Source organism: Perissodus microlepis, chromosome 12, assembly GCF_051167445.1.
Source record: "Perissodus microlepis isolate ML-2025 ecotype Zambia chromosome 12, ASM5116744v1, whole genome shotgun sequence".
NCBI classification, from domain to species: Eukaryota; Metazoa; Chordata; class Actinopteri; order Cichliformes; family Cichlidae; genus Perissodus; species Perissodus microlepis.
In genome coordinates, this window is record NC_140472.1 from 12,064,487 (window position 1) to 12,333,438 (window position 268,952).

Below are 268,952 nucleotides of genomic sequence, written 5' to 3' on the forward strand. Positions count from 1 at the left end.
ATTTGTCTGAATCTATGTCATTTTAGCTCACTCAGGTCAACGGCAATTCAACCTCCTCTTTCGTCTGAGGCACTTCAGAATCATAATGTGATGCATGTGGGATAGGAACCTGCTAAACACAGTCCCTGTCAGTGCTCCGACATTGCTGGATATAAATGATATACGCCACGCGCTCGCTTCACTCCCCCCCACATTCTGAGCCACACTACATCCTGTTTCCACCTGTCCGTGATCACTATTCTGTGCAAACGTTTTCTCCCACACCCTCTCAGGTAAGTGTCCGCGATGTGTCACCGCATCAGGCTATAATCACACGTCCAGAAGTGGCAGGGGAAGAAGTTAAGAAAAAAAAATCCTGGTGAACTGGAAAAAGAAATAGAAACAAAAGGATTAGTTGAGAACAGTCAATATTTCATACTTTTCCCAGGTTTAGCCTTGTTTCTCTCCATTTTAGTTGGCGCAGCTCTCTGCTGGGCGCCTCTTGGGAATGGAGAAAATTACATCCTACCTGATAATTAGCAAAGTTCAGAGCAAACTAAAAAATCTGCCCCACTCTCTTAGCTCCCCACCACTGGCAGCTTTCTCTTAGCAACTAATTAAGTCCGCCTCTGAGGTTTTCAGACAGCAATGGTGTGCTGGATGCTGCAACAGCAGAATTAAAAACAAAAGGAAGAAGGATGGAAATGAAGAGCGAGCGTTCATTTTTTATTATGTTTTTCTGCTCCGTCTTTTTTTCTTCTTCTTTTTCTTTTTTTTTATATTGACGAATAAAATATGACAAAAGTATTCCTGGAGGGAGTATTATTATTTCACACATGGATGCACTCTTCAAATAGAAATAACAGCCTTGTCCGCCATTACGCATGGTAGCAAATAGCGAAGCGCCCTCTGTCCATAATGTTCTTTAATTATTATAATGTCATCATCCATATCCGGCAATGTTGCACAGAAAAGGAACAGCAGAGCGCACCGGGTATTAAATGCAAATCATTAATGGGCCCCACAGTTGAATGAAATCACACTACACAGACAGCATTATTAGTGATGTTATCATCACTGATTTAAATCATATTTGGGACTTTTCATAAGAGACACATATGGTCATAGAATGGGTTGTGCTTTTTTTCGTATTATTAGCCTCATATTAGATTATTTTTCCTCCCCCAGCCACTTCGAGTGGTAAGAGAAGTTTCAGTGAAGCCAGCACAGAAAACAAATAAGAAACGAGAAATCCTGTGATTTGAGTCTAGAAGCTAATTGTAGACTGTCATAAACCTTCAGTTAAACACAGTACAAGTTGCTCATTAGAGACGCTCGAGACGCTGGGCCGCTGATGACTAGCAGTGTAAATGGAGTCGGCTTTTAAAAGGCAACCCAACGGTCTCCTTGATAAGGTTCTTGGTAGCACTGAGGATTTTTTTGTGATGTGCAATCCATGAGAGACAGAGGAAGCAGGCAGGCAGGCAGTCATTATTTTCTCCACAATTACCTGAAGTCCTTGATAACAAGCAAAAAAAAAAAAATGCCATATAATTAGAAAAACACCAGCAACACCATTATTGTCAGGAGAGCACAGCAGTATAATGAAGCAATTATAAATGAGCAGCTTTGTGCTTGTCATTAATTTCTGCTTTTAAGGATGTGGAGATGAAGCACAGCTGAACGTCAGAGGAGGAACGAGCGGACAGGATGTTTAGGTGGGTTATGCTACGTGGGAAACACTCCGGGGGGTGTTGCCTGTGTGCGTAAAGGGGCGCAGGCCCAGAGAACTGCTGCTGATGAGTCCTCCAAGTCTCTGCATGGATAAAATGTCCACTGGGGGACACTTTAAGCACGTTATAATAACCTTCTATCATGCAAGCATGCAACTAAAGCTTACAGTGTGAAATGCGGGCTTGCAAATATGCACAGACGAGGACACGCGGGTTCCAAAGCGGCCGCAGAAAACTAACACCAGACTCTGTTTGAGTTGTTTATTTAGCATCAAGATGCTCTCTTGCTATATGAAGGGTAATGAGGAAAAGTACATGCTGGGCGAAGAGCTTGCCCTTTTCACACATCATCACAAAGCTTGATCTCTCCTTCCCCTTCTCTCAATCATATCCAGTCTCAGTCGAGAGATTCTACTTTTGAAATTTGTGCGTATTTTTTCCCCTTTGAAATGTATACTGTGCACATGGTTCAGCCGTGCAATTAGGTAACATGTTGCATTTCATTAAAAGAAATTTCCTTCCAACCACTGAGTGGATTAGAGACGTGTCTTTTTATTAATGAGGCTTTTCCCCGCTTTGATTTCTGCACATATAGAGATGAGCGGAGACAGGCCGAAATCCCCACTTTCCTCCTGACATGTCAGGACGGGCTCAGCCGTTTGCCTCCTTTGACTCATCAGAAAGTCAAAAGGCAAAACAAACGCGAAGGTGAGTGAGCGAGCGAAGTCGTTCCACTCAATACGCGGCGAGTCAACTGCAAAAGTATTGTCCTGCTCAGTTTAGAAATGCCATCTTATTAACACATCCCACAGCACACTTCATCATATTGTCTTGAAGAGGCAACTGTATGGAAGGGGGCAATTAGGACAGAGAAGCTGTGAGGTTGCCATTATTTTAGAATTTAATGACCACGCAATACGGAGCTAGATGTAGAAATAAGGGCTACAATACCACAATTATGCATAATCTAGCAGATCTTAGCGCACCCCCCACACTCCTCTTCCTTGCGCCTTGAATAAATTTACATGGAAATGCAACACTGCCTAATTTATTCGGAAAAATTAGAATATACATTACAAATATTTCCATAGACGACATCAGCAACATGCAGTTAGGAATTTAATGACTTATTTCTTTGTATTCACGCTCATGGATTAGGTCAGGAGGAGGGAGGCGGTGCATCTCCCCGGGCTTGGTTGTTGAGGAAACAGATAAATAATTTAACACAGACATATACATTGATATTTAAATTCACCTTTCTTTTTTTTCCCTACTGCTGTGCCATTCATTAAGGAAAAGAAAGCTTTCCGGTCACAGACGCCGAGGCCACGTGTGCTTTGTATGTGTCCTGTGTGTGTCAGTATGTGTGTTTATATGCCTTAAAAACTAACCGCGCGTGCCACTTGTAGTGGCAAGATGCATGACTCTGGACACAACCCAAAAGCAGGGATTATTGACATGGATGCTCCACCATTAATAAGCCGCTGTATCCTTTGTGTTCGGGGTCGCCATTGCTGCAGTTAACTATAACTTGTCAAGGCTGCTCCAGCCGCACAATGCGTACCTCATGCATCTCCTGTCAGCAGGCATAATTCCTGGATGCTGGCACGCCGCTGATTTCTGCATAAGTGATGCGAGCCTTCTAGTAGAGTTAGGAGCACGAGTCTTTTGCCATTGAGAGATGTTCATCATTCTTGATCTAGCTCTGTCAAGACCTGGTGTTTTAGTGCCTCTCACGATTAGGCAGAATTGACAGGCCAAGAAGGCAGTGAATAGCAAAAATGTGAGGAACTAAGGGGGTGTGGTGCGGGCTGCAGGGTGAAGTGGAGTGTGGCCGCCATTTAATCTGCAATTTATCAGTTTAGGCTGCACCATGTAACATCGGGGAGATTACATTCCGGAGAGAAGGGGGCTCTATCGCGCCATCCCCTCCTCCTCCCCTAGCTCCTCTCACATGCCTCCTAATGTCGTCTGACGGCAGAATACGGAGGACAAAGAGGGAGGACTGTCTTTATTGTCACCATTATTGTTTCTGAAATCCTTAATTAATATATAGCTTTGTGGACTCCTCTGCGAGTAAGCAATGAAGTGCCGGTGACAGAGAAACGGCACGTAAGCGCTTTGCTGCAGTGAGACAGGCTGCATCCTTTATGGAGGCTGTTTGTCATAGGGGGGAAAAGTTGGGCATTATTTAACGCGCGCCAGCACACAAATTTGTGCGTCCACACACACACACAGTGCCAGCGATGGCTGCACATGACCTCTGACAACACCGATCACGTTGGGCCAATAAAGGCTTAATTGCCATTTTTCCATTGGACTGCTTTATTGATGTCATTTCAAAAGTGATTAATATGAACTGTTAACTAGCTATTGCATTAAGCCCTAAACAAAACTGAACCGGCATGCTGAGTTATATTGATCTCTTTGATTTTTGCCAACACTGTACTTTAAAAAAATATATGTTTTATTATTTATTTATTTATTTATTGTTTTGGCAGTTTGCAAAAAAACCCCTCTTTATCCTAAGACCCCACATGTGCAGAGGTGTTGCTTGATATTTACACAAATATCGTAGTCAACATTTGTGCTCCTCCTGCGCACTCTCATCCCTGTTTTTTAAAAGGGCCGTTAACAGGGTCACTGCCGCTTTTAATACACACTAGGAGAGTATACCAGCGAGGTTTTTATCTCTCAGTCTGGTAGGGCAGAAACAGAAATATGAAGACACTGGCTTACAGGAAGGAAACCCATGGCAGCCTGATATTAAAATGGTTCAGGAGTCAAGTAGAACAAGTCAAGCAGCTTGAGGGCAAACAAAAGAGATAGAAGGAGAAGGGAATGAACAGGTTGTTCTCAACAGCTAATGGACTGTCAGTGGTCATTGTAATATATTGAATGCAGTGAAACATGTTTGCTTCACGTGAGGGGTGTGCTATTACTATGTCACCCTTCATTATTCAAATGATACCATTGGGCCAAATTATTCTTTGTTGTTGTTGTTTTTTGTTAAAGTGTTCTTTCCAAAATATGGTTTTATAATGCTGATTCATCTTTACGTGTTCCTTTTTTTTTCTTTCTTCCTACATCATATTAAGCTTTGCACAATCTGAGCAGGAGTCTCTCCACCAGCTGCTGATATCAGAGCTGGGCACTACTACAACTTACAGTGATATCTACCAGATGGACTTTAGCCTGAATATCAAGTCATGCAGGGCTCATACAACATGCATTTTGTTCTGTCGATATTCGTAAATGATATAAATGTGTTTTTTGAGTTTTCTGATTCTAGTGTCGCCTCCTAGGACACAAGCAAGTTGGGAAAATGTATTGCTTCATGATCACCAATAAAGCAGCCTTTATTAAGCATGCCTGCACCCCACGGGTTATTTCCTAGACATTCCCGGGAGGAAGTATGACTACACTTATCTGCACAGCCCTCTCTCCAGCGACAGAGAGCTTGATCCATCCTGAAAGGGGGATTGAACTCTCACAAGATGAAGACATGACATCTTCGGCTTACTTGATGTCAGTGATAGGACAGCTCACTTGTAGATCGGGCATGTTGCCAGCCAGCTCTCCCTGGGTCCTGAATGCTGTCTCTGAACAGAGGCCAACGACACAGATGACATCCGGGGAAGCCCATCACCTGTTGCTTAAGGACAGAATAATCAAAGTAGGTCATGCCGGGACGCTGGCCTCACAGTGTGTGCAGAGCTCATGCATGTGTGTGTGCGCATGTGTCTTCCGAGGCTTGTCAGGGCAGCAGCCATAGCTGAGCCCTGAAATCCACCCCAATGACAGAGATGATCAGCATCAGCAGCAGATCTTCAGCCTAGATCATGTTCAGTTTGAGGGCCATGCCAGGCAGTGACACCACTGCACTGTCCAGTTGTACAAATGCTGCCTGCCAACACATTTCTGAACACTGATTCAGAAAGTGTTCAAATCAGCAGGAGTAGCCTAGCCCTCCCTCAAAGCAACAAGGACACTTTTAATACAAACAAATACCAGCTTTATGGATTTACATGCATCCAGATCTAATGCACGTTAGGCTATTATTGCCCTTGAGGTATTTTTTTTCCTCATGATCCACACTTGACACTTCCCTAACAATGTCGCTTAATTGCAACCTCAGTGAAACATGCGAGCTCAATCAGAGAGGGAGTTTACTGTCGATTTTATGGAAATGCGCGAAAGAGACCTGTGTTAGTTGTAGGGTACACCTGCACTTGTCAACGTACTCAAGTACGCCGGGTAATTGGCTGTTGATTGCTGCCATTAACATGTGATGGCTAAGTGCATCTAATTCCTGTTCCATTTCCACGGTTCAGTTTGATGTCAACGCCCACTCTTTCTCTCAGAGGTGATTAGCCCAGCCTGTGGAAATTGTTCTTTTTTTTTGTTCCAATCATATAAGGAAAATATAAGGAAGCCTAAGAGGTGCTGTTGTAAACTGACACTTTAGCTAATTTGATTGCCTTTATGGTGAGTAGAAAAAGAAAACATGGAGAATGTAAGTTATCCCTGTTATAAGACAGATTGGGAAAACAATGGTACAATAAGTGCAAAATACAACAGCCCACAAATCTCTTGAAATGATGCTAAATCTAACATTATTGCCGGTCTTTGCATTTTGGTGTATACGCACAGTTTAATACTGACTACAGCAACCTCATAATGGACCAGAGCTATTAGACACAAATCTCCTTTTCAGCGCCTTTGTCTCTGTAGTTGAGGCTGAAATTATTAAAGAGAATGGTGTTCACTTTTGCTATTTGAATCTCCTTCAGTTTCACCACCTCAGGGCGCTGGAGACTTGGTATCCCTGTGAGTTTTAATCTTCTCTTCTGCCCGCATCCTTGCGGCTATTTCATTTAAGTTTTGATATGTGTATTTGACATTTTGTTCATTTAGGCACCCCCCACCACACACACACACACGCGCGTAATTTAATTGACGTGTTTCTGCCTTGTTCTGTTTGTTTAGTCATTAGCGAAGATTTCCCGCCACTACCAGCAGGTAAGCTCAAGCAGATATGTATGTACGCGCTTGTATGCACGTGAGGGGTGAAAAGAGGGCGCGCGTGTCTTTAAAGGTACTTTCCAAATCTGGATAATGCCACGAGGAACCACGCGTAACCTTTTCCGTGAGCTAAGTAATGAAGAAAATTGGCTTTTTTTGTTTTGTTCTTTTCTTTTTTGTGTTATATTTAGTGTGTACCTTGTAATTCGACAACAGCAACAGTAGTATTTATAAAAGGAATACTACTACCACTACTACTAATATTAATAATATAGGTTGAGCCATGCGTCAATTATTAGAAAATAATAATAATAATTTTAAATATGGAAAGGATACATAATAAACAAAACAGATTCAGTTCCAGACAGCAGTTCCCACTGGTTTTAAATGTCAGGCCGTCGTGCCCCGTGGTGTTCTTTGTCTGAGCCGCTCTCAGATCAGATCTGCAGACCGTCGTCGTGAATGGTGCGCCTGCCATCTGCAGGACACTTTGGGTAAAACGTGGATTTGCACTGTCAGTATCATGTAACCAGCCAGGATAAGAGTGCTGCTGTTTACTGGTCCTCGTGCACTTTGATGCCAACGGTCTTGGGAGTTGATGTAAATAAACACAGCCTGGATCCGTGCTTTAAGCAATGCTTTACTGGAATAAAAGTCAAATCAGCAAAGTTCCAGGTACTGTGTTTTTGTAAAGGTACAGCTTCATTCTTCTTGTTGTAAGCTACTTTATTTTATTGTCACCACCCCCTTTAGGCATCTGTACGTTGCAAACTGAGCAGCTGATTTTGCTCTTCAGCCAACACTGTGCCGTTCCCTGTAAAACCCACATTTGTGTTTAGACCTTATGTTCTCATGCTTTTCATCAACATCTTTTATCATGCTTCATCTTGGTTTTCAACTTTTCACACACGTGTGCATGTTTAACCTGCACTGGAATTTGTGCGATTTCCTGAGACCACTGTCTGATGGTGGAAGGCCCTTCATCACTGTCCCCCTACATCAGGGAAGTATCAGTGAGTGAAAGCATTCCCCCCCATCCCCCTGCATGGAATTTCAACCCAATCTATGCCTTCAAGAAACAAAATGATATCAGTCTAAACGTAAAACATAAAGAAAAAACCCTCTTGTTCAACATATATCTGCAATCACCTGTAGAAATGATCTCCACTGATCTGATACTGTGCTTAAACTGGAAGGGATATCACACCTCATGTTTGTTGGACCCGCATATCTTGGTGTCGTTAACCCTCAGAAGCATGAGCCAATAAAAACACAGAATTTTAATACAAAACAAAGCCTCCTTGTATCTCAAATCAGCCAAGTGCCACATAGTCGTAAGATCCCATCGCTAAATCTGGCCTATCTAGCCACTGGCTTATGCAACTAATTAACTTCACACACTAAAATTTGAATTTAAATTAACATTTGCAAGATATCATCAGGGGACACAAAGCACCCCACGAAGAAGTTTATGATGGGAAAGAGGGAGAAAAAAAAAGTGTACTAGAGGAGGCAATCGGTGAAGTAAGGAGGGCTTTTAGATGAGGGGATATCTCCAATTACAATCCACCGAAACACTTGTCAGCAGTAATGAAATGTTTGCTGAGAGGTTGCCATTTGTGGCTGTTAGATTGGATGATGCTGCTCCACTGCCCCCACTAACAATTATATTCCATGCATAAATTTACTTACCTTCATTTCTATTGTGTGAACCGTCAGCCAGATATACCTACAACTGTCCAAGGAACCAGAGAATAACGATACACTATTGTGCATGTACAGCGTGTGTGTGTGTGACACTCCCGTTCTCATGGAGCCAGAGAAGAACAGGGAAGCAAAAAATTTTAAATTTTCAAATGTTAAAAACAAGGGGGGGAGGGGAAAGAAAGAAAACTTCCGCTTCTTTTATTGGTTTTAAAGAATTACATAATGCATTAATCACAGTAAAGACAAACCGGCTTTCTCCGCATGTCATAATTGTGCAAGCTTACAATAAAATTAAAAATTAGATGCAAGATGTAAAACCTTTCTTATTTTTTTCTCTCCTCTGCTCAGCCTTTCAGCTCAATCGTACAGGGAACAGAACAGTAAAGCTTTGAAGAATGGATGAACTCCTTTAGCCTTCTCACTTCACACCACTGCCCAGAGTGGCTTGCATATAATCAAGGCTAAAATTACAAATTTGTCCAACACAATCATACGCGTTTTTTGTGTTTAGATCAGCACTTCAGTTGGGAGTGAGTGGTGGGGGAATTCGTAGCTGCTACGATTGGCTATCTGAAACATTAGCCAGGTCCAAATAATTTCATCAGCTGTGCGCAGTATGTATTTCCAATTACAGTGACATCACATAAACCTCATTAGTATAGATGCAACCTGCAACTTGATTTTCCAGTGCATGGTTTTCTCATCAAATTGATTACACAGACTCTGCAAGGAAGTGTACATACACATACAAATCCTTTGCATGTGCTACTGTAGACGAATATATATACACACACACAGGGATATATGTATATATACATATGTTTTTTTTAAGCATTTGTGATGTTACCCATAAACTGTTAACCAGTTTGAAAGTAACAGCATGGTGCTCATCTTTGCTACTCATTTTTTAAAATCAAAATATGGTTACTTTAGATGACTAGAAGCCCCCCCCCCCAAAAAAAAAAAAAATGCACCGTTCCCTCTCAAATTTTCCAGGAAAATACATCCGTTTTGTGCAAAATAAACCACTGAGTTCAGATATGCAAGTATCACGGGCACAGAAGCTTTGCATCCTCTTGCAGGTTCAATTACTGGCCTGTGGCAAATACTGATCCTATTCTAACAGTTTACAATGATTGACAGTGTACAGACCATTCAATGACTTCATGCAAGAGGAGGCAGAGGGTCAACCAATCCCACAGGCGTCTCACACGCTCACTAGACAAATAAAAAAAAGAGAGGAAAAGAAAAGGAAACACTCACGTACTACACCAACCACTTCAGTATAAACTGCAAGTCAGTAACAATAGTGTTGATTATTTACTCTTCTATACTACTGTGTATTGTGCTGTCAGGTCATTTCCCGTGAAAACTAACAGGTTATTTAAAACTATAATACATGTAGCACGCCTTTATACAAAAATGAAGCAGAGGATTTCAAGAGAAAAGGAGTTTTAGTCAGTTCTTGAGAATTAAAGACATGCTTGTTCTATAATTGGAAAGATACAATGACACTGGGATATCACAGCACACCAAATTGGGAAAAGAAAAAAAAGAGGGGGGGATAAGTGCACATAAACAGGAGTCCCTTTGTTGAACTAATGAGGAGGTAGAGAGCCAATATCCAATTGTTTACTAGTCTGCCCATGTGGACACATGTGGCATCTCAGGTATAAGATTAGAAACTAAAATGTCTTTGTTCACTAACAAAGGCTTGTCTTAAGGGTGACGCGACCACAACAAGCATCACAGCAGGTCAATATCCAACTTTTCCTTCATTCCTTTCCCTGTTTGCAACCATTTCCAACTACTGCACAAAAAAAAAAAAAAGATCCAGTACTCTGGTGTCAACCAATGCAGGACAGTTACTGTGTACAGACAGATATCAGGCTCATTGGTTTCAACTTTGAGGTAGGATCTAGAATTCCGAAATGGGGATATCGTTAAAGGGACCGAGCCGCAACAGTCGGTAATGTTATGATGCCAGCAGCGAGGGCTGGACAAAAATGTCTCAATGAGACATGGTTGGCCCATTGGAGTAGTGTGTGTGTCTTGGTTTTTGTGTGCACGTGTGCACTTAAGGGTGGGGATTATTCTTATGTTGGGTTATATATTAGAGAAAAAAAGGTAACTACCTGTACAGCGTGCCCCACATCAAAGGCACTATTTTCCTTTTTTTTTTTTTAAAAAAATGCCACCAAAGCTCTGTGCATGAGCTCACCCTGTCTTTGTTAATCACCCAGCATCCTCACCTAAGGGCTACTCACTGCTAAGGTGCCTTTCCTAACTCAAGCATTATTTTTTAGCAAGTCTACAGTAACATCGCTTGCCTCTGACATCTTGAATTGGCATGATATGCATTTTCATTGTTAAAAACTAGATTAACAAAGCATTAAACAGAATGACAGAAATAAATACATTTTATCTCATATAAATATGTGGGCCCTTACGTCCAAATCGATGCACATTAGGGTAAACAGTTCATGATATAAGCTGCCCTATTAGTTTTTTTGATACTGTAACCTTGGGAGTAGTACGGTTAATTGTGAACTGATCTCAGTGTTTATAAGTCACTAAATCCCACCGGTAACTATCATTCACTGTAAATTCCTGTGTCACAATGGGTTTAGTGAACATTATACTGTAATTTAATTGGAAGCCTTTCCCTTTCACCCCGGGGAGGGGAAAAAAAAATTGATCACATCAAGGAAGTCTGGTCCCTTTATACAGGATAATGTTGATTTAATGTCATATTGTAATTATGTATATATAAAATGCCTAATACAGACCCCAAAAGGAAACCTGACTGAAAAGACAAGAAGATAAAAGGAAAAATTCAAATCAGGTTCAAAGTTAATATGTTACCAATTTTTCCCATAGGCCTTTTTTTTGTTTGTTTGTTTTTTTTCCCCCACTACGGCTCAAACCCTGGATTTGTTCACATACGTACAGTAATATATATTTTGTAATCTCTCAACGTCTCTGGCTATGTACAAGCTATACAAATACAGAGCAGGCTGAGGGCCAGGTTTTATATGCTGTGCAGAGGGAGCAGTTGGTTGGGAAGTCTCCCAGTCTCCCGGCTCCTTCCCCCGCAGTCTGCCCATACAGGTGGCTGTTCTGCTTCACTTGCGATCGTCGATGGTCTTAATGAATTCCACCGCCGCGGTGAACTGCATCCACCAATAGCACTCCTCCCCACTCAGCCGGCTGGCGTAGAAATTATTGATGTACTGAACGGTGGACAGCAGGCAGGGCGGGTTTGCCTGGAGGGGAGGAGACGTGGGGATGGGCTCACATTAGCCACTCAACGAAGCTCATGCAGCATCATATTTATTTATTTATTTATATATATATATATATATATATATATATTTTACATATTTACATGTAAAAATATACACAGCTTAGCAGCGGCGTTATGGTGTTTTGCCACAGCATTCATTTTTATGAGAAGTTTTTATGATGGTGATTTTTTAATTTTAAAAGTCAACAAGTCATCTAAATTCTTAAAATTAAAGTTGAAGAAATTACATTGTGGTAATAAAAAGGGAAGAATAAAGAACAGACTCACCCTAATAAGGACGAAGACGAGCACGGGAACAAAGTCGTCGGCTCCAGGGACAGAATCCTCGTTGGCCAGACTGAGGAGATTCATGATGGTGGAACACATCCGCAGTATACACTGAACTTTATCTCGTGGCGTCTTGTATGCATTGATGCTCTTAATCTCGGACTGTGCAGAAGGCCAGGGAGCTTCCTTCAGGTAAACCTACAACCAGGAAAGTTTTTCAAAATCATCAGCTTTTAAAGTACCAGTATCTCTAAAGTATCTCCCTTCTTTGGTAACTGAGAATATGTTAAAAAATAGATATATATTTATACCTCTGGGATCTGAAGAGCTTTATGATTTGCTGTCACAACTTTTGAGAGTCGCTGGATATGTTCATGGAAAAGCCTGTGGGGGGGGGGGGGGGGGAAGACACCTGGGTTTAAGACAACAGTGAGAGAACGCAATCTGTCCAACAATAACACACATCAACTTACTTTCACAGCAACAACTGTTTACAAAGTGCTTTGACAGATGAGCAAAAGCAGGATTCTAAGAAGGTAAATCGAAACAGAAAGCCAGACTTGAATTAAATGTAGTCACGTAATACAACGGAGTTGACCTACAAAACTTGCTTTCATGGATTCCACCACCATATATGAATGCAATCTGTTTATACATGCAATGTTCATACAAGAAAATGGGGGATATTTACTTAAATTTTGAAATTAGTCACAGGATCCCTACAGGGTATTTTTACACCAAGCCAAAAGCCCTTCAGTGAACTTGTATAAAGGCCAAGATATAAAAGTTCTGCTATCTCTAGAGTTTCAGTTTTAAATCCTCCTAACAGTTAAAAAAAAAAGAAAAGAAAAGAAATCCAATACTGCCTAGTGAAGCACTTTGCTTGGCAGTGTGCTACTCACTGGTCTCTGAGAATATCTCCATCCTGATTGGGGTAGAAGGCCAGTTTAAAGATGCGGTTCATAACACTGCGTTCGATAGCCATCTGGGCATCCTGCAGCTGGTCCTCGCTTGCATACTGCCAAATGGCATCACGGGCCATGGCGCCGTACAAGTAGCGCAGAAAATCCTCCACTGCTGCCGTCTTGTCGTCGGCTGCTGTGCACCCCTGGAACGCTGGAGAGGAGAAAGTGATTTAAGCCTCGCGTCTTCAATAAATAACATTAGTATCTGTAACCGTCTTGCTGCGCTCGAGTTTGTGGATAGACTGCAGGCACTTCAAATACTTGGAAAAAAATTTAAATATTCTACTAACAACAATGTTAAAGTATTTAGTAATGTCACAGTAGCAGGAATCTCTAATGTGGAGGACTAAGCAAAGCAAGAATTCAGTTCGACTAAATGTGAAAACATTGAAATACCTTTAATGAAATCGAGCATCTTAGACTCCATATGCTCGAGGAGAAGTCGAACACAGACTGTGGTGAAGTAGCGGTTTGCCACCTCCTTGTCTCTTAGCACCCTCTGGAGGAGCCTCTCCAAATGGGCCTGAGAGGTCTGCAGGCCCTGACGACACCTGGTTAGATAGGCTATGTACGGTGCCCGCTTTCTACAGGAAACAAAGAGAAACACAGGCATTTTATCATTTTCACTGTAGCTCTGCGTTTGTTTACATTAAAAAAAACTAATTAAAACAATAAGGGTGACTTTCCAAACCCTCCAGATTTACCTGTAATCTTCTGCAATGGCAGCAAGCAGCTTCCTGCAGGTGCGCGCATCAAAGCGGCTGACGCACCGAGTGGTCTCCTGGATCTGAGCCATCAGGTTCTTATCCTGAAGGTTGATGGCTTCTGCTAACTGGATCTTCAAGAAGCAGACAATCTCGTTTTCTGAAAACAGGAGACAGCAGTGTGCATTGGACAACATTGCTCCCCACTCAAAGGTCTGAAACTTGGTTCTCTCTGGCACAGTCATAACAGTAGGGTCCAAGTGTGTGAGTGTGTGTGTGTGTGTGTGTGTGTGTGTGTGTGTGTGTGTGTGTGTGTGTGTGTGTGTGTGTGTGTGTGTAGTGTGGAGTACAACTGCTGTGATCCCTTACATATAGAGTTGGTGAGATATAATGTCAATGAAAGCCCCAAAGAAGAACGAGTAACATTAAAGTTTATAAATGTATTAAACCTATTTGATATCAGGTTTTGGTAGAACATCCTTTCCTTGCCTTTACTTAGTGACGTGTTAGAACACTTGCCTATTTTCAATTAAACTGAGATTATTTTATATTGCCACACGCGTATGACCATATTTCACTGAACTTTTCAACATCCCCCATATTTCAACCTTGCCCCAAACCTTCAGAAGGTGAAGTTGGCACAGATTTGGTGTCTTGCTTAAGGACAATCTGAGCAGAATGGATGGTTGCCAACATTAAGGGCATGTGCCTTGCTCCCAATGGAAGTATGTGACAAAGATACCTACACTGTAGAAACTTTTGGTGCTGCTCTAAATTAGTACACTCTAATTTCTTGTTAAACAAGTTTTAAATGAATTCCACCTCATAATCCGTTTGTGTTGTTTTTTTTTTTAAGTACTCAGTGGAAATATTCATACAAATCCAGCATGGCAGCATGTTCAGTTTAGTAAAATAACAATCAAATGAAATGAAACCAGATATATTAACTATTGGGTGTTCAAGCACCTTTACCTTCAGGATCCATGTGATCAGGCAGCCCATTCCGAGTAGTTGCAGGAGCCATGATAGGCAGAGCCACTGAGTCTGCAGAACACAAAGCCAACCTCAACTTCTTCTTTGCATCACTGTGGGGGGAAAAAATTAATTGAGCCCTATCTATGAATCATCTGCATCAAGAAAATTTAAGTGTCAGTGTAAAAAGAGCTTGGCTATGTGCTGGATTATGACCTGAAAGAGAACTTTGTTTCGTGCTGTTGTGCCGTTTGGCTGGCTGAGTCTGGGAGATCATCTGCAGAAATGTTCTGCAAAGTGTCTTCTCTCTGAGCGTCATGCACATTGTCCTCAACACAAAGATCTGTTAAAGTAAAGAAAGCATAAATATATATTAATGTATTATGTCTCCTGCATGTCTACCTCTCGTGCATGCATGGTGTTTTGATTTTTTTTTCTCTGCTCTGACCTCCTGCACCATCATAGGAGGCTCCGGCTGTGGCTCCATCACTCGGGCTGGTCCTTTTAATGTTCCTGTATTTGTCCAGGATGTCCTCAGCTGCCTGGGCTTGAGTGCTCGATCTGAGCAACGGGTCATCTGTCAGGGTGAAAGAGGAAAAAAGAAGCTTGAATTCAAATTAAACTCACAGTGGTGGATCTCTGCTTAGCAATCAAGACTGAAAACAAACCATGACTGACCTTGCGGGATATTGTGGACAACTTCATCTTTCTCTTGTTTGTCCCTTTTCCTAAATGCTGCAATTGGAGCTGTGGGGCAGAAACGTGTGATTAACTAAAACAGAGTGGCAATCCATTCACCTGGTCACAAATCGCCTGTTGACAGCCACTTTTGTTAAGTCTTTGGTGTTTTTGTATGGGAGATGAAAAATCTTAGTGTGTAATGCATGGCATCTACAAAGTATTAGACCAGTGAATGCTTTTAAAAAGAAAAAAGCAAACATTTTGATGGTAATTCGACCTTTGGCTTAAAGCAGAATATCCCAAAGACATACTGTAACTAATTATAAAAGAGGTAGTGTATATGGATGTGCATAACCCTACTGACGCTTATTCTATTGACATAAAGGCACCAACACAGCAGAGTTACAGATGCTAAAATTTGATGACACACACACACAGGAGACGTTGGGTGAAATATCTACATTTATATTCTGTTTTCGCCAGGGAGTAAAAAATGAGTGAATGAATGAATAAAAAACATAGCGAAACACAGAAAATCGGGTGTCGATGAGAAACGTGACTGTGGGAACTCAGGCTACACCGTGTCACATCACAGCTCTACAGTTCTAAGGCAGCACAAAGCAGCAAGGCACGCAGCCGCTGGCTCCAGCAGTAAAGCTAGCTCGATGATGACAGCATGGAAGCGTTACCTGGGACTTCACTCTCAGCCGTCCAATACAGCACTGTGAGGAACACAACAGACAGGGTTGGCCTTTCAAGCACAGGCTGCTGCTCTGCGGGACGACTGAATCACCATGCAGAGCAGCAGGACAAACACAATGGCGTTTACAGAGGTGGCGGTTTAGACGTCAAAGCCCTTGACTTTTTCCAGTCCTGCATTTTATGAATATCAATCCAATGTTTACTTTAGAAGTACCATTATCTCAAAGAGTAATAAGCACTAATTCTGTGAAGGCACAGCTCATTATTTCCCAGACAGATGTATGAGAGATGGTTGTTGAGTAGAACTCCAACAAGAGATGTGTCATCTATCAGTGCTGATGACAGAGAGGTCTATCTAATGACCATTAGCCGCTGGCTGACAGCACTGCTGGGAGGGCTACAGCCATACAATCTACACAGCTAAAGCTCCTCTGATGACTGATTAGCTTTGAAAAGTCTATATAAATCTGCAGCTAGTGAGACCTGAGAGAAAAAGGACTGGACACGTCTCTAGAGCAACTTCAAACAACAAGAAACATCATTTTCCAACTGGAACATCAGCAATGGAGTGGACAACATGGATCATCAGTCTCTTTCTCAGTTTATAAATTGCTTTTTGCTCTGCTCTTTAAAGTGTGATATTTCCTGTCCGTTGTGATTAAGAGAATGTTTTCTTCCCCCCCCCAACCACAAAACATATAAAAGGCACACTGCAATCACACTGATCACAAGTTAATTTCTCGGCACAGGGAAAGACTTGCAAGTAGCCCGTTTCCTTACCTTTGGGAATGGCTGGCACAAAACGTTTCTTCCACCACGGCCTGTTGCGATCAGATTTCTCATCGTCGCTGTCTTTTCTGTCCTCAACCTTTAAATGTAAATTAGCACATTATAATCAAACATTAGCAGGTGGTTTATTGAAAGCCAACTATGAAAGCAGCCCAACTACACAACAGTTCATTACCTCTCCTTTCAGGGAGTCCTTGCTGGGGGATGAGGACGGACCCAAGGCGAAAGCCCCGGCAGGGTCGCGCTCTTCGACTGCTACCCGCCGGTTAAGGCCGGGGTCACTCGTGGGCCGGCGACCTGGGCACACGATGTCAGAGCTGCGGCTGCGGACCAGCCTGTCAGGGAACGAGTGGCGCTGCTTGGTGTGTTCCAGCTCGGACTGGGCCAAGCAGTGGGGTGTGAAAAGAGAGTGGCGAGTCTCCTGCCCCAGGGCACTGGCTTCAGGGATGGGAGGATCGGGAGGGGGGTGAGGGGGCCTGGCATAGTGCACTTTTGGCCTCACTATTGTTCCCGTGGAGGAGCCTGAGGTAATAAGGCAAGGGGGGGACAAAAAAAAAAAAAAGCACTGAGAAAATATTCAAGAAGCCCTAGTTTTGATTATATTTTCTTTGAGCTTGAAGTTACCCACTTAACAGCTTACTGCACTCATTTCTTTCCCTCCGAGTGCATTTGTGGATCTTTATTTATAGCCCTAAATATACTAATAAAACTCAAGTCAATTTATGAGGGGAAAAATTGCTGCTCTGTACCATAAAAGCTTACCTGCTTCTAAAGAGCAGTCCCTAAACATAACATTCACGAGAAACAAAAATGTGGGGGGACTGCTAAAGAGAGATGTAGGTGGGAGATGAGCCCTAGGTGTAGGCCACCTGTTCCAAGGGTAGACGCTCTCCTGAAAAGCTTCCAATGGCAGCCTCGTGCCATGAGCACAGTGGGACAAGGGGACAGTGCCAAAGAGCCTGGGGTGAGGTCTCTCAACCTGTCATCCCTTCACCTTGCCCCACACATACACACACACACACACACACAACCACTACCATTCTTCTCTCAAACATTTCCACCTGCACTACAAACAAAATGCACAGAAGCCAGAACAAAGACTGCTGAGAATAATTTGAGATTCTAAATGATGCCAATGAAGAGATATTTCACTTGCACTTACAGTAATATGTCCAGTAATTGGGGGTTGGAGTAAATTTTGCACAGCTCAAGCTGTTCTGCGATTCCACGACATTATGGCAGGGATTTAATGATACTCATTTTTAGCTTTCATTGGCTGTAGAGCATTCTGGGAGTGCAAATTACCTTCGGCGGTGGAGAGGGGATCAAACATGGCCAGCAAGGAATCAGCCTGTGAAGGTGGAGATGTCAGATGGTGTGCTCCTGAAAAGAAAAAACAACAACAAAGATATAGAAGACTATTCATTACAGAGCCGCTGAAATTACAATGCACACCAATATTCATTTTTTAAATAGGCCAATTTAGTCTCAAGTGGGCCAGACCAGTACATCCAATGCCTCCATATTTCAAAAAGTAAGTGAAATTGGAGCAATATGTCATCGGTCTACTGCCATCTTACTTCAGTGTGGTATGGCAGGCTACAGGCCGTGACCCAGCCTCTGGCTCGGATGGAATTGTTAGTTTTATCTCCACTCAACATATCCTAAATGACCTGCAACAAAATGTTCCTGATGTGATAATGTGAAAATATTCGGGCGCTCCTCTCTGCACTTTCACATGTTGCAAAGCCACTGAGCGGGTTGGATTGGTTGGGCCAGTATATTATGAAGTGCTGGTTTATTCTGTACCGTGGTCTCCAAAGTCGGCTCCCCAGCAAAGAGCATGCAACCCTTCGATATAACCTCAAGTCATATTTACAGTTTTAGGGAGCAAAACTGTGATTTACTTTGGTGACAGCTGTAAAAGTGACAGGGATAGATGGTGACCAGACAGACTCTAGACTGATGGTTTGGCCATCCTAGTGGGGATGTGACACACTCCTACCGTGGCCTGACTCCTCCCCATCTGGACTGGTCACAGAGTCCTTCCCTCCGAAGTCCGAGCTGCACTCTGACCTCAGATCCTCAATCTTGTTGGGGATATCTTCTGACGTTGCACTGATACCTTTGGCACCCCCCACACAAAACAGGTGTTTTGACATTCAGGACAAAAACAACTCAATATCACCTATGAAACAAGGTTTTTGGCAAAACTGCAAGTGCAATGGTTCTAAAACAAAAGAGGATATTTTTCTCTTTAGACTATGCTGTATGGTCTCTCTCAGCCGGGAACCCACTGGGACCTCTAAATTGGTAGCGTAAGCTCCCCGTGGGTTATGGGAAAGACACAGATAAGAGTGATCATCAGACGCATACTATCCATCGGCTGGATCCCGTGGGACGTTTTCCTGTGAGCTGAACCAGGAACGTCACCGCTGGCTTCTTAATCTAGGATACTACTTCATGCACGTCAACATAACACGTGCACCTGAGCCCATGGACAAGGCAATGAACATTAACCTCTGCGTCATACAGAAAAATTCACTTGGACCCCACTATGCTGGTAAGGACCCTCCTAACAACATGACCACTCTTTCCACACCAGCAAGGAGAGTGTAAATGGTTTTATCTAACCCGAATTTAGCAACGACATTCCAGTAGAGAAACATAACAAAATGAGGCAAAAACAGAATGAGACCTTTCATAGTAAACAGAAGCCAATAAAGTAGATTTAAGACAAGGTGTTTATACCTGAGACGACGCTGAGGCCCGGTGTGCTGGGTCTCGAGCTGACTTCTCTGACCTCGGTGTCATCTGAGGTGCTGCCGACCCCAGAGCAGCTCTCCAGCTCCTGCAGACGCTCCTCCTGCTTCAGGTCTGCGGCTTCTGCACATGAAAAAACAGGGAAAAAATCTCTCTTATGAAAATGGCCACAAGAATCTGAATTTACTCAAGGAAGATTGCTGTGATGATAGTATTTTGCACTACCTTCTTTTGTACACATGGAAAAAGAAAACAACAAAAAAACAAATAAAGCATACATGATCATGTCTTATAACTGCCAATCCAAACAATAAAGCTAGTATAGCCAATTCTGTGGCTACCCAACGGAGCAGTTGGGTCGAACCCTGAGGCTCCACACTACTAGCGGTACTCATTTGCATGCTCGTTAGTAATAATGTGTTGTTGAAGTGCTCTTCGGAGTGTAGTTTTCTGCTGCCTAGCCATGAAACAAGCGCTCTACTTGAAGCACGCCTCCGATCACGCCATTACAGAGAACAACAGGGGCGGCAAACGTAACCCAAAAAAAAAAAAAAAAAAAGCAATCAAGGCACTCATGTATGTCATTTCTGCACAGCACATATTGAAATGGTGTACTACTTCAATTAACATAAGGCCCAAGCTTTTTGAAGAAACACTGTTAATAAAGCTCTCGACTGATTTTCACAAAACGCTGGTTTTCAATAGAGGGACTCAAGCACGTAATCTCCCATTAACAAAAGGTTTGGTCTAAATGTTCAATTTGCAAGAACGGACTAAATATAATCTGCAACTCGTAATAATGCATTTGCCTTGCAAAGACACCGTAACAATGTTAATGATGCTTTGACTGATTAGTCACACACAAACACACAACAAAAATGCACAAACCAGTTTCAGAGCAGTATCGTGCAAGTCGGAGCCAGATAAAGAACTGACACCATGTAAGCTGACTGAGGACAGCTGCTGTCCTTGCGCTTCCCTCCCCACTGCTCAACCGCAGGTGCAAACACACCTGGTGGTCCCTCTAAGGAAACCCTAAGCTGCCTTTTACTGGCACTGGCAGATCTGCCCTGAAAGACAAGCAAGTGCATACAAATATGATGACAGATGCACGTGCACATTTTTGGTATGAATGCAGTGCAACCACACCTGGTGTCCCTTCCCCCCACCCTTCCTTACTATATGGAAGAAACATAAATATACTGCATGCATAAATAAGCACACATGTGAATGCAAACGCACACCTGAGACCTATAAGACAATACCCAATGAGGATGAGTGTGAAAACAAAAGGACACTGGAACAGCAGAATAAACCCTGGCTTCCCCCCACCTGAGTCACTAGGCAGGACCTCTACACTCCAGGCCTCGCTTGTGGTCTCTGAGATGGTGGAACCATAGGGGTCCAGCAGAACTGAACCCGTGCCAGGAAGACACAGCAAGCTGCCGAGCATATTTTCCGCAGCTGCCCCTGAGAACAGAGAAAGAGAAAAAGACAAAGAGTTAACCCCTTCGGGAGTAGGAAAGTGTATTTGGCATGATGAATGACTTAGTTGTCAGTGCTATTAAGTCGACCAGTTCATGAAATAATTGTATCTATATTCACTCCATGACAGTTCGTTATGGAGAGAAATTTGCCTCAAAAGGGTTGCAGAGAATATGATCGATATGATACAATATGATCCACAAGCGTATACTGAGATTTGCAAATGTGTGCAGTGATTTGTGTGTAACTTAAAGCCCAGATGTCCCAGTTTTACACTGAAACTGAACGCAGCTTACATTTGTGGAATTGTGCGAAAATGGTCGCGTTAAATTTGTCTCAAAACCCCACGTCGGCATGCGATGTGACGTGATCTGTGCGTATGAGGCAATTCGTCCACATGTATTAAAGGTTATGTGAGCGAGCGAGAGAGAAGTTGTGTGTAGTTTTAGACATGTGTACGCACAGAAATGCTTATAAAGGTAAAATTATCAGATTCGTGAACGGAACTTAATAAATTGTGTGGAAATGATTAGTATGTATTCAGATCGCTTTATCCTTGTGGATCATATCGTATGCATCTGCAGCGCTTTTGAGGCAAATTTCTCTCCATCGTTAATGTACTGATTTGATGTGTAAACATTCAATAAAAATAAATAAACAAATCTTCAGGTCTGACTTTCAAACAACAGCAAAAAGGCCAGAGATAAGCAAAAATACTAGATAAACCCACTCACTCGCAGAAGGGGGTTCAGAAGCAGTGAGCTTTGCACACAGAGAGGTCACATGCATTCCATGCTGGGACCCACAGGCACCTGCACCACTCTGCCAAAGGTCAGGGGTTAATAGTAATATCTCACCCTGCCCTGGCCTCTGGGGCCATGACTTTGAGCAGTTGATTAAGCCTAGCATTATTCACAACCAAATTACTGCTTTGTCTACACTCCTGCAAACTCCTCAGCACAGCGTCCCCCTCCATCTCCGCTTGAGAAGCCGTGGCTTAACAAGGCGGAAGAATGCAGAGGCGAGGGAAAAGAGCTAGCAGGTGTGAGTGGGAGTGGGCGTCCAAGGCTCATGACCAGAAAGTCAACCTGTGGTAGCTGTGCCCCTGGTACGAAATGCTTCCACTTCGTGGCACACGCGTGGCATGAGCTTACATGCGTGCCAGCACCCAGGCAACAGTGTGTGCTGCTGTTGGCGGGGGCAGGGCTCTCATTGGCAGTGGGAGAGCTCTACCCCGCTGTCCGTGTTTACAGTCTTCAAGGTAGGGGCGCAGAGTACTTGTCTTTCAGGTGGATGATTAAATGAGTGGCACAACAAGAAGTGAAACAATTAGAATTTCTGCCTCATTATCATGGTAATCTTATCAGTGGGATAATGAGGTATTAATGGATATTTAATGTGCATCTCATAACCCAATCCCTTGGAGAAAACACATAAGGAAATCGCTGTAAATTCACTTAATGATGGAAAAGTCCCCCAACGCCATATTCCGAAGAATGAAAAATGGTGGATGCAAATGAGAAGGAACCAAGGTCAATAAGACTGCAGGGACTGAGTGAATGTCAGAGACAGAGAGAAAGAGAGCGAGAGAAATGGGCAGGGGAAGGATGTGAACAGAAAAGACCGAGAGAAAGAAGACAGGAAGATGAGGGGCTGAATAGGAAGAAGACTCAAATATTATCTCTACAGCTGGTTTAAACCTGTAGAGATTAACCTGTTTTTTTTCCCAACCCATCTTTCTCTGTCACACTTTTGGCTCAACAAAGTGCAGAAACTGAATCATCCTACGTATTAGCATACTATAATAACACATGTACTTATCAACCACTGTTTTTGTATTAACTTCATCTTCATTTATTTTTTACTTCCTTCTCCCTGCCAGGCAAAGAATTAAAGGATAACAGCACAATCAATAAAATCCATGAGTCGGATGCAGTACGGTGAAAGAATATCATGCTCTATATCAATATCCTATATTTTAATATAGATTCAGGATAAAGGATTATCAACACCAACTATTATTTAGCTGTTTCATTAAATCTTTAAATCTGAAATACAAAAAGATCAAATTCCTTTCCTTTAGTTTAAAAACAGTTCTCACTAGAGGCCTATATTTCCACCCTTCAGTATATTTGACTAACAAAATAACTATTTATGGCTCTTACAGACTAAAATGAGCAATATCTTCGCAGAAACTGAACTGACTAAAAGATTTTTCCTATTTGATGCTATTTCACCCAAAACCACAAAGTGATGACATGTCCCTGAATCAACTTCATAAACAAAGTCCCTGTGATAAGCAATTCATGACTGGTTCTGATAAAATATGCAGTGATCGCATGGGATCTGTACGCCCGTTCATTTGCCTATTGATCAATGAATGTCTACAAATACGCGACCCAAATCGACGACCCACCTGCTATTTCCTGTAGCCGATCTTCGTCCATATTGGGGTCAAAGTCACTGCCAAGCACGTCGGTGCTCCAGGTTTCGCTGACCGTCTCGGAGATGTCCCGGTCATCTGTCAGACCCATCATGTCTCTGATTTCAAATTTGCGTAGTTTGTCATCGAGGTTGTCCTGTGTCGTGGCTGAAATCAAGATAAGGTGCTGTCAGACGCTTTGTCTGTTTATAGATGACTGTTGTATCTAAAATCCTCTAAACCTCTACAACTAAACTATACATTCAGAAACACACATGCATACCCTGTTCATGCTCCAAAAGCTGCAGGGCCTCTACCCCGTTGCTCCCTGATGGGCCAGCTCCCAGCTCAGAAACAGACTCTCCCTCGAGGTCCAGAGATGACACAGAATTAGAACGATTTGAAGGGCCTAAAGTTAAGAATAAATACATACATTTTAGAAAGTGAAGACATGCAAGGTCAACAGGTCACTCAGTCAGCAGTTCAGTAAACTAAAGTACAGCATATTTTAGCCCAGACCACTTATGTTGTTTTGCTACAGTATACATTTTTTTAACCTGGGAAAAGGTGCTTTTCTCCAAATCTAAACATGATACTCTCAAATCTCTTTCAGAAATCCTTCATATTCTGAAATTTAGAAGGAAAACATAGCTACAACATATGTCACGTCATGGCATTCCAGACTGACCCTCTGAGATTCCTTCCAAGTTGTCACTGCACAGAGAGAAGCGCAACGTTTTGTCTGGTTTTCCATGCAGCTTAGTGTCATCAGCATGGCCATCCACCTGGGCCCCATCAGCCATCTGATTCAAAACCTAGAGGGTAGCATATGCAACAATATTACTTAAGATCAGCTGTAAACTTGCGTTAATACTGCTCTTTTTTTCCTGGAGGTATTCATTTACTGAGTAAAAGCAGAAGGTCATATTTAGATAAGGGAGTTTGTTTTCTGTGAGATCTGTGAGATCTGTGGGATCTGTGGTATCTTGCGTAACACTGCAAGAACACACAAGTAACGGTAAACTGGAAGAAACATTCTCTAGGTAACCATACTTCCCTTTACTGACAGGAAAAAGAATATATTCAACTGAATTTATTGCATCAAGTCACATTACCTCATTCTCTGACATCATCCCAGGGACAGTCTGAGGACCAGTTCCCAATGAAATTACCAGCACCTCCTCTGGTACCAGCTCCTGTAGGGACTCTTGGGAGCTGGCCTCTGCCTCCCCCTCCTGGGCTATGTTGGAACGGCTCCGGCTTCGAGCAGATGCTGGTTGGTGGGTTGAAGGAAACAGGAAAAGGAACTGTGTTATTTTTACCTTTTTTCCCCTTTTATAGTCACAAATAAGGAATCTGTTTTTAAACAAAAACAACATCAACCAAAGAGCATGTGTGAAAATGAACAGCAGTAGGCAGGAGCTGGAAAGCAGACTCAGATTCAAGTTCTATGTAAGCTGAGCTCAGCGTCATAGTCATCTGCAGGTAGCTACACACCCGTGTGACATATAAGATTAGTTTATCTCACGTGTGACAGTAATTTGCTACAAAACACAAGGTTAGTGCTGATTATGTATGAAGTTATCCTTTACAAATCAGAAATATTACTTTAATATATTCAGCAGTTTACTGATTAAGATGTTAAGATACAGACAGATGTGAGTTTTATATGAAGGCTTAGCTCATCATGCCACTCCAAAAAATAAAAATAAAAAAAATACTGCTGTACTGTTTAATTATGTCGACAGTTCTACTGCTAAGAGAGTGTGGCACAAACTTGTTACACAACAATCTTATTCAGACATGTCAAAGAAAAACATTTCAAGAACTTCCTGAAAGTGTATCTTTTGCTGATGGCTCACATGTTAATAAATGGTGTGTCCGATTATGTGCAAGGGTGTAAATAAATTAAGGAGGTCGTATCTGCCGATAGTGCAAGTTAAAGAATTGCACCATTGAGCCCATAATTTGCTGTTTCACATTACTTTAGAGTTGACAGCTATTTTATATTTGTATCATTTCTCATTCTGCCACAGGTTCATAACAGAGTAGCGGCAGCATTTTGTAATTAATGTGGCATTGTTCACGTCCCGTTGTTGATCCATGACTTTAGTTCATAGACTCTGTGGCTATTTTTATGTCTTACTAAAGTTCAAAATTTTAGTAAGAAGGATGAAGAAAGCCATGCTTTGTGATGTGGCTAACTTGAAACTGACAAGTCGAGATCACATAAGCATGCAGTGTTTCTCGGTGTTATCGTTCATGACATCTGGTCTTAAAAGCTTCAGCCTCCAAGACAGGTCTTTGCAAACTGATGGTTGAAGTCATGATGGTTATGTAAATCTTTTATATGCAGATACCGACATTCATTCTCATCAGCATGACTTTGAGAGTCATGAAGACCTGGTTTTTATGGTCTCTACAAGTACAGCAGAGTCTACAACCTGCTACTCTGCTCACACACATCCACCCAAGTTGTTAGACTCATATTGTCCAGTTGGAAAAAATCGTCCAACCATCAGCTTATTAACATGCAACAATCTCCAAAACTAACAAACTCACTGTTTTAATTTAAAATTATCAACACTGAAACACAGTGCACTATGTATATTCAAATACCAAATTACCTGCTTTTCACTGTTTAAAAATAGCAGGCCGAATGCACTGTAGCACAGAGTAGCACTTGACATACACACGTAAAAAGAAAACGAAGGGTCTAACATATTTTACCTGCTTTTTAGTTTTTAGTAACTATAACGTCATGCATATATTCTTTAGTTCGTCCACTGGAAACGAGCACAGGCCTTAAAATAGACTTAAGATTCTACAGTAACGCTTGACACCTGATATTCCATCTCAATGGAATTTTCCAAACAACATTACACACAAATGAAAGATATTAGGCCATATGGCATTCACCCTGGATTGCATTTGTCTTTGCAAAACAAGTGTTTTTATCAATAATTCTCCCATAAAAGCAAAATCAAATTGAAACAGGAGAAACAAATGCTGGCAAAAGTTTCAAGGAGCCAATATAATCAAGCTAAGCCCTAATTAATACAATTAATTTCACCTGTGTGAGAAACCAACTATGGCATCAAAGTATGAGATTATAAGAAGACATTGTAATTAAGGGTGTGCGTGACTAGATGGCTAATCATTACTATTATCATTCGTCAGTACCAAACATACTAGTCGTTTAATTGTTAACAGTTCAACTGATGCTCAATACAGTGTTGTGGCCTAAATGTTATGCAGCCATCTTCCACCAGGGGGAGCTGCAATCCTGACATCGTCATAGAGGTTCTCACCACCCGGATAAGAGGAAGAAAATAAATAGATGATTTATTCTTGGTATTTTAGATTTTAACCTTTTTTCAGATGGTTGTTACAAATTATAGAATAATGCGCACCGTTTATAAGGCACAGCAGAATACACCACACTTTTCAGTAGCAATTTATTCGTTTTTTAGATGTTATTTTGTATTATTTTAACACAACAACATCTTTTGTAGCGATGTGTTTATAAGTCATATTTAACACCAGTTCATTTTAATTGTTTGTGGGGGGAGTTTCCAGACTTCTGTGTTGTCTGTTTGTTCATAATACATGATGTGAGGTACCACACTTGAGTCATTGTTGAAGAATGTGATTAAACTCAAATGTCTTTCTTAGACACTTTTTGGCACTGTCCATTAAACGGTCTTCAAATTTAACTTGATATCTGAGTGTTTCTAAGTTATACTGGTTGGTTAGCCTAATTTTATTTGTTATTTAGCCGACTATGAAATTCGTCACCATGACCATCCTTAACTGTAATAGTTTCTTCTTTAGCTTAGTCCAGCTGAGGTATAAACCAGAAGGGAAAAAGGTGAAAGATAGATTTTCCCCACTGTACCTGGTAATGAATAGCCATATTCCGCTGATTAAGGAAGCAAAGAAACAGGGGGGGAAGAAAACAAAAACAAAAAACGTATAAAACAAAATGAGTGGAATAACATCTTAGCTCTAATAATCAGCCAAAGCACTGTGAAGGGCAAAGCAGGCATGTTGAGAGCACAACGACAACAGCAGTGCTAGGTAACAAGTTGTGCGGCAGCGTGGTTACTGTGCAGCTTGGAGCGTGAACCAATGTCATCTAACATAAAGCTGAGAGAAGCCACAGATATGAGGGTTAGGTTCTCGTCCACTAACACGACTGACAGGCTACCCACCAAAAGGGGTTACTAATGGAATGTGTGCAGACAGGGTGGTGGTTGTGGGGTCCCAGGATGTTATAGCAGCTAAGTGTTGTCCTGGTCATTCATTGGCAGCACAGGAGGAAAGGAAAAGGACAAGGTAGGGAGTTGGAGACAGAATACAGAGTATCTGAGAATTCAAAGTAGTCCAAGTAGTCAAGATTGAGTAAATAAATGCACAAGTGATTCATTTCTAATTAAGGCGAGTTGCTACAGAATCATTTGTCTTGAAAATGGTAATGAAGGTAATCTATGCATCTTTTCCATCCATTCCAATTAAAATTAGTTCATTTATATTTGGTAATTTAATTGGTTGTCATTTCTCTAATAGAGCCTCAATCCAGGCCATACTAATTATCTTTATAACAAGCTAAGAAGTAGCTCATTAGCTTCTCATAAAATACAGGCTTTCACTAGCTATCACCGTTCAACTCTAATTGTTTACTTTGCCCCTCATTAGACAAACTTTAGACTTATATCTTCTAGTCCTTGTATCAAATTGTGATGTTTTATCAAGCCAAAAGTTTTTTAAGATCATGTACACCAGTACATACAGTCTTAATAACCAGAGTTGCAGAAGGACAGGTGCTGTGGAGAAAGCTACCTATAGGAAGTCTGTTCTTCTTGTTGGCAGGAGTAGTAGCTGGAGAGAGCTGAGGGGTGTTGGATGGAGTGAGCTCCAGGCTGTTGCTCTTAACAGTCCGAGACTGAGGCACATTGGCCAGCAGGGTCTCCAATGCCATGTGCTCCTCCTCTCTAAGGTGGTCCCCTGCCATCAAGCCTCGAACAAACTCCACCTAGAGTTGCAAGGAAAACAGTCTCGAGTTACCAGGACTTCTTCATAGGTAATATGTAAGACATGGTTTGATCCTTAGCCACAATTACAGGCCATGGAAAATGACTACACCGTTTTCATGTGTTCGTGGAACGTACTGAGTAATAACTGGAAGTGCAGACTGGAATACGTTACTTAAATTCTGCACTAATGACTTCTTCAGAAGCTACTTTGAGCCAGCTGTCCCAATTAAACAGACAAAATTAGAAGTGCAGAGAGGTGCCCCTCAGTATATATTTAAGTACAGGCATATAAAATCTGATTTTGGACTAAGAATGCACTTCTCCAGATAAGGTTTTTCATAAGACATTCAAGGAAGCAATGATGCACAAAGCTGGAAAAGCCCACAAAAGCATGTTAAGAGCTTCATTAACTCACAGAAAGACAAATTATCTAATAAACAGAGAAACTTAAAAACTGGCACTAAGCTTCTTGATACCACTAAAGCTTGATTTATATTTCTGCAGGGAAATTTACTTTAGAATTTAAAAGTTACTAATATAAGCTACTCCGTTTCCAGCTTTGAGTAATTGCTCAGCTTTGCTCAACAAACAAATGTTTGTGTATGAATAGTTTAGCCAGATTGTATTTATTTATAAGCCTCCGATCAAGATCAGAGCACATTATATCTATCAAAATTGAAGCCCTCACAGTCCTTAGAATCTGAAGTGTAAGCAGGAAGTAGAATGTAGCATTTTCCATGATCATCCGATTGATCTCAAAGGCGAATTTGGATTTGTCAAAGTTCTTTGGAAACCTAAACTGGTTCCCAGTGTGGAATTACACACGGCTTCAGTTCATCTACAAAGTTATTTTTGCAGTAATTGGGGTAAATGACCGCACCTAGCTTTCATACTAAAAGGCATTTGATCTGTTTTATGATCTTGAATAAACATCCCTGTATTAATGCATATCCCATCAAGTCAGACAGAGCTCTATGTAGGATACTTAGAACAATTTCTCTAATACATTAATTAGAGCCATCTCATCCTGCTATTGGCTTTCAAGTACCTTCGAGTGGCTCAATAGAGTAGCTAAATTTTCGAAATTTGATAACATACCAACGATTAACCTGCAAGTACTTTGTTTTTGTCAAAACACATAACAGGGACATATACTGTAACTGTAAAACAGCCTACCAGAGAAAGCAGCTGATTATGAGTAACATAGACTGCAGTCCTACTGAGGCCTTCTAGAAGATTCATTGAGGACATGGGTGGGGTTTCAACTGCTCTTCCGCCAATCACCACATCCAGAAAAGCAGCAACACAACTCTGCCAAACAGAGACCCAGAAAACACATCTTAGTACATAAGGCCCCTCATTTTTTAACCCCAAAAACCCAAACAAAAAACACATTACTCTGTTTACAGAAACAGATCTACCTTATCAAACTTGGACAAACTGCTTTTCCGCCTTGGGTCTGCATCATCGTCGGCCATTGCCAACTGCTGCAAAAGTTGCCCCACCTGTATGGCAAAACAAAAACATTGTAATCCCATCCACAACAGAATGGCCGTGTATATGACATTACAAAGAGAAAACGTGCTGCGCCACTTGCCTGCATTAAATTGAAGCGAGCCACTTCATTGATCGGTGCGTCTGAGATAATGCCATACTGCTCTGGGTTAACTATAGCTGGACAAATGAAGCAGGTCAGCAGCAGATCTGTACACATGGTGCGCACCTCTCCCACCTCAAGACGCTCTACGCATGACAAAGTCTTGTACATCTGGGACACGATCCAGCGCAGGCTGTGAGGAAAGCAGTAGGTGTTCTGCTTCAAGTAACCGATAAACTTGTTGACCAGAGCGACCAGCTTGGCTTCGTTCACTTCGACAGCTGCCTGCACCCTCTGCTTGTAGCCCTCAGAGCCTTTCTCTCCGTAGCGCTCTTGCTGGGCCGGAGTGAGGCGCTCCGTCACTTTGGCTGGGTCGGTTTCCAGGTGGTCCTCGTCTTCAACCAGAAGCTGCATAATAGGTTCGTGTAGGGTGGCAGTGAGGAAGAGCTTGGCGGAATAAAGGCCCTCAGAGAAGAGCTTGAACAGTATGCTGAAGGCACAGGTTCCCCGTCGGAGTAAACGACGAGGGTTGTCACTCTCCTTCAGCTCAAACTCTATCAAGTACCGCAATACCTGGTAGTTGGAAAGAAAGATGGATGAACCAGATGAAAACCTCTTATCTCACTGAAAACCTATGAAACTGTTACTAATGTGTAACAGCAGAAGCAGGTGGGATCACTGACCTGTAGTAAGTAGCTCTCATCCTCCTGCATGATACAGTTGCCATAAAGTGAGGTGAAGACTGTATATATGGCACCTTGAGTGTGCTCCTGGTTCAGCCTCTCTCCTGCCACCAAGCAGGATGCAACCAGCCGGGGATTATCCCTCAACCTGGCCAAGAACTCTCCATAGATTGTTTCATGAAAGCCCAGAGTCTTGTAGCCATCAATAAACTGTGTATCTTCCAACATTTTGGCATGTTGGCAGCATTCAGCCGGAGAGGCCTCAGCACTGTGGAACAGAGTTGTGTCATTACCACATTTTATAGAATTCCTTCCACCAACAGCAGTTTTAATCTTTCCATTTTTTCCTCCCTAAAAAGACCAAATTCAACTAAAAGTTTAGAATTGCACTAAAATGTTTGCATCTAGCTCCGTTTTACTTACCGATCTGGCTAAAATGTCTTTCTGCAAACAAAGCCAAATCTTGGAAATGCCCAACTTTCCTTAACTCTCCCCCAAATAAATTGTAATTTTTACATTGCTCTCTGCGTATAGGTTAAAAATACAAAATATTAGGGACCTTTCTCTTATTCGCCAACAATACAGTGAATCGTGACAGTAGATCTAACCTAGTGAGAATGAGACGATCGAGGTTGATGCGCTGCTGCTTTGCGATCCATGCAGCGCGGTACAGCCTCTCAGCCGTCTTCAGCACATCACTGTTGAGCCTCTGGATCAGCTGCTTCTCTGACGCCACATACAGCCGCTCCTGCTTCAGGTGGTGGGCCAGAGTGTGGATATCTGGCTTCACCATCTTCAACGGCTCACTCAGGCAGAAAGGCAAATGACTGGAGCATGAAAGAGACAAGATGGAATGGAAACAACGTAAATCGGTATAGTATGTGGAACTAAAACTAAATAGACATTTTAAAAAAAAAAAACAAAAAAAAAAACTTTTATCAACCGTGACATCAACAAGAGAAAGGTTTCTTATCAGGGGAACTGCACTGATTTCACACACAGAAGTTTCTGATATTTCAGTCACAGTTGTGTCACAAGGGCACATTGGTAGGAGGAAGTGAGAACTCACCAGGCAGGGCCAATAAAATGATGCTATTGGTTTTATTAAATACTGTTTGCCACACATGTTACATTTTATTCAGTTTCCTGTAAGTCTCAACTTTGTGAAAGTGAAGGATTAAATTCCTGGAAAAACTATAAAGTGCTGAAACTGAAAGGATTTGCCTTTTCCTTTTTTATGTTTGTTTTGTTTTTTTAAACAAACAAAATGGAGAAACTGTCTTTTAGTCACTTTTTGGGCAGTTATTGTAACGTTCTACCACAGGCAACCGTGCTGTTGAAGGGTCAAGTATATGTATGAAATGAAGTATATGTAGAGAGTAGTATTCTAATGGTTTGCAATTGTTCTATAGCAGATCGTTTTCTCTCTAAAGAATTGGCTTAATATGGGGTATGATCAAAAAGTTCTGGGAATCGGCCCCCGAGAAGAAGAAAAACAACACTTTAAGTTTGGCTGCCCTCCACTATAGGATCCTCTTCTTGTATTGAGTATTGAGGTCCAAATTTCAATGCACGGTGTGCCAGTACACAATGGCTATGACCAGAGACCCAGTTCACACCACCAGTGATGAACCTCCACTCAAATTTGGGTTATTTTGAAATAAGTTTATGTTTGACCTCTGTGTATTTTGAGATCCTTGGTTAAATAATTGCAGAGTACACAGTACAGGTAGCCCTAACAGAACTTTCAACAGTCCTAAAAGTGGTCCAAAGATGCACAAGGGGTTGACCTTGAAGGAGAAAATTTTAAATCTGTTTCTTTTTTCCCCTCATGGGCAGATTCCCAGAAAATTAAGATCACACCACATACTACATTGTTCATGATGGTTACATCATACAAGGAAAATGATCATTTGCATTCAGTGTGTTTTGCAGACCGGCCCAGTGACAACTGCAAAAGCAGGCTTTGTCACAAGCTCTGGGACGCGCTACAGAGCAGAAAATGCAAATCATTCTTCCTTTGCCACTCATACACAGCCAAAACACATAATCCAAGCAGAATGCGTGAAATTTGAATGATTTCTTCCTTAATTCTATCCACAAAAGCCTCTTTGTGTCTGGTTGCAAACATTAAAAAAACTATTAAAATAAGGAGTTTAGGCACTGGGAGGAGAAGAAGAATAAGACTAATGGAGAAAACTGCCTTAAAAGCAGGAATGACTGCAAGGCAGCGTCACTGCTCGGAAGATAACAGACAACTACAACATTAGAGCTGATACACCAGGCAAATCAAATTGGTTATGCAGACTTAATGATTGGCTTTACATTGAATTCCCATGGCAAAGAACAAACAGCGATTCTTTTACTTCACTATTCATCATTTTTATGTTTACATTTTTCATTAAAAGCAGCATTATAGCATTATGTGACTATATATAGTCAAATGGTAAAAATGGCTGATCAGAAACACCAAAGAAATGAATAAAGTAGTGGTGTCAGCGTCGTTAAAATGACGTTAACGTCATAACTGCATTAACGCGGCAAATCTCCGTTAGCGAGTTAACGTAGATCGCCCCGTGCGTGGGCCTGCACGGCAATAACGCATTAACGAGCTACCCGCGCTAACGCATTAACGAGCTACCCGCGCTAACGCATTAACGAGCTACCCGCGCTAACGCATTAACGAGCTACCCAAGCTAACGCATTAACGAGCTACCCGCGCTAACGTGTTGGCGCCGTGCAGCCCCACGCACGGGGCGATCCACGTTAACTCGCTAACGGAGATTTGCTGCGTTAATGCGGTTATGACGTTAACGTCATTTTAACAAGGTTAACACTGACAGCACTAGAATAAAGACATTTACTATTATTATTATTATTATTATTCTTTGCAAGCAACATATTTTGTGTATAAGTAGTAATCAATTGTAAGCTCTATTATTATAACTGCTTGATGAACACTTATTTACAGACATGCATGCCGTTAAATTCCAGTCACCCCAGCGCGTCACTGTACTAAAAATTGTTTAGCATAATGTAGTTACAAACAACATACATGTAACGTAGACATAATGTCAACAACGCGTGTCTGCATAACCTAGATGTGATGTTGTTGTTCGTTTTGAAACCAGCTTTACACATTTAAAAAAATAAAATAAAATAAATTCCCCACTCGCCCTGCAGGCGATCTCTATCCCTTTAAGCTCGGGCCCTCTAACAGATGCCTAGGACTGTGCTCTTTGGACAGAGATCTCAGATGTTGTTCCAGGGATGCCACTCCCCCAGTGTGGAGGTCACTGCCCTGAATGCTCCAATTACCATAGCGACTACTGTTGCCTTCCCCCTCCACAGCTTCCCGAGCTCTTCTCTCAGCCCTTGGTACTTCTCCAGCTTCTCGTGTTCCTTCCTCCTGATGTCGCTATCACTCGGTATAGCTACATCTATCACTAGGGCTGTTTTCCTCTGCTTGTCCACCACTCCTATGTCTTGTTAGTTAGCCATCACCAGTTTGTCTGTCTGTATATAAAAGTCCTACAGGATCTTAGCTTGGCAATTCCTGAGGAGTCAGCTGAATGTGAAGAACAAGATCTGGGCAATCAACACGCCTGTGATCAGATACCCCACTGTGATGATAAGCTGGCCAAAGGAGTTGATAGAAGCTACTAGGGGTGGGCGGTATAAATGGTATACGGTAGAAACGATATAAATTTGGCCAATGGTAGAGATTTTGACTATACCGCTCTACCGCGATAGAGCATGTTGATGGTGTCATCAAGCTGCACCTGTTTTGGTCGAAAGCATTGCAGCGGCTGCAAACAACATCATCTGCAAATTATGCCGGGCGACAGTAATAGCAAAGAGACAAAGCACTTTTGGAATACGGGGAAAACCAAAAACTGCGCTTCCTCCACTTCCGTACCATTGATTCATTAATGCTGAATTCTCTCGCAGCTGCTCTATTCCCATGTTGTTGCAGTATATTAATGACTAACCTCGTATTGTGGATGGATTATCTCAGTCGTTCTCCTGACTGAAGTTTGGTCCCTTTATAGCATCCTGCCATGCAATTGCATTTGTCCCTAACCACCAGAAACCTTCACGTTAACTTTTATCGAGTGGAAAAAAGTTAGCGTTCATCCTTTAGCTTCACTGTGCTAATGTTATGCTAACGTAACTGTTTTGCTAGCGATCACGTAGGACATCATTATATACCAGCTAGCCCAACTTCAGTAACCCTACAAAAGTCACTGCTGTTTAGTTTTCTGTCTTCATTTATGTTGGAAGTGATAGCAGAGCTGTACGTTTTAATTTTTGATATAGCAAGTCAGAACATGCTATATCATGTTTAAGTGGAAACTAGCGAGCTAACTTCCTGCTAACTTCTAACTCCGTTGAATTTAATAAATTCTGTTTTCATGGATGCCTGGATGTTAAACTTAATTTTTACACCTGGTAGAGCAGCAACGCTGATCATTTTATTAAAGATGAAAGAATTTAGACAGCTTTTAACTCTCAGTGATGCCACATAGGGCTGTGCGATATGACCAAAATCTCATATCCCGATATAAGAATTCTATCGTCCCGATAGCGATATAAATCACAAAAATGTAACATGTTCTGTAAATTCTGTGAATCTTGGGCAGCTCGACTTGCATGAAGTGTTTCCAGCTGCGCGTCATGTAGCTGGAGTCGAGTGTTTTAACCGATGCATGAAACGATACATTTTTAGACATAAGTTGTAACAGCCTCCGTTTTCTTTGTGAGTATTTATTACACAGGGTGCTGCGGGGAAAAGCCTGTTCTAACGTTTGAGTCTAAGGTCTATTTTTTAGCACCTGGCGGCTCTTTTTTACTTCTCATCCGTAAATAATCTGCTCTTTCACGTGATTCAGTTTATTTTGAAAAGTCTCAACAGGATCTTGAGCTTTATTGTGAAAGGTTTATGTGGAACATAAACAAGCGGACACGCGATGGTGTTACCATCGTTGTTGCTAACCATAACGCATAAAAACAGGCGCTTGTCCGTCCGTAGTGTGGTTATATTAAATATAAGAGAAATAGAGAACTTTAAGAAATTAATATAGCCACTACAGTGACCATCAAAACGATGAAAAAATATTGCCGTAAACAGTTTATTTTGCGACACCACGAAACAAACGATAGCGTAAAATGAAACGATAGACGTTTTTATATTGTCATCCGATATATATCGTTATATCGAATAGGGCTGGGCTATATCATACCGTTCACGGTAATACCGGTGTAATTTTGGGCAACGATAGGAAAATGAAATATCGCGATAGAATATGGGTAAAACGCGCATGCGCAGTGCCTTTGTTTACATACGCACATGGCGGCAACGCAGAATGAGAAGAGTGAAAGTGGATCGTTAAATGAAACGGATGAACCAGAATTGGTTTGTAAAAATGCTGCAACTTCAGTGGTGTGGAACTGGTTTAGCTTTCGTCCGTCAGATATACAACAAAGCACTATTTTTGGTAGCGCATGCTAGCGGGCCGTCGTTATTATCGTGTTGCTTGGAAAATACGGCATACTTAAAATCAATCCTTTGATTTTTCTGAAAATCGACAGTGCCCCTTATAATCCCGTGTGCCTTTTGACCTCGAAACGATTTTATGTCGTACACGGCGCTGGAAAATCTGTCACATGTTTTAGTACGACTTTGCTAAGCTACGAAGCTGCACAGCTTGATGGATTGTCGGAGCATTACGGCTATCGTAGGCAGGCGCCTCACGGAGTGATACGTACTGTGCTTCAACATAATATTACCATATTGTGTGTGTATAACCTCTTTTTAAGTTTTGTGGATATTATACATGGTTATGCTGAGGATATGTCGGCCAATTTCCACTGGAAATGCCTTTTGGTTAAATTGTCAGCAAGGAATTTGCACTATTACATTTTTATATAACTTTAATGTACATAAAAATCAGCTGCTTGTTTAAGTGAAAATACATTGATAGGGTTTTTTGCACTAATAAAGTTGTGGAGTTGTAAAGCATTTTTTCTAGTGTCAATTATATCGTCAGTTATATCGTTATCGCAAATTTTCAAATGTATATCGTGATAATTATTTTTGGTCATATCACCCTGCTCTAATATCGAACAGCCCTAATGCCACAGTGTTCGTTTGACTTTGGGACATGAAGACTGAGTTTTGGACCCAGATTACTTTACGCAAGGCTCCTGACTACAGCAGCCGTAATGCTCCGGCAATCCATCAAGCGGTGCGCCTTCATAGCTTACCAAAGTCGTACTAAAACTTTTTTTGACAGATTTCTGCACGCCGTGTATCACATAAAATCAGTTTCAGGTCAGTAAGCACAACCAGAATTCATACATAAGGCACACTGTTGATTTTTGAGAAAAATTAAAGGATTTTAAGTGTGCCTTATAGTGTGTAAAATACGTTATACAGAAGAAAAGAATGTCTGTGAAGGTTCTCAGTCATCCAGGTCATCGTAGTCAAAGGAGCTTGCAAAGAAAAGCGTCTGGACTTCTTTAAGTTTACTTGAAGACGTTTCACCTCTCATCCGAGAAGCTTCTTCAGTTCTAAGGTCAAATGGTGGAGAGTCCCAGATATAAACCTAGTGGGAGTATCCCCCCACAGAGGGACAAAAGGACCCCCTGATGATCTTCTAATCGCCTGAGCCAAGGTGTGAAACTGGGTGTGGGTCCCAATCAGCCAGAGTTTCGGGTGTGTTCATTGTGAAACCTGGCCCCACCTTATCATGCGAATTCCTGAGGTCAGATGGCCCAGGATGTGAGTGGGCGTTAAGGCGTCTGGGAAGGGATCTCAAAACTGGATTATAGATGCAACAACATTGTCATCCCCTATGTAGCCGGTGTATCAGAAAAACTTAGGAGAGTTTTCTCCAAGCATGACATCCCGGTGCATTTCAGACCCAGCAACATGCTCAGACAAAAACTGGTTCACCCGAAAGACAAAACGCCAAAACACAGACTTAACAATGTGGTGTATGCTGTACAGTGCAGCGAGGAATGCCCAGACCTCTACATTGGAGAGACCAAACAGCCACTTCACAAGCGCATGGCACAACACAGAAGAGCCACCTCCACAGGACAAGACTCAGCAGTCCATCTGCATCTTAAGGATAAAGGACACTCTTTCGAGGATGCCAATGTTCACATTTTGGACAGAGAGGACAGATGGTTTGAAAGAGGAGTGAAAGAAGCCATCTATGTCCACTGTGAGCGACCATCTTTGAACAGAGGCGGGGGTTTACGACACCAACTCTCTGCCATCTATAATCCAGTTTTGAGATCCCTTCCCAGACGCCTTAACGCCCACTCACATCCTGGGCCATCTGACCTCAGGAATTCGCATGATAAGGTGGGGCCAGGTTTCACAATGAACACACCCGAAACTCTGGCTGATTGGGACCCACACCCAGTTTCACACCTTGGCTCAGGCGATTAGAAGATCATCAGGGGGTCCTTTTGTCCCTCTGTGGGGGGATACTCCCACTAGGTTTATATCTGGGACTCTCCACCATTTGACCTTAGAACTGAAGAAGCTTCTCGGATGAGAGGTGAAACGTCTTCAAGTAAACTTAAAGAAGTCCAGACGCTTTTCTTTGCAAGCTCCTTTGACAGAAGAAAAGAATATATCGCGATATATATCGTTACCACACATGCTTCTAATTATACCGTGATATGGATTTTAGGCCATATCGCCCAGCCCTAGAAGCTACTGACATCAACACAAGCAAGCTCCTTACAATGCATGGAGGGTTTCACCCCAAGTCTGCCAGTCTGAGTCTGCACATTAAGCAGGAGGAAGAAGGCCAAGGAGTAGTCACTGTCAGTACCAATCTCTACTTTCAATCATCTCTCTATTTTCTCTATTAATTAACAAATTGTGTTATTTACAAAATGTCAAATATCAATGATCAGTGTGAACTAAGGCTTCAGATGTTGTGCTTATCAACATAAAGGCCAAAAAAAACAACAACAACAGAAAAACCCACATCAGTCAGCCGTTAAGCTTTGGAAATGACCAAAATGATTAACCAATGATTAGTAAAAGAGGTGCCAATCATTTCCAAACTTTACCATAGTCCAGTGGTTACAGAAAGGCTTTATCCATTTTGTGATGTTGACTTTTCCCATTCCACTACTGATGATACTAATACGTTGGAACAACAAATCCCTGGTTGGGTCTTTATTGTACTGTAAACTGCTCTAGATTTTGGACCTTTGTAAATTAACAGATCAGAATAATAAAGACAAAAAAGTCATTTTCTCTCAGTTCAAAAGTAATTTCAGATCTGAACGTAAGTCACTGACAGGTAATTGACTTACAAGCACACTTATGGCGCACTTCCACTGAGCCGCTCATCTTCTTGAATAAGCACATTCCTCACATATTTGGACAGAAGTGAAAAAGCAACTAGTCTTTTAAGTGTCTAGCAGAGAGGTTTAGTGCCATTTGCCACAGCCTCATGTGCATGCGAGCGTCAATACAATCCACAGAGTAGAGCTACCTGGTGAGTCAGTCATGGAGAGCACAGAGGAACTCTAAAGCAGAAGAGAAACCAAACAACAGACACTGAGGATAGGCATAATCTTCAACTCTGTAAGCTGCATGTGAGAATAAAAGTCGTGGCAGGACAGCCACTGAATTCTGTTAACATGAGTCACGAGAGGACCGAGTGTTCACTCATAACATCTCTAAATGCCTTAATTTATTATCAATGCCAGGGCAAGTTCAGGGGAAAAAAAACCTTGTGATGGTGCTTATTAAATGAAGGAGGATAATGTGAGCAGAAGTTAAGTAGGTTGTGGTGAAGAAGATACTCAGAGGGGAAAATAGAAGACAGGGAGCAAAAAGCAAACCAAGGAGCTAACTGAAATGACTCATTAGCAAAACTCCATCTTGAAAACAATAATGATACAATGCCACACCACACCACAATACAATAAATAAATAAATAAATAAATAAATAAATCTCTCATTATTCTTGCTTTTTTCTCCAGGTTTATTTTTCTCATTCGGTTACACAGATATTATTGATAAATTATTGTCTTAAAAGGGGCTGTATCAAGACACCACCGTTAGCGTGGACAATGTTCTGGGACTTATTCTGCGCTTCCTACTTCTAGTAAATATCTCAGCATCGGAGTAAAGGTGTTTGGATCACAGCCCACTCCACCCACTACATGAGCGCACACACAAACCAACAGAACTGAGTGTTTTTTTATTTATACATTTAAAGGATTTCACTTTCCACAAAAGGTATCCGCGGTCCCGAGCAAACATCCTCTTCACACTTCCCTTTCTCAGAATTTCTTACACTGCTCAGCAAGCAGATAGTGTACAGCAAATATGTGAGGTTTATGGGTGACCTTTCTCAGAATTTTTCCTGAACCTCAATCCTTTCTGAAGGAGTAAAAACTGACCGTTCACTGCAGGTTTAGCCAATTTAACCAGCACACACTTTATTAATGCATCAGGACAAGAACTGATGAAACACGAAATGAAACGGAGCAAGAATAAAAGTAAACATCACCTGAGGGGTGGCTACAGATCATTGTATTACAACAAATTTATAATAATTATTATTAATTATTATTATTATTATTATTATTTGGATTAACTAACAATGACTCCCCACTGCTGCCTGCTTGCTTTACTATTGAGCATTTTGAGCAACAAATTTGAATGGACTGCAGCTGAGGCTTCAGACTGAAAAACTTGAACCTTGGTCAGGCACTTTGTAGTCACAAATACAGAGGAATAAAGTCCTGTTTGCTGAGCCTCAGTCAGATCTGAATCACATTCAATTTTTAGTAAAGACTTAAACTGAAAGTGACTACTGAGGCTATAAACAAAAAAGCATGACGTGATGAGCAATATGGGAGTTATGGGCTTAGATAACTAAGGACATGTAAACTGTAGCTCTAGGTATTTTACAGGTGCTAAGACTTTACTGCACTGTACTGTACAACAAATACGTGTATGTTTGTGTTGTGATTTTTGTCATTAAGCTTAACCTTGGAAAAAAAAATTTACAACTTTTTTTAAAGACATAACACACGACAAGGAGCAACGTTTCACATTTTGCAATTGGCAACGAACAGGCTGAATTAAATTTGAGTTAACCGGCTTCATTTTTTGTAATCTACCAGTAATTACTATAATAATAACGGACAAAACCGAGCGATAATTACTTATTGCCAGAAACATGTACCGCTTATTTGAATAGTCGTGTTCAATGACAACATGCTTCTGATATCCTAAGGCCTAACAAGCCTTAACGTTACAAATATCATGTTTGTACCTATGTTTTTACGTTACAACTTTAGACACCGCACCCAATTTTCTCAGTGAGTGGGTGAAAGCATATCTAACACAAAATCTGAATAAAACATGTACATTTTCTAACTGCCGTGCATTTGTGTGTTTATAGTGTCCTTGATTTGATGCTGTTTCCACTCCTGAGATTTGGCCAAGCAGCCAGCAGATCGAGATGGGTAATGTTAATGCCCGTAAACGCCTGCTCCATTAACTTGTAGTAGATCACCACAAGACGACCCGGGAATCCTATCAATTAAACGATATGACCGGTATTTGCCAGCTAAAAGCTATGAAGGAAAGTGGAACAAGGGGCACCCAGGTGTCACACTGCTTCCAGTAAAGACGAACTTGCGGATGCACTGATTTGTGGGACGCGGAAAGAAAGTAGCCCTGTGAACTGGCTAATTTTGTAGTAGCCTGCTAATGTTAACCAAGTTAAACTGGGCTAACGTTTGCGGGCAGGTCAAGCTAATGATGAGCTAGCCCGATAGCTACGTTAGCTTAGCTTTAGGCTGCAAGCTTCTGAGTGGACCAAATGTGAACAACAATACGCGTTACCATAAAATCAGTCACTTACCAAACGTAATTAGTCCGTACTAATTGTTCCCACCTCCTCTAAACACAGCTGATCATAAGATTTCTCGAGTCAGTCAAGTGTTTGTTGGCGGTTAGCGGTCTCACACTGCCTTCTTCATTAGCGAACGCTGCTGTCATTTACTGTCATCACGAGGAGACCTGCGCAACGCGCATGCGCAAAAGGGAGCATTTGCGTCGTTAAAGGGACATTTCACGCTAAAATAGAAAACATATTTAAACATCAGGTTTCCTGGAAATTAAGGAGGTTTAAACCTTCCTCTTGTGGTACCTTTCCGTTACTATCTCTTATGTTAACTGATCGGTTTTGACCCGTGTCTTAAATCAACCAAAGAATATCCTCAAAACAATGGTTTACCATGCAGTTTGATTGTTAGTTACCTTGTTAGGCTTCCTTATCCATGAAAAGACTGGTTTTAATATTTTTCTTGTAGCTCCCAGGCCCTTTCTTTTTACAGCATATCTCGTTTCCATTCTAAAAATTTTTTTTAAATAAAAGGGTGTTATGTTACCTTACTATCGTTGACAGGTAATAGAACACATCTCTAATATATATATATATATATATATATATATATATATATATATATATATATATATATATATATATATATTAGTTTAATATTATAAACTATAATAACGTCTGTAGTGTTATGGGTCAACATCACACCCCAGTGCAAGTAGTAGGTTGATAATTATATCCTCCTTCTTCTCATAAAGAAGAATTGTAGAATTCTTTCTGCATGATGCAAACTTGAAGTCATCAAAATGAGTCGGTCTTACATGTAGATCTCAGTTTGGATGACCTTTTCAGTGAAGCAGTAAGAATAAAAGGGGTTGTTTATTTAGGGAAGGAGACAAAGAGTTAAAGAGAGTAGCTTCTAACTGAGTTAGTGAGCTCACAGTGTGTTTATGACTTTAGCTTTAGCACTACTGTTTTATAATGTTATATTATAACTGGGTCTAAACCAACCCCAACAATAAAAAAGTCATAATTTTCACCAGCGCATTTCATTTTATAATTTAGTTTTATTGTTTTACTTTGTTTAAATAGAAATTCTGACAAAGTCAAAAAGCCTTGATACAATAAACAAATTTAAAAGGTACTTTTATGCATTTTATAACCTAAAAATGGGCTGGTCCTGACTATAACACAGGAGGATTTGTATTTAAATAGGCACACATTATATCCCAAATATTTATTTTTTATGCACATATTATGTGTCTCTTTATGGATAACCAAGTGACATTTAAATTGTTTATATATAGTTATATGGAAGCATGGTTATTATCATATTTACATAATATGTTCATCTCTCTAATAAGGTTTTTTTTATGCAGAATACGGAAAATACTTTGGATTAAATCTGTTCGGATCCTTTTTCAAATGTGTATTTAACACGCAACTGATGTTTTGCTTTATTTTATTTGTGAAAGCAAAACTTGATGTACCATTAACGCTGCCGTAAAGCTGTGTATGGGACATGATATGAACACTAGAAAAATATGATGTTGTCATCTAATCAGAGCTGAAACATAGTCGTTTCTCAATAACTTCTCAAAACACAAGTTCATAGTTCTGAACGTGCATTTTCCAAAACAAGTTGTGATTCAAACAACTACAGGTAACCAAAAGCTACCCAAAGAGCTGTAACTCATATGTCACAGAGGCTATTTAAAATAGTAATGTTAAGGATTTATACCTCCAACTTAACTGGACATGTACCATCAGTTGTTCAGAACCTCGTGAAGTATGTTTTACTCCCCACAGCATCAGTACCATTGAATCCTAATATTTTTGTTTTTTTATACATACACCGAATTTCCTTTTATGAATGATGTATCAGTAGTGGTTTACTTGTTGCTGTTTTTTATTATTATTTTATAATGCTGAGTCAGTGGAGCCTGCAGCTGAACTGTCAGTCCCTTCCCCAGTAGTGCTCCCCTGAATCTGCCCTCTCAAATCCATTATCTCCTAGTTTAACAGAACTTCAGGGCTGCTATCACAAGCATCAGCATGAAATAAACTGAAATGCATTCAATTAATATGAGAGATCCCACCTGGAGGATGAACTCCTGTTGTCTTGCTCTCTACCATCGACACTCCTTCACGACACACCATTTCCCCCAAGACCTGCAGATGTCACTGTCGAGATGTTTTGATCAGAATGTACACTTTCCCAAAAAATAAGTGAAATTTTATTTTAATAAAACAAAAAAAATCTCTGGGGAATGTTTCCAGCACCTCGTTCAGTCTATGCCATGACTTGTTAAGGCAAAAGGGGGTACAACCTAGTAACTAATAGGTCACTATTGTACCTAATGATGTGAATGAATGTATGCATATAGAATTTTTACCCATACTTAAAGTTTATCTGGTTGACATGTGCTTAACCATTGCAATTAATGATACCCGAGGCCTTTAAATGGTACTCAATTTCACACTTGCTCATACTCCATGTGTGAGCTGCATTGGACAAAAGAGTGATAAGTTTCCTACACTGCCTTTTGTACTGTATGCCATGTATGTGTATTAAGTATTAGTTTATCAACACCAAAGCTGACTTAGATGTCACGTGACAAAGGTGAGAGCATCACCTTTTAAATTTAAAGTCATTTTATGAAAGTTTGATCTTACTTGACCTTGAAAAAGAGGTCAGAGGTCAAATGTGATATATTTTACTTTTTATATGTTGCCAATACCAACCTTGTATTTCGACCAATAAATCATAAAACCATAAGCTGACCTTGAAGACCTTGGTGCATGTAAGCCAAATGTCAATATGACCCTACCGACAGCAAGCAAACGCTACCAAAATCATAACCTCCTTGGCAGAGGTAATATGTATGATGAACGGTAATACATGCATTGCTCCACAAGGTGGAGCTCTAATAATGTAAAAAGGAGACACCATGACGAGAACTGTATTTATTTAATCTTTACCAGTGCCTTTATATGAAGCAGCCCATGAAGAAAAATTCAAAGCCATGAGGTCACTCATTTACTTCCATTTATTATAGATTCATATATATATTTATATATATGCGTGTTATAAACATCACAAAATAGAAACTTGAGGAAGGTCTTGCACAAAGATATAATCAAGTAAAAGGGCAACCTTAGATTAGTCAACAATGGCATTGGAAGCAGGCTTATCATCTGGGGTCAGTGCTGCAGCGCTGTTAGGAACATTCTTATCTCGTAATTTGTGTAAGTGCAAATAGTCTTTGCAGCTCTTGGCTCAAAGGAATTATTAAGTGTTTATAATAAAATAGGATTTTACAATATAGATGTTAAGGTTGCTCTTTTATTGCATATGATTTAATTAGGAACATACTGTGGTATTAGTTACAATAAGGTCTCAAGTTCATGATGTTCAAATGATCTAATATTCAATATATATACCTCTTACATTTCTATGCATCAAATGGTATCTTGTTAACATAATAAATTTAATCATAAGCAATATCAATATTAAAATACCTTAAATATAAATAACATGCTTTGAGCAAAATAATTATTCATTTACACTGGTAGTTTAAACAACCTAATTCTACAGCTCTAAACCCTTTAGAAATAGCTAACCCTATACAATGCTTTGTGTCAAATGCATTTTTTTTTGTTTTCGACTGAAGGCCACTTTCAAACAAAGCAATTTATACAAGAATGACATCAAGTCTTTTCACAAGATGAAATAAGTTCCAACTAAATCGTGAATGAAGTGGGAAAACAACCGGCGGTCTGATTGTACTCCTTTATCTATGAAACAATGACTAATATAATTTTAAAAAAAAAACCACACATCTACAGCATATCAAGGAAATAATACTTAAATACTAATAAACAACAGTTGTAATCTTACAACCACTGTAACAAGATATAAATATATGATGTAGCATTTGTTGGAGAAATTAATAGTGGATGACTGTTACAATATGAAACCTGGCTTTGCACACTATTATGTGTAGGCATTGAAATGTGCACTTAATAAATACTGTGTGCTTCATAAATTGTCTGCAGAGACTGCACAATCATACATGTTCACATCTTAAACACCTGGATAACTGGAGAGCTTGCCTAGTCTACATGCAGGCTATTAACTGTTTAACTGTTCTGTGGGCAACGGGATCAAAACAAGCCAAAAACAACATGTCACAAGTGTGTGTGTTTATGCGTGTGAGTTTTGTGTATCTGTGGCAACAGACAGAAGTGAGAGATAGATAGATGATAGAGAGAGAGAGAGAGAGAGAGAGAGAGGCTGGTCACATACTGTATATACATCTATTTCCAAATCAATATTTAGTTTGCTAAATCACACAATTTATTTCCAGTATATACATTTAGCTGACATCATTATCGTTACTAATTAGTGCTATGCTATATGATATCATCCAAGAGATGGGGGGTGCCCACCCAGTCTAATGTTCTTGGCTCGGATGCTGCCATGATCATGCACATAAACTGTTTCCCTGTTCTCTTATCTATTGGGTATATAGTAGTAGGAGTAAACCTTTTGTTGCTTTCCACAAACTCACACAGCTGATTATAGATTTTGGGGTACTCATGGCGAAGGAAAACTCCTCTGGTCCTGAGCTCGCGCTGGATATTGACAAAGCAGACCTCTCGAGCTTTTCTTCCCTCCTCCCCCTCCTTGTCAATGTCTGGTGTGCCCGGAGGGGGAGTGAGGATGAGCGTTTCCATTTCGCTATCCTTCTTGAGTACCTTTTTGTCAGGGCTTGAGGAGGCTAAGGACACCTTTGCATATTTTCGAACTGTTGGTGTTTGGACCCTTGGCGAAGGTCTGTTAGGCACTAGTTCACCAACAGCGATGGATACATTCAAAAGGAAACATTCATTGGGGTCATACTCATGACCTGCTTGCTGCAGTTCCTTGCAGTACTCTCCTAGGTTGTCCTTGAAGCCATCCAGCTCTCTGAGAGATAAGTATGTGGGAGACATGAGGAGGCTCTCAAGCCCAACTTGCAGGAAGTTGTCAGCTGTCTCTGGATTAGCAAAACCCAGAAAGAGGACACCTCTGCCTCTGGAGAGATAGCCAGCTTTAGCAACTCGTGAGAAGGCTTTGTGGATCTCTGTATTCTCTCTGCAGAACTTAAGAGTGTGTCGACACACACTGCTGACACGACCATACAGGCACGTCTCTTTGTGGATCTCCCAGTCGTCCCGGCGACAATTTCGTGAGCAGTAGAAGGTGTAGCAACTGTGACAAGACTTGAAATACAGGCAGGCGTTGAACAAATTCTCAATCCGGCTGCATTTCTTATTAGCACACACCATAGTGTCATCTTCATCAGTGCTGTGGTCTGGAGAGCACTCTTCTGCACTTCTTTGTAAAGCATCACACCCACTATCGGGGTCTTTGATGGTGTCAGGGCTGGATTTGGAGGAGGGGAGCTGGGTGTTCAGACATCCTAAGTTCTCGTGCCCAGACAAACCCCTGTCTTTCTCATCATCTTCAGTGATTAGCTGTTTTAGCTGGTCTAAAAGGTCTTCACTGGACTTTCTGCTAGTTGGTGGTTTGTAGTCAACGACCAAATCAGCTAAGAGTTCATCCAGCTGCTCTAGGCTCTGCTGCAGGGAGAAGTTGTTATGTTTCCTATCTTTGGTAATGTCTGTTGCATTAGATGGCTGCTTCGGATGAGCTTCTCTGGGAGATGGTGCTTTTTCATCATCCAGTGTATCCCAGCTAACTGAGTGGACATCACGTCGCCGGCTGTTGCCTGCACATAGGTCATTGTCAGTTATGGTGATCTCTGGAGTTACAAACCAATGTCCACTCTTGCTATTCTTCCACGGATTGCTTGAACCCCTCTCTAGAGAGTTTTCAGACAGTGACAGGGCAGCGTAGCGTCTCGGTGAACTTGATAGGTTAAGAATGACAGGTTGAGATGTAACATCAGAGGCTGTGCCATTCCTTGCTTGGTAAAACAAATTTTCATAACTTCGTCCACGTGGCACTGACTGGTCTCTGTCATGACGTGGATAGAGAATATTGTCCCAAGATTTTGAATGGTTTTTGATTTCTGCTCCAAGGCGACTTGTCTCTGTACAGCTATTGGGAAACCACGGGGGTATGCTGGAGTCTTGTCTTACTCTTGGTGGCGTGTGCTGAGAGGACTGATTAGAGTAACCAGATATGCTTGAGCGATACCAGTCATCTGAAAAGGCCTGAGACATTCGAGGGCGTCGACGACCCTCTGTATGGTATGGCCTTGATGGAAAGTACTGCTCCATAGGAGAGCTAAATGGTTTGGAGTAAACAAACCTTGAGTTATTCATATGATACGGATTGAAGCGGTTGTCCTCACCATAGTAAGATCTAGACAGTGGAGTTTGAGAAAAGTATGAACTTGCCTCACTTGTGGAGTAAGGCCTGCCGTATACAGAATGTGCAGGCTCTCTAGGAAAGTTGTCTGCGTAATACGACCTGACAGGAAGGGTGTGAACCCATCGAGTCCTTGGATCGTACTGACTGGTCACTGTACTACCATGACTGGTTAGACTGGACCGATCATCCTGAAAGTAAGCTCTAGAGTAGGGATGCACTGGATAACGGACTGCATCCTCGGTATAGAAAAACTTGGTTGGTATGTTAGGATTTGAGTAAGCTCTTTGTTCTTGAGTCAGATATGGTGCTGTTGGTGATGTCATTCTGTGCATGTCTAGATGCTGGTAAGAGATAGGAGACATACTGGTAGTGTAGTGGTACCCCTGTCTAAAATCTCCACTATAGCACTCACTTGGAGTGGGCGTTGGTGAGGAGACCATCTGTCGAGGCACATACAAACCTCTGCTGCTACTGGCCTGAGAGTATCTCTGCCAAAGGTGGTCAGGACGCACACTGGGAACCTGCCTTGATGTGTGCTGCAGTACAGCAGCATCTGGCTTGATGTCCACACGGCACCTAACATGAGGGGTTACAGCAGGTTTATCTGACTTGTCCTCCTCAAAACAGTCTGATACATAGAGGGGGGCATGAGGCTGCAGTTTGATAGGATGCACCTCATTCAAAAAAGGCCTGTTTGATGAGTAGGAATCTCGCACTGTTTCAGAAGTCCTCAAGGTATCTGATGCAGCCTGAGGTGCATCCCTCCCCTTCCTGGTCCCTGGGGGAGACACTGAAATGGGTACAGGAGTGAGAGTAGCCTTAATCCTGGGAGCGCTTTTAGACCTGGATCTCTTTTTTGAATCTGACCACGTAAGATTGCTGGTTTTGTCTTGGGTGCTGTGCTGCTGAAACTGCCTGGTGTTAAACAGATCTGGAGATGAAAAGCGAAGATGTCCCGGTTGATCCAATCCATTCCACGCAAGATCTTTATTTAATGTCTGATGCTCAGGCCTTTTGTAAGGATACTCCATCGAGGAAGAGAGGGTCTGTGGGTCATCCAGTGACTCAATGAAGTCAAAACTACGGCAGTGTCTTTTGTTGATGATTTCTGATTTATCAATCATTTTCAAGTCACATTGCTGGTTGGAGTGTAGAGAAATGGAGGGGTCAGTGATGGGATTTAGATTTATGTCCTGATACAGAGTTGATGCCAGTATATCAGGGGGATGTGTCCGAGTCATCTTAAAGAAACTTCAATGCTCTCCATTCAGTGTGATTCAAGATCAACACAGCCTGGGGAAAGAAAAGAGATGGAGCATAATCAGCGTTATTGTTTTCTCTGCCATAGGAAGGCTTACACACCCATGTTGGCGGTTGCTGGTCTCAACCCATCCAAAAGTGTGCTTTGCCAAACCAATCAAAAGTTTATTATAAAAAGAAAAAACAAACTTTTTTAGACAATGACAAAGTACAACTGTTTCTAACTTCTGATTGGATGGACAGCCTACAGCCCACCTCAAAAGTTGCCCACTACCCGCTTCCTTTTCTCATCTGATCTCATATAATGGGAAATAAATGAAAATGTAAAAACTAAAGAAGAGATGTTATGACTTTTAATATTGCATAATTTTCTTCCAAGAGGGCACTCTGCAACTTACCTGTTGGCAACACGTTTGGAAGACCACAAAAACAACAATCAGCTGATCCAAGCAGAGTCGGGCAGAGTGTAAACAACTAATCCATGCCTTGCTGTGACATTAAAACAAGGTCATTTTTAAACTGCAATGTCATATTATCTTAGTAAGACCTTATAAATAACTACACATAAAAATGCAAGTGAAATCTGTTGATGTTTTGTGGGTCTGAAAGGACAAAAACATTTCCTTTCAGATTTTTAAATCCTCAAATATCAGAATTGGTCTTAAAAATCCCTCAGTCAGGTTCTATTTAGAAAAACAAAGGTTGACTTCAGTTAGCATTGCTGCTATACCAAACGTGCCGACAGTGTCAACGCCAAGAATGATAAGAATTTTTCTAAAGAGTGGTGAACAGACAACTCATGAATTGAGACTTTTTAAGTTTCTTCAACATATTACAGTACTGTTCTAGAAACAGTGTATAGTGCATTGTATTGGTGCCACAAAGTTAGGAAGAATCAGTCCACAAAATCTGGATCCTTTCTTCCAAACTTTGTCACAAGAGGAGATTATTTAGGTTATTTAATGCTTTAATTGTGGAGTTGTATTTTTTTAATTGTTATTATTTCTTTTATGGTGACATTAAAATGTTATGTACTCTACGTGTTTGACTAAAGAATGAGCCTATATGACTAAAAGTAAATAAAGGCTCCCACCTATGCAAAAATAATGAATAATCATAATTCTAAGGCATACCATCAAACTGCCAGCTTGATATAGTAGGTCTTCAACTAGCTGAGAAGTTGGCAAGTAATGCACTAGCTTCTAACAACGGAACGTGTGTTTATTCTCAACTTGCACATTTTCACTCTCTTTCTGTGTAAACCATGTTGGAAAAGTAAAGGTCAACATGCTGAGCTTCAGGAGTGAGGAGCAACCCCATCGCCAACAGCAGTGTAGTTTACAAAGCTCTTATTTAATACTGTTAATGTAGTTATCAAATGCCAATATCTCACTGAGGGCTAATGAAGGTGAATTGCCTTACACTCCCACTTGTGGCCTACTGCACGTGATGCCTTCTTGCTCCACAGTGGCTCCACAGTCTTGCAGCATGCTGCCTTCTGCTGCAGCTAATTAAGAAGGCAGTTTTGAGGGACAAGCCCTATTTTTTAAGACTAAACAAGTGTCTCTGAGAGCAGAATTATCCCTCAGAATATGCACTATGCAAATACATTTCACCAGTCCCAGGGGCAATATATAACAGAAGCAGAGCAGGCTCTGACAACCTGCAACAACGATATTGTTAGTCTTAGAACCAAAGTGGGACATTTGATTAAAGAAAAAATATAAACGAGGAGTCCAGAGCATGAATAATTAGCATCACGGGATTTTTAGGTTCCCAGACTACGATCCAGCTTCCACATCCACTGATGACCACGGATAAATTTACTAAAATATAACCATCTATGTCGTTCCTCTTACACACTAAAGCATAGTCAATGCAACAAACAGTTTAGAGAGCTCTACAAAGATGTCACGTTTCTACCTACTCAGATCTGCCTCAGACTTTACTTTGCCTTCATCCCACTCATTTTGTTATTTCCAAAATAGACATTGCGCATTCTCACTTTCCCTTGTTATCCTGCCCACTAACTGGAAATGGGCTGACCTTCCTAAAATTCTGTGTTACTCATATCAAGGGTAGATATGAACTCGTGACTCTTGATGTTAATAATGCTGCCAAAATTAGAACTGCTAAGGAGCATGAGTTCAGGGTAGATTTTACAGATGATGTGAGAAATGACACTGGGCACAGAATAAACCCAAGTACACCTCACAAAGGGTTTCAACTTATATATATATATTATATTATATATATGTTTATAATGCATATAGTTTGCTTTTCAAAACCTTGACTTATCCAAATATCACAGATCAATGTGAAAGATGAGATTATTCTTTTTTGTCATTTTAATTATACATATATATATATATAAACTTCACAAACTCTGTAATCATAGTTTGGTTGTTGGCGATGCATATAAGAATGAACCCTTTAATAGTCACATTTCAGGTCTCTAATATTAGCTATATAAACCTTTACTTGGTGTAGTATTTTATATTTTATATATAAATCTTGTTGTAACTTACAGATGTTATATCTTTTCTAAAAATGGAAAAGACACAATTTCAACTTTGGTAATATTTTTCCATAAATGGAATTCTTTCATAAACTATTTCAGCTTCTTTGATATCTTTCAGTTGCATCTTACTCAAATTCCTTCATGTTTATGAATGTGAAGAATCATTTTTTTGAGTGAACCATAACCCTTAATCATCCTCCTCCCCATCACTATAAAAAGCCAAAATTCAGAATTGTTATTATTTGTCCCAACCTCAGTAAGCTGATATTTTTAGAAAAACGGGGGAAAAACATCAAGTTTATGAATAGTGCAATCAGCTGAATATCTCAAGTTTAAAAAAAAAAAAAACTTCAGATACCGATGTGTAACTGTGGTAACTGCATATGTGTAGACGTTAGCTCTGAAGGCTTGGGAGTAGTGATGCTGAATGCCATAACATTTAAAATCTGCCAGAAGCTCCAATCTCGCCAAGAAAACGGCAAACTGGTCCAAGAAACAAAAAAAATCCAAATTGCTGTAAATATGTGAATTTCTGTCAGAGCCTGCAATCTCTGGGCCTCCATGAAATAATTAGGAATTAGTTCAGTTTAAAAACAGACCACTCAACTCAGTCAACGGTCCACAGGAGAGGTTTACAAGTCACTTTTATATGTAAACTGATTTTTTACATGACTATGCATTTAAAAGGGTAACCTAAGGAGCTTGGAAAGAAAGGTAACTGGACTCCTTTGAGTTTCTTGAAAACGTTTCACCTCTCATCCGAGAAGCTTATTCAGTTCTAAGACCAAATGGTGGAGAGTCCCGGGTATTTATGCCCTCGTGGGAGTCGTGGCAGACAGCAACTGTCTGGCACCTACAATCCAGTTTTGAGATCCCTTCCCACCTTAATGCCCATTTGATCTTAGAACTGAAGAAGCTTCTTGGAGGAGAGGTGAAACATCTTTAAGAAACTTAAAGAAGTCCAGTCCAAGGTCCTTAGATCAGTGTTTCCCAACCTTTTGGAGCCACGGCACATATTTCACATTAGAGAAATCACACGGCACTACACCAAACAACAAGGTCACAAAAAGCAGATTGATCATTTTTCCCTGCGCACCAGGTATAGAGGAATTGGCTTGGTTTGTCCCCAGCACTACTCATGCTAGGGCTTTCATCTGGGTTGGAATTTTCTCCAGGACGCAGGTCAAATAGACTACTTTTTCTTTCCAAATATTTATCTATTAATATTACGCGCTGTGTCATCTCACAGCATGACTATTATTAGAGAAGGTAGTTGTACTGCCCTCTATTGGAAGAGAATGTAATTGTTCTGCACGTTACGCCGATCGCTTAGAGTACTAATCAGGTGGAACCAGGTAATCTTCCACAGCACACCTAATCATTTCTCACGGCACACCTATGTGCCACAGCACAGTAGTTGGAAAACACTGCCTTAGATTACCATGACCTGGACTGAACCTACACAGACATTTTAAAAGGCTACGAAATCTAAAATGTGTTCATCTACTGGAATTATAATCATCATTTTCAGTAATTTGTAATAGCTTAGTAGTTGTATTTTTCATTTTGTAGAATATATTATTTGTTTCCTATACATAGAAAATGTTTTGGTGTTGTTGTCCAAGTCATGGTAAAAGAACTACTGTATATTTAACTGTATATCATTCTTTTAGGGCATTGTATGAATATTAAAAAGATGAATTAAACAGCGGGGTGAACTTTAGATGCAAGCTACAGCTGACAGATGCAGTTCCTAGCATGGTACTAAATGAAAAGGTCCTGCTGAATGAGTGGGTTGCATTCATAATACAAGCAATTTAATCAGACCAAACAGACCTCGAGGTTTGTTTAAGCCTTAAAGGGATTTTCTTAGTTTAAATATATGGGTGGCAAATCGTCTTCAGTCAAAAACTCTGGAGAAGACTTTGCTATGGCTTATATCCTCTGCTGGCTAAGAACTCTACCTCCAGCTCAGTCTGGCGGCTGCTGTTGCCCTCACAGCCCCTCATCAGACTGCAGATGCTGAGAGAGTGTTATCAGCACTAATGTTGAATTACAGTTTGACAGATGAATGAAGCTATAACATCTATAATATAAACCCTGTGGTGGTCTGGTCTATTTGACAGTCTGTTAAGCTCAGAAATAAACAATCCTTTCCCAGAATGAAGAACTCCTTTAAAATCTGTTTTATTTTTACTTGAAGAAATCTTCACATACATTTTTAAATAAATCTAGGAATTCCCTCCCTTTCTCCTTCATGTCTTGTTTTTTCATTTTCAAACAAGTTGAAGTAAACAATAATTTTAAAAGGTAAGTCAGTCTGTTTATGTGTTTTATTTGTGCAAATTAAGATAATCCAGATTAAATGTCCTTTGAAATGTTAATTGTAAAGGACAAAATGCTAAATTAGCAAACTGAGTTTCTTACTATACTGCATTTTAGATATTTTAAATACATAAAATGTTTATATATTTTCCAAGTAAATCTAAGGAATTAGGGCTGTTCGATATAACGATATATATCGGATGACGATATAAAAACGTCTATCGTTTCATTTTACGCTATCGTTTGTTTTGTGGTGTCGCAAAATAAACTGTTTACAGCAATATTTTTTCATCGTTTTGATGGTCACTGTAGTGGCTATATTAATTTCTTAAAGTTCTCTCTTTCTCTTATTTTTAATATAACCACACTACGGACGGACAAGCGCCTGCTTTACGACAACGACGGTAAAAACCATCGCGTGTCCGCTTGTTTATATTCCACATAAACCTTTCACAATAAAGCTCAAGATCCTGTTGAGACTTTTCAAAATAAACTGAATCACATGAAAGAGTATGCAGAGTGTTTACGGATGAGAAGCAAAAAAGAGCCGTCAGGTGCTAAAAAAAATAAACCTTAGACTCAAACGTTAGAACAGGCTTTTCCCCGCAGCACGCCATGTAATAAATACTCACAAAGAAAACGGCAGCCGTTACAACCTATGTCTAAAAATGTATCCAGGTACACAACGCCCAGCTGGAAACACTTCACGCAAGTCGAGCTGCCCGAGATTCACAGAGTTTACAGAAAATTTTAAATTTTTGTGATTTATATCGTTATCGGACGATAGATGTCTGATATTGGGATATGAGATTTTGGTCATATCGCACAGCCCTATAAGGAACTACTTCCAATATGTGTAAGGGTGAGTAGATATAAATGTAACATAAGCTTAAAAGACTAACCCAATTAGAAAATTTCAGACCAACAGCCCCAACTTAACCGAGCAACATAAAGCTCACTGATTACTAAGATTACTGAAATATAAATGAAATACAGCAGTGTACATGCTTATGTTGCCTTTCTGTAGCAAGTATTACGTTAGCATAACTATGTAAACAAAGCTGCTCTGAATATTAAAGAACAACCAAAACATTTTGTTGTTTTTGTTTATTTGGGGTTTTTTTAAGGCCTCTGGAGAATATTATGGACAAAATGTTCCAACAATGGGTTTTTATGTGTCACACACACACACGGGCTTTCTTGTTGGCACTCACCCACAAGCCAACCCTGAGTTACCATCTGTTCATCATGACGAGAGAGGCCTGACCAGCCATCTCTGTCATGTCTCCACAACACACCTAAATATCACGTCTGTTCACAACAAACCCCGACACACACAAACGAACGCATACACTGTTATTCACTGATTTTCATGGTTTGTTACATTCATTGTCACATTGTAAAGCACAAATATGAGTATTTTTCTACTTTTAATATCCAGGAATAGCTATAGTTATATATACTAATTAAAATAGGGTTTCTCAGATTTACAGACAGGAAAATCCAGTGGTTAACAGACAACAACAACCAATCACAGACATTTAGGGGTTTAGTTAAATATTTCATTATGTCTGACCATATGAAGCCATTTGTAGTAAAAACTACTGCACCTAGTGTGACTGCTATAACAGTAAAACATGTTTTGTAATGTTGAGAAAAGCTTTGTTCTTCTTTACATAGCGGGTTAGATAGTACCACGCGATCTCTTCCGGCATGACTGGGACCACTGTCTTGCATGCTGAATGTCAGTGTAACACAACTGCGATTGTCAGACTAGCTCTTGTTTTAATTTATTACAAATAAATTACCAATGTCCTATTAATGATAAATCTAGAAATGATGGTGGGATGTGCCACTAAATAGGAAAAAATGTTGAACCTAGCTTCCAATCTTTCTATCCTTACAAATCTAAATAAATACTTTTAAGGAGGAGCTTGCAAAAACTAAGGCCTTGTTGAACTCTAGTTTTATTATTATAGCACTGTTATTATCATTATTATTAACATTTAGTGAGCATTCCAATGCCCAAATTTGACTCAAACAAGGACACAGCTTTGATCCTTTAATGGATATGGATGAACAGTGCTCATCAAATTATGTCGTTTCCCGATATTGGTAAAACAGCCTTACAAAACTGATCCCCAAAGTAATGCTAGAGCATTCAACTGCACAGGAGACGCAAAAGAAAATTTTAAAAAAAATTGTGCTGTATATAATTTTGAAGGTTGACAGTAACTTTAGGCCTCTCGCTGACACATCTGTTAACCAGAATATTGCTTCCAAATCGCACTGATCCAGGAGGAAAGAGGGAAGATTTGTGTTTTGGAGTTTCAGGATGGGACAGGACATCTTGACTCAGTGAATCCACAAATTCCTTCCTCTGTCTTCACGGTCTAAGCTTTCTCCTTAATAGAGAGACTCCACTTTAGCACAAGGAGAAAAACCACATGCCACATACTGTCTCCATGGCTACGGCACACAGCAAAGAATCCATTAAATGCTCCTGCAGTTGCACACTGAGAGTAAAATCTCAGCCTGAGGAGAAAAAAACATCAACTGATAATCGATGCAAACATGCGTGTGAGCAGATCGACCTGTGCTACTTGATTTTAAAGGATGTAACAGTAATTTTACATAACAGCCTATTCATAGAGCCAAAGGCTGTACTGTACGGCATTAGGCTTTACGTTTCTTACATAAAGCTAAATGTTCTGTATGCAGTCCAGAATTAATCTGAGATCAAATCCATTTGTTTGCCATATTAAAGAGTAACAAAAAGCAACTTTAAAGACTGCATTCTTCCCTTTTCTATCACAATCGTGCTGCAGATTTGCCTGAAACCTCCCGCGCCCAAAACCCAAAGCAAGACGCATTGAGCCTCGAAGCCTTACCAAACATTTGCTCTGATACACTCGGGCAAATCTTTTTATTTTGGTGCGGCACGGACGGCCCTCCATCCTTTGTGGCTGACCTAACGCCTTTGAGTCCGGAATGACACCATTAAAAATAAATAAAACATAAATACTGAAGCAGCCACGGGGTTCAAATCAGGACGGAGCCCACGGAGAAGGCTAAAGAGGGGGAGTTCGAACAAGTTTGTTGCGGTAAATGTTTCGAGAGTAAACGACGGGCCTTCTTACCGTCTCGCCAGTGAGTACATGGCATGCGGTGGACATGGCGAAGCGGCAGCCTTGCTCTCCGTGTGGGTACGGCGTTAGCCCCGCTGCACCTGCTGTGCGCCTGCCGGAGCCCGACACCTGTCCTTCATGCCCATTTCACATGTTGTGCGCTTCACCCCGCGATGCTTCTGTGTGTATGTGCGTTTGCCAGTGATGGAGGAGGAGGTGGTGTGTCTGAGCCTGCGCTTGTGCGCGTGCCTCTGGGGGCGTGGTTGTGCGTGATTTTGTGAGGAAGGGAGGGGTGGTGCTGAGGGAGCTGGGGGCATGCGGCCGTTCGAGCCTCGGAGCAGCACCGCGGTGTCGCTGCGTATCTGAGTCCCTTAAAGGCCTTTGCAGGGGCATTTCCGGGGGTTTCTGCGCTCTGCAGTCACTGATGCTCATCTTGGAGGGAAAGCAGAGATGACAGCGACATTTCTACAAAGTTTTCAGACATAGTTTAAGATCAACTTGGATTTCCCGTGGTTCTTGACGTAACTTCTGTTGCTCCTCTCATATTGATGGTCATGAGGTAGAGAAAAAAATAGTCCTGTAATTGGGACAACTGACTTTTTTATTTCTTTCTTAATCGCCTTGTTGTTTAGGGAAAATAGTGAAAAACGTCCCCTGTAATTTTTTAAACCCCAAGGTGACATTTTCAGATAACTTTCAGATATTCAGTCCGTTAGAATGTATGGTACAGGGTGGCATCAGGTAATAGCATTTGACCGGCCTTATTCTGTAAATGTCAACCCTGTGGATGTGAAAAACCGCATTTCTATAAAGTCACAAATCCTCTAATTAAAAATTATTGCAGCCTAGTTTCTACTTTATTATCTGAAGTTTCTTGGTAATGCCTTGATTCAGTCAAATGTCCTCTAGTGAATTTAGATCTTTACTCTTGCAGGCATCCGCTCTGCTTTTAATATTAGACTTAAAACTTTCCTTTTTGATAAATCTTATAATGATGCCTGGATCAGGTGACCCTGAATCCTCACTTAGTTACACTACAAGAGATCTTAATCTGCTGGTGGCTTCCCATGATGCTCTGAGTGTTTTTTCTTCACTCACCCCTTTCACTCCCTATGTGTTCTTCCTGTTAAAAGGGAGTTTCTCCTTCCCACTGTCATCAAGTACTTGTTCATAGTGAGTTGTTTCAATGTTTGACCTAACAATATAAAGTGTCTTGAGCCAACTGTTATTGTGATTTGGCGCTGTATAAATAAAATTGAATTGAATTGGATTAGTCACGCTTTTCTTAGCCCGCCCGCTGCTACTCGCATCTGCCCCAAAGTCTCACGTCGCCACATCTTCTGCATTGTCTGAACTGATGATGGGGACAGCTGGCTGTGAGCCCCAGCCCAAAGCATGTGACTGGCGCAGCAGAACTGCTTACTGAAGCACTCTCACAGCAGATAGAAATCACTACAGACAAACTGTGCTGATCAGGCAGAAGAATGCAATAATACTTACCTCTGACAGATCTCATTTTGTTACAGGAGAAGCAGCTTTCTGCTTGAGCACGCTGGAGTATGACCACTTTTCTTATTATTATTATCTCTTTTCCTGCCTGCTCACTGGTTACAAAACACACATCTAACTGGGACTCCATCTGTGAGATACCACGTGTACGAGATATGATTCAGAATACAGTGGATCTCACATTGTGGCATCCAGCATTCCTGAGAGTGGGATCTATCCGAGTATGTGTGACTCACTCTCTCTCTCTCTCTCTCAGAGTACACTGGCATCAGTTTGTGTCAGCTGTTGGTTACCATGCATAAGTGTCTGTCAGCTTGGTGATAGCAGGTGTCTTAGGCACCTTGTAGACTCTAACAGAGAGGAAATAAGTGGCTTTCTGTTGATTAGAGACTTCTCTGACAGGGATCCGTCAGGCTTACACCACCGCAGATCACTGCTTCACTCTGCTTCACTCTGCTTCGACTGCTTAAACAAGCTTCAATACTTGAAGGTTGTTTCAATACGGTAAACACCCTTCAGCTCTGCAGCTCTCTCTAGTTAACTCTATGGAAGATTAAGTGACTCTGCAAACTTTTAGTTCTCATCTCCATGTTCCCATTGGAGGAAATTACATAAGAGATGTGGAGGTGCACACACACAGTCAGGCCCCATCGCTTACAAATTCCAGCTCAAAAAAAGCGACCGTGGCAGGCTAATAGAAAGGAACTGAGCTTCTTTTCTGGCCTGTAATTATATGTCTGACAAAACAAGAAAAACACATTAGACTGACATGGTAAGGCAGCCATGTTAAAAGAAGAAACCCCAGGGAAATCACCAGGGTCGCTAGGGATATTAACCATCCACTGCAGTGCTGAATATTTTACAGAGCCAGAATTAGACCTTTTGGATGTGTTTGTGACTGAATGTGGTGAGTACTTCAGTTCCTTCAGAAATATCATCATTAGGGCAGTCATGTTATCAGATTTTCACACTGTGGTCCAAAGAGTTTATGTTAAAGATATTTTCCCAATATCTAAATTACAAAATATATATCAGTAATAACCCTACCAGCAAAAAAAAAATGTGGATTTTTGTCTATCGTGTGTTGTCTTTTTTTAAGAAAATAAATGAAACTCCAAATAAAAGTGCATGAAGGCAACAAGCGTCTGTAACCATATATGTACAAAAGAACATAAAAAGAATAATCCCTCAGTTACTTACAATATTTTCTTATATGCATTATTTACTTGATATTTTATTTTTAAACCTCACATTTATTGTTTACTTCTGTAGGGGCATCCCTAGCTGATTTTAATTCAGTGGACTTATATTCAGAGAGTGAAGTGTGGCAATGATAAATCTGAAGCTTCACTGGGAGATGCTTCCAGTCTTCCCTTAATTCCAAAACCCAGATTAAGTCCTCAAGAAATTAAACCACTCAGTCCTCTCTCCAGCCTTCTTACCCCAGACATCATTTACAGTTGTGCAAATCCATACAGGGTGTTCGCCTCTCAGGCAGCATGGTCCATTAGGATTTAGAAGCAGCTATGTGAGGTGTTTGGATGCTCCTTTGGCTCAGTAGGATGCTGTACAATCCGCAGAGTTTTGATTCAAAGTGAATCAGATTAAATCATATGCAGAAGATCGCAGAGAGAAGAAGAACTGCCGCAGGCACTCGGTGTTGGCGGGTAGCTCATGCTTCACGTTACAGAAGTTGCAAAAATTAAGTAATTTCCTGATCACTCCCTGAAGCAAACATCAAATTATTAGTTTAGTCCCACAGAAGAGAATAAAGTAATAACAATGGAATTACGTGCACTTGTCCTGTGCTTAATTAGGAAACTATGTTTACCCCGGCTGCACAGAAAAAGAACAATCCACTCCAAGTAACACTTATAAACAAATTCATGTACAAGCCAAACCATTTGGGAGCGGTATCCATGGTAACGCACACTGAGTAGGAGCAAAAGAGACTGAATTCATTTCAAAGGGAATGAAGAAAAGTGCTGTTGGGAGTCTTCCACAGAGACGATCAAAATCTATGTCACAATTTTAAGATAAACTGAGGTGAAAATGTGCTTGTAACCCTGCAACAATCTGCAAATGCACCACAGCCAGGATTTGGCAGCGCAGCTTTATGTCGACTGTACATTTGGTAGAGAGATGCGACGCGGATGCCTCTTACATCCCAGATTATCTCCAGCAGAGATTGACAGCTTAAAGTTAAAATAAGGTTCGCCATAAGGAGACCCCTCTGGCAGCCTCCTGGTAAAAATAAGACGTGATGAAAGACCTGCACTCATGTGGGCATATTCTCAGATCCTCCTCTCAGTACATGTAGGTCAAAGTAAGAATAGTGTAGATGTTATTCACAGCTGCACTGAGCAAACACAAACTCCTCTGTCCTCGCCTCTGGAGTCACACTAAGACATCCCATGGTGAGACTTAATTAAATCTTCATAGCACACTCCTCACTCATCCTTCATCATCTGCCATTTTGGCTAAGAAATCATCCAAGTCATGTGTGTGTGTGTGTTTTTTTAAGGGAAAACACATTCAGGCCTTGCATAGAAACAGCGTGTTTCCATGCAAAAGCGCCTGATAACCTGACTCAGATATTTTCATGCAACCTGCAGAAACCGAATGCAAACTGTTAGCTCAGAGTTTCAAGAGATTTCCAAATGCTGATTAAGGTCAGCAGGCGGTTTTATGATGCAGAACTGTCATTAAGGTCCAGCTATTCAAGACAGGACAGACAACAAATCTTTTGTGCCTCTGTTAGGAAGAATCAATGAGGACCTTCTAAATATGGATGTCATTCACCCTCTACCCCACATCAGTACAATGCAAAGTAGTACTGGGTTGCACTAATTGTGCGAGGCTGTAGATTACGTATAATCATCAGCCACTGTTTCCCATTTGAGTGCTGAATAACGCATTCAAATCCTAAACTGACACCACATTTTCTTTTCTTTTTTCCCTCATAAAAGAATGACTGAGGACATTTGCTGTATGCATTTTGTACTGAATCTATTACTTGTTATTTGAGCCCGGTGTCTCAAACTGTTTCCATTCAAATCCTGCTTAGTAAGCCTATCAAATGACGTGTGCAAAATCAGCTTTGACACTTGCTTCAGTTTGTGAATAAACAGCATTTTTAATGTATGTAATTACACATTCTGGTTCTAACCAATGCAGATGCACCTGTGCTTTGCAGCTTCTCTGGGCTGTTTAAATGGGTCAGCTCTAGAAATATCCTCTCTCAGAGAAGTGTGGCCTCCCTCCCCTTTTGTCTTCTCCCTTGTCTGTAAAGGAACGAGAGTACTGCTGGCAATAGCCTTGAATGCTTTATTTGTGAGCAGCAAAGTCATGAATGCTACATTAGGATGACTGCACAACAACTGGACTACACGAGAAAAGAGAACGACCATCCAAGTTTCTGTTGTTTTTTGATAAAGGAATTTCCAGGCCATGATCAACTCTGTCCAGTAACAACCGGCAACATTCCACCTAGTTTTTTAGATAAAAGTAGCTTTAAGCAACAAATTATGTACTCTTTCAAAGCCTGAATATGCTGTACTTTGACTAGATACCCACAAAGCATTTGATTTCACTGAATGGCCTATTTTACAGGAAACTCCCAAAGAGGTTTGGATTTATTTTGGTGGATGGGAATGAAATGATCCATCACTATGCTAAATCTTCTGTTATAACAAATAAGATTATGTAAGAGCATCAGGTTGTCGTATTATGCTGTATGCCAGTGATTTGCTTGTTACCTTAGTGAATAATTGATATAATTGGGCTCTTCAGACCATGAGTAAGTCAGCCCACCCCCCCAGCCTGAAATACAGCCGGTGAAAAAAACATGCGTCACTCGCTGTTGCTCTCTAAATATCTTACAATTGGTAAGTAATAGTTATGATCTCAGAAGTTCACTAGATTCTTATTCAAATTAAATATACATTTGATAAATTCTCTTGTAGTTTGATTACTTACCACACCATTGCTAGACAACACTTTTGATACAAGGTGTGGATACGCAACTTACTCTGTTATATGCTACTTTTCATTTTGTGAATGAAGCTGTGGTACTAGTGTTTTTTCTAGCACCAAACAGTACAAAGTTCTTCCCCATATTTGTGATTCATATTTAATGCTTTTATCTTTTATGGAGGCTTGAGAAAAGAATGAAATGTGAAGGACTGCAAAGTCTTATATTAAGAGTTGATCAATAATACAGCAGCCACTGGTTAATTCAGTTTAAAGTGATTCACTGTTTTCATTATTCTAAGGTCATGCTACATAAATTTTACCCCTCTATGTCTCTAGTCTGTGATAAATGTAAATTAAATGATGTCACATTTATTTTTGGGCTTGTCACACCCCCACCCCTCCATCTTTTTTTCTGGGTTTTATCAAAGGACTCTGTCATTTGTTCCTTTACTTCTTTAGTTCATTCCATGCACAACACATTTCATGATGCATTAAAAATGTATATATATATATTTTTTAATTTATTAGATTTTCTTTCCTGATCAGATGAGCATTTTACCTGCAAACCAGACCTAGATTTGTCAGGAAGGAACAGCCACCGGGCAGCCAGATAAGAACTGCAAGAAAAGCAGATAGAGCTTTAAAAACCACGGTGACCTTTCATGAGCGAGCAGCTATAAAACATCCTGCCTGCAAATTGGATTTTGCACTCCAGACACTTTTGTCTGCAATGAAAACTTTCAAGGAAGAAAAAAAAGAATCAATCTGGTGATTAAAATTGAACGCTCTCCCTCTCTCTCATTGCATAAAACCTACCTGCCAAAACATTTGCACAGACAGATGAGGGAAAGTAAAATCTAATTTTAATGTAGTTCTTTCAGCTGTAGATGCACTCACTGAGTTGTACAAGACAAGGCAATGAAACACATCCCTCTCCACATTAGAGGGGGTTCTTAATAGTATCGAGCCTCTCTCAGCTGCAGCTGGTGCATTCAGATTTTAAGCCCGAGTGAAAGCCCCAAAATTTGGGAACATAATAGTTGTGTTTTTACTCAAACACCATGAATGGGTCTCTGTTCTACAAAGAAGGGATGCCAGTTTAGTTTTGTTTGGTAGTGTGCGGGCTTTGATTTCCATTTTTCTATGTGACTTAAAGTCGTGCGATTAAAATTTGAGCATCAAGAAAAACTTTGTTTTTCAGCAATGTTAACATAATTGCTAATACAATGATGAATCATAATGACTGAATAACTGAGTAGTAATACATACAAAATCCCAGGGCTCTGTTCTGTAGCACTCAGGATGCTTTTACTTACTTAAAAAGGATGTTTCTTAATATAAATTAACACTTTCAATGGAAAAGGAATGCATATACTGTATTATAAGTCATTTGTAATGGCCAAATAAACATGTTACATTGTAATATGGTAGAATAAATAGTTCTGTGGTGTTTGTGTGCTTACAGAAGTGAGACTGTAGGCCCACACCACCTTGTGGCCACATTAGTATGTTTTATGTTGAAAAATACTGTCAAACTATAGGACATTCCTAAAAGACATTTCTTTACATAGCTACAGTCAATACAATTTATTTCAAATATAATTCAAATATAAGCTTCTAGCATTTCCACCACCAGGATCACATCTTGAAAATATAAAAAAGGTCAAATGTCAGAAAGTCTCAAATCAATCAGTTCCTTTACTTCTTGTTCTTCTTGTTAGTCACAATAGAAATCGCTAAGAACTGACATCAACCCAGAAAAGCTCAGTTGTTTGACCCTCAGCATACCAGACACATTATAGAAAAGGTCAAAAGATATGGGTACTCAAAGGGTACTAAAAAAAAATACTGGAAGACTGTTCAGACTTCATCTGATATTTTGGGGCATGCAGATACCCTGTGAAGTACAAATGCATTTTCCGGCTATATACATATCCAAATAACGCTACTGTGAACTTAAAATGATCACTCTAATTGACTTTGGACTCCTGCAGGCCAGGAGGATCAAAGTCTTATCATGGACAAAAATGGAAAAAGTGCCTTCAGTTCATGTGTTGAAAAAAGGGGTTGTGTTACATAGAAAAAAACAACTTATACAATCAGAGTGAAAGAAGTAGCATTTGAAGATACGTGGAAACCTCTGCTAGAGTTTCTGAAGCACAAAATGTGTCCTAATAATACTCTTATATGGTCTATGCAGTCTATATCAGGACTCTAGAGTGCGACCAATTTGGTCGCAAATGCGACCAAATTTTTCAGTGGTGCGACTAAAAAAAAATATTTGGTTGCACCTGTGCGACCAACTGTTCGGGTAGCGAAAAAAAAAAAAAAATCTGCAACCTTCCCTGTGGTCAACAACAGACACACATTTTGCCCCTATCGTGGACTAAACCAATCAGAGATAGTAAGGGGCGGGACCTCTCTGATTGGCCGTGGTCCAGTTGAAAGTGCAGGTGGAAGTGGGAGGTGAGTAGCTTGAATAAAGCGATATCAATTCATTAAATCCTGAATCGACTTTTAAATATAACTGTGTTTTGCCAGAAACGCCAGATTCTCAGATCAAAGCTCACAAAACCATTTCAACAACAACCAAACAGTAAATGAGAGCAGGTACACGGATTCCACACAAAGACGTAAACACAGAGCGGACCGACGCATCAGAATCAGCTTTGTCTTTCTCGGCTTTCTCACCCGACGGCCCGTAGACGGACACGCTGTCGGAGCTTAGCGATTCTGATGCGTCCGGTCCGCGCTGTGATTACGTCTTTTTGCGCTGATTCTGAGCTGCAGGTTTTGTCTCTCTCCAACCAAAATTCACCGAGCCAGCAGCAAAAGAAGCAGCAAACTGCGCTTCACATTTGATCAATGTCGTCATGAATTTTGCTGTTTTGCTTCAATTAAAATCACACTTCATGCACAGCTAGCTCTCTCTCTATCTCTCTCTGTACTTCAAGAACAGTTTCCCGTCTCCAATCTCTGTTTTCTGTATTATTCATTCGCTTATTACCCACCAGTCTACCGTTGTTTACAGCGCTGTCGGCTGCTGTCTTTTTCTTTTTCTTTTCTTTTTTTCACTTAAATGACCTCGGACAAGAAAGCCTATTTTTTCTGTTGTTCAATACTGAAGAAATTTAAACTTTATATGCAGAACATTGTAGAATATTTTTAAGGTTATCTGCTATAAAAAGCCAGACCAGGAAAATCTCCTTCATGTTTTTCTGTGTTTTATTCTCAGTTACTTTCACACAAAGGCATCTGCTGTGATGTTCACAATTCTGATGAAGTCAGTACTGATAAATGATCAGAATTATAATATTTCTGACTGTCTGAGGCTAAGTTGAATCGAATCGGGACTTTGAAAACCGGAATCGAATGGATTATAGAAATCAGTGATGATACCCAGCCCTAGTGAGCAGCCTAGGCACGACAGAAGTGGATGTAGCTGTAATAGGAAAAGAACTATTGCTAACTTTTCTGTTAAGTTAAGGCCTGATCCTTCTGAAATTCATAGCCAGTGCTCTACACGGTGTCATCAATCTTTGAATGCTGAAAAAGCACAGTGTATCCAGAAAAACACATTATATTATATAAATTATTATAAAATTTGTGTGCGCCTAACTTTTGTGCTGGTACGCCTAACTTTTTAAAGTTAGGCGTACCGGTACGCCCATGGCAAAAAGTTAGTCTAGAGCCCTGTATATGTATGTGTATTTAAGAGAAATCTAATTAAATTGTGTTTTTAAAAAGTAGGGAAATAGGAAGAGGTGTAATAACAGACTTTTTCATTGGTGGCCCATAGAGGTCAAACACACTGCAATTTAACAAAACACCAGCAAATAAAAAAATCCTTCAAAAGCACACAAAACACAACATAAGTGGAATGAAACAAAATTGAACTAGATAGAAAAAAATATAACACACACACAATGGAAGTAGAAAACGCTTTAAAAAAAAAAAAAAAAACCACAGGCGGTAAGTGTTCATGGGGAGACAACAACGTGACGGATCAGCTGCGGCAGGGACAAGCTAGCAGTAAACAGCTAATAGCAAACATGTATCTACAGTATTGTATGAATCATGTGATTAAAACACAGATTACCTGAATCTTTCGTTGCTGGTCCGTCGCATTATTATCTTCCCCAAAACACTTATGTTGTTTTTATGTTTTGCTATGGGTTTGGGTTGGTTTTTTGGGTTTTTTTGTTTTTTTTTTTGTTCAACTTACTTTTGTGGGCTGTGTTTTTGGGGGGCTAAGGGTTAGCATCTTTCTATTTGCTGGTGGTATCTTTAGTTGCAGTGCATTTGACCTCTCAGGGCCACCGTATTTTTAGACGCTAGCTTACAGCAATGCAGAGTATAAACAATACTTTGCCTAATATTAAAGTCATTCACAACCGAATACTATGCACTGTACCCATTTAATATAAATACCTAAAGTCTATGAATTACTATTATATATATATATATATATATATATATATATATATATATATATATATATCCTTTAATTATTTTTCTTTATAACTGAAAAACGAAAATAAAATAAAATGCAACCCTGTAATTTTCAACCTGATGGACAAAGTAAGCTATAAAAATAAATGTTAACAAAAGTGTGAAAAACAAACTGAAAAACCAATGATGTCTCTCATCATCAAGGACACTCAGGACAGCAAAATGAAAAGAAATTTGAATATGAATGTTACTCAACAGTTCTGCATTAATCATTTAGACTAACTGGTGTTGTTACAGTTATTCAGCAGCTGTGTCAGCATCTTTTAAAACCTACTTTACTGTACTTTTCTCAAATAAACCAGTCATTATTTGTCATAAGTTTTATTGGACATGTGCATGTTGTAATAACATACTCATTTTCACATAATATAGCTACATTGCATATAACATCAATATCATTTTTATTACATTTATTTCAATAATCCACCATGATTTATATTCTGCAGTATCTTATTTTTGATTAACAAAAAAAAAAAACCCTCAGCTTTTTGATTTTTGCACTTACATCTATGATGTACATTTTGAACTCTGGCAGGCATCAACTGACAATCAATTTCACTCAAACTTGTAAGGATTTTACCGTTTCACAATGATTATACGGTGGAATTAAAAAACAATAAAATGAGCTCTAAGAAAGAAGACAATGTACATTCACAGTCAGATATATCAACCATAAATAATGTAAACCCTTAAAAATAAAATATAAAAAAAAAAATATCAAAATGACTTCTTTGCATTGCCGTCGCGGCTCATTCTGTCAGGCTCCAGAGGGCTCGTGGCAAATGGTGTTTCTCAGTTTGGCCAAGACACCTCTGAGTGAAAGGACGGCACGGTTTTTCAAAGATAACCATCAGTGCTAAATGTGATGGCTCATTTTCATAAATTACACACTCAGTGTGAAAATTACTCCTCGCTTACTTATTCTCGGCTGTGCCATTATGAATCTGACAGTTACGTACTGACACTGAGTAACTGTAAAATGTAAAAATGAAGCCCTCCATTACTTATGCATAACATAACAAGCACCGTATAGCAGTGCCATTCACGAGAAAATTGTGCATGTACAAAAGGAAAAAGTAAGTAAACTATTTTCCCAGATATACTATAAAGTTTAGAGACACACAGAATATCAGCAAGCACAAATAGCAGCAGGGGAGGAAAGTGACAATCTGGATCACTCAGAGCTTTGCACAACATCTATTTGGTTTGACCAGGTTACAAAACAACATTCACACGTTTATGCACCATTGAACACAAGGGGTCACTGTGGCTACATAAACAGAAAAACACAGGCAACATGGAGAATCTGCAGGGGGACCAGGACTCACTTAGACTTTTCACTATTGGGTCTTCTCTAAAAGCGTGATATTGCCATACTATATCACCATATGAATCTATAGCACTCCTTCTGGAAGACATTTATAGTGCCTGGAGAAGATAAAACATTCTTCAGTGACAGCTTGGATTTTCAGAGACGTGATCAAAGAAAGTTTTGTCGGTGCAAAAGATGCGTGGCAGAATTGTGAAATCAACTGCAGAGAAGCATTGTGCAGTTGGCATTCCTAGAACTTGTCACCGTTTTACCTTTCTACGTGGTACAAATGAATTTCACAAACGTAACATTCCTTGGCTGAGTGTGCTTTGGAGTGCATCTTACGCTGACCTACTGCTAAGACCTCCTACGTAAAACCTATTGTACATCCATTAAACTCAGTAGTTGGTTAGCAGTTTTTTTCTTGTCACATTGCTTTGAAAATTGAGGAAAATAAACTGTAAGTAACGATATTTTTCACTAACTGTACCTGAACAGTCGCCAACCCTGTCTACACTGGATCCCACTGTACCATGCCTGTTACAGACATGGCAGCACCCCAAAGCAGGAACCCTGCTTTGTCAAGTGGCAGATGAATAAACCTGAAAACCATTGTATTCAAGTATAATTTTGCAAGATATACTCTGTGTGCAAATGTGTTTGAAATAATAAAACATTCTATCTCATTAAAATGCATGCTTTTCCTTCTTTTTTTTTGTAAACAACCACTATAAGACTGCAATGGAAGACCCTCACCCACACACAAGTGTCACAATCAACTGGACATCCCTGAGACAGCTCCATTTGATTTGACGCTCTTGTCTGTGTAAGGCATGCTTTCAAGTTAGAGAGCTGCTGGGCTTTTGTTCTTCTGCAACAAAAAAAAAAAAAAAAAAAAAAAAAGGCGAAGAAAATCGGGAGCCACGACATACTCACGACACCAACTACTCTAATACTAGCTAATTTAACTACATGTGACAACACAGTTACAAGCGCCAAAGTCAGGGGTTGGGAAATGCAACCATTGCCTCCTGTTGACATGCAGCTAATACATCACCATGAGCGATCTACAGCTTGAACAGATCTAGCATTTGCAAACACTGGACATCCTTTTTGTGCAGCTGTAGTCATTTGGGCGCCATACAAAAATAATTAGGGAATCAGGAAAGCAGGGAGGGTGTTGTTGTTAATTTTGCAAGGAGCAGAAGTGTGAAATAGTGGTGTAGCTTTGTTTTTATTGGGGATACATGGAGATTACTTAGTGGCTTTAAGTCAGTTTGACAGCTCTTTATTCAAAATTAGGGGTTAGCTACATTTTCACTGTTTTCACTATGACACAAATATACTATTTTTAGACAAGAGGAGATAATAAACTAGGTGCTGCTTTTTTATTTAAAATAAAATATTTGGCTATCTTCCCTTCCCCAATAACTTTCATACAGCGCCTCAAGTTACTTGAACATCGGCCACGATGAATTTACAGCACAAACAAACAAGTGAGAGCAATATTGTTTTGTTTTGTATTCATGCATATACAGGCTTCAGTGTGGAGTACAAACAGTTTTGAGTATGATTACTTAAGCTCGAGGCAAGGCAGGGAATGTTTAAGACATCAGTGCCTAACTGTATTCTACTTTTTGTTCGTTTTAAAAGAGTTAAACCATGTAGGCAGTGGCTATCAAGTGTGTACATTTTCACATCAGGCTCAGTGTACATGAATTAAAGATGGCATCCGGTTGGTCCTTGTTCGGAGGGGGAAGAAGGGGTCTGTCCTTCAGTTTGCCTGTCTCTTTTTCTTTCAGGAGGAGAGGGAAGAGGGGCTTATGCTGTCTCAGTCTGAGAAGAGACTGGCAAAAGATTTGCGTAGATTGCGTATGGTTTCGGCCTTCACTTCGTCCTGGCTAAGGCTGGCTCGTGGCGCTGGGGTTTCTGGAATGTTGAAGGTATTGGTAAGAGACTGGGACTTGCTATAAAGAGAGGAAAATGGCAATAGAGGAGAGGAAGAGGCTATTAAAGTCATGCAGCAAACCCATGGAATGAAAAGACTGGCGCAAGGCAAGACAGAGAGAGGGAGAGAAATGAGAGAAAAGGCTCAGTAAACAATGATAAAGCGCATTCCTTTCCTCGGGTCATTCAGTATTACCTTATCATTTCAAGTTAGCTTTGAATATGATATGGATATTGAATGACTTTTCTGGAAAGCAAAGTGATGCATGTTTTTGTATGCGACTGACAATAAGAGGGTTTATGTCTCATTGTCAGGAGAGCATAAAGAAGCTCAAATATTAAATCCAAAATCAGGATTATGTATTCCCAATTTTGTGAATTATTTAGGTTACATTCTGTTCACGCAGCAACGTCAACCTGATATAAGGTGTCCTGTGTGGCACCGATGGGACATTGCAGCTGGACAGGCGCAGCTGTCAGTACTGCTGTGGAGGCTCACTGTGCTCCTCATAAGAGGAAAGAGTGACACACTGCAGAGCGCACTTCCTACTTTCAGCAGAAGCAAGAAGTAAAGAAGCTAAAGCAGGCAGAGACTACCGAATCATTGCTAACCCGGTTAAATTAAGGCGTGAATGATTTTGCTTACTGTATAAATAAATAAATAAATAGTCTGAACACCTGACGGCAAAACGGCAATACGTGATTACATGTGTCCAGTTTTTTTTTTTTAATTAAAAAAATGTAAAAAGTTTCACCCCGAGGCCTTTACAGCATCTGCGGTGATTCAGACACTGCGCTCCACTGCGAAGCTGTCAATTTACCAGTTGATCTATGCCCCTTCGCTTACCCATCGTCACTAGTTTTGGGTAGTAATCAAAGAATGAGATGCTGATACAAGGGGCAAAATGAGCTTTTTCCAAAGGTAACTGGCCTCCCCCTTAGCAACAGAGTGAGGAGTTTAGCTATTCAAGAGCATCTCAGAGTGGAGCTGCAACTATTCCACACCGAAAGGAGCCAAGTGAGGTGGGTTGGGCATCTGACACTGATGCCTCCTGGGTGTCTCCTGGGTGACGAGTTCTGGGTATGTCCTACAGGTAGGAGGCCCCGGGGGCACACCTCAGTATTCCACAAGATAATCTGGAGAAGGTAGCTGGGAAGAAGGAAGGCTTCCCCCAAACCGCCCAGCGATAAGTGTAAGAAAATGGATAGATGGATACTCAAAAACTCCATGATTAGTATCATGGGGGCCTTGCAGTGGGATTAACTTATACCTGATGGTCTTGTCTTGGAAACCCTAGAGGTTTTATTGCACTTGGAGGTACGTCATTAAGTCTAGTAATATTATCTCCACTTATCTCTCCTTTCCTCCACTCGGCATGTGTCTGCTCCACTCCATGTGTGTCTTACACGGAGTAAAGAAGGAGCAGAGGAGACTCGAACTCACGGTGAATCAGAAAGCAGAGGAGAGACGCTCAGCACCAGCAGGCTCTCACACTGAGCTGAAATAGACAAGCTGTGCTTTGAACTAAGTATGCTATCACACAATGAGTTATGTTTAATAATGTTAAAATATCTGATGACCATGTGTAGCCTCACTGCCAGTCGATGGCATTAGTTTCATAAGTTTCACAACAATCTAGATATGTAAACAAGGTTCAAAAGTTGATTTACATTAAAGGGATCTTTAAATATCACAATATGTAGCTTCATTACGGCTTCCGCTTGTTGTTTTAACGTATCAGGTGCTCTGCACAGACTTTGAAATGTTATGTTACGTGAAAGTGCTGCTGAAGGGCTGAAAAGTGTAAAAATCAATAAACCATGCACATTCGGGTGGCTCATTTGTCATTAAATAGATTTCCCATGTGGCATGCATGTCACAGTGCAGGCAATAAGAAGGGATCTTCTGCTTGAAGGATGAGGTAAAACCGATCCCATTTATCATTCACGGCTACTTACTTTAGTTGTGGAGAGCCGCCCATAGCCGGGCTGTCCTGACTAGGCTTCTGTGGAGGCTGAGGCTTCTGTTGCAGAGGGGGTCGTCCTCCTGGGCCCCCCTGGCCCTGAGCGGCAGGACGTGGCTGCTGGGTGGTGGGTGCTCCAGGGCGTCCTTGTTGGCCGGGAGCCCTCTGTTGCTGTGTCCCTCCCTGTGACTGCTGTCTAGGGGGCATGGCAGGCCTCTGCTGTGGTGGAGGTTTTTGGCCTGCAGATGGTTTCTGCTGCGATACAGACTGCTGCCTCTGAGCTTGAGGGGATCCTCCTTGGCTTCGCTGAGGAGAGCCCTGACCAGACGTAGGTCTCTGACCTTGAGTCGCAGGCCCTTGGCTTGCCTTAGTCTGGTTACTGGGGTCACCAGTGGCAGGGCTGGCAGGAGATTGTTGGGTCTGTACAGGAGGTTGGCCTTGAGGTTGTGGACGCTGCTGAGATGGAGGGCTTTGCTGAGGACCACCTATCAGAGATAAACAAAAGAAGGAGACGAATCACATTCAAATTCTGAAATATTTTTCAAGACCCTAAAAGTCCAGTTCTTACCCTGTGGTGAAGGACGCTGTTGAGACTGTGGGACTCTCGGTTGTGAGACTGGCTGAGGAGAAACTGCTTTCTACAAGTTAACAAGGGGAAAAAATCAATACAAAGCAAAAATGACATTCATTAGATGGCTAAGCATAGAAAATGATAATGTATAAATATTTTAAATGTCTCTTAATTTGTTCAGAAAATTTTTCTTCCACAGCATGATCTAGCAAATCTCTTAATCACAACATTCATAACATTTTAAGCCACATTTAGAATTCTGACGGAAATCTACGTTCTAACTTATCTCATAACCAGAAACTCCTCTTAACCCTACACTGAATCCTTCCACGCCATTCAAGTCATTGCAGGCAAAGTAAATCACAGTGTGGTCTGTTTAAAGTTGTTATTTGATTGTCTCTCTGATGTGTCCATCTCAGATTTAGAGTACCCCAGGGATCCATGCTTGGCCCACTACTTTTCTTAGAAACATAACATGTGTTTTTAAAAAGATTAAAGATATAATGCAGATCCTGTTGACTTAAAGCTCACTGAGTCTTGTTTTAATTGTTTCTTTCATATTTTTATGCCCACTAATATACAGTTAGGTCCATATATATTTGAACACTGTCACGGGTTTTGTTTTTGTTTTTTTACCTTTTTACTGAAATATATTCCAATTATAGTTATATAATGGACATAATGTGTAGACTCTCAGCTTTTATTTCAGGGTATTCACATTCAGATTGGATCAAGGGTTTAGGAGTTCATTTGAGGCATGTCCCTTGCATTTGGAAGATTTTACTGCGAACAGACAACATGCGGTCAAGGGGGCTTTCCATGCAGGTGAAACAAGCCATCCTTAGGCTGCGAAAAAGAGGGTTAGGGTTCTCTGCAAGATGCAAGACACTTATACGCCTCAAGAACAGAAAGGCTAGGCTGGACTTTGCTAAAAAGACATCAAAAAAGCCATCCAGTTTTCAGTTTTGTAAAAACATTCTTTGGACAAATGAAACCAAGATCAACCTCTACCTGAATGATGACAAGGAAAAGTATGGCGAAGCCGTGGAGCAGCTCAAGATCTAAAGCACACCACACCATCCATAAAACACATCAGAGGCAGTTTGTTGCCTTAGGTGTGCAATTTTTTGAATGCAATCTTTTTGTTCAACCTGCCTAATTAAAGCTGAAAGTCTGCACTTCAACTGCATCCGAGTTGTTTCACTTAAAATTCATTTTGGTAGTCTACAGAACCAAAATGACAAGAAAAAGTGTCTCTGTCCTAATATTTATGGATCAAACTGTACTTACAGTGTGTTACTACTAAAAGTGTGGAAGATAAGGAAAGGTTAGGGTGTGTTGGAGCAAGGAAAGCATGTCTGTTGTTTGAGCACCTGTGCTGGCTGTCCTGTACGGACTGTGGAAGAGCTTGAAGTACGTGGAACAGTCTGGTTCATTTTGGAAACCACTAGTTCTGCAATATGAACGCGATCCTCGTCCTGCTGGTCCCCAATCAGTGGCATCGAACAGTCATCAACCTTAAAAGACCACAACTTGATATAATTAGTGGACTCATTAGTGAATCATAGAAAACATTGATATGTCATGTAGTACCTCTATGATGTAGTCCTTGCCATCTTTACCATGTAGAGCCTCCACAGCACAGATGTCCAACCCTCCAAAGATATCGGAACAAGAATCCACCCACATTCTGTACCTGCCGTGACACATTAATCAGACCTATTATAGTGCAGTGCGATACAATTTGATTTACAGTTTTATTTCATTTTCAACTCTGCGCTCTTACTTGTCTGACATGGCCACCTGCTCAAGCATAGATGAACCAGTATTGGTTTTCCAGTTGCCAGAAATTGATGTTCGCCTGTTAATTAAAATAAAGACTTAACTCTACATTCTAACCATTTTCACTGTTTTTATTTTCATGCATGAACCTGAGAGGAAGTTTCGCTCACATGTAAGCCTTGTAATTGTTGCCAATCTTCTGAATGCGCACATCATACTTTGCATCAATAAATGGCTCAGATGTGGCGTAGGTCTTGGTCAGTGCCACAACACTAGCAATATCTTGAAAATCATACTGATTGTCCACTTTCACCTAAAGCAGCAGGAGTGAACATATGAATATAGTGACATCAGCGTGTTCACGTGGACCTGAGAAAGTACTTAAGAACTCTAGATTTACCTTTCCCATCCCTGAGTGAGCATGGCCCATCTTTACCACTACAGGAAATTGAGGGGAGGTAATCTGCAAAAAGAACATTAAAACATGCTCAGATTTCTTATAAATGAACTTTCTCGTAGTGCCCCAGTGATTAAAACACCAATTATTATATCAGTTCTGATCGGGGCAGATATTATGATTGGTACTGATGGCCTGAAAGCCAGCCCAGTACTGTCAGGCTGTGACAGCAGGGATGGATTAAACTGCTCTGCACCAACCCGTCTCAGTTTAACTGTAGCAACACTAACTTGGAACTCAAGAAATCAAACACTCACCATCTACCAATTACAAAAAAAAAAAAAAAGTCGATACTTAGAAAATGTGAGTGCTCTCAGCTGCTACATAAGATTGAATATTGACATGGAGGTAAATTACACCCTTGACATGTGACCCGTGCAGAGGTTGTGTGTGTGTGTGTGTGTGTGTCTAGGTCCTTGTTATTTGAAGAGAGTAGCCATGAAAACAAATGAAAAGGAAGAGGAGAAGGACATAGGGCAAAAACTCACCATTTCCTTGTGGTTTGGATAGTAAACCTGCTCAATCAGTGGGAACTCCTCTGAGCCCAGCTGCTTGTGAAGCCTAGACATTTGAGCAAACTGAAACGTACAGAAAGATGCTGCTGCGTAGTATGTCCATGTCACTCAACTAAGTGTGTCCTGGCTTTAAATGAATGCCTTAATTAAATCCTACTCACCACCCACGGTTTGTCGCAGAAATTGTAGACCGAGTGCAAAGAGTTCACACTTGGCAGTCCAGCGTACTGCAATCCAATCACTATGTTACGATGGTCTCCATTCTTGTCCATGCTGAACGCATGCTGTCTGATCAGCACAAAGTCTGGCTTAAAGGATCTGGTTCGGGGGACATGAGCAAAATATTTAACAGCACTAAAAAACAACAACAAATCAGTTTGATGATTTATTCCATTTGAACGTTTCAGCAGAAACTCGTAGTTTTACCAGCGCTGCAATTTTTTTTCTAAAAAGAAACATTTTGCAGAGAACTTACTTTGTAACTTTATGGCCACTCCTAATCGCATCAATGTTCACATTGTAGGTACCTGTGGCATTGGCCACCAGGTTGATCTCAGAGAACTCTGCCTGAAAGGACAGTATCAAGGTCAAACCCTAATAAACACTTCAGAAATCACAGCGGTGATGATTGGAGCCAGTGGTCAAGCAGAAGACACAATTAAAGAATATCAGGCTCTGTGTGAAATTCATCCTTCCTGTTTTGAGGCCATATAAGAAAGAAATGTCAGTCCAGAATGAGGTAGAGAGACTAAAATAGGAGGAGAAGAAAATGCCTTAGGCAAAGAAGATTTTAAAATGTTTATGGGCTTCTCTTCTGTTAAAATGCTGCTTAGTGGATTACATCATGAAAGACCACTGAGTGAAACTGTAGTAATAAATATAAGGCTGCACATTTCTCCTCACAAATAGATTATTGGTCTGCTATTGGCCTAGACCAGGGTTGGCAACTCCAGGCCTCGAGTGCCGGTGTCCTGCAGGTTTTAGATGTGTCCTTGATCAAACACAGCTGATTCAAATGCCTAAATTACCTCCTCAACAAGAGGCCTGGTAATGAATCATTTGATTCAGGTGTGTTTACACAGGGTGAGATCTAAAACCTGCAGGACACCGGCACTCGAGGCCTGGCGTTGCCTACCCCTGGCCTAGAAAATCTACAAGTCTGCATCACAAAGCAAAACTTACCTGTTCGACCTTGATGTCAAATTCCCCATGGACCTTTCTTCCTCTGAAGACCTTCACCCTGATTTTAAAGCAAGAAGTTAAATGATTACATCAAAAAGTTGATATATGGATGTGATTTTAAATTTTTGCCTTTCTATATTTAATATTTGCCATTATTTTGGCATATTTTGAAATTTAGAGAATATATATATATATATATATATAAATGTGGATGTATAAATAAAACTACTGGTGTTGCATCAGGACAGGTCAGCTTCCGTTTATTGTGAATATCAATCGTGTTTCGATAATAGCAAATTTCTTAGTTTGTTATCACTATTGCATAATGCGCGCGGAGAAGAAGCTCGACTGTCTGCTGAAATCGTTTTTCTTCTGCACTTACAGCCGCTTCATTTGACAAATGGGTAATCTCCATATTCATGGCGGCCATGAACGCATAGTGCACTTGCGTAATTTCAGATTATCAGCAGAATGCAACACGAATCGATCACAAGAAGAAAAAACAAACTGATCGTCAAATGAAAATGGCTTCTCTGCCTTCGGTCTGTTGCGCCTTTGCCATAACACAGTTTCTGCGCACAAAACCTCCCACCGGTTGTTTCACGTGATGGAAGGATACCTCTCAACACCGGATGAATCATATGACCTTCTAGGAGTTAGGCCACCGTAACCCACGGTCTGGCACACTTTTGCTGTCTAGACGAGGCAGCGCGCTGCCAATGCGCACTGCTCTTACCAGTCGGTCTGCTGGTCGTCGATGACCAGGAGGATCTTGGCGCTGCTGGAGACACCTGCCCGGTCGGCTGCCTCCGATAAGGTCGCAGCCGCAGCAGCTGTGGTCTGTTTGACGGCGTTGGAAATGGATGAGAAGAAGCCTCCACCTCCACCTCCAGACTGCTGCTGCTGTTGCTGCTGCTGCGGCTGCTGCTGCTGACTGGTGGACTGGCGCCTCTCTGCCGGCCCGGGCGACACTGCGGGGCTCTGCTGCGGCGGATCGGGGCGTTGGAGGTCGGTCATGTAGCCATTGGGTAGGTTGGACATGAAATTGCTGTCCGAGAGTCGTCGACGCAGGTAGTTCATGGTGGATATTTGTTGAAATGACGAAGGAGGAGGATGTGGGGGTCCAAATACACTGAATGCGACTTACAACTCGGTGTTCAGTGGGGAAATGAATGACTAGGCTACTTTCCCATGTGCAGGAACAGGACCCGATGTTACCTACAGAGAAAACAGGTCCCGTGTTAATATAGAAGGAGAAGCTCGACTATCTGATCATAACAGTGGCGATGAGTCGTGACGGTGTAGCTTAAAGAATTTGCTAAGATGCAAGAAGAAATCAGCCCTACTTCACCTTAGCAAATTGTGCAAGCCAATTATCAGTCTCCGTGTAAAGACTGACACAAATAAAAATATAAATTTATTGACATTTTTTAACATGTATCCTGTTTCCAGAAAGCCACCTAGCACTTCAGCAGCCTGTAGTAACAGCCACAACCGGGCATGATGAAGCCTACCTGGGAGTGTATCCAAACTGGTCTGCCCCAAGGATGACTTGATGATTCCTCGTTATTACCTCCTGTCTGTCACAGAAAAGCTCGCATATGGGTGACTCTCATATCCTCCGTGCAGGCAAGTCAGGCATCAGGCTGAAATAAATAAAGCTACAGCCCTTCCTGCATCACCGCCGTCCTTCTCATCAAGCCCCAGTTTTTTCCGTCTGCCCTGCGTCACTCCCAGTCATCCTGAGGGAGAGAGGAGCTGCGCGGTCGTCAAGTTGCAGCAGGGTGATATCCACACTTCCGGTGGCTCTTTGGGGGGGAAAGAAAGAAAGAAAAATCTATGCATATCTAGGGCTGATTTTTTATTGACGTCAGAGTTTGGACATAGTTAAATTAAAGAAGTAAAAATAACAGCCACTGCTAAAACCGCATAAGTGGCGAGCTGTTGTTTTGTTGAGTCTTATTAGTGTTGTTGAACTTCCGGCATTGTTCTCGTCAGTATTCTTGTAACTTGACAAGCTCCATGATGGGGGTATCAGGGTGGTGCTGATGAGAGCGGAGAAGCAGGGGCGTCGCTCGCTGTTGGACATGATCCTGCTGTTGGCTGCAATACCTCTGGGTGTTGATTTCATTCGGGCATCCTGCTGGCTCCAATAAAGCAGCAGTGGCACACCCACTGCTGGGTTGTCAGGCCTGCTGAAACAGGGTGTTACTTTTGATTTTCAACTGAGTCAATACAGACAGTGAGGGATGCGCCGTCTGTTAGTGATACTCGGAGCCCACCCCCCTGGGAGCCATGGGTTGCTCTATGGAAACTGTACCATATGGCGGAAACTACAGAGACACGGATAGAGGCCTAGAGCCGGGTGCATTTCTTATCTAAATCATTAATGCATTTTAGAGATAATAAATAGCCTATTGCTTGCTAGTAAAAGGATTCAAAAATACCGCTATTTAGCTCCGATCTTAAGAGTTGGGAATAGTGAACTGCCTATTAATGTATCATTAGTTTACATTTATTTTTCAGTCGATGGATTTTAGTTTTATTACATTAGAATTTGTGTGATTTCATAGAAAGTAGCTCGATTACTTTAGTTCACAAACCAGAGAAGCAATCGCTCTCTAGCTTGCCTTTCTTTTTTCTGTGCCCCTTTTTTCTGTCATTATCCTGCCCACCATGAAGGCATGCCCAGGCAATGCATCTTTCAGGTAACCATCAGTACACACTTTCGATTATTCAGAAAGGGGAATGCTCTTTGTGCTCTGTGGTGTGTCGCACACAGCCACTTTATCATGGATAAATCCCAAAGTATTGATTATTGTTAATTAGTGAGCTTTCCACAGTATTATAGTCATCCCACTTGCTGCAAATGATCTCACTTGGAAATTCGTATGAACTGTGAACAACCAGATACTTCTCCCCCCCCCCCCCCCCCCCCCCCCCCCCCCCCCCCCACACACACACACACACACACACACACTTTTTTTAGGTACCTTTAGTCAAGACTTGTCATTATTGGGTACTTTTGCTGTAGGTATTCCAGTCTTTGCCAAACTATACTTTTAAAAGTAGTATTGCTGACACTGTTGCATGAAGGTCCTCTTCATTACTTAAATAACGGGATATATTTGCACCTGGATGACATTGACACTGTCAAGGTTAAAGAATACAATCATACAAGGAGGTTTATGATAGTTATTGACGGCGTCATTTATTTATTGGTGTTTTCCTCGGGTGTTTTCTTGCTTGCAGTCACCAAGCTGGTACCAGTGGAGTGGAGTCTCCTCACTGAATTAAAATATAGATTAGTGTTGCAAGTTTGGCTAGGCTAACAGAAAATAATTATTTCAACTTTTACCCAAAGTGATGAGGCTACTTTCTAACTTAATGAATGCCCTACCTTTATGTTTTTCTCTGCAAATGTGTTTATGCCAAAAGAGAGATCATGGTATGCTGTGTGCGCTTAAAAAAAAATCTGATGGAAACTGAACAAACAGTGGATAAAAAGAAGTCACAGGCCTAAACTACTATCTGCAGCAGATGGGCATTTAAAGGTCATGGCTTTAAGTAGTCTTCCTTTAATATCCAGCAAAGAACTGGCGGAGGTCCTGAGGCATGCATCTGGAACTTCAGTGATCGTTCTGTTTCCTGAAGAAATGGCCTCTGCTTAGGGGTGGCTGTAAAGAAGCCGTTCTTAAGGGAGGGAAACGGGGGGGGCTGCGCTACACCAAACTACACTAGAACTGGACTGAAAATCAACAGGTCTTACTTAGAAAATTTAGGTTTTGGTTCAAATCATCATCAACATGTTCAGAGGAGGTCAGGAGAGAGGTAAAGCAAGTATCTACAGCCATTTGTAAAACACAGTGGAGGCTCTGTTGTGGTCTGAAGCTGCTGAAATGCAGAAGTGTTAAAGATCTTGTCAAAATTTAGGAAAATATGAACAAGAAGGAAAAGTGAGATCTGGATCCACCATCTGGAAATTATCTGATTGGCAGCAGCTTCATTTGTCAGCATGACACTGATCTCCAGCACACTGCCAGTACAGTAAATTCATACCTGAATAGAAAAACACATCAGTCATGAATTGGAATTCAACATTATTGAAGGAGTGTGAGATCATCTCTACAGAGATTAGAACAAAAGACAGAAACATCCAAAGAAGAGCTTTGAATATATTTCAGGAAGTCTGGAGAATTATTCCTGAAGACTTCTTAAAGAAATGATGAGAAAACGTACCTAAGTGAGTTCAGGCTGTGTTAAAGAATAAAAGTGGTCATAGCAAATATTGACTTTTAAGCTTATTAGAATTGTATAAACTATGTTTTTGTTCTTTATACTGTATGTTTCCATATAGCAATAAATCTTGTTTCCCTAGCAAAATATAAAGAACTGAGGGGTGACTCAAGACTTCCTAGAAGATCCTCTTGAGCAATTACCGTTTCTGATGTGTAAGCATTACATTACCCCAGTGACTATATGTTATCAGCTGATTAAGAGTGTGAAGCCCTTTACCATGTTTATAGAATCAAAACTAGTAACAGTATTTAATTTCTGTTTAGTATAAAACTAAACCCAGATTCTTTGTGGCTGTACTGAAATTGTAGAATAAGTTTTTGTTAGTACAGCAAGCCAAAATGCCTTGATTGCCACTGGACAGTCGTTGCAAAACTACAACTTCTACAACTTCCCTGGCCACTTGCAGATTTATAACCACATTCATTTCATTTTTAAAACGTTAAACTGCATTTTTTCCCCCACAAGTTATTTTCCTACCCCTGACCGTGCTATTGCTTTGTACGACGTAAGGGGGCACTGTTGAGCTTAAATTAAACCTAATATTTTCCATGCACGTTTGAACAGTGGGACTAATAAAAGAGTAGCTTTTTATCACATTAAACAAAATTCACCAACCTGTTAGGGTAAAACTCACAAGTAGAAATCTCCGACTTGTATATCAACAAAGTCCAGACAGCACAAAATAGTATTTCTCAATAAGTTTTACAGATACACCTTAAAACAATGACATTAATAATGATTCCCCCCCCCCCTTTTCATTAGAACTAATGTCACGTATCTAAGTTAGCTGCCTCCGAGGCCTTCTACATGTCGTCAGACTCGCATTACACTCTCAGAAGATTTTTTTTTTCTCATGGCAGCAGCAGCATTTTCAGTACTTAGGGAGTCTTTGTCTGGCCATCAACAAAAGCCCTCGGATTACTGGTGAGGCAGGCTCAGAGTACAGCTGCATGCGTGTATGGGCAGGTCAGAAGAATGACTGGAGCTCCGGTGGGCTAAGCACTCGGAAAAATGCAGTTTGGTGAGATTGCAGATTAGGAGGGAGGTGGGAGGGGGACAGGTGTTGATTCCATGTATGGGGAAACCCGCAGGCACACTCTACAAGGAACTGAAAGAAAATAATTGATGACGGGGGGTTGTTTGTTTGTTTTTTCAGGATGGAACTTTTTGTATAAGAGAAAGTGCCGAATAAAGCAAACATTTCTCTAATCAGAGTAAAGTCTGGTATACTGTGACATTTAGCGCCTTTTTTCTACTTTAGCGATGGGCCTAACTGCAGGCACATTCCCAACTGTACAGTAATACTAATGAGTGAACCGGGGCTTCTCATTGGCCCGGGCAGCAGCCAATGGAAAGGCAGGAAATGAGTCACAGGTCTGTCCGCACTCACCTGATACTTTACCTGACGGCGCTCAGACCCAGCGTCTCATTACCTTTCCAATACAGTCTATAACTGAGGCTCTTTGTGTCTTGTAAAGTCCAGCAGTCAAGGTGTTCCTCTGTATTTGGGCTCAGCAACACAAAGATAAGGAGCAATGGCTGTGGCTAACTTCCAATACATAACTCGGATGAGCAGTGGCTTCAAGGTCTACATTTTAGAAGGTAAGCTCGATTTACGCCTTTTTTTAAAAAATGTCCTCATGTTTCTTGATGACAGTGGATACTTGGATCTGTGGAAATAAATCTCTGCTGTGGTTGTGCCATATCATTTACTTATTTGTATGTGTATTTAATATATATTTCTCAATATGATATGAACTATATACAACATCTGTGTTAATTAAGTGACATTTAGTCTGTCTGTGATATTTAGGTGAAGTCAGGCAGAAAGAATCAGATACGGTGACAATCAAATGACAGCGATAAGTAAACAATCAAGTATATGTACTGCTAGAACCACGTTTGGCTTTTTCGGTTAATATATTTAATACACTGAATCTTACATACAGACTCCTCTGTAAATACTCACCTGAGGCTTTAACTGAGATTTTCTAAACCATGCGTTTCTGTTGGGTAACAATAAAATCAGATTTAAATGCAGTGAACCAAAAGGTCAGGAAGCATTTTCCCTCTGCTAATAAGGAAGAAATAACCATGCCCGAGGCATTAGAAAATCAGCATAGGTGTGGTTATACCTACCCCCCTCCACAAAGCCACACTGTGTGAAGGAATAGCTCACATGTGCTATTGGAGAGTTTAGATGTTAGGAAATGTGAACTGGAGTGAGCAGTGTGGGCGTGAAGGCTGTTTTGTTTTTCTCTAGGAATGCAAAACCGATTTAAACAGACTGTCTCAATTCAGTGTGGCACCACAGACCATTGTTTCTTTAAATACATCCAGTGGCTGATTTGAATACAGTTTAGCACTGCTGCCATCCCGTCAGTGTGGATTTCCAAGTGTTAACTGAACATACAGTGCAATTGTGCTGCTATTACATTTTCAAACAGTGCTTGTGTTTTGGCTGCATGCATTACACATCAGCCTGGGGATGTGACTGCAGGCTGATTTGCCCAAACGCCCCCCTGTGTGGCTTTGGTTGACATTTGATGGGTGATAAACCTGCAAAAGACTGAGACATCCAGCCCGTTTAGTGCGTCTGTCCTGCACTGTAGACATGCTTTAAACTCCTCTGATTGAACAAGCCACTGACATCAGCAGCTGCCTGTCGATGTGTTTCGACTTGTGTAATTGCAAAGATCCAGGATGTGTACGTGTTTCGCCTTGATGGCCTTTTCACAAATGGTTGACGCCCAAATCGGGGTCCTCAGACACGGAGAGCAGTTTGATGTTTTTGCACTCCATCCAAACAGGGGGGAAAAAAAGTTGTTTGCGTGTGACTGGGCTGAATGCCAATATGTAGAAAAAACAACATTTACCGTTAGCATTGAATCAGCTGTGAAGTGTTGTAACCCTCACTGATCAGGTAAATCGAGTTCTACAGCTTAACGGAGTTTACGATTAACGGTGACAAAAAAAAACGCTTTCCCACGAAAAGCAGTCGTGCAAGTTGATGTCATGGATCAAAACAAGCAGTTAGTCATCACTGCTTCACATCATTGCCAGTTAGATACAATCACAAACATCACAATATACCGTCAGTGATCTGACGTAGGATCGGTGTTGGCAAAGGGACCGCGGGCACCTCTGATGGGGTCGTGTTTCTTTGAAAGTCTACGTGCTTCTTCTAATCCCGCATTTTAATTTTGCTCTGCAGGTCAGCCTCATCTCAGAAGCGAAGACAGATACAGACATATGACACACGACCGGGCTCGAACCCAAACGGTGTATCCAATCAAACGCAAGCGCAGCCACGAGAGAGGTCTGACTTTGGAGGAAAGGTTGGTTGAGCTGTTTAACTTCCCTAAGAACATTTTCTTTTGATAGATTCAACTTATTAAATGCAAATTCTGTCAAAAAAAAGACAGCAACGAGGGTCTGAAACTCTTTCAAATAATTGTTTCAGACGAGAGCGAGCAATGAGCCGAAGCAGGCTGGCCCAGAGAGCAGCCCCAGCAGTGTTCACCAGCCAGCAGAGTCCAACACAAACCCTGAGTCCAACACCCAGCCCCACCAGCCCTCTGCCCACCCATGTGTACTACACACCAGTCATGGATGAACCCCTTGCCCTCATCAAGAAACCCAGAAAAGAAACTGAAAGCGCAGAGGAAAAGAATAAAGGCACCTCTTCCAGTCAAATCCAGGTAATTCAGCAAAGCCTGTCTAGAACACAGGGTATTTAGGAGGTCATACTGTTTACCCTACTGTATAGCCTCAGCATAGCTTCAGGCCACCAACCACAGGGGTCCATTATCTGTAGTTAGTGAATCCAGCTGCACAAGCATTCTGCGTCTAAGTGTGTCTGCAAGCCGAAGCTTGCCTGAGCTATGCAATCCAGCCGGATTCGGGAAGAAAATGTGAGTAATGGAGGGAGGAATGCCATCAACAAGACCAAACAGACTGCTTTCTCTCTGACCTGTTTATGCCACCACACTGGGAGGGAGCTGACTTTCACGCGCAAACCCAACCAGTTTAATCGGTTTTCAGATCGTGTTGTTTTTAATTTAAACTGTTGCAGTTGAAGAGCGAGTGCACAGTCAGGTTTAGCCAAAGTCAAAACAAAAACACAAAGTTTGTGGAATGAAACGAAAGCTTAAAACCAGGGTTACAACCTGTGCTTCAAGTCTAATTACTTTGAGTCTAATTACTGACCCATTTCTTTTTTTTTTTTCCAGATACGTCCCTCTGTGATCACTTGCGCCTCCTCGTTACGAAACCCCTCTTCAAGATCCGTGGGCCATTCATCAGGTCAGTCTCACACTCATTTGGAATGAGCTCATTTACCCAGAAGGTCACTCCCTAGTCATCACACGTGCCTCATAGCACAGCCATACCACGTACTTTTACTGACTCACTTAGGTGTGTATGTAAAGGTTTGCCATTCGTCTTCTATATTGCAGTGGTTCCCAAAGACAACTATGATAACGTCCTCGAGGAGCATTTCCAGAGGAGCTTGGGTGTTCACTACCAGAAAGCTCAGTCCCGGCAGCTCTCCATCAGCGTGTCCGTCGACGACCACTTTGCCAAGGCTTTGGGAGACAAGTGGCTACAGATTAAATCCAAGTCTTCCTCCTGTTCTTCCACACCGCCCAGCAGTCCAAGTGTCACTCACTCCCCCACCTACAGCCACAGCCCAAATCTGTGCCGCAAAGAGTCCACAAGCAGCTCAGTGCTAACGCCCAGCCACTGGTCTGTCAATGAAAGTAGAAATGGCATCTGATCCTGGTGGAAACTGGACTCTTTGAGACTTTTAACATTTCACTGCCACTCTGCAGACGGCTCTGCTGTCTGTCTGGCTGCAAATGCCAGTGCAGGAGTTGACAGAGCGAGCTTACAGATGCAGGAGTGCTGTCAATTTGGATCTCCGCGTCTACAAGCTTAAAACAGCAACAAAACAAATGTAGCATTATTTGGGACATCGACATATTTTGTTACATTTCTATCCTCCGCTTGCTTGATAGCATTTGAAAAGCTGAGATAATGTAGATGGTGATGTGGGATCATTGGGGGAAAAATCCTTTACATTTCTTTTTGTAAATGTGTCATTTCTCTGAATGCCAGTTACACTGTATTATATTTATAATCTGATACCCCTGGGTGCTTTACAGTCTAAGTGACTAGCCTATCTGCTGTAAAATGTGCTTTTAAACTGTACACAAACCAGACGATTAAAAAGACCTAAAATTCATATCTCATAAACCATTTTTGTGTTTTTGTTCCCTGAGTGTGAATGGTCTGGACAACAAATGTCTCCAGAAAATGGGACGTTGAAATGAAAATGAGTAAAATGAAACAAATCTCCTTTCAAACTAAAGGGACGTGAATCCAAGGACACCTTGTTAAGATAGGGCAGGGTGGCATACCAGACAACCTAATTTCAGTAGTGAGTCAATGTGTGTCTAGAACACATCCGGCACTGCGTTTTAACTAGGGGTTGATGCCACACACAGGAGTGGAAATTAAATGGATGTACGTGCAACTCATTCTGTACTTTTTCCTGGATGTTCTACAGAATGTAGGGAGCAAGTTCCAGCAGGCACAAAGCTTGTGCTTTGACATTCCTGTCTCCTGAGAAAATGACTGTGTAAGATCCTACAGATCCTGTTTGGCAAGGGATAGGAGGGAGGGAAGAGTGGAAGAAAGGGTTGGGCTAACATAGGCCTGAGCATGAGAACCAGCCACACTCTTCAGTTACTGATTTGCATGTCCTATCTTGCCTAATTTTAAATGTAAAAGGAAACAGCAACAAAAAATTACAGTGTTGGGCTAGCTGAAAAGAAGTGGGGATTAACCCAACTGTCATGAAAAGCTGAGCATACAGGGGAGAAAGCTTTAAATCAGGGGTAAGTTGAAAGAGCAAAGTGAAAATCCTCCTACTTTAAACAACTAAAGCTAAGTATTAAACATTGGCTTTACTCGCTTATGTGGCTTTAGTTTAAAGATCTGCGCAAAAACCTGAAATCCACCAAACGATGATGTGAAGTTTGCACCTAACAGACTGTGGAGGGGGTGCGTGCATACAGCAGCAAACAGTGACCAAACTGCTGATTATTCATTTTTCTCCTTAAGACACAAACTGGTATTTCCACTCATCAGCCCGCGTAACCTGAACACGGACAGGAATGCCACCTAGAGGCCCTCGGGTTACCCATATACGGCCGACTTTGTCAATAACAAATGGTCTCTTGTTGCATTATGGACGAGTCAAATAAGCAAAAGCAGAGCTCTGCGGGTAAACCTTTTGATGGGGGGACCTTAAGAAACTTAAGGAAGAGGATAATGCTTTGCCCAGTTTACCGCTAGGAGGCGACTGAACATCCCTCTTCATTAATAATCCATTTCACATGTGCTCTCATATGCTCTGACAATGCAGCGTGAGTGAGTGTGTGTGTTTACTTTTCATTGAATGTTTTACACGGTAGGAGGAAGTAATCTATCTAAAAGAAAAAAAAATGGGTGTGATATTCAGTGCTAAATGAATCTGTGAGACGGCCACATTAGCTAATATTATTGCACCAGATAAAGTCATACACTGGATTACACATACACTCTGTTTAACCAGGGTCAAATATTAACATGTCTCATATATCAGCCACCGCAGTTCAGCACAGCTAAGCTGAAAGTGGCTCACAGATATAAATTATATAGATCAACCTGCCATGAGAATGTCAAGAGAAGGGCTTCTCATGCTGCTGCAAAACAAAATGCACATTGTTGTGTGAGGCAACAGGGGCTGGTAATTACAATCCTAAATACCTCAAACATGACAGAAAACACCATTTAACTCGTAGCAATAGTAATTAAGTATGCCTCACTATACAGGAGATTGACTAACCTTTCTGGGAAAGTTCCTTAATTTCTCTGGTTTGTCAAAAGTTAGGTCTCTGTAAACAAATTGAGAGACTTTTTCTAAACAGCTTCAATTCTAAGTACTAATCTCATGAGAAGATGATTGCCTGGAAAGATTGCGTCTCTGTGCTGTGGCTTTGTGCTCGGTTCATTTTTCAGAGTTCGTCTTCGAGCTATGTATTTAAATGACAAAAAAGATAGTTATCTCGGATAATTGTTTAAATACAGATCATTTGGATTTACGCTCACAATCCCTGACTGGCAGCATCGTTCGCGGCTGCAAGTGAATATGATAAGAAAGAAGCCCTTTAACGCAGCTCTGTGCTCATCCCCAGTTTCTAGAATTGCTGTTTATACGGAGCATTATGTGCGATCTAATCTTTAATATTTTGTTAGACAATAAACCTCTGTGAACATCGAAATGTAATGAATAAAAGAAATGAATAAACATTAAACAAATGTTAAATATAATACATAAAAGGCACAATCAGTGGTGTGTTAGTGAAGGGATATAACAAGTAAATATGATTGGAAAACCTTGCAAATGCTCTTGTTATGTAGCGCGTCTGATATTAAAGGAATAATGTGGATGAACACCACATGGGCATCATTTACATGTAAAGTAGCCACAGAAACAGTCACAAAAAAATGAATCATCTATGTTGTGGGTGGATAAAGATATTCATCTGTGACTGTAGCTGATTAAAGCTGCTGTGTTTCTCAATCTGATTTTTTTTTTGTTTTGCTTTTGGTAATGTGTGATGACTGTAGGGGTGTGTATGTGTTTAGGCTAGTGTGGGAAAAATATAATAGTGTAAAATACTAGAAACACACATATATACAGCTGTGTTCAGTTTACAAATGCCCAAATGGATACAGGCTCGAATATATACACACACAGTATATACACACATGCACCTCAAGCAGATGCTTGTGGTAGCCATCAACAATCTTCTGGCATGATTCTGGCTGGATATTTCACAACCCTTCTCGGCAGAACTGGTAGAGTTCATTTAAACCTGCTGGTTTCCTGGCACGGACCCAGCCTTTAAGCACAGTCTTCAGGTCGGGGCTTGGGAAGGCCATTTCAGAAGCTTAAACTTAGCCTGTTTTATCCAGCCGAAAACCAGTTTTGATGTGTGTTTGGGATCATTGTCCTGTTGATCTGTGTCCAACCATCTAGCAAAGAAGTAGAGGAATTGGGAGGTAGTCCTTCTTCATCATCATCCCACCCACTTTGTGCAATGTACCAGTACCAGTGGCAGCAAAACAGCCCCAGAGAATGATGCCACGACCACTATATAGTTGGTACAGTGTTCTTACGTTTGAAGGCCTCACTTTTACACCTCCAAACATGCCTTTCATCACGGTGGACGGATAGCTCAATCTTTGTCTCATCTGACCATAAAACTTTTCTCCTGAAGACATTTGGCTTGTCCATGTGGACAGCTGCAGATTTCAGTCGAGCTTAAAAATGCCAGTTTTGGAGCAGTGGCTTCTTTCTTGGTATTTGTTGGTCCATGTAAAACCAATTCACGGTGGGCTTGAGCCTTGGTGGTTCCTGAACATTCTAACCAATTTCCTCTCACCTGAGGGTGACAGTTTGGGGCTTCTTCCTGACCTTGGCAAAGCGGTGACACACCCGAATAACTTGTTCTCCCGTTTAGTTGTTTGAACCGATGATCTGTGAATCAGCAGTTGTTTAGAAATAACTCCCAGAGAGCCTCCCAACTTGTGTAAATCTCCAGTTCTCCTCAGAGCTTTACTGAGCTCCTTAGACTATACCATTGTCCTGAAGATTGGTCAATCCAATGAGTGCTGTCAATCAATCTAATATCTTCAGCACCACTTATTAAAAGAGTTAAGTGAGTGTATGTATATATTTGTACAAAATAAAATCACATTTTTGTTTTTTAAAGTCATTAAAGATGTATGCTGTACAATCATTCCATGCTGGAAAAAGAAAAGTTCAAAGAAATTATTAAGACCAAAAATGTCCATGAAATTCATGCCCATTGTGAGTGGATGTAAACTTCTGACCATAACTGTATATAATTATTATTAGGAATGTCTTTCCTTGCGCATATATATGCTTAGTTTTCCACCATCCTTCCATTTCCTGACAATCCTTTTTAGGTAATTTGAACTTCCTGCATCCGTTGGGAAGGTCAAAATATTCCACAAAGCCCGGCACTTGTGTGAACATGTCACAAATTAAATCCCACCAGCACTGAATAAATAAGTGATGAAGAGGAACTGATCAGCAGATTTGGAGGTACTGTACCATTTCGGAAAAAGACTGTGTTCTGCTGACAGCCTGACACTCTCCTGGAATTTCTCAGTAAATGAACTCTTCATGGATGAGTAACCGATTGATGATCAGCACTGTTCGTGGCTCGTGCTTCACATTAGTTACACTATGGCTTAGTGAGCTATAGAGTCTACACTTTCCTACAGCGAGTTTACTACTTTTTTGTTTCTATTTTTTTTTTTTTTAAAGAGAGACGTTACCAGAGATTTGGTAGTAAACTACACACTTCAGCACAAAGTTTCCAGAGGCCTCTTTAACCTTGGTGGGTGAAACTTGCTAAATTCGACCAGCAGGTGGCACCAAAGCCCCGTTTGTAATATCTTACTCAGTCATTTTAAAGTTTTAATGTCCCCGTTCTTAGAAAATTGGTAATATTCGGGGAACACCGCACTGTTTATATCCAAACAGCAGAAGCTTAACCACCATAAACAAACTGTCACCAGAAATATTTCACTTACTTTTCTTTTTGAATTAGACTGAAAGATGGGCTATTTCGGCAACATAACAGACATTTGTCTTTCCTCGGCGCTTGGATAAATATAATTTGGGGGATAAGGTTAAGCAATATAATCAGCAGACAACTATAATTACTTTTTTTCCCCCATCAACAAGCTCGATAAACATTAGCCCGAGTGCAGCAGCGAGTGTCCCATGACTGCTCTGGAAAGGCGGGTTCTCACTTGAGGCGCAATATATAAACCAACCTCCAAAGGGAGCCTCAAACACTGCAGGCCGCTGGACTGGCACCTCCTCTGACATCCTCTCACTTTGCATAACACCTGCCGAGGAAGGCCGATCACCTGACAGAGAAGCCCAGCGAGCGCAGGGGACAACACAGCGGACACCTTTGCTTACACATGTAAGTGTCACCTACCTTTAATCTCTACTCATGCTCCCCTTGTCTTTCTCCCCCTCTCACTCCTTTTGAATTGCGTAAGAGCAGCAAGGCAGATTAACATACCGCTATTTTCTATAGGCCCGAGTGAGTACTAGCAAACTAAGAGCCCAGTTACTCCCAGTCTCTCAAACCTCTTTCTGAAGTTTTAGGTGGGATTTGTTTGTGCAAGTGGGATTTGAAAGGCTGCTGTAGTTATGTAAGTCCCCCGCAGTGTCACACGCGTGGATTTACTCTCTTAACCGCCTATTAAACAAACTTTACTCGCCAAAAGTTAAAGAAAACTAAATCAGCTGCTTGTTTCACTGCAGCGCCATTTCCTCTCTGTGAAAACGCTGATTAACACTGAATGCCCAGTAAAACTGCACAGCTGTGCATTTTCCATTTTTGCCATACTTACCAGCTGCTTTGATCCTAGTCATAATTTAATGAATTGCTCCAACAAAACGCTGTGTGGAAATGTCATGTAGTAGCGGTAGTGTCATGTCCAACTTCAGTGTGAAGTGTATGAAGTGTTAATATACTGCTGATAACACGAAACACTTCCTTTTTTCTACCATTAGCCAGTAAATCATGGATACCAGGTAAAGTGGTGTGTACTGTTTGGTTGTGTCAGGTACTGGAGTTTGGGCTTGTTAATATGTAACTCATCTTAGCCTTTCCAAGGATTGAACATGAGGAGTTTCAGCCACTAACTTGTCCATTTCTGTGCCTGTTTTTGTGTTATTGCAGTGTGCATCATCAGAGGCTGCCCGTCACAATGGATTTCTCCCCCATCTGTATACCATCTCATTTTACAATGAAGCCTACAGAGAAACCCTGCATACCTAGCTAGCAATTAATTTAAATCTCCTTCCCTTTGGAACTTTTAGATCTGAACTAAAGGGCTCTTCTATTTTTTATTGTGGTAGTAATTTATTTATAAAAACATATTACCTCATAAGTTACTGTTAAATTGCAGGGGGGAAAAGAGAAAAAATTTGGCTTGGGATAAGAGTGATTGTGACAAAAACTTAGTTATATTGTGAGAAGCGATGGATACAACTACATTAGCGACCCTGGCTGCTGCCACCACCGTGGCTCTGGCCTCTCAGTCTGGCATGTCGGGCTACCTGTGGCTGCTGGTGCTAGGCTTCATCATCGCCTTCATCCTGGCTTTCTCTGTGGGGGCCAATGATGTGGCCAACTCATTCGGTACAGCGGTGGGCTCTGGTGTGGTCACTTTGCGGCAGGCCTGCGTCTTGGCCACCATCTTTGAGACCGTGGGCTCGGTCCTGTTGGGGGCCAAAGTAAGCGAGACCATCCGGCAGGGGATCATTGACGTCCGGATGTACAACGGCTCGGAACACGTCTTGATGGCAGGATCGATAAGTGCTATGTGTGGTGAGTGCACAGACAGTGATGACTTGAACGATCGGAGCACGTGCGTGCTGAAGATGTTCGGCCTGGTGTGTTTTCAGTGATCGCAATTGTGCCTTTGTTATCCAGGCTCTGCTGTGTGGCAGCTGGCAGCGTCGTTCCTGAAGCTCCCCATTTCTGGAACCCACTGTATTGTTGGAGCAACAATTGGGTTTTCCATGGTAGCCAGAGGTCACCAAGGGGTGAAATGGATGGAACTTCTGCGCATTGGTGAATACGTGTTGTTGTTTTTACCCCTACCCCACACTCGATAGATAGAAATAGCCGTTAAATATGAAATGCAAGTCGAATTAAAAGCAAATTTATTCCTAATGCATTGAAAATATGCTCCGCTTGTCCACAGTGGCCTCCTGGTTCCTGTCCCCCGTGCTGTCAGGCATCATGTCAGCAATTCTCTTCTATTTTGTCCGCAAATTCATTCTGAATAAGGTAAAGCTTATTCACTGGGAATACTTAATCAGGTCCATTAAAATAACGAGCACTCATACTTCCTGTAGTCTGGAGGGTTTCAGCTGAGCAGTCAGGTCTCTCAAAGAGTTCAAATATAAACATAGTGGCACCAACAGCTGAACAGAGAACAGCTTGTTTCTGATCATTTTTGAGGACATGTTGCTACTTTAAACATATAACAGAGAAAGTCTGTATTTTTCACAGACTAATCCTGTACCCAACGGCCTGCGAGCCCTACCTATCTTCTACGCCATCACGATGGGCATCAACCTATTCTCTATCATGTTTACAGGAGCACCATGTGAGTATCACGTCATCAGACTGTACTGGTTATTTGTTTGATTGTTGCTTAACACGCCACGCTACTGCCACAGCAGTTGAAATCCCGGGATGAGGTGGAGAAAAGTCACATGGGCGAGTTGGGACTCAAAGTAGGTGGCAAATAAAGAGGAAGCAGTTTCATTAAAAAAAGAAAGAAAGGAAAAACCAGTCTTGAAGATGTAGAATGTTCTATATAAAAAAATTGCAAAGATCAACAGTTAAAGCGAGCAAACACAACAGGAAAATAATCAAAGTGGCTCTACAACAGATTCCGCTAATAAATGGAAAATTTCCATTCCTTTTTGTTCTGTTTGCAGGCTTGAGCTAATCAAGGAGTCAGCTGGCCTGGGCCCTTCACTGAAGGCTGCAGGCCTGTGTGCGTGTGCGTCTGTGTGTGGGTCATGGAAATTAACACATCGTAACTCCTGCAATGCAAAATTGCAGAGTAATACAGTATAGTATACTGCATGCACGTTCCAGTCCGAGCATCATTTTTTGTTGCATGTCTTAGCCGTCGGTCCGGTGAGTAGAGTTCGAAGCCAGTTTGGCTTCACGTGCATGCTGAAGACGGGACACACCCATGCAGCTGTGGCTTTAATCGTGCGACCTTTTAATTGTTGTTAAGCCGCTGTTGTCTGTGAGGAAAAACAGGTAAGCTAAGTTATTAAATGTTGACTGACTAAATTCTATTCACCTGTTTATCTATGCACTGCCAGCATTAGCAGGAAAGTGAAATGAAGTTTCTTTAACAGCAGTTTGTTTGTTTATCTCTGGGCTGCAAGGCCGAACTCTTTCGCACTATCTGATTGAAGGAGCATACACTCTCGCTGATACTCTTCTGTGTAAGAACGAGCTGAAGTGCTGGAAGAGGCCGTTGAAACATTTTGCATAATTTCTTAGCAAACGTGAACGTCGCGTGACCGCAACCTACAAAATGTGGCTCTTGACTTTTTGGTTTATGTGAAAGCGTGAGAGTTGCGCTTTCAAGACGTTGCCATGTTTCTACAGTAAATCAAAGTTGTGCGTGAATGTGAAAGGGCTAACAGTTTTCTCTCACTGTTTTCAAAGGAACAGAGCTGTGAATGAATTAGTTACGTGTCTGTTTCACCTTTTCTGAGACCGTGTTCTCTCTCGTTCCTCTGTCTTTTGTGCACAGTGCTGGGGTTTGACAGAGTGCCGTGGTGGGGTACGCTGTGCATTTCTCTGGGCTGCGCTGCCGTCACAGCTTTGTTCGTTTGGTTTGTCGTCTGTCCCCGCCTCAGGAAGAAAATCCAAGGTGAGTAAATCTGACTTTAGACTTTCAGACTATACTTTTGTAAATATGCTGACAAAAATATGCGACTTATGTATTAAAATTCTATTTATTTCTGCACTGGCATCACTGCTTTCTCTTGCGTTAAAAATCTGAGTGCTTCTTTTATCCAGCACAAACAGCTGCTGCTCCCTGTGCAGCTCCGCTCATGGAGAGGAACTCCAGCAAACCCGTGCAACCGCAGCAGTCCCCAGTATCCCATGCACCCCGACCACAGAGCCCTCCAGCAGACAGTCAGAAGGTGGCTTTTAAACTGGGAGGCTCAGATGAGACGGATTTAGACAGCATAGATGCAGAAACCAAAGACCTGGACATCGCCAACGGTAATGACTTGAATCTGCACTCTAAATAGAGTATAACCAGAAGAAGCTCCAACAGCTGAATTACATTTAACTATTTATTTTCATAGGTCTGAATGGGACCATAGGCCCCATGGTGATCACTGATCCTCACAGTGGTCGGTCCCACACAATCCACAAAGACTCTGGCCTTTACAAGGACCTGCTGCACAAGCTCCACATGGCCAAGGTTGGCGAATGTATTGGTGACAGCGACACAGAAGAGCGGCCCATCCGGAGGAACAACAGCTACACCTCCTACACCATGGCTATTTATGGAATTCAAGGAGATGTCAGGTATAAAGACGGGGACGGTGGGCTGCAGAGGAGACCGAGAGTGGACAGTTACAGCAGCTACAGCTCAGCAGTGTCCAACAGGAGTGCAGCTCTGGACGAGAATGTGGCCCAAGAAGCTGGCACCGACCTTGCTGGCACGGACCAGGAAGAGGATGAGCTGGAAGTCGACCAGCCTGCCGTTTCCTCGCTTTTCCAGTTCCTGCAGATACTCACTGCGTGCTTTGGCTCTTTTGCTCATGGAGGGAATGATGTCAGGTAGGCAAGGATGTTTCTTTTTTCTGAAGAATTCATATACGTTGGTTTGTTCGGATGGCTTACAGAAACTTTTTTTTCGCATTAGCAATGCTATTGGCCCACTGGTGGCTCTCTGGCTTCTGTATGAGAGTGGCTCCGTCTTGTCAAGTGCACCGACACCTATCTGGCTGCTTCTTTACGGTGGAGCCGGCATCTGCATTGGACTCTGGGTGTGGGGTCGGAGGGTGATCCAGACCATGGGCAAAGATCTCACCCCTATTACACCGTCGAGGTATGCGGCTGACAAATAAAATCCTTATTTGTGTTAAAGTCGAAGCATACTGACATTTCCTTCTCTTCTAGTGGATTCAGCATCGAGCTGGCCTCAGCAATCACGGTTGTGGTGGCATCCAATATTGGCCTTCCTGTCAGCACAACCCACTGCAAGGTAATGAAACTAAAGGGACTGTCTTTACTACAAATAGACGCATACGTTAGAAATAAGCTAAGCTTTCTGCACAAGTAACGTACACGGTGGCGCATGACCTGATGAGCTCTTAAATTATGTGCACACAGGTGGGATCCGTGGTGGCCGTGGGATGGTTACGTTCCCGGAAGTCAGTCGACTGGCGTTTGTTCAGGAATATCTTCATAGCCTGGTTTGTTACTGTTCCGATCTCTGGGCTGATCAGCGCTGCCATCATGGCTCTCTTCATCTATGTTATCCTCTGAGGCCAGCACTGTCCAGCGACACTCCTACTTGATTGAGTTGATGGACTGCGGCCAACAAGTTGTTTGACTCTGATAAATCCTACGCCAATAAAAATGTCCTGTTTGTTCTCCATTTGCTAATGATTTATATTATATCATTAAGTCAAGGCAATTATTTTATCTCCCATGGTCGCGTCCTTGAATTATGTAGATTCTAATAACACTCTTCAGTTATCCGAAAGACTGTGATCTTGTATATCCTTTTGTATATTTGTATAGAAGCAATGTTTTCATCAGATGATTCCCTTTTGACTGAAAAAGAACGAGCAGCAGTTGTATGTTTGGATATTTGGATACAGTAAAATATGGAGTTGCTTGATTTGATGATATTTCAGTGTATTTTACTCACCATTAAAGATTTTCTTTTACAGAAAGATGCTTTTCTGAGTTTTAATGTGGGAGGGATGGATTATTAAAAGCAACAAAACATCATCATGAATTTGATCGGAAAACTGCTCATTAAAAAATGAACATTAGAGTTTTCACTAAGCTGGACGTTATAGTGAACCATCGACACTAATAGTGTCAGCGGTAGTGCATCTGATTCTCTTCAATGTTTTGGTGCTATTTCTGCAAAATCCATGAGGTGGCATTGCTGCAGCAGCCTCTTTTACACACACACTGACTCCTCCATACAGGAAGAACCTTTAAATGCACAATACTGTGCAAAGGTCTTCATGTCTTTGTATTCTGCTTCCAAGAAGCCAAATTTTCTTGTAGTTTTTTTTTTTCCAAGTCTGGTACCTGAAAAGACTTGACCGAAACAGAAATTTTTCAGAAGAATCTTTTTTTGGTTGTTCAAGCAACTTAACACAGAACCATGAATCATTCAAACATTAAAATGCAACTAATTAATGAGATGAACCAGTTTTGTGTCTGCACATAACTGACGACTTGGTAATAAACCGAACTGAATGTGTCCTTAGACATTTTGCTATTAGCAGCCTGACAGAGAACTACATTATCTTTGAATCTATGAAAAGGGGAAGAGTGGCTATCAAGAAGCCACTCTTAAGGAAGGGAAAGGCTGAAATATGCAAAATTACACAAGAACTGAAAATCAGTGGCAATAGGTCTCATGGAGTGGTGAATCTAAATTTGAAATCTTTGGTTCAAATCATCATCAACATGTTCAGAGGAGGTCGAGAGAGAGAGGTACAACAGTGAGTGTCTGTAGTTATCTGCTTAGTGCTGCATTTCAGCCAGGTGTGTTGGAGGTCCTTTCAGAATTGATTGAAATTAATTAATTCAGACTTTGATCCACTACTGTAATACAATCCAGAAAACATCTGACTGGAACTTCATTTTTCAGTACGCTAATGATCCCAGACACGCTGCCAATGTAGTAAAAGCATACTGGATAGAAAAACACACTGAGGAACACTACTGATCACAGACTGGCCACTTTAAAAACAAATGACAATTTATTATAAAAGCCAGAAAGGCAGAACTATTATCTTTATATTATTTATTTTGAGAAGTGTTCTGACATCTTTGTTTAATCTTCCCATTGCAGTAATAGTAGTTTGGCAGCAGATGCTGCTGCTGTTCCATTTAACAAGCTTTGAAGCAACTCAGTGGATATCATGGACAACAAGATTAATATTAATTAGCCATAGAACTTTCTATACACTATTTATTTAAATAACTAGCCTCTCTGTTCTCAACAAGTCAATGGATTTGACTCTTATTACTTGCATTTTTAAACAGCCTAGCGCTTTTTGTGTATCTGTGTGTATATTTCTGTTGTTATGTAACAATCTCAGAGACTGCACATGTAAATGAGTCATTTTGGGTTTGTTTGTTTTTCTGCCATTGTTATCTAGTTTCACCAATAATTGAAAAAATAATCCACAATTAAAACCGGAAATATATAATTAAATAAATCAATTTACTATAACTCTGCTGATTTTTCATAAATTTTGCTTAAACTTTGTTGCCAGAAATGTTTGTCTGCCATTGATGTTGCCATAAGACGGAGTCAGTGTGTGATTGAAAGAGGTGAAGTTGTCAATGACATGCAATCTGTTTCTGATAACTGTGACAAATTGTTGAAATTTGCTGTCTACATACCTGTCGACAGCAAATTCACATTAGACTATTACATTTGAGCTCAGCAGCCTTCCTGCTCTATAGGAAAAGTACAACTGGAGGTAAGTTGAGTCGTGCAAAGACTCATTGAGATTGATGGCAACATCTGTTTGCATTTATAAATTAATATTTACAAACCTTCATCGATCTCTGAGAGTGTTTGCAGTCAGTACCAGTCAGACTGCGAATATTTGCAGAAAGATTGTCTTGAGATCCAAAGCGGCCATGAGTGTGCAACACCATTAAACTGTGGGCAACCATTTAGCCATGACTTGCACAAGTTGCAATCCACCACAGACTGTGAAAAATTAAATGCAACCACCAGACAGCCACCGATTTTTTTTTAAATTCATTTTAGCCGCTAGCTTGCTCTGAATTATTAGTAGATTCGTGTCGAAACTTTAATGGCTGACCCTGAAACAAAGGTTCATGGGACTTTCTGTGCAATCTTGTATGACTTGCATAACCCTATGCCAGATAGAGGTGGATCTGTATGTTTTATGAAATATAAATAAATTTAAAAACTAATAAGCAATTGTACGGTGGTGTCTTAATATATTGCTTTGTTGTTTCCACATTACCTGGTCTGCTTCCCTCTCTTCACTGTAGTCTTATCTCAAGCAGGGGTTTTATTTTGAAATTGGGGACCGGAAGTTGTATAAATCTTTTTGCCTTTTTATTGACACTTTGACTGATTTTTTTAAAATATATATATATGGGCTCTTCATACAGGTGTGCTTGGACATTTACTGTTGTTGTGATGATTATTTGGGGTTAGGCGGGGATCGTGCGTGTAATGCGTGGATGTTTGTCTGTTTGGCGTCACGGGGAAAGGAGCGCGCACAGCAGCGCAGCGGCGGCTTCGCTCTGCACTGAAAAACCGTGCAACTGGGGCATGCGTTCACTTTACACAGCGGACCAACAAGCTGGTGGAGACCGTGGCGGATTCACGGGAATACCGCGACGTGTCGATTTTCTGTCATAAACACCGGATTACTGGAGGTGGGTTCGGGAAAGATTTGGGGTGTTTAGCGATAAGGAAACGTAGAAATCACAGATGTGAAAAGGTGCGCTTTACCTCGGGCTTTTTTTCTCTTTTCTTTCTTCCTCTTCCACCTTTGATAATCTGATTTTCGTCCGGATCCAGTGAAAATGCAGCCTGTACCTGACAGATGTGTGGCACCACAGCTGCAGCCTACAGGTCTGTATCGCCGCTATTAATTCAAGCGTGTTTTTTATGCCATAAATGAAAATTCAATATGAGGCTTAAGACAGACTGAGAATTGAATCAACAGAGGCAGTCTATGGCACTGACTGCATCTGAACAGCTTCTTATGCAAAAAATAATAATTAAAAAAATGTCTGAGTGATATTCTGTCTGCTGTAATTATAGTAGCATCTGGCCTTTTGTGCTCTGCTCCTGAAACACGCACTTGATTAGAATTATTTTGTTGCCAACAAAACAACAACAACAAAAATCCCCAGACAAATTTCTTCACTACATTTTAAACAAAACGAATTGGCACAGGCCGGTTATCGTGCTACAGCACGGAGCAGGTTAGATTTGTGTCAGGTCCTCTAAAACAACTGCTTACTCAGAGGATAAATCACAGCTTTTGTTTGCCAGTGTGCCTGTGCACCTTGTCTTCTGTTTAGAGAGTATCTCCTGTCTACCTGCTGCAGATCTGCTGTGGTTGGCTGTGGAGGACTGAGATTGCTAAAGCTGCAAATCACATCATCAGCATCATCAGCATCAACATCTGCCACTTCAAACGCGACAAGACACAGGAGGACGCAGGCTGCTTTTTGCATGATCAAAGACGGAGAAGTCAGAAAGTACCTGTAGACGATGACTCCAGCGGAGCTGTTTGCTTGAAAGCAGCATGAGATAACTGGGGGCTGCCACGCTAATCGCTGATTCAAGCTTTTTTCCGTTTGGCAATGATGAAAAAGCCCCTCTTTGTCAGCTGACTGACAGGGTCGCAGTGGTGCTCTAGCACAGGACGTTGCCAGCAGCCGAAGCGCAGACACCACAGAGGAGATGGCTCGTCCAGGATCCGGGTTGCTGGTGCCCGTAAATGGGCTGGGGTACCCCCCTCAGAACCTCGCCAGGGTGGTGGTCTGGGAATGGCTGAACGAACATGGACGCTGGAGGCCCTACACCGCAGCAGTTTGCCACCATATAGAAAACGTGCTGAAGGGGGATGCCCGGGGAAGTGTAGTTCTAGGACAGGTGGATGCTCAGCTCTCTCCTTACATCATCGACCTGCAGTCCATGCACCAGTTTCGACAAGACACAGGTAAGAGTGTGCACAGATGACACAGATGCCGGTGCCAAGGAAAGCACAGATAACACAAATTTAACCATAACAATGGACCCAATATACTGTATACATGTTTACTGATAATTAATCAGGTATTTTTGGATGTCCTCATACTAGATGATGTCATATTATCCAATCTGGGCCAAACCAGCTTTAATGCGCTTGGTACACAAACTCCACAGTCATTCCAAGAGAGTAAATGAGAGCCCCGATTGCTTTGAGGCTCGTGTATATGAGCCACAGGTAGAGCCAAGAGACACTGCAACAAGATGAATGTGAAGCATAGAGCCAATTAAAGTGTAGCAGTTACATATTGAGCCAGAAATGCCTTCATGCAGCTGTTGGGATGCCATGACCTTGCCAAAGGTCACCATGCTTTAGCAGTTGTGCATCCATCAGACAAATGAGATGCAGTTCAGTGTAAACCTCACTCTGTCTTGTTATTCATGTGTTAAACAGTTTGTAATTCAGCGAGTTACAGTATGTTGTTAGGATCTAAGTCATTTCTTATCCTGCTGCTACATGACTTCTGTAACTTTTCACACCTATATACAGAAAATGGAACAATCTGGTTTCACAGTTATTAGACAATCGATACCCCGCCATGTTTGAACTACGGCGCGTGCAATCCAAAACTTTGTCCTCAATTTTGCATTTAATGCGAGCTCTGTGAGACAGCATGAGGCCAACATTATCTCGACTGAGGGATCGATCGCCTCTGGCCATAACGCGCTAACAGTAAATGCCGACCCCCCCCCTTTCCTGTTACTACGTGTCGCTTTAGAGTAAAATCCAAGCCACCACAGCCTTTGTTTGGCTTGCAGTAATTCTCTCAGATGACTGTTACCTTTTAAAATAAGCCCAGATGCTTTTTTGTAATTCTCCACCAACGATCAACACTCTCTCTTTGTGAGGATTCCCGTCCTGCTTGTTCCAGTGTGTGTGTGAAGCAAAGGGGGGGAGGAGGTTGTAGGCATCTGTTAAGAGCAGCCTTGGAGAAATCGCAGCTTTCTCAATTATTATTCTTCACAGTCAGCTGTGGTTGATTACAACTCTATTAGCCATTTATTGTGACATCTTTGTTAGGATGCTCTGAAACTCATTTAAAAAAAAGTCTGACGATGAGAGCTTCCACTCTCTTAAGTTAGAGGCTGGAGTTGCTGTATTTGAAAGTGTTATGTAACACGAGAAGTGCAGGGACACTCTCGCAGGATGTACAGAAGGTAACTTCACTGTCCACGGGTCTGCACCGTGTCACTTGTCATCAGTGTGCGTGATTCATCAGCATTAATAAATAGCTGCAGCGCCGTGAGGAATACAGATAGAATTGAACAGAGCTCAAATTCCTAAAAGGTCAGACCAATTTGCAAATGCATTAAGTAATAACCGTGTAAGTGTCTTTCAACAGATGGGTGTAGTTCAGGCTATAAATGCAGAGGAATATGGCAGTGGTCACAGTGGTCTGTGGTCTGCTTGCCCCTTTTAAACTAAATAGTAACAAAAAAAGTGCTTAGAAACCAGCAAGTAGATTGGGGTATCTAGAAAAATATTAATATTAGCATAATGTATCTTATACTCAGTGAAACTTGGTATATCAGTATTTTTCTACTGTTCCGACATGCTCTGGTCGACTGTGCTGACTATGAGGACAACTCCATTTGTGAATGGCTGTCAGGTGGGTTGTAGTACAAGCAGCTGCCTGTTTTTCTGCCGTTCTCGTTGACGTCCCCCCCTTTGATAAAACACAGAGCTGCACATGTGTCTGTGAGATGAACCACTGAGTCGTTTGTCAGCCATTACCACGACACGGGGGCTAGGCCTGACGTTTATCGCTCCTCGCTGTGCTGTTCGCCGTGTTACCTTCCCCCTCGGCTGGGATAAACCTGTCACGGCAGAGGCTGATGGACAGTAGGTCTGGATGCTCGGTGCCTCCTCCGCTTTGTCCTCCTCTGCGCTCTCTTTTGCTGTCCTTCCACACGGGCACACCTCTGTCCTTCGTCGTCATCGATTCAAACTCCCATGAGGCCTAGCTTCCAGGCTGTTACGATGTTGTTGTAGCGCCGCTTGCGTGGAGGGATCTCGGCGAGCTTGTTTTGCTATAACGTTGAGTGTGATGCATTTGTTTCACATCGGATGTTTGCTGTAGCTCAGCAGGCCACCCTCAGCCACTTGCTTTGTTGCAGGCTTATGGAGTGTCCCTGTGGGGAAACCCCGTTTTGTCGCAGAGCCAGTGAGCTTGCCCTCTGAGGCTGTTTTCTTTTTTGCTAAGAGTTGTAAAAAAGGTTAAGTATGATTGATATCCACTGTGTGTGTTTCTGAATAAATGCTTGTGTTTTTGCATGTGAGTAATTGTTGCTTGTGTGATTGGTGCCTTTTGCCTGTTATGATGTTTGGGTCCCGTCCCTGCAGGCTGTGCAGGGCTGCCCTTTGCTCCCATGGGTTTGGGAGGATCTGTGGGTGGTAGCCAGGCCGAGTTACTCAAACTAATGAGACAGCAGCTATGTTTTATCTCCATGACTCTCTCTAATCAGAGTGCCATGACAAGAAAACACAGCCACCGCAAACGACGCGGCAGGGCCCGGTTATGGAGGGAGTAGCCTTAGAACATCTGCATTTAATTGGCACTCAAAAACATACAGGGCATGGATTTCATCTCAGTACAGTTGCTAGCAAAGAACAGCAGAGTTACTGGTGAAAAACACCAGTCTGTGGTGAAATCCCGACTAGCAATGCTTTATGGATATAGTATAAGAGAAGCCTTAGAGGCTCATATAAGCATAGTGTGAATAGATATCCAGCTGAAGGCAGGGGGAGAATTGACTCTCAGCCAAGAAGGATCGATCCGTTTTCCTCCCCAGAGGGGCATTTAAACCTCTAAACACTGCTGTGGACTGATCCCCTTTCACTACAGCCACCCCCACAGCAAAATACACGGGCTTATCTGGCATTTCCATCATATACCAACACTTGTGGCCTGTCTGATGGATTTCACACTGCAGCCACTGCTTGGATTTTAAGCACTTTTCCTTTTTATATGTATCAAGATCATATGTAGGTGACATAACCCAGAAACCCTCATCATCACCATTTGTGCTCTATCCCTCGATCTCATTTAGCAACAAACATTCACACTTATTAAGTATGCATCCAAAATTCTGTAACACCATAAAGAGGCAGTCACTTAAATCAGTTCTTCTCCGCTGAGTGCGAAGAACAATGAAAATGTAAATATTTCAATTCACATCATCAATCTAATATTGATGTGATTTGTATTGAAGATTGTTCGGCTGAATTTAGACTCTGATTGTTGTGAATGTGCGATATGGATTCCAGCGTTTCTGTGACCTGGAAGAGTGTTAAGGTTTAGCTAACAGTGCGCCACCATGACCGTGGCTGGACTTGTGCACGTCTGGTCAGCTTTACTTTTCAGGATGTTTGTTCAGATGTTAAATACAGCAGCATTAAAAAAAACTCACTGTTTCAAAACATGCTATATAGCAAGAAATAAGTGTGATGTAACAGCAAATGTAATGATAACAAAATGAAGTTAAAATACAGCGTTAGCAAGTTTCGAGCTCTGATTGTAGCTAGCTTAGAGGATATTGTTGATGCTAACTGTGTGCCACTTATGGAAGACATTGCTAAATAAATCAACAGATATCATTAATGTTATTTACAACTGACAGAATCAATACTTTAAAAAATGAACATTTTACAACAAAATGTGGATTTTCTTCTGAGGATGAAAAATGTGTCATTTATACGCAATAGGGGAGGTTCAGGCTATTTGTCTTTGTTACATCTACCCTTCAGTAAACGAGGTAAGACATGTTATATTGTTATTTTGTATTCTTGGGCTCCACAGCTGAGGTCCATCATGATCGATTTCTCTGGAAGCGATCACCCAGATTGGGTAGAAACTCAAGATCGGAACCTTTTTCCACATCTTTATATTTAAACATAATGCTACAAATACATAACAAAAATCCAGTGGTTAAATATATGGTAAAAATTTGTTATGGTGTTCATAAATATTTAAGAGAAGCCACTCCCCTATCTCAGTTTGTCTGGTACGGGGTAGTCAGTCAGCAGCTACCTGGAAGAGCAGATTATTTTTTTATGTTTGGATGCATTATGGATTTTTATGGAAATAAAAAAAAAATTGCAAGATGTACTGACTGTGATGGGAAATGAAACCAGTTTATCCAGATCCCAAGTCTTGCCTTCTTGGTTTATATTCAGAAACATATAAATATAGTAAGAATGAAAGGACACTAATGGACCTCAGTCTGCAAATTACAAGAAGAAAACAATTGGCAAAACAAATGCTATCAATGTACCACTGGAAAAGAAGAAATTACTTAAGGGAGGGCAAGTTCAAATACATATGGGGTCCATTTATGGTCCACAAACACAGAGACTGATGTATGTGAATGAAAGGAAAAGGAAAAAGGTTTTTATGTTCCCCGTTTGTGTGTTGTATTCTGTTCTGTTTTTAAAGGGACTATAAAGGCTGGTTTATAATAAGTTTCCTGTGAGTTAGTTTTGTGATCACTGATCTGACGTAAGTAATTGTTGAACTTTGCTGTAATTATATACATTGTTTTTATTAAAAATATGAAAACAGTGTGAGGTTGATGGACTAGATGAAGCTTTGGCATGTAATTATTATATATGTAATGATAAAAACACTGTAAAAAACAGATATTTCTATAGTAGTGAAAAAAACAAAGAAGGTTTCTGTTATTTAATTGTTTATCTGTTGCATGGGGGAAGGTCTTCATCAATAAGAAAAGCTGTAAAACCTGGGGAAATACAGTTAAAATACCCACATTCACATTTTCCAAAGCTGTCGAGTGGGGCCATATTGAAGTCTCTGTTGGGCCCGCGAGCCTTATGTTTGACACCCTTGCTTTAATAGGTCCTGATGTAGATATTTTCTCACAAAGTTGAGAAAATACACAAATACAATAAATCAATTTGAACTGCAACAGAGAGCAGCGTGCAGGTCATTTCTGCATACGTGCCACATGTGTGTGTGCAGTCACTGTTGTGAGCTGGCCCATGTGTGACTGCAGAGATAACCTCTATCAGCAGCTGTTGGCTGCTGTGTTGATGGAGCAGCTCTTTGTTTGTTTTTGTTTCACGAGCGTGAGAACCTCTTCTTCTCTGCCCTATTTCCCTCGGCTAAATGCCCTCTCTGACTAATTATGGTTGAAAGTGTCACAAGTCAAAAGCTCTCATCTTCTGTTATGTGTTGAGCTGACAAACAGCAGTAGTTGTGGTTTGGATGCTACCTGTGAATGTGCTCGAGCACTTGTTATGCTGTAGACCAGAAAAGAGGGTGGCGCGTTTGTGTGTTGTTTTCTTTTTTTTTCCTTTTTCTTCTTTATTGTCGTTTAGTAAGTAGTAAGTGTGTGTGGGAACTGTTCTGGTGGTCTGTGGGAGGAAGCTGTAAAAAGGATCCCTGCGATGTACGTGGTAAAGGTCAGGTACTGTATGCATCAGCTCTGACTGTGAAATCCCACTTGCGTCAGAAGAAAGAAAATAAGCAGAGAGCCCAGCGACTCTAAAATGCACATTTGGTATCAAAATGTGAAGAAGAAGCAGGTAGAAATAGAAACAAGGCAGACAGAGTTACCTGAAGAAGAAAGCGGTGCACAAGCTGACACACTGCGTGAGAAGATGTCATACTACATCCTCATACTGGGTGTATTTCGACTTGCAAGAGATGAATCATACATAAATGAGTGTGCATGTATATGAAACTTCGAGTGGATGTTTATAGCAACATCAAAATGATGCTCAGCCTATTGGTAGACCCTGTGTTCAGGTTCTCCAGTGCACCGAGCTTGGTGAAATCCACTTGTGTGTTGGCAGGAAAGGAACAGGAGCAGCAGCGCCGTGGAGAGGGAGGAGGGGGAGCACGCAGAGGTGAGGAGAGAAGAGGAACAGAGGGAGAGGTGGAACGTTTTCCTGATGGAAGGTGACAGAGCGGAGGGAAGGATAATAACACCGCGCACATTTCCCTGCTCCTTCACTCTCACATGCGCTCAAACACCTCGCCATCCATCCCATCAAAGCGTGCCTGTTTTTAATTATGAAGTCATCTGCCCGTGTTTTTTTATCACTTATCTGACAACATGCTTTGTTTATAGAGGCAGATGTATGCAACAAGGTACCAGAGTGAAAAGTTGCTTGTTTAGTTTGACTGGCGGTTACCTGTGAAACGGTACACATGATTCTTTATCCTCATTGCATTATAGTGATTCTAAAGCAGATATCTTACTTTTTCATCAAGGAAGCGGCTTTACAGCCACTCTCTGCACTGGTTGCTTATCAGCCCGCTCTAGGAGGTCAGTCAGATCAGTAACTGTTGTCTGTTTCAGCCCGTCTGTCTGCTGCTGCTCCTGCTAATAAAGACGTATGCATGATCACAGCATTATTTGATTAAACGAGCCTCTCTCCTGGATCCATTTATGGGCCGATCTCTTATCTTGTTCTAGCATGTTGAAGCGGTGTCTTTAAGTATCATCACTCTCATCTTGGGTGCTTTTATTTCCTAGATAAATAACTCTTTCCAGTCTGTTGCAGATAGAGCTGCTCCAAAATATGATAAATAAAGTGAGTCTTGTTCTGTTTGTTGTGTTGAAGAATTTCCGTGCGGCTTCATAACACAGAGAATCTGCCAAGTGCTAGCTAGCTGTCACGTTGAAAAGGGACAGAGTGTTCCTGCTGTAACCAATAGAGTGTCTTTGATCTACACCGTATGGTCTAACATTTACTGAAAACATCTTTTGACTGAGATCAGAGCTGCAGTGACGCAACTCGGGCTGCCAGTGGTTGCGGCGAGCCAAACTCAGAACTCCCTTGATCAGACTCAGTGAATACACAAAGACAGTGTGGGACTTTCTGCCTCGGACTTAGCTTTTTCACTTGCTTTACAAAAAAACGAAAGACCTTGCTTTAGCAGTGTGGAGGCACGACAAACCGCTAATGCTGAAAAGGGACGGCTGCCTCAACAGCATCTAAGTGGTAAGACAGGTGTCCGTGAGCGGCTGCAATGGATGGAAAACATCATCCCAAAGTAATCTGAACATCAGACTACTTTAAGTACTTTGTGTGTTAATAAACAGCCAATAACAGAACTGCTAGCTTGCAGTGGAAGCTCAAATGCTAGCATCTGAAATATATTTAAGGGATCTGCGAAGGGATGATTGCCGTTGTTCTCCAACACTTTCTGACTTATTTGTCACACACTGGTAACAACATGAAGGCCAAGGCTGTTACAGTTAAACGAAACTAAAAAGAAAAAGTAGCTTACATGCTGTAAGATTTGAAAAAATGCCAGCCATGAATTCGACAGCCCTCCTGTCAGGTGTACAATAATAAACTACGTGGTCCAGTTCTAACTGCAGCTTGACGGCCGGTCGTAAGTAAAAAAAATAGATAGTAGTCAGTTGTTGTGTTTTTCTTTATGTGTGCATTTCTATGCTGCCCTCACAACTGTTTAAACTCATGAACACAAAGGATGTATTTCCTTAACAAGGTGTGGGATAAACTCAAGCTTACTTTTCATATGCATTACACAAAAACATCACTTATTTTGGTTGTTGGCTGCCCAGCAGGCTCTGCCTAATGTCAATGCGAGGCATTCTCACTTTTTGCTCCTCCTGTCTGCGTGTCACCTGTTAGTACTTCTAAATCATGGCTGTTGGTAAGAGTCCAAGTCCTGTGACTGTCCAGCATGAGGAGCATCCTGCAGTAGCCTGTGATATGAGGAATATTTGCCAGGTTTTCCTGGCAGCCAAACTCTGCTTGTGCTATTCAGAGGAGCTGCTCACACCATCAATTTTTATGCCTCGTGCCAGCAACCGCCACGGTGTGGAGGAGTTATGTTGTCAGCTTGTCTGTGCTATACTCTTGAACACAATATTTCAGGAATGAGGGGATTTCTTCTAATTCCACACAAATGTCCTTGGACTGATGAGCTGATTTTAATTTTGGTTGTAAAAGGGTCACCATGATTTGACAAAGGCCTTGTTTGGCCATTGCTCAAGAACTGATAAGTGAAGTGTGACAAAGTATGACACAAACTTCTTAAAGAATGAAATGGTGAAATGATGGCATTTCATATTCTGAAGGTCTAAGGTTTGCTTCACAGTTGCAACATGATGTTTTGCAATAATCCTTTTCTGGCCGTTATCAAACATCATAACTCAGGAAGTAATGATAATGATAATAATGTCGTTTCACTGTTGATACAGGTTTGCAAACTGTGTGTAAAAGTGTTGCCTCGGGGTCAGTTTTTATCAAGCTGAAACAGCAGTTGCCTCCTTCGTGTTTTGTTGGATGCATTTCAGTTAGAGAGAGATATGCTGGTCAGTAATGAACACAACTACAACATCTTTAGTTTTTTGTTATCGCTGTTACTTTTTCTATATTTTGACATATTATTGATTCACAGATAAAAAGAGTGGCTTTATCTGGAAGATAGCATAAAGATTAAAAGTGTTCCTTCCCATATAAAACTATATTACAAATGACTAAACAATTGACCTTGATATGAACGTGAATGATGGAGTGCTGGGAGTGTTCCTGATAAAATAAGAAGGATGTTAATTATTGTGTAACATTATTAGCAGCTTACACCCAAAAACACATAATTTGTTGACTTGTCTTCAGTTAAATGCCAGACATAACACAGGCTGACAAACATAAAACAGTATTTTGCACCTAACTTGACAAAGCTCGGTATGCTGTGCAGTATGTCTTTAAAAAAGTTGAGGGAACTGGTCAAGTGGAGTATAAAAGCAGAAGTAACAGGTCTAAAAAAACTATCTACGTCAGATGAGTAGTATCTCAAAATCCCACAAATACATGCATCTGGCCCTTCATTTGCTCCATCTACTGTTCACTGAAGCCTCATCTGGTGTCAGTGGAAAGGTGGATGTCAGGAAACTAATCTTAAGGATGAAAATGGCTAAAGAGTAAGTGATGACCAAAAGGTTTCAATTGAAATTGTCATCAATTTGTACAGAGGAGGTCAGTAGAGAGATACAGCCTTCGTCAGGTAAACATGGTAGAGACTCTGTCATGGTTTCAAGGAGGCTGGATGTCAGTCAGTCGTGTTGGGGATCTTGCCAGCCTTGCTGAAATTGAAGCAGCACCACATTCAGCAAAAACCTAACACAGGATATCAGCGCAAACACTTCATACCATCTGTCAAGCATGGTGGTAGAGGTGTGATGATTGGGTTTGTCAGCCATGGGAAATTGACAGCAAGTTTACCATGAACTAATTTTTATACCAAAGTGTTGTATGTGAGGCCAACTGTCCAAATACTAAAGTTGGCCAAAATTAGGTCATGCAACAGGACAATGATCACAATCACACCAACAAATCTGGCAAAGTTCAGACCTCGACCCAACTAAAATGCTGTAGTATGACCACAAGAGAGCTGTGCATAAACAATCGTCTGCAAACCTCAATGAACTGAAGCAACGCTGCAAAGAAGAGTGGACCAAAATTTCTCCACAACGTTGTGAAGGATAAATGATAAATGCATGCAGAATACAATTATTTTGTTTCATTGTTATTGCTTCTAAGCTACTGAATAATTCTACGTAGAATTCACAGAGGCTATACTTCTTTCCCCCATGAGTTTTCGAGGTTTATATGAGTCTGTGGCGAGCCCTCAGCGCTTTCTCTCGCCTCTTTGTTTTGTCACGAACTTCAGCTTGTTGTCATTTAAGAGGCTTGAATGTAGAAGACTGACAGTCAGAGGGATCTTGCAGTGTCACAAAATATTGCGACTCTGCTGTCAGCTTTTGAAAAGGTGAGAAAGTGTTGCCTGAAAGTCAGCCCTTGTGCCCAGTATGTGAGAAATGAAAGCCCTGGACAAGCTTCACATATAGTACTGTAAGTGAGAAATGACTTAAGTGACAAAAGAATACAAAAAAGTCTAATAAAGTAGTTCTGATTCTGGTATTAAAGTCACATTTAGGATGGTAAACAGAAACACTGGGACATGATTATGCTGGCAGCCTTCTAGTTTCAGTCTCTGTACATACGTCATTCAATGCCGTAATCATTTGTGATACTAGATTGAAACAGCTCATTAACTCAAATGCCTAATCTGCCAATCACATGGCAGCAACTCAGTGCATTAAGGCATGTAGACATGGCCAAGATGACCCGCGTAAGGTCAAACTGAGCATCAGAATGGGGAAGAAAGATGATTTATGTGACCTTGAACATGGTGTGGTTGAATCGGATAGCCAAAGAACTGACACTGAAGAACAAAATACTGGAAAAAACACTGCCTCACTGTTTGTTCTCAATTTCTGCTGCAACATCCAGATGGTAGGGTCGGAGTTTGGTGTAAATAACATGAAATCCTCGATCCATCCTGCTATATATCAAGAGTCCAGGCTGCTGGTGGTGGTGAAATGGTTTCTTGGCGCACTTTGTGGCCCTTAGTACAAACCGAGCATTGTTTAAATACCACAGCCTACCTGAGTGTTCTGCTGCTGACCATGTTCATCCTTTACGACTACAGTGTACCCATCTTCTGATGACTGCTTCCAGCAGGATAACACGCCATGTCACAAAGCTCAAATTATCATGTTCATTGAACATAATGAGCTCCCTGTAATTAAATTACCTCCACAGTCACCAGATCTCAATCCAACAGAGCACCTTTGGGATGTGGTAGAAAGGGAGATTTACAGCCGCCAAATCTGCAGTGACTGCGTGATGCTGTCATGTCAATATGGCCCGAATTCTTTAAGCAATGTTTCCAGCACTGTGTCAAATCTACCATTAATAATTAAGGGATCTCCGAGGTCTGGCGTAATGAGCTGTTAGAACCTCGATAGCATAAAGTTGTGTTCTTGAACTGAAAATGACCTTTCATTGTGATACAGGCGCTTCCAAACCACACCTTCACATAACACTATCATTCATATTCATATTTGTAGTTTTCATTTGCAGATTCTTTAATGTTACCTTACCGTTGGTTTACTGAAAAGTGGGTTTGTATAATGGGTTTCTCAAAATACTTTGACCCTCAAAAGTTAGCGTGCCACTGTGTCACGTCTGTAGGCTTTGATGAGGTCTGTCGAATCTGTGGTCAGGCTTTGAGCTCAATAAAAGCTTTTAGCAAACCAACAGCAACTTTGCAACAAGGACGTGACCCCGATTACATTCAGCCCTGACATCTGCCCTTAGCAAGCATGAATTGGTTCCTCTTAATAGACTCAATAATCGAAAAGGGAACGCTGCAGTGAAAATAAGTGAGCTTTTAAAATGAGCGATTATGACTGGACAAAAGATGAATGTCTCTTCATTAAATTTGAGTTATGAACACAGCAGAAATGTGATTACACTTGTGATTCAGCTGGGAAAAGGTCTGGGCCTAATAACTCGTCGGGAAAGTAGAACATACTTAAGGTGAAGTTGTTTTTGGTAAATCTGTCACGGGGTACAGTAGATAAAATGTTCATCACCCTACCGGGTGGTCTGATATACGCTGACCTCTCTCACACCATGTCCAGTTTACTGCTGATCAAAGCTGAGCACTGTACTCTGGCACAGTGACAGCTTGCTTTAATGTAGCCAGGCGTTTCCTCTGATAAGACCTGACCGTGTCTGACAGCCATGAAGTGGGTTATAAAAGCCCATCTCAGCAAACTAATTTACTGCATACTGTTCATCTCAGTGAGTCAGACTTCTTTTATTTGTCAAATGTAATATTCTGTGCAATTTTTTTTCCATCTAGCCCCTTCCTCCATCGCCACTTATCTTCCACTTCATATTTTTTTGTGCAATAATGGATCCTGGGTATCCATGAAATCTTCCCCTTTGATTCGCTGCTGGAATTATTTTCTTAAGTTCAGACAGTGAACCACGCGAGCTGTTCCTCAAAGTCGGCTCCGATTTGGGCTGGCCGTCAGTCAGCTTTCTGCTGAGCATGTAAATGGGTTTCACTGATTTCACTGATGTACAGTCTGTTGTAGCGGTGTGATGCCTGACGTGAAATATTGTGTCGTCACGGCTGAATACTGCACCATGTGGTGTGGGAATTGCACTTGTGTATATCACTTTCTCCCTGCTGAACAGAGCATGTCAACAATGTATGATGAGCTGTAAGAGCTTGGCCATATGTTTGGAATCACTCACAAATATCAAGATATTAATGCCACTGACAGTATTGTCATTTTAGCGGGTATACCTGCAATGCAGTCCAGTATATTCCATTTCTTCCAGACAGTCGTGGAGATTTTGTTTTCAATAATGTGATGCTGTTGCACCAAATTGCATTTAGAGGTGGTTCAAATATTGCTAATGCATGTAAAATAGGGAAGCTAAAATAGTCAACTCTCTTAGTGTAGTGAAATTACTGCACCACCACATTTAATAGTGACCTCTTAAACATTTGAGCGGTCATACAAGAAGTGTTATGCAAGAATGTTATGAAATTGCCTGCATGAAATTGGTACCACTATATTTTTATGCCAAGGTGATTCCCGATGACCTACTGATTTTAAAACATCTGAGGTAGTAGGACAAGTGGAGGACAAAAGAAAAAGTGTCTATAGCAGATGAAAAGTGTCTGAAAGCCATGCCCTTAAGAAAAAACAATCCAGCAAAGACCTGTCACAGGACCTAAAGGATGCATCTGACCCTTCAGCTGATCCATCCACTATTCGCTCTTTCTCATCAGAAATGATCTCAGTGGAAGGGTGGCTGTCAAGAAGCCATTCTTAAGGATGAGAAACAGGGTAAAACTATAAACACAGAAAAGTACGGTCAGATTTTGACCCGACATGCACAATACCATCTGGACTTCCAATGATCCCAAATGCAGTAAAAGCAAGGTAGCCAACATCCAAAGAAGAGCTTTGAGTGTCCTTCAAGTAGCATGAGGAACTATCTAGAAAGCTTGCCTAGGAGAGTTCAGGCTGTGTTGAAAAATAAAAGTGGTCTGACCTTTAAACTCATTTGAATTGTACAAACTGTGTACAATATATTTCCATGCATGGAAATATATTGTATTTCCATATATGTTTGCACATTTGAATAAATCTGTGCACCTATTTCTCATGTTCCTAGCAAAATAAAAAGAAATTTGAAGGTTGTCTCAAGACCTTTGCTCAGTACTCTGTGAATCACATACAATGGGATAGTGCACAAAGACATCATCTCAGTTCCTTCACTCTTCAAATTCAAATATATTTGTAAAAGAAAAACGTAAGTGACTCATTTTATTCCACAAATATAACGGAAAATATAAAAAAGCCAGATGAAAGTTTGTTTTTATTACATAAAACCATTTCATCTTTACAATTATACACTTGAAAAGGCTGGGTTTTTTTTTTTTTGCAGGAAAGCCAGTATGCGGTACTGTATGCAGTAGCTAAAAAAGTCAGTGTCCAGTAATTATGGGCAGGCAGATGTCATGTCCACATGGCTTTCCCCCATAGACATCTTAACTCCATGGCTTCATAATACCCATCATTACTGTAAAATGCAGTTGTGCCCTTAAAGCCACAGTAAATTCCCACAGCAAGCTGGAACTGATTAGCTTGTTAGTTTAGCACCAGCTGATTGGTACCACCTAGAAAAATCCCAGAAAATTTTGTTGATCACATAACTCAAAAGGGAATGTTGTCAAAAGCTGTTTTCAGTTTTGTCAGCCTATAAGTTGACTTATAGGCAACTTATAGCCTATAAGCTGCTATGCTAACTGGAAAAGTTAGCGTAGCAGGATTTTGTTTCCCATGTGTGAAAGTGCCTCTCACTCCTAACAAGAAACCTGTTTAACTGTAACCCTGGCACTGCTGTCTGGCAGTGTGGAGCTATGTTTGTGTGAAGCCAAGCTTGCATGTTAGTGTGTGTTTGTGTGTCTTATGACGGTGCCTGAGGCTGTGCCTCCTACTCGCTTGCCCTAGTGATGTGACAGCACGGCGCTGACACGCTAACGAGGCTCCTGCTGGACGTGATGAGGCTGAAGTGGTGTGAAGCAGAAGCCATTGTGCATTCAAACACACTCACCTCTTCAGGGTAGTTCAGAGTCTTCTAGTGGTCACACAAACACATGCATGTACACAAACAAAATGAGTCAGAGAGCAGAAGATTCATACCTCTTCATCCGAGAACCGTCACGACATCTATGAAGGTTGTTTCAGGGTCTATTGCGGCACTACAGGAGCTGGCAGGTGGACAGGACTGTAACTTAATTTTCTGAAGATTTTCTTTTTTTTGCCCCTCTCTGTCTCTTTTTGTTACCTCAGTAAGTGCAAGCTCTGCACAAGCGCATGGTAACTGGCCAGCTCCCCGGGCCAAGGTGTGGGAGAGTTTGGAGTGTTGAAGGGGCTGAGGATGTGTAGGGTTGCAGTGGGAGTTACGCCACTTTTCTTCACCACTTTGTCTTGCTGGCAGCAAAACTGTATTAGTTGGGCCGGTTTTACTGCAGTGTTCACTTTCTGAGCTCGGGCAGAAGTGAGACATCCTCTTTTTTTTATTGTTTTGTTGGCAGAAAACTTCCCCTCATCACATATCTGCTCCTTCTCTCCTAATACACTCACGTAGCATTTCTTTCTGCACTTTTGTCTGGCCCTTTTCCATCTCCCCATTTTCTCTCTCCTCGCACCTTCACTCAATCTTTGTCTTTCTCCCCTGCGTCTCCCCCCTTTCTTTTCTCCTGTTCAATCACCTTTACTCCTTTTCTCCACCACCACCTTTCAACCAGCGTTTGCTCTTCCATTTTTGTTCGTTCATCATATATGGCCGAAGAAAAAAATTAGGCAATATTGCTTTATGGGAATCCTAGTAACTATTCACAGATAGATAGATAGATAGATAGATAGATAGATAGATAGATAGATAGATAGATAGATAGATAGATAGATAGATAGATAGATAGATAGATAGATAGATAGATAGATAGATAGATAGATAGATAGATAAAACTGCGTGCTGGGGGAAAATAAAGTGTCATCTCACTCTAGAATATTAGCTTTCATGTGTGATTTTGTGAGAGAGGAGCAGGCGAACTGTGATACTGAAACATATAATGCTGTTAAAGCAGCTTAATGCCAGACTGCCAGGCTCATTATTATGCTCTCTGATCTCGGGATATTCGTTAATGAGCAGATAATGCTTTTACAGATTTTGAGGCTTTCATGTACAGGTATGACAACAGCTTTTGAAAAGGAGAGCGTTTCTCACAGCAGTACATGCATATAAATGAAAAGTTCACTTCTCCTCGTATTTAAAGTTGTAGCCACAGATCTGTTTTGAGATAGATCTTTCCACGGTGCATTTTTTTCAACTATGTTTTCGGTCTCTTGATCGTCACTAATAGCCAGCGTGGGTTTATTGTTTGCGAAGGCCCTTTTTTGAGAGATGAAAGTCCTGTTTTTTTTCCCTAGCTGTGCTCTGGGGTTTATTAGAAAACATCAAACGCACTTCAATTATTTTATTTTCCCCATACTGTAGGATTTATTTGCATATTCATCATGCGTTCACTGTTCATATGGATGGTATTTTGAAGGCCGTGTGCTGGCAATTGAAGAGCCTGTGCCTAGATGCTACGTTGGTTCGCGGTTGTGCTGTTGAATTGTTCAACTGTAAAATGAAATGAACTTGTGGTAAATATTAATTTGTGGCAAACCATGCCCTGAAAGATATGCTTTTCTGTAGCTGAAGTTTGGAAGAAGGTGCAGTCAAGATGATGTCACAGTAAGCACACCTTATATTTTGTCCGACTTTAATTATGTGTTTACCTCTTCAATATGGCTGATTTCTAAGTTGCAGTTCAATAACGATGTTACAATGGGTATGATCACAAGTTACCTCGATGTACCTGTAAACATCACAGCTCGGTGTCATCTTGTTTCAGAGCTGTGCTGTTAATTATTACTGATCTCTTGCTCTCTTCAGCAGTGTGTCTTTTGTCCTGTCTTCCTCCCTTCACCCCCAACCAGTCACACCAGATGGCTGCCCCTCGCTGAGCCCGGTTCTGAAGGTTTCTTCCTGTTAAAAGGGAGTTTTTCCTTACTACTGTTGCCAAGTGCTTGATTATAGAGGGTTGTCTGATTGTTGGGGTTTTCTCTGTATTATTGTAGGGTCTTGATAATGATTGTGATTTGGTGCTTTATAAATAAAAATGAATTGCAAAAGAAGAGGAATTGCAGAAGCCCTGTCTTTGTGCTTGCACCTCAGCAGGCCGGTCCGCCTCCAGTGTGTCAAAACAAGGACCCTTCAACTTCATTTTCTGGAAGTGGGCCAGAATCACAGGGAGGCAAATCCGGTGAACAGGGATTGTGTCAGCATGAACAAAAAAACAACCGATTGCACCACATTTCCCCTCATTTCCGCTGAATCTTCACCCTCAGATGCCTCGGGACATTGTAGTAGAAGTCTACGTTAAAAGTCTCAACCTGTCACACAGAATTCACCGTGTGCAACCTTGTGAATGTCGAAAAAGTGATGAGCACACACTTGACTTTACACACTTGGAAAACTGCTGAAAACTGCTCAAGTGTAGCTGAAGATGCAGCTCTTAACAGAGGTAATAATACGGAGTTTGGGTCTAGTCACGCCGCTTTGAAATTGTTGGAAGTTGGTGCATTCCTGTACAAAAAAAAGTTTTGTAATTTAATGCATTCACAGCAAATCAAACAAAAATAGTGCATATGCTGTATGGTCTGTTAAATAGCCACTAAATCAGTCCGGTTATTGTCAGCATTGGCTCGCAGCATAAAAAAAAGCACATTTTCACTATTTTGGACAGTTTGTATAGTGAAGGTTAATTAGTTAACTGGGGAATGGTAAATTAACCGGTTGTTATATAGCGCTTTTCTACTCTGCTCAAGCACTTAAAGCACTTTATACTACAGCCTCATTTGACCTTTCACAAAGGCACTTTTTTCCCAGCCTAAGTGCTTTCGAACTAACATTCACACTTTGATGAATGCATCGGGAGCACCTCAGGGTTCACGATCTTGCCCAAGGATACTTTTACATGCAGACTGGAGCAGCCAGGGATCTTTTAGGCTGGTAGATTACCTTTTCTACCTCCTGAGCCACAGCTGACCCAAAAATGTGGTTTTCTTCACTGTGAAAGCGCAAGATCAAGTTAATGTAATATTGGTTACATTAAAATACGTTTTGTAACTGAACTCTCTTTTATGGCAGTGGGCTGCCTGGTTTCTAACAGAGAATAGGTAGCTCTGCTTCTCAGATACCATCAAGGCATATGATGCTGGACCTGTTACTGGCCCCCATCCGTCTGTAGTTAAATTGAAAACCGGTTCAACGGTAATAGGTAATAGGTTCAACGCAGCCCCAGGGAAATTGAAGAGGTTTGTCAATTATAAGGCCATATTATAGTGCCTGATCCTGGCGCTTCTCTTTTGCCTTTCTTCCCAAAGCAGCAGCGCAAAGAAGAGCATTAACTACAAGGTGATGCGCGCCCTAATTCAATGACACAGATTTTTGTTCTCACTCCAAGAGTTGAGCGTTGAGTGAGAGCGGGACGGGGTCCAGTGAGTGACAGAGTGGAAAATGTGAAGAATGGCTCAGCGAGGCATTGCTGAAACAGATCCAGGAGAGACGGTGGAAAGCGAGGGAAAGCTGGCGTCAGCAGCGGATGAGATGAGAGAGGAGATGAGGTGCTGACTCTGTCGGTGCTTTTCTCAGGGAAAGCAGTTGTATGAAGGTTCACATACGAGCAAACCCTTCCTCCTGCCCTTTCTCCTTTAAGACCCCAGAGACAGCTTCAGCGACAGCAAAACCTTTCCTCAGTGTGACAGCAAAGATTAAATCCTGTGTATTTTGCAGCAGCCATGCAGGTGTTACCCATGGCAAGACAAGAGATCATAAGGAACTGACAGTTTTCTTTAAGGCTCTTGTGACCACAGTTTTCTTGAACACACCGCAGAGTAGTTAGCGTGTCATAACCCGAGTGACAGATTTAGAGGGTCTCTGCGTGGAAGGAAGTAGTTTTACTCCCTCGATGAACTGTAATGAGGTGTAAAAGCCTTTTTTCCTCTAGTTTGTTGTGTGTTACATTATAAGTAGAGGATAAAGATAGAATAAGTGCGTATACCGGTGGCCATGTTTTTAGTATAACAAAATTGAAAATTGAAAAAATTGTTTTCTGCTTTGATATTTGAAGAGGCATCTGAATCTTAACTTGTCACATAGGGCTGCTTGAGTGGGACGCCTTGGTCTCAGCTTTAGCATCGTTTTTAAAACTAAAGAGTTAATGTTGTAATGTTGTTTTCAACCTGACCGTGTCCGTCTCAACCCAACCAAACAGTTTTTGTGTCTATACCTAAAAAAAGAAGCTTTGCTTATGAAAGTCAAGCAGAAATGATTCATTGTCTTTGAATTGGGGATTTGGGGTGTATGATATGGTTGGGTTATTGGGTGACTGTATCACCTGTCATCGATTGGCTGAGCCCATTGGTTGCTGGGTTAGCAGTTGCATGGACTTTTTTTGGTCTGGCTCTTTGATGCTCAGGAGAACCTGTGAATCTCCATTCATAGCCTGAATCTCATAGGATATTATACTACGAACTCAATCACAATGTTCTCATCTCTTTTAAAATGAGGAAGTTACAGTTTCTCTGTGCATACAGTTACATTTTAAATATGTTTTAATCTGAACGTGATTACAGACTACAAAACAAGTGATCCCAGTCTGAAATAAAAAAAATTCCAGTGCCCATATATTATTAAAGTTTAAACCGCAGGTCAATATAACAATACATTTTTAAGATGTTGTAGTTGTTTATGTCTATTGTGTTTGAAGGAGCTGTTTTGCTGGTTAAATAAAAGGCGATTGCATCTCTTCAATCCTTAGACATAAGTTCAGCTTCTCAGAAGCTTCGTTTTTGCAGTGTTTGGAGCTGGTTTCCTGCTGTGATATGCGAGCTGTCGTTGTCTTCTTCAGAGATAAACCTTTGGCATGTTTTACAAAGCATCATTTTGCTAATCTGCTGTGTCTCTATGCTGTAAGCCTCTAAGGGCAGCCAAGGATGTTAGAATTTAATGATGCATGTCCTTCCATATAAAACGGTGATTCAGACTGGGCTTCCTTCACTTCCAGAGAAAAACAAAGCTATTAAGGATGGAGACTGGCATGGCGTCATGTGATGAACAGACAGAGGGAAGTTTCCCTACAGCCATGATGTGAGAGGGCAACGAAGCTCACCCTGAACCCTCCTGGCCCCGTGTGACAGTAGGGCTAGAGTCCCACAGTGAGGCCCGATGTGGCAATGCATCACATAGCTACAGCTTGCCCAAGAGCAAACCATGCTGGTGTTGGGGAAAGGACAGCTAGAGGACAATGTGGGAGATGAGATAAGAGAGATGAGAAGGGAAGGCAGGAAAGATGGCTGCCAAAGGCGCACAGGTTCAGACAGGAAGCAGCCACTCTCGCTTCGTTTCCTGTTAGGAAGAGCAAGAACGGTCATGGGGAGAACGTCAACAACTCGGTCCTGGGTTTTCACAGAGGAAGGTAGGATACACAGCAGAGAATTACAGCCCAACATGAGATTCAGAGAAGAGATTCAGGGTGTATGTTTTGTATAAAACTTCCTACAGGAGGCTCCCAGACCAAAGTGTTGTTGTGACCTCTGGTGTTTTCTTCGGTGTGCTTCATAGTTTCTCTACACAAGAATGCAAATATTTAAAGTTTATTTAAAGTCAGATTTATTGGATTATTTATCTTGGGTATTTTTTTTTTTTTTTGCTCTGGCCTTCATTAACATTCGAAACAATGGTGTGTACTTAATAAATAACAGTAAAAACCAGATAACTTTTTGAAAGAAGTCCAAATCTAACTGACATGCTTACTTAGACATCCAAAGTCTAAGTAAGCATGTCAGTCAAAAGAAATGTGATAAAAGTTTACCAAATTGACAAATACCGAACTGTAAAGGTTTTTATTTTAGCTTTCCAAATTCAAAGGTCTCATTTTTACTAGTTCCAGTCTTATTTAATTAAAATGACCTTGGTAGATACTAGAGATGGACCGATCCGATATTACGTATCGGTATCGGTCCGATACTGACCCAAATTACTGGATCGGATATCGGAGAGAAATAAAAAATGTAATCCGATCCATTAAATATCAAAAAAGCACCTCACAAAACTTGCTACACAGCGTAACTCGGCTCATAACGTAGCACGTAGCAGCAGTGTGGTCACGTGATAGAGCGGCTGTGTGTATTTGTAGCCTCGTTACCAAACCAGCATTTCATCTCCGAGGAAGTTTTCCCAGAGAGAAGTAAAGCAAGTATGTAAGTTCATCTCTGAATGTCTGTAAAGCATTCCCACGTTAAGCGTAACAACAGAGCGACTGCCTCTCTCTCTCTCTCTCTCCTGCTGCTACTTCAATCGTGAAACTGATCAATGATCAGCTGATCGGCTTTTCTGTCGCGAGTCCGTCTCTCTTCTTAGTTTTTGGCCCACTTCTCACCAGAAAGAGGAAACCAGCGGCTGAACAACAGCAGCACTATTAAGCTTGATAAGCTGTTGTTAGAATTTATTTAATATTACTTTCTACACCAGGATCTTTTTCTATGTAGCTGACGGCTGGTAACTGTGCATGGGCGGATCTAGCAAAGTTTAGCCAGGGGGGCCGATAGGGCATGAACAGGGAAAAGGGGGCACACAGACATACTTTTCTTTCTTATTCTCATTTAAAATGTCTAGCTTTTAATAAATAATTATCTGACTCTTACACCCAAAGTTTTAATCTGATGTAAAATATATAGAAGTCCATTACTGTATATAGTAACTGTTAAGTCTAATATACCCTAGTAAGCTGTAGTACTTTTTCCTTTGGCAAGATACCATCTGTGCAGTCTGCAGTTCTGTTGAAGAAAGATGTTGAATCTATTTAATTATTCCTGAAAAATAATTTATTTCTGTGCATTTTTCCCCTGCATCAAATTAAATTTGATTACATCGATTAAGCATCATGAGGTGGAGGGTGGGGGGTGGTTCCCTATTTTTTTTTTGCTGGGAGTTTGCAACCCTATAAGTTAGGTTGCTTAATATTTCTGCTAAGTACTCTTTAAAATACCAGAATAGGGAGGATGGAGTAGGTTTAAGTTTATTAGATTGATCAGTGTTGCTGAACTATGAAATATTTTGTGCGCAGTATATTTTTTACATACAGGTATAACAGAATAGCTTTAGTGTTGTTATTTATTTAAACTTGAGTATAAACTTATACAAAATGCAGCAAGATATTAAAAAACGTTTTATTGATTAAAAAACATACTATATCGGATTCATATCGGTATCGGCAGATATCCAAATTTATGATATCAGTATCGGTATCGGACATAAAAAAGTGGTATCGTGCCATCTCTAGTACATACTCATCACATTAAATATGGGAGTTAGCACAAAATGCTAATTTGGCTTTTCATCTGACTAGAAATGTCAATGTGTGGTTTTAAGGAGAAGTTACATTCTGAAACTGTTTCTCAGCAAACCACATCTAGGTGCTAGCACCCCATCCCCCACACCCTCTTAACCTACATACACACCTTATAAGCTTTGTCAAACAACCCCTTGTGTTTAGTTACTGGACAACTTTACACTTGACTCCAGTGTGATGGTGAAGAATGAGGGTCCTGAACTGTGCAGCTATCTGGCTGTAAATGCTGAGCAATGCTCGGTCCTGACCTCATTCAGTTACACTCAAGAAACCTGACTGCCAGACGCTCATCCTTTAAAACCCACTGAACTGTTTGAAGAAACTCTTTCAAGTTGAGCTCGTTTCATGCATGGTGCACCATCAGAGTGCTTACAAATACCTAACAGGATTACAGAAAGAGATAATGTCCATCTTTGCTTCCTCCCTGAAGTTGAGACTGGGAATGAAACATCTCCACATGATTAAATATTTACAGTTTACACTTTAACGCTGGTTAAGACTGTTTGGAGCTGTGCCGCCATCCATCGGGCCATGAACATAATGCATCCCGCAGTTGCCACAGTGATGAGGGGGTCAGGGCTTTCCTCTGATTTGTGTATAGAGAAAATTATTAAATTTAGGAATTAGTGCTTTGTTAATGTGCGTGTTGTATTTTTGAAATACGCTGAAATCTTTGTTATTTCATTTTTATTATCTCGATGGAAATTGTGCAGTGCAAAAGTCGTAAACCAGAAGAGAACACAATGGGAAACATGCAAACATACATGGAAATTCAGTATTATGGTAAAACCATACAACAATTTTGACAAGATCTCTAACACCACTGTCTGAAATGCAGCTTCAAACCATGACAGAGCCTCCACTGTGTTTTACAGCTTTAGACTGTAGACACTCACTGATCAGCTGAAGGTCCAGATGCATCTCTGTGGGTCCTGTGTCAGGTCTCTGCCTGAACTTTTCCTATTTCTTAAAGAGATGATTTTCAGATACTGTTCATCTACTGTACTGGGGCGATCGTGGCTCAAGAGTTGGGAGTTCGCCTTGTAATCAGAAGGTTGCCGGTTCGAGCCCCGGCTCCGACAGTCTCGGTCATTGTGTCCTTGGGCAAGACACTTCACCCGTTGCCTACTGGTGGTGGTCAGAGGGCCCGGTGGCGCCAGTGTCCGGCAGCCTCGCCTCTGTCAGTGCGCCCCAGGGTGGCTGTGGCTACAATGTAGCTTGCCATCACCAGTGTGTGAATGTGTGCGTGAATGGGTGGATGACAGGTTGTGTAAAGCGCTTTGGGGTCCTTAGGGACTAGAAAAGCGCTATACAAATACAGGCCATTTACTGTAGTTTTTTTTAGGCCTGGCACTTCTTCTTTGTCACTCCACTTGTATGGTTTTCTCCCATTTTTTAAGGACTTGCTGCACATGTGCTGAGAAACACAATGTTTTTTTGCTAGTAACTCTTTGGAAATCACATTGGTGCAAGAGTAATATTATGATATATTATGCTATTACATGGTATGTTTGCTGTTATTCTATATCATGCCTGTCAACTTGCTATTTTGAGATTCGGCTAAATATAATAGAAAAACGTGGTGTGTTTTTGCAACAGGCTGCTGTAGGAAAGTGCCTGAAGATGTTATATGTAGAAACACCAATGGCTCATCCCTTGAGTCAGGTGCTTTTTTATTGTAGAATATTTCACAGGTCAATGTTCAAGGACTGAGCTATGAAATTGTCCAGTCGACTGGACTAAAAATGGGTGAAAAAGCAGAAAGACCGTTAGAAACCCTGGAGAACTATTGCTCAAGACCTTTTTTTAATTACAACAAACTGGCTCACTTGAAGCAAAATTTAAAGAAACAAGAGGTCGTTTTTACCCTTTTGCATAGTGCTATATAAGAAAGCAAGTTGGCAAGCTGTGAGCAGGCGTGGATGTGACTGGCTGAGAAAGTTGTGCACGGCTGACTGACTGAAGACGTGAGAGACACAGGCAGCTGGCTCATTGAGCAGTCATCTGTAAGTGTGTGTGTGTGTGTGTGTGTGTGTGTGTGTGTGTGTGTGCGTGGTTCTAAAGACGCTCCAAATAAAATTAGCTGTCGAGCCCAGTCCTTTAGCAGTCTGCAGCAACGACTCAAGGTCAGACTTGCTGATCCTGCTGATGCATTTTATTCTCCGGAGCCAGCATCAAGCTCCCGGGTGAGGGTTTACTGCTGCCCACCAACCCTCTACTCATTCCCACCCCCATTCATCCTCGGCACACACTCCCTTCCCTCCATTATCACCCTGGTCCTCCCTGGTTTGGGAGTGTGCATTTACCCGTTAAATTAGGTGGGGGAAGGAGGGGATGACGCTTTCGGCTGGAGTGCCTGGATACCCGTGCTGACGTGTGGCGGGGAGATGGATAAGCTAAGGTGTCCTAATTTCCCATGTGACTACAGTAATTGTGTTATAATGGAGGTGGGAGCTGAGTGGTCATCAGCAGATGGACAGAAGTACAAAGCTCCTGGCTTTATGCCCCCCCCCCCCCCTACCGTTCAAACGGACACAGCAGGCATTGTGGGCATGATGTGGCCATGCATGCAGTTTACGACACAGCAGGAGCTTCAAAGGTTGAGTGATTGGACTATGTGTGCACCCCAGTTTGTTATCGCTTCAGGCAGAAGGTGAACTCTTATACCTCATCTCCTTCAGTTGGTCAAGTTGGCGTCTCAACACTTGTTAGCTCACTTGATGAGCTTTACACAGAAAAGCTGCGGATCTCCTCAGGCTAATGTCACAGGCAGTTTCTGTCTATTTATCATCCAAACCGTTATTCATTTACTCATTAACTGTTAATTATAGCGGCACACAAGCGAGCATACATCACCAAACTGTGAAAGGCAAACCCATGTTCTGTTATCTATTATTTTTTCTCATTAAATTAGCACCATCTCATTTTCCGCCTATGGTGAGATCAATAATTGAAATACATTAAAGGGGCACTCCAACAATCTTCTCATTATGCATGGTGAAGCCTGTGAGTATGACTCATGATAAGTAACCGTGGTGATACATAGGGTTACTTATGCAAACTTTTAAAATCTCCATGCAGAGGCACAGACGTCATTAGAGAAGTGATTATGCATTAATGATCCTTATGATGTCATCAGGTTTTTCAGTTTCTGGGCTCCTTGCTTTTCAATCTGGAGGTGTTGGCTTTGATGCAAAAGAGGTTTTGTGAAGAAATCTGAATTGAATATTATGGACAATGTGATGCATTATGGGATATGGGATTTTCGAGGAGTCCCCCCCGCCCCCATTTCTTTTCTACATGCTAATTTTACTGGAGTGAAACATGTTATAAGCTTTCTGAATACAAAACCGTCCTCACGTTACTTCTCTTCTCTGTTGATTCCTCTTAGGCACCATGAGACCAGTCCAGAGGAACTTCTATGATCCGTCATCTGCCCCAGGGAAAGGTGTGGTGTGGGAGTGGGAGAACGATAATGGCTCGTGGACGCCGTACGACATGGAGATCTGCGTGACCATCCAGAACGCCTATGAGAAGCAGCATCCCTGGCTGGACCTGACCTCTCTGGGCTTCTGCTACCTCATCGACTTCAACAGCATGTCTCAGACCAACAGGCAGAGCCAGAGAAAGAGACGCCTGCGGAGACGCATGGACCTGGCCTACCCGCTCATCATGGGCTCCATCCCCAAGTCCCAGTCCTGGCCTGTGGGCGCCAGCTCTGGCCAGCCCTGCTCCTGCCAGCAGTGCATCCTGGTTAACAGTACAAGAGCTGCCTCTAATGCCATCCTGGCCTCCCAGAGACGTAAACCCCACGGGGGGACGGCGGGCAACGCAGGTGCCGCAGGGACCCATACCGTAGTGCGGCAGAGCAACACCTTCGCCGGTACTTCGTTTTGGTCTCCAACATCCAGCTCCACCGGCACAAACAACAATAACATTAGCCTGGGAGGTGGACAAGCTAAAGCTGAACAGGTGCAGTTGCCACTGTCCGCTGCCAACTTCCCCTGTTCCCCCGTGATGCCATCTCTTTCATCTGCCCATGGCCACCACACTCTCACCATTAACGGACAGAACAATCTGAACCGTCCGGGCACCCAGCGCATTTCCGTGGGGACTGCCAGAGGAGCCATCCCAGCAGGGTAAAGATTTTTTATTGTACACGAGAGGCAAATGCACACAAAGGCATTGGCCTCTTTTCCTAGCTCAGATTTTCTGGAGTCGGCAGTGGCCTTTCACTCAATATAACGGAGGCATAATGCTCAGATTCAGTTGAATTTACAGTTCCACAGAGGCAACGGGTGGATATTAAAAGCCAAGAGCCAATTTTCATGTCTGCTACACAAAAGCGTCACCCTGAATCCGTGCTGTATATTCTGTCTTTCTCTCCCTCTTCCTGCTAATTTATAACTACTGTTGTTAACGTGCCGATCAATGAACCTGCAGGATAAAAGTCCAGCTGATTCTCCTCTGGCCCAGTTGGCCGAGGAGGAACCCTTTTCCTCCATATGTGTGCCCGCCATGGTTACTGCTCCATAACGAGCTTATGTCGGCCCCCGATAGGCGTGAAATGCTGCAGCCTCCGTTGGATCCCTCTGTTGCTTCTGCTTTGAAGTAATTTGTTGCTCTCACACTTCGCTGTGGTTGTTGTGTCACGGGATGTGAAAGGACAGTTTGACACTGTATGTGGATGATCTGAACGCGTGTTTATCTGCATCATTATCTGCATGTGTGTGAACGCGTGTGCTCCAGCGTAGCTGTGGAAACCTATTTGCCACGGAGGCAGAGCTCCACTGGGGAAGCATGAATAATGGATCAAGGAAAAACGGGAGCTTCGGCAGAGCGCTCTGACCTCAGAGCGATTCAGAGAATGGAACCAAGGAATAGAAGTGTGCTAGCGTTGTAACCGATACTTCAGTGCCCCCCATCCTGCTTTCTTTTGCTAAAATAAACCCTCTCCTGATCTAATTTGATTCCATTTTGTTCTCGCCGCTCATGGGGAGAGACACACTTACTGCATGTTTGAATAACACCGTCCTTCACCCGGACACACATGCTTTCACTTTGTGGCCTAATTCAGTGTCACCCCCCACCCCCATCCTCACCACAGCAGGTCATGACTTTGTTTGTGCGACGTACTCGGCGATGCTTCGTTCTGCATTTCAAGAATTCAGTGACAGCTCAGGTGTTCAGAGCTGTGGGCGAAATGTGATTTCTTCTTCTTTTCGTATTCTTTTTTACCTCACAGCACAATGAGTTTCGTACGAGACAGTGAGAGCTAGAGTGAGGGAGAGGAAGAGACCGAGGGGGTAAAAGGCGGAGCGCGTCAGTTCCCAGGCGAGTGGCTCGACGCACAGGATGAGTGTGGTTAACATACACACAGCAGGACATGAGAGCTTGCAAGCGCACAGACACAAACTGAAACGTGAACTCCCTCGCATATTCCCACAAGCCTGCTACAGACAGATAACAGAGTAACCCACACAGAATGTAAAACATCAGATCTGTGTTTTTTTCACACGCCCACGCTCTAATATAACTGCTGGGTGCACGGAAGGTATTTGGCACATTGTGGCTCGTTCACATGACTCTATTTCGCTGTTTTATGTATGCAAACGGGGTAGCCGCTATGGATGAATCAGGCAAGGTGTACTTCAAGCCACCAGCGAGAAAAGCTGCACGCTGGTTTTCGAGACAACGCATTTGTTCCCGAGTCCATTGATGATAAAAGGCCAGATATCGATCTTTGTATCTTCTGAAAAGAATACAGGTTGTGGTTGTCAAAGCGGGGGAGGGGAGGGGGGGAGTGTTTAATGCATCTGTGTTACGTGTGAAAACATCACAAGTGGCACCATCTGCTGGCTTGTGTCAACACATCAGTTTATCTTATTACAGAGCAGCCCACATATCGCCACCTGTGCAGCTCAGCGACAGATGCAGACTGCCATAGTTTTTTGTTTCTTCTTATCACACTGTTGCATGAGCTGGAAGCAACACTGCAACTGTCTATTATTTTATTAATTATTATTATTAGATTATTTTCTTTGCTCACTGGTTGAATTGCTTGTTTTGGGTTTTTTTTTTTTTAACTGATGCCCAAAAGATATTCAGTTCACAGTGATGTAACTGGGAGAAATTAACTGACTATTTTTAAAATCAGTTCATTAAATAATACTGAACCTAGCTTGCATCATCTTTATAGATATTTCATGATATTTATGAATTCATTAAATATTTGCTGGTAAAAGAGCTGTTCGTGTTGATCTCTTTGAGTCAATAGTCTTGCATCATTTATGTGCAGCACCATGTTGCGTATATCTAATCGTTCTCGAGTATTTCACCCTTAAACCAAACTCACCATCGACACGTCGAAAAAGGAACCACAGCAGGTTCTCGCTATGAGATTTTTCTTGTCGTTATGTGTTTACGCATAGATACGAGAAATGTTAACGACAAATCGTCTGCCTGTTTAAAAGATAAACAGATATCATTTGTAGCGGAATGAACAGAGGAAGAATTTCACAAGGCCTCTGGGGATTTTTTTGTTTTGTTTTGTGTTTTTTAGGCCTCCGTTGTCAGTCAAACCACTTCCTCTTGTGCACTTTCTCTCCGCTCGACCGGGTTAAGCCCTGCGCTGCAGGTCTTTAGTTAGACCTGCTTTATAGTATTGCTTTCAGTTCTCTGACAGGTGAAAGATGAAAGGTAAAAAAAAAAACAAGGCCTTGTCTTCATGAGCTGAAAGAAAGAGCTTTTTAATTGGGTGCGTTCCCTCGCTGCTATCGGCTGTGTTTACGAGCTGCTCGTGTTAAGGAGCCAGCCTGAGTTTTGACTGGAGGCCTGAGATCATTATCCCTCAGTGTGTTGCTCTGCTTCTCCTGCTCTGGCACTCCCCTCGTGATGAAAATTGTTATTAAAATAAATGGAAAAATCCCGAGCCAGAGTTTTGGAAATCGTCTGTGCCATCGTTGCTTATTTTCAGGGCATTTCAGCTGCGTGGTGACGTGTATTTCCCACCCACACTGTAGCGGGGGGCAAGCCTCTCTCTCCTGCGATACACATCAATATGCAATTAAGCACTCGTGGAGTTCTCTCCATTCGACTCTGTCTTTATAGCGCATAATAAACAGATGAGGAGATATTAGTCCTCCGTCAGCACTTCCTCAGCGAGGCTTAATGTGGTCTCTTTATTTTGGGAATCACATCTGATTAAGTCCTCAAGGCAGCTGGGATATTCCCTCCAGAGAAGAAGTATTACTCTGAGCAGGAGATAGAGGAGGAATAGTGACCCTCATGCCCATGATCTGCAAGGGGCCTTTATTACTGTGGTGTTGATGGATGAGCTTGTGGGAGGTGGGTTTATTACTAAATTACATTGGTTTTGGCTTAGAAATTACAGCCTTAGTTATAAGAAATGCCACTCGGACACACTGTCTAAGGTTTGGGCGTAGATAGGCTCAGGTTCATTTTTACTTCATGGAGAGAAGGGTGCACAGAAGTGAACACAAGACAGGAGGATGAGAAGAATTGGAGTTGTCAGCGTAAAAGCAATGTAGAGGTGACAAGGTTCAGTGTAGTTTGCTGAATGTGGAAAAGGTCCGCGCTTGTTTACGCTGACAATGAGTTATAATTGCTCTCAAGGTCTGAGCACAAGCCAACAGAGCCCATTGTTGAGGATCATTGATTGTTTTAACCCTAAAGTGGCTGTTTTGGTGAGGACAACTCAGGGTTTTTAACATGAATGTTGGCGTTTCTTGATGAAATAATCAACATCGAAAGTTATTCCGTGTTAGAGATTTTTAGCACATTAGCGTCATGTGGTTTAAGGCGCAATTCAGAGGCACAGGGTTCACTGATTTCAGAGGTTCCCATTTCTAAATGAAAAAACAAGAAAGGCAAGAGAATTGTGTACAAAAGGAGACAGATGTCCACAGCTGTACACTGGCTACAGGTCATCTGGCTGCCAGTTTAATGTGTAATCAGAGATTTGAAGGAAAGAACGCACTCCAAGATGTGCGTCTGTGTGTAGGAGTGCGTGTCTTTCTGGTTAGGTAATAAGAATTATCAATAGCATCTAATGTTTGTGTGTTTTGTGTTTCGGCTGTTTTATCAACATATTTATCGTACCACGGAGTTTCCGTCTTATTTTGAGATCTTCTCTAGAATCTATATGCAGTACAAATGAAACTAACTAATGTCTTGTTCTAGTACAGATCCACTGCTGTGTGTGCTTTTAGTTTGTCCACAATGAGATGGCGTTAAGGGCTCTTGTGTTGTGTCGTCCCCCTTTCTTCTTCTCATGAAAATGATTTGTTTGATCACAGGACTCTCTGTGAACTGCTTAAATTAAACATGCACTCATAAAGGGAGGGACCTTGTCCACATTGTGCTTTGATTTGAGCAAATGAAGGATTCTCCCACTGGGCGGCAGTGAATATATTTATTTTTCCTGTTTGTTAGATTACTTTTTACTTTTGTTCTGCTTTTGGTTTTTGGGGTTTTTTTTATGTAAGCTTTTACACTTTCGTACAAATTTTTTTATTCCAGACACAGAAAAATAGACCGCCAACCTCTTGACTCAAACTGGTGCTTTCATTGAGTGAAGGGCGGCTGTGTGCTGTGAAGTATTGACTGGTTCGTTTTTGTTACACGCGCAGACTGCAGGAGGTGAGTTCGTCTATTAATTCTTCCTCTGTGGCTGAAGGTGTGAAATCACTCACTGGTGTCTTTTTTTGGACAAAAATCAAATCTGACGTGGCCCCCCCACCTCCCACCCCCCTCTGAATTTGACTTTCTGACATAAGGCATTTATCAGAGCTGCACATCGCTGTATTTTTTTTGTTACACTCCAGAACAAAAGCAAGCTGATCCTGGTTTCTGGCCCGCTGGTGTGAGACGCAGCGTATTTGAGTCCTTCCCAGAAATGCAGTGGGACACATCGGCTTCAGTCAGACCTCGTGTCCCTTTGTTATTGCACTCAGCTTATTGAGCGGCTTCCCCTGGTGTAAGAACCGAGTCCCTCACTAATATCAAAGCGCTGTGTTGATGCGGATTTGTGCAGTGCCTGGAGCTACAGGGTCTGACACTTCACTCCCTTCATACAAAGAGCAAAGAGACGTGCGCAGGAGTGTGTGTGAATGTGTGTGTACGTGTTTGTAGTCAATAAACTGAGAACTCTAGTGATTCAGTGAGAGCACAGCATTGAACATCCGGAGATGATGGCTACCTTTAACTCCACGTTATTTGAAACATGGGTTTGGTTTAGAAGTGTAGCAGGTTTGCCACAGTAACCACAGGGTTGAAGGTAGTTAGTGCACACAGTTCTTTACTAATCACTCCTCCGACAACTGTGTGGCTTCGGAGCGTAATGACTCTGTGCTGCAGTCTGCCCGCACCGAATGCAGGCCAGGTGTGCCACTCTTTCCACTGGCGCACCTCCCTCAGCCGACCTGCCCCACTTCTACGTCCAAGAGCCGAGCCATTAACTACACCGCACCACCACAGTGAGCTGTATTACAGGTGTCTAAGGTTACCTTCCTAAAAAGAGAGAGACCCTGGCTTTGTTCGAAATATGTAGTGCTTGAGAAATTTATTAGACCAACACACAGTGTAAGGCTGATGCCCCAGCTGGCCTAAGTTAACAGTATTGGTAATTACCAACATGTTTCTGTAATGGTTGTCCATCAGTCTGCACAAGCTCTTGTCACACAAGTTTGTTTGTTTCCTGTTAAACAGTTCTTCTACTCTAGATGATTTCTTCTATATAAACACTTTGTCTCTATCTTCACTTGTTGCCAAAGGGCATTAAAGTACAGACCTATATTTTTTTTATCTCCTAAGTGGTGAAATACAAGCTTCATTTTATTCCAGAATCCCATTAATGATATTAATTTCTGGAGGTCTCAATGGAGACATGATATATGATTTTCCCTTGGAGCCACCATTCTCAAAATATCCTCACATCAGTTCATATTGTGACCTAGTCTTCGCGGTTTCTTCTTCTAATGTCATTCTTACCATCAACTCTAATAATATTAAAACAATAAATCTAAAAATGAACAACGGCTTCCTTCTTCGTAAAATAATATGTATGAAGGCCTAACCAAGTGTCCTAGTGTAATTTTTGCAATTTAAGAGGAATTTAAATGGTTATAAAACTTAATTAGAATTTTTTAGTCCGCTTTTCCACCTGTTTGGAGTCTAAACTGTTAACGGGAATAAAAATGTGTGGTTTGAAACTATCCATTTCAAAGTAAAGTGCTTGTTTTCATCACATTGTCTCACACTGGCTTACGTTTGTTTTTTTTATAATTGTCTGCTGTCCATTGCTTTCAAATTTAGTAAAATTTACAGGCTGCTTCCTTTAGGAGTCGCCATAGTGGATAACCTGCCTCCATTTTATCCCCGGTTTCCTCTTCTATAACACCAACCCTCTGCATGTCTTCTGTCACTACTTCCATGAACCTCTGCTGAGATCTTCCTCTTTTCCGCCTGGAATATGGCAGCTCCATACGTCCTTTGTCCAATACATCCACCATCGCTCGTCTGTACATGTCCGAACCACCTCTGCCTTGCCTCTTTAACTTAAACGCAAATCGCTTGACCCAACCTGTCCCTCTCATGTACTGACTTCTAATCCTGTCTATCCTCGTAGCTCCCAATGAAAATCTTTCCATTTACCCGGGCTTGGGATCAGCACTAAGAGTACATTTGAGTACACCATCACATTTGGTGTGATTTTATTTATTAGGTGCTTTTTAAAGGGCAGTGTAATCTCAGCTTTAATAACTCTTAGTTTGATGGCTTCGTACTTTTAATCCAGGGAAAGGAAACGTGTTCCTGTGCTCTGCTTCGCTCGGGGAAATTTGCGCGCTCATATTAATGCCCCTGTTTTTGCCCGCTGTGCTTCATAGATCTTGAAGAGTGAGCAAGTCAACTGTCTTTGTCGTCTGTGTTTGTCATGAACTTCAACCTCTCCGAATGTCATCCTGAATCAGACTCTGCGGCAACGCTTTGCACAAGTCGAGCTGTCTCATCCTACTGCAGTTGTCTCCGTCTTTGTGGTGAAGCACATTTGACATTTTAGCTTGAGTGTTTTTCATGCCACGCAGAGCAAAACTGTCTGCTGCTTTCAGGTTTTTCAGCTGTGGCATAACAAGCAGTTGTACACAAATGGGACCGTTTACTGTCCATTTTAGCAGTCGCAGGGTCATTTACAGATTATAAGCTGTGTATTAAATGGACCCGCATGGCGAGAAGCATCTGTCTGTGTGATGTGAGCAATTCTCTTTGTAGAGACCTTTGAGTAAGGGACTGTAACAACACTGTAGTTATAATATTACTATTTTTATGCCTACTTTGCTTCACTTTTCATTTCTTTTCTCTTAAAGGGTTCCTGCACTCCCAGTTAAAAACTTGACTGGTTCTGGACCAGTGCACCCAGCCTTAGCAGGTTAGACCAAATCTGCTGTGCAGCATCTGTTTAGCAATCAGCTATAAATGATAGTTTTTGCTGAGATGAGTAATGTTTGTTTATTTTTCTGTGTGTGTGCTCTACCCATGCGTCAGGTATGACAGGTATCCTGATGTGCGCTGCAGGTCTGCCCGTTTGCCTGACTCGAGCACCAAAACCTATACTGCACCCACCCCCCATCAACAAGAGCGACATGAAACCTGTGCCAGGAATCAACGGCATGCGCCGCAAAACCAAGAAAAAGCACCTAAGAAGAGGTGAGACGGCGGGACCGAACAACAGAATGAATTCAGAACAACAGCACTGTAGTTTGTAGTTTTATAATAAGTGAAGAAATGAGAAATGCACAGATGAGAGAAATCTGCCAACCACTGACAGACCATCTTTGTTCTGCCAAACTTTGCGACATGTTTCAGCCTTCTGAGTGTTGAAACTGCAAAATAAGCCACCAAATAAACTGTTGAGGGATCCATAATTGTTCCATAAGGTTAGCAGTGGCTCAGATTTCACCCAAGTTTGCTAACAGTCAGTTTGAAAAGCATTCCTGTACCTTTCAAAAAGCTCATATATGTATACAGTAAAATAACAACTTCAGAAATGTAACACTACATTCAGATTGATACATGAAGACACAATGAAAGGCACGGTTACACTGAGCCGGTTCGAAAGGGCATCTGGTGTAAGTTGGAGAGCTCTGGGCCTGAGTAAGTGTTGGTCGATGCAAGCAGTGGAAACCACAGACCTCCCTGGGGAGTTTTTGTATTAATTGAACAGTCAGACTGTTGGATTTCTATCCTTGCACTGCACTTGTCCTCTTAGTCAGTCCTTCAAGCATCTCATCATTGTGAACAAAGATTTTGTTTAGAGATACACCAGTTTGAATTTCCTTCCAATTTTCCAGTTTTCTCCAACTGTGACCTGCCGGTATCAGTATCAGTAAGAAAAGCATGCGCCAACAAAAGCATTCCTCAATGCATAGTGTTATTTTCATTATAAAAGAAATTATTAAAGTTTACAAAAGCAAGTGCAACAAATGTCAGGTACTCACATCATCCGCTGTGTTTATAACGTCACCAGATAACGGCCTTTTTTTCTTTCCTGCTTCTTTAGCTTTAAACAATTTGCCTTTTCTTAGCTTCTTTAAAATCTCCTTGTTCAGTTGAGAGATGGTGATTTAAGTGTCCAATTAGGTTTGTTGTTACAACAGTTTTTTGCGGTGGTCCTTATAAAAATTCACCAAAATCAAGCTTTTAAACAAAAACAAAAAAAACAAGAGCCTATGCTAACAGCTATGTGAGACTACCTTTAGGTAAGGCCTAGAGCTAAGCTAAATGCTAACACAGCTAATATATCCAGACTGCCTGGTAATAGCTAGCTAGCACTAAATATATAGTTATTAGTTTTGCAAGTACACTTGGCCTTAAACTAGAATTTAAAACATGCTATGAGAAGGTATCTTTTATATGAATGTATTACTATCAAGCCAAGTTGTGCGAAAACTAAAAATTGCAAATTCATGACCATATATTTATTTTAGCCTCAACAAATGCTGCAGACTATTACAACACGTTCTCACTCCCAAAGCGTAATATTTGACGCTAGGTGACAAATCGTCAACATATTACGCTTCCAGACACCCACCACATCCCTAAGTGACAAGATCGGAAAAATGAGGAAACATGAGAACTGTTTGGAATCAATCTCACATGTTCGTTCATTTTACTTAAATCACTTTGGAAAACGCAGTTTAACGTCATTAAAGTGCTGGTAAAGGTTAGGGATAGGGTTAGGGATAAGGTTAGTGTTAGGGCTGGAATACATGGCTGGTACGTGTATTACTGCGGGACTGTCATTCTACTGGATTTCATCCATAAACTGGTGCGTAGAATAAGAACGCGGAAGGTCACCTTTCACATACCTCAGGAACGCCACGGGATGTGACAAATCGTCGGGATGTTAGGCCTCGGGAGTGAGAATGGGCTGACTATTACCAAAAAACAGCAAAACTGCTAACTAATAAAAAAAATTTATTACTAATAAAATAAAATAAAATCTTCTGCTGTAGTAATTAGAAATTATTGACCTTTCAAATGTTACTTCAGGCAGCAGACAAATATGCAACCTATGTGTTTGTGTCTGATTTGATTTCTATTGCTCTGCTTTCTGCACCCAGAACAATCAGAGAAGTGAATGAAGCTGTCAAATAACAACAGAGTAAAATTACTCTTAATTAATTTATTAACTTTTTCTCTGTCTTTCTCCTCCTTTTTTCTGTTTCCACCTCTCCTTCTCTTCACACATTTCTACCTCCTGCATACCCTTTATACCTGAGGATTTTGGGGGGACAAAAGCTTCCCTCACTACTCTCTCTGCCTCTGTTCACCGGCTCTCCCTCAAATGAACAAACAAAAGCTCGGGGGGGAAAAAAGGTTGCCTGTAAGCGTATTAGGGATGTAAGCTGTGGGTGTGCTCTCAGCCATACCAGCCTGGTTGCACACAGGGATTATGAGAGTGTGGGGTTGCCAGTGTTATGTGGCAGCTTCAAGGTGACCTCCTCTTGAACATCACTAACATGTGTACTGTTTACACGTGCACACTTTCTTTTATTGGTAAGAAAAGAAAAGAAAGGCACATGGGGCAGAGTAGTCTCTGAGACTGATCTGATGTTATTCTCTTGTTTTTGAATAGTCAATTTTCTCTTTACTCACACTTACCTGTGGCTTGTTCTCATGACTTTTGTGACTTATTTTTAAAAGGAAAAAACCCAGAAGATGTGGTGCGAAGATACACTGAGAAGATTAAAGTGGTGCCAGATGAGGTGAGAATAAAACCCATCGGTGCGCATATTCAGGATTTAAGTTGCTTCATGAGTACAGTCATGTACATGTCAAATGGCAGCTCAAGTATTTTGGCCCGCTATTCCAGGACTGTACCATCTGCATGGAGAGGCTGGTCATGTCATCCGGCTATGAAGGCGTCCTGCAGCACAAAGGCATCAAGCCAGAGCTGGTGGGCAAACTTGGCAAGTGTGGGCACATGTACCATCTGCTATGCCTGGTGGCCATGTACAACAATGGCAATAAGGTGGGTAAAAGCTTGCGAGCCAGACGCTGTTATGATGTCACGCTAGGCTCAAATTCTAAACTCGCGATGTCTTACAGCTCGACGGGGTTGCACGGCACTGGCAGATGATGGCCCTCGATATTGCTGCTAACAGATGGAAAGCTTATATAGCCTCATCTGATCAGTCTTGACAGCACAGTATTTTGTAAAATCACTTTGGACACTGAAGTTTGCTTGCAGGAAATTCAGATTTACTGCTTGCAACTGCAAACACAAGAACACCATGCTGCACTGTTGGTGCTCAAGAACAAAAAAATCAAGTCGAATCAAAGTTTCTATTGTGCATTTAAAATACCTCAGTTCACCAAAATGCTGTACAGTTTGTACAAAATATACACTATACACAAGAATCACTAAATGAACAATAAATATACAACAGAAATGTAATAAAACAAAGTAAATAAGTCTGTTTTTGCATAATAAAGCCAGGGAACTCTGCTCAACTAGACGTGAAAGCAAGAACAAATGGGTCTTTAGAAGATTGGGAGCCACCACTGAAAAGTCTCAATCACCTCTAATTTAAATCCTTGATCTGGGAATATCCAAGAGCAGGTCGTTCGTAGATGTCCGTGCTCAGCTAAGAGTCTAGGGTTTCCAAAGTTCTGTTAAGTAACAGCGTGACAAACCATGAGGTTTAAAAAGAAGGAATAAACGTTTAAACTGGATCCTGAAATGGAAGTAAAGCCAGTCTAAGGAAGCCAATATGGGTGTAATGTGATCACACCATTTTTCCCCTTTAAATAAAAGTGTGAATTACAAAAGTAACAAAAACAACAAACTTCTTATTTACATTTTACTGTAACAATCTATGCAGATGATTCTACTTTTTATTTGTCCAGTTTCTAAAATTCCCCTCTTTGAATTTAGATTTTTCTTTAAGCTGCGATAGGTGATATTGCTGTACTACATTATAATAGATGTGTAAATCCTACTGTGGCTCCAGAAAGAACTGCAGTGATGTATTTTTTCCCAGCTCTACTTGGGGGATAAAGACTAACAACTCCTGAGAAAAATATCTGTTTTTTTATCCTCTAAATATTAAAATATATTTACCAGTGAGTTCCTAACATCGTCTATCTGCTGTTTGGAATCATTCTATTTAGAGCTGAAATTAAAAATGAGCAGAAACAAATAAAAGGCATTTTTCAGTCTCAATATTTGATATATTGTCTCTAGGCTGAAAAAAAATTTGCAAATCATCCATTTAATTTTGGAATTGGAAACAAAGTGGTTGAATTTTATTGCGTCATTAACGTCAAATCATTGTTTTTCTCCAAAGCAGGATGGCAGTCTTCAGTGCCCAACGTGCAAAACCATCTATGGGGAGAAAACAGGCACGCAGCCCCCCGGGAAGATGGAGTACCACGTCATACCACACTGCTTGCCAGGCTACCCAGACTCAAAGACCATCCGCATTGTCTACGATATTCCTGCCGGGATCCAGGTGAGAGCCGTCTCACTTCACCTAATCCACCACCCTGCCTTTCTACCCTGATCCGCTGTCTCTTGCCTCTAAATCTGTGACCTTTTACAACTGCTTATCCGCTTAAGTTGGATGGAGAGTTACTCACGCAGGAAGCTGAGGTGTCGGGATCCTGAGGAAACAGCATTTTTAGGAATTAAGCAGTGATTCAGGGCAAAGACAAAGAAGTATCTAAGAGTAATTCTCTCTCATGGTAAAGGCTTATGTTGTATAAGAAATATATAGAGTGAAAACATGTATGTTTTTTTTGTCCTTATAGATATAGGCATACAAGTCCGCCTTCCCTTAGTTGATTTGTCTTTCAGCTTATACATCAAACTGATTAACATTAATAAGAAAATTAAACAGCTGGGATTTGCAATTGGATTTCACCGGGTCTGAGCTGGTGGTATTTTGGCTGGTATTTTCTCCTGACTCCTGAGATGAGCTCAAATTGAGTCAATAAGCTGACCTTTTTCCACCAGCGGAGAAGGCATAGAGCCCCCAGGGATAGCGCTGGGGGTCATCTGACCACTCAGATCAGCATAACAACATAATACACTATTGCCAGGGGACATTACTGTAGGTCTGTCTTTTTCCCCTCCTGCAGTTCAGCCTGCACTCTAGACAACATGAGTGATCATCATAGATGGTCAGGTTTACACTCTGTACTCTGTGGACGATAGCAAAATAATTGGGTGAGTAGGGAAGTGGTGACGCTGTGCATATTGTCCATCTTCTTTTGCCTTTTCAGTCTATGCCAGCACCCAAAACTGTATGATGAAAATAGTAGCACACTATATGGGGCTTTATACTTGTACATCTTTAATAGGTTAAAGTAGGTGGTGTGTTCACTTCAATTCAGTTCAGTTTTATTTTACATAGCACCAAATCACAACAACAGTTGCCTCAAGGTGCTTTATATTGTAAGATAAAGACCCCAAAGTAATACAGAGAAAACCCCAACAATCACACAGCGCTTGGTGACAGTAGGAAAGAAAAACTCCCCTTTAACAGGAAGTAACCTCCAGCAGAACCAGGCTTAGGGAGGGGTGCCATCTGCTATAGTGGGAGGCGGGGTTAGGGGAAGGAGACAGGAGACTCAATGTGGTTTACAAAGATCATCAGAGGAAGTTCTAATTGGTCGAGAATCTAACGCTCTAACCTTCTGAGCTTTTGGTGTCACGAGGGCACCTACAAGAGAATGAATGGAGAAATGTCATTTCTGTTGTTGGTGGTGTTGATTTTTTTTTTCTTTTTTGTGTAGTTGTAGTTAATGTTAATGTTCAGTTTTTAGATTTGAATTGAATTTTGATTGCACCACAAGCCACTTTATGGCATGAACTATTTTGATTTCATGCACAAACAGAGGAGCGGCAGAGGGTTTCTAGCTGCCTGATTGGAGTCTGCCATGCTAATACTTTTTGTAGTTACCTTTTAGTAATAGGTGCTGATGAGGGGATTGTCCTCCCATAAACCCAGCACTCGCTGATGAATAGATGTCTTAATGTTTGTGAACATCAGAGCAGTTTGAGAAAAACAATAACATTTTTAAATATTGATCTTCTTCCCAGTGTTTGATCATCGCAAGTAGCAAGTAGCGCTATGATCAAAAGGACACATTTCTGCATCCCACACTTGAAAGAAGTTCAAAATCAAACAGATTTTCTTGTAAAAACCAAGAATGCCATCCACTGGTTGAAAAGCCCACACTACACTGCCGATGTATATGTGAAGAAAACTAAATGAAATTTAAAGATCAGCCTCTTCGAACATAAAAGCAACTTCAGGAAGAAAGTTGAAAGAAGCCCATTGACATATTATTTCAGCCTCCATCGTGTGTGATCTCCTTAAAGACAAACTCGAGATGGACGTTTGTTACAGAGACGAGAATACTGGCTTTGTGTTCTATAAATTGAAAACGCTAAAGGTTCAAATTAAGGATTAGCATTGAGCTGCTTTTTGTGATCCAGAGTCTTGTAATTCCAGGAAAACACATAACAACACTAGCACCCTCCTTTTATCATACTTTGTGTGACGCTATTTCATTTAAGTACTTGGGGTTCATCTCATTTGTAGGCCCAACAGGGCTATTTCATCCAGCAAGTGCAGTAGATGGTGCAATATTCCTGCAGATTTACATAATACACATGTAATCAATGTCATGGTATTGATAGTTTATGTTTATGTATTTGTGTCGTTTATGTTTAACTGTGACTGATGACATATCACTCCACCTGGACTAATGATGGCTTGTAGCTGAAACCTGTTTGTTTTGGTCTTTAATGAACATTAAGAAGTATACTCATCCGTGATCAGTTAGTATTAGTGCCATGTAATACTGCAATACAATACTCGAACCGATGTAAAGTAAATAAAGTCAAATACTGATACTTTTAACCTATAAAGGGTATGACGGGGAGAGCAGTGCGCCATGACTTATAAGATGAATCATCAATTTACAAATTATGAACACATTTTAATGTCTAATTAAAAATTATTGTGATTTTTAAAAACACATCTTTCAGCTTTTCGTGTATTTTGAAACTGGGATTTGTTGGAGACCTGGAATGTAAACGTGCGTGTCTCTAAAGCACTTTGGGTCAGCTTCTGTTGCTTACATTTGCTATAGGCTATACATAAAATAAACATGACAGTCACCACAAACACAAAGAGGTTCAGACATGTTTTATAATGCATGTCATTTTTGTCATTTCCAAAAAAAACATGAACAATCCGGTGGACTACGTGGTTCCTTGTCCACCGGATTGTTCATGTTTTTTTGATCGCATCGTGGTAGTATCAAACTGATACTGGTATCGATACTGTATTTGGATCGATCTGCCCACTTTTAGGCAGCACACTTAGCAGGAAGCTAGATTTATGGTTAAAATTGGCTTCGTTGTGCAAAAAAACAGGATATTAGTCTAATTTCAGTGTGATGATATAATCAATATTTTACTTGCAAAAGCTAAAATATAATTTCTATTTCTAGATGCAGGCATAAATCAGTCACTCCCATTCATTGGAGGCCACATTCCACTCCCCCTTTTGGGGGAATTACAGCTATTTTCGGTGCGCTGGGATTAATCAAAAGTGGAATGACTCTCTCTGGATCACCTCTGATGTAACTTTTGAACCGTATGCCTGATTTTCGAAAATAGCATACCTCTGGAGTCACTGAAACGAGCTGAGTTTAAAGAGTCCCGTGATATCAGTTTCTGCTTTATCTAATTTTATTTAAAAAGTTTCTTCATCTTTGGGCCACACCCGTTTTTTTTCTAACCATCTCGGCACTTCTTTCCAAAGACTGTCAAAAAATGAGTCATGAGAGGGCAGCACAGAACTTTTTTCCTGTTATTGCTTACAGCCAGCTTTTAACATGATCTGATCAAGTTGCCATGGCGACTGTGCCCTGCTGAACTACCTGATTCCATCAAAGCTTCTTGCAGCTTTATTTTTAGGTGCCATTATATTAGTGTTACAGTGAAAAGGGGCCTTATAACCTGTCCAAGAAGTGTGCTTAATAGAGGCACAAAGAACACACAAAAGACCGGGAAAAGCAAATGTGTTGTTACAGCAACCAAAGCCTGGGAATATTAGCAAAATGTAAACATAAAAAAGGAAAATGAAATAGGAAAATGGACAAAAAACAAGAGAAATTTGTTATAACAAGGCTGCTTTAACTGTGTGACGTATTTTTATTGATAAGGTTGAGGGAATTGGTGGGACCCTGGCTTTGATGAGCTACAAGATTTTTATTTCATGCTAGTGGTTTCAAAGCACTTTATTTTGACAGAGACTGAACATATTACTGCATATTGAAAGTAACATAGTTCCCAGCTGATTATTTTACAAAAGCCTCGTTTAAGCGATGTGAGCAGTAAAGCTTGTCCTGTGGGTGCTGTTGACATTTCCCACACAATTAAGTCATAATTGCAAGTGAAGGCGTTGTAACTTTTGTTTTTTCTTCTTGACATTTTCACCAGACCAATGAGCACCCCAACCCTGGGAAGAAGTTCAGTGCCAGAGGGTTCCCTCGACACTGCTACCTCCCCGACAACGAGAAAGGCAGGAAGGTAAGCTGCGACGCAGCTCCCAGACGGAAACAGCGGGCTTCCTTTTGTGGAAGCGCCGTCAAAAACCATCCTCTCGTTCTTGTCTCATCAGGTCTTGAAGCTGCTGATCATGGCCTGGGACCGACGCCTCATCTTCACCATTGGCACATCCAGCACCACGGGCGAATCGGACACCGTGGTGTGGAACGAGATTCATCACAAGACGGAATTTGGCTCTAACCTGACCGGTCACGGCTACCCCGACCCCAACTACTTGGACAACGTCTTGGCAGAGCTGTCGGCCCAGGGGATTGGCGAGGACAATCTAAAGGACTGATGACCAGCAGAACTGGTACACTGAAACAAAACCCCCATGCCCCGCCATCTCCCAGAGAGCGGGGACACTGCACGACGGGCAACATGCGGCCGACAACGCTTTACTCCCCACAAACAAAAATATCCTGCAGAAAGGGTGGTTTTTGGTTTGTGTAACCCAGGCAATCTCCCTCCCCCCTGCTGTCTCTAGATCCATGCCTTGAGCAAGTTTTGTCTGTTGGCAAAGTCTCTCAAAGTGTAAATGATGCAAAGAGATTCTTGTCTGAATGTTGGGACCTTGAGGTGAAAGGTATTTATCCCTTTTTCAAGTCAAACTGATGCTGTTCTTTGGCACTCAAAGAAAAATGACAAGGGGCTAATAACTGTACACAGGCATATCTGTAAAACGCTGAACTCCAGAATGCATGGCCCCGACTAACATAATGAAAGTCAAGCAAACACACGCGACAGGGTGAGCTGTCAGCGGATCAGCTGTTGCTTGGTATTATGAAGATTTAAGAAAATCGCAAAGAAATCCAAATTAACTATTTCCCTCCCCCCCCAGTTTACTTTTTTAGTGAATTCATTACAAACGTTGGTTGTGCATTTTTGAAAAAGCAGGTCATGGCTCCGGAGTGATGTCATTTATGGTTAATCTGATATTTTCCACTCTTGATAGGTCAGTGTATTTTATTTTCTACGTACGGAAGTATGTTCTGTAGTGCATGAAGTAGATTCCAGAGAGCTTAAGATTTAGAAGATTATTGGTGTTTGGTAACAATTGTGTGTTGTATGGTTAACCTTGTGGACAGTCTGTGAGAGGAGACATAAAATAAGATGAAACAAGCTCTGCTCCAAGGTTTAACTCATTTGTTTAGTTGACACACTGATGACGATGACCTCTGTGAATAAAAAGGCTGCATTATTATTATTCCTGTTGGAGCGAACCCAGGCGCTGGCACAATCCATCATGCTGACCGTACACAAGGGATGAGTGTGCAATCGTGTGCTCGGAGGCATTAATAAGCTGGCTTTAAGTCCTTGAGGAGAGAAGCTGAACACACAGATGGACGTTCCTCTGTCTTTCAAACACCAACAGCTTTCCCTTAGAGATCCATTTTCGGGGGAGCTCCTCCGCTCGCCTGCAGTCTCTTGTGAGCTTGTTTGCCGTTTGTTGGCGTTGTACTTGGCTCAAGTGCCCGCACAGTGAGCAGCTGAGCCTCGGAAACGAGCAGCATCTCGTCGCCTTCGTGAGCTCACTTTGGAGTCTTTGGGGCGCTTCCCGATGTATCTGTTCACCCCCGCTTTCCGCCTCCTCCTCAGCTGTGGAGCACTCGTTCTACAAACCATGCAAATGTTGGTCGAGTGTGTTGTTGGCTGGGGACTATTTTTTCCTACGCCCCCCCACCCCCCTTTAGACTTAGTGCCCGCGAGATAAAGACTTTTCGAAGGTCCTCGGTGGAGATCTTGTGATGTTTATTTACTCTGCGATAAATTATAACCCAGAGCTGCATAATTCTTCATAAATATGTCTGATCAATTTTAATGAGCGGGAGCGTTGGTGTCAGGTTTATTAAGGGGTCACCCAGCAGCGGGCTTGATTTTGGGGTTAATCATAGTCTTCCATAGCACTTTGAGGCAACATTTTTGTTGATTAAGTCATTTGGTTTTTAGAAAAATGTCTTAAATTGCAACTTAATCTTTTTTTAAGTTGATGTTTATAAACTGGCTTGCGATGCTTTAACTATATATATATGAATATATAAAATATATTTGCAGATGTGATATACCTTTAAATTTAAACTCAATTTGAGTCAATGGTGTAAGTTTAATTTATTTTTATACTCTTCTATATAGAAAATATACAGATTGTCCCACATATCTGTACACAGGCACATGAACATGAATACATAAAATCTGGCAAAAAAATTTGTCAGGATGTCAGGGACTGAAACATGTATGACTTGTTATGGACGTCTTATATTGCAATTAGTCTTAGCGTATTCTGCTGTCATGACCTTAATGTAGACCTTGTGTAGTTGATCCCCGTGGGACACAAATAAATACAGTAAATGTGGCTTTATTATTGGTGGGGCAGCTTTAGCGGCATGAAGATGGCCCATGTTGGCCTTTTTTTTACGTTCCGTGGGAACGGATGTTGTCAGCCATTTTTTGTTAAAGCTGAAGGTGAAAACAGCCTGGGTTCAAGATCCAATCACAAAATATTCTTAAGAGTTTGTTTAAGCGGGTGAGGTTTCTCTTAGTTAGGTGTGAGTCACAAACACAAGAATACACAGAGTTCGTCACTTTCAATTCTTCCCCTCCCTCCTGCAGTGCCATGTCAGTACTAGTTCAGAACTAGTTTTGCATTATATACTGTTGCGCGGCAGAAAAAGAGGAAATCACAGCCGACAGGATCTGCGGGCTACATCTGCAAATCATCCGTGAATTTCTTGCTGTGGAGCCTCACGTTGCCACTGACAGATATTTTGTTGTGGCGAGGCAGTGCCTGCTTTTTGGCTCCAGTACCAGTCCCATTTTATTATGAGAGAAACATGAAAAAGCTTTCTGCATCAAGCGCTAGCACCACATCAGTGGAAAAGTGCTACTTCTAACTCTCGCATCAAAGCACAGCAGTGTGGAAATATACATTTAAATGTCAGTGATGCCTCAGTCGCAGCCACTGTGTTGGTAAAGAGAATTTGCACATGCATATGCATACCCAGTGTGTTTGTCAGGACTCCATTTACATCTGCAATTCAAATAATCACAGCTGTTTGGTTTGCAACTGCAGTCTAAGCCAGATACATGGATTAATTATAAAACTCTTTTCATACAAAAGATTTGATCTCATATAGATATTAGGAAAGATATTTAAGGTTAAATATAATTTAATATGCACTGCTCAAAAAAATTAAAGTAAGACTGAAAACACATCAGATATCAACGGCAAAAAAGTTATGCTGGATGTTTACACTGATATGGACTCCATAATGTGTTAGGACTGAAAGGATGTCACATCATTTGAGGGAAATTAAAAATAGTACTCAGGACCCAGTGTACCAGCGTAGGGTCTGACAGTGGGTCCAAGGGATTTCACGCTGATACCTGATGGCAGTCAGGGTGTCGTTGCCTGACCTGTAGAAGTCAGTGCGTCCCTCAGATCATCACTGACACAACACCAAACTGATGATGCTAAACAGTGTTACAGACACCATGGACCTGCCAGTTCTGGCATTCTATGGCAAATGCCATTTGGGCTCCAAAGTGCTGGGCAGTGAGCATAGGCTCCTGTAGATCCCTCCTGTCATGCCTCCTATCAGAGGCATGCACACCAGTGCTCTGCTGGAGGTCATTTTGCAGGCCTGGAAGTGCACAACCGATCTTCCTTGCAAAAAGGAGCAGATACGGGTCCTGTTCATGGGTTAAGGACCTTCAAGGCCATGTCCGACTCTCCTAGAGTCGGGCCAACTACCCATCACTCCTGAGCCAGTGATGGGAGACACAGCAAACCTTCTGGCAGTAGCACATATTGATGCACAACCTCAGAGGAGCTGGACTACCTGTGCAACCTCTGCAGGTTAATGTAACCCCTAATGGAAAAGTAGTGAAAAAAACTGTCAGAAAAGATGATGAGGGAAAATGTTTATCTGTAAAAGTATTGCTTTTTTGTCTCATTATTGCCCCTCTAGTGCCGCTGTTATCAATTTCATTGACACCAAAAAGGTGAAACGTGGTTAAAAATAACGACCGCTGCTACATAACTGATCGGATCAATATCCCAGAAGTTTATCTGACTTGATTCTGTACTCTGAAAAGTGTTCCTTTAACTTTTTTTGAGCAGTATATTTAAGACAGATTACTGACCGGCTTCATAATTCAGTCTCAATGAAACTTCTACTCAAATTTTTTTCTTGAAAAATCTTAATAAATATCGCCACACATTACTAAAATTGCATATGCATCCATGGACTACCCAAAGTTTCATCTACATATAGCATACACCATGAGCCTATTTCAGCTGGCCACATCCCTGCTGCAGTGTGGCAATGCTGAAGACACAAAGTGGTGTGAGCTGTTTATCCCAAACTTATAAATATATTTTAATATCTTTTGTTATTCTGTTAAAGTCCACTTTCACTAGATGAGTAGTGGAGCCTGTGTTGTCTGTGAGCTAGCGTCTCCATTTTTCAAAAAGGACACTTTTGTGGCTCTTGCTTCTCAGGCATGAATTTTCTTGAATGCAGCTGTTGTTAACCTTCAAAGAGAGCTCTTCTTCGCCCAGGAGCAAGAAACACAAAAGATTTAAAATCTATCCAAGGTCACAACAATCACTGTAATCACTTTTTTAAAAGGTCATGGAAGTTTATAAATGCAATCCATTATTATTATTATTATTATTATTATTATTAAAAAGGGTTAAGGCATTAAAATACCACTGGGTTGTGTGCATACAGCAGGATGCCAACAGAAACTGCTGGATTACTTTAAAACAAGGTTTCATTATGCATGTGAATCAGCCTGCTGAAAACTGCTCCTGTGTAAAACAAGCTGTCATTGTGTAGCTTTTAGCTACAGTAAGCTCTTAAAACCCAAAGAATGGCAGATGCTACAACTCGCTTGTGATCACTGTGGAGCATTTAGCAGCTAAAGTGCTCGGACTTTTCATTCATCAGGTGGACAGGATCATGACTCTAAATGAATCGTGAGCGAATCACTGTCCTTAAGACCAAATAAGCCAGTTGTTGCAGATTTAAGTATTAATATCTGTTTAAATACTTTAAACCTGTATATTTGTTTTCAGGCTCTTTTAGCCACAGCTCTGTGTTTGTGGTATGGTATATGGTAAACAAACTATTAAGAGTATTTCTGAGTGATTTTTGACCCAGGCGCTGAAAACATTCACATTTTTGGCCTACGTCGACTTTTCTCCTTCGCACATTTGTGACACCCTTTATACAATGGGACAGCAAAAGAGAATGCTACCAATCTATCAGGGAACTTTTCCATGTGAAGTGAAATTTCGTTCACTAGAGAAATCCAAATGTTCGCTTCTTCAGCTTTTTCCTTTTCCACGTGTCGGTCTTGTAGTGTGAACGACGCCCGGCCCTTTAGACTTTTCAGGTGTGTACAGATCTATGTGGGAATGATGTATAAATCAAGGTTTTGGTATTTGTCCTGTTAAACAAGAAGGAGGTGGTTTTTATGCAATTTACTATTTTTAAAACCTAATACATGATTTACGTGTAGCAAGAAGAAGGTTGATTGTTTTTGGTTCAAAATGACAATGGATGTTTTCTTTATGGGGCGCCTACCTCTGCGTTTCTAAACAGAGAGGTTGCAATCCAAGGATGTTCACATGCTATGTATTAAAAAAAAAAAAACATATATTTTTGATGTCTTTTTTTTCAATGATTGTCTCTAAAAAAGAACTATTATGTAACATTTGCTGTATTGCTCTTCATCCCATGCTATTCCATTAGAGGTTAGAGGTGGGATCGGGGATGAAGTTACTTTGTCCTAACGTATGAAGTATATATGAAGTTGTACTCTCGTAGTGTCTACTGCAAACTGTACTTCTCTATCTAAATGATACCTTACCATTTTTCTGTGGCTATGCTGTACGTTTGTATCCGTCCGTGTGAGCGTGTGTGAAAGTGGGAGTCTCGTAGACAAAGCTTAGGTTCATGTCCTTTAAAGATGCCGTAACGTTTCTTAGAGGTGCATGTTAACCAAACAGTGAGCAAGCGTATTGACAGTGCAGAGTTTTTCTTGTTTTTTGCATATGAAAACATGTTAGCTTCTCTAGAAACCCCACCCTGGTTTTCTGGTGGTTAGCACTGTGGTTCTGAAAGTTATTCCTATTAGTTAGGGATTTTCCCTTTTTATCTTTTATCCCCCCCCCCCCCCCTTCCCCCCTCTGTATTGGCTTTGATTTACACAAATGAGGAAACGATAGCGTTTTGCTGCTTTCCCCACTCTTTCCACGACATGTAAAACATCTGAAGTTTTTCAATTTAAGTGCCCATTTTAAATGACCTTTCCAAGTCACTGTTTTTGTTGTTTAATCTTAGGCAGCGTCTGCATATTGTTATTTAAAATGGTTCACGTGGACAAACTGAGATAAACTAAAAGCGAGATATACAGAGACATTGATTTAACTATAAAGGGCTTCTTAATCTATTGGTCTTTATTGAATTGTGATGACCTTGTTGCATGTTTGTGTGTTTTGTTGTGGAAAAATAAATGTGCCCTTGACAGGGGTAGTGTGTTTGAGCTTTTGTTACACCGGCTCTCCTTGTCCCCCCCCACCCCACCCCAGTCGGTGGTGATGTGTCCTCTTCCTATTTAACACCACCGTTTCCTTCTCCCTGGGTAACTCTGTGCTTTGGAGCTCGTTATATGGATATAAATGAGCCTGGCTGCTGTTCTGGAGTGCAGCAGGAAGAGTTCTCACTAGTAGTAAATTTGCTTTATGGTAATTTTCTGCCTCTGGCTTCTGTGGTAAAGAGCTGTAGTGGGCGCATATTAAAGCAGGCCTTGAGATGTCAGGACGGAGGTGATGAGACACACCCCCTTTCAGGTTGTCGTTCTTCCTTCCGTCACTGACCCAGCAGCTTGGGGGCCAGACCCCTGCTAGTATTTGTAAATAAGCCCTACTTGCCTGCCTCTGCTCACCGCTCACCTCTCACGCCTAATGAGGGGGCGAGCAGGGAGACTGCTGCATCATTGCAGGTAGGTCTGCTTTCATTAGCATTTAAATAAGGCCGGGAGGTGCATTGCTGGCACGCATATTTTTTTCATGTGGTATAATTTAACATTGCATTCAGATTCTTGTTGGATTGTGAATTCTGTGGTTCTGGTGGGTTGATTAAATTTGAACAAAGGAGTAGAGCGGTAACCATGACACTGGGAGCCTGCTCTGGCATCTATCAGATGTGACGGGGTTTCCTGTAATACCAAAAATGAATCAATGTCTGCTTGAAGTCAGATCCTCCTGCACTTTAATGCTAACCAGGAGACGGACAGACATAAGCCAGCAAAGCAGATTTTTCGAACCATTCCTTCATTTTATGGAAACCAAGTGAGGATCAATGTAAAGAAAAAAAAAGTGTCAGTCTCGTTTTTTTCTGGGCACAAATTTGACACCTTCTCCTTTGATTTCTTCAGCGGAGTTTATTGAATAATACAATTGTGTTCACAGTAACAACCCACTTGGAACAAACCATTATGATGAATTTGCAAAGTAAGGTACAGGCGGGGTTTTTTTTTTCCTTTCTTTTCTTTTTCATAACAAGAGTCCCCATTCAAGAGAACACAATGTTCCACTCCTGCCTACTCTCGTTATGACTCGAGCGGCAGATTAATAAAAGAAAAATGTGGAAAGCTGCAAACACCAACACACTCGTAATAACCATCTCAATACAGGATGCTGAATGTAATGTCTGCCATGTGTTTTAGAGTGTTAAGCTTGAGGGTAAGAAGAATGCCTGATGAGGTCATCTCAGTGATCTCAGATCGGATTTTATTCAACTGAATATTGTTTAATAGATGGACACTGAACACTACTTTCTCTATGGAAAATGATCAAAATTCCCCACATGTGTATTTTTTCTTTAAAACTCCTAAAAGCAGATTTGGCATCTCAAACACATGAAACCAATGCAGTGGCACAAAAATCTCTGAAACTGTCAACTTAGCAAATGGGAGTGTCTCATGATTGTTAATTCCTCTCTTTTTCAAATAAAATTTGTCCATGTATGGATATTATATAATAACCAGGTAAATATTACCCATCTTGGCATTATAAAAATGTGAATTACATCAGAACCCAACATTTACGTTGACTGGCCGTAGCACCAAACCAAAGCGGATGTTTTGTGTAAAGGGACTGAAGCAACAATTAAAATCTGAGTTTTGCTCACTTTACAAGCGGCGTCACACTGTGGAATAACTTATAATGTTATTGTCACTGCTACATTGCGGCCATGGTGATATTTTGCCTCAATAAAAATACAAAGCATTTATAATAATAACAGCAATATCAAAACACCTTACATTCAGGTACTGTAGGTTACACTAAAACAAGCTTTTTGCATATAAATGTGTGACTCGGGTCCTGTACAGTATCTCAAAATATAAAAGCTTCTTTTCACATTTCACAACAAGTGGATGTGGGCCATGCAACAGATTGCTTATTATCTACATAAAAAATATCAAGTCAGATCATGCTTCAAAGTCCCTCCACCCCTCCCCACCCACCTCCTTTTTGTCAAGTATCATAATCTTCCTGCGGTGCTCTTGTCGGTGGCACTCGGAGAATCAAAAAGATTAAAGTGGCAGAATTCCCTCTTGCTCTTTACAGCCAGGAGGAAATGTACTAAAAGGCTGGAAGAGGTGGCACCACGCAGCCAATTTTTTTCTCCATGACAATCAAGAGAGTGGGTTAGCTGATTTTCACTTGTGTTGGTACAGGATGCTGCCCTTCCACTCCCCACCCCTAACCCGCCTTGATGCATTAAAGGCTCCCAGTCCACATGTGAACTCTAGGGATTCATAATAACACTGGTGACGTCCTCCTTTTCTCTGCGCTGGAAGGTAGCGTGAGCCTGCTCCAGGTCCTCTATCACCACCAACAGCCGAGCAGCGATGCCCTGACATGGCTTCATTTGCTGAACAGTGCATTCAGCACCATCTGTGACAGAGAAATATGTAGATAAAAGGATGTTGTTTCTGTAGAATTACTTCCTGGAAATGTCATACCCACATAGAATATAAGGGGATAATAATAATGATAATACAACAATTAAAGCACTTGTACATGTAACTTGATAGAAAAGTTAAAGTTTAGTGTCACCTGGGTGAACGTCCACAGTCGTCTTCTTTTCTTTATTGCACGCTGTCTCATCATCATCCGGCATCTCCAGATATTTGTTCCTGCAGTATCAGAATCATATCACATGATCACACAGTGAAAGTTAAACACTTGACTCATACTAATGTCAAGAAGCAGCACAGCAGTGCTTTACTGTATAGCAACATAGACCTCTAGTGTTCAGGAAAAGAAATGCATACCAACCTGAGTTTGTCTTTGCCCTGCAGAAGCTGCTTGTATATCGTCTGAGTCTCCACGTCGGGATCCAGCGGGTCACTCCAGTCACCAAGTGTCACAGCTGAGTGGGTTCTACTGCAGCCTGCAACTGAGACACAGCTTTTTTTATTCATCTCTGGCACTTTACAGTCTGAACTTCACCCCACTAAATGTAAAATATAATTTTAATGGATGTTTCTACTAGTTTGTATATAATAGTCAATGGAACAGCCTTAGTAACAATCAAACCTGTAGTGTTGGTGCTGAAAAGAATGTAAAATGTTTAATCCCACGTGCAAGGCGGTGAGTAAATAAAATTGATTTGGAGAGCGCATCAAAAACAGCCAGTCAAACCTTAGTAAAGTAGCAAAGGGGAGTTTGCAAGTTTCCTACAAATATTCTGGTGTCTTGGACATAAATCAGTACATCTGGAAGTAATAACAGCAGGATTACCAGCTCGGTCGGCCTGCAGGCAGCAGGTCCACTTGCCACTGCGATGAACCCCTGGGTGAAAAGAGGGCAGCATGCGCTCATTGTAGATGCTGACTTTCCTGATCGCAGACAGCCACTGGTTCAGCTCATTTACATTCTGTTTGGGAAAATTGAAATACGATGAACCATGAAGTTTAATGTCGAACTGAAAAAAGAAAAATCTGCATTTTGAAGGCAATCAGCTGAAAAACCTACAGGGATAAAGCACATCATTGCGACAGAAAACAATATAGATATTTAGTGACTTTTTTCTAGGAGATTAATAAAACTTGTTAAAAATTCAAATCTGTGACTATAGAAAACTGTCAGGGTTTTGTGTTTAAAAAAAAAAGTGACCAACTTAAAAAAAACTCATGCACTGCCTTGGCAACTGGGTGGTGTACAAACGCACCTTGCACTGGATGTACGTGGTGTGCAGCTGTCCGTCGTTGTCCTGGGTGATGACCTGCATTACATTCTGCTGCTGAAAAGCATTTTCATCCACCCTCTCCACGGCGCACACACACTGAATAGGAATTGAAGAGCGCACCTGCAAATCACAGCCCCAATTAGAACAGGTATGCACATGATGGCAATGATGTATCATGCCTTGCCTCAGGCATACTACACAAAGGACTCAGTGAAATAAAGGTGACATCTGATCACTGAGCAAATTAATGAAGAGGTTTCTCATCCTGAAATATTTTACACTCATTAAGCTACGAGGAACGGTACGGCGCAAGGAGGAAGTGAGGATGAGATCATCATGGCAGCAAAGGCTACTTTAAAGTGTAAATCAGCCACTTCCAGTGGGAGCTCATCTCACTGAGACTGGAGTGCTCCAACATGGAGAAAAGGGGCCAGGACATTGTCTCCAGTGTGATTTGCGATGTTCGTATGAATATCCATAGCTTTCAATTAACCCTCGGCTTTATTCCAGTCACACAAAGCAGAGACTGACTCAAAGAGAGGCATTTAGTGACGAGGATGTTCTGCTCCCATCAACCGTCTCCCTCTCTCTGACAGTCTCTGGTTAGAAAATGAGAGGAAATCATTATCACGGGTTAGGCACCACATTGTAATATCAGTAATGATGTTCTCACGAGAAGATCAACACAAATACTTGAAAGCAAAGAAGCAGATGACTAAAATGTTTTCTCTTTGTGCAACACGTGGTGATGAATGCCCTTCATTGGGCACAAATGGGCATATTGTACGTGTATTTTTATCATTACTTTGATTGTTTTTGATTATTTGATCCATCAGTCGTAATAAAACATGATTAAAAAGCAACACTTGACACAGTGGCTGGTTGTCAAAATGAGCAGTAACGTAAATACTCATATGTATTTCACACATGATATGCAGTATGTTGGTAGATTATAAAATTTTGCTGGCACAATACCCACCTGCCAGTCGGGAGTCTTGGCATAAGACAGCGTCTCACTCGTCAACCAGAAGTAGCGTTTCTTAAATGCAAAGCGGGATAACAGTTGGGGTCCTTCTGCTTTGTGTTTGTGGAGAAACCCCTCTTTGACTGTGACTGAAGCCGTGAACACAGCCCTCTGAGGCACTTCAGACGCTGCGCAGAGAAAGCAGAAGACGGACATAAAGGGAAAACTGTTTGTAATCTGTAGCTAATTGCATATTCACCCAGATAGACACAAGGTGGTGCTGTGTCAATAAACTATATAGATTCATTGCTTTAAACTGCACTCTGTTACAGATGGCTCCTCAGTCTTGTTCCATCACCCCATGAGGGATAGAGCTTCAAAGAGGAATAACAAGCATCTGCTTCTGTCCAACAAATTCACCTCGAGGGCATTAAATGTCAAACTGGCCTTTAGGAGAAAAAAGTGGGTGTGATGTGAAGACGGAGGTTGAAACACGATATGTCAGAGGGGGAAGATGTTTCACAACAACAGCCTCACTGACACATGACATTAAGGCAACAGCCAGGACAACAACAGCCCGTGTGGCAGCTTCTCACTTCAGCTCCCTGCCAGCTCATTAACCATGTCATCTCTTTTCCAGACTTCCAACTAGTTATGAATATTTCACTGCAAGGCTACAGTATTGTTTCACCTATATCAGCTGGGAGCTACTACACTGGCAGGTGGCCTGTGGCTGATTAGCTCAACAGCATGACCTCTGGACTTGGCTTTTGATTACACGTTGTAGTGATGTGTTTGGTGGTTACAGTCTTACCAGTGTCATGATCTATGTCAATTAACTTGTCCAGGAAGTCCTTGACAGAAGCCACACTGCGAAGGATGATGGGATGAAGAGGCGCCATCCACTGTTCTTTTCCGTGGCCCAGCTGAAGTCCCAAGTTCCCAACACTTTGTAGTGCCTGGCAACCACAGAGGCACGATATCAACTACAAACTCACATCTTCACCATATCAAATCTCCAGAAAATGACAGAAGTGAGGGAGTGACTGCATATCTAAAAGTCGAAGATCAAAAGGGTCCCTGGGGCCAAGCATGCTGCGAGGCCCTTTGTCCAGCCCACACCTGGCCTAGGGTGAGGAGGAAGTCCCCCTCTACATCCTCTCTGATGCTTGGCTTTGAACCACAGACTGGTTGCAGCACACAGAGGTAAAAATAGCCCGTTCCCTGTCTCTGTAGAGGGCCCATGGCAACAGTTCTTCAGCACCATGGACAGCAACCACAGAAGCCACACGTGGGAGTGGAATGAGGTTTTACTGTTCTTCTAACATCTGGATCTAAGATCCCTGCTTTTAATGATATCAAGAAACATCGACTCAAATTCCAGTTATAACCTGCTAACATGCTCATCTGATCTATTTATGGTTAAAACGGAGCATAATGTGAGAGGGATGTTTTATGGCCATACTCTGTATAGTTGGTGAAAAAAACTTCTTTGAGATTTGCTGTCTGAGTAGAGTAGTTATGAATTTTAAACGGGTTCCTAACAACAGGTGATCTAGTGGCATTACTGCAGATTATTAGCACCTTTCAAATAATTAACATTTTTATTAGCGTCAAAAAAATGAATACAGAGTTAGTTCTGTGAGAACAGACTCAAACAATCCCAGCAGATCAGCTAATCTAAATTCCAGCTCACATCAGCTCAGCTGTTTCCCTTTCCGTACATCCTACTGGCAAATCTCATACTCTTTTCAAAATTCTTCAGTCTACCAACTCCTTCATTTGAAGCTAAAGATGCTACTTCCATATCATCCTGTCCTCACTGATCCCTGCTCTGTTCCCTAAGGGCATCTTGCTGCTGCCCTCACTGTCTTTAGACTTTCCATGTGAACGTATGAAAGGATGGTGAGGTCTCAGACCACAGCAGAGACATAAAAATGACTGGAGATGGAATATCAATCTTATTTTGCTGATTATGGCAGAACTTAAAATAAGGCACACGCAGACCTACAGTGTTACATAATTACCAAACAAAGTGAGAAAAGCAAGGAGTGCCTCAGTGCGCTCTCTCTGTTGACGTTACACAAACACCGTGTGTTTGTGTTACATCGTATTCCTGCTCCATGTTTTATTTGTTTTACATCCACAACATTAAAATCCATCTCCTCACACAGATGGCCTGTTGCATCACGCTCAAGGCTTCCAACACTTTACTGTTTATTTTGTGTTTTGTTTTGGGGAGTGCATAAGTCTGAACATGGATAAATGATTCACAGCAGAGTCTATGTGCATGTCTGTGTTCTGAATCATACCTTGGCTAGTAGTAACAGTGTTCTGCTTGTACGCGTGTCAGCATGCTGGTCTCTCAGCTGAAACAGCTTAGGTGTGAGGATTGCAGGAGCAAAAAAACGCAGGAAAAAGAATCCACTGATGGCCAGGTACTTCACATCCTGTAAAAATGAAGACGAGTCACTGAACGGTGACAGGCTGCCTCGGGATAAGCTGCAGGTGAAAATAACCACAAATACACTGACACGCTTTCCTCTCTGTGTGTTTTGCTTCACACTAACCTCATTCTCAGGTTCGGTAAATTGCTCCTCCACTCTCTTGTGCAGCTGTTTGAAGGCCACTCTCATTACAGGAGGACACTGATCGACTGAGCTCACGATTGATTCGATGATGCTGGTCAAATAGCTCTGCAGCATCTCCACGCTGCTGTCCCGCACCTCTGCCTCTGACACTGCACCCTTGAATGAAATCCTTCTTCAGAGACAAAGAAAGATGCTATAAACAAATGAATCCCTGAGATCTGCAGAGTAAACGCAATGCAAACAGGAGCTATCCAAGACAGGCTTTTATCTGTTCTGTAACACAGTTTATAAAAGGACTGATAACATTTCTGTTCTTCATTATCTCGTTACATATGAGACCATGTTACTACAGAGGAATCCAAACAATGACTGCCGTATTGACAATATCTAAACACATAAACTGAGATAATTTAAGGGGACGAGATAAGATAGTAGGTTAGAGCTACTGCATACATGGAGAACGTTAGATCCTGGATCTCCCCCCATGTCAGAGATAGATATCTCAGGGGGCTCATGGCAGTTGCCAAGCAACAGCCATTCCCATTTTACTTTTTTTTCATTTCCTCACATTCATGTCTTTCTCTCAGGGGTGAAGTGTAAAGGAAGTGGGCAGTCTCCTGTGGCAGCTTTTCCATTTTAACACATCATTTGCGAACAGCACGCCTGAGCGTACAACCCACAAATCCCCTCTTGTCAATTGTAGCAGTCCTACTCTATTACCAGGTCCGAGTATGACTATAGAATTGTGATCCAACAAGATATGTTTTAGGTCCGATTTACCTTGTGCGGTTCAGGTCGATCTTACATGGGTCAAGTTCAATGTACTTTTTCTCATCAAAGATGCGGTTGATGATGGGCTTCAACACCTCATGCAGATACAGCATGCCAACAGCCTGATAGCAAAACAATATCATATGTTGAAGACATCTGTTAAGGTCACTGTTATTTGTTTTGCTTTTCTTGATCTGTTCCCATGCGTCTTTTGTGTGTCCCTCCCTGTCTGCTTCCTCAGTTTATCTGTTTGTTTTCCATGTCCCTCTTTCCGTTTATGGTTGTTTTGTTTTGAAGGTTATTTTCTCATGTGGTGTTGTTCCCTGGTATGAGTTTAGCTTGTGGTTGCGGTCAAACAGACAACAAATTCCCTCTTATGTCTTTTGATGACACTTTCCCTTGATAGGAAACATCCAGAGGGTCAAGGAAAAACGCTAAGAAGAATTCACAAAAAGGAAAACAGGATTGTTGTCCACAGGGAATCTAACTTGCACAAGACTAGTTAAAAATGTGACAAGGTGACAATTTTATATTAACGGTGTATATATCCTTGTGAAAAATATCACTTGATTACCAAGAACAGCTTTCCAGCACACAGTGAAGTGTTTGTATCAAGAAATGCCACTCATCTCGTCCTGTTGAAGAATTAACCCTTTAATAGGGCTTTTTAGCACCTCTCATGTTAGATGAATTGATAAGACTAAATGCTAAGACCAAAAATGGGGACATACGCAATGCAAGCCTTCACTTCAATTAGTTAAATGCATATAAAAAACCTTATTTATAGAGCAAGTTTCTAAAATTAGGTTTCAAAGCACTTCATACAATGAGTATCAGTGAAGTGATCGCATGTATGAAAAATTTAAACCGAGCAGCATGTGATGTGTCAGTATGTTGATCATTTGCTTTGAATTGAGGGGCAGCATTATGTCTTTTCATTTCATAAGGGATGGTAAATGTGCATCCTTTTCTAAAGGTGGTAATAAGGGAAGCACTGAAGCAGCTTTCCTTAACATTTAAAGAATTTAACTACGTCCTATTATGACTCTAGACACTTCTGGGTCACTTCACTCAGTTGGGAAACTTCCTAAGCAAAATTGGCTCAGTCAGCTTGTCAAGCTAACCACCTCCTGTCCTGCATCTCTCCTTGCCTCTGTCTGTTTCTTGTCCTCTTTTGGATCATTGGTGTTTTTTTACTCCTTTTTGTAGCAATCTTGAAACACACTTTCTGTTGTACTTAATTTGGATTGATCCTGCCCTACCTAGCAGCCTGTTATGTCGACATACTCATTGATACATTAAAGTTACCTTTGCATTTGTCATGCATCACATGCTACACATGCCTTTTTGTTCTTACACTTGACAGCTTGCCTTGTTTTATCTAAATCTGCATAATTCAGAGAGTAAATATCAGGCACATCATGCTTTCCCTCAGAGCAGGGACCGAAAAACTGCAGGAACTATAATAATAATAATAATTTTTTTTAAAACTTAGCTCACCTTCATGAACTGTTCCATGGCTTTGGAGGCAAGTGAGTTTGATCGAAATAAGGTGTTAGGATCAGCTATAAGAGCAGAAGGAAAAAAAAATAGTATTAGCAAAATATCTTACATATGAGCGAAATTAGTGGGCATAAAAAGATTTTCCTTAATCTGAATCAAGTGAAACAAAGCAACAGTTTTCAATTAAAGAATTAAAGCTCAACATCCACCACAACAATTTATTGCTCTTTTCCTGTCATCTATCTATTGTTGTGCCTAAAAACACCTTTTATATGATGTATGACAGTGGGAATGGTGGGAAGGATCTTATTACTGCATCCAATAGCTCCCAATCAATTTAATAAAGTGTCACATAGACCCTCATCGGGCGCTTAATTATACTTGATGAAAAAGAAAAATTTAAGATTGAAACACTGCTTCCTTAGAGTGGAAGCTTTTCATATAGCCTGTGGAGCATTTGTTTGCTCCACCCTCATTTCACCTTTTTCTCTGGGCTCATTTATACATTTCTTAAGTATCTATGCTTTCTATTTAGTCTGGCGCAAGTCTATCAATCAAGAACAAATAGTCCAGAGTCACAAGTGAGGGCAGACTGACCTTGCCTCAATGTCATGTTAGTCATGCGGTGACACTAAAATATCCATAGTAACGGGACTGGGTTGCCAGGTAAATTATTTGGATGTAAGGAGAAGGGCGGGTTTTTCACTGCTGCCCAGCAGGTGTACTGTACGTTTTTGTGCCGTGTGCCTAACTTTAATGTCTGGGTGCTCACACAATGCATTCCTGATCAAGCAGTTACCATTTGGATCACGTGGAGTTGCTATGGAAACTTAGGCACTATGCTTATTAGCAGAAACTACACCAACAGAAACCAAAGACCAGAGCTCAGTGTGAATTATCATGGGGATATGGTGCGGAGGCAAAAACATGACTAATCCAGACCAGAGAACAGCCAAGGGAAGACTGTTGGGTGAGTAAATAATTGGCACTGGGGTAGTAAATATAGTGTTGGGAGGCTTTTACTGCCCACACACATACCATAGCTGCAGTGTTCAGAGACCTTAATGTCAATTCAGCAGCAGCAGCCCTCAGAGGGTCTCTGGAGAGTGGAGCAATAACAGCAAACTGGCATGTCCCAAAGTCTGACTAATATAAATACTGACTAACAGAGATAAACTTAGATCCTACACTGTATATTCAAAATGCAGCCACAGTTATTACATGTAATTAAGAGCACAAATACACATAAATTCTGAGTAAATTTAGACACTTGCAAGATGGAGGACATGAAATCAAAACCTTTAAAAACGGTTTAAAGTTTGCACTTTTTCGCTTCGTCTTACTGGTGTGGTTGACCTCCCGGGTGTTAAGGTAGTCCAGGAAGGGTACCACCAGTCCTTGTCCCAGGTAGATTTTCACCAAAGTCATTGCCACGTCCTGTCTGCTCTCAACTGTGGTGACCTCCTCCAGCATAGTCAGAGCGCTGCTATCCTCCACCTGTTGAGAAGAAGAGAACTCGGGTCACGGGTCAAGAATTTTGGCGCAACTTGGAAGCCGGACAGATGAAGCAGATGAGGTCTAACTGCAGATGGAAGAAGTAATGCATACAGCAGTCCTTTGACATGGCGAGTGACTGAGTGGTCAACAAATTAATATCAGCATTGAAGAGGAGCTGTCATGCTGACCTCTGTAGGGGAGATTACCGACTCAACCAGAAGGTCGATGAGAGGCTGATAGTACATGGATGGCAAGATCTGATCCTCCACCAGACGCACCTTGAGACGGAGTGCTCCCAGCTTGCCACTAAAAACAAAGGAAAGTATCACAGCACAGATTTTCAGCTAACACAATAATAGTCTGGGTCTGGTTAGACATTTACATAAACTCTTTTTTGTTTTTTTGTTAAAGGAGTCAGCGGTTGATTGGAAAATGCAGTTTAGATAAGAAATAAAGCTTAGAGTACACTCGTAAAAACAACCGCTAAATCATCCTGCCCCTGGCAAGGACATTTTCTAAACACATGGCTCACCGCGTTTGGGGGAAAATGACGCACCGCTTGGTCACAGTCCTCTCTAAATCAACAGTGGACTGGAGTGCAAAAACTCCTTACAAGAGTGAGTCATTTCCTAATGAACCTGAGAAATTCCCTTTACTTTACAGTTCACTCAGCCCGCTCGCTCTAAAATTATCTCGGGGTGCAGATGCCGTCAACGCGCTGGCTATACATCCGTGATTGTGCATTTAAGTGCTCGAAAGAGAGCCAGGAGGAAAATAAAAGCTTCTCTTGGGAACATTTAAGAAAAGATGTGATGATTGCTACGACAATTTCAGTCTTGATGGTTTCCGAAAGGAAAGGCCTCTCTCTAAAGATGCATAGTTACCACATTGTACAAAGAAGCACACCCATAATCCTCACCCAGCATCAACCTCATTGTTTCCCAAGGGCAGTAAACGAAACCAGCCCTCTAACTGAGGTGTCTTGTGCAAACAAGCAAAAGGGATTTCCACCTGTGGAAAAGAAACAGAAAGCAAGAACACAATATCAACAAGAAGAAGTAAAAGCCTTTATTTTATAGCAAGGAACACTGTACTCAATTATAAAACCTTTTTTAAGCTGCTCATGACCTGAATTTTAATACATATGAAAAATGATTAGAATTATGGGAACCTCACCTTTCCCAGAAAGTCATTCTTGCCCACCATGTCCCAGTCCCAGACCTGTACAGTAACAGTCCCCTCCTCCTCACGCAGCTCCTCTGGATCCAGCTCCAGCTCTAACGTCTCACCCCAGTGAGGAAAACGGGTCTTCTTGATTATCTAAAAATCCAGCATTAAGAAATTGAAAGAAATCAAAAGATCAGCCTAATCTTTAACATTTAACCTTTAAATGACAAACAGTAAGGCAACCATCAATCAGACTTCAGTGCAACCCACATAACCCACTCATGCATGCAGACAGAGCTCACCGAGGTCTCTGCACTATGGTTGTTGAAAATAACTCTTGTGAAGGGATCAGAGGTTCCAGAAATGTCTCTTGGAGCCAAGTCTCTGCGGGTATCACCACACCAAAGGACAAGAGAAATCATTAATCCGCCAAAATGCTCCGCTAACTCTTATTATCTGTTCTGCAAGTTAAATTAGTGTGCTTTAGCGAGGAAAGAAAGCTGAATCTCTACTTCTTACTCAACCTTTTTCTTTCAAACTCAATTCACACTCATCAGAGCACATTTGAATAACACAGTGTCAAGTCCTGATTGACAAGCTCATTAGTGCCCTGCCTGAGAAGGAAAGATTGTAGCCTGGGACACACAGATGGGGCAGTGAGCGGTGTGACAGTGGCGGTGTGACTCAGAAGGGAGTGTGGAGGCCTGCGGGGTGATGGTGATAAGAGTTCAGCTCAAAAGACACTGATATACTGCCAGAGCTCAACTACAAGGAGCTCAGCTACACAAACGTGACCACGTTTGAAGTGATAATACGGTGGCTCTATCACACTCTCACATGGCAGATTCTGAAATGTTCGAGCCACTATTGTCCGTGACCGTTTTTAAGTGAAATCGCCTTCCTGACATTTTCTCGGCAGCGCAGGATTTCATTTTACCTGGCTTCAATGACTTGACACCGCAGACTGATCTTCTCCGTATCTTTAAGCAGCTCCAGACCCAGATGGATCTCTCCTTGGACTTCTTCATCAGGGTCAACCTTTGTGAGATTTAGCCAGCAGTCTAGCCCTGGCCGTAAAGCACAAAAAGAGATTAATCTCTAAACCATTAAACACTGAGAGGAGCTGAGAGATTAGAACTTCGAAAGTCATATTGAAAAGAAATCATATTCATTTTCCAATTAGCTGTAAAATATCCATTGATGAACTGGCAAATAATTCCTGGACTAATGTACTTTGAATATTATGAGTATTTTTCAGGATCGAACTAACAGTTTGAAGACCTTATTTTTAACTTTAGGAAGATACAGTTGCTTATTTTTGTTCTTTCTGACAACTAACTGGTCATTATTCTGTTTGATTAAGTACACAAATAAAACTAATTAGTGCAAAAACATCTACAGTTTGTACAACTGCAAGGCAGGAACAGTAAAAAATAAAAAAAATAAACAAAAATACCACACAGTCGATGATTGCCTGGACAACATGCACACTGTGTGATGCTGTTAAGATTCTACTTTTGTCTTTCAGAAAATGAAAGAAAAGGTACAATATCAAGGCCGGGCTGTGAGAGAAATCCTGTGAGGGAGTAAAATGACTCAGTACCACAATGCGGCAATGAATCACAGGACTGAGGCCGATGCCAGGTGGCCTTCGGAGGAGAATCATCAATATGCAGCAAACATACCCTTTTAAACTCTTCAAGTAATCTAATAACGCTACGACACAAAGACACACGATTTGTCAGCCCCATATGTCTGGCTGAAAGTGCGTTCATTCCAAAACTGACCTACCTACTTTTAATCCGGGAATGTTTCTTAAAACTGTGCACCACTTTTCAGTGAATACTCAGGTAATTTTCATTAGAAGCAATTCTCAGTTTCAGAAATTTGTGTCTCCATTTTCTGATTTTCCATTAAATCCCAGTTTTAAATTATTAGCAAACACAGCATTCTCTGCTTTATCTAGTTTTTACATATTGTCCCAAATTTCTGGAAGCCCTGCAAATATTGTGAGTGATGTGCATAAATTAATTTAAAGGTTTGAGAGAAGCTAAGAAACATTCCCACCCTAAAAAAAAAAAAAAAAAAAAAGCATGGCTCCTCAATCACTTGGACTTTTGAATCCATCACAGGATTCTTTGTGTGTTTAACCTCTGAGCTCTGGCCATGCAGTCATCCAGTTATAGACTAGTGCTGAATGTTTAGCCATGCCTTTAGCTTGAGCTCCAATGGCTTCTTTGGTCAGCGTAATCTTTCCAATAACATCATCGTGCCTGTAGAAAGGGATACAAACGAGAGAGAGAGACTGTGAGACAGAAGCTACTGAGAATCAGATCAAAGTTTTTGAGTTTTTGAGTGAAATGATTAGCGCTGGCCATCATGTGAAGAGGAGAAAAAAAACAACCTTTAATCACTCAATCTGGGCGACCATCTGCCTGATGATGTTTGTTTATTCAAAGCTTAGAGTTCTTTCCCAAAACATTAAAAAGCTTTGCATGAGTTTCCACACAAATATATCAACTCATGGCAAGTTAAGCAAACACAGAGGACTACAAATACACGACCAGGGTCCAGCAGTTAAGAGTAAATATGGAATAGTTTTGAAAGTGCTTTGGTTGCGGGCATTACCCAATTGTGTCCTCATCCATAACGTGAAAAGAGAGCGAATGAAACCCCATTGGGAGATGCAACGTGTATTCTTCACCCCAGAAAGGATTAAGGTTCTTCCACACTGTGGCCGTCCTGAAAAGAGAAGTTTACCATGCTTACTATCAGCAGCCCTGGAGCAGACACATATCACATTAATGTGCGCAAAAACAGAAACGTGCAAGATTCTTTCTTTGTTTCCATTTATATAGATGTTAATTTTGTGATATGCACTAAATATAAATATTAAAATGGGAGAATCGCCCTCTCCTCAAACTATTCTTAACTTAGTGATGTACAGTTATTGTTAAAGAGTCAGGTGTGATAAAAAAAAGGTTAGAAAATCCAGCTGTTTCAAAATGATAGCAAGCTATAAGATTCTTGGATTTTTGAAAAGGTCATCTAAGGATTCTGTTGAAGCCAAAAACAAACACTTAAAATGGTCAGATCTGTGCAGCAGCCACAGTTTGACTCTGACCTGAGGCCCTTTGCTGCCCGTCTTCCTGCTTTCCTGTCCACTCTGCAATCCAATAAAGGCAAAAAAAAGCCTTAAAAATCCTGCTTGTTTTTTTTAATGGTCAGATTCATAATTTTGTGTGTTTATTCTTATCACTAGTTATGTTTTTGAATCCTGATTTTTGTAATTTTGCAATTAGGCAAGATTTTGCAGGATGTGCTTTGAAATGAACGTCCTTTGATCTACTTGTTTTTTAAAGGCATTTCTGGGGAAAAGTTTGATTTATTTTTTAATAAAAACAAGCAAATTGCTAGCTTTTTGAGAAATACTTTTGAATCAAAACCATTCATACATCATCCTGCCAAAATGGCCTAACCCTTCATTATTACCACCAACTTTTCTCTAGTGTACCAAAATCTAGCAGCTGCATCATTTATGAACATTACACTCAGAGGACTCAGTTGGCCAGTAACACTACAAGTGCAACATAATTAGTGTGAGCATCTTCAGTGAATCATTGTGCTGTTTTTTCCCTCACCACCCCAGATGGAACAATACCCACTAAATTCACCCCGTGTTCTTGTGAAAGTCCACAGCAAAGCAGTTTCTCTAAAGAAATTTGCTTTGCAAAGCAAACAATCCTGCAGTTTACTACAGCTCTTTCTAAAACTACCATCTTCTGTCTGAACAGCTTGGAGGTTGAAATCATGTGCATGTCTTCACCCAATCTGAAACCACCTCTGAAATGGTGTATTCTGCTCCGAGCTCCCAGCATTCACCTGGCTTACACTGGGTGCTCACTGCAATAATTGATGCACCCTCTCCATGGTTACCTGTGGGTGTTTTAAAGGCCAGACCAGTATCAGGTTCTCTGTGATGGAAGGACCACGCTGTGGGTACCACAGCACTGATCACACGCACTCCACCCTGGTTTACATGTGCACAGTAGCGGGAGCACAGCCAGAAACTAATGTAAATATATGAAGTGTGATGACTCAGATCGCAGCATATAGATAGGAACATCATCCAGCTGCAGGTCTGGATAAAACACAGTTAATTTACGTTTATCGTGCACATCTTAATAAAAATCAGAGAGAACTCACCTGGCCACAACTTCATTGTCAACTTTTACAATGCAGTATGGATCACTGGTTCCGGAGCTTAACGTGACAAAGAAAAAAAATTACAGAATGAGACAAAGCATAGCCAGTTTACCTGGGGGTAAGCTTAATTTAATCTTCCCTCGTCTTTAATTATACTCAGGTCAATTTGACTATCTCTACTCTAATTCAATTAGCTAATTTACAGAAAAGAGCGCACCAGAAATGGCTGTATGACATTTTTTTCTGATTTGACAAATAGCAAAGAAACAATGCAGATGCTGTGTATATTTTAGTAGATAAGACCTGAGCACAGAAGCATGCCATTCAGAAATTACTTACACGTCTTTGGCCGGGAGGTTTCTGCCCTCGACAATTCGAAAATAAAGAGATGTGTTTTTGGCCATGTTAATCGTATGAACCACTAATCCAGTTTCTCCTGTGCTCCCATACGCGCTGTTATAAACAGTGCTCTTCCCCTCCGCAAGAGAGTTTTCTTCGTTTCATGACACCTTCAGCTCGTGACGGCGCACTGCCCACCAAGCAGCGCGCGACACAGGCGCGCCTCGAGTCCAGCCAGCTGAGGTTAAACGTCACGGGTCACGGCGTGTGCACCCCAGCTGGGGATTTAAGCTCTTATTTTACATTAGGTGTTCAATATGAATAAACGTAATCGAAAGAATTGCATTTAAAAAATAATCTTCATATGGGACATAGCGTATAGTCTTTAACTGACATCATTGTATTTATGTACTCAGTCATGTTAATTTGTCATGGTCTGAAATGTATTATCATATCTGATAAGTAGCCTATAAGAAGCGTCTCTTTTTTTATACAAAGCGCCACCTAGCGTGCATATTTAACTATTTCATGCGCAATTATAGACAGGCATCTCGAAAGTCGCCAATAGGGGTCCTAGTTAGCTTGGTTAGAAGTCTTAACAGCTCAAAACTAGTCTGTTTCGTTTTCTCAAAGTGACTTAGTAAGTTTAGCACGCTTTTGTGCACACACGAAGCTCATTAGATACAAAATAGCCTCCTGTATATAAGTTATATTATTTACTTCTACAAAAAATGTAAATATAGAAGCGTAATTTGTCGATGTTGTTACTGTTAGCTAACTGAGTCCGTGCTGCTCTCATCTTTCCAGATGAAGAGATGGACGGTTATCCCGGTGTCACTGGGGGGGATTCTACACAACAACAAGAAAGACATTACTACCTGTTATCTGAACTGCAAACACTGGTCAAAGGCTTGCCGAGGTATCGTTACTTCCTCCACCGACTTTAGAATATTGCCGTGATATGAAGGGGCACCTTTTTAAAGCTGTGTAACTGATCTCTAGATGATTTATTTCTTGTTTTGCTTTTTCCTCCGTGGTTAGCTCCTTTCAGCAGCGCCTGTCCTACAACACGCTGAGTGACCTTGCTCTAGCCCTGATAGACGGGACGGTATATGAGATTGTGCAGGGCCTGCTGGATATACAGCATCTGACAGAGAAGAATCTCTACAATCAGAGACAGAAGCTGCACTGTGAACACCAAGGTTTGTGGACTGCTGAACAGGAAACGCACAGGACACGTCCCCTGTTCCAGCTTAGCTGGTTTTCATCTTGTCTGATGATGTTTGACAACTTTTCAACCACATTCCACAGAAAACGACTCCTGCGTAGTCCAGAGATGTTATCATAAAATACCATATACCTATAAAATACAACACTGTTGTAAAAAGGACACATAACTAATGCTGTAGCAAATTAATCTATTTATACTACAGGCCTCTATACTATGAAGCAGGATTTTGTCTTATTCTGGTTACTTAAGTGTTTTTTTGTGTTGGTTGCAAACATCTTTTCAACATTGTTATTCTATAAACATTAATGTGTCCTAAAATAGAGCACCAATTTGTACTTAGAGAGCTTATATCAAATTTATGCAGACTAAGCCTAAATTCTCTTTTTATATTTATTCTTTTCTCTTAGACCATGTCTTTTAAATATTAATTTAATGAAGAACTTAATTATAATCCATCAGAGTTGTTACATTGATAATTCTGTTAACTCACACAGTGTGCATTTTTGCCTGCTTTCTTTCTTGGCTAAAATAGACTAAACATCTTTAATATGACTGCTCTTTTCCAGCTATTTTTCAGTTTACTCCTATAATCCTATATTACTTTACAGTGCATTTCCCCATACTGCTGTGTTGCTTTCAGTCTGAATTGTGTGTTTAACCTGGTCATAGTTTTACAATTAGTCATTCTGTCGCCAGTACACTTATCAATTCCTGTGATCAGTCAGATGGCACCAACTTTCATGTTAATGCACAGAGCAAATAATGCATTAGTGAGTTGATAACAAGCTTCACGACTGATTATCTTGATTGGCTGCTCTTACCCTAACACTGGCAGAGAACAGAAAGATACCCTGGGTATGTTGAACTCACTTCATAGTACAGAAAAACTATGACAGAAGTTAAAAATGACAAAACATTTAAAACCACTATTAGTATTTGTGGGATTATTAACCTTAATTTTAGAAAATATATGTATATAAAAAATTTATATATTAAACATAAAGTCAAAGATAAAGAGGGGTTCGAACTCAGATTAGAGCCACTACTCCTTCAGATTGAAAAGAGCCAGTTAATGTGGTTCGGCCTCCTGGGTGAGGTGTTCCCGGCATGTCCTACCGGGAGGAGGCCCCATGCAGACCCAGGACATTCTGGAGTGATTATATCTCTCAGCTGGCAAGGGAACACTTTGATGTTCCTTTGGACAAGCTGTAGGAGGTGGCCGGGGAGAGGGAGGTCTGGGCTTCGCTGCTTAGGCTGTTGCCTCCTATCGATGAATGGATGGATATTTTTATACACATACCACTTGATAAATTCAAACACACTATTAATGAGGTATTCCACCAAACATTAAGCACATGCAAAACAGCGCCTCTGTAAACTCACAAACTGTGGGTTTGTGGGTTCACAAAAAACTCACTAAGCATACAAACTAGCATAAATATAGTGATGGTTTGATGAAGTCCTGTGTGGAATCTTTCACTTGCTTCACCAAAGGGCAAATGACACAAAGCCCTGTTCAAAAGCTCAAGTGCTGACATCTGCTGGTCATTCAATGTACAGCAGCCCTGCTGTGATAATACATGTGGGCTACATAACAGTCGATATATAAATGTAATGATGTATCAATGCAAAATACCTACATGAGGTCCTGTGTGTGTGTGTGTGTGTGTATGTATGTGTAGAGAGAGAGAGAATACCTCTAACTAACCATGCTCTCTGAGATTAATGTAAGATGTATGTTATTATTGGGAGATATGATATCGCCTTTTTGGTGGCTCCCTAATGTGCTTACAATCTCCTTGAAAGTTTGTGATGATCCTCAGAATCAATCCAGATCCAGTGCACGCAAAAAAAAAAAAAAAATTCCTGCGTCTTTTCAACAGCTTGAATCACATAATGAGACACTCACGTCACATCAGAGAAATGGGCCCTCGTTTATCTTTGGTCATGTGATATTCTGAAGAGTGGTACAGGCCTTGACATGTGCTTCATTTGGACACACCTCCTTAGTCGACACAGGCCTCCAGGCTTCAGTTTCAGACATACCAGCCCTACAGAAATGAGAAAAGGTTGAGAAAAATGATCCTATAAGTGTTGTATTTGTAATAGGGCTGCCACGATTAGTCGACTAGTAACGATTACGTCGACTATTAAAATCGTCGACAACTAATTTAATAGTCGACGTGTCGTTTGAAGCTTTGTAAGATCCCAAAAGACGCAGGAATAAGTAGAAGTATTTAAGAGTGTAATAACGGACTGAAACAGAAGATTGCAGCACTGCATGTACAAGGATGCCAGCTGCCGTTAAACCTCGAAGAAGAAGAAGCTGTGTCCCAGAATTTGTAGCGCGGCCCTGCTCAGTTGTCAACAATGGCGGCAGCTAGTTAGTTTTTATGTTACTCATGTTATTCTTTCTGGGTCACAAAATAAACGTTTATATATTTTCAGGCGAGAATGTAGCTGTGTAAACTTCAAATATCTGCTCAGTTTATCAAGACACCACATATTTTCAAAAGTGCTCCGACGTGGGTAACAGACGTCTCACCAGCTCGATAGCGAGCCGGGGTTCAAGGCTCACTAGAGCCTGTGAGAACACCGGACTCCCGGCAAATCGTTTTCAAACCCACTGCTGTCTTTCGCTACTCAGGTTAAACATGTAAGTCACTTAGATAACTTAAAAATGTTATTGTTTGGCTTTTTTTTTTAGTATTTTATTTATTCCTGAGTAAATCGATTTGGCTGAGATTAAAGTTATAGTTTTTACACGGCTGAATAAACGTCAAGCAGACAACTGATTATCAGAAGTGTGAGATGCGCGAGAATATACTCCGGTGTCCTGTTATATTTTAGATAGCAAGGAGCAGACGGCTGAGTTTATTAAACTCCACCGAAACAATCTGCAAATGTCATTAAAATTTAATAAACTATCATCTTGTCTTTATTTTTAGTTAGCACATACCTTAAACACTTAAAGCTGTAAGCTAATGATAGTTATATAAGAGCAGATGCATGCTGGTGCAATAAGCTGTATGTTTTACGTCCAATGGATGCATGATCTGATTAGTCGACTAATCGCAAAAATAATCGGTGACTAGTCGACTATCAAAATAATAGTTTGTGGCTGCCCTAATTTGTAAAGAACTCTTGCTACAGATGTCCAACACTGAGTGAATGACACGCACCAAACCATGGCCATAGGCGAGGCTTATGTTACTTATGAAAACACAAAGCATCTATCAGGTGAAAATATGTAGGCTAGTTCATACAAATTGGAATAATTTATTTCCATGAGGTCGACTGCACTTGTGATGCAGCTCAATTTTAGGTCTGTTTTAAGGGATCAGCAGGTCGTCATCTGAAGATAATGACGTGGATTTGGCATGAACTGTTCATGTCAACCCTTGCCTCATACGTCTTTCCTCATGTTGTACATTTTCCATTGTTATACCTCTGACCTGTCTTCCCCATGTGATGTTGTAATGTATGTATGGTCGGAAGGGTAAGATGGCGCTGGCAAAGGTCGGCAGCCTTAACCCAACAAATTTTCCACGCGTGGGACTAATAAAGGTTATCTTATCTTATGACCTATGCTGCTATTACACAATGACAAAACTGCAGACAGTGACATCAGGAACACAGAGAGGGAAATATATAAAGAGTTGTCACCTGTTCACAGGAACACCATTTAAACTGGAACGCCCACCATTCCTGTTGTCTGGTATTTGTTGATTAACATCACTAACTTTCCCTGAAATTCACCGGTGCGGCAGGTATTACAGTTGCTTCTTGGAAAAGGAAACCTTAATCTGTTGATTAACTGGTTCTCTTTTGTGTGCAGCACTCAAACAAGACCTTGCACGAAAACACAAAGATGCCCTGCAGTCATGTAAGTCTCACAACCTTGTGCTGCTCAAGGCAAACCAACAAGCCGAGCTAGAGGTAAGCACTGAAATTCTAACATCTCTGCTTACTGAATGGTATTGCTCTATGCTTTTAGTTTACAGCTTTGTGTTGTTGTATCAGGCTCTGGACGTTCGTGTGCGAGAGGAACAAAAAATGATGGATAAGAAGATCATAGCAGAAATGGATCAAAAAGTGATAGACCAGCAAAACACGCTCGAGAAAGCAGGAGTCCCTGGGTTTTACGTCACTACTAATCCTCAGGTTAGTTAGCTAATGACTAAAATGTATACTGAGCCCTCAAATACAGGTGGAGCAGTACTTTGTGACAGAGCAGAAGGCTGACACTAGCTGCTCTTCAAACTCTGTGTGTTTCAGGAGCTGACAATGCAGATGAACCTACTTGAATTGATCCTTAAGCTTCAACAGAAGGAGTCTCAATCTGGACTTCTATGAGGAGGATGATAGAGCAACCTATTTGTGCCAAACAAAACTGAGAAAAATTGGTCACAATCCAGTAACCGTGATCTGCCCCTGGGGTCGGCGAACATACAACACTCCTGTCTTCTAAGAAGTGGCAATTTCAGACGCATGCTCCGAGTGCTCTAATCATCAGTGTCATGTGGAAAAAAGCTGCTTTCGAAGTATTGAAGTGAGACGTTGCAAGACACAGTGAAGCGGTAGCAGGCTGTCACAGCTTAAATATCACAGCCTGTAAGAAATTAAGAAGGTGTTTTGTTATTAATCATTTAAACGGGTTTACCAGCCCTGACATGGGGACACGAGAGCCTCCCGAGACGCATTAATTCAACACTTGAAGTCAAAGGAGAAGTTTTGCTGATTTATGCGGACAGAGAAGTAACTCTGAGCAACAACGTATTGCTTTCTGTCAATAAAATTAGTTATTTGATGTTTCTTTATGATATTTATTTAAAATGCGTAAATAGAAACACGCTTTGAAGTGTTGTCAGTTTGACTGTTCTGTTTTTTTTTAAGCAACTTTATTTGAGCATTACTGTAATAGTTCCTACACTGTCATGTGTTTTTGTGGCTGTTCTGTTTGTTTCAATTATTTTGTATTATTGGAGAAATATATTCATGGTTATTATAACTGAATACATGAATAACTTAATCCATGAATAAATAAAAGTGCAGCCTAGCAGAATTAATGATTGCCTTAAGTTGTTTTTTTTTTTTTATTGTTATTTTTTGTTAGTTTTGTTTTTTGTCCTGAGGTCTAACATCAACTATCATCCATCATGTTATGATGCTGTATCAAGGTTTCATTTTAATGTTAACTACACACTCAGTATGCGACCATGGTAACAAACTGTATACAGGCAACAACAACAAAAAATGCCTACACAAACAAAAAATGATACACACATTTTGAGAGGAGCTCAAAAGGAAAAAAAGATACCAGAATAGGGACTATACCCCCAGTTTTTTCCTTTATTTCCAGTTCCCCCATTCAGTTCTCATGGATCAGACGCTTAATCATACAGTTTTATTTTAATTTTCAGCTTTTTCAGTTGTGTTTTACTGGCTACATACATGCACATAGTAAATTTATCTGTCATGTAACCATAGGGACCCCCACCCCCCGGGAACCCTGTGGATTGAAAAATGGGTGGAGCCCAGCGGGGAACCCCTTTCAGCTGGAGCTGCGCCTTTAAGAAGCAGTCAGTCAGTCAGGGCAGTGCATGTTAGTTTTATTCGTCTGTGCACCTTCTGCTCCATCACCAGACGATGTACGCCGGTAACTCGCCACAGCTCAGGACCAGCAGCAGCACCGATGACGCATCTTGAACAGCGACGGTAAAGCAATCGTTGACTTTTTTAAAATGGCATTGCGGTCGTTTATCATTACAAACGGAGCGTGGATCAGAAACTCACACCTATCTGTGGAAAGTGTGATGTAGCGCCGCATTTCGTCCACATCCAGGAGAGAGGCAGGGCGATGCACTGGTGTGATCCTCTCTCTGCCTGCGTTTCCATTTTGTTCTAAATTATTCATTTGGCATTTAAAAGGACGCACATTCAATCATCCGCCTGATCTTATTTCTGTTATTTGATGGTGGATAAGCACGCTTTTATACGTGTAATGTAAACGGCCGTGGTTGTAGTAGACAGCGGTCTTATTTGTAGAGGGGAATAAAGCGTTACGTAATTATAATGGAGGCATCCTGTTGTCGCCATATGCCGATCGAGGCCAGGAGTCGGATGTTGCACCGCCCAGAGCGATAGGAGAAATATCTGGAAGTACTGAAACAAAGACTAAATATATCAAAATAATCTGTAATATTTTTTTTCTTGCTCTCTTTTCCAACTCTGTTTGATGTTGTAATTTTACACATCAGTGATACCTTTTAGATGACGTGGACTGGCCCACCGTGTTAAGAGGGTAGTGCCACTCACTATAGACTCTTGGTTTAAAGGAGAAAAACATGAAAGCAAATAAAAAGGTAAAGATTTAAAGATATTACAAACATCTGGCTGGTGATCCTGGTTATCAGCTGGTATGAGATCTAAAGCTTTTTGTTTTTGTAGATTGTAGAGCATAGGGTGACAAAATGTTGTGTATAAAAATGTAAGAAACTGAAGTTTGACTTCATGTATGTAACTATTTTTTTTGTCCAGTATCTCTATGACCCTTCTGTGATTGGGAGCAGGACCTATATTCAGATATGTTATGATTTTAAGCTGTATAAATGAAGATATTGTCAAATGTAAATGCAGGACCTTAAAAATCTCTATAGATAATATTTTTCAAGGACATGGACATCATTTCTTTAAAGGTACAGCTTGAAAGAGAACTTTGCGTCCAAAGTGGCATTGCACACATAGTATGCATCAGCTGCTTTGTGAAAAATACATATTTAGTCACGAAATGCAAATTGCTTTTTTACAGGTCCTCTTCATAAGCAGGTAATGGATCCAGTGTGACTGCTGCACCACTATCCTGCCCAGCTGGCCTGCCTAACCCTTTAGCTATGGCAACCTGTCCGAGAGGCTGTGCGCCAGCGGTGCGCCTTTGTCAGAAACTGAACCGCCTCAAGACACTAGAAGATGACATGATGGCCACGTCCCTCAAACGCTGCCTCTCCACCCTGGACCTGACGCTGATGGGTGTCGGTGGAATGGTGGGCTCCGGCTTGTATGTTCTGACAGGAACGGTGGCCAAAGACACAGCCGGGCCCGCTGTCATCGTATCTTTCGTCTTCGCAGGTATAGCTTCCTTATTGGCTGCCTTTTGCTACGCTGAGTTCGGAGCGCGCATCCCCAAAACGGGATCCGCCTACATGTTTACTTACGTCTCTGTGGGGGAGTTGTGGGCCTTTCTCATTGGCTGGAATGTGATTCTGGAGAACATGATCGGTGGGGCTGCGGTGGCTCGTGCCTGGAGCGGCTATCTAGACTCAATTTTTAACCACGCCATCCAGAATTTCACAGAGACGCACATTATGCAGTGGAACGTTCCCTTCCTCGCGCATTACCCTGACCTGCTCGCGGCAGGAATTCTGGTGGTTGCCTCATTTTTCATTTCCTTTGGCGTCCAAGTGTCCTCTTACCTCAACCACATCTTCTCCACCGTTAGTATGGGGGTTATTGTTTTCATCCTGGTCTTTGGCTTTGTGCTCGCTGAGCCAGCCAATTGGAGCCAGGAGCAAGGGGGCTTTGCACCTTACGGCATGTCGGGAATACTGGCAGGTTCGGCTACATGTTTCTATGCATTTGTGGGCTTTGATGTAATTGCTTCCTCAAGTGAGGAGGCAAAGAATCCACAGAAGGCTGTCCCTATCGCCACTGCTATCTCCCTTGGATTGGCAGCAACAGCCTACATCCTGGTCTCCACAGTGCTTACGCTGATGGTACCCTGGCATACACTGGACCCCAACTCGGCTCTGGCAGATGCCTTTTTCCGCCGTGGTTATAGTTGGGCTGGAATTGTTGTGGCAGTCGGTTCCATATGTGGTGAGTTTGATTTAAATGCTTGTTGGTGCATTGTGTTTACCAGGTGTATTGATTTATCAGTGCCATATTTTGACTTGTGTCCTCTTTGTTCCACTTTCTAGCCATGAACACTGTGCTGCTCTGTAATCTCTTCTCCCTCCCTCGGATTGTGTATGCCATGGCAGAGGACGGATTGTTCTTCTCCATTTTTGCAAGAATCAATCCCATCACCAAGGTTCCTGTTAATGCTATTCTGGTGTTTGGAATCCTCATGGCCACCATGGCTCTCATCTTTGACCTGGAGGCCTTGGTTCAGTTCTTGTCCATCGGAACTCTCCTGGCTTACACCTTCGTGGCAGCGAGTGTTATCGTGCTGCGCTTCCAGCCCGAGAAAACCAGCTCCAAGGGAACGCCTTCTACATCTCCCATCCCCAACAACGAGCCTTCCCCTGCCCCCTTGGAATCTCAGACCATATCTGAGGACAGCGAGGAGCCAAAGCAGTACGAGTCCTTCTCAGACAAACTCCAGTTGGTAGAAAGGCAGAAGCAAAAAGAGAGGCGTGGCGTGGGGCAGCTGAAGGCGTGCTGGGAGCCGTACCTGGACAGGCTGCTGGGGGACTGTGAGCCGGGTGAAGTGGTGGCCTTCTGTGTGCTCACTTTGATAGTGAGCTCGGTGTCCCTCTGTGTTGTGCTAGAATTTGGAAAGAAACAGCTGCAGCTGCCATTGTGGAGCTTCACAATGCTTCTGGTGATTTTTAGCTTAGCCTACATTCTCAGCCTTGCTATTATATGGGTCCATGAGCCACAAAGAAACAACAAAACATTCCAGGTGAGCTTTTACAGACATTTTCAAGTCTATATTAAAAAGAAGGAAAAACTGCACTGCTTAGAGACTGACAGAGTGTTTATTTTTATATAGGTACCTCTGGTTCCATTGACTCCAGGTGCCAGTATCCTCTTTAATGTATTCCTCATGATGAAGCTCAGCCTTCTAACCTGGATTCGATTCACTGTGTGGATTGCCATAGGTAAGAGGACATCAGAACTTATGCAGAAAATATTGGGGCCACTAAAAGATTTCAGTATATTCCTCCAAAAATATATATTTTTGCCCAACTTAAATTTTGGGAAAATCGATTTACTTCTACACAGCCGGCTCATGCAACTATCTATCCGCACAAACACTGGCCGTCTGTGTTATCTCAGGAAGTAGTTTGAATACGCTACCATAAAACATCTGCCTTTTGTTTCACGTGAACCTACACAAGTTTTACAATAAAAGGCTGGTAATAAAAGATCTTCTGTTCTCTTAGGAAGCAGAAAAACCTTTTATTATCAGTCCTCTGCGGGTGTAGACACTGGTCAAACAGCTTTTTAATGTCCCGTCTGTCAGTGGGAATCACTTGGGAAGCGTAATTAGCTGTATTAGCTTAAGGCTTCTCTGGGCCACTAAACTGTTTAAACTTCCCTGTCACACTGTTGCAAGTTAACAAGATACACACGTGTGGGATATTACTGTTGACAGGGCTTCTGGCTAAATTCTCACTCCCTTGAGGCAGGAATGGATACTTATCTCCCATAATGTAATTATGGAGTGTTTATTTTTTAAATTTAACTCAAAAGTACTCTTTTGCTAAAGTACTATTCATAATATTAGGCTATTTAGATCATTACTGGTTCACTGATTACATCTACATCAGAGGAAAAGCAGAATGGCAGAAGTCAACTTTTCAATCTGCTCCCTTTGCTTACAGTTGGAGAAATACTTATTTGAACCCCTGTAGAATTTCTAAGTTTGATCACTTAAACAGTATCTCATTTTTATGCTTTGATTTTAATGGAGAGGGTAAAAATATCAACCAGAAATTCAGAAAAAAACATTACACAAAACTTGTAAATTGATTTGTGTGTCATTGCGTGTTATACAAAGTTATACAAAAATTCAACCCTGTGCAGTTGTTTAAAAGAAAGATTTAGCTACAGAGACTGTAACAGGCTGTAAACACAATCTTTTTGGCTGTTAATAATAGGTCTCTAAGGTATGGAAGCCCGTTTCCGCCACTAAATAAAAACAAAAAAGCTAGTATCCATAACTCAAAATTTCGAGTTACTTTTCTCAAAATTTCGAGTTAGCTCTGCCAATCAAAAATATACGTGAATGAGGTCGCTTTCTTGTTACCCGGAAGCATATGGCGCAGAGGACCGCGCACTCAAAAACGGATCCCAACAAATTGGCGCTTTCGCGAGTACGTTTGCTGATAGTAACACCATGTGATTCAGCTAATAACACAGGGTTTTCATCATTTGTGAAGCCAGGCTGAAAACACTCAGCAATCTGTGCATTCACGACTGGATGTAATACCGGTAGCTTAGCTGTAGCATTTGTAGCTGAGGGCTTCAGCTTCCGGGTAACAAGGAAATGACGTCATTCACGTAGATTACTGATTGGCAGCGCTAACTCGAAATTCCGAGTTATTTTCTCGAAATTCCGAGTTATGGATCCTTTTTTTTTTTTTTTTTTTTTTTTTTTTGTAGTGGCGGAAACGGGCTTCCATACTAAGGAGATTGGCTTACTTTACTCAAAGGAGAGCTAGCCTCAAGTGGCCATTTGAGAAACTGCAGTTCTTGACATTTCTGAACTGGCCTCATTTTTTTACACTCAGAAGTTGCAAGTGCATTAAAAACTAAGTGAAAGCTACCCCTCAAAACTAATAATAGTTGCATTAACTTTAGCTCTGTGTGGTGTTAACTGCACAAGCATTGCTAACAATCACTTATTAGCGATTGTTATCAATGCTAACCCTTCTATGTGGCCAAATGATTGTAAACCTTTATACAGCTATACAGTAAACTTTCAGATCTTTTATACAGTCACTGATGTGACGACTTTGAATGTAACAACCTGCAGGCTTTGCATTTGAGCGTACATTAGCATGCTGACTGTAGTATTTGTCTTAAAATGCCATTTTGCCATCAGCATTCCTATAAGCAAGCCTGGCCATCTAAGATGGACGATAACTACAATGTCAGTTCATTTGAAAATTGTAACGTCACTTCTAATATATTAGCAACACTTAAGTAGATTAAATAATACATTTCTCTCATACATACACCTTCATCTTCTGCATCAAACACATGGACAAAAAAAGAACCATTTTGTAGCTGTGTGCTCAAATTCTTGCTCTAGCTTTTTTCCATCTTGTCTCTCGCGCAGGTCTTTTTGTGTATTTCGGTTACGGGATCTGGCACAGCAAGGAGGGAATACGGGAGCTGCAGCCCAAAGACATGGCCGCACGCTATGTGGTGCTACCCAGCGGCAGCCTGGTAGAGACAGTGCAGTCCGTTCAGCCCGATAGTCAGCTGGACACCTCAGCGCACCACATCGACAGCCCCGCTGCCTCAGCAGCCGAGGAGTGCAACAGAAAGAGATAATGTGTGACCAGTCGTAATCATTAAAACTGCCCGGTGTGTTGTCGCCCAGTCATATGCTGTACTATAACTAGTGTACTATCTGCATCTCACTCCCTGTAGCACGTGACAGGCTATACTCGTTGCTCTGCAAATGTATGCACACCACAGTCTGGGGGATGCACTCCTTCTGTCTTATTGTGAAGCCTATTTGTATATCTTGTAATTTTCAAATGTACAGTAGAGAGCTTTATTACTGTCCTGTAAACATTAAGCATCAAAATTGTGTTACATGCCCTAAGACCAGCTCTTTTCTTGCAACCTTGCCAGTTTGTCAGATTCCACATATATGGTGCTTTCTTTGTGACAAACAGTGGAGTTTTTTGTTTTTTTTTAATTAATGTTACCACAGCAGTGGAGCTGCAAAACCAATGTCTCCTCTTTTTGCTAACAAAGTGGAATATCATTTAATTCAGTTAATGCATTGTTTCCTGTTTGTTGTAATTTGAACAAAGAAAAGCACAGAGTTCAGTTTTTTCCTTTATCAGATTGAGATTCTTCTCCCCAGAACCGGCTTTTGCTATTTGGTAATATATAGACTTCCCCAAGTATTTTTCTTTAGGACAAAGTATTTAATCCTATAATATAAGTAATACTCTATGTATTTATTTTTCGATTTTTACTAGTTATACTATTATTTTACACATTAGCTTAGCCATTCTTGTCTCTGTTATTTTTGTGTGTCACTCATACATTTTGCATGTACTTCTATTGGTCTATAATCAGTAATTAGCTGGTTGAACACTTCAGTTGTTCTGTTAAATCTCCTAAATCTCATCCCATGACCCACTTCTTTCTTTCGTGTCACTGATCTTGCACTCTGAGTCTTTTTCTCATCCACCTTTTAGTCAGCAGCCCCTTTCACTTCTCCCCCTGTCAGCATGAGATTATGTAACAAAGCACACCGATTGTTGAGACAAGCTGGGAAAATGTTGATATATTAATATCAGTGGAAACCTATCAAACGGGAGTCTTCACACACAAATACTGCAGTCACTGGTCGTTACGTTAAATTGGGATGTGCACCACTCCCCCGAGGGCCTCCATAATCCCGGCAGATTTACTGTGGTCCCTGTCGCCAGTCTGCAGCTTGACCTAGATTAGGGAAAGTCGCATATGTGAGAGCGCTCACATCAGATGGATAGCATTCCCACAGTTTACACTTGTGTCAATAATTGAATTTAAGTGAGCTTTTATTTCTCAATCACATATATTACTCTGTGTATTAAAAAAAAAAGTTTATTCTGATTTTATTCTTCTCAGCTTATGTTTGCATGTGTTACACAAGAAACCAATGGCCTTAAACATGTTGTAGTCAATGTATACTGATGTCCAAAGCGAAAACACTCAGTCTGAATGGTTCAGTTATTTATTTGTCTGATGGAGAGAAACTGTTATACTGCACACCATGCTTTGAATTATTAAACCAAAACACAAACATAGGTAAGAATGTACACTAGGAGGCATTTGGCATAGTTTTAAAAAAGGAGTCAGGTTCAAGAGAATTTTGTACAACTTTGCACAGTTTGCAATCTACTGTAATTTTGTGTCAGTGTTCTGCTTTTAATGTCAGCCCGGTAATAGATATTCATACTGTGGTGCTTTTTTAAGCTGAACGTTCTCACAGTTATAAATGGTCCAAATCTTTTCTTACTTCTGAGTAGTATTGTACTCTGTTCTCTGCACAAGTCTCAAATCTTCTTCTTATCAAGTCTGTTGTGGTGAATGTCTATGTAAAATGCAAAAGACTAAAAAATAAATGTTTTGAAGCAGCATTTACAAAAAAAAAAATACTGTGCAGAGTTTGATTTCAGGCGTTGTCTCTTAGAGAATCACATCCATGTAGTATTCACATCCTTTTGTTGTTTATAATAATCATAATAATAAATTTTATTTGTAGCCGCCTTTCTAAAACCCAAGGTCACTGTACAGAGCATACAAGATAAACAGTAAAAGGATAAACAGGTATTATACAACAATTGCAGTCAATGTTAAAAAGAGTAGGCTAGTTTCAACAGATGAGGGTTTAAACATTCAGGGTTTTGATTTTTGACTTGAATAAGAGAAGAGAGCCAGTATTCCGGAGGATATGAATTCCAAAGTTGGGAAGCAGAGTGGCTGAAATCTCTGTTCCCCATAGTGGTGAAACAGGCAGAGGGAACAATAAGGTGAATGGCGGACGAAGACCTAAGGGAACGAGTGGGGCCAGGTTATGGATACATTTGAAAGTGAGAAGTAATATTTAGAAAGAGAATCTACAGGCAGCCACTGAAGCTGTCGAAGAACAGGGTTGATGTGCTTTCTGGATGGTGTGCAAGTTATGATCCGGGCTGCAGAATTCTGGAGGAGTTGGAGTTTGTGAAGAGATTTGTTAGGGACACCAAAGAGAAGAGAATTCCAGTAATCAACTCGAGAAGTGACAAGGCTATGGACAAGGACAGCAGCAGCATGTGGGGTGAGGAAAGGACGGAGACGACTGATGTTGTGTAAGTGGAAGTAAGTAGACCGGGTGATGTGATTAATAAGAGACTGAAATGACAAAGTGCTGTCGAGGTACTTGTGGAAGAGTTGTCAATATTAATGGAAAACTTGTGGGATTTGGTTAGAGTGGAAGCTGTGCTGATGAGTGGATCTTCAGTTTTATTACTATTGAGTTTGAGAAAATTGGTGGAGAATCATGATTTAACCTCCATGAGGCAGTCACAAAGTGAGATGGGTGGAAGGGTGAAATTGGGTTTGGAAGAAATATACAGCTGAGTGTCATCTGCGCAGCAGTGAAAGTTAATATTGTATTTCCTAAATATGTGACAGAGTGTAAGCATGTAAATAATCAATAAAAGAGGCCCCAATACCGAACCCTGGGGCACGCCAGCAGAAACAGGAAATGAACTTGAAGAGTGAGATTTAGGTTGAATGAACTGAGTGTGACCTGAGGTGAACCAGGCAAGTGGGCATGACTAATGCCAATGAATGCTTGTGTCCAGCCAAAAGCACAAGATAAGAACTACAATTACATCAGTAAGCAATACTGACATGATTGTCAGTAAGCACAAACAATTTGGGGAAGAACCTAAGCCTACAAATGGTTTCTAACTATGCTACGGTGGGGAATAAATGTCAAAGTAACACTCAGTTCAGTTGAATTTTATTTATATTGTGCTAAATCACAACAGTCACCTAATGGATATTTACATTGTAAGGTAAAGACCATACTATAATACATGCAAAACCTCACAAGACAATCCCTTCCCAACAGTGGGAAAGCAAAGCTGCCTTTTGGCAGGAAGAAACCTATTGCAGAACCAGACTGAGGGAGAGGCAGCCATCTGTCACAAACAGCTGTAGGGGAGGGGAAGCAGACAGGACATCCACATCACAACCACAAAATTGTGAAATGTGATGGATTTCTCTGAATCAGTTAAAAACCATTGTTTCTATAATATGCCAAAATCATGTATCAGCCCATGTGTTTATGCAGAAATGGTGTAAATGGTGGCTGATCGTAAGTGATTTTAAGTGATTGCACTTGCTTGCTTTAATGCGACAAGCTAAGTGTGGTATTGCAAGAAATTAGTTGTTTATATAAATATTTGGGTATGCCTAATAGTTATTATTCATAGATACCTACATCCTAAGTTCCTGTTATTCATCTGAAAGAAACAGATAGAATGAGTGTGTCGTTACAATGGTGATGCCAGAAGAAGCAGTATAGGTTCTGTGTTACATTAATGTTGTAAGAAAGTGGAAGAGGAGAGTGTCCTGTAGGAGCCAGTAAAATGGACACTGATGTTCTGAACATGTACTGAAAAGAAGGTTCAGTAACCAAGTCGCAACGATACTCTGGTGTAAGACTCAGTTTTTTTTATTTTTGAAGATGCAACACTAAGCAACTTGAGCTCAATAGTGACATGACAATAAGCCTAATACTAAGATGTTCTGTGATCACTGCATAGCCTACTTGATTTTAATTGGTGTCTGGGATGTGTGATGCTGAATTACCCACAAAGACCTTCAGATTAGAGTTGCCAGGAGTGCGTCCTGTGGGTCAGGTCTGGGTTAACAGATTCCAGAAATGGCTGCAATAAAATCATGTGGTTCACCATCTGCTGCTGTGGGAAGAAGTGATGCTGGGTTCAAAATAGTAGTATCTTTTAACTGTGACATTTGACATTTTTCAATAATACAATGTGATATCAGAACCAACAACAGCTAGTAAATGAATGCCTCACAAGCTTGGAGGTAGAGGAAGACCTGCTGGTTTTTGTCATTCTCCACATTCCTGCAACGAAACGTGCACCCTTTTTGTCCACTATCTGGCTGAATTGGTTATCAGGACAGGGTAATCCTAAAGTAGGTGCAAATGAATTGAATCGCTTCCCAATGTAGGTACTCTTGCACTCATTTTAGCCATGACCCTAAATCTTGCCAATCGTTTTGTTCAGCTTTTGAAAGAGAAATGTGTGTGTGCAAATCTCCGTCATATTTAACTATTTGCAACACTCTGTTCACTTGTGTTATAGTCAAGCCATCTTTCTCTGACATAATGGCAGTCAACTAGTTTTCATGTCAAATCTTAACCTAACAAGTTGGCAGGACAGCATGATGACAACACAAATGCATGCTTAAAAGATCCATATAAAAGATCAGTGTCTTCATATTGTAAATATCTTGTGTTGTTCAATCATTAGAAAGCATCTTACAATTTTTATATACTGTACTAACCACTAAGTTCATTGACTGGTGACTAATTGGTAGCACCAGGTCCAGGTTTACCTCCTTTTGACACACTGAGACATTTAATTAATATAAATTTTCAACCCTGCTTGTTAACACTTTCTCTCTCTGATTCTTGCTTGGTCCTGTCAAAAGAAAATAATCTCCTCAATCTGCATTAAATGACACATACTACTTTTCTTTTAAGTCATTTCTCCTCATCTTCCTTTTCACCATCTTCCCACTTTTTTGGATTATTTTATCATAGATTGAAATACAGATTTTTTTGAAAATGCAGTGCATCCACAAATTTTATTGCTGCAATATTTTCACCATGTTTTTCATAAATTGGACATTTGGATTATTTTAGGTTATACTTAACTTGAGCCACCTTTCTGTTTTGGACTTTGAGCTTCCCATATTAGTTCCTGGATGCTCACTTTGAATCTCAGAGACCCAATCACTAGATTCTCAATGACAGCCAAGATCTATTGTTAATTCAGCCCCAGGAAGTCGTCACCAACAATAACCTGAGTCTGCCTGTGGCAATCAGCCCAAGCCAACTGTGTTTACCGAACTTTTCCCTGAGTGGTGGACCGTCTTACCAAACACAGAGAAATTTCAAATTCCTTAAATTAAATAACCCATGTCCTTGAAAATCAGAAAATGTTGGTCTCAATTGCTCTCCACTCTGGCTTCATTATCAATTGAGATTTCAGCAGTGACTCTGTCTGCTCTCAGCTGTCATGCACTCATCTCTTCAATAATTTGCTCAGAGGTAAGCACTCTTTCAGACTCATTGAGTCTACCTGCAGGTTTTCCTAAATCAACATGAAAGCAGAGAAGAAATCACTTGTGCGATTCCATTATTGTTGCCAAAATTGTTGTGGAAATAATTTGAAACTGATTTTCTGAGATTTATTGAAAGAAAGTTAAAACCTTTGCAGAGGGATCAATACAGCATGAACGGGGTTCGTAGTAGCATCAATAAATAATAGCAGCTCCTTTATTGCCATCGTGTTGATTAGGGCTGCCACAAACGATTATTTTGATAGTCGACTAGTCACCGATTATTTTTGTGATTAGTCGACTAATCAAATCCATTGGACGTAAAACGTACAGCTTTTTGCACCAGCACGCATCTGCTCTCATATAACCATCCTTAGCTTACAGCTTTAAGTGTTTAAGGTATGTGCTAACTAAAAATAAAGACAAAATGATAGTTTATTAAATTTTAATGAAATTTGCAGATTGTTTCGGTGAAGTTTAATAAACTCCTTGCTATCTAAAATATAACGGGACACCGGAGTATATTCTCGAGCATCTCACACTTCTGATCAGTTGTCTGCTTGACATTTATTCAGCTGTGTAAAAACTATAACTTTAATCTCAGCCAAACCGATTTACTCAGGAACAAATAAAATACTAAAAAAAGCCAAACAATAACATTTTGAAGTTATCTAAGTGACTTATATATCATGTTTAACCTGAGTAGCGAAAGACGGCGGTGGGTTTGAAAACGATTAGCCGGGTGTCCGGTGTTCTCACCGGCTCTAGTGAGCCTTGCCCCCAGCTAGCTATCGAGCTAGTGGGTAACAGACGTCTCCGAAAACGTCGGAGCGCTTTTGAAAATATGTGGTGTCTTGATAAACTGAGCAGATATTTCAGGTTTACACAGTTATATTCTCGCCTGAAAATATGTTAAACGTTTATTTTGTGACCCAGAAAGAATAATAAGAGTAATATTAAAACTAACTAGCTGCCGCCATTGTTGACAACTGTGCTGGGCCGCGCTATGAATTCTGGGACACAGCTTCTTCTTCTTCGGGGTTTAACGGCAGCTGGCATACTTGTACATGCAGTGCTGCCATCTTCTGTTTCAGTCCGTTATTACACCCTTAAATCCTACTACTTATTCCTGCGTCTTTTGGGATCTTACAAAGCTTCAAACGAAGCGTCGACTATTAAATCAGTCGTCGACGATTTTAATAGTCGACGTAATCGTGACTAGTCGACTAATCGTGGCAGCCCTAGTGTTGATATAATCTTTGGCTGTTCAGCCATAGGGAGCTCAGTTCCTGCAGTCATGTGGGCACCAGCCTGATAATGAAGACAGACTGCATCGTGACATTGAACACAATTCACATTTAGTTTGTTTTCAAAACCACAAACTCATTCTTTATTCAAGAAAGTCACAGCTACACACCAACAGTACACTGAGGTTAAATGAGGTGAAGCACAAATTTTCCATTAGATCATAGAGTCACATTTAAGTTGTTGTTTTTTTTACATATGTATATACTAGCTAAATAAACAATAGTTTATATTTATTCATGGTAAACTGCTCATTAGAATGACAAAATATCTTTCTTCATAAGAATGAAATGTTTAGTCAAGCATAGCATTAGAGATGACTTTCAGTGACATCTATGGCACTGGTTGAAATTACCTTAAATTATATGCTTGATTACACAGCTAGTTAAGCCAATTAGGGATTAACCTTCAGGTCACATGCTGTCTGTGAAGTGACTGAAATGACAGGTCATGTGTCCATTCAGGTAAAACTGGTAAAAGGTCAGTGTTTATACTAACACGATTGTTTATTCAATTCAATTTTACTGAAAGCTTACACTGCAGGGACTCAGTGAAACCAGCAAGCACTTGCGTTTCCCTGGAAACTCCCACATCCTTGTCAGCAAGCACACAAACATCTGTCTCTGTGACGTTCAAGGTACTTTACCTATTTACTTAGAACCATGTGATCAATCCGGAGGGAAGGCTGTCCATTCAGATACATCCAGGCTTGTTTGAGAAAGCATATCACATTTCATGAAACCTAATATGCAGGGGCCATAACTGCCCTATTTTAACAGCGGTGAAAAACAGTCTTTATTAATAATGTGTTTATTATGGAGCAATCCATCTTAACTGTAATATTAACTGCCATAACTGTACATAATGACAATATGTAATCACACAAACTCAGAAAAAACAGCATTTACGTAGAAAGAAAATTAGGCACTTGTAGTTTTTGCCAGTAATTCTTAATGAGGTATATTGCTTGCAAAAGCAGCTTCTGCTCACACCTCCACTGTTTCATTTTTTCCTCTGATTCCAGGCCCGGGAGTGAGAAAGTTGAGAGGGGCTGTGTACTTTTGCAGGGCTTTTAGCAGCAGTGCACGCTGTGTTGAGGTGGAGTGTTTGAAGGTGGATTTGTATGGACGAGGGGGAGGTGGACACACGATCCTCTGACTCCACACCACTCTCTCCTCCTCTTGCTTCCCTTCCTCTGTTAACGTACCCCAGCCTTGCTGCATCACTGCTCTGCCTGTGGAGCAAAGAAGAAGGCAACAATGGATGCACAGTATCACTCAGACTAATCTAAAGAGCAGAATACTTACGCTGGACGTTTTTCTGTTGGTGTGCTGGGCAGAGAAGCAGTGTGTGTCTGCTGAGTGGAGGCTTCCTGTTAAAAATGCATATATATAATGTTCAGCAAAAAACAACCACAAAACCCTGTTTGAAGTTGTTTATTCATCCATGATATATGTCTATTCACGTGTTTTCTATTTATGTAGCATCACAAGAATCCTACCTAATGACTTACCCTGCTTACATTATGTTGTGCTCTTTCTCCCAGTTTCTCCAGACTTCTAAGAAGGGTGGAATTTTCCTGCTCCAAAACCTTTATACGAATGCTATTTGCTTGCAGTTGCTGCTGCATATCCAGAAGCACATTTCCTGTACCTTTTTACATGGAATAAAATGAGAAATATTCCTTAAAAATGACAAGATTGAAGACAAGAGTAATACTTTAATGTGCACTGATTTTTCCGATTTACTGTCTCTTTCATCTGCAAATGCACTGGGTCATTTTTGTGATCTTATAATTCCAAGTCTGTCAAACTAGCACTCTGTGCTTTCCGAAGTATTAATAGCTGCAGTCAACTAGTGCTCGACAGGTGCAAAGCCACTTTTATTTGCATACACACAGGTAATGTTAGTTAGTAGGTGGTTCATAGCGGCCTACTCTGTGGTTGAGCCAGTGGGCTGAGCTCTGGGAAAGCCACCAACAGCCTCTCCCTCTCTCTCAAAGCTTGCACATATTCCTTCAACTCATCCACGCAGTTGTTTAGCTCATCTGTGTGTGTTTGTAGGGTCTGTTTCTCATTTTGGAGCTTCAAACACAGGTCCTGATGGGGAAAAAATATAGGAGCATATACTACTTGGTTAAAACATGTCTTCTTTGGGTATTACTATGGGTAAAGTGCATTTAAAAGCTCTGATCTACCTGCTGTTGAGTGAGCTGAGCCCGCAGTTCTTCCTTCTCCTCTGACATCTGTTGCAGCTGACTCTGTAGGCCGATCTGCCTCTCATCTCTCTCCCCCAGCTGCTTCTGCAGCTCTTCACACTCTTCGTCGAGAGCGTCGACTCTCTCTAACAAAGACTTCTGCTTTGCCTGCATTGACTGGATTTCACAACCAAACAACACCTGTATGAATCTATTTGATTACTGCTGTGTGACTCACACATAAGTGAGTCTGTCACAGTGCCCAGTGGAAAACAACTAATAATCAGGTGCTTGCTGTGATGCTGACCTCTTGCTGACGGCAGGCACTCTGGTACTTGGCTTTCTCCTTATCAAGCAGGAGCTGAATGTCGGCGATCTGACTCTCTAACTGCTGGATCCTGTGCTGCAGTTTAGAACAGGCCTCTTCCTCTATTTGTAAGGTGTTCAGACTCTCCTGCAGTCCTTTCTTTTCATGTTCTAACACACAAAAAAATTCTTAGCCTGCATAAATATATATTTTGTGTGTGTTCTGCAAAACATACTTTCTTTTTTTTTTAAATGAAAGAAAGGTTGTAGATTAATCTTAGGTGCGTGTCTTACCCAGTGCTTTTAAGGTATTTTGCTGCAATGCTATTTCCTCCTTCAGTTTGAAATTCATCTCTTCCAAGGACATAGTGTCTGTGTTCAAAAATGTGAAAGTAGAAAAGTGATCCCAGTGAATTCTCATCATGTTTATTCACAATTTCACTCACCCCTCTTATGTTGCTGTTGCTCCTCGTGTAGCCTTTTCTCTGTTTCTTTAATGACTCTCTGTGCTTTCTGCAGCGAAAATTCAAGCTGGACTGAATTTATTTGAAGCTTTTCCTTCTCTTGGTTGAAGTCTTTTTGTGCTCTTTCCAGCTGGGACCTGAATCTTTTCTGTTCCTCTTCTGCCGCTGCTAGTCTGTCTTTAAGAGGCTGCACCGTACAGCGCACATCTTGAAGGTGTTTTTCCAGCCTGCGCGTGTCCCTGCGCTGTTCATTGGCCCACTGGGAAACATCGCCTGCTGTCATGCGTCCCAGCTCCAGAAAGTCATCCACAGCTGCTAAGAGAGGCTGCAGAGATGAGGGCAGGCCCTCGCTCTGAAGCAGGTCTACCAGAGCGTCTCCTGTCTTTCTCAAAAGAGTTTGCACTTGATGACACGCATCGCATGGAATGAGTGATGATTCGACAGTCTGGCAGCTTTTGTTTTGACTGCTAAACACAGGAGAGCATGGACTGCTGTGGGTGGGACTGGAGGATGTGAGATTCTGTGGGGAAATTTCAAATGTGCTCGTTGAAGACCAAGCAGACAAGCAACGCCTGCAAAAGTCAGTTCTTGAGCTCATTTGAGGTGAGACAGGTGATGCAGTGTTTGTCTCATCACTGTTTCTTTCCATCTGCCTTTTACTGAGTTCAGACTCCTAAGAAAGGAAAGACAGCATAAAGCACTGAGATCTATCAGTTAACTGGCAACATTATGCCATTATTTTTAATTATGCCTTCACTAAAATGAAGCAGTCTGCCTACCTTTATGTTGGCAAATTGAACTAAATTACTCCAGTAGTTTGTGACTATGAGACCAACTGACAGGCATCCCTTCTGTGGCGTTTGTTCTCTCCTGTGGCTGCCCCTCAGTCGGTCAATGTAAGCACTGGAGCTTTGTACAAGAAGCAGCAGTCTTGTTCAGCCAGAGAGGGAGGGAAAGAAAATTTTTTAACAATTATTATGTGTTTATGTAATGTAATGTCAATTTTTGCTGATTATTTCTTTTGTCAGTTTCAAGTTATTTCAGTGATTAGTGTGAGTTTTTCCTCCTTCAACAGAAGGGTACCAATGATTTTGTTCATGTCTATTCATCAAACAGCAGCATTATAAAGTTCATAGATGATACCGCAATCATTAGGCTGATCACTGATGGCATATAGAAAACAAAATGGCAGGACTGGTGGCTTGGTGTCAGCAAAATAATCTCTTCCTAAGTGCAGATAAGACCGACAACTCTTGATTTTTTTTATGTGAAGAGAAGGAGCATACACACAGCAGACATCTGTGAGACAGGTAGAGAGGGTGAAAACCTTTAAATTCCAAGGGACACACATTAAGGAAGATCTCACAACATCCAGAAGTTTCTCAAGAAATCACAGTAAAGACTGTACTTCCTAAGATGGCTGAGAAAGTCTGGCATGTCGACTAAAATCCTCATTTTTTCCAGCATTTTTTTTTGCAACTCAATGTACAGTTGAGCGCATCATCACCACCTCAGTTACAGAGTGGTACTGGAAGTTGCACTGACAGGAAGGATCTCCAACGTGGGATAAAATCTGCACAGTGCATCACAGGAGCAGCCTTCACATCACTACACGGCATTTACACGACCAAGGGCTCACAACATTTTTAGAGACAATACACACCCACCACCTCTCCACACTTTTGCCCTCAGGTAGATTCTATAGGAGTCTGAAATCAAGCACTAATACTCTCTGTAGCTTCGAGCTATTGGCCATCGGACTCCTGAATGAGACAATCAGCACTGCCCCGCTCCCACACCAACACTACTGTTGGCTGTTACTGTACTATCATTATCTGCTACTGCACTAATTTGTACAGGTCTGTTTGCAAACATCCACAAGGCATGGGCCCAACAGGGACACTGGCAAAATAAGAATTTCATTGCACAGTGTAAACCGCGTTTATTTTCACTGTGCATGTAATAATAATAGCAATATTAAAACATCTAACATTTTTATGTTTCTTAATTTTCTGTGTTAGGCACATGAATTTTCATGTAAATGTGCTATATAATAAAATTGTCATTGTTATGTATTACCTGTCAACCACCAACTCCAGTAAAACAATGTGGGAGTGCTGATTGAACGCATCTTCCCCATCCACAAAGTCATACTGCTCTAGCAGAGCTACCATGTCTAGATTACAGGAGTGCTTGTCCGGGAACTTCCAGGAAGAAAAGCGGAGCGGTCCGGTTCGAGAAAACACGTCCAGAATCGCTCCCTGAAGGTCAACCAGGTCTTTTCGGAGGCTTTCGATACAGTCCTGACTACCCAGCAACTGACTCATGTCTGACAAACTATTTTATAAATGACACAGCTCTGAAAAACACTGTGCAGTCTGTTGATACCGTATCTCCTTGGCAACGTCCAAAAAAAGTACTCCAAGTTCCACAATGCTGTGCGGTTTACTTCCGGAAGTAATTCATCTCCATTGGGTCAACGAAAGCGCGACGTAGTAAGTGTGTTTAACTACGGCAATTTTTAAGCTTTTAGCTTCTGTAGCCTTTATTGTTGACATAGCATGTGCTAAAAAGGAGTGTTTAAAATACGTATTTTTTTCTTGTTGGTTTTGTGTTTGCAGGTTACTTCCAGTTTTACAATAAGTCGCAGCCATGCCGCCTGGGCCTGTTCAAATCGTTCAGCCGGAGGCTAACAACAAGGTAAGGGTACCGCTGCTAGTTAGCTAATGCCAGCAGTGTAGCCTACATACTACTTGCTTTTTTTTCGGCTAACTTGTGAACTGGGTTAATTTTTGTCTTTCTATACTTTGAACTGTCTCTTTGATTTTTGAATTTAGCGAACAGCTAGCGTCTATTTCTTTTTCTTTCGCTAAACGTTTGAGGTCGCAGCATTAAACCTTGCTAGCCCGTAGTTAGCTGTGATGGTAAATCTACACACAACGTCTAAAATCTCAGTTCGAACCTGAAGGTAATTGCTGAGACTTTGCTGTCACTTGCTAAATTGAAAACGGATATTTGGATCAATGTGTTTTGTACAGAACCACATTTTTTCACGTAGAAAATTCACCGACCTACTTTCATCAGAGCACTTGGTAGTTTTTACCGTATGGAAATTTAAAGTTTTTCAAAATGTTGTCTATGCTTTGAGTGTTGTAAATTGTAGTAGAGCAGGGGAAATATTACTTGGTGTAGTTGGAAAAGCTTTAACATCGGGTGGGTGTTAAGTGGTCCACTGTTGTTGTTTTTACCTTATTCTTTTATTTATTCATCTAACCCTTCTTTGGTTTATTCTAACTAACAAATGTGCTTTTGCAGCAACAGAATGATTCAACAGCAGAAGAAACGCCAGCCACAAAACCTATTGTTGGTATCATTTATCCACCTCCCGAGGTCCGAAACATTGTTGACAAGACAGCCAGCTTTGTTGCAAGGTTGGTTATTTTCTATGTGGCAGCTTTTTAAATATGTAATGGTAACTGGATTTCATGTATATGGCATAACTAATTCTTGCCAATTCACAGGAACGGGCCTGAATTTGAGGCAAGAATCCGTCAGAATGAGATCAACAATCCAAAGTTTAACTTCCTCAACCCGAATGACCCCTACCATGCCTACTATCGCCACAAAGTCAATGAATTTAAGGAGGGGAAAGCTCAAGAGCCATCTGCAGCTGTGCCCAAAGTTATGCAGCAGGCTATGCAACAGTCCCAGCAGCTTCCTCAGAAAGTAAGTCATTGAACTTCACTTTGCACTTTATTTTTATTTTTTTAATTAAAAAAAAACTGGTCTGGTAGTCTTTGACCCTGACTAATATTTTACATGTTTTTTAGGTTCAGTCACAGGTGATTCAGGAGACAGTGGTCCCCAAAGAACCTCCCCCTGAGTTTGAGTTCATTGCAGATCCTCCATCAATCTCAGCATTTGACCTGGATGTTGTCAAGCTCACTGCCCAGTTTGTTGCTCGCAACGGGCGCCAGTTTCTCACTCAGCTCATGCAGAAGGAACAGAGGAACTACCAGTTTGACTTTTTGCGACCACAGCACAGCCTTTTCAATTACTTCACCAAGCTGGTGGAGCAGTATACTAAGGTGACTTAACAGATTGGGCTTCTCTGGGTGTGTATTTATTCAAGTGGTGATTCTAAACTTTCTAAGCATTATATTGATTCTCGACTTTAATCCTTTAGATTCTGATCCCTCCCAAAGGCTTACTGACCAAACTCAAGAAGGAAGCCGAGAACCCAAAAGAGGTTATGGACCAGGTATTCTGTTTTAACAGTGACTGCTTCTCAAAATAACCGTTTACATTTGCTCTTTCCCATGGTTGTAATATGTCCTGTTGTCCAACCATCAGGTAAGGTACCGTGTTGAATGGGCAAAGTACCAGGAGCGCGAGAGGAAGAAGGAGGAGGAGGAAAGGGAGAAAGAACGAGTTGCATATGCCCAAATTGACTGGCATGACTTTGTAGTGGTCGAAACAGTGGATTTCCAGCCTAATGAACAAGGTAATTATAACCACAGTAACTATATCTTTAAATGGTAACCCCCACCTGTAAATATTGGTACAATCATTTAATCTTTATTGGCATCTCAAATTCCTTAGGCCACTTCCCACCACCTACCACACCAGAGGAGCTCGGCGCTCGCATCCTGATCCAGGAGCGCTATGAGAAGTTTGGAGAGAGTGAGGAGGTAGAGATGGAAGTGGAGAGCGATGGTGAAGATGATGAGCGGGAGGATAGGGGTGAAGGCCAGCCTTCACAGCCTGATCAAGACACACAAGTGCAGGACATGGATGAGGTTAGAACTGATGGAGTAATTAATTACTGCGGATTGCAAGCTGTTCGTGTCTGACCAGTTATAGATTTGATACTATATGTTTTTCTTTTAATTAAATGACATCTTTTCTAACCCACTGCTTGGAGAAAGAAAAAGAAGAAAACTTTAAGATCTTGTAACAAAATTGATTCATCCCCTGCTGCTTTCTTTAGGGATCTGATGATGAGGATGATGGCATGAAGGCTCCACTGCCACCGGACACCCCCATGCCACCTCCACTGCCTCCAACTCCAGATCAGGTTATCATTCGCAAAGACTACGACCCCAAAGGTAACACTGTTCGTTATGTGAGCAAGTTTTTACTTTGTACAATTTGTTTGTTTTTGTTTTTTAACTAATGTTACCTTTTCATTACAGCATCCAAGCCTCAGCCCTCAGTTGCAGTTCCAGACGAGTACCTCATCTCTCCCATTACCGGTGAGAAGATCCCGGCCAGTAAGATGCCAGAGCACATGCGTATCGGTCTGCTAGATCCACGCTGGCTGGAGCAAAGAGACCGCAGCATCAGAGACAGACAGACTGAGGATGAAGTTTATGCTCCTGGTTTGGATATCGAGAGCAGCTTGAAACAGCTGGCTGAGAGGCGTACTGATATCTTCGGTGTGGAAGAGACGGCCATCGGTAAAAAGATTGGGGAAGAAGAAATCCAAAAGCCAGAGGAGAAGGTAAAAACACTGAGTAACTGCAGTTTTTATAAAACTGTCTTTAACAATAATAATAACAATAATAATTGTATTCTTTTGCATTTCAGGTTACCTGGGATGGCCACTCTGGAAGCATGGCTCGTACACAGCAGGCAGCGCAGGCCAACATCACCCTGCAAGAGCAGATAGAAGCCATTCACAAGGCCAAAGGACTGGTGGGAGAAGATGATACTAAAGAGAAAATTGGCCCTAGCAAGCCAAGTGAAATTCATCACCAGCCACCCATCCCCTCCTCTGCACCCAGTTTGCCTAAACCTAGTCCCCCTGTCACAGCGGTGCCTCGCCCACCCTCTGTAAGTTAAAATTGTAATTGTATACATTTGAATGCTTTTTGTTGTACATATGTACCTTCTTATCACGTAATGTTGTTATGTAACAGGTGGCACCACCAGTACGCACCACTCTCTTGTCTGCTGTACCTGTAATTCCGAGACCACCTGTGGCTCCTGTGGTGCGTCTTGCACCAGGACAAGTTATTACCCCTATGCCGCCCATGATTCCTGCTCCCCGCATTAACGTGGTTCCCATGCCGCCTTCTGCGCCTCACATCATGGCTCCCAGACCACCTCCCATGGTTGTTCCAGCCCGTAAGTTAACCCCCTAGGGTCAAGGGTATAGTTGGCTGTTTTTTACTACTTTTGATTTTGCTCTTGAATTAGATAAAATGCAGGTAATGGCTCAGGCATTGTTTTGGAACAACTAATTACAAAACAATCAGGTGTCACAATAAGATGCAACACTGATTATTCCTGACTACACACTACCTTTAAATTCCAGGCTGGCTTGCAATTCTCAAATCTTGCTATCGGTGTCGCTGTTCTTTCTTTTGCCATTGCTCCCACAACTTCTCCTCAGCGACCAAATGCCACGTGTTCCATATAATTTTGTGATTGGTTGATGTGTTATATTTTTCCACCAGTAGGGTGTTGTTTTTTTTGTATTTTAATTTCATTTTTTTTATTTTTGCAAGCACTTTCCTTAGAATATCACATTTTCAAGCAAAAGCATACCATAAATTATTGATCGTAGGTCAAATAAAATCATACTTATCAAGACAATTTAAAAACTGGAACATAGTTTAAAGTCTGCACGTAATCACATGACTCATGTAAGCTACTATAGCTATAGATGTAAGATACTATAGCTGCTATAGTATCTTACATCAATCATGTGTTCTGGACATGCCTGTGCATCCGTCAACTCTATAAGGTTAAAGCGCTTATGAGAAACAACTAGATGACCATTGTTAGGGAAAATATTACTTGTCTTGGAGTAATTTGGTAACCAAACCTTTTATACACAGCCTTCCTTATTTTTATATTTAAATTCAAATAACCTTATTTTTTTCCCCTTCCTCTAGCATTTGTTCCTGCTCCACCTGTGCCACAGCCACCAAGTGCTGCTCCAGCACCACCTATCCACCCACCCCCACCTCATGAGGATGAGCCTGTCAGTAAGAAGATGAAGACTGAGGATAACCTGATTCCGGAGGAGGAGTTCCTTCGTAGAAACAAGGTTTGTTGGATCAATAAAGTGTGGAAAAGGTGTTACGTTACATTTATAATTTACCAGTGCTACCACATCACTCTCATGGTTCAGTAGACTGGATTGGGACTTTGTTTGACCATCAGATTCATTTAAAGATATGCAAAAAAGAAAAGTTCTTTTTGTGCACATGGTAGTAATATAGGGCTTTGTTTCCAGCTAGGTAGTTGAAAATAAACACAGCTAACCTACTTAGTAGAACATGGATATGTAGTTTCATCTGTTTTTGTGTCTGAATCTTTTTCCTGTCTCTAGGGTCCAGTGGCTGTTAAAGTACAGGTTCCTAACATGCAGGACAAGAGTGAATGGAAGCTGAATGGCCAGGTGCTGAATTTCACTGTCCCAGTCACAGACCAGGTATGCAACATGTGGTTTGTTTTCTCTCTTTAAGGTTAAGTGGTTTCACACACAGCATTCTTATTGATGTGCAAATGTAATGTCTCCGCAGGTGTCTGTCATTAAAGTCAAAATCCATGAAGCTACAGGCATGCCGGCAGGAAAACAGAAGTTGCAGTATGAGGTAAAGATTTGCTCATGGCTTTGTTGGAATGTCTGATCTCATCTGCATTAATTAATATAAAGTGCTGATTTATTAATTTGTTGTTGTTGTTTTGGTTTTTTTTTTTTTTTGTTCCTTTTCAGGGTATTTTCATCAAGGATTCCAACTCGCTGGCTTACTACAACATGAGCAACGGTTCGATCATTCATCTGGCACTGAAGGAGAGAGGTGGAAGAAAGAAGTGAGCCATCCTTGCAGAAAGAAGACATGATTTTTTTGTTGCTTTATTTTGTTGTTGTTTGTTGTGTCATAAAATTGTAATTTTTGTTTGCATTATATGGCATTTTTCATACAATTGTGTGCAAACAACATGTCCTCCTTAAAGGTTAAAAGGATAATACTCTGGATGGCAGTCATGATTTCACACTTTTGCTTCAGTCTTTTTCTTCTCTGTGATGCAACTTAAGTGGTAATTTGTAACAACATGTAGAGCCCACGAGATTCATTCATTGAAATAAAGGAGTTTTAAATGGTCTGGTTTTGTTGCTGCTGCGTTTGCAAATCTAGCAACATGACATGGATTAGGACAGGTCACATGTGCTCACAGAAAAGAGCAGACATGGGATTCGCTTCCTCTTTCTTCTGCAGCCGCTAGGGGCAGACGTAACATTAGGATGTTAAAGCCCAGGCGAGGGCGGTAGGCTTGGGATACTAGGAGATGTAGAAATCTGTATAGTATTCTCGGGTGGGATGACAGGACGGCAAAACCAAGCCACAGCTAGCCGAGGACAAAATGTACTAGTTCGTTAACCAGGTGGTTTAGTAAGTAATCGGCTAACTATGTAAAACTAGACAATAATGTAGCGGCGGTTCGTTGAAGGTGGGGTCAATGTAGAAATAGTTTGGGATTGTTGTCACAAGCAGTTAAGGCTAACTTTTAGTACGTTAGCAACGCAGAGTTAGCTGGCTAATGTTAAAACTGGGGGAAAACCCATTCAAGTTAACTCAAGCATAACCAGTTTAATGTGACCCAGCGGTTGGAACGCACCCTTAGAAAAGATTTACGGACAAAACAGCGGTTGGAAAGTTTAACTCGCGCCCAGAAATCATGGCGTCGGTGCAGTTTGACTCGACTGCATATGCACAGGAGCAGATTTGACTCTGGGTTGTCCACAACCTCGCTGACGTTAGCTGTCCCGGCTAGAAGGCTAGTTTTTTTTTCTTCTTCTTCTTATGCTACCATGGACAAAATGGAAAACGGCCGTCGATCTGTGGACACGGGGAGCATCAGGACTCTTAGCAGCAGTCACATTGACGACGAAAGCTCCTTGGGATCCGACTCGGAGATCAACGGCTTCGCCAGCGAAAGGCAGACGGATAAATATGGATTTATTGGTGGGGCGCAGAAGTACTCAGAGGACACGTAAGTTTCCTTTAACTCTGAGGCCATCTGTGTTGGTTTGCCATGCTTAATGATAATGATGATGATGATAATAATAGGTAGTAAATTTGCAGCCTACTGTTGTGCATTAGTTGTGATGACAAGTTGTGCAGGTGTTGTTATGTGCCTCAGACAAACAGCTCCCAACCAGCTGCGTGGCACAGTGTTGTTTCTATTTTTTCCTTTCTTTCTTTTTTTTTTTTTTATTACCTTCTGTTTGCCACAGTCAACACAAGCAGTAAACGCGTAGATGAGGATTAAACGAGTCGTATTAATCTTCTTATTTCTGCCATGTAATGTTAAATTGTTTTTCGTTTAGTCTGTCACACAGTTTTTTGCGGTGGTGGTGGGGGGTGCTGACCGAGCACTTCTGGCTGTCTGTGTCATGCTTGGATTTAATTTATCTCTGGCCTTTTGGCAATACAGTTTAGAGCAGTTTCTTTTCTTTCTTTTGTAAGAAATCTATTTCGTTTTTCTTTTTGTGCTGGGTCTAAAGCCTGCACGACAGCAGTGAAACAGTGGAAGGAGTGGGTGAAAGTTATGGCAAGCACCGGCTGGCTGGGAGTTTCCTGTCTTGTGGAGTTTTGGCAGGCTTGGAGCCGCAGCTCTTGGTGCCTCTTTAGCTGAGGGCCTCTTTTGGCTCAGCTCTGTAGATAGTCAGTGTTTAGCTTGTACTGTTTGGCAACAAACGTATCTCTTTATTGTTTAAAGGCTCTGGGAGCTGAAGCTGCAGTATAGTCTTGCACTGATCTACAACACATAGGCTGCACTTTGTTACCAGAAGAGGTCTGTCTTAAATAAGAAGAGCTCTTTGAAGACGTTTCAGCCCTACAATTACAGACTTGTGCCGATGAGATAATTACATACCATAGTAAAGCATCAGACCACAATTCCTAATGTAGGTTATACTTGCTTACGTTTTCTTTTTCTGTTTGAGAATATAATGTAAAGTCCTTGACTCCCCCCTCCCTCCTTGCTTGTAAATATTTTACTGTTAAATTATCCTGACTGCAGCTCTTTCAGATCAGAGAGCTTTGACATTAAATAGGTCTTGAGTTTGTATCTTTTATAGTTCGCTGACTGCAAATGAGTGATGGCCACACACAGATCTGATGGCAGATGCAGAACGATAAACTGTCTTTGTGAGATTGTTTTCTTTTTAAAGCTTGGGCCAATTTGGAGGCTTATTTCAGACTTGCCTTATTGCAAAAACAAGCAAACTTTTGTCACCTGTCTAATTATTCTGTGCTAAAAGAAGAGAAGATGTGTCGTTTGCTGTCATTTCAAGCAAAAAAGCGCAAAAAATGATTTGAGCTTTGTAATTTTTTTCCCTCCTGTTGTGTAACCAGAGCTCAGGATATACCTCCAGCGGTGCTCAGGCAAAGAGAGGTGAAGTGGCTGGACATGCTGAGCCACTGGGACAAGTGGATGATCAAGCGATTCAATAAGGTCAGCACCAGGTGTTAAATCAGTTACATAAAACATGTGGCTTGGTTGTATGCCTTCCATGGTGTTAGCCATGTGAAGTTCACCAGATCAGTTTCTTTTAAAGAGTTTCTGAAGGTGGTTTGCTGAATTGTATTGTGTCGTTTCTAGGAAGTTTTTGTTTTTGTTTTGCCAGTCACAGGTACTCTTACACATGATCAAACAAAGCAAACGGTAACGCTCAAATGATTGCACAAGGACCAGACTTTGTATACACTTTGTTTTGCAGCTTCGCTTGTCTAGCTGGTTCTGTGTGAAATGCTCTCAGCGAATCGACGTAACGCTGCAACTTAACCTCACACCCATGAACCGGCAGCAAGCCAGGACACAACCCCGTCCCCGTGTCACTGCATATACTGTATGACAAATTGACGGTTTCAGATTCAGGGTGGGATTGTACTGGCTTCATATAAAATGATTCTCTTTCAAAAGGAATACAAAAAGTGGCTCAGTACATGACAGAAACTGCTAATTTAGCGGCGAGAAGTGTTCCTTTTCTCGCTGTACATGTACTAATAAAGGTCAGGGTTTCTAATCCTTTATTGTGCCCCCATGATTGATAATAATTGTACAGTAAGAACTGTAATGTTCTTGAGGAAGTGTGCCAGCTTTGCTTTAGAGCAAACAAATGTGCTCAGAAAGGGTAATGCAAGTCAAGTCAAAAGTCTCAAGAGGACTCAAATGTGAAGGTCGGGTCAGCTAATCTGTTGCGACAACACCTGTTTGTGATTCCTGCTGAAAGATTGCAAAGCCTCAACTTGGAGAGATGGCACGAGTTGAGATCAAATTTTATCAACGTGATGTTTTGCAGCATTCATTTTAGTATATTTTGGGCCTTTTGAAGGTCATAATGTTCTTCCTACAGTTGCAGCAACAAGCTTTTTTCTATGCCTAACCCTTCCACACACTCGCACGCTGCTGGATGCCTTTAGATCATTTTGGGGTTCGGTATCTTGCCCAAGATACTCCTCCAGCACGCACACTGGAGGAGTCTGACGTTCCGATAAGAAGACGACCCGCTCTACTCCCTGAGTCACAGGTGGTAGAGTGTTTGTGTATGACTTCTGTTTATGTTTCTATGCACCTTAAGTAATCGCCCCCTTGGAGATAAAGTTTTGTTTTCTGCATCCTGAAGATATAAATCACGTGGCATGTTTTTAATGTTACATGTATAACTGAAGCTCTAATAAGAGACTCAGATGTTAGAATATCCCCAAATTTTGGCTCGTCTTTGATCAAATTCTGATCTTGCATATGCCAAATAAATTGGTGATCTAGATAAGTAGTAACTGTCCATTTTCATTGCTGAAAAGAAGGAAGTCAAATCACTGGGTTGTAAGAGTTTTTAGAGTGCATGCAGTGCTACAAGTCAATGCATCCTAAGTGTAAGCTGTTAGTTTCTAAGTACAAAACTACACTTATTCAAAAAAGGGAACAAATACCAGTGGCAGCTCTCTGATGAAAACCATTTGCTGTATTTGCGTACCAGATTGCCTCTCTTAGCTTTTCTCAAGCTACATTCTCCCATGGTCCTTTGGTATATTGCTTTATTTGGGAAACCCTTTCGTTCTGTGACTCAGGTGAGGCTGCGGTGCCAGAAAGGAATTCCTCCTGCCCTCAGAGGCCGTGCATGGCTCTACCTGTCTGGTGGGAAGGTGAAGAGAGAGCAGAACCAAGGAAAGTTTCAGGTCCGACGGCTTCCTCTTTCACTTCCTCCTCACATCTCTGCTTAAACTCTACTTTGAGCTCATTTCATTTTTAAATTTCATTTGAAATTGGTACTGAAAGTGTGGTCATCCACAAGCATTACTCATTTGAGTGAGAACCCAGATATTTTTACCAAAGAGCTGGAGCAATTGCAGTTTTTATTATTGATCTTTTTTTTTGGTTTGTTTTCTATTCAGGTTAAGTGTTCAAAATGCATGCTAGCATCAAATGAATAATGATGCAGATCTTGAATCTTTTCAAATATAAAGTTTAAAACTAGCCTCTGCTCATGCAGTGGTTAGACAATTCAGTGACCTTTATAGTGAATGAATAACTTAATTTATTGCTGAGATCACTAAATCCTATAAAAAAGAATCAGGGGTTTGTAGTCCTCCTACTTAAAGACAATATAATCACTTATACTGTATCACAAAGAGATCTCACTCTCATGTCCCCCATGCTCTTTTTGTCAGGAGCTGGATAGCCAGCCGGGAGACCCCAAATGGCTTGATGTAATTGAGAAAGACCTCCATCGACAGTTTCCTTTTCACGAGATGTTTGTGTCACGGGGAGGACACGGGTGAGCAGTCTACCACAATGTGACGTACAACACGGGAGTTGTTTACTGCATCTTGTTTGAATATGCTAAAATGTTGCGTGTGTGTGTGTGTGTGTGTGTGTGTGTGTGTGTGTGTGTGTGTGTGTGTGTGTGTGTGTGTGTGTGTGTGTGTGTGTGTGTGTGTGTGTGTGTGTGTGTGTGTGTGTGTGTAGGCAGAAGGACCTGTTCCGTGTTCTTAAGGCTTATACTCTCTACAGACCAGAGGAGGGATACTGCCAGGCCCAGGCTCCTATTGCTGCAGTGCTGCTTATGCACATGCCTGCTGAGGTACGAATTGCCTTCAATACAAACACACACCATCACTCACCATATAAATTGTGTCCCTTGGTGTGGATGATCTGAACACTTGAAGACTTGTTATGGTCTTTAAAACTAAAATCCACACTAAAAATAGAAATAGTGCTGTTTCTTTTATTTTGTAAGGCTCAGTTTTAGTTTGTGACCTCGGGAAAGTATTTTTGAGCTGAATTGCAGAGGGACTGAGTGTACAAATGATGTAATCTGTAGATGATTTCCAGACTTGCTCCGTAGTATAAATAATACATCCAATTTGAGATTATGATAGAAGCCAAGGTGACCGTAAAAGGGTTTGGAAATTTTGAACTAAAAAACGAGGCAGATAGCATCGCTGGAAAAATCCTATCATTCCACAGATTAAGTCTCTGCATGTATGTCAGAGTATCAGCTAATGGAATCATGAATTCCACTTATTCAGTTTAGCTTAGTTAGACATGGTGTGTGATTTTTAGACACACTCTGTCAGTTTGAGGAAAGTCTTGTGGTCATTAAAAGCACTAAGCAATTAATATGTTGAAGGAAAATTCTCCACGTGTAAGGCACTGCATCGTCACAACCTAAAGTATGAACTTCAGACATAAGAGAGAGAGCAGACTTTGAAGTGGATTTATCAGATGTGTGTGGTGGTTATATATACATGCAGTTTTCTGTCCTGGTGAGCATTTCAATTAAGTAAATTACCAGCTAAATAAGTGTCCGGGGTGTTGCAAAGATGGCTTTTTATTGTGGATAGTTGCTTGGGAAAGGATTTTGGTTCGACACCACACTGTGTGACACAATAGCACTATACACACCAACTTGGCCAGTGTCCTAAGGAGGCCCGAGTGCTTCATAAGGGTAGAATGGATAGAAAATCTTGTATTTAAGAGAACATTTCTAATGTTTTCCAGATTCTCTGTTACCCCTGGAATGCCTCTCTAAGTATAACAAAGAACTACCCTTACATTGTGTGTATGTGTGTGTGATTCTACAGGATGCTTTCTGGGGGCTGGTCCAGATCTGTGAGAAGTATCTTCCTGGTTACTACAGTCCCGGCCTGGTGAGACTGAAACACTTGAAAGCGTTCATGATGACATGGCTCAGTGTTGGAAATGCAAAGAGAATATAGCCTCAGTTGACTTCACTGCTACCAGAGCTGTGCACACCTACTTGTAGGCCTTTTGCTTAGCAAAACTAGAATGTGTATTTTGTTTCCCACAGTGTGTGTGTGACGCAGTGGCACTGTGGTTATGGTTTTCTGATGAAGGCAGTGGGCTGTTTACAGACTTATTTTCTCAGTAAGCTGTTTGAGTAAACTTTCTTGCGTAATAATTGCCTCCTCTTGGTTTCTGTTGCAGTTATGAATTCCATGTTATGAAAGAAGGTTTGCTAATTAAATGTTTCCTCATAAGTGCACAATCTGGGTAGTCGTGCATAATGGGAAAACAATGTGTAGAAATAAGGACTGGTTTAATTTAATAGATGAGCGTGTATGTGCATATCTCATTTCAGCACCAGCAATGCAGAGTACAATACGTTTTTTGTTTAGAGTGTCCCACCGCTCCCTCTTTCAGGAAGCTATACAGTTAGATGGAGAGATACTCTTCGCCCTGCTGCGACGCGTCTCCCCTCTAGCCTTCCGGCATCTGGAGAAACATAAGATCGACCCCATCCTCTACATGACTGAATGGTTTATGTGTGCCTTCTCCCGAACCCTACCCTGGGCATCGGTGCTGCGCGTCTGGGACATGTTCCTCTGCGATGGTATGTATCTGCAGCGGTGCCTCATAGAGCCTCTTTACTCTGAAATTGACTCATCGGCTCCTTCTTCCTCCTTTTAGGAGTGAAGATAATTTTCCGAGTGGGCTTGGTGCTACTCAAGTGCATGTTGGGAACTCGTGAGAAGCTTAAGGCCTGCCAAGGCCAGTATGAGACCATGGAGCTTCTCAGGGCAATAGAGCCTCGATACATGCAGGAGGGTTTCCTCGTTCGAGAGGTAAGGGGTTTTTCCCAGATTGCTTTGCCTTCAGGCTGAAATGTCCATGAGCAAAGTCCTCGGTGTCCTGCCAGTGATTCTGATCTTTGATCTGCAGCTAGTAGAAGTGTAATCCAGGTAACTGTCTCCACAAACTGAAGGTATTGTACTAGCAGCGAGTCATATAGATGCCTAAAGATGGTCTCTAGTTGTCCTTTAGTTTGTTCTTTCAAGGAGGAACTACATCCCAGATATCATGCTTCTCATCACATGAGTTACCTAGTCATGTGAGGCTACCCAGTTACCTATTTACTTTAATGAGACCATAAGAATCAAGGAAAATATGATTTTAAAAACAGAGTTTATTTTACTTTGCTGATATCAATGTGTTCTAAACATGTGATCTGACTTTGTTTTTGAGAAGTCGTTTCTGATTATCCGGCAGTGATGTAAACAGCATTGTGTCATATTGTGAGGGAGGAGTTAGAGGGAACAATAAATGTTCCTACAAGTAGTCAAGAGAATACCAGTGAGTCTGAGAGAGTGAATTAAAGTGACACACAGACAAATTGACCAGAGTGCTGGCTGCATGGTGTCTGGTTCCTTGTATCGAGCTTTGTGTGAGGGTCTGTCTTCCCAAACAATACCCCCTGTTATATGTAGCGCCGTCTTGACTGTGTGTGGCGGTCATTTGGCATTTGCAGACAAAGTTCACAGTCTCAGTACAATGGCCAGTCATGGAAGGAACATGTGAGCACAGCAGTGACCGGGTGACTTGATTTTTCCTTTTGCAGATTCTCGAGGTGCCGGTGACGGCGCGAGACGTGGAACGAGAGCATCACATCCAGCTCAAGCGCTGGAAGAAGAACCGCGGGGAGCTCAATTTCAAACCGCCTCCGAGAATGCACGGCGCTCGGATCATCATGCTGGCTGAGCCACCCAGGCGCCAGGACCTGCAGCAGAACCCCACCATTGTACTTGAAGTGCCTCAGACTACCCCACAGCTGCAGAAGGGCAAGGAGGAGAAGAAGAGTAAGAAAAAGAAGAGCATGAAAAAATCCCAGCCCACAGAGGAGATTCCCAATCCTTACCCTCTTCTCAGTGACCCTCAATCGTCATCCACAGAACCGCCTGCCCCGCCTCCAGGCAACAGTGTGACGCCAGAGGCCGCGGCGCAGACTGAAACGGACTCAGCTGGAGAGCAGAAAACACCTCCTACAGACCTCCCCTCTGCCAAAGAATCTACTCTTCAGCGATCTACACAAAGCCTCAGCAGCACAGAGCAGGACACATACTTGTAGCTCTGAAAGTGTGTGTGTGTGTGTGGGTGAGTGGGTGTGGACAAAGCACCAGCACTCTTCCGTCAACAGCCAGCCAGCCTTGCTGAAGTCTCTGAGTGGCCAGCATAACCTATTTTTTTCTAATATCGGACTACTTTGTATGCATTTGCTCATTTCCACACAAGTTTGCCTTTGATATTAACAGCATACACTAAAGCACCTTTACCATGTATAAAACTACTTAAATGCTTTTGCCATTTGTCACTACAGAGCTGACGGATGCTTCCTCTTAATGCTTGATTCTCTTATTTAGACCATAAGTCTTAGTATTGTTTTTTTGGAAGGGAGACAAGTTACTGCTTTACTGAGGGCAGTGCATTTCAAGTGTTCGGTAATCTTAATAAGGTGCCGGAATTCTTGCAGTTTATGCGTTTTCACTCAAGTTCTCTTGTAATAATATGCAGCAGAGGATGTAAACTCCTGATGCACGCGCCACACATTTCAGCCTCTCAAGTCTTTGTATTTCATTTTGGGGGGGGGGGGTTCCACTAGAGGGCAGCCTTGCAGCTATAAATGCTCTTAGGAGAGGCAACCACAGCGAGGATGGGATTCAGTAAAATTGGGAGTAGGTACAAGCGTACTTCTCTGAAGTTGAGATTACATTTTCTCTCACAGTGAAAAATTTTATTAAATTTAGCGACTGAAGTGGCGAATGTAAGGAAGTCTTTTCCAACAAGCGCGAGTTATTTAAATACAATTTAAAACATGGAGTAATAGGTAGGTGTGTGTGTGTGCGTGTGTGTGTCCTGCTATGCAAAACAAACAAAAACATCTCTTTGTTTTTCCTGAATCAGTTGAACTGCTGTTTAGCTGTGTATAAGCTCCTCTTCTCACTGTGTGAGGCACTTCCAGCCACTTTGGCTCACCAGTCATTCCCAGGCAGCAGAGTGGAGAACACTGGACTTTACTCACTGTATGACACATTCCTGCCTTCTTAAAAGCTAATCATTTTAAAGACCACCTCTTACCCAATGCAAATCTGCCTGATTGTGTTTGTGCACACGAAGCAAATCACCTAATGGTGCTGACCTTCCTTTTGGCTCTGCTTAAGGTCTATTTGGACATGTGAAACCATTAAGGTGTTGGATTCATTTTTGTATTTTGGGTGTTTGTTTGTTTGTTTTTTGCTAGAGCTTCCAAAGCAAATTAAGACTGTTACTCTGAGATGATCTACGACTCCTGCATGTGACCAGGCTCATTTTCTGTGCAGTCACGAGGGATCACGGGATTTAAGGATTTACTGGGATTTCTGTAGCTGTTTGTATTTTTTGGGGGAAATGCGGTAGCATGCATGGATTGTGAGGCTCTTTGTCTTTTCTTTTTTTCCCCTCCAAAACACCACAGTCTTATTTTGGTGGCATTCCTAGTCTTTCTCAACTATCAATACAATGGTAAAGGGAGTCTTGACAAACACAAGTGCACGTGTGTTAAATGTGTTTGTACATAACTAATATTAAAAGAGTCTTTGCTAATAAAGCGCGTGCTCAGCTCAGTTATAAAACGCAGCGGGGATATAAAAAGATGACATTTATCAAGCGATCACTCTCCCCTTATGCAATAGTTTAGTTGCTTGTGCCGCAAATCCTCACATTTCAGTCATATTATAATTTAATGCTCTTTGTGTACATACGATATAAAAAAAAAAAAAAATGTAATGAACTGTATTTTCAAGTGTATACTGCTATATTTTTATTGTCATGCAGTTACAGATACTACAGAGGTAGCTATGTATGTCATTTGCAGTCAGAGATGGTATATATATTTTTTTTTTCTTTTCTTTTTTGATCAGCATTTGTAACACTAGGGGGGGAAAAAAAATAAAATTTCAGGGGAACCTTTGCCACTAAAATGCTTTTTCTCACTCTAAAAGTGTTACTGTTGCTACTAGGTTTTAAAAAGGAGATCCTCTCCAGAACTCCCGTGGCATGAGTTTTAGTCTTGCAGATAAGTGGCTGTGTTGCATATATGATTGCTGTCAATCTAGATTGTTATTAAACGCCGGGATCTTTAGACCTGTTTGTATGTAATGTCCCATGTTCACCAGCAGATGGCGGACCAGAGTCATCTCTTGGAAATGAGAAGTTTGCCTGTATGTGAGTGACAAGCTGAATGCCCTGTGCGATCCAAGATGTCTCCATTAATTCCACTTTTTTTCTTTTTTTTTCCTTAATGCTGCACCAGCACAAGGTCAATTTTTACATTAAATACTGTTTTGCGTTACATTTTTTTCAAAAATGCCACGTTTGAGAGTGATGTGACAGCTCTACTTATGAATAAATTTGTTCTACAACCAGGTATTGACTGCTGTTTGTTTTACGTCGGGGACATTATATATGGGAGAGAAAAAGCCTTCAAATCAATGGGAAAAGTGGGGAAAAAACCTTGTTATATACGATTTTTTTTAAAGAACAGTTGATGTGCATGCCTATAGGCCACTGATTTTATTTCACAGAATGATTCAAAAACAATGAACCAAAAAGTTCTTGGGTGTGTTTTCAGAAGTTGGCCAAATTATCGTTTATTAGTAAGTTGTCTTTTGTTTTTTTTTAAATCTGCCTAGCAAAGCTAAGTGCATTTCAGTTTACATAAAAATTTCAACTTACTGTTACACATCTGAGTTATTTCTGTGTAAGCTGAAATTTTGAGATCCATGCTTTATGGATAACCAAAATAAATTCTTCAGTTGTGGAAACGGGCAGCTTAGTATCTTTGATTTCTCAGGTTTTTAGGCCAGGGTGCCAAAAAGTGATTTATGATGTTTCTGCGTGTTTATATTGGTAAATGGACTGTAGTCAACCGGTCAAGACATGACTTGTACCTACAGTATGATTGTGATCAATCCAGTTCTTTTTGGCCACTTAAAATATCTTTAATTCTGGCTCGGCATCACTTGATGTCATTCATGAAAGCTATGTTATACATATGTTTAACAGACTATAGACCAACAAGTCATTTACAACTAATTTACAACTTTTTGGGCATCACACCTGACTTCCTCACTTTCCCCTAAAGGCAGCACAATTCCGAATGACACTGGGTAAGTAACAGTTCACACGTACCAAATATTTTACATAAATTACTATTATTATTTTATTTTTGGCTGTCTGTATGTTTTTATTTTTGGTGCAGTGTATTTGTTTTCTTTCTGAAGGTCAGTGTGGTTATGCTAAATGTGTAACTGCGAAGCAGCCTGTTAGCTTAGCTTAAAAATGCTAATGTAGTTAATGGTATGTTTTGTGTTTTTTCTTGTCATTTCCCCCAAAACACTGCCATGAGGGGTTTCGAGGCATTTAGTAGTGAAAGACATGCTGGTAAGTTTATTCTGTTGCTTTTAATAGAGTCAGGCTAGCTGTTTCCTCAGGTTTCCAGTATGTAATGTAAACTACGCTACATAAAAAGTAAATATAGGAGATTGATATCAAGATTTTGCAAAAAAGGAATACAAAAAATATATATTTAAAAACCAAAAGACAAATTTTGGAGTTATACTGGATGAAAGTGTGCTTAAGCAGAAGTTTCCTGGTTGAACTGGAACTGGATGGTTTTTAAGGAGGCTTTTACAACAATAAAGATAAACTACATTTAATCTGGCATAGTGTTAGTGTTATATGATGATTTATCCCCTCCAGTGATAAATTTCCTTTCCTATAACGATGTTATTCTGCATTATGTCAACCCTGACATCTCAGATACAACAGTGTGGTACAAAATCTTATCAATTGGGAGTCTGTGGTTTGTTGTCTATTTGTCTAAGTATGAAGAAAGAAAGATTGTAAAGCCACTGTAGGAATGTATGTCCAGCATATTCGACCCTTCTCCTGTCAGGCTTTCTCAGCAGCTTGACTGACTCAGGCCCCCTCTTAAGTCTAATAACAGGGTGCCATTCTTTTCTTAATTCACAGTTTGACCTCTTTCCTTCACCTTTAAGGTGTGGGACATTTGAAGGTTTTTTTCCCCCAGGCTCTAAAGAGTTGTCAAATTGTTGTCTTGATGACCCCAAAAAGCGTGCTAACTCATTTTTAATCGTCCAGCAAGGTGTGACCTGCAGCTGTTGACCTCTGGTCTTCAGGGTTTAGTGTAGTTTTTTGCAGAATGCAGAGGTTCCTCATAACTGGGAAACTTTAACTTTCTTATTGTTTAAATATCAATGCACACATGTGTAGACATGATTAAAATTTTACTGGAGATGGGGTACTTGTTCTGATTGTATTACTCCAGCAAGGCCATTATGGACCATTATAGAATCTGCTGATGTTGACCCGCATAAGGCACAGCAACAGTTAATGTTCTAGGTCCCTGAGGAATGCATGCACCGTCACGCTTTCCCTCTTTGCATCAGACACCTGGCCCTCTTTCAGTGCCACCGTGCTATTTACATCTCAAAGGGGAATGACCAAGAAGGCTCTCTCTGTGCTCCCTTCCTTACTCCAGAAATGATCTGATTTATCTCTTCATCAACGGAAATATATGCCTTTAGAGGGCCATCCCGCGCCTCTCATCCCCAGCTAATACAGATGGGAGAGAGAGAGAAATAAAAAGAGAGACTTGTGATCCTCCGTGTGATCCCAGACCTAACGGACCCCTGTCACAGTGCTTGATTCATGTGGTGCGGGTGACTTTCTCTCTCCTCCCAGAATCAATGTGTTAGGGCTCTGGGAGGTGGTGGCAGGCCCTAACGCAAAGCAAAGGCGCCTGTGTTCCTAAGGTATCCGATTCCCACGTTTGATGGACCATGACAGGCAGGTTCAGGTCAAATTAAAAGGCCGCAGTAACAAATATGAGGGCAGACGCTGTGATTGTCTGTACAGGTGAACTTTCCGTGGCAGTGGGAATAAAAAGTTATTTATTGCACCAAGGGAAAACATTACTCTTTGTGCAAGAGGTATTTACAAAGGAGGGGGATTCCTGAGCTAGTAGTTGGATAATTGAATCATCCTTGTGTTGGTTTTTCTGTGTGGACCTCTTGTGTTCATTAGCCAAAGGAAAAGCCCTCACTTTTATCTTCCTCTTGCAGCATTATGGCATTACTCGCCCTTTTTTTCCCCTGTAATGTAGCATGTTATTAGTAAAAATCACCTTGAGTCTATTCCCTGGTGCTGCACGTTTCTTCTGGATGGAAACTTTCGAGACATAGCTTTGCAAATATTTTCCATCTTTTGGCTCCAGTGTGGTATTTTGGACCATCCTAAATACAGACTACTGTTAAATAATCCCATGAATGAGTGTTAATGTTTTCAGTCTGGAGCAGTGCCTGGAGGTTCAGCCTTCCTGTCACGTAGAAAGCCGAGTCTTGCCAGAAAAATTAAAATGCGGTTTTGGCACTTGCAGCGTTTCCATTGTATAATTCTGCTTGTATTTAGAGATTTGGTGGCTACAGATATGGATAATACTTAGAGGGTAATGTTACCGCAGAATAACACCCCAAAATTCACATGGGTGCATTTAGCAAGTGCTTTAAATGTCATCACAGTTCTCATTGCAGTTACTCCCAGTGGACGTGCTGCACTGCTTTAAGGACTGTATGATTAGTGGTGTTGGTGGTGGTGGGGGTTTGGGTTAAAAAAACTAAAACCATTTGAGGTTATTTGGTTAAGACAGTGCACGTGACTTTGAAAGACTACATTAAGGAACAAGGAACTCAAGTGATAGATTAGAGGTGAAATTAGCAATTACTGAAATTATGGTAAAAATGACCAAATAATTCAGTCTGCAAACTTTTACATGATGTTCTTCTTACACTGAAACACAAAAGAGCCCTTTCTAAAAAGCTTCGAGTCACATTTGAACATACGGGTCAGTGGCTAAAAGGTAAGTGAGGCATAGTAATTGTATCTGCTAATCACCTGTCTGCTACACCCACAGGACATTTTGGGCCCAAATGACGGTTGTGTGGGGGTGACTTGGGGGGTAAGCGCAGCGCACCTGTGTGGCTGTCATACTCCTTGAGGAGTTTCAGTTCAGTTAATCTCCGTCAGTTTCCCCCACCCCTGCACCCATCCTCCTGACCTCTTAACCCTCTACATCCCCTTGATCAGTAGTGCCAGGGGCATTTACAATTATGACTGTGAAGTCTCGTCAAGTAAATGAAGCATAACCGGCGGCAACATTTTTCCCGACACTCCTCGAGTCTTCTGACTTTTTCGCGGCTGGTGGTAATTAAGTCTGTCACAATAGTTTGTTTTATACCCTTGATCCCTGATTGAGCTGTTTTGCAGTTATGTCTGACGCAAATTCCCTGTGTAATGAGGATGATGATGAAGAAAAGTGAAGTTAATGTGCCCCTGTTCACAGTTGCCTCCTCCTTACCCCCCTTACCCCTCGTCACTGGCTCCCGTCCTCTGCTTTTTGGGTGGCGCTGATAATCAGTAATTAACTGAGCCAGGTAGAGAATTGGCTCTTAAATGGCTCTCTCTGGGTGTTTGTTTACTTGTGTGTGTGCCTGCAGAGCCTCCTGGCCTGTGGGTGATGAGTTAGAGACACAGATGGTGGGCATCAGCAAGCTGGCTGGAGGCAGATTAGCAACCTACTAATGTCTGAGCAGCCCAGTCCACTCCCACTCCCACTGAGCCCCAGAGGAGCGCCTGTCTGTAACACTACTCGCTTTGGAAAGCCTCATGTGTTGATGGAGGCCAACCATGGGCTTATCTCGTCTCATTCCACCACCAGTGAGCCTAGCAGGCTCAGGGCTCCGAGCAAGAGAGGGCGGGGGTGTCTGTGTGTGGATGTCTGCATGAACAGCCTTGTTTTGAAAAAGTAGTGGTGTTGTCTTTACAGGCAAAGGTTTCCCAATTAGGACTCATTTAACACCAATAAATAAAGAGCTTTATGAAAATGCATGCTTACCTGCACGTTTTTAACCTCGCATCCATATCCTGAAAACATGTTTTTCTTTTTAAATTAAAAACTTATTTTTTGACTTTTATGATTGATATTGGTGTGAGACAAAGTTCTGGACTGCATCCCTGTTTTAATCATGTTTGGGAGGGCCACATGTGCCATCTCCATGAGGATATGTTGGTAATCCCCTCCACCGGTGCATGAAAAGTGCCTACAGTACAGATTTTGCCATTATGCTATGGTCACATCGTGTCGGACAGGAAGCACAGTTCAAACAGTCCAGGTCAGAGGTCATCCAGATGCAGAGTTGAGGGTGCAGGAGTGGGGAGACTGGGCAGGCTGTAGGTTAGTGTTCATGGGACTGTTTATTTTATAAACAGTGGGACCAGATTAGTATTGGAGCCAGGCTCCCTCAACCATATGTGGAGGATGTCCTCTGTGTTAGGAGGCTCTTAACAAAGCATTGTGTTCATAGTTGCAAACACACAGTCGTTGGCATCATTTCTGGTCACTGCTAATGATGACATGTTGGTGTTGCCAACACACATGTCTGATTCCAGGCGTGTGTGGTCTACGCCACTTCCATTTCAGGCAGTATTGAATGATTGTGTTAGCGGCCCATAGGTTTTGAGTCATTAGTGGTGTTGGCACACGCAGGCCTCCGTCACCACTTAACTGGGAGGTAAAAAACAGGATATGGACAGATCTCCCCGTCCTCAGCGCCAGTCTAATGAATCCTGCTTCAAGATCTTTGTGTGTGGCTCATCTCCTGAAGACTTGCAGCCCCTTCCTGCTATTGTTTGGGCTTTTTGTGAGCAGCGCTAGTAGTAAAGTCTCTTTGATGACCTAAACTGTCAGCTCTTGGCTCCACTGATGGCTCTCCATCGACACGTTAGGATTTAAGTAAACACTCTGTCGTTTGATGTTTAAATGCTCTCTTCTAAAGACCCTTACTGTATCATGAATGCTCACATTGTACACCAATTTAGCCCAGTGGAGAAACAAGCCCTTAACTTAAAACACTTGTGATTGCACACCCCATGCTTTTCTATTTGTTTATTTAAATAGGTGGTCTTATTGAGATTAAAACCTCTCTCACAAGAGTGAGCCATGCTGAAGAAACCTACCCAGATTAAATATGGACCGAAACTGTAAATACACACACACAGGTTAAGAAAAACAAGCACAATTTGAATTACAGAAGATCTTTTTACACTAAGATTCTTCTTTAATGGTGTTAAGAGGACCTCACTTCATGACATTTTTGCATGTTTACACCACGCCACACCAAGTCAGCATGAAGCCTGGAATATAGTCCGCTCCCTGGGCTAATGTGTAGTTGGTGCATTGTAATGTAAAATTTCCACAGATGAGTCTGTGGACGAGTCCTCATGGTCACAAAAAACCCTCACGCTCACTGTCCAGTGACAAACTACGTCACAGGGACCCAATCGGACTTGTGGATGTGGAAAGTGTTGGAGAATCATAATAAAAGGGACATAGATAATACAAAAGTAGTAAATAAATAAACTTTAGATCAATAAAGAATGGTGACAAGGTTTTTTGTTCTTCTGGCTTTCTCAAGGTTTTTCAAATGTCTTTAAATCCAAATGTGAAATCTTTGATTCAAATTGTAGTTAATTTTATTGAGGAGATCAGGAGAGAGATGTGAATGATTGCAGTCTTCTGTAAAACACGGTGGAGACTTACAACAACACTTACCTCAAGGCAACAATCCCCAAAAATCATATGATCCACTATTCAGAAACGTCTCATTGGCAGTGGTTTAACTTTTCATTGTGACAATGATCCCAAACACACTGCCAATCCAGTGAAAGCATACATGCATAGAAGGGAACACAAGGAAACGCTATCAGTCATTGATTGGCCTCATCAGAGCCCAGACATCAACATTATTGAAGCAGCGTGTGATCACTTTTACAGAGAACAGAACAAAAGGCAGAAAAATCCAAAAAAGAGCTTTAAATGTCCGTCAAGAAGCATGGGAAACTATTTCTAAACTACTTAAAGAAGTGATAAGTGATCACTTGCCAGGGAGAGTTCAGGCTGTGTTGAAGAATAAATGTGGTCATAGCAAATATTGACTTTCAAGATTTTAAAACTCTGTTTTTGCCTGATATACTGTGTTTCCATGTGTGTTTGCACATTTCAATACATCACTGCACTTATTTCCCATGATTTCTAGTAAAATATAATGAAAAGAGGGCTTGCTCAAGACCTTTGCACAATACAGTAGGATTTCAGCAGTTTGACAGACTTGTACAGTGAAGTTTGGCATTGTCTTGCTGAAATAGGCAAAAACGTGCCTGAAAAAGAAGTAACAAGTATTACTTCAAAAACTGTATATACATATATTGATGTGGTTAAATAGTGCTTTTATTGCCCGAGACGTATGCACTAATGTAGGAATACTGACTTTTAAATGATGCGCTGATAACAAGTTTACCTGGAAGCTGCTTTTGGGGGGTAAATTTCATGTATAGGGGCTTGTAGTATCAGACTCTGACACAATATGTTAAAAGGTGCTGTGGTTTTGGAGTCTGTCCTGCATCCTGAATAAGGCAGTGCAGATTCCCATACTTGAGCCAAGCTACCCACTCTTATATAGACCAGATGAGGAGTAACCTGAGCATTGCAGAGCAGGAAGCATAAACCTAACCAGCAATTTTGATGTTTAGCAATGTTGACGGGGCCTCTCTACATGAGCAGGCCCTGAGGAAGACAGGAGTGCAGGACTTGGGCACTGTAGATCTACAGATGGAGTGATACAAAGCAGGATTGTTTCCCATGGAAAGAGCTGTAGTTAGGCTTTTCTGTTATTTACAATGAGCTGTGGGGATGAAGCAGCAGCTCATGTGTCAGCACCGTGTGTTGTGGTTTCAGAGCTGCGTGGACAAAGCGCCTTCTTCTGAAGGTTGGGGTATGACTGTGGAGGATCAGAGCACAGCGGTATGACTTGTTAACACTTCTGTTATAGACTGCTGGCTGCCAGTTCCAGATTGAACCGGTGGTCACAAAATATTGTTAGTTTTTACTGGACTCTGACTCACAATGATTGATTGTTGATAAAATCTATTATATCAACTCACTCTTATGTAAATAAAGGCAATAAAGGAAAGTTCAATAGCGCAGCCAGTTCCAAAACTTTAAATTCTGAAGTATATATACAAATCTTTTAAGTGGATACTCAAAGAAACACAGGTTTCTTTGTGCAGTACAAAATAGGATGATAGTTTATTGATGCATAGGACTAACAGTAATTGCAGGAATTAAAGTAAATCTACTTGGAATTTATTTTTATGTTTATTGCTTTTATTGATTTCTGTCATGTTAAGCAGTGTTATAACTATAATCCAAGAGCACTTGGACAGCACAACTCCCCCCAAAGAGCAGGGGCTACACTAACACTTTGATGTTTTGTAATGATGACGTTAGCCCGCTATGGTGTCATTGTGACATCATAGTAAAATTTTAAAAAACTGTGTTATGCAGCGCTCTCCCTTTAATATGACATATAACTTGATATGGTTTCTTGACAGTCAAGGTCAAAAGCTTTGCCAACCTAGGTACTAATGTCCCCCAAGGCCTGGTTTATTGTTGTGAAGTTTAAAAATGATAATATAGTTTTACTGATTTTCACAGCTGGCATCATTGACTCTGACTCGATTTTCACCAAAATTAAATCAGCTCAAGCTGTTATTGGTATCTGACATTACACAAAATTTGAAAATGATATTTTGAAAACTGTGGACGCTAACAAACAGACAGACAAACAAACAAACGTAAACATTAACCTACTCCCTCCCTTCAGGGACGGATTATTTGATTATTAAATATGCAAATTTAAAATATTGGATTCTTCGTTGCTGCATTAGTTGCTGACTAGAAGTTAAGTTACTGTAATGAAAATAAACTGTTCTTTGGGACCAGGAAACTTCACTGGAGTCAGTGAAGCCACATAAGAGCACATCTGGAGTTTGAGCTTCGACTAAGGTTTTATTCATGCATCAATATGAACCCATTATGCCATATCATAAATCTTGCTGTGGTCCGTGATTGCATGTGTGCTGTTGTCACCTAAATTCAACCCCAGACTTACATCTGCACCGGGCCACAGATCATGATAGATGTAAGAACACGATTGCTGCAGATGAAGAGAAAGACTGGTTCTAAATCACAGAGAAACACTTAAACAGATGAGCGGTCTAAAAATGCTTGATTAAGTTTGCCCTTTCCATTTAACCACAATTATAAGGAGCACTAACAAGTAGATACAGTGCATTGTTTTTATTACCTAACAGGCTGAATGGAGGGTCAAATGTGATTCCAGTTTCTCATCATATCAAGCGTTTAATTTGTGCTATCTGATCCTTTTCACTAAATTGCAGGGTAATATGAGGAGATTGGCCTTGTAGGGCGGTAGATATATGAGGGAGTTGGGCCCTGAGAACGAGGAGTTATGTGGGGAGGGCGTGAAGGCCACAGCGGCAGTGGAGATTAGAAAATAGGGCAGAGACGAGCAGGCAGTGCCAGCGATAGCAGCAGGAAAGATAATAAAGGAAAGGCGTTTCCTGTGCGTCCCCTCAGGAAAAGTTCTCCTTCATTCAGTGCAGTATGTTAGACTACCCATAGGGTACAGTCTTTGTGAACATCTAAGACTGATTTGCTATAGCATTGTAAACAAAAAACCTAAACTAAACTAACTAATCTTTGCTGTCAGACAGGGTCCCTGGGCTAAAGGCATGCTAAAGGCTCCTCCACCTCCAGTTTATATGCACATATCCGATCTTAAGGAGACAAAAAAATCACTAAAAATGAGGCATGTGATAGGGTCTCTCTGCAGTTATTTAGGTTTGTATAGATATGTAAATTTTACAGTTTTATCTCTTTATGGTTCTTGTGGGTGATTTGTGGTTCTTTTTCCCCATTTTGTTGTAGTCCTATCATGTAATTTTGAGTTTCTTCATAATCAGTGCCATCGTTTTACTTTCATCTCCAGTTGTTTGTTAATAGTTGTTTCTCTTTGTCGTATATTTGCATTCAGTGGGGCTTCTTTGTGCACACATACACATCTAAACTCAGTCAAGACAATGGTGGTTTTGGCTCCTAACAAATGACCTCACTAGCTCAGATGGCCACTATCCCCCCTGTGACGCCATCTCTGGATTTTGTCCTAGCGCTTTGCTCCGAAGATGAACTCATGTGATACAGTTTCAGCCTCTCCAGATGTCACAGGTGCTCTCAATTTCACCACTAATTAGGTGCTTGATCACGTTGCTTCTAACTTCTGTGAACCCCCATCAGAGAGAACCGTCACCGCCAATAATGTTTAGAATTTCAGGCCCAACTGGTGCGTGATGAAAAAAGCTTTGTTTGCCTGCGCTGTGTTACCAAGCTGTTGGTTGCAGCTGAAAGAACCGCCTGCGTGCCCCAGCTGACTTTTAATCACACTCACCCAGGCACTGGCTCAGTCATAGAGTAGCAGGCCTGTAATTAGATGACAATGGGCCCCCTCTCTCTGGTGCACGGCTGACGGGCGGCCGCAGAATTATTGATCAAAGACGTAGGCGCAGGAAGTGCAGGCGGAGCAGCAGGCCTGGTATACATGTTTGATGTGTGAACAACAGGTGACATACATCTTACAGGCATGGAACTAACTGTGGGCTGCTGGGAATAATTGTATCTTAGAGAGGTTTTGCCACAACAGTCACAGATATGCTTCATGAAAGATGTATAATGGGAAAGCTCCTTTAAGATTACATGATGCACAAGTGGCCATTATTATCCAAATTTAATGGAACTAATGGTTCAGAGACAAGCAGGGTTTTTTTAAGTGAGGTGTTGCTAGGGCTGTTCGATATAACGATATATATTGGATGACGATATAAAAACGTCTATCGTTTCATTTTACGCTATCGTTTGTTTCGTGGTGTCGCAAAATAAACTGTTTACAGCAATATTTTTTCATCGTTTTGATGGTCACTGTAGTGGCTATATTAATTTCTTAAAGTTCTCTCGTTCTCTTATGTTTAATATAACCACACTACGGACGGACAAGCACCTGTTTTTACGTGTTGTCGTTAGCAGCAATGACGGTAAAACCATCGCGTGGCTCCGCTGTCCGCTTGTTTGTTTTCCACGTAAACCTTTCACAATAAAGCTCAAGATCCTGTTGAGACTTTTCAAAATAAACTGAATCACGGGAAAGAGTATGCAGTGTTTATGGATGAGAAGCAAAAAAGAGCCGTCAGGTGCTAAAAAATAAACCTTAGACTCAAACTTTGAAAGAAAATGGTGGCCGTTACAACTTATGTCTAAAAATGTATAGTTTCATGCATCGGTTAAAACACTCGACTCCAGGTAAAGGACGCTCAGCTGGAAACACTTCACGCAACGTGAGTTGCCCGAGATTCACAGAATTTAGAGAAAATGTTACATTTTTATGATTTATATCGTTGTCAGGACGATAAATGTCTTATATCGGGATATGAGATTTTGGTCATATCGCACAGCCCTAGGTGTTGCTGTGTTGGAGAAGATCCTCTATCTTACTACAACCTTATGCACATCATTTTGGAAAGAAATCCAATGCTTGTTAGTTAGTGTGGGTTAGTAAACAGTCAATAGACAAGGGTACCAGCCTCCATCACTCACTGGTTCATCTATTTTCAGAGACTTACAAGCTCACTTGCAAATATGAGTGAGCTGAGAGAATAAAGCATTTATATTTAGCTGTGTGCTATCTGATACTTGCAGGGATTTATAGAATTGGCCACAGTTAAGTCTCCTGTAAATCCCACTTAGAGTTACACAAACATGAACTCTGAACTGTTGAGCAAACTCTCATCAGATGCCTCTTGTAACTTCCATTCATATATGGGCAAGAATGTGCAAAATACAGTAGCTCATTCAAGCATGAATAACCCAGTGTTGGTTGGATGGATCCATGGTGGCTGCTCCACGTGTGTGTTGCTACTTTGTAAGAAGCCCTCATCCCAGATGGTGAGGTGGAAATGCTCCAGCTGGGGTTCTACCACTCTTCTCTGCTATCTGGCCTGCATGCTTTACGTATCACTCTGATGTCACGAGGCTGCTATGGTCAGATGAGGAGGCCCTCCTCAACTCTGAGCAGAGGTGAAAGTGTCAAGTGCAGATAGTGGGGAGGGAGAAAAGGAAATATGCACTCGCTCTCACTATTTTAGCCAAGCAAATCCAAGCATTTATGAAACTAAGAGAATCCAGATGATAAAAGTGCAAAACCTTATATCGTGCATTATTATCTTCTGCAGTAACCTGAATAATTGCACTGTGTTTCCGCAGTCTCCACATGCATTCATTAACTGTATATTAAAACAAAGATATGACCACACTTGGATGACAGCTCAGGAGTTACAGCCTAATGCTAGCACTGGCAAACCAACTTGGTTAGTTAGCAAGGTGAAATTTGGATCCATATTTCAATGTAAAATTATATGTGATGCTAATTTTGGCAAGAGACAGGCTTAGAATGAAATTGACTAACTGAAAAATTAAATCAGACAGCTTATAGTGCAAATACAGCTGGGAGAGTGGAAATAAGCAAAACACAAAAAAACTTTTTATGGCTATTAACATGTTTATTTCTGCTTTGAAGCAGATATGGAGCCTGCATCTGTTGACTTGGTTTCAGAGCTAGCCGTTTGATGAACTGCAGTTGAGCTTTCATTGCTGAAAGTGTAATTATGAGTGACTGCATAGGATCCAGGGGACCCTGAGGAACTCATATTAGCAGGGAAGCCGCTTTGTTTGATGACAGAAGCAGCTTGACCAGCCTGGGCTGTGTTCATACTGCTGAATGCCGTTCTGTACTCCAAGCTTCTGTTTACAGTTATACACTATAGGAGCCTCCTGTGGACAGGATTTCCCCACAGTAAAAACAAAAATGCAAGCACACACAACTGAGAAAACAGTAGTGATATGTCTCAAGGTCCAGGAAAAGATTATATGGCTCTTATGGTTCACACCATGACTAATTTTCTGTTTTTTAAGAGTTGGGCTAATAATCTTCATCAAAGAGGTCGGTTTTTCCTGAAAGACTCGTAACACAGGCACAGCATAACGTGAAAAACATTTTAATGGGTTCCTCCTTTGACTCCACACACTGTGGGTAATTGAAAACCATACAGCTAACGTCGATATACTAACTACGTCAATGTATTTCAAGCTGCATTGCTTTTCATGTTGACACAATTATCTCCCAGTGTTTTCCCTGCTTTGGAAATCACTCACTATTGATGTGCTCTCTAGGGTCCCTATGTGCCTATAGATAAAAGCCAGTGGTTAATAGTGGAGGTGGGGTTTTTTTGCCTTTATGTGGGAAAATATGTGCTCAGAACATCCAAACATAATTAAACATTGGTTGGTGTGTGTTGGGACCATTACTCAGATTTTATGTCCTATCATGCACGCACATTTGAGTGACTTAGACATCCTTCCCCAGCTTCCTCTTATCCTTGAGATAATTTTGCATCATGTAAACAGTGCAATAGACTGGCGACCTGTCAAGGGTATACCCTGCCCTTCTCCCAGTGACAGCTGGGATACACTCCAGCTGGGTGGATGGATGGATGGATGGATGGATGGATGGGTGGATGGATGATTCCTTTCTTATTTCTCTTACTCACTACTCATGTTGCGAGAACATTATCTGAGACCAGTCAGCCCTGATAACCATATTCAGCAGATCCAGAATTCATTTACTCTGGCCTGGCCGTTTTTAATTAATCGAATTTATAGCTTCATTCATAAATTAAAGGAGAGCAGTACAATCTCTACAAAGTTAAAATTACTGTGTGGCCTCTTGAATGTCTTTTGACTCCACTATCTTCTTCATGTAAGATAGGTCCTGCTACAAAGGTCATTATTGATTAACGTCCTCATTCCTAACTGTATTAAAGAAGTCATTATGTTACCTATAATAAGCCATTATCTACAGTGATGTGTTCATACTTTGTTGGCAAGATAAAATACTACACAATCTTAAAAAAGATCTATATGTAAAAGGCAGTAAATCCTGTTTTTGTCGAGCTTAAGCCAAAGACAATATGCTTCACATTTTTATTTAACAATGACCAAATAAATGGATTGATGGATTGCATTTCAACTCCAATTAAGACAGGCACAGTGAGCTACACAGATTTTTGGCCTCCTTCTGACTGTTGAGTAATGATACTTCAGTCTCACCTTCACCCTGCTGTTTCTCTCCTCTTCTCCACTGCTGTTTTTTTCTTATGAAAACAGGAAGAGGGTGTGTTTGAAGAACCAGAGCCCGAGGAGTTAAGTTGTTCACCACTGACTGACCATAGTCTTTATGTCGTGTGCGTATGCATGCCAGGATAATTGCTAAAACAAATCTTCCGAAATCTGCAGTATTTGCTTTGGGCATTGTGCCCTATAGGCAACTTTCCAAGTTTTATGTAAATGGCGTGCTATCTGAAGCATGTCACTGCATGTTGCTCTTTCGCATGTGACTGAATTACCAACTCACATCCAAAGTGTGAGCAGATATTTTCTTGCTAACACAGACATTTTTCTCCAATTATATAGTACATCATTAACCACAATATATCCTCTTTATGAGGTTCAACAGCACAATGCTAGCTCTGGTCAAGCATGGGGCTTGTGCACAGTTGGAATCTGCAGCACTGCAGGCAGGGTACCAGCCTGGCAAAGTCTTGTCTGGTGGGGATTAGAAGTGAGCTGGGCCCCATCTCTTTCCCTCCCAGCAGGAGCTGTCATGTCAGCATAGGACTCCTTCAACTGAGCTTCACTCCGATTGGGCGTAGGGCAGGGGCCAGCGTCAGGTCACGCCGCTGGCTATCCTCAGTTTCTACTGAGCCTGTGCTGCTCTCACAAAATGTATGACAGTAAGAGTATATATTATCTGACAGCCCACGCCTGAGCAACAAAAGAGAAGAAGCACAATAAGACTCAATGCAGTCTCTGCATTGTTGTTGGACTGTAACAGTCGAGCCTTTTAACTAGAATCTGGATAGTTTTTGAGCCATTTAACTGCACTTACTCTTAGCACATTGAATTGCTGAAAAGTTGCAACATGCAAAACAGAGCATGTCATTTTCTGATTAAATGACATAGCTGAGGGCTGGTCGTATTTAGTGTGATAAGATGTTCCTGTGTGAGAAGTCAGTGAGCCTCCCACCTCTGCTCCCTCATGGTGCTTGTTAACTGTGGAATTTGGTGTGTCTGTCCATGCACTATACTGGTCAGATAGATAGTGAAGTGGAATGAGAACCATGTGGAAAACCTCCTTAGTTATGCAAAGGGAGGCCAAATGTACAAACAGAGTTAGTGTGCATCATGAGGATACATCTGTACAGTATTTTATGGCAGTATCAGATTTTTGATCATTTTGTTTTTGTGAGCTGAGCTCCCTCCGGGCAGCTTGTTTAGCAATTTTAAAAGTTGAAATGTCCATCATAGAATTTTTTTTTTCTTTTTACATTTGTGTGCAATTGAATGCTGTATAGATGGCTATAGTGAGAATATATGGACTGATCTGCAGAAGCAGCTGGCTGTAACTTCAGAGGCTCTCAGTAATGACAGGCAGCAGCTGGATGGCAGAAGGAAGTCTCAGTGTCTGCCTTTGAGACTTGCTTCTGACTCAGAGAGGAGTCTGATCGGTGTAGTGTCTCCTGAACAATAGCCACAGTAGTGGCCAAGCTATTAACAGAACGGTGCCCGGCCGGGCCAAGTGCTGGCTGCTTCTCCTCTACTATATCCACACTTACAATATAATGCTGTAATCCTTCCTGTGAAATTTGTTATGAAGACTATAAATCTTTCTAAGTGTGTCTCTCATTTCCCCTTTTAGCTGAGCAGCTGTGAAGGTCTGAGTTCCTCTGTCCCCTTTTCCTATGCCAGAGCAGCAAGATGTGTTTGGAAGCCGTTATCATTTCTCAGCTGCTTAACAACTCCAAACCCAAAAAGCCAAGTTCATCCAGTGTGCTGATTCACTGTTTTGACTCATAATTTGCTTGTTTTTAATCAGCTTTTAGCCATGACTTGGGAGAAAGATATCCTCTCTACTTTTAAGATTAAGCTTTTTTGATAAAGCTTATAGTTAGGGCTGGATCAGGCGACCCTGAACCCTCGCTTAGTAACACTGTAATAGCCCTGGGCTGCTAGGTGATTCTCCTGATGTACTGAGTGTGTCTACTTCATTCATCTCTTTTCACTCTCTGTGTGTTTATACACCATTTTGCATTTAATCATCATCAATCATCAGTCAGATGGCTGCCCCTCCCTGAGCCAGTGCTATCAAAGGTTTCTTCCTGTTAAAGGTTTTTTTTTTTCTTTCTTAAAGTCACAAACTTGCTCATAGGAGGTTGTCTTATTGTTGGGGTTTTCTCTCTAATTTTTTAGGTTCTTTATCTTACAGTATACAGTGCCTTGAGGTGGCTGTTGTTGTGATTTGGCGCTGTATAAATAAAACTGATTTGAACAGAATTTTAAAGAACTAACGTTACTGATGTCAAGAGCAGTGTCATAAGAGATTTTCTTTCTATTTCAAAATACCAGCTGATCAAAGCTGGTATTCACATATCCTTTGAATAGTATTATCAACCAGATGAATTGGCCTAGAAGTGGTTACAAATGATAACTCCTCAAAACTTTAAGACTTCTCCTGAATAACCACCAACAGGCTTTCACAACCACCTACAAGGCATTCACACATATTCACGCAGATGCTGCTGATGCATCTGGGGCAATTTTAGGGCTTTGGTATTTTGCCTGAAGACACTTTAAAATGCAGGCTGGAGGAGCTGTGCTTTCTTATCATTTTTATCATTTCGCTTCTTTTTCTAGGTTGAGGTTAAGGTTGGTATTCAGCGTATTTACTGAAATGTCTTAAGGGAAATGTTGATTTCTTAAGAAATAAGGCACCATGGATTTTCCCCTCACTTGCACTCACAGCGATGTTTGGTTTTTTTTTGCCTGATTTCACATTCTCTTGAGCCTACGCTGGAATTTGGGTTTGAATTAACAAATGTTATCATACTAGAACAAACATGAAATTGACTAACTCAGCAGCTTTAAGTACATCGTTGCAGAACTGCACATATAACTGCAAATTCTTGCTCTGTTTTCTCATAATAAAATTGAAAGTCTTCCTGTGATTGGTCCACCGACTGATGTTTTGTGGTTGCTTCTACCTTTTTATTGCTCTCATTTAGGCAGTCTTTTAAAGGTGAGGGGTCAAACCTGAGTAATAAAACCTATAGCCTGTAGTGATTGCAGTGTAGACCTGTTGACCTGGCCATTGTCTAAGTCTCAGCCTCAGGTTCAGTAGAGTGACAGGTTGATGTTAGTACAGTCAGTGGTGCTCTATCACTTACCGGTCTCTGAGGAATGTTACATTCATACAAATGAGTACCTGGTAGGGGTCCTGAAATGCCTCAGTTTCTAAAGTCAAAATATTACTAAATTCTTTGCAATGTGGTCAGTTCGGAGTTTGCATTGTAAAAAGGCGTTTTCACTTGCCTTTACTCTGAGAAATCTACATATCTGTCTGTATTAACAAACATCAGTATCTGCTGATTTAAAGACCAAACATAAAAAAGCACAGGTCCTTTTTGGGCATGCAAGCATAATTTATCACCTCTGAGATTTTTTTCCCCAGTCCTGAGGATAACCTCCCCATCTGAGACATTTGCATCCTTTGTGTTCCCTTTAATGAAAAAAATATTTTGCTTTTGCTTTGATGTCGTGAACAGATTACCACTGGGTTTTCTCGTTTTTATTAATGGCGCCTAAGAGTGCCATCCCAAGGGGAAACTTTGAGTCCCATGCGGGGTCATGCTGTTTTTGACATCTATCCATAAACAATATACAGCACAATAGACCTTAGGCGTAACACAGTTTCTCAGACGTAACAGCACTGCGTCCCTGTTGGCCAGTTGACCACAGAAGAGTTCAGTCTCCAGACTCTGTTTGGTTTCCTCTGCTTGCCCAAAAAGGATATTTCACTACCTCCTGTTTACTCTTTACACTGGAGGCCGAAGAAAGTTATGATGACTTGGGGAGACAAATATCTTGACACAGCAAGGGGCCTGTTTCTAACTTTTTTAATCTTCATGGCAATAAACCATTGCCGGTAAGATGCGACATGTGATGATCAGGTGATGCATATGTATGTGAATTTCAGCAGATATTGCAAATTTAATTTGGTCCAAAATACCTGACAGAATGATGAAGAATCACTTGAACATGCGTCAAATTATACCTAAATAAGAAATCTTGGCTCACGTTCCCATATTGTTTATTGTGTTTGCTGACACTGACATCCAAATTTGAATCAGTGAATCATCTTACTTAAAATACGAGGGAAGTGAGTGGTTAACCATTCATATTGTCCAGGTAGAGGGGCAGGGTGTGGATCAGTTGTGACTTTGTTTCATGCTGGTCCAGCCTGGGGCACAGATTTGACCAGTGCCCTAATTCTCCCCTCTACGGAGGTCTGGTTGATGGATGTGGTCTAATCAGCAGCAGACAGACCTGCCACAGGAAACATCTCCCCATCACGTTTACGGAAACAAGTACTCCTCCAGAGACCCATTGATAGCCAAAGAGGGAGAGGGGGAAGGAGGTGAAAAACAATTGGATTCTCCCTCATTTTCTGCGAAGAAAATCAGCAGACTGTCTACTTTTCACTAACCAGAATATGATTTATAGGCCTGCTGCCAAATGACCTCTTTGAACAATACAGTAGTCCAGAGCTTGATTGCCTTGAAAACAATTACCAAAGACTTATTTTGGGAATGCACGACTTGTCGATTTCCCATTGCATTATGTGTAAAATTCCTACCCTTCTTAAAGCGAGAGCTTGATACTTTGGGACTTGGACATGTTTGCTTTGTTATCAAGAATTAGACTGGAACAGTAATGCCACGTTTTGTTTGTTTGGAAGCTTCTTGTGCATTATGCAAGGAGGAAGTCAGACCAAGATAAGGATCCGCAAGATGATCACGATCTTATCTTAATTACCACAAGTTTCCTGTTGAAATTTGCTTGCTAATGTTGCAAAATTATTACCTTAGCTAGCATGTATTGCTCAGTGCTGCTTAAAGAGCCTTGTCTTGTGTGTCTTTTGGAAGCATCTGTCCTGTGAGAATGTGTCATGCACTTTGTGTCATGACCAAAAGGCTTTTTTACCTCTGACAGGTGATGCTTCTCTCCTGCAGTTCAAACCTTCGAAAAATCCCCCCCCCCCCCCCCCCGCATGTCAGGATGAGCATGGTGATGAGTCGCCATTTGCTCTGCCTATGAAAAGAGTGATGTGTCTGCCTTATTGGAATGCTAAGAGCTATTTGCTTTTTGGGCACGTTAAAGCTTGCCTCAGTGCGTTTTAGTTTCAGAGATTATCCCTGAAAAGAGTGTCCTCCTTTCTCCTTACTCTTCTCAAACTCTCTGACCTTGAGCTTGCTGTCAAGCAGCTTCCTGCCCTCTGCAAGGACCCATGGAGTCACACTTGCGCAGATGTGAGGAAGAGAGACCTCCAGCCCTTTAATTCATGCAGCTTTAGTGTGATCACAAAGCACTAAACTTTGTTAGTTCATCATAACTGAGTGTTGTAATTAGGTCATTTGTTGTTGCTGTTTATCAGATATGTGTGTGTATCGCTCAACACATTTTAATCCTGTTTTGTAAAGCCTGAGGTCTTCACAGGACTAACCTTACCTACGTGAATGGAACGTAAGTGAGCAGGTTTAGACTTGCCCTCCCAACCGTAGTCCTAAAGGCCCTCGGGGTGGTACCGTCGTTTACCTGCTGTTAAGAAAAACATCCATTTTCCATGATATTCATGAAAGCAGGTATGTTCCTTTCTGCTCAATTTGCAAGTAAATGCATTAAACATTTGCTGACATTGAAATGCAAAGTAGACGCTGATCTTTCAGGACAGACGTGTAGAGCAAGGGTCAGGCACAAGAGCACCCCTGGTTACACCACCCTAAACAAAGACCAACAAAGGCAGGAAGGGCTAAGCCGGTGAACCCTACGCCCAGGCCAAACCATCCTCATCCATCGCATGCATCGAGTGTCAGTCCACTACCATGGGTGATGTTGGACTGTTTTTCCTGTTTTAGTATTCCCCGCACCTCCTCTTTGTGTAGTACAGTGTAAACACTCTCAAATCATGATGCTGATGTAAATATTTAGACATCAAAGAGTAAAAGTGTAAATACAGCATTGTCGTCAGAGGCTTACTAGGTGAAGGACGGCATTGTCACAAACTTTCCACTCCTTCACAGCAACAGAAGGAAGAGACTGGTTAACAATAGAGTGTAGCGGCCTAAATTGTGGAATTGTGTAGGAATAGCACTGTACACTATTTGTACACTTTAATCTGGATTATTTGATGGATTCTTGTTACATCCACATGCAGTCATGAACATCAAAGGATAAATTGCAGTGACTCTGGTGATCCCCCGACTTTGTCCTCTATCGTTTTATAGTGAATTGTCTCAGCATTGATTCCTAATGACCTTTCATCTGTTACCATCGTGACATCAAAATATGACATCCAGTACTTTGTTTCATGTCCTAATATCTGCAAAACTAATGGCATTCCTATTAATCTCAGCCATGTTAGTGCTAATAAGAAAATGTTAATAGGCTAACCTGTTAAAAAAATGTTTTCATGTTGCAAGCAAGCTTTGAGGATATTCAACATATTCACACCCATGTACATATGACCAGTGGCCACAGTATATGAACCAAAGCAACTTTTTCAGTGTATCATCCCACCATATGTTCACACTCAAAGGCGAGTGAAAAAAAGAGTAAACTATGGCAGTCATTCACTTGGTAATAGTCATAGTTATATAATCACATGGTCTTGGAGTTGGTACTTTAAAAAAGTAATTTATTTTGCCATTTTATTACTTAATTACTCCGTTACATACTTGTCACATTACTGCCTATTAACACTTTTACCTGTTGAAAATCAAGCCTAGGCTGCATTGCTGTAGCACTGGCTCTTCCTCAGCTGGCATTGTGTTATCATGCTGTCTTTGCAGATGTTTGCATAGAGTCCATGCAAACATTAGCAGCAGTAGATAGTCGTTTCTGAGTCGAGTGTAGTTTAGACTCTGTCGCCACATTGTTTTCCTTTTGTGCAGTAAAAATAAAGATAGTATCCAAATGTCCAGTCCTCAAGTTGTACATTGCACTGTAGTTGTTCTCCTCTCTACGCATGAACTGAGGTCAGCAGATTATACCACACAAGAGCAGGAAAAAGGGCTTTTTTTCTAGCTGCCAATCTTGCAGATAACCAAAGAACTTACAAGTAACGACATAATTGTTTGCTTAGTAAATGTTAATCATGACTGAATTTAGTACATTACTGCATTAGAAAACAACTGTAATTTGATTATAGTAAGACAGTATTTTGCAGCCCAAAGAATTCAATGTTGTAACTACAAAAAAGAATAAGTTGTTAAATGAAAAGAATGTTTAAAAATTATCTACTGGCCCAAACTATAGTTAAAATGATTCCTTAAATTTAGACTTTTAAACAGGGCACTGTGACAGTGTTAGCCAAGCAGCATCCTTAACCTCCTAAGACCTGGCGTTCACATATGTGGGCATCACATTTTGGGTTGTCTAGACCAAAATACAAAATTTTGCTCTACAAGGGCCTGATATCCACTTACGAGGACATTGTACTGCCACTGTTCTATCAAAAATTAAAATGAATGTTATGAATGCTGATCCAAATTATGAACTTTTTATAGGCAGTTGAATCTATAAATGTCTCTATGACCTTTGTTTGGAAGTCAAAAAGGGTCTTCTCTAGTCACAGCTGCCCCAAGAGTTTACGTAGCCCTAAGCAGAATTTCTTTCGGAGCCCCTGCCCACAACTAAGCCCATCATCCATCATTATTATTGTCTGTGCTTCATCATTTGTGCATTATACATCAGATACAACAATGATTATAGCTTACTAGTGTGCTAGAAATAAATCAAATAAACCAACAGGCAATGCATTTTTTTAAAACAAGTTAACTATTGTCCTGCAGGTTTTAGACGTGTCCTTGATGTGTCAACATGTCCTGAAGTTCTCCAGAGGCCTCGTAATGAACTAATCATTTGATTCAGGTGTGTTGACCCAGGGTGATACCCAATGTTCCCTCTAATTTTTCATGTGTCTGAGCGAACACACAAACTCTCTGAGCGGTCCCTTGGACCACTGTGAGCAACAGCAGACGTGTGCGCTGTGGTCACGCCAGCATCGAATCCATCCAAGTTACATGGTTTATTAAAATAATCAAATTACAGCATTTAAATTTATGTTAGACTACTTTTAATTAACTGCTTTAGCCCACTTACAATGAAAATTAAAAAAAATCTTGTTCATGTCCTGTGTATACTACACAGGACATGAACAAGAACTATTGGAAGTAAAAATAACTTGAACTCCAATTTTGAAAACACAACTTTCTTTTTTTCCCTTTTTTTTATATAAAGCTCTGACTTGTATTATGAGTATGAGTCTGTGGTCTGGGAGAGAGTCCTGTAACTCTCTGTCTGCAAAATACAGTACATAATCACCAATGTTGGGCAATTAATTATATAGTTACTTCTTCAAAAAAGTAACTGAGTTATGCAAACAACAACGTTTTTTGCAGCTGTTTACCTAAAAATGCAGCCAAGGCGGGGTTTTTTAAATAAACATTTCAAACTATTTACAGAACAATCAGGTGTTCTGCATCAAATTTGATGCCACACAAATTATTTGTGCCACTCCAAAAAATAATTTCTGTCCACTATGAGATGAAGGAGAACATAAAAAGCCTAATACCTGCAGGCCTGACAACAGGAGATATATCACTCCTGTAACACCTGTAACATTCAGTAGTCGCCTCGTTGTTCTGACACACACAACAAAACTACTGACCACACTACACACTAACTACACAAGATTTGCACTAAACGTGGCAAATCTCTCACATCTCAAAGCACCGCCGTCACTCCTAAAACTTCTCCCCATTCCTAAACAACTAAGTGCGATGTTGCCATATCATTTTTTGATTGGTCGACATGGTACATTTTTCCACCAATAGGAAAGGGTGGGTTTTTTTTTGGTTTTGTTTTTAGCTCACAGGCAGAGAGTGCTTTCGAGCGTTTTCCTTATAAAACGCCGTTTTTACCGTTTCTTCCTGCAGTAAATATAAACAACGATAGTATTCAGGAAGAAAACCAAACACTGCATATATTTTTTATCATAACTCTGGTTTTACGTGGCCTATCAACACAATTTAAAAACTGGTATAAAATCCACACTTTTTCCGTCAGTTGTTCCGTCTGTCCTCCTCACATCTCCAATGGTTGTACACGTTGTCATTAACGTGGCTTCACTCCACATCAGCCACGCCGCTTTGCTAGCTAAAACACCGGTGTCGGCACATAAGGATGCCTGTTAACCACGTTGATTAGCTGCGTATATACGAATGTGAATCGCATCATTGGCTGGACTATGGGATAAGGTGGCATCATTCTAATCCCATACAGGAGCAGACAGTCACTTACTGACTAACACTGCAAAACAGAATTGTTAAAGTTTTAATTTTAATTTCAATTCAGGTTGGATTTTTGGTTTTGTGCGCAACACAGATTTTCTGTGCGCAGAGACCGTGCCAGCAGTGCGCAATTGCGCACGCGCGCAGCTTAGAGGGAACATTGGTCATACCCAAAACCTGCAGGACACCTCCGCTTGAGGCCTGAAGTTGGACACCCCTGGCCTACAGAGAGCCTATGGAGAAGGGTTTTCAGCCTATGCAACCATAGCATGTGTCAAGTGTTGATTGGTTGGCAAGCTGATTGGGAAAGGAAAGAAAGTTAAAGCAAAGTTCACCAGGAATAGGAAAAGACGTGAACACAGATTCCTTGGGGAAGTAAATAGGCAACGGGTGTTAAAATGTACCAAATCAAATATGCAACGCTAGCTGGTGTGGTGATATCTTGTGAATAAGGGAGAAGCCAAAAGTAGCTTCTATTACATTGTCAGTCAATTAACACATTTATCGATATATTGTGCCTTTTCTTGTACAATTACTATTTGAAGTGCTCTTGAGGGCCTCCTGCTGGTGTGCGAGCCCCAAGCAGCTACTACTCATGCCCAAGGCCAGGTCTGTCTCTAGTCATTATTGATACATAAAGTCTTTATAAACCCCTCAGCTGTGTTTTTCAAAGCCCTCAATCCTCGAGTGAGATGAAGTGCAGCAACATGTGCTGAGTGCAGAGAATGTGGATCAACCCATTTTGGAAGCTGAAATAGTGCACGGCTTTGTCCAAATATTTTCTTTGAGTCTCAGCTTCTTCTTGAAACCAGTTGGCCTTCACACACACACAGGGCTCAGAAGAGTGACACATGGCTTTGGCATTGACTTTAGACCTGTTCTGGGACCATTAAAGACCAATTTGTCAGCATTCAGCACTGCGCAAACAGTGAGATGTGTTTCACAGGGCCTCACATCTGGACTTTTTGTGTTTAAACAGTGTCCCACTTCCTCTTTTAGAAACCTGAAGTACATGTATAATGGCTAGGCCACGTTCCACAGCCAGTTGGTCTCATTTCATTATTTTATTTATGCACTCTGGCCTATAACACTTATTCAAACACAGTTGTCCCTGATGTCCTATTCCTACTTCAGACACATGTTCTCCTTCTTCCTCCAGTCACATTGCATCATAATAATCATTAGTTGTAATGAGATAATATCATTATCCGCTGTTTGTTTAAGAGAAAAGAATAGTGCTATTAAGTGGACCCCTTACAGACTTCAACATAAATTGTAAAGTCAGCAGAGATGAAGAGACAGCCAAGACAAGGCCAAGGTCTGGTGTGGCAATCAGTCACTGCGAGGTCAGCTTGATTAAAGGAAATGGACTGAGTGGAAACTTTGAATGTGTGTTTTCAGTTGTGTTTTCAGCCCGCGTGATAGCAACAGCGGAACAGATGCTGAAACAATTAAGGCAAGCCGAAGGATGTTTTTACTCCCACTCTGCCCCCTCCTCTCACCTTGTGATTGCACATCAAAGTTGTGGACAGAGTTTAAAGGTCGTTTTTATTGTTTGGCTCCTTAAAGCAGTTGTCGGATTTTTAAGAGGAACCGTGGCTTGTGGCGGCAGCACAAGCTGCGAGTGCAAACAACCTCAGAACAGGTTTGTCCTGACAATAACTCTGTGTCAAGTAGGGAAGGGATGTGGTCAAGGACAAATGCACATACATGTTTCAGCACAAAACAACAGTAGCTGGCTTTTCTAATGTAATTTGCACCGATGTGCTCGGCAGCTTTGAAGCAACTTTTTGATGCTCTAATCTGGCTTCTTTTAGCCCATCACTTTGATATCTGCATATACCCTTACACTAGCAATGGTAAACTATGGCAGGTTTGTAGCGCAAAAAGTTCCAGTTATGAAATTCTCTGTAACAGTTACACACTCTCATTTTTGACTCACCTGCACCACATGATGTGTGTAAAAGGATGGTGCGCTGGTAGTTTGAATACGCACCCTATGGTTTGTTTGCTCTGAGCAGAGAGGGGGGCCAGGACTCAATCTCGGAGGTGACTGATTTACAGTTTGTTGCTGTCAGTCAACTAGCTGACAGATGGTGAAAAGAGCAGTGCCTCCGCCGCACTGTCGCCGCTCTTAGATACTCTGGGGTTTTCACAGTGGCGGGAGTGCTGAAATCTGTTCCTGGGCTTTGATAGGAAAGTTAAGCAGTTATAACAAAACAACAATTATGAGTAAAATACAACTGAAATATATCAAATCAAAGGGTTATTTATTCAAATACTTAATCTTTAAGGAAACTTTGTTGGTAGAAACTGAATGTATACCAACCAGGTCGATTTTATTTGAGCAGATATCATTAAATTCAACATTTTACTTTGTACTTATGTAACAAAGTTACATGGAATATTGGCCAGTCAGCATTTGGGGCATACATCTTTGTGTTTGAATTAAGTGCGGTTGCCCTTACACTTTGTTTTTCTTACCTAGGATGACCATTGAACCTTCTACATAGCAATTAAAATTGCTCTTTAAAAGAGCTTTTTAAAAAATAGTTTTCCTGACATTGTGACATTTTTCTCTAATACTAAGAAAATAAGAACATGGGTCTTGTTCTGTGATGAAATCTTGCGGCTTATTTTGGATTAAATCTTCAGAGAACAGTGTGTTACTACTGGGTGGGAAAAGCTTGCTACCTATTTTGGATTTTTTGGTTTGCTTGTTTTTTTATGTTTTTTGATTTAAAGAGTATTTTACCATTTCCCTGGAAGATTTCCAGTTTTTGGTTAGACTTTCAGCATAAACCTCTTTTTATGCCCTGCTGCTAAGACCACATTTTCAGGCCCATAAACTGCAAAAGAGTAATTAGTGTGTAAAAAATTGAGAACTGAAGCATTTTACTCAGTAATTATTTTTGTCAGGATAACACTGGGGTTTCTCACTGCCAGTCAGGTCTGTTACAGGTCTTTCATTCCAGTCCTGAAGGAAATTATCAAATAACAGACAGAAGTTCCACACAGACTTTGTGGGGCTTTGGGTGGAAAGTCTGCAAAGCACCTGGTTTTCACATGGGACACTGTTTAGGTTTCAGCTTTTCGTAATAGGCACAGGATTTGGGTTTTGGTTCTCCAATTTTAAAGAAAACAGGCAGTAATGATATTTGGACCTAACAAGGCGTTGAGCCAGACATTTCTTTTGACTTAAGAATACTTCTCCCATTGTAAAATTAAGCACAGTACCTGATTGCAAACAAACTATAAGGCAATAACAAATTTGTCTGAACTGCTTCATGTTGCATATCATATTAACACTAACATTACCCAAGGCAGGGAAGAAGCAGTGAATCAGTTGTGCCAGAGGGGGTGAAGCAGGCTAATTTCCTCCTAATTGAGCCACAGGCTTGTTGTTTTGTCAGGAGATTTTCGGCCAAATGGAGTCAGATTCCTGCAGATCTCCTGGGATGATGGGAGGGCCAGGCTGGAGTCTAGCAGAGCCCTGAGATCCCAGAAGTTACCCTGGCTCCTAATCCCTGTCATTAAGTCAGCTGCAAAGAGAAAATTGTCTATCCTCTTTTCAGCCTTGTCCTTTGTCCCTTCATTTCTTCCATTGCATCCTCTCTTTCATTAGACTCATCTCCCGCTTCTCTATTTTCGCCCCTGCTATTGTGTTCCACATTTCTGCACGACATCCCGATTTTCCCTGTGAATGCAGGTGACACATAAATCCTAATTGTCACCTGCACAATTTATCCAAACATCACTTGTCTTAGATGTCTCCTGTTTGACATAGGTTCACATTTCATCATAAAGCTGCTACTCTGACATAGTTTTCAGATCCTACTTTACAAAAAAAATATCAGGAAAGGTATGTCACTTATATGTGTGTATATATACATTTCTAATAACCATCACAGTGTATACCAATTAAGTGGACTGTCTTGAGCAACAATAAAACAAAAGTTGGAGAGAAGCATCTCAGCTGGAGAGACAAACTGTCCTATTATAGCACATCCTGTGGTGCTTGCTGTTTTGTCCACTGACACACAAACACACACAATGTGGTGGGGAGCCAGAGGATGGGTAAGAGGGTGGTCCGGGGTCCCGAAAAGGAGAGAAGGGAAACACCTTGTGACCCCCCCTGTTCCTGACCATGCTACTGGAGGTCCAGAGACAACAAGGATGGAAGAGCAGAGGGCACCGCTGACATCTGCTTCTGTGTGGGTCATTCAGTGTTGTTGCCTCATATTTAACAATATTTAATCATATAAATAACTGTCAGAAGTCTGTTTACAGTAGTATCAGGAAGACCTACCTACCAACCCTGTAATGTCCTCTGAAGTGAGGGAAGCACAACTGTGTGTGCTTATTTCTTGGCAGCCTAGAATAAGGAGGGTAGACAAATGATAAATAAACAGTCAGGATTTTGCTTCTTGTGGCAAAGACAATCATCAGCATGCAAATGTTTGGGTTTTGATATGGATGTCAAACTCAAATGACTCCCAGACACAAACAGCACGACTCTTGCTACAGATAAGCCAGTTTTCCTTGGATGGGCCATTTCACCCCTCCAAGGAAAACTTTATTTTGGTGTCCATACTGCACACACTCAGCGCACTGACACTAAATGCTGAAATAAGTTAATCTGGATGGATTTATATGTAATACCAAATAGGATCAGTTGACAATCACGGTAAAACAACAAAGGACATCATCTGACAGTTCTAAGGCCTCACACATCAGGAACGGTGACTGTAAAAAATCCATGGACAATCTAACAGCTCCCCAAAAGGGAAGCCAAAATGTCTCCGTTGGCCCCCTGATGTCTGGCCGCAGTATAGATCATAAACTCTGTGGTAGTGGGTGGGACTGAGGTTAAAAACTTAACCAAAAACAGTTTGCCTCAGATTCATTTTTCCCAAAGATCCTTTCTGTCACTTTAAGGAGGTCTGCTGATTTGGGTTCAAAGGTTCATTTGGATCAGTTTAATGTTAATTACTAACTTGACTGTTAAATGTGATTGAGAGCTGCAGTCCTGGAGAAAGTCATGTATCCAGGAATTACACCTAGAATAGGCACACTGAAAATAAATACTCTATTTATTTACTGTGGCAATTTCATTTATAAAGCACATTTATAAAGGCAGTTTAAAAAAAACCCAAACCTTGTCAATTTGTGTCTTTAAAACTACAACACAAGGTGTTCTGCAGTAAACTGGACTAAATGACATTCCTAAGGTATTATCACATTTTTTTTCTCAGTGTGTTAAATGTAATCCTCAAGTTAACATCCTTAGCTAGCTAAGAGAAACAGTCATTAGCTACTGGGGGAAGCAAGTGTTTGGTAGCTATGATGTTTTAATTTTCATAAATAATCCATGCACATGAATAAATTTACCCCGACTAAAGACGTTGTTCTATATGGATGTAAATTCATAGTCCGTGTTGCTGTTCAAACATTAGCTCTGCTGCTCTGACAGTGCAGGACAGAGGGGTGTTAAGCTGAAGCAGGCTGCCAGAGATGAAGCACTGAAACTGTTTATATGAGAAGCATTGAAAACTTCGCCTGGGCAGGTCTGACATGATTATTAAATACCTACATGAAGCTGTATGTCTCTCTCCACACATGCATGTGCACTAACGTAAAAGCTGGCATGCGTGTCAACATCCCCTTGTTATCGGTAAGAGTAAACACTTTATCAGAGGCCGACATTCACAAGTTGCCTGTAATTTGACTTCACGGTTTCTAGCTGATATCAAAATTCACTGAAAAAAAAATACTGATAACATGCCCACAAAATAAAACCATGTTTACCTGAAGCCGTTCATATGTGGCCCAGCTGTTCATCTCAGTTTGTAATGGACATTAAACACAGCCTAAGACAAACAGTCTCTCCTTTCTGTTGCCTGTAGGGAGGACTTCACCTTCAGTCATCTGGATGTTAAAATATAAGGTGATTCATATTTGAGTAATTTTTTAGTAATATCTTTTTGGGTTTATACATCCAACACTGCTGCTTTACACAACAAAACATAAAAAAAACACACAAAAAACAGCAAAGCCTAATATTAATGAGTGGAAACCGTGCAGGATTGGACTTCATGACCGAATCATTGTATATGTCCACTCTTTATGCTGAATATACTTAATTGTTTTAAAATTAGAGTAAATTAGTAGTAATTTTCAGAATTAGCTGATGGAAAAGGTACAAAGGCTAAACAACCATATCATTTGCTGTCAGTTAAACCTGGACTTGTGTGGAGATGATTCCTTACGATTCCTCCCAAGCTGATGGGCAGCAAAAATGGCTGATGTCTTTTTCACCTGGCTAATACTTAGCCTCTGACTTTCTATGGAAACGCAAAGGGTGCACTCAGTTTCTCACACACTGCTTCTACATTTGGGCTTCATTTTTGTGTGATAATCACGATGTGGTTCAGTATTGTGTTTGTTGATTTTTACTTAACTTAAAGACCGGCTAAAAAACAGATACTTTTGTAATATATCCTGATGTGTAAAACCTTGGAATCGAAGGAGGGTGTGCGTTGTTTTTACTGCGACTGTAATGTTGCAGTCTTGAATGGCGGTAGTTTAAAATAAAAACAGAAGGGTCACGTATCAACAATCAAGGACTTCCTCATTAAATTCTGGCCCCTGGATTACTCTCCTCACTCACAGACATCTGTAAGTCTTGACGTACTCGGATACTTAGCAGTACATTTCATGAGAACCCATTGTGTTTTTATTTAATCAAAAATGTGTTTTTGGACGATATAGTTTTAAAAAAACAAGCATAGAAGCACAAAAAATAACACTAAATCTGTTAACAAGGCATTTTCTTGCACTGACCAAACACAAATTTGCATCTTCCTGTTCCAGGAAGTGTAACAAAATTTTAATAAAACAGTCTGCAGGTGTATTTCTCATTAACAGAAAAGTGCTGAGAGCAACAAAAATGAAACAATGGGGCCTTGTTATCAAGCAAGCAATTCTTATGATTGGGTGGAGGTCTCCATTCAGTTCAGCGTTGAGGTCAAGATTAAAATATAGCTGCGTGTGACCTCCAGCTTGACGGTTTAATCACAGCACGGCACAATTTCGTGCAATGTGAATGTTTTACGTATTCCAATCCCCGCATTTAGGTTCAGATTTTTTGCGTTGTGGAAAATTAAACATTCATGGCAAATTGTTACACTGGAGTCACATGGCGAGTATGATGAGATACAAACCCCTCAGCAGGAGCAGTGCCCTCACACATCTGAGGGTGTAGCTCTGGCTCCATGGCACTGGAGTGCGACGTCGTCTGACACAGCAGAGTCGACTCTTAGCGAGCTGATGTGAAAGCTCTGCAGATGTGGCTCATAGTAAGTTTTTGAGATTTCACTAGATAGAAAAGTATAAATGATTTTTATCCTTATTTCATTCAAAGTCTTTGCATCAGAGACAGCATGCACTTAAAGACCAGTCGTATCTCTAAAGTGACTACGCTGTGACCCCACAGGTCCCCGGCTCTCTTGGGCTCCAGGTCCCCTCAGCATGATTTGCGAGGCCTAGGGTCTGCTATGTTAGCCGGTGTGCTGTCAACTTTTTTTACACTTCAAACAAACCTCAGGTCATAGATTAGCCTCCACCTTCAGTCACTTATCTCCTCCAGACTGGAGCTGACGTATCCACTGCAAATGTCCCCAAACCCTCCTGTCGGTGACCCCAGTTAACTCTGTTGAGTTAAATATCACAAACCTCCCTCTATTTAGTTGTTACAAAAACCCATGATAGTATCCGCTTCCCGCTGAGTCGCTCCATTTTGTCCCCGCACCAACAAAATGACAGTCAGAGTGAGAGCAAGGCAGTCGTGTCACAGCAGCAGGGTCATTTCAGCAGCAGATCAAAAGCAGCCACAGCTGTGGCAGAGTCACATGTGTGGTCCAGGCATATAGACAGAAACCCGACAAGCTTTCCCTGTCAAGCTAGCGCTTGCAATATGTTATGGAAAGAACATATGACACAAAAGCATGCAATAACCTATACTTAAAAAACAACATAATTCACATATGTTTTATTTGGAAAAGCGATGTCAGTAAATCTTCACTCGCTGCTGATAATCATCCTCCCACCTCAGGAACAGCACCGGGACTTTATCTTGGCACCTATAAAGGCTATGATGAACAAGTAAGGAGGTCCTCTGAAGACATCTTATATGCTGGTCTAATCTGGCCATCTGTTTCTTATCTACTCGCCTTTTATTTTTTAAATTTGCTAATTTATTTATTTAAGGGATACTGACCCTGGAAGCAGCAGGCGCCAATCCTCTCCCTGGGGAATGAAGTAGAGGCGGGACACACCTGGTGTGTGTGTGTGTGTGTGTGTGTGTGTGTGTGTGTGTGTGTGTGTGTGTGTGTGTGTGTGTGTGTGTGTGTGTGTGTGTGTGTGAAAGAGAGAGAGAAGTTTGGTTTAGGGTACTTTTTCTGTGTTTTTTTGTGGTTCAGGATCCAGTAAGGGCATCCTTTTTATAGCAGTTCCAGGAGGAAACTGTCGCTTGCTTAAAAAAAGGAAAATAAAACTTTGTCACACATAATAGCAAAATTGTTTTAGTGGACTTCCGTGTTTTTTCACTCGACATCCAGCATGTATGTTTGCATACAAAAAAACTGGCTCCTGACAGTGTCTCCTTGTTGCTGAATTAAGGATGAAGCATCTGCCGTGTTAGGCTATCACTCAGACCACTGCTCTATGTACAGTACAATCACCAGTCACTCAGTGCAGGCTGATAAGCTGTGAGCCTTTCCTTTCATCAAAGGCATTTTTTAGTCTGTGCATTTATAGTTAATAATCCATTCTGAGGATTAATGTAACAACATCTTGTTATCACCAATAGGAGGCCTGTTTTTTTTAACAGATTACCTAAACTAAATGTGCTGTAAATAATGTTCAGCACTGCTCTGGCATGTCAAGCTCTTTTTTTTCCCCCACTGATAGTAATTCCTTGGATTGGACCTGGAGTCTGAAAGCAGTTTCACCAGCAACATATTCTGTAAGATGACTAAAAAGATTATCTGAATTTTGTAACATTTCTAATGGAACACATAAAAGCTCTTTTAAAGCAATTTGATAACTACTACAATACTCTATACTACGGGACATTATATGAGCATTTGCTGCAGTTAGTAGTGAAAGGAAACCAAGGTGGTGTCAATGTGAAGTTTCCTGTTGTTTTTGTTTCAAACTGGTGTGTTTGCTTGGCCTTTTATCATGGAAATCAATCGTCAGACCCGAGACTTGTATTAGAGTTACAGTGCATAGTAAAGATTAAATGAGATGCATCTGAAGGTTTAACAACAATTTAACGGAAGTGATTGTGATGTAAAGTAATCATCTGATATGTCCAGACCTGTTCTGCACATAATCAGAGTCACCATCTCACCACAAAGTCACTGCAAAAATTATAGGAGATAAAATGCTTGTGAAAACATGCACTAAAGAAAAAGGAAAGTAAAGCAAGCAATGTTTGTACGATCTGTTCACACCACTACTAGGACTTAATTTTAGGTTTGACATGATCATTATTATTAATAAGAATAATAATAGTAATAATAATAATAAAGTAAATGTTAGACTCTTTAGTTTTTAAAAATTACATGAAAAACACCTTTATTTTGACCAGAAGTAATGGTGGTGTTCCCACATGGACAAATTCTGAGTGTTTTATTGATTTGATGTCTTTTTCCTGATATTTTTTTATTGAATTTACTAGTAGTAAGTGTTTTGGCCTGTCATCTGCAAGGGAATGCAGGCTTCTTGTCCTCCAGGCAGAGGGAAGGGCTGCGCCTGAAGAGGTGAGAGACAGGAGGAGGAGGGGGAGAGCTGAAAGATGTTTTACTGGGGGGGTGGAGGGGAGGGAGGGGGTCGTCCTGGGAGGGAACCGGGGGTGTGGAGGGGCGAGTTTAAAAAGGCAGACAGAGCCAAGAGTCACTCACTCTCACAGGATCTGCTCAGAAACCCCAGCTCCTATGATTCACTGAATTTCAATTCACCGTTTGGAACTTTACAGGACTCTTAACTTTTTTTTTTACCCTTTAAATTAAGGATTTTTTTTTTCTTAACAACAATCCCTGCAGCATGGAGCCCCCCACTCCGGAATATGGTGACAGCTATGAGTACTATGATGACAATGAGACTGCGTGTGACTTCTCAGAGTGGGAGCCTTCTTACTCCCTCATCCCGGTCCTCTACATGCTGATCTTCATCCTGGGTCTGTCAGGTAACGGCGTGGTCATCTTCACTGTCTGGAGGTCCAAATCTAAACGTCGGGCTGCAGATGTCTATATAGGAAACCTGGCACTTGCTGACCTCACCTTTGTTATAACTCTACCTCTCTGGGCTGTGTACACAGCCCTGGGCTACCACTGGCCCTTTGGCGTGGCTCTGTGCAAGATCAGCAGCTATGTTGTTCTGGTAAACATGTACGCCAGTGTTTTCTGCCTCACCTGCCTGAGCTTTGACCGCTACCTGGCCATCGTGCACTCTCTGTCCAGCAGCAGGCTCCGTTCGCGGGGCACCATGCTGGCATCGCTGGGTGCTATTTGGTTCCTGTCTGGCCTCCTGGCTGTGCCCACGCTGCTGTTCCGCACCACTGTGAATGACCTAAACAGCAACCGGACCACATGTGCCATGGACTTCAGCCTGGTGACCATGAACCAGAGGCATGAGTACCTGTGGATTGCAGGACTCAGCCTGTCCTCCTCTGCCTTGGGTTTCCTCCTACCTTTCTTGGCCATGACCATCTTCTACTGCTTCATCGGCTGCACTGTCACACGCCACTTCAACAACCTGCGCAAGGAGGACCAGAAGAAGAAACGACTGTTGAAAATCATCACCACACTGGTGGTGGTGTTTGCCATCTGCTGGACTCCCTTCCACGTGCTGAAGAGCATGGACGCCCTCTCCTACCTGAACCTTGCTCCGAGCTCCTGCGGCTTCCTGCGTTTCCTGCTGCTGGCTCACCCCTACGCAACTTGCTTGGCCTATGTCAATAGCTGCCTCAACCCGTTCCTGTATGCCTTCTTTGACCTGCGTTTTCGCTCCCAGTGTCTGTGCCTGCTCAACCTGAAGAAAGCTATGCACGGCCAGATGAGCTCCATGTCGTCCACTCTCAGCGCCCAGACTCAGAAGTCAGAGGTTCAGTCTCTGGCCACCAAGGTGTAGAGAGCAAAGTGAAACAGGGCTGCTGCAGGACAGCTCCAACTGCTGGAACACTTGTAAAAATACAGACTTTATGTGTCCATTGTTCAAAGCTGGTAAGATGAGATGATGAACTTTGAATTGTCACTGCCTACAGTCATGATATTCATTATGTGTTCCTCCCAATGTACAGTGAGAGAGGCCAATGCTCTGTATGCTGTGTGAACTTGGGAAGCTGGAGCCAGCTGGCTGAGCTCCTTTAGCTGCATTGTTCCTCAAATTCTCAGAGAAAAAAAAAAGTCTTTATTTTTTCTGTTTAAATTTGTATTTGCAGAGGTTTTTTCATTTGTATCATGAAAAAAAGGCAGAAATATGAATTGCTCTTTACACTGGATGAAACCTAAAGCTACACCCTATTTTCATACCATCTTCGTTCAGATATATTGCTGATTTATTGTAGAAGCACTTGTTGTACATGAGCAGGGAAATCAAACAAAGCAGTGTCTCTTCAAAGCTTGATGTTTTAGAAGGTAGAAGTCTTGGTTACGGACGGGAGGGAGGGAGGTGTAAAAGGAGCAAAGGTGTTGCAGCTTAATTACATAGTTTGTGGGGAGGAGATGGGGCAGACAGGCAGATGGCAGTTGACAAATGTTGCTGAGGGACAGGAGCGGGTGGGGCGCTATGGAGGGGTTTTGCAGTGCAGTCACGCACTAAAGGGACAAAGGAGCCTTATAAACGGTCCAAATTGATGTATATGTTTTATTTTTTGACATCGCTGTAACTAACTACTGTATTAAAGATGTGTGCTATGAACCAGATGTCTTAAATTCATTGTGTGTTTGTCTGTGTGTGTGTGCATGCAAATCAAAGGTAGATTTTCAAGTATCACTTTAAAGGAGAACAATCTTGACAGCAAATGTAAATATTTAACCTCCACTTTCACGTCAGTCCTGTTATTTCAGTGTTAAGTATCTCAAAGGGTTCAAGCTTTTGTTATGAATAACCTTGCATTCAGTTCACACCTTCAGACTAATAGGTCTCTAATCTCTATTGATTCACAGCCAGTATCCAGACAGTAACTGGATTATGCAAACTACCTGCCATCCTGAGTGTGTATTCTGCACTCAGCTGGGATTTCTGCAGGATTTCTTCATTTCAAACATTAGTATTTATTTAAGGCGAGGAAGAAAGAACCAGCAACATATTCAGAGTGATGTGTGCTCAGTTAAAGTCAAAGTGGCTAAAATTTATGCATAACAAAATTTAGGACAGCCAAACCCTGTGTGCTGAATTACGTGGCCATTACCACTGAGTGACTCTTCTAAGGGATATTCTGATTTGACAGTAATGAGCTCTGTTGGGCATAATTACTGTTTAGAAATATCGGTGGTGGGATGGGTTAGGGGGGAAGTGGGACTCTAATCCTGGCAGAAATCGGGGCCGCCAAACAAGTCAATATTTGTGCCTGCTGACAAGAGATTGCAGTCAGAGGGGTTCTTGGAGCACGGGATGGGGTGTGCAGATGCTCCAACACACTAAAGAAGAAACTGTGAGGTGATTGAAGTGAGAAACTTGGGAAATGGGTCATCTTGCACCACCGTTCTAAAGTAACCACATGTGTGAAGTGTCGAAAAAATGCAAAGCTGCATGATTCATCGTTTCTTTATGTGTGAGAGATCATATGTTACTTATTGTCCATCCTGGCGAAACGGAGCCTATTTGCAGTAAATGCCAGAATGTTCTTTGTGAGATCCTCGCAGACGCTAGATTGCTCAAACATGCAATGATTCTTCAGCTTGATAGATTTATTAGAAAAGATTTTATGTATCTAGTTTATGTATTTCGGATGCATACAGAATCTAACCCATAACACAAGCGTTCACTGCACCATTAACTCTATTGTGTAATAACAGAAGAATTCATTTTTTAGTTCATCTTTATATAAAACAGCAGATATACGAGTAGCAATTAGACCGTGGAAGCAGAGTCACTCACGCGTGCCGGACAATGCGAGACATGTTGTTATTATTGAGATCAGTTGGCCTGACAGCCTGTCTGATGCTTCACTTTGAGATAACTCACCCTGAATACCAGCTGACCAAAGCACACTGGGAACACTGCAAACACTGCAAACAACAGTTGCACATAAATGTTCTCTGTGTTCCTGTGTGGGCTGTGTGACCTGTTTGTGTGTTCAGGGATGTTTGGACGTGGGCGTCGTGCCTAAAGTATTCTTAAAGGGAGTTCGAGCATGTTGGTCTGCTGCCCCTGTTATAATGTTGTTTTCCTGGTCAGGAGGCATGAAGTTTAATGCACAAGTATTGGTTGTCCCAAACAAACGCTGCTTTATTGTGTCAACCAATCGCACGCTCTGATAGATAAATACATGCTTTTCATTATTCAGCCAGTTTTATCATTTAAATATGGGTTGCTGAATCAATGAATCCCTGAATGATGGGTCTTATCTAGATCAAATGAGACCTCATAGCTTCAGAATGATAGTTAAGAAATCAACACAAACGCAGCTGCGCAGCTCCCAGCTCAGAAATAAAGCTGGAGATATGTTTTTGTGTTATCCACCTGAATGAATGCGTAATCACACCAGCCACACAATCAGTCTGCAGCTCCACACTTACGGCGAAACACACTAAAGCGTCTCACACAGGTGCCAGTTTCTGAGTGCTGTCATCAGTGTGAGCTGCCACACCCAAATGGGACATCTGAACCAAAACACAACTGCTCCCCTTTCCTTAGATCTCCCTGCTGTTCCATCCCACCCAAGCAGCAACAAATGCACCCCACACTGTGTGTGAGTGCGTTCATATGCACATGTAAACAGAGACCTGACACATAGCACGGGCTGTCAACGCTAATCCTACTTTCTCTGTACTGTTCATCCACCGGTTGACTATAACGCACACAATCAGCTCCCCATTCTTCAAATCAGAGTCAGCACTAGGGATGACTCTATACAGTAGAGCTATCCACACAGAGAACACAGCGCTGAGGGGGGGGGAATTAGGAAGCCGGTGAGAGGGAAAAAAAATTTTATTCTGGAGGATCCGCATGACCTCTGAGAGTCCCTCGCCTTTTTGTTTTGTCTGTCATTCCTACAAATCTGGAGCACAATGGAGCTAGTGGAGCCCGAAAAATAGAGAGTGGGAGGGGGTGGTGAGGTGTGGGCTGCGATTGCTCCTGTGTGTGTGTGTGTGTGTGTGTGTGTGTGTGTGTGTGTGTGTGTGTGTGTGTGTGTGTGTGTGTGTGTGTGTGTGTCCAAGAGGAGGAGGGTGAGTGTTTGCAACAGTCCTCTCCACATTTCTGGAATCAGCTGTTATTTTTCTACGAGTTTTTACTCCAAGCAGTGAGAGTCTCAAATGAACTTCGAATTTTGAAGCCTTTCACACATTTTGTATTTATGTATATATATATATTTAAATTTGATTTACTTTTCACTCTGGGCAATTTCTCATGCTTCCACTCCCTACCCAGAGTTTTTAATCCAATTTAATGACAGCTGTGAGGGCGCAGGTTTTTATCTGTTGGATTTGATCAAATCAGTCGCACACCTATAATAAAATCTACTAGAATGATACAACTTTGATAAATATTCATGTTTTAAAGGCATTCAAAGAATAAATGAGCATAAAATCCTAACAATTTAGTGCTGTTTTTTCTGTCATTCACAAATTATTCAAAAGGAGGTGTGCAGAAGGATGACTAACTAGATGTGACAGTCTTATTTCTATATGACTTCTTTCATTAAGAGTTCACTTGAAGGAAGTTACAACAAGGAGAAGAGCATAATTCAGCTGGACCCAGCAGCAGTTAGTTCATAAAACCGACTGGAAACAGGCAGAAGCAGTGAAAAATACTCCGTAGTGTTTGTTTCTCCCAGCCTCAGAGCTTTAAATAAAAGATGAGATGTTTACGAGTGTGGAACCGCAGTTAATTCCAGTTGTCCAAACTGCAGATGTTTCTTGAATACATTTTGTTGACTTGTGTTTTCAGGCTCGTTTGTTTTGTGCCTTTGCTTAAATAATCTTGAAAACAATCAGAAACATGACGGTAAGTGGAGGAACTCTGTTTTTATCCCCGGTGAGGGTTTGACAGCTTTGTGATGAGAAACTGTCCTCAGGATTAAGGCTTATTTTGTGACATGTCTGAGTCGAGTATGAGACCAGCACCAGTCTAGACAGCAGGCCCTCTGATCCACCAAAACAAGTTAGTCCAACCTGACACTGAAACATGGGAAGCTCCAGCCCCCCCATGCCCCCACGACTCCCACCCATTACCTCCTTCTAATACTAGGTTTCAATGCTGAGGCACATACCTTTGTTTATGCCTTTTCTCATTTATTTAACACTTCCACTCCAACAGTGTGACATCCTGTCAAATAAAAACCTGCTTCCTATATCATAGAAACTGTTAGCTCAAAGACAAAATTACAAAGCTACCACTATAAACATGCTGTCACTTTAATGCTGACCATTAAAGTGATGGTAATGAAAATAATTACTAGGCTTAGCATTTATGTAAACACGGGATAATAGATGTTAGACTAAAGCTTAGTGAAAGTGTTCACATGTCTCGCAGCATTTATCCTCAGATCTTTTGGAAGGTTTTTTTCTTTAAAGAAAACATAGCTCTAATTTTTTCTGCATTCACAGCTGTATTTATCTCCATATCTCTTTCCTTCTTTTTGAAAGCGTGCTGATAGCAACGGCTGTTATTGTGCAGACCTCGGAAAAAGAGTCAGATTACCCCGAATCTTATCCAAACGCTCTCACGAATAATGAGGTATAACATGTCTAATCGTACCTCACACAAGGGGCCGCCTGAGAACAGCTCCAATACACACCGGCGACAACTGTAAATTGCTACCACGTCTGCCCAGGGATCGCTATTGAAATCAGCTTCTCTCAGTAATCTGTCTAGATTAACCTGAAAGTGGCCCCCTCGCTGTAATTGTCCAAATCCTGAGAACAACGGCCCAGAAAAATACAGCATTTACATGAGACTGGTGTTTTCAGTGTAATGTTGTTATCTTTTGGCACATTTCAAGAGGTGGTTAGGAAACCAGGGTTTACAAATGGATCTCCTCCAACGCCGCCTTCTTGCCATTGTTATTCATATTGGCTCAGGGACATGTTCACGCCACCCGATTGGATCTGAGCGAGTGAATGAGAGGTTTTTATTCAACTATAAAAATGTGTGATTTATCTTTCTTCCTATCATAGGAAATATTGCCTAACAGACCTTCTAAAACTGTTTCATCCACCGATGCATATTTCCTAGAGAAGACCAGACCTGCTGCACTGTGCATCATAATGAGCTGTGCCGCTGGTGGAAATCGTTAGGCGTGAGATGCTGCTTCCGAGGGCAGCGTGGTTTGGCCAGACCTGAATGTGCTGGGCCCTCGCCCCCTCCGGATATGGTCGCTCAGGACTCATCGTCCCTGAAACACAAAGGTCCTCTTCACATCTTTCTCTATCCCGTCCACTGTGAAAGGCCTGCTTTAAGGCGCACTGCTCCTATGCCTGCTTCGCAGCTAAATACATCTCCTGTCACTGGCTGGTCCCAGTGCCAGTTCAGCTGCTGGAAGCACTCAGGTGCTCAGGTCTCCAGTAACCACTTGCACACGGCTTGCTAATAACAAAAAAACAAAAAAAAACATGAGTTGATTTTTCTACAAACCTGTCACAGAATTTCCTTTTATAGTTTGACGGGTCCTGTGTGAAAATATCCACTATCAAAATCTATTGAAATATGTGCACACTCCAAATTTAGAGCACAATCACTACCAATTATGCAAATGGAGGAACGCTCTTAGCTAGAGGAACAGGAAGAAGCAGTTCAAAACTATTCAGCAAGTACTGCATAGGTAAATAGCCACAAAATTACAACACAATTTAAGACGTGTAAGGATTATGAAGTGATAGAGCTCATTTCTCATGTGCAAAATCATGTTGGCAGCAACCAACAGCAAGAACAGGAAGTTTGCAGCATGGCCAGATGAGACCAGACTTTGCCATCTGCAGCGACCGGTTGGAGGGGATGGGAGGGAGTGCAGTCATAAACAACAAGAGTATTAGTTTACTCAGCTTTATTTAACTTCAGCTTCAAGTGACGATGAAGCTATTCTACGAAGGTGCCCCTGGACAAGAGTAGTGACAGAGTTAAGGAGCTGCAGTAGCAGTGTTTCCGGGTAATCCAATGATGTGCACAGGGATTGTATACCAGACTTACATGGTCCCATCACATGTGGTTTCAGGTGAAGCTAACACAAAGAGTGACATTGTCATTAGTGGGTGTTAGCTGCAAATATAAGCAGATTTTCTTCAATCTCCGATACTTCTTATTACTGCCTACTCGTACATCTTCCACTCAGCTTCCACTGGCCTTCATGAATACGCTTTATATACCACTTATACCAGAACACAACAGACCTTTAGTTAGACCAGATTTGCCAAATGATGTCATTGTTTGCGTTGATGTCTATTGAGGCAAGAGTGAACGGGTGTGGTTTGCTGCGCATGAAAGGAGTTCCTTCCACTCCTTCCAATCCTGGATCTAGTGGAACAGATCTTTTCCTCATGGAGGTGTAGTCAGAATAATTTGGGTCAATGCTGCTGGCTCAATATGACATCCAAATCATTGCAGGGGATGGATGAACCACACAAGAAGTCATCAGACACGATGTTGATAAAAATCTCTGGCCAGACCAACACCGGTGACAAGGTGTCGACAAAGAAGATGAGAACTTGTTGGTTAACTCCAAGCAGTTTTTTTGGTAAATTGTCCTTTCACTGCACATAATTTTACGTAAAATACTGTACAAAATCGGCATATCTGGATATTACATTATAGTGCATTAATGGAGTACCCAGACTTTTCACATTAAACCTTTCCCGACTGTACTTACCTAAAAATCTCCATGCAATAACCAGTATCATTCAGCCAGACAGCTGCCCGGTGGATTCAAACCTAGGGTCTAACCACTACACCACTCTGACACCTTAAAAATATATTATCATAAGTACTTTTCTCATTTAGCCATTCAGTAAAAGCAGACAGTTTATGTTAATTCACCATTGCTTCCACTTACACGAAAATATAAAACTGCTTAATTTCTTGTCTGCCAAGCTGTATTCATCTGAGCCCAAATACATGAACTCCTGCCATCTGTTGGTCAAAGTGTAGAATCACCAAAACACAGGCCATGACCGTTATAGTTTTAACTGAAAGTTCTCAAGTACTAATTTAATGATGATTATAGGGTAGGGCTTTTTTAAGCCTTTACTGAAACTGACCTACACATATAGGGTGTACAATTAAAGGCACGCATGAATGTTGTTCCTTGTGTCCTGGTCAAGGGATCCGCTCATAATTCAATAAACATTATGTGTGAAGTGAGTGATTGTTGATCTTCATTATTATATTTCAATTCACTTGTCAAGGCTATTAATTATAGTGGAAAATCCAGTTTTTGGACGTGTACTGACATTAAAACTGAGACTTCAAAGAAAGTTGTTTAATTTATTTTACACAGATGAAAAGTGAACAAGCAAAAGTGAACAAACACATACAGTGTATGAATTTAAAGTGTTCAAACGGTTCATGGCCAGCATTGGAGGAGAAGCCACAAGTAGTAGTAGTATATTATCTTTACCTGCAGATATCAACAGTCCTGTCTGCTGTAAGTAATCTCACCACCAGAGGGCGGAACAGTTCTAAAGCAGACCCTGACACCAAAGCTGGTGCATGAAAGTAAGCATTATTTCAAACAAGCAGCACTTTATAATATGGCCTGGATCTAAAATAAAAGTACACTGATAATTATTTGAAGAAGAGTATAACGGTCACAAAAATCTCTGGTCAGAGCAACATGATGTCCACAAAGATGCAAATGTAAGGTACTTTTAAAAAACTGAACTGCACCATTTTTGTGGGTAACTTGTCCTCTCATTGTATGTAATTTTCTCCTTACCACAGTACTTCACTGTAAATTAGGTGCAGTGATTTACTGAAATGTGGAAAATGAAAATACAGTATATGCAAAAAAGAGTCTGTAGAATGTAAACGTTTTTACATGTTTGACATGTAGCCCCACCATCTTGAATACAGTGGTCATTCCATCTATTCGAGTTTTTTGTACGTGACTAGAGAACGGCTTCATACGTAGTAAACCTTACAGGTTACTCTTAATATAAAGATCACAAAGCTACTTCAAGCCATATATGGCTTGAAGGAGCTATATCATATCAAGCCTCATTTCCTGAAATGAAGTCAGGCCTCTTACACATTAAAACATACATAAATATGCTCATTTATTCCAGATATTGTCACAATTACATCTGGTCACCAGATAAGTTGTGCAGCCCTCCCATCTCCAGACAGTTGACAATGACAACAGCAGCTGGTTGTAAGCTAGCATAATGGCAGCTAATATTTGGCTCGAATGTCCAAGAAATTATCTCTGATAAAGGTGTCCAAATAAGAAAAATGTTAGCTCCACCTCAGACAGTTTAACTAACAGTAGCAAACAGCAGCGTTTACCAACAAAAAAGTCCAGGATGTCTTCAGCAACTCACCTCGGTTTCACAACTCGTATCAGACTCCCTTCACAACATTTTACAGCCTCCTCCAGAGTAGAGGTAGATACATACTGACAGCTGAGGTAAACAGCAGCCTGAGAGCGTACACTCACTACACATGAACATGTTTGTCCTACAGCAGCCACTGTAGCTAAGATTATCCACATGTGTCCCAAAACGTCGGCTGCATCCTTCAGAGGCCGCATTTGAAGGCCGATTACGTCACAGCCAGGCGACGAAGACTGTCCCAATTCGTCGACTCCTTCAAATGCGGCCGACAAATGCGTCCTTCATTTCCCCGAATTTGAAGGATGGGTCGGGTGTGTCCTTCGTGGCCCACCATATCCCAGAATTCATAGCGCGGCCCAGCCAAATTTCAGCTGCCAACAATGGCGGCCGCTACTGAGTTTTAAAATTAATCTTTCTGGGTCACAAAATAAACTTTTAACATATTTTCAGGCGAGAAAGTAGCTGTGTAAATTTCAAATATCTGCTTGGTTTATCAAGACATCGCATATTTGCAAAAGTGTGCCGACGTTTTCGGAGATTTTCACACAGCTGAATAAACGTCAAACAGAAAACTGATTAAACAGAAGTGTGAGACGGTCGAGAATTTACGCCAGTGTCCTGTTATATTTTAGATAGCAAGGAGCAGACGGCCGAGTTTATTAAACTCCACCGACACAGCGGTGACCCAAATCTGAAGGCTAGACCGTCCCATTTCACAGCCTCGCACTTCCGGCCTTCTCAGCCTTCGAAGGACCCGGCCCACGTAGACCGCGAAGGCCGGGTCCTACCGAAGGATGCAGCTGACGTTTTGGAACACAGCTGACATCTACTGACGTCTAGTGTGGATATTTTACGTACTGTACCTTTAAGTGATAGTATGAATTTTTGGAGGCTCTGTAAAAAGGCAGCTTACTTTCCCCAAGTTTTTGTTTTGTTTGTTGTACTTTTTGAATGAGGCTTTTATTTTAGCCCTCAAAAGTAACGCGTGTTTATAATGTAAAGTGAGGAAAAACTGTTTTTTGACTAAAATACACTGAAGTTATTCAGTTCTTCAAATTTCTGACCAATATTTTTAGGTGATTTAAATCCACAATTTCACAAAAGTTACTTTGAAACTTTTTTTTAAATCTGGGGACATTACACCCTTAATGACAGGCCGTATTATGGAGTGCTATCTTTATATATTTTATAGCCCAACTCTGTTCTGTGTTAAAATATTTTGAGGAATGCAGACATCATGGTTTGGATCCTTGCATAGTTTCTCCTCTAAAGAAGTTCAGAAATAGTTCACATTCCCAAAAAGGTTTTTGTTGAAACTGCTACAGCTGTGTAACTGTAGGATAAATGATGACACAGAAGTGTTTGAGCTGATTCTGATCTAAGTAGGATATCTCCTTTGAAGCTTTCAGAAGATGCTTTATTATTTTAACAGTCATGGTTACAGATTTCACTCAGATTTCATTATACAGTGCTGCAGTGGTATAACAGGTTAAAGGTAACAGACAGTAGCAGTAACATTTGTGCTGCATGAATGAATACGATTTTGATGAGTCATTTTCCCGGTTTAGCCTTTGCCTGGATGGACCTTTTACGCTGATGCATTTGGGGCCGAGCTGGGGGGAGAGGTTTGTGGCTCTGGCAGGCTCTGTTTCCTAATAAAGAAAGAACTGGGTCTTTAGGAGGAAATCGAGAGCACTCACACTTAAAGGAGCTCAGTGTCTCTGATTTGGCACGTGGGCCAATCACGACAGGAGGACAGGTTTTAGGGATGATGGTGGTCATGGTCCGAGTCAGGACCCTTCCTCTTCTGGACCCCAGAGAAGGAGCTGGTGAAGGTTTCTGCTTCTTGTCTGGACTTTTGCTCTCCTGTTCTTTGGACTGTGCCTGTTGCTGACTGTTGGCCTGCCAGCTTTGCATCTTAGACTCCAAGTCTTTCAGAGCCTGGTCAGTGTAGGCCTGCAGTTCAGTGCGCACCCCTGAAATCTGAACTTGAAACTCATCCTTTAAGGCCTTTGTTCTGGCCTCGAGCTTTTCCTCAAACGTTGCACACATCTCCTCCTCCTCCATCAGACACATCTCATTTTTGCGCTCATGTTTCAACACTTGTTTTCCCTCTTCACCACTCACCTCCTCACCATCAGCTTCGACGCTCACCTGTGCGAGCTCCATTTCTTTGACTTTTTGCACTAGCTCCAGTATGCTGCTCTTTGGGAGTCGCACACCCACTTGTGATCTGATCTGGTTACGTACCTGTTGGAAAACAGACTGCATCTTTCCTTGCGACTCCTTTTCTGCAGGTGCATTGTCCTCCAAACACTTATCATCCGGATTGAGAGAACAGGCATGCTCCTCTGCTGCAGCAGCATTGTTCTGTGGTTGCTCCTGTTGCTCCTGTTGCTCCTGTTGTTCACTGTTCACCAGTATTTCTGGATTTTTCTCAGAGAAAGAATCACTCATTCTTATTTTCAGGCTTGTCCGCTTCCTTTGAACTGAGCTGCTATAATAATTCGAGGAGCGCAACTCGGTGGAACAGGACATACTCTACCCCTCCCATGTCACACTATTAAATCATGCAATAGTAGTAGTTGTGTAATGCAGCTACAATTATTTGATCACGCGTGTTATGTTCCTTGGTCTGCATGTGTGCCGCTGCATCCCTTGACAACATTAAGCCTCTTGGTAACAGCATGAAAAACAACGATCTTCGGGGACAGCTGGAACACTGAGGGCTGGCTTTGAGTTTCTCATTAGTGATTAGTGAGCCGTTACTGGAAAGTAGAGCTTCAACAGACGACTAACAAATCTGCTGTTTGACAGACGATTAGACTAGATATGTTCCTCTGTGAAATACACGAGGATGACATGCATTTAATTATAGTGCTTGTGTGCACGTCTGTGTACTATACACACTCTGAATGTAGCTTTTTTGAATTGACAGGTTGCTCTTTGCTTCTTTGGGCCATTTAGTTGATGTTTAGTGCAGAGAAACCTCAGCTGTGCTGTTTGTGCTCGGGGTCACAGGCTCATCAGCTCATCTGGATGCAGTGCAGGATTTAGGGATAACTGACAGGATCTATCATACATGCACCGCATTTGTAGTTCTTTCAGCAGGATCCTTTAGATTTGATGCAGGATACTTGAATGCGATTGGTTCTGCCTTTAAGAGCTGTTTTGTCTGCTCTTCACACTGAGGCCCGTCATTTTGTATCATATGGAGTCTTTAATCTCATTAAAACATCCTCTATTTTTTTTCATTATCTTTTCTTTTCTTTTATGATGAACATTGTCGTATAATAAACTTGCACAGTCTGACTCATTCCTATGCAGGTCCCATTTGCTCTGAGATCATTTGCACCTTCTGTGAAAACATTACATGCACCACGACTGAGTTCGGGTCAATTTGATTTTTAATGATAATGAAATAGTTTTAAGATCAGTAGAAAACTGCACGTGAAGGAGGATGATTGATGGGATGGGGGGTTGAGGGTATTTTCAAGCACATGAGGGTTCACTCAGCATAAACCCCTTGAGCCAATGAGAGTTCGGGATGCGTGAGCCTCCTCTTGCCGCTAAACACTAACATATGTTCCTAGGTCCTTCTTGTCCTAAAAAAAATGCAGTTGTAATTCAAAACCTGTGTGGACAATTCGTTTTTGTGTTTCCTTTTTTGAAGAATAATGTTTGGATGCAAAAACGCATTCTCATACAGAGCAACTCAAAACACAAGCAAAATTACATTTTCTGCACATCTCTGGATGGGTCTAGCTGTCGTCTCTCATACTGAGCAGCATCAGTCAGTGAATAAGGTGATAATGAGTTTTGTTTTTGTTTCTTTTAATGACATCTTTAAAGTTTTGAAGGGATTTTTTCCCCAAGTAATCATTGCATAACAGCAAAAGTGCACAAAGCATCAGCACGCTCTCCTCCTCCAATCTCTCCACCCCATTGGTGGGAGTGGGTTTAAACACTTCCTGCCCGGCTTTTAAATTCAGGCGTTCGCCACAGATTTCATTCGGACTGTCAGGTCTCATCACCTCCAGCAAAGATGGTGAGTTGCTCTTCGCTGATGAATCCTCTCAAATGGCTTCTTTCTCCTATCTCAGGTCGCTCTGAGAATTTGTGTTTGCATGGAGATAATATTGGTTATGCCAAAAAAGCAGTTCTTTTTCTGTAAGTAGTAAGTTTTGGTGTGTTACTTTTAATTGCAGACAACATACACAGACAAAGGCGAGAAGGTAAATAACTGATTCGTGTGTGTTGCACTGCAGAGATTATTTAATCATTGACTGCAAGCTGGTTTTGGTATTATTAGATTTTTGTTTAAACTTGCATATGTGACTGATTTTTGTTATTTCTTTTTGTCTTCAGCATGAGCAGGGCAGATTCCTCTGCTTTGATCACTTAACATTCTGGGTTGGAAATGCAAAGCAGGTAAGTTTGTTCTACTTTTCTTTTAGCTGTTTTATTGGTCATCCAAAGGGGTGGAGGGAACACAGCACACAGAACACCAGACCACATACTCATTTTCCCACCTCCCAGAACCCCTGCTGCACAAACACCATCAAAATTTGTCACCAGGAGATGGCGCTAAAGCCAGTCTGCTGCAAACATGCCCAGTTTCAGCAGACTGTGAATCGGTTCCCTCTTTCCTCACGTTTTTGTTTGTCTCCAACAGGCTGCATCATATTACTGCAACAAGCTTGGATTTGAGCCTGTGGCTTACCAAGGTTTGGAGACGGGCAGTCGTGAAGTGGTGTCACATGTAGTCAAACAAGGCAAGGTAAAGAGCACTCAGTGCCCGCAGCCCACAAGAGGGGAAATCACTTTAAAGCACCTAAAAAAGTTTGCTTACAATGTGTAGATTTGTTGAGTGATGTTAATTGTAACAAAACACACCTAGACTCAAGTGAAAGCTAAAGATGCACAGAGGCAGGAGTTTAATCACGTCGATGTGTTCACTCTGTATTTCACAGATCATTTACGTGTTCTCATCCGCCCTCAATCCTGGAAACAAAGGTACAGCACTGATAAGGAGCTGGGTTCCTGTAGTGGTCACAATTACTTTTGACTTTGTTTGGCATTCCCCTTTAACAGGTTCATTTGTAAGATGTCTACACTTCTGTTACATTTTTAGATATATATACTACTATACTATTTTGTGCATTCTTTCTTTTGCCAGACTTTTTGCAGTTCCATGTCAATAAAATATATTTAGACTAGTCTGTGGTAAGAATATCGGTGCCATGACTGACCCCTATGATCAATTTGAATAAGCAAGGAAAGAAGAAATTGTTGAAAACATATTATCTTGATTTGCTTTGGTGAAAGTCCCACTCAAAACAATCCCTTTTAGTACACATTCATTATAAATCACAAAAATGTAAGTTTAAAAAAAATGAGTTTTAAGAAACCTGTGAATCATATGTTCATTTAAGCTGAAGAAAATGTCTGTTATTGTCATGTTTTCAGAGCTGGGGGATCATTTGGTTAAGCATGGGGACGGAGTGAAGGACATTGCATTTACAGTGGAGGACTGTGACTTTCTCGTGCAGGTAATGGTTCAGGTTTTATTTTACAGATGCATCATGTTAGTAACTGAAAAAGCTATTGCTTCCATAATTAACATTATTTCCCAAACAGAAAGCCCGGGCGCGAGGGGCAGTCATTATAAAGGAACCCTACACTCTGGAGGACAAATATGGTAAAGTCAGGCTGGCTGTGCTGCAAACTGTAAGTGTTGTATATTTATAGTGAATATTTTATATACCATGATTCAGGGATTTATGAAAAAAGTTGGAAACATCAGAAAATCCAGGATTTTGGATTTGCTTTTGTTTCCTTCAGTATGGTGACACCACTCACACATTTGTGGAGAGGACAGGATACAGTGGATTGTTTCTGCCTGGGTTCCATCCTCCTCTGTTCAAGGACCCCTTACTTGACAAACTGTGAGTAAACAGAAATTATTCCGGATGTGATGTTTTTGTAAACTGATAATGTGTATTTCTGTCTGAATCACAGCTGACTGAATTATTTGTTTGTTTTTCCCCTCCGTGCAGCCCAAGTGGAAACCTGGACTTTATCGATCACGTTGTAGGAAACCAACCAGATGATGAGATGGTTTCAGCGGTGGAATGGTGAGGACTTGCAGCTAGTTCTTGTAGAGAGTGTGAAATAGCAATGTACCATATAAATACAACTAAAAGCCTCCGTGTTGGGACGAAAAAAACTGCAGAAGATGTAGGGAGGCTTGAATATTTCCTAGAACGTTGTTTTTAGTTGGTTAGGTTTAGAAAAAGATTGTGCTTCGGGTTAAAATACGCCCTGTCAGTTATCCACATCTAAGAGGGTTTGTCTAGCAAAAATCCTCGAAGGCCAACTTTTGCCATGTGTTCTGCAGAAACACAAGCCAGAGGGTGAATGAGGGGCGGAGCTAAAGGGTGTCTGATTCTTACATAACTCAGTTTTTTTGGCATGACTTGGGATCAGCATGACTTTGCATTAAGTGGGCTTTCCACATCTGGATCTTGTTTTTTTTTGTTTTTTTACTGCATTGTTGGAAGTAAGGCAGTTCTCTAAATGAGCAAGCTCATTGGTTTAACCTCTGAAGAGGCGTGTTACACTGGCTGGCGGTTTTCAGATGTGAAGAACAAATTTTTTTTTGGCTCATAAAAATGTCAGTCACTGATGTTTTTACAGGCCAAAAATGTAACCCCTCAAATTTAGTTAATGTGGTGTCTGTGGAGTATGAAGCCCAGGTTATCACTATAAATGTAAATTGCATTAATATGTACATTGCTTTTGCAGCTCTGGTTCTTTTAATATAATATATAAGGCTATATTTCTCTCTCTCTCACTCTCTCTCCATATCTACATATATATATATATATATATATATATATATATATATATATGTGTGTGTGTGTGTGTGTGTGTGTGTGTGTGTGTGTGTGTGTATTTTCTTTTGTTTGCCATGTGAAGAAACGTGTTTCTTTACTGTGCATATGACACTATGAGAGCAACTTCAAGAGTATTTGTGCTACAGTGGCTCCTAATCTGTGTTTCTTCATTTAACAGGTATCAGAGAAACCTTCTCTTTCACCGCTTCTGGTCCGTGGACGACAAGCAGCTTCAGACAGAATTCAGCGCCCTCCGCTCAATCGTCGTGGCAAACTACGAGGAGACCGTGAAAATGCCCATCAATGAGCCTGCAATGGGGAAGAGAAAGTCTCAAATCCAGGCATGTTGCTTACAGTTTATCTACTTTAATTAAACATCAGGGTTACCAGATTAAAACCAGAGCTGAAGTATTCAAATGAACAAACATTAACCATGTGGTATGTGGACTAATAAGAACATTATTGACTTACAGGAATATGTGGAGTACTATGGAGGTCCAGGAGTGCAGCATATCGCCATGAACACTTCAGATATCATTACTACAGTATGGCAACTAAAACACCCTGCTTACCTCTGCAACAGGCTCAGTTATAACAGCAGCTTAACTGTAATGTTAATTACCTTGTTTGCAGATCCGTAACCTGAAGGAGCGTGGGATGGAGTTCATGTCTGTGCCTGAGACCTACTACGACCAGCTGAGAGAGAAGCTGAAACACTCAAAGGTCAAAATCTCAGAGGACCTTGATGTCCTGCAGGTCAGAGCTAAAACCCTAAATTAACAAAGCTGAAAGAGTGATGATTTGTGATCCTTACGTAGCCAAACACAGTGGCCTTTTTTAAATCGTAGAACATGTTGACTCAGTTCACTCGAATCATATTTTTTTAAAGACTAAAGGTGTATAAAACACATTTTGTCTTCATAATTAACCAAAAAAATCCCTTCAAATTGACAAAATATTGTTTTATGTCCTCACCGTTACCCAGGAACTAAAGATCTTGGTGGACTACGATGACAATGGCTACCTACTTCAAATCTTCACTAAGCCGGTCCAGGATCGCCCCACTGTGTTCTTGGAAGTCATTCAGAGACACAATCACCAGGTGAGGGCACCACTGGCTAAACAAGCAGTGGAAATGTACTCTACAGTATATTTAACATGTTATTAAACAAAAAAAAAAAACATGTTCCCATCCACAGGGCTTTGGTGCAGGAAACTTCAAGTCTCTTTTTGAGGCTATTGAAGCAGACCAGCACGCTAGAGGCAATCTGACTGTTCTGACACCAAATGGAGATTTAAACAAGATGTGAACTGGGTGATGCATTAATTTAAGAGCTCAGAAAATATGCTATATCCATCAACTTAGTATAAAATGAATGCTCTAATAAACATCCTTATGCCTGAAAATGTCTCATATTGTGAGAAATACGCAAAGCACGTATACTTATGGTTTTCTTTATTTTTTATGTGTTGCATGTTTGTTTTTTGGTTTTGGTTTTTTACATTTAATTGTTCATTTTATGTCTTTATCATTTCTCCTGATGCTTGCAAAAATGACATGAGTACAACATCCACTTTAAATCACAATGCAGTGCTTCCAGTTTGTATAAAACATCAACAGGAAAACCATTTTTATTAACACAAGCTTGACTCAAGCAAAACGTTATCCGAGCTCTCATAAATGAAAACATTTAACTATACACTTTGTTAACTTTTAGACGGCGAGGTCAACAGAAGTTGGGAGATTTAGCATGAAGTCTAGGATGTGATTTTCCCCTCCTGTTTAAAAGAGACCACTCTTGGTTTTTGTTTGTTTTTCTCATAAACTGTGATAACTCTCTGTGAGTCCCAAGTGTTTGTTCCGGTCCTGATTTATATATTGTTTATGGCAGCTTAGTATTAAACCATTATTCACTGAGTACCACATGTCTGCAGTTCTTTCATGAGCTCTTCTACGGCTTCCAAAATGCTGAATAGTTGCTGAACAGTATTAAAAATTGCTTTTTGATACCTCTGGTTTAGGTTACCACTTTTTCTCTTAACCTAATCGGGCCACTTAACAGGTGATTAGTTCAAGGAGCCTCTGCAGCCGTCTGCCCCACACAAACAAGGGATCTTTGTTTCCTCAATGGGAAACTTGTAGTCATATGTAATCTCTTCATTGATGTTTATAGGCTGGCGGGAGTATATGACTATCTTCTTCTGAGACTCCACTGTGATGATCTTTGCGTAGCAGTTAGGCTGTAAGACAAAAATAAATAAATAAACCCCACAAACCTTTTAATGGGAATACTTTATGTGGAATCACTTTCATCTCTAACCACAGCACCGCAGGTTTTTACTCACATTGCAGCTGTGGTTGATAAACCTGGCTAAGTTCCCACATTTGGTAGCATCAATGATGGTGTCCTGATCCACCCGAAACAAATAGCTGCTTCCAATGCCCTCCTCCTCGTATCTCTGCTCCCTCATGTCAGCAATGACCTGAGGAGAAAGAAAACAGATGTGGCTTTCCATCTATGCGAGGGTTGTTTATCACAGTTACTCTACACGCATGGATGGAAACCACCCAGCACGACCCGAGGCCCCCAGTGGACCGGTGGACTAATTTAGAGAAACAATCAGGGGAAGAGGGGTTTGTTTAAAAGTGCATGTTAGTTTGCATCAGAATTACCTGTCGGATGATTTGGCCCACATACTCAATCACCATCTCGTCTGCAGCAATAGGCTCCATGGCAAACAGGCCCCACTCGTGGATGTAACTCCTGCTGAAACGAATCCTCTTCCTTCGGAACTGACAGACGATATAGCATGGGTTTGGACTGTCGCTCAAATGAGACAGTGCTGTGCAAAAATCTCGAGTCACCCTCATTACTCTATATTTTGCTTTGTGAATTTGAAAGCCAATGAATAGTAAAGTCAATTTTTTATTTGGATACTGGCTGGTTTTTCAGTCACTTTCAGTACAATCCTTGTGCTTGACCATTTTCAGAGGATTTTTTTTATTTGTTTGTTTGGTTTAAATTGTATTTTAGGCACTTTGTTGCCATCGGCTCTACAGCCATCAGTAGAGTGCAAAAGAAGAAGCTGCACCTTATTTAAAGTTAAACTATTTAAAACTGATGAAAGAAGAAACAGGAAGAAATCCAACAAGAACCTGACACCTAAAAGATTCAGTTGATCCTGTTTTTCAGTATGCTCATCTTTCCATATATGTTTGCATATGTTTCAATAAATCTCTGCACCTATTTCCCATGTTCCCAGCAAAATATAAAGAAAGGAGAAGTGGCTCAAGACTTAACAAAGTTAAAAAAAACATACAATAAGTGTGAAATTATTTCTTTCTTTTTTTAGAGTGCAGAACTAATGTTCTGATTTCTTGTCTGCCCAAATAAAATCTAACGGTAAACTCAGTTTTAGACTCCACTGTAGACTTCTTTCAAACTGGGCTTTTACAGTAGTCTGCTGATTGTCACTAACTTCCTGCTAACCTTGAGTTGGTTGAACTTGACCAGGTCACTGTCACAGCTGAAAGAGGACAGCAGCCGGCGCTGTTCACACCTGAAGTCAGACCCAGCTCGCAGTGAAGTGGGTTGCTGGGCTGGAATGCACGTTCCCTGATGAAAAATGTCTCAACGTTAAATAGATAAATCTTAAACTGGACACAGAAATCCTCACCTTCTGTCCTCCTTTAATACCTGAGCGCTTGTAGACGGAAGCTCCGCAGCCAGCCGCGTGTTGTGCAGATACCTCATTTTATCCTTCCTGCTGATTTTGTAAAAACCTTCACTTCGAGCAGAGCCTGTTCTGTGGTGCGGCTGCCAGGATCTGTGCTCCTCATTCTTCTCTGTAAGGACCTTAGTCAGTGAGCAGCAGTTAAGGATGTGAACAGCAGAGTAATATGCAAAGAGCAGCTTCATCAGAAAAAACAAAACAAAAAAACATTCTAAGTATGACTTAAAAACAACTTACCTGTTTCCCACAATATAAAGAATCATTTCAACATAAAACACTGTCTGTAAGGATATGAGGATGAGGCATCCAGAGGGTGTCACTGAGCCACCCACAGCCATTATCCTGCACCTGCAGCCTTTCATAGGTGCACTGCAGAAACCTTACATCTTCTTCATCCAAGCCGTCCTTCCAAATGCTATGAAGGATTTTCCTCTCTTCGTAGGGTGAACGCCACCTGTGAGGACGACGTTGAGAGAACAACGGACTGATTCTTTTAAGTGATCTCTCCCAGTGACGGGCTCGCCTTCTCTTCTTCAGCCTCCTCCATCGTTTTAGCCTCAGTAAGATTTTCTCTTTGTCCAACAGCTCAGGCATGTTCTCCAGTCCCTGTAGAGGCTTTGCTCTCACACCTGAACGGATCTGGACATCCCTTCCATCAACGCTGTCACATGAAGAGTCAGAGACGCTGAATGGCGAGGACACTGTGATGGGGGAAACTCTGAAAATGTTATTACATGACAGAGGCACTGACGTTGCCGCCACCTGGGATTTCCTTTTGTGGACTATTGATCTTCTGGGCAGGATAATGTCTCTTCCTGGAGTCTTTGGGGCTGTGATGTATGGACTGCTGGGCAATAGTGGGATAAGTGGTGGGCTGCTAAGGGGCGGGCTCACTGTGCTAAATTCTAAATCTGCGGTCCCTCTTCCAGGTGTTGCAGGAGCTCTCCCTGAGCTACAATGAGTCCACATACCTCTTTCATCTCTGCCAGGAGTCTTAGGCATCTCCTGGCATAATGGGTATGATGCCATGAGGAGATCAGAGGGAGGTTGAGCGAGTCCATCGCTTGCTGGGGAGAGGGAGAGGACTTCCTCTGAATTCTCACTTTCCAGTCCTGCCACTATTCCCTTGCCTGGTGTTGGCGGTCGTTCCTCCTCCTCTGCAGCAGGAGATGATGGTCTGCTTTTTAAAAGGATGTCAGGGTCACTGTCCACCAAACGGCCAGTAGGAGTGGGGGGCCTCAGGCTTTTTATGTTCTCTGGAGACTCCACTGTCCAATCAGGGCTTTCCATCTCCATATCAAGGCATGGCTCCACTGCTATACAGATTAACAAGGAATTTTCATACATAATTATTTCAAAACCTATACACAACTTACTCTTGTGTAGTTCTGTTAATTTGTAGCACACTGGAAATTCAGGGAGTATTACAAGATATTGTTACATGAGTGACAATTAAACCACTTTTGATTAACCTGATGACACTAACTTAACAGATCTATTGCTTTACAAGGACATGTAACCTGAGAGTCCTAGAGGTGATGGGGGCAGCAGGTCCTGGGGTTTGCTGGTATGGAGCTCCATCATGGCATCGAAGTCGCAGTTGTCTTCGTGGCACGATGTGTACTGGTCCTCCTCCGTTTCCTGCCTTGGGAACAGCTCTGACCAGCCCTGCTGGTCCAGATCCAGCTGAGCACCAGGGGTCAGTGGGGCTGAGGGGGTAAGAGGGGGCTCGAGCTCCACTGAGTCCTCATCTGATGATATAACTATACACTCTTCACTCCCGGCGTCCTCGCTGTCCTCCTCGGCGTCTTCACCTTCAGTGGTCAGGTCAGACAACGTGTCCTCAAAGCCCACCGAGGAGAGCGAATCTGAAGTGTCGCAGTCCGACGTGTGCTCGCTGTCCTCTGAAAAAACCTCTACATTTGAAAAAGAAACAACACTGTTCAATGTTAAGATATGTGATTTTTAATGAGTGTTGAGTGTTGTATGAGATTTTAACATACCGCTGTTTAAGCACTGCTCTCCGTCACATCGATCCTCCATCGGACTATTTTCTTCCGCAGTATGATTACTGCCATCATCATCATCATCTTCATCATCGCCATGAGCATCTCTGTCAGACTAATCAGAGCACCAGTTATGTAATGCTGTCTCCAGAAGTTTAAACTTTTTAGTTAAAATTTTAATTTTAAGACTAAAAACTGAAAAAGTAAAGGCACCAGACTAAAATATTGACCTCAGGGCATTTTTCTCAATTTCTTATTTGCTATTTCTTTTTTCTTTTCTGTCTCTTCATTTACCAGGATGTGCGGCTCATCCTCATCCAGCACAAAAGCCTTCACTTTGTCTGGTATCGCTTCTTCAACTTGAAGTATCTTATCTTCTTTCCCGGCATCACCACCATCATCATCATCATCACTGTCCAGGTCCAGTGGTCTTGCGTGTCTGCGTTTGCCTCTCTCAGACGCCGCTCGCACTCTGTCGTCCCCTTTCTTCACCTCTAATGCAACAAGTTAGAATCAGTTAAAGCGACAGTCTGGCACAGAAAGTTAATACACACTGAAATTTGAATTAATCGCACTGACCAGAATGATCGAGAGCAGAACCGGAGTCATTTCCTGTCTCGTCTGATCTTTTCCTTTTTACCTGCGTGGAAATTTCTTTATTTAGGCATCACTTGGCAGTCAAAACCAGCTGTGTTTCAAAAATCTCTCCAGAACAGATTACCTTGAAGGATGGCAGTGGTGGTTTTCTGCTCTGCCCACCAATGTTACTGAGGGGATTTAGGAATTTGTTCCTGTCTTCCACTCTTGCCGCTCCACATTTCAGAGGAGACTCTTGTATCTTAAATGAATCAACTGAGTTATAAGACCCACTGGCTCCAAACAACTACTCCCATTAAAAGACATGCAAAATGTTTTGTTAATGTGCCCACTATAAGAGACAATAAAGTATGTGAAAAAGGTTTTACCTTTGCCTTCTTCTCCTGACACTCCCACCAGTCTTCAAATGCCTTGAAAGCGACCCCTTCAATCATTCTACGTGTAATGTCCTTCTTTATGATTGACTTCAGTTCATCCATGAGGATATCTAAAACTTTTTCTGTCGTGATCTTGTGGGGATTTGCCTGCACAGGTGGGTAGAGTGGTGGTGGCACAAAGGGGTTAAACCTTGGAAAAGGAGGTGCAGGCCAGAGAGGAGGAGGAGGAGGAGGAAGAGGAGGAGGGAATGGCAACGGTGGACCACCATGCCTTGGAGGATTCCCCTTATCCAAAGGACACCCCGGCTGTATGGGTAAAGGGAACATGTGCACAGGAGGTGGAACAGAGGGTGGCGCTATCAAAGGTGGAGGGGGTCTCAGGAAAGTTGGTGGAGGAGGAATTGAAGTAGGAGGTGGAATGGGGGGAGGAGGAATGGGGATGGCAGCTTTGTGGCCCAGAGGTGGCATCCATCCTGGAGGAGGGATCGGGATGGTGCCATCTGGCAGGCGAGGTGGAACAGGTGGAAGAGAGGGGGGAAATCGAGGAATGGGGAAAAGGAAAGGGGGTGCTGGGGGTTGGGGGAATCCAGCTGTAACAGTTGGAAGAGCTTTCAGGGTAAGTTGCTGAGCAGTGGAACTGGAAGAACAACCGGATGGAGGATCGGGCAGAGAGAGGTCTTCTGCTGGTGTCACAGCTTCAAACTGTCTGTTATTTGAGGACTTCTTCTCCTGATGTGCTGCACAGTGTTCCTGAATAAGACAGAAACAATAATAATTTGAGTGGCTGATTAATATCACACCATTAACATTTTTACATAGTAACAATATCCAGATAGATTACCTTTGGGCCTGACAATGGCTGGACCCTCTCTGCATCTTCTTCATTGTTAATGTGTGTTAAGCTTTCTGAATAAGCAACATCAGACGGACAGGGAGACTGGGAACTTCTTGTAAGAAATGAAACAGCTCGAGTAGTTTCGTCCTCCTCATTTTCATCCACAGCATCATTGTGGGAGTACTGGTGGCCGCTTGTGGGGGATTCACAAGACAGTGGGGTACAAAACTGTGAGTCATCCGAGGAAGAGACCTTAAGAGGTGAGCCAGGTGAAGCCGGGCTCTCTTGAGAGGATGGGTCGGTCTCAGAGGTCTTTCCATGAAAGCATAAGGGGTCAGTGATCTGGCTGTTTATCAGCAAACTTTCAATTCGGGAGTCTAGACTTGAAACAGCTGCCTCTGGCTGGTGGTTATCAAATGGAGAAGCTGTTCTAGTTTGCAGGTCAGCTGAGAGATCAACAGTCAGGATGTCGCGAGAGTTGCCATTCAGAGGTGAAGATGCATAACTTGTGTTAACCACATCTTCAGTATCCTGAAAAGGGGAGGTGAGACTAAAGGGAGCCTCGTCACTATTGTTAGAGGAGGTTTGTGCACTGGGACTCCACAATGCAAGCTGCTGGCTGCTAGTTTGTGTTTTGGTTAAGAGGGGATGTGGTGGCTGTGGCTGGAACTGCTTCAGAATGATGCTAACATTTGAGACGTGGCTAAGTCCCCTGTGCTGTCGTCTACGACGGCAGAGCTCTTGTCTTAAAGGTTTGTGAACACTATAGGCGGAGGGTTCCCCTTGGAGGACGGGAGTCGCCTGAAGACTGGAATAGCAAGAGTCGTGGGAGGAGAGAGGAGTCGCAGGCAAGCAGGGAGTCCGGGGGGTTCCCTGAGAACGTGGTGTAAGCCCAAAGCTGCAAGGTGTGTCTTGACAAATACTGGAGTAGGCTGTGTCCAGAGAGAGGGGCGTAGCAATGCTGGTGGGGCTGCAGACACTTCCCAGCTGCTGTGTGGCCGAGCTTCCCTGCAAGATGTTGATAATGAAGTAAAAAAAGGGGAAAACAATTAACAAATACATTCATATTTAACAGCTGTAATACAAATATTAAAGATAAAATCTTTTCATGGGTCAAATCATTATGAGGAGCTTTTAATAAATTTAAATGTTCACCAGCAAACTGTCAACTAAGCCCTGAAGAGCCCGTTCGCTGCTGCCCACCGGCAACATCCAAGGCGTATACAGCCCACTTAACAAGAGCTGGAGATATCGAGCCCTATTTTCCCCTGAGGAGGAGCACATTCTAGTTAATCAGCATATTCAACACTTACATTTACACCTCGGCACACACACAGAGAAAAAGTAAAGTTTACCCTTTGGATCAAGTTCCACATGAATAATATTTCCCATCACTGATGTCTCATGCAGGTGCTGGACAGCGTCTCTTGCAGCCCTTACTGTATCAAATGTGACCTTTGCGATACCTAAATGCTTCTTGTTTTGGGGATTGTAAAATATCTCCACTTCTTCCATGTTCCCATATTTTTTGCACATATCAGTCAAGAAAGTCTCATTCACGTTGTCGTTGAGCTTAGAAAATGTCACTTCTTTTGGAGGAACGGGAGCCACGTACCACTCATCAATCTGGAGACACACGGGAAAACAAGAAATGGGCTATTAGTTGTTTTTAAAGCACGATTATTTAAAATAGGATGTCTGTATTATTACAGTCGTTTTAACAGTTACCTTAAATTTGGGAACCACGAAGTCAGTCTTGATACACCTGCTCCACAGGCGGCAGATGCGCGGATCTCTGACTGTGATCACAGGAAGTAGACCTAGGTCCTCAACCTGGCAGAGAAGACCCTCGTTATCATTATTATTATTATAATAGATATAATACATGTGCTGACATCACCTATGTGGAGAGGCGGACAGGTGCTCACCGGCAGGTTAAAGTATTGTCCATCATAACGGTACACTTTGTACAGCCCGTTCGTCAGCGCAGGATCTATAACCAGCTTGCAACTTCTCCAGTGTAGAGGCTGTCTCTCGCTCTCAGTACTTTGTTTTTCGCTTTCCATTACATTCGTCAAAACCTTAAAAAAAAAACCCCAAACAAACAACAACAGTTACTTCCAGTTTGCTCGTTTTGTGCCACACTGTCAGCTAGCTACATTGCTGCTCCGCGAGAGGTTAACACACCCCAACAGGTGATGGAGAGCATCACCTGTAACCTTATCCTCGGGAAAAAAGATAACAGGTGGTGGTAGGAAACACAGAAATACTCAAAGGTTAGTCTTACAAAAGATTTGTTTCTTTAAATTTTGCTTACCTGTGCCAAAGTTGTATCCTTTGAAGGAGCAACATTGTGGAAAAACAGCTGGGATTTATTTTTCTGTGTTTTCACGGATCGTCGCTAAGGTTGGATAATGATCCATCCGCCAGTCGACGGAGAGGAAAAAATAGATCCTGAACAAGGCGGAAGAACACCTAAGGTGGGCTAACAGGTGAGGTATATATAGGCACATTTGGGACCTTTATTAGACATTAATAATCCAAAGACTGGTCGAATATTTGTGTTAAGCTTGTGACTGAGTGCAAATACAATTTACATACTAAACATAGGTTATGGCCACATGCTGATAGCCTGCAATAAAATAAAAGGCAGCTGCTATGTTTGATATTATACAGTACATGGATCAGTACAGTAAAAATTAAAAATTTTTAAAAAAAGGATACACCTTTTTATTAAAAATGAAGTGACATGTGCAGGTATTAATATAAAAACATGTATTTCCTGGTCATTGTCTCTGGATAATGTCTACATTATATTCAGTGCAGGATCAGCCTTTGTTTTTTTGTTTGTTTTTTTGTTTTACAGAGTCAGGTACGATAGCCTACTGCACCGTTGATTACATAATTGCAGCATTTTCATTACTTTCATCTCAAAGTTGGAATAAATACTAAATAATAACAGCCAACAAAATAATAAAATAATAATATTGATACTCTTATGGGATTAAGGTGTTATCCTTTACTTACACATCACCTTCTAAACCAAGCATTTATAAGGTATTTATAAGTGATGTCTTTATGGTTTGCCGTTTGCAGTCGGTGCTTCTTTAACATACGGCAGTTTTATTTTATTTGTGCCATCTTGTGTTGTAGCACTTCTTAAATGGGGTGACCAAAATACTTGTCAGTTGCAAAGTACACCTGCACAAATCCAAGATAAAGGTCAGATTGAAAAGCACATTATCTTAACAGTGGTTACTATTACTGTTGCTAGTTAATATTATTAGTTTGTAACTATAGTATCAGGTAACCCATTTTTATGATTCACAGGTCATTTGTGGGAATAAAACTCTTGAGTGGGAAAATGGAGAGAGGAAGAACCAAGCCTGTGCTGCACTCAGAGAGCTCTGCCAACTATGAAACCATGCACGACTTCTGCAGAAAAGCAACAAAAAAAGTGCTAATGGTCTCAAAGAATGCAGACAAAAGTCATCAAGACAGAGGCGGGGGAGGGGGGGGGGGGATTTCTCTGTCTTGGCTTCAGCAGTCTGGCACTGTAAGCTCCACTCGTCCTCCATTTTTGGACATTTCCTGTGTGGTTTCCCTTTAGATGTTGTAATTTTGACAGATTAAAATATTTCCTCATGTATTCCTGTTTTATACATCCACATGGCTACACAGACAACACTGAACACACAATTAAAAAAATAATGAGAACAAATCTTTTTTTTTATTTTGCAAACTGGCAAAAAAACCCAAAACCAACATCCTGATAATTCTCAACACTTCATGAAGCTTCAAACTTTTTCATGAGCTGTTAACGGCATGCATAAGCAAAAGTTACTATGTTCACTTCAAAGTTGTACACTGACAAAAGCAGTTTATTTATTTATATATATATATATATATATATATATATATATATATATATATATATATATATATATATATATATATATACACATATATATATATAATGCAGAAAATTAACCACAGTGACCACCTTCACCTGCATTGCTGTGTTTTTAAAGAAGGCACAAGTGGTAATTCCCATCTTACATGTTTCACAGAGCGAGTGTGCACCATTTACCGAAATAAAACAGACTTCACTTAACTCCCGACAAAACAACAACAACAAAAGCAGCAAATTCAACTTAAGAAAAGAAAAACATCAACACCATTTTACTGAACTGTCTGTGAACCATTCCCAACGGTCTTTGGTTTCTGCTACGTGTCACAAAGATTTTATCACCCGGTCAGGACAATTTGAATGCAAATGCGGTCTACAGTTACTGCAGTCCCATGACTCAGTATAAACCATGTCCACAGATTGCATGTTAACAATAAAACAGTGTTACATTGATAGAAACACAGCATTACAAGCACCAGTAAATTTAAAAAAAAACAAAACATAATTTTTCCCAAAGAGGGAAAAAAAAGTTTTCTCCAATATTTTAAATCATGTTGTGAAAGAAGATACTATGTGTACAATGTCCTGAAATTACATTTCTGTCATGACACTATTCTACATATCAATATTACAGTAAAAACTACAAAGAAAGTGACCAAACCCGTGTAAAACAA

The 268,952-nt window shown here is 41.4% G+C and overlaps 15 protein-coding genes across 28 annotated transcripts; 9 read left to right on the forward strand and 6 right to left on the reverse strand.

Moving 5' to 3' along the window:
- Positions 1-8,626: 8,626 nt before the first annotated feature.
- Positions 8,627-41,897, reverse strand: gapvd1 (GTPase activating protein and VPS9 domains 1). 5 transcript variants are annotated; one of them, XM_084945909.1, is made up of 30 exons: positions 41,737-41,897; positions 31,426-31,644; positions 30,818-31,085; positions 30,135-30,707; positions 29,959-30,042; positions 29,714-29,848; positions 28,344-28,536; positions 27,716-27,796; positions 27,400-27,423; positions 24,617-24,774; positions 24,190-24,316; positions 23,785-23,910; positions 23,496-23,669; positions 20,927-21,064; positions 19,583-19,717; positions 18,837-18,956; positions 18,137-18,214; positions 17,007-17,353; positions 16,823-16,910; positions 16,030-16,062; positions 15,338-15,406; positions 15,108-15,236; positions 14,876-15,002; positions 14,660-14,772; positions 13,688-13,847; positions 13,380-13,567; positions 12,921-13,134; positions 12,330-12,402; positions 12,019-12,216; positions 8,627-11,710 (listed from the first exon to the last, which is right to left on the reverse strand). In XM_084945909.1, exons 2-30 carry the CDS (start codon positions 31,608-31,610, stop codon positions 11,570-11,572), a joined length of 4,479 nt encoding a protein of 1,492 aa, XP_084802035.1. In that variant the 5' UTR covers positions 31,611-31,644; positions 41,737-41,897; the 3' UTR covers positions 8,627-11,569. The 5 variants fall into 5 exon arrangements, with proteins under 5 accessions (XP_084802035.1, XP_084802037.1, XP_084802038.1 ...); XM_084945911.1 differs by lacking the exon at positions 27,400-27,423; XM_084945912.1 differs by lacking the exon at positions 16,030-16,062.
- Positions 41,898-44,742: 2,845 nt separating this feature from the next.
- On the reverse strand, positions 44,743-57,585 carry unm_hu7912 (un-named hu7912). Its single transcript, XM_084946461.1, has 2 exons — positions 57,347-57,585; positions 44,743-49,393 (listed from the first exon to the last, which is right to left on the reverse strand). The coding sequence occupies exon 2, from the start codon at positions 49,339-49,341 to the stop codon at positions 46,132-46,134; it is 3,210 nt and encodes a 1,069-aa protein (XP_084802587.1). The 5' UTR covers positions 49,342-49,393; positions 57,347-57,585; the 3' UTR covers positions 44,743-46,131.
- An 11,932-nt stretch (positions 57,586-69,517) lies between these two features.
- syn1 (synapsin I) lies at positions 69,518-79,113 on the reverse strand. 3 transcript variants are annotated; one of them, XM_084945968.1, is made up of 14 exons: positions 78,575-79,113; positions 77,797-78,278; positions 77,061-77,118; positions 76,354-76,445; positions 76,040-76,196; positions 75,852-75,941; positions 75,307-75,369; positions 75,077-75,219; positions 74,911-74,985; positions 74,718-74,820; positions 74,498-74,641; positions 73,122-73,191; positions 72,549-73,038; positions 69,518-70,609 (listed from the first exon to the last, which is right to left on the reverse strand). In XM_084945968.1, exons 2-14 carry the CDS (start codon positions 78,138-78,140, stop codon positions 70,474-70,476), a joined length of 1,965 nt encoding a protein of 654 aa, XP_084802094.1. In that variant the 5' UTR covers positions 78,141-78,278; positions 78,575-79,113; the 3' UTR covers positions 69,518-70,473. The 3 variants fall into 3 exon arrangements, with proteins under 3 accessions (XP_084802094.1, XP_084802095.1, XP_084802096.1); XM_084945969.1 differs by having other exon boundaries at positions 69,518-70,571; positions 78,575-79,112; XM_084945970.1 differs by lacking the exons at positions 77,797-78,278; positions 78,575-79,113 and adding an exon at positions 77,443-77,566.
- vgll4l (vestigial like 4 like) lies at positions 77,992-86,604 on the forward strand. Of its 2 annotated transcripts, none has more exons than XM_084945971.1 (6): positions 77,992-78,088; positions 82,838-82,961; positions 84,574-84,697; positions 84,823-85,060; positions 85,592-85,664; positions 85,817-86,604. In XM_084945971.1, the coding sequence occupies exons 2-6, from the start codon at positions 82,895-82,897 to the stop codon at positions 86,134-86,136; spliced, it is 822 nt and encodes a 273-aa protein (XP_084802097.1). In that variant the 5' UTR covers positions 77,992-78,088; positions 82,838-82,894; the 3' UTR covers positions 86,137-86,604. The 2 variants fall into 2 exon arrangements, with proteins under 2 accessions (XP_084802097.1, XP_084802098.1); XM_084945972.1 differs by having other exon boundaries at positions 77,998-78,088; positions 82,843-82,961.
- Positions 86,605-91,275: 4,671 nt separating this feature from the next.
- Positions 91,276-96,987, forward strand: slc20a1a (solute carrier family 20 member 1a). Its single transcript, XM_084947148.1, has 11 exons — positions 91,276-91,435; positions 92,204-92,854; positions 92,960-93,100; positions 93,234-93,319; positions 93,545-93,641; positions 94,818-94,937; positions 95,087-95,296; positions 95,383-95,863; positions 95,949-96,134; positions 96,206-96,290; positions 96,419-96,987. The coding sequence occupies exons 2-11, from the start codon at positions 92,506-92,508 to the stop codon at positions 96,572-96,574; spliced, it is 1,911 nt and encodes a 636-aa protein (XP_084803274.1). The 5' UTR covers positions 91,276-91,435; positions 92,204-92,505; the 3' UTR covers positions 96,575-96,987.
- Positions 96,988-99,383: 2,396 nt separating this feature from the next.
- On the forward strand, positions 99,384-149,198 carry dtx1 (deltex 1, E3 ubiquitin ligase). 3 transcript variants are annotated; one of them, XM_084945462.1, is made up of 11 exons: positions 99,384-99,706; positions 99,852-99,905; positions 100,388-101,004; positions 125,889-126,636; positions 133,882-133,943; positions 134,060-134,221; positions 136,721-136,782; positions 136,890-137,048; positions 138,367-138,531; positions 142,539-142,628; positions 142,720-149,198. In XM_084945462.1, exons 3-11 carry the CDS (start codon positions 100,746-100,748, stop codon positions 142,942-142,944), a joined length of 1,932 nt encoding a protein of 643 aa, XP_084801588.1. In that variant the 5' UTR covers positions 99,384-99,706; positions 99,852-99,905; positions 100,388-100,745; the 3' UTR covers positions 142,945-149,198. The 3 variants fall into 3 exon arrangements, with proteins under 3 accessions (XP_084801588.1, XP_084801587.1, XP_084801589.1); XM_084945461.1 differs by having other exon boundaries at positions 99,384-99,905; XM_084945463.1 differs by having other exon boundaries at positions 99,385-99,905; positions 138,370-138,531.
- Positions 149,199-150,078: 880 nt separating this feature from the next.
- rasal1a (RAS protein activator like 1a (GAP1 like)) lies at positions 150,079-166,359 on the reverse strand. Of its 5 annotated transcripts, none has more exons than XM_084945502.1 (21): positions 165,953-166,359; positions 165,614-165,670; positions 164,036-164,149; positions 163,619-163,680; positions 162,345-162,474; positions 161,710-161,791; positions 161,417-161,560; positions 161,160-161,251; positions 160,429-160,546; positions 160,087-160,240; positions 158,741-158,805; positions 157,250-157,362; positions 156,449-156,638; positions 156,191-156,328; positions 154,693-154,837; positions 153,894-154,066; positions 152,897-153,034; positions 152,467-152,602; positions 152,002-152,122; positions 151,780-151,859; positions 150,079-151,617 (listed from the first exon to the last, which is right to left on the reverse strand). In XM_084945502.1, the coding sequence occupies exons 1-21, from the start codon at positions 166,015-166,017 to the stop codon at positions 151,469-151,471; spliced, it is 2,466 nt and encodes an 821-aa protein (XP_084801628.1). In that variant the 5' UTR covers positions 166,018-166,359; the 3' UTR covers positions 150,079-151,468. The 5 variants fall into 5 exon arrangements, with proteins under 5 accessions (XP_084801628.1, XP_084801629.1, XP_084801631.1 ...); XM_084945503.1 differs by having other exon boundaries at positions 152,002-152,116; positions 156,449-156,641; XM_084945505.1 differs by having other exon boundaries at positions 156,449-156,641; positions 163,559-163,680.
- Positions 166,360-166,487: 128 nt separating this feature from the next.
- Positions 166,488-172,252, forward strand: dgcr6 (DiGeorge syndrome critical region gene 6). Its single transcript, XM_084945507.1, has 6 exons — positions 166,488-166,592; positions 166,760-166,871; positions 166,994-167,154; positions 171,022-171,122; positions 171,207-171,347; positions 171,462-172,252. The coding sequence occupies exons 2-6, from the start codon at positions 166,768-166,770 to the stop codon at positions 171,537-171,539; spliced, it is 585 nt and encodes a 194-aa protein (XP_084801633.1). The 5' UTR covers positions 166,488-166,592; positions 166,760-166,767; the 3' UTR covers positions 171,540-172,252.
- A 488-nt stretch (positions 172,253-172,740) lies between these two features.
- Positions 172,741-180,280, forward strand: slc7a4 (solute carrier family 7 member 4). The gene is made up of 5 exons (XM_084945506.1): positions 172,741-172,901; positions 173,995-175,058; positions 175,160-175,866; positions 175,957-176,065; positions 178,252-180,280. Exons 2-5 carry the CDS (start codon positions 174,077-174,079, stop codon positions 178,467-178,469), a joined length of 2,016 nt encoding a protein of 671 aa, XP_084801632.1. The 5' UTR covers positions 172,741-172,901; positions 173,995-174,076; the 3' UTR covers positions 178,470-180,280.
- Positions 180,281-185,375: 5,095 nt separating this feature from the next.
- Positions 185,376-190,678, reverse strand: ccdc157 (coiled-coil domain containing 157). Its single transcript, XM_084946119.1, has 10 exons — positions 190,359-190,678; positions 189,059-189,209; positions 188,262-188,952; positions 188,110-188,187; positions 187,817-187,986; positions 187,510-187,686; positions 187,249-187,411; positions 186,826-186,965; positions 186,620-186,684; positions 185,376-186,546 (listed from the first exon to the last, which is right to left on the reverse strand). Exons 1-10 carry the CDS (start codon positions 190,604-190,606, stop codon positions 186,315-186,317), a joined length of 2,115 nt encoding a protein of 704 aa, XP_084802245.1. The 5' UTR covers positions 190,607-190,678; the 3' UTR covers positions 185,376-186,314.
- A 5-nt stretch (positions 190,679-190,683) lies between these two features.
- On the forward strand, positions 190,684-196,399 carry sf3a1 (splicing factor 3a, subunit 1). The gene is made up of 16 exons (XM_084946118.1): positions 190,684-190,774; positions 190,901-190,979; positions 191,595-191,710; positions 191,801-192,005; positions 192,110-192,367; positions 192,466-192,540; positions 192,633-192,783; positions 192,882-193,078; positions 193,270-193,387; positions 193,475-193,782; positions 193,869-194,114; positions 194,201-194,408; positions 195,182-195,336; positions 195,622-195,723; positions 195,815-195,886; positions 196,009-196,399. Exons 2-16 carry the CDS (start codon positions 190,932-190,934, stop codon positions 196,108-196,110), a joined length of 2,361 nt encoding a protein of 786 aa, XP_084802244.1. The 5' UTR covers positions 190,684-190,774; positions 190,901-190,931; the 3' UTR covers positions 196,111-196,399.
- Positions 196,400-196,509: 110 nt separating this feature from the next.
- On the forward strand, positions 196,510-207,003 carry LOC146375857 (TBC1 domain family member 10A-like). The gene is made up of 9 exons (XM_084946120.1): positions 196,510-197,288; positions 198,656-198,755; positions 200,372-200,479; positions 200,972-201,078; positions 201,270-201,384; positions 202,388-202,453; positions 202,968-203,157; positions 203,235-203,389; positions 204,163-207,003. Exons 1-9 carry the CDS (start codon positions 197,005-197,007, stop codon positions 204,667-204,669), a joined length of 1,632 nt encoding a protein of 543 aa, XP_084802246.1. The 5' UTR covers positions 196,510-197,004; the 3' UTR covers positions 204,670-207,003.
- Positions 207,004-240,103: 33,100 nt separating this feature from the next.
- On the forward strand, positions 240,104-242,129 carry aplnra (apelin receptor a). Its single transcript, XM_084947358.1, has one exon. The coding sequence runs from the start codon at positions 240,255-240,257 to the stop codon at positions 241,338-241,340; it is 1,086 nt and encodes a 361-aa protein (XP_084803484.1). The 5' UTR covers positions 240,104-240,254; the 3' UTR covers positions 241,341-242,129.
- Positions 242,130-253,906: 11,777 nt separating this feature from the next.
- Positions 253,907-258,776, forward strand: hpdb (4-hydroxyphenylpyruvate dioxygenase b). Its single transcript, XM_084946622.1, has 14 exons — positions 253,907-253,967; positions 254,128-254,154; positions 254,288-254,350; positions 254,595-254,699; positions 254,893-254,935; positions 255,389-255,471; positions 255,560-255,649; positions 255,764-255,867; positions 255,979-256,056; positions 256,997-257,159; positions 257,292-257,363; positions 257,452-257,574; positions 257,804-257,920; positions 258,018-258,776. Exons 1-14 carry the CDS (start codon positions 253,965-253,967, stop codon positions 258,126-258,128), a joined length of 1,182 nt encoding a protein of 393 aa, XP_084802748.1. The 5' UTR covers positions 253,907-253,964; the 3' UTR covers positions 258,129-258,776.
- A 109-nt stretch (positions 258,777-258,885) lies between these two features.
- Positions 258,886-266,763, reverse strand: LOC146375860 (histone-lysine N-methyltransferase SETD1B-A-like). The gene is made up of 18 exons (XM_084946625.1): positions 266,686-266,763; positions 266,297-266,449; positions 266,097-266,201; positions 265,724-265,994; positions 265,524-265,636; positions 264,375-265,376; positions 263,525-264,283; positions 263,281-263,397; positions 263,139-263,199; positions 262,854-263,053; positions 262,557-262,674; positions 262,074-262,469; positions 260,847-261,869; positions 260,517-260,683; positions 260,310-260,435; positions 259,493-259,612; positions 259,165-259,302; positions 258,886-259,059 (listed from the first exon to the last, which is right to left on the reverse strand). Exons 2-18 carry the CDS (start codon positions 266,432-266,434, stop codon positions 258,886-258,888), a joined length of 5,028 nt encoding a protein of 1,675 aa, XP_084802751.1. The 5' UTR covers positions 266,435-266,449; positions 266,686-266,763.
- Positions 266,764-268,952: the final 2,189 nt, after the last annotated feature.

Excerpts from the sequence above, each read along its gene's own strand:
- vgll4l (XM_084945971.1), top strand. The coding sequence starts at position 82,895 with ATGGCTGTGGCTAACTTCCAATACATAACTCGGATGAGCAGTGGCTTC. Across the intron at positions 82,962-84,573 it reads CAAGGTCTACATTTTAGAAG|GTCAGCCTCATCTCAGAAGC; the intron begins GTAAGCTCGATT and ends TTTGCTCTGCAG. Across the intron at positions 85,061-85,591 it reads CCTCTTCCAGTCAAATCCAG|ATACGTCCCTCTGTGATCAC; the intron begins GTAATTCAGCAA and ends TTTTTTTTCCAG.
- unm_hu7912 (XM_084946461.1), bottom strand. The coding sequence starts at position 49,341 with ATGACTCGGACACATCCCCCTGATATACTGGCATCAACTCTGTATCAG.
- LOC146375857 (XM_084946120.1), top strand. The coding sequence starts at position 197,005 with ATGCACAGGAGCAGATTTGACTCTGGGTTGTCCACAACCTCGCTGACG. Across the intron at positions 198,756-200,371 it reads TGATCAAGCGATTCAATAAG|GTGAGGCTGCGGTGCCAGAA; the intron begins GTCAGCACCAGG and ends TCTGTGACTCAG. Across the intron at positions 201,079-201,269 it reads GTGTCACGGGGAGGACACGG|GCAGAAGGACCTGTTCCGTG; the intron begins GTGAGCAGTCTA and ends GTGTGTGTGTAG.
- ccdc157 (XM_084946119.1), bottom strand. The coding sequence starts at position 190,606 with ATGAGTCAGTTGCTGGGTAGTCAGGACTGTATCGAAAGCCTCCGAAAA. Across the intron at positions 187,987-188,109 it reads AAATACCTTAAAAGCACTGG|AACATGAAAAGAAAGGACTG; the intron begins GTAAGACACGCA and ends TTTGTGTGTTAG. Across the intron at positions 186,966-187,248 it reads CCCACTGGCTCAACCACAGA|GTACAGGAAATGTGCTTCTG; the intron begins GTAGGCCGCTAT and ends CCATGTAAAAAG.
- syn1 (XM_084945968.1), bottom strand. The coding sequence starts at position 78,140 with ATGAACTACCTGCGTCGACGACTCTCGGACAGCAATTTCATGTCCAAC. Across the intron at positions 75,370-75,851 it reads ATCCAAACCACAAGGAAATG|ATTACCTCCCCTCAATTTCC; the intron begins GTGAGTTTTTGC and ends TTCTTTTTGCAG. Across the intron at positions 73,039-73,121 it reads ACAGCGTCCTTCACCACAGG|GTGGTCCTCAGCAAAGCCCT; the intron begins GTAAGAACTGGA and ends TATCTCTGATAG.
- aplnra (XM_084947358.1), top strand. The coding sequence starts at position 240,255 with ATGGAGCCCCCCACTCCGGAATATGGTGACAGCTATGAGTACTATGAT.
- dtx1 (XM_084945461.1), top strand. The coding sequence starts at position 100,746 with ATGGCTCGTCCAGGATCCGGGTTGCTGGTGCCCGTAAATGGGCTGGGG. Across the intron at positions 137,049-138,366 it reads TGTACAACAATGGCAATAAG|CAGGATGGCAGTCTTCAGTG; the intron begins GTGGGTAAAAGC and ends TTTTCTCCAAAG. Across the intron at positions 142,629-142,719 it reads ACAACGAGAAAGGCAGGAAG|GTCTTGAAGCTGCTGATCAT; the intron begins GTAAGCTGCGAC and ends TTGTCTCATCAG.
- LOC146375860 (XM_084946625.1), bottom strand. The coding sequence starts at position 266,434 with ATGGAAAGCGAAAAACAAAGTACTGAGAGCGAGAGACAGCCTCTACAC. Across the intron at positions 265,637-265,723 it reads TGTGGAACTTGATCCAAAGG|GGGAAAATAGGGCTCGATAT; the intron begins GTAAACTTTACT and ends GCTCCTCCTCAG. Across the intron at positions 260,684-260,846 it reads CCTCTGGATGCCTCATCCTC|TGACTAAGGTCCTTACAGAG; the intron begins ATATCCTTACAG and ends ACTGCTGCTCAC.
- sf3a1 (XM_084946118.1), top strand. The coding sequence starts at position 190,932 with ATGCCGCCTGGGCCTGTTCAAATCGTTCAGCCGGAGGCTAACAACAAG. Across the intron at positions 192,541-192,632 it reads CAAAAGAGGTTATGGACCAG|GTAAGGTACCGTGTTGAATG; the intron begins GTATTCTGTTTT and ends TCCAACCATCAG. Across the intron at positions 195,724-195,814 it reads CTGTCCCAGTCACAGACCAG|GTGTCTGTCATTAAAGTCAA; the intron begins GTATGCAACATG and ends ATGTCTCCGCAG.
- gapvd1 (XM_084945909.1), bottom strand. The coding sequence starts at position 31,610 with ATGGTGAAGCCAGATATCCACACTCTGGCCCACCACCTGAAGCAGGAG. Across the intron at positions 28,537-29,713 it reads ATAATCAGCTGCTTTCTCTG|GTGGAGTTTGTTCGAGGCTT; the intron begins GTAGGCTGTTTT and ends TTGCAACTCTAG. Across the intron at positions 15,003-15,107 it reads CTCCTATGATGGTGCAGGAG|ATCTTTGTGTTGAGGACAAT; the intron begins GTCAGAGCAGAG and ends TTACTTTAACAG.
- slc7a4 (XM_084945506.1), top strand. The coding sequence starts at position 174,077 with ATGGCAACCTGTCCGAGAGGCTGTGCGCCAGCGGTGCGCCTTTGTCAG. Across the intron at positions 175,059-175,159 it reads GGCAGTCGGTTCCATATGTG|CCATGAACACTGTGCTGCTC; the intron begins GTGAGTTTGATT and ends TCCACTTTCTAG. Across the intron at positions 175,867-175,956 it reads GAAACAACAAAACATTCCAG|GTACCTCTGGTTCCATTGAC; the intron begins GTGAGCTTTTAC and ends ATTTTTATATAG.
- slc20a1a (XM_084947148.1), top strand. The coding sequence starts at position 92,506 with ATGGATACAACTACATTAGCGACCCTGGCTGCTGCCACCACCGTGGCT. Across the intron at positions 92,855-92,959 it reads ATCGATAAGTGCTATGTGTG|GCTCTGCTGTGTGGCAGCTG; the intron begins GTGAGTGCACAG and ends TTTGTTATCCAG. Across the intron at positions 95,864-95,948 it reads CATGGAGGGAATGATGTCAG|CAATGCTATTGGCCCACTGG; the intron begins GTAGGCAAGGAT and ends TTTTCGCATTAG.
- dgcr6 (XM_084945507.1), top strand. The coding sequence starts at position 166,768 with ATGGACGGTTATCCCGGTGTCACTGGGGGGGATTCTACACAACAACAA. Across the intron at positions 166,872-166,993 it reads CTGGTCAAAGGCTTGCCGAG|CTCCTTTCAGCAGCGCCTGT; the intron begins GTATCGTTACTT and ends CTCCGTGGTTAG. Across the intron at positions 171,123-171,206 it reads ACCAACAAGCCGAGCTAGAG|GCTCTGGACGTTCGTGTGCG; the intron begins GTAAGCACTGAA and ends TTGTTGTATCAG.
- rasal1a (XM_084945505.1), bottom strand. The coding sequence starts at position 166,017 with ATGGCCAAAAACACATCTCTTTATTTTCGAATTGTCGAGGGCAGAAAC. Across the intron at positions 163,681-164,035 it reads ATGGATGAGGACACAATTGG|GCACGATGATGTTATTGGAA; the intron begins GTAATGCCCGCA and ends CCCTTTCTACAG. Across the intron at positions 161,561-161,709 it reads ACCATAGTGCAGAGACCTCG|ATAATCAAGAAGACCCGTTT; the intron begins GTGAGCTCTGTC and ends CTGGATTTTTAG.
- hpdb (XM_084946622.1), top strand. Across the intron at positions 254,155-254,287 it reads ACACAGACAAAGGCGAGAAG|CATGAGCAGGGCAGATTCCT; the intron begins GTAAATAACTGA and ends TTTTGTCTTCAG. Across the intron at positions 257,921-258,017 it reads TTCAGAGACACAATCACCAG|GGCTTTGGTGCAGGAAACTT; the intron begins GTGAGGGCACCA and ends TCCCATCCACAG.